General features: G+C 44.6%; 12 protein-coding genes across 20 annotated transcripts in view; 9 read left to right on the forward strand and 3 right to left on the reverse strand.

The window, feature by feature from the left end:
- Nucleotides 1–5,807: 5,807 nt before the first annotated feature.
- LOC119462105 (uncharacterized) lies at nt 5,808–8,579 on the forward strand. The gene is made up of 3 exons (XM_049672839.1): nt 5,808–5,816; nt 6,979–7,269; nt 7,740–8,579. The coding sequence occupies exons 1-3, from the start codon at nt 5,808–5,810 to the stop codon at nt 8,403–8,405; spliced, it is 966 nt and encodes a 321-aa protein (XP_049528796.1). The 3' UTR covers nt 8,406–8,579.
- Nucleotides 8,580–10,317: 1,738 nt separating this feature from the next.
- On the forward strand, nt 10,318–21,520 carry LOC119461123 (adult-specific rigid cuticular protein 15.7-like). Its single transcript, XM_037722324.2, has 4 exons — nt 10,318–10,482; nt 13,215–13,283; nt 16,121–16,419; nt 20,387–21,520. Exons 1-4 carry the CDS (start codon nt 10,474–10,476, stop codon nt 20,526–20,528), a joined length of 519 nt encoding a protein of 172 aa, XP_037578252.1. The 5' UTR covers nt 10,318–10,473; the 3' UTR covers nt 20,529–21,520.
- Nucleotides 21,521–30,294: 8,774 nt separating this feature from the next.
- On the forward strand, nt 30,295–30,678 carry LOC119462106 (transmembrane protein 60). Its single transcript, XM_037723452.1, has one exon. It carries the CDS (start codon nt 30,295–30,297, stop codon nt 30,676–30,678), a length of 384 nt encoding a protein of 127 aa, XP_037579380.1.
- Nucleotides 30,679–35,714: 5,036 nt separating this feature from the next.
- Nucleotides 35,715–74,403, reverse strand: LOC119461122 (insulin receptor substrate 1-like). Of its 4 annotated transcripts, none has more exons than XM_037722320.2 (14): nt 74,222–74,403; nt 69,516–69,650; nt 67,207–67,522; nt 64,032–64,180; nt 62,430–62,572; nt 61,012–61,224; nt 56,813–56,911; nt 50,194–50,265; nt 49,660–49,766; nt 47,873–48,013; nt 46,638–46,913; nt 45,505–45,620; nt 44,403–44,489; nt 35,715–40,167 (listed from the first exon to the last, which is right to left on the reverse strand). In XM_037722320.2, exons 2-14 carry the CDS (start codon nt 69,615–69,617, stop codon nt 38,794–38,796), a joined length of 3,195 nt encoding a protein of 1,064 aa, XP_037578248.1. In that variant the 5' UTR covers nt 69,618–69,650; nt 74,222–74,403; the 3' UTR covers nt 35,715–38,793. The 4 variants fall into 4 exon arrangements, with proteins under 4 accessions (XP_037578248.1, XP_049527714.1, XP_049527715.1 ...); XM_049671757.1 differs by lacking the exon at nt 74,222–74,403 and adding an exon at nt 73,297–73,431; XM_049671758.1 differs by lacking the exon at nt 74,222–74,403 and adding an exon at nt 73,297–73,431 and having other exon boundaries at nt 47,873–48,006; nt 49,656–49,766.
- Nucleotides 74,404–75,112: 709 nt separating this feature from the next.
- LOC119461125 (nucleoporin NUP188-like) lies at nt 75,113–151,217 on the forward strand. Of its 2 annotated transcripts, XM_049671756.1 has the most exons (49): nt 75,113–75,213; nt 82,606–82,678; nt 82,911–82,965; nt 83,043–83,116; nt 83,183–83,249; nt 83,352–83,432; nt 83,598–83,642; nt 83,793–83,885; nt 85,245–85,301; nt 86,565–86,633; nt 87,519–87,566; nt 87,660–87,746; nt 89,147–89,223; nt 89,451–89,522; nt 89,612–89,651; nt 90,017–90,208; nt 92,001–92,090; nt 94,366–94,431; nt 97,544–97,666; nt 99,646–99,775; nt 100,149–100,199; nt 100,297–100,368; nt 103,229–103,361; nt 105,651–105,827; nt 108,959–109,073; nt 109,760–109,947; nt 111,578–111,691; nt 113,182–113,416; nt 114,305–114,544; nt 115,308–115,370; nt 117,693–117,796; nt 117,926–118,042; nt 120,711–120,786; nt 121,472–121,627; nt 121,725–121,799; nt 124,221–124,294; nt 127,942–128,105; nt 128,857–128,972; nt 131,331–131,462; nt 133,683–133,751; nt 134,817–135,020; nt 137,396–137,527; nt 137,659–137,733; nt 137,846–137,964; nt 139,890–139,968; nt 141,041–141,172; nt 144,554–144,597; nt 149,129–149,258; nt 150,965–151,217. In XM_049671756.1, exons 2-49 carry the CDS (start codon nt 82,662–82,664, stop codon nt 151,115–151,117), a joined length of 5,022 nt encoding a protein of 1,673 aa, XP_049527713.1. In that variant the 5' UTR covers nt 75,113–75,213; nt 82,606–82,661; the 3' UTR covers nt 151,118–151,217. The 2 variants fall into 2 exon arrangements, with proteins under 2 accessions (XP_049527713.1, XP_037578255.1); XM_037722327.2 differs by lacking the exon at nt 75,113–75,213 and having other exon boundaries at nt 82,499–82,678.
- On the reverse strand, nt 75,247–82,423 carry LOC119461124 (uncharacterized). Its single transcript, XM_037722326.2, has 5 exons — nt 82,154–82,423; nt 81,669–81,781; nt 79,609–79,756; nt 78,043–78,220; nt 75,247–75,424 (listed from the first exon to the last, which is right to left on the reverse strand). The coding sequence occupies exons 1-5, from the start codon at nt 82,272–82,274 to the stop codon at nt 75,316–75,318; spliced, it is 669 nt and encodes a 222-aa protein (XP_037578254.1). The 5' UTR covers nt 82,275–82,423; the 3' UTR covers nt 75,247–75,315.
- A 314-nt stretch (nt 151,218–151,531) lies between the features above and the next one.
- On the reverse strand, nt 151,532–155,294 carry LOC119461129 (ribonuclease P protein subunit p14-like). Its single transcript, XM_037722334.2, has 5 exons — nt 155,094–155,294; nt 154,100–154,184; nt 153,952–154,028; nt 151,740–151,818; nt 151,532–151,665 (listed from the first exon to the last, which is right to left on the reverse strand). Exons 1-5 carry the CDS (start codon nt 155,177–155,179, stop codon nt 151,582–151,584), a joined length of 411 nt encoding a protein of 136 aa, XP_037578262.1. The 5' UTR covers nt 155,180–155,294; the 3' UTR covers nt 151,532–151,581.
- A 254-nt stretch (nt 155,295–155,548) lies between these two features.
- On the forward strand, nt 155,549–204,636 carry LOC119461126 (ubiquitin-like modifier-activating enzyme 1). 4 transcript variants are annotated; one of them, XM_037722330.2, is made up of 26 exons: nt 155,549–155,851; nt 161,440–161,513; nt 162,316–162,484; nt 162,923–163,057; nt 163,946–164,052; nt 164,149–164,239; nt 167,148–167,280; nt 167,416–167,513; nt 168,871–169,017; nt 174,010–174,180; nt 174,469–174,573; nt 174,664–174,744; nt 175,694–175,846; nt 179,099–179,264; nt 183,949–184,145; nt 192,165–192,229; nt 192,891–192,939; nt 193,682–193,828; nt 194,194–194,268; nt 194,769–194,961; nt 197,705–197,973; nt 198,237–198,341; nt 198,682–198,765; nt 198,847–198,947; nt 201,484–201,645; nt 204,261–204,636. In XM_037722330.2, the coding sequence occupies exons 1-25, from the start codon at nt 155,747–155,749 to the stop codon at nt 201,620–201,622; spliced, it is 3,159 nt and encodes a 1,052-aa protein (XP_037578258.1). In that variant the 5' UTR covers nt 155,549–155,746; the 3' UTR covers nt 201,623–201,645; nt 204,261–204,636. The 4 variants fall into 4 exon arrangements, with proteins under 4 accessions (XP_037578258.1, XP_037578257.1, XP_037578259.1 ...); XM_037722329.2 differs by lacking the exon at nt 155,549–155,851 and adding an exon at nt 159,386–159,547; XM_037722331.2 differs by lacking the exon at nt 155,549–155,851 and adding an exon at nt 160,034–160,175.
- Nucleotides 204,637–215,649: 11,013 nt separating this feature from the next.
- Nucleotides 215,650–245,021, forward strand: LOC119461128 (thioredoxin reductase 1, cytoplasmic). 2 transcript variants are annotated; one of them, XM_037722332.2, is made up of 15 exons: nt 215,650–215,979; nt 219,758–219,818; nt 227,292–227,506; nt 228,664–228,736; nt 228,837–228,905; nt 229,018–229,065; nt 230,080–230,222; nt 231,024–231,139; nt 233,895–234,120; nt 235,148–235,234; nt 237,615–237,845; nt 239,319–239,426; nt 239,833–239,928; nt 242,353–242,487; nt 244,518–245,021. In XM_037722332.2, exons 1-15 carry the CDS (start codon nt 215,872–215,874, stop codon nt 244,578–244,580), a joined length of 1,779 nt encoding a protein of 592 aa, XP_037578260.1. In that variant the 5' UTR covers nt 215,650–215,871; the 3' UTR covers nt 244,581–245,021. The 2 variants fall into 2 exon arrangements, with proteins under 2 accessions (XP_037578260.1, XP_037578261.1); XM_037722333.2 differs by lacking the exons at nt 215,650–215,979; nt 219,758–219,818 and adding an exon at nt 223,726–224,030.
- Nucleotides 245,022–246,227: 1,206 nt separating this feature from the next.
- On the forward strand, nt 246,228–259,145 carry LOC119461130 (traB domain-containing protein-like). Its single transcript, XM_049671766.1, is given in 10 exon segments — nt 246,228–246,267; nt 248,695–249,042; nt 249,692–249,918; nt 250,614–250,754; nt 252,181–252,291; nt 254,172–254,311; nt 254,798–254,970; nt 255,684–255,789; nt 258,484–258,547; nt 258,549–259,145. Coding segments are annotated over 10 exon segments (1,434 nt in total). The 5' UTR covers nt 246,228–246,230; the 3' UTR covers nt 258,636–259,145.
- Nucleotides 259,146–260,286: 1,141 nt separating this feature from the next.
- On the forward strand, nt 260,287–274,407 carry LOC119461131 (uncharacterized). Its single transcript, XM_037722336.2, has 6 exons — nt 260,287–260,606; nt 261,326–261,382; nt 261,941–262,551; nt 264,370–264,504; nt 265,652–265,900; nt 266,607–274,407. Exons 1-6 carry the CDS (start codon nt 260,477–260,479, stop codon nt 266,841–266,843), a joined length of 1,419 nt encoding a protein of 472 aa, XP_037578264.1. The 5' UTR covers nt 260,287–260,476; the 3' UTR covers nt 266,844–274,407.
- A 542-nt stretch (nt 274,408–274,949) lies between these two features.
- Nucleotides 274,950–287,414, forward strand: part of LOC119461132 (zinc finger protein 135) — a 30,453-nt gene continuing 17,988 nt past the window's right edge. The window contains exons 1-5 of the mRNA XM_037722337.2: nt 274,950–275,079; nt 275,659–275,823; nt 277,160–277,250; nt 283,334–283,650; nt 285,240–285,485. Of these exons, the coding sequence (XP_037578265.1) occupies nt 275,032–275,079; nt 275,659–275,823; nt 277,160–277,250; nt 283,334–283,650; nt 285,240–285,485 (867 nt within the window). The 5' untranslated portion in view covers nt 274,950–275,031. The remainder of the gene's footprint in view (nt 275,080–275,658; nt 275,824–277,159; nt 277,251–283,333; nt 283,651–285,239; nt 285,486–287,414) is intronic.

Consider the following 287,414-nt stretch of genomic DNA (forward strand, 5'->3'; position numbering starts at 1 on the left):
GTAGACGAGCAGCTTACAAGATGAAGATAGGTGTCTGTTTGAAGGCTACGCCAGACCATGGCCGCCTCGTCGCGAGGGAGTTTTGCGTGGGGGGAGAGTGTGACGTGCTATAGGCGATAATATTGTAGCAGATGGGTATAGGTGCAGTGTTACGGTCCCCATGACGAACTCGGCTATCATTTCAGATAGGGGTGCCCGGTTGGCGTGCGCTCGGGCGCAGGTGTGCGCCTGCTGGTTACCGCTGAGAGACGCGTAACCTGAAGTCGACAGGAGGGAAAGAATGGGAGGGGTTGTTTGTGTCGAGTGAAGAATGTAGTGTCCTTGGCTGCAAATCTCACCTCTCACTTGAGAGTCTGAAAAAACGATGGTGCAGCCTTATTGTGGGTGGTGTTACGATTCACTTAGAGTGGCCATGCCCGGACCACGTGCAAACGCGTAGGAAACGGCGTAACTAACGATCTCGCTCGTCAACATGAAAAGACATGTCCGCCGCGAGGGTCTAAGATACGTCAGGGACTAAACCTGCCGTGCCGCCTTGCGAGAGTGGCGGCGGCCATAACTTCACACCCTTGATTATTGGGGACGCTCATTGTGTCGCTGAGCCGTGCTCCCTCAAGGGCTGCAGAAGATAGCGTCAACATTTCCCTTTCCACACGAACCACTTACTACGCTCACGGCACGCGCTGGGGGGAGGGGGATATAGGCGGCCTCCACGTAGAAGGTGTTAGGATGGTGCCCGTACTGTCGAGCGAGGGCCTGCGCTCTGGCTTGACGTCATCCAACCTGGTGAACGCGGTGCATATTCCTGGGTATATAGTGAAACGCGTACTCGACCTCGAAGATAGGCGGCGATTTGCATGATGGCTTGATTCAGGTGCAGTGGGTATCCCAGATTGCCGGAGGACTTGACTGCCTGTGCTTTGGTTTACAAGGAGGGCGTCGATGATCCCTCGAGCGGTGTTGCGCATGCCGTGTGCTTCCAGACAGAGTGTCGCCTTTCCGGGTGGGAGCCCTGGCACTTGCTTGTATACAAGCCGGTCGAGCATGCTCGTATCTGCCGAACGAAGAAGGAGCTACGGTGTCGAGTAGGCTATTCTACTGGTTATGAACCTACTCCACCCTGTACGTTTAGAGTATTGGTGGAAGAAAAGCAAGGAAGAGATGAAGTCGGGGTCGTTACTGGTATATGTAGAGAGAGAAAGAGAAGCAGGAAAAGGCAAGGAGATTAACCAAACGCACGTTCGGTTTGCTACCCTGCACCGGGAGATAGGGAATAAAGAGGCGAAAAGAAAGACAGTGGGGAAGAGAGAGAGAGAGCACTAGTTGGGCGCACACTTAAAGGTGCACAGCAAGCTAATATGAACGGTCGCAGAGACCTGTCGACTTCAGATATCGTAGCAACGCCCTCGTTGCTTTCACCGGTATGGGTAAGTTTACAACACATGTGCACACATGGAGGCTTCAATGAGGAGAGCGAATATAAGGCAGAGATAGACAATGGTAGACTTCAATAGAGTAAAGCCTGACTATAGCTCAAGCAGGCAATGCGGCCATTTGTCGCTGCAACATTTCAAAGGGGGTATCATTAGAAATTATCATCATGATCATCATTCCCTCTAGGTGGAGTTTCCCGTGGAGGAAAGTTCTACAATACGAAGGTCAGGCTAATGTATCCTCGGTTTCTCTTCGACTCACTCAGACCTTATGATCACTCGCACTACTCCCTTCGACACGCGGAGAGCCATTGATTGATGCCCACTCGGATTCTGAGCTATTTGAGCTATCGGGCAACTTCCGCGCTTGATCCAGTTTGTGCAATGTATCGCGCTCGATCGACACAGAATCTCGCACTATAGCGGCATCTGTGAATGTATTTAGGAGGTGCCAGCAGCAAGGCAATATGTTGTTGCGTGCGAAGGCGACGCTGTGCACATCACGAAGACGAAACTGCTCTTCAGACGATGGCGGCCTCCACGCTGTGACAGCCTCCCACATAAAAAGCCACGTTATACAGGGTGTTTCACTTAACTTGGGCCAAACTTTAAAAATATTCAAATGCCGCGTAGGTAATGTTGTTCGCCGTCGCTTGAAGATACTCAGATAATTTTTTGCATTCCGCGTAATTACATAATTTCTAAATAATTCTCAATTATTATAATTAGATGAAAAGTGTCAATGAAAAAGAATGTAAACCAAGATGAAAAACTCCCGATACAGCACTCTGTTGCTAAATACGTGCTACATAAAAGTGTTCTTCCGAGCGTGAAAGAAGCCCGCGAATACACACAAGGTTGTCGCGCGTCTGGCCGCTGGAGGCACTTTCGCTCGAGGCACTTTGGCTCAAGGCACTCGTGTACAGTCGACATAAAGTATTCGAAGAAACGGCATTCGAATTTTCAAGTGGTGAATATTCGATTCGCATGACCTAATCAAATAGTGACGATAAGAATTGAGGACCGATAGAATCGAATCGGACAATATTCAATTGGTTATTCAAAAGTTTCGAATATTCACACACCCTTGCGACCCGATTATGAGGCACGCCCTAATGGGAGACTCCGGATAAATTTTGACACGATGGATTTCTTTAACGTTCACGTAAATCTAAGTACACGAGCACTTTTTGCATTTCCCCCCCATCGAAATGCGGCAGCCACGGCCGCGATCCCGGTTGGGTTCGAACCCGCGACCTCGAGCTTCGAAGCACAATTCCATATGGACACAAAGCGCGCCGAGTCCGCACTGCCTCTGTGGCAGCGCATTTGGTTAAAAGCGCGGTTCAAGTGGTTGTCAGGCAGAACGGTATATTGTGGCTGCCGTGAGTTGCAATATCTTTAGTAATCACTAGACGTGGAAGCATTGCGAAACCTAGTTCAAGGATGCATCGTGCCTTTGGTATACAAACTGAACTACCGTGCTTTTAAAAAGAGAAATCTGTGATTTGAAAAGTGAAGAGTGCCCTGCGCGTGTTCTTATAGTATTCGCCTTCGTGCTTCTCCAAATCTATGTCGAGCACTGAACTATCATAATATGATCGAGGTGCGGCTGAAACATGTGTGCGTTCCTTTTGGCGATACCTTATAGTCAAATGGACTTGAAGGTGAAACGTGAGCTGCAGCGAACGCGAAGGGCAATCCTTTCTTTCTCGACACGGAGACATGTGGCGCGTCGTGACGAGGCCCCCTTAGTGCCACCTCTGGAACATTCAAATTCACTCATTCAAAAATTGTTCGCGTTTTTAATCCGAACCGATAGCAGCGTTCGTGGCTGCCTGCGCGCAAGCAGCGCGCACGACCACGAATACATTAGGGAAACTGGCTGCATAACGGCCGCGCACTCGAAACCTGCCACATCACGATGGTTGTGATGTCATCGTCTTAATCCGCGAGAGCGCGCGTGTTTGTATTCTTCGCTATACGGCTCACTATATACACTCTATCGGCGAGGGGGTGAAGCAATGTTCGTGCTCGGCCTTCGCTATACCGGAACGACATTCCCACGTCCCCCCGCAGTGCAATCGAAGGGGGGGGGGGGGGGGGGGGGGGGGGGCGATCCGTCGACGACACGGCCACGCGACAGCGCGACAGCGGCTCGAGGAGGGACCGCGCAGCACAAGACGCGCCCGCGACGTCGGACGGCTTCGAAGACAAGTCACGCCGCGCAGGCCTTCGGCCTGCCTCTCGTCGCAAAGCGGAGTGCGCGCACGCAAACGACGCAATAAAAACATCTCATAGTGACCGTTGTTAGACGCAAAGGCGGTATTCACCTCGATCGATCCCTTTCGGGCATCATTGCTGTCAGTGCACGCCTTGGTCGACTCAACCAGCGGAAATCGATGATACTCTCTCTATATTCGTTCTGCATGTGTTTCACTTAGTGAGTCGAGCTTTTGGCCCAGGCTATATACTGCGTATCACTCTTACTATATTTCTTTATTATTTCAGACATGGAAGGTAGAATACAATGAATAGCACTTCGACATCACAGGGTTGAGGGGATGGGGGAAAAAAGCCCCTGTTATGCGGCTTGACGCTGCTGCCATCCCCGAAAAAAAAAAATACGTCAGGCAATGACAGAAAACTCACAAAGTAATAAAAGCCCTAAGTTTCAATCATTGTAGAAAAAACAATAACACAATACAGTAGTTAGTGGTATTTCAAGAATCCAAATGCGTAACAAAGTCGAGGTGCACACTGTAGTAAAAAAGAAAAAAAAAACACGGATCAAGAAGATGCTTTAGGGGAATATTTTCTTAATTTCCCTGTATGAGATACAGGGAAATCGTTCCCAATAAGTGTCATTAAGTAAATGGAACGAGGTTAAGATCATACGAACGGGTTGACATGCGCGTCGCATCGGTGCACTCTTCGCGTCGCATAGTTTTCCAGTGCACGGAAAGGGTGCTTGGCGCTTGAGTGGAGGCGTACGCAGCGCGATGAATTACGCCAGGTAAAAGTGAAAGTATATAATCCAGACAGTGATCGACGGGGAATGCGAACCTCTAACACCAGCAGTACACCTGCGCAGTAATACCAATCCCTTACTTCACTTAGAGGACCAACCAGGAGTCGGCAACCGGCAGTCCCTGTTCGTTTATCCTAAATAATGGGCTCCGTATCGAAGGCTTACCGGCCACTGTTCAACTGCACTATAACCATGGTCTCCGTAATATATTCCAGAGCGGAGTCTTTGCGTTGGCGCTGTCGAAACACAACTCGCACAATTAGTTATACAGAAGGGTGGTTTGTCGGGCACGAGTGCACCTCGTCGTAATTGGCATTCACCTGCTCAAAACAATCACGCAATCGGAGACAAGTTATGAGAAATTGGAAGCTGTTACTAAAATTCCCGGATGGATCTGAAATTTTTACTGACGTGAAGCTTAGTCCAGGAAGAAAGAAATGAAAAATAATTCATTTTTAAATGTACGAGAAAAGCACTAATTTTTAAGCGACCGGGGCCACAACCTGACCACCACGGCACATTACACATCCACAGATGTCGCAGCCATCATGGGCTGAATAACTTGCCCGTTACCAGTTGTCCAGAGTAAGCGATACGACTCCTGCACTTCGACGGTGATCGCTAAATCCCGAGCACCGTGGTCTTGAGCGAGAAGAGAGGTAACGCAAACGCTGGTGGTGGAAGTTATAGGCACCTTGAAAGCGGCCGCGCTCGCCCGCTAAAGATGCCCAGGAGACGTCCACACTCAAGATGCTGCAACAGTGCGTCGCCAGTCCACTAACTTCACAACGTGTATCATTGTCTTCTGCCTGCAAAGCTCCTCGGGCGATAAGGACTTCGCCGTAGGCGACGAAGAGAACCGCAGGTCCCACCACCTTCGCCGGCAAACGCCGAGACGCCTCTGTCTATACTCAGCTCGGCGCGTGCCGTCCCCCTTTCGCGTTCGAAAGCGGCGTTGAAAGTATCGATGACCAGCGAGCGTGTTCGATGAACGATATGATTCCAGGACAGCGTGAGAGGCGTCTCTCCTGACAGACTCGCCCTTGCCCAAGCCTGGTCCCATTACGCGGGACAAGTGACAGCGAGCAGCGCGGCGACGGGGCGGAGGCAGGCCGGAAATGAAAGGAATTAAAAACGCAAGCATAAAGAGAGTGATCACAGCGCATCTGGACCGTCTCGTCGCTTTTGCATGCATCCCGGCCAAGCGGCGTGTGGTCTCACCGGTGAGGACCGTATAAAAGAGCTGCCGGCCGTCGGTCTGGACACAAGCGATCTCGTCCCAGCAGCAGCAGCAGTCGCAGTAGCACCGCAGCTCCCAGCAGCAGCAGCAGCATCTTGAAGCCATGTGGAAGGTGAGTCGCTCGGTCTCGCATGGCAGCCCGTACTTTGGAGACGCGACGAACTACCAGGACTATCGTCCGCTTCCTTGAGTCGGGCACGCCATTTTTTTGCGAGCAGTGTTATATCACGAAACTCTGCATCTTATACGGCAACCGTTTGTGCAGCCTATAGTGCGAAGCAGGTCCCGTATTCACGAAAAGCTGTAACGCTATGATTGTTCGTAAGGTGAAATTCCAGCCAATCCTGATGCACATAAGCGAAAGTGGCTGACCATTGGCAAATAGCACTTGCGAACTAAACTCTTGTGAATTCGCTCACCCTCCCACAAGCATGAAGAAGCTAGCTGGGCCACGGATAGATGGCAAAGGTCTTATAGCTGAGCAGCACATGAATTAATGTTTATAAGCAGGGGGCAACGTTATAGCAGAGACCCAGGCGGCGACATTGCCAACTTTAATGATGGTCAACGCAGATTAGAAGGAAGCTACCTCCACTGATAAGCACACGCGGTAACTGGAAGTAGGAGCTCTGCAGTAGTCAGAGCGTTAGTTTCGGGGAGAATGGGAAAAGCAGCACTGCTGCAAAAGTGTAAAGCCTCGTGACTGCCGCGACGTAAGTGAAGCTTCTCAGGATACATGCAACGTATAGCAATTAGCCGTGCGATGTATTGTGTAAATCAATTGGTAATTAGAAGCATGCTTTACACGCCTCCGCCCACAGTTGTGGCACAAATGAGTACCATGTTAGCCAGCCCAACAGTATAGCGATACCTCAAGAAACAATGTACGAGTTTTCGATGTAATCAGCTTCCCAGACTTCAGATTAGTGGCGGCTGGTCAACTGTCAGGAAGTATTGCTAAGAAATGAAAAAAAAATGCAGCTTTAACACAATCCATGTACTGTGCGTTAACACTAATTATACAATCGGTAATAGTCAGTACAATGTTCGGTGACGCAAACAGGTCTCACCTGGCAATTACTCCAGTGATTGGAGAGCTCAACCATCCTATCTAATTGAAACAGTGAACGTACAAACAGTTTCAATATCAACACATCGAATGACACCCAATGGACCCCCCAATCAAATATTACTTAGTCCAACCGCTTCCCTAGCCATCCGGTAAATTAAAAAAATTATTTGTCAGTGAAGAAGGGGATAACCTCGAATCGCAGGTAGCGATCTCCGCCCTCTGCTTCGTCGTCCTGGCCCACGCCGGAACCCTCCGCGGTGGTTTCGGTGGTGTCGGGCTGGGCGGCCTCGGCGGCGCTGGACTCGGCGCTGGACTCGGCGTTGGACTCGGAGCTGGCACCTACGGTGGAGGATACGCAGGCGGATACGGCGGCCATGGTGGTGGCTACAGGGGTGGCTACGGTGGCCTCGTCGGAGGTGGACTCGTCGGAGGCGTCGGGGGACTCGGAGGCGGTTACTACGGAGGCGGCGGCCGTGGATACTACGGAGGCGGAGTAAGTGAACTTCAAAAGGAAAAGTGAGGCAGAATAAGCCCGCATGGGTGTGATGGTCAAGCTATGGACACGTGTCCTCTTCGGCGCCTAACTGCATAAGACAGATGACCTTCGTTAGAAAGACAGAAAGAAGATGGCACAAAAAGAAAAAAAGAGAGACTAAAGGTACACGGGTCACCAAGATCAGTGTATCGCTTAATATCTGCAGTCCGCCATAGAAAAAAAGCGAATTAGAAGAAACAGAAAAGGCCGTCCTAATTCACAGTGGCGAGTCACATAAGAAAATGTAGCCCTGATTATTTGTTGTATAATCATCAATGGCCATATGCATAACATGCATCCACAGTAAGCGTCCAGAATGAAAAATTATATTTATCATTTCTGAGCCACTGGTTAGTCCACTTACATGGAGTTACAAGGGGTGCACTTCTAACTAGTGTTCTTTTTTCTTTTTTTCGTCGCCTCCACAGGGCTACAGGTCGTACGCGGACGAGACGCCCAAGCCGTACAACTTCGGCTACGTAGCCCAGGGTCCCGATGGTACTAGCTCGCGCCAGGAGGTCGCCGACGGCAGCGGCACCGTCCAAGGTGTCTACACCATCAGCACGGCCGAGGGCGGCCAGAGGACGGTGAAGTACGCCGCCGACGCTGGCGGTTTCCGCGCCAGCGTCGACACCAACGAGCCCGGCACTCAGAACGAGAGCCCCGCCGACGTGGCCCTCCGGTCTTCCCAGCCTCACGCCTCCGTGCTGGCGTCCAAGTACGGCCCTGCCGGAGGAGCTGGCGGCTACAGAGCCCGTGGATTCGGAGGAGCCGGCTACGGCGGAGCGTACGGAGGCGGATACGGCTGGTTACGGCGGCGGCTACGGTCTCGGAGGTCTCGGCGGTGTCGGCGGTGTCGGCGGCGGCTACGGTGTCGGAGGACTGTACGGCGGAGCCGGGGCCTTCCGCGGCGTCGGAGGGCATGGAAAGCATGGCCACGGCTGGCAGTGACTGATGAAGAAGGCCGTCCACGTCTTCGCCGTCCTTTGTGCGAGACTCGCCGCACTAGCACGAGAGTGCACCCCTTTTGGCCGAGTCCTCGATCCCCCTCCGTTTCCTGTACAGGTGTCGGTGTTTTGTCGTGTGTTAGTTGAAACCGCTGTCTGGACTTCCGGAGACATCCGCTTCCGGGGCGCTGCGGCTCGAGGTGTAGGGACAAACGTGGTGTGGTCCTCCTTCTCGCTGTCTTTTTGGGAAATAAACGAACTTCCAGTGTTGAAAACGAAAACTGCTTGCCTTTCGTTTTGGCGCCTCCGCCGAGTGCAGATCACTCGGATGACACGCCCTTGCGGCTTTTGGTGTATTGGCGATGACAGGGACAAAATGCAGTATATCTCGTCCCAAATGGAATTGTACCTCTCACAAAATTCGCGGTGCCTTCTACGGAGTAAGAGGAGTGAAAAAGCTTACAAGAAGCCTAAACGATGCAGGCGTCAGCCATTCTCCTGCGGACTTGCCAATTGCGCCAAAGGTGGTCCCCAGCCATCTTCGTCGAAATTAACGGCAAGGATTACCGAGTGAGCAGGACCACTTAAAAGCGCTCGAAAAGTACTCTTGCGAGAGAGTTCAAGCAGGTATCAGCGGAAAGTTGAAGTACGAGCGTATTCCGCCAAGTGGCAGCTCTATCCGTCACACGAGTACTTTAGTTCGTGTACGATATTCTCTTATAACGAAATTCGCTGTAAAGAAGAGCGAAGAAAATTGCTCAACTACTGGTCCAGCCGGGTATTCCGAGAGCTGACGTTGTTATACTATAAACCATCATGCTCTCCAGCGCAAGCACGTACTCGGAAGAGCGAGCTGCTGTTTACAAAGTGCACGGTGAATGACAGAACTAAAGTAGTGAACGACTATACGGTTTTCCGCGCCTACGCTGTACAACCGTGGCTAATACGGTTCCGGAACCTGCCACTCCAGGCGCCTGGAACAAGCATGCAGGGGCACCTTTCCGCGGCTTCGTAAAGCCGTTCTATAACCCCCGTATTCAGAGCTACTTGTTAACTTGAAGCCCATGCTTGACTTGATTAAAATGACGTCTGGCATGAATGTGCCAATGACGCTCATTGCATTTTCATCCGGCGCGTTCACGACAGGAGTCATTTAGAGCACAAGTCAAGCACAGGCTTCAAGTTAAGATGCATTTCTGAATGCGGGGGTAAGACTGATTGTCTAACATCACAAGCCAAGACTGTTCGAGCGAGCACAACCCTACGCGAGAATCTCAAGGACGCTGCGTCACCGGAGTGCGGCGCGCGAACTCGGTCAGGTACAACGACGCTGCTTGCTTGCTGCTGCCGTCCTGCGGACAGCTCGTCATTCTGCGAAAGAATGTGCACCGTAGAGCGAAGTCTCGGAGCCGTGATGCCTCGAGGATGGGCTACAAAAGGGATGAAAGCGAAGGTAGCTCACGAACGCGCCAACGAACACCACAGACAGACATACAAAGACGCACGCACGCGCACACACACCCTATCCGTACGCCCGCTGGAAACTCCTCCGTGTCTGAGTAGCGGGCCGTGAACAATGTGTGTCTTTCGCCGCCGCCGCCGCCGCCGCCGCCGGTACTATGTTTTGTTTGTTTGCTCGTCAGCAACCCGCGCATCTCAAACGTGTGCCAAGAAGCACTCGCGCACTTCTTGGTGCGCGTGCGTGTGTGTGATCGTGTCAGTGTGTGCGTATACAGGTATACGCACACACTGACACGATCACATGCGCGTATACAGGTATACGCGCATGTTATGCGTGTGTGTGTGCGTCGGTGCAATGCTTTATCTTTTTTTTTTTTTTCCTCTTCTGCTGCTTCTTTTTTCGATCCCGGCGTCGTGACATCGGCCGCCAAAGGGCGTAGGAGTGGCGACTCTCCCACAGAACCGAGAACGCGCGGCGAGGCGTCCTTTTTTTCTTGCGGTGTCTCTGTTGTTTCGGCGAGGACCGCCAAAGCAGGCGCCGCCATGTCTTCCGCCCTAGCATTCCCTCGAGGCGTCGTATACGCTGCCTTTCCGGAGTCGGCCCCCTCACTCTTCAGCAGGCGCGGCGATGCACCTCCTATATAAGTCCAGCACAGGGACTCTCGTTCTGCAGTACGCAGCTTTGTATCTGAACGTTGAGGTTTGGTGCCATACCCGTCTTACGTGTGCTTGACGTAAAGGGAACAAGCGAATCATGATAAAGGTGAGTTCCGAAGCGGCGGAAAAAGAGTGTCGTCGATGCCAGTTTATGGACCTCGGATATCGTCGGTGTCATCATCGGTTACGCTTGTGAGACGTCCCACCGTGCTGTCACCTCGTTTTTATTGCTATATATACATCCGTTTTGAGGAAGCATAAGCCGTCGAGTCATGGTGGTGGTCTGTGAATACGAAGTGATGTGCTTACCGAATGTTCATGCTAGAATGCGTAAGCGTGACTGCACGAGGACGTAGAAATAAATAGACACGTAGATACTCGGTTTCTTTCTACATCCTCGTTCAGTGGCGCTTATTCTATCATGAATTGTAACCAACTAGCCCGACAACGTGCTTTTTACTGAATGAACTGGGCGTTAACGATACCGACAGGCATGTGTATTAGTTCATGTGCCCAGGTGATTTTGGCAGAGTAGGAAGTGTATGAATCGTAGAACATGAACCTTCATAGGAAGACTTCATGGCGCGTATTTATAAAAAGCTCTTATGATATAATTTTTTCTAAGAGAAATTTCCAGCTAATTAGCAAATGCGAGGCAGGCCAGTAGCAAAGGACACATACGAATGAAAAGTTTTGTGAATTCGGCCCCAGTTTATTAGTGGTAACGCTTGTTTCGGTAAGGTTCGGTGTTAAGTGTGCTGTCAAAATATCTGAATAAGTATGTCAAATACTTTAAAATGCAGCTGGTTATCTTATATCGTCTCGCTTATTTTGTTTCAACACAGCCAGTTACCCCGCGCTAAAATGCGGTAATTAGTGCTTATTTCCTTGGGGGAGGGTTGGCTTATGGGTCCCCGGGGCTTACCTCTGGATCCGCCAGTTGCACCTCTATAACCTCGTAACTTAAACATTCCATTGACGAGAGAGGAATTGGTGCGCGAATTATATTTTTCGTTGGTCCATGTTTGCTTTATTTCCTTGAAGTGGACGGTCAAACCAATGTTAAAGCCAATTAAAGCAAGGTAAGGGTTTGCAAGGAGCGGAGAGTTGTGAAAATTCAGTGCGTTCGATACGTTCGGTAACGGGCGAAGATGTCACATATTGAACTGTAAATTCAATAAGCCGGGCAAATTCCCAAGACGTTTGCGCGAAGTCGCTCTGCTAACTCCAAAAGCGTCAAATGGCGAAGAAAAAATTAGCACAGATATGTTCAACGTACAGATCAGACAGCTAACATGGACACTGAAGAGCGACACTATGTCATTCCAGACAGGTGAAGCATCCTTTTAAGAGCCTGGTGCATTTATTTAGCCGCAAAATATTAATTACCGCAAGAGAACGCGAAGACAAAGATTTCCCTCGTTGAATACCGCGCCGCAACCTCTTCACCGGGACGTCACGAAGCTCAGTGCAAGGTTCCATTCGATTCGCCTGCACTTCCTGAACTATAGTTCACGAGCTGCTGCACTTCGCTATTCGTTTTCACTCAGTGCAGGCTTCGTGCAGCACGAGTTCACATCATTCCCTGCACTCATCAGAAATGTATATAGTGCAGCGTTCGTGCAGCAGGTGGCGCGCCGGTTCCGCACCAGCAAGAACTGGTACTGATCGGACTGGCTGTAACTAGTTCACTAAGTGCAAGGTGAATCGAATGAACCTGCAGTTTAGCGCATTCGAGCCGTTTTTCATCCAAGATAGAAGAAAAAAAAGTTCTGAAAATGTGCTAGGCAGAGAGCGCTTGGCTCCTTTAGAATGCACTGTCATTTCATGTTTATCGATAAACGATGCAACCAATCTCGAGTACGTTCATTCATGGCCCCGCGGGCCGGTAGTACGGAAACTTCAACGTGGCGTCGTAACACGCCTTTTATATCTGCGTCTTTTCTGTCTTGCAGAGCCTCCGCTCACGGCAAGACTGACATTTTTGTGGGGGTTTTCTATAAGAGTAATTTACCAATCCAGCTTAACCAATCCAATTTATCTTTATTCCATCATGTTAATAGTTGATGACTACGCAACCAGTGCTGTATGCAGCACCTCTTCCTTGCCTTCAGTAAAGTGGGCGAGACGCCCGTGAGGGGAAAGGGCGAGGATTTTCGAGGCACGAACAAAAGGCGGGCGGATCGGCATCGAGTACGTCAAGGACAGCTGTCCACCGTTGTGGACGAAACGAGTGCACCACAATCACTGATGATTATTATGATGATGATGAATGTGGTAATGTTTAGCATCCCAAAGAAACCTGGGCTTTGAAAGACGCCGTAGGCGCTGGGTCCATTGTGACCCCCTGAATTTCTTCAACGCGCACACAATTAATGTACATGCTACACGAGCGTTTTGGCTTTCCTCGTCAATTGGAATGCGGCAGACGTGTGGGGAGTCGAACCAGAGACCTCGAGCTCACACGCAAGGACACTGTTCTTAATATTTGGAGATTCGTGTTGTGTGGACACCTTTGCAAGGTCTACAATTCAAGGTCTAACCACGCAAATAGAACTTGGGCACAACATATCTTTGCGGTATACAGTGCATATCGTGGACACATTTTCGGAGTCTACATTGTAGTCTAAATTATTATTATTACGATCTACATTATTTTGCGGGTTCTACATTATTCCCAGGTGTTGGTAAGAGGGCTCATTGTTACGGATCATAATGCAATAGATGCTGTACGATAGTTAAGTATTCGCCCATGCCATGAGTGTGCACGGAAGGGCGACTGGCGAGTATTGACTGCAGTGGTGCTTGAAACGTTATCTATATTTGTGTCTTTTGTAGACGGCCGTCATCGCGTTGTGCCTTGCCCAGTGGGCCAGCTGCCAGTTCCCGCAGTTCCCGCAGCGATTCGTGAGTATCCTCAGCATGCCGATGCATGTGGCTACGGCATATTACTAACCACAGGCGCAAGATATCAATCACATATGATTTCCGTTATACTTCATTGTTTCTGGGTTGCGTATTCTTTTTTTTCCCTTGACATTATAGTAAAACACATCGATTTTGGATGTGTATAATTTTCATTTTATTACGCCTTTTTCATTACCGCTGCATAATTGATAGATTTTAAGAAAACGCCAGTGCTTGTGGTGCCAGTTTCTACTGATTATATGTTAATTTTCCATTAACACAGTTCCTTTTTTTTTTCGTTTGATCTCTGTCCACGATAATCACGGCTGCCACGGGCTACTTTTTTTTTTTTTAATGCGAATAGCGTTCCTGGCGTTGTCAGACCAGTTTTTTACTTTTCTTCGGTTATCTAGTTGTCTAGAGAGAAGCGAAGAGAGAAAGGCAGGGACGTTAACCAAGGACGTGCCCGGTTGGCTACCCTACACTTGGGGAGGGGGAAAGGGGAAGGATGGATAAGGAGAGGAAAGAAAAAATAATAGAGTCAGTCATTCCTAGAGCCAGCCGCAGAGGAATCTCCGCTGTCACAAGCGTTCGTACAATCAGGTGTCCTTGACGACAGAAGGACTTTTGTGGCCTTTTGCATGCAAGAATGCAGAGGCCACGGTCCAAGGATCTCTTCTTCCGAGAGCGCTCTGTTATCCAACAGGTTGAGTTTAGCTTGTAGAGTGCCTCGTCGAGTGTAGCAGGATGGGCAGTGACATAGAAGGCTTTCCCACCAAACGGCTTGAGGGCTGATCCCGAAGATATATTGCAGTCTGAAAATGTGCGCCGATCCCAAAGGTAGTGCAGTCTAAGATGTGGGTCGTTCACGCGGTTATACGAGCCAATCGGCATGTGCCACTGCCTATGAGCGGCTCTTCGACGAACCTCTTCGATGCCAACTTGTGGTCACTGTGTATGAGCCGCTGAGTATATGTGCGGACTTCAGGGGGGCGGCGCCAGAAGGCCCAGCGTGTCCGGAGGAAGGCGCAAGAAAGGAGCCCGCTGCAGTATACGTACGCCTCATATATGACACGTCTCGGCTATATTCGCATACTCGGATAGCCATCGTAGATTAGTTCTACCCGATTTTTATTGCGATAGCAATTATATGGACACTCCAAAGCAGATTTCTGCCGTCGGCGTCGCCGTTGCCGTCGCCGTCGCCGTCGCCGTGAGGTTCCGTATGACTTCAATGGAGATGAAATCGTCGCCGCGCGCTGCCGAACGCTGTATGTGCGAGTGAAAGGGCGCGAGGGACGCGCGCTTTCACGGGGAGTGAACCCACGGCGGAGAACAAACGCGCGTTCTGCGCCGTGCTCCCTTAAGGGCTGCAGAAGTAGGCGTCTCTTTCCTCCTTTACAATCACCATATATGTAGAGCAAACGCGCCTTCTTCCGACGCGCGAAAGGCCGTGGAGGGGGAGGGAAGGGAGGCGACGTTTAGCTGCGGCACCAAGTGCCTATTTATATCAGAGGCTCCGGCAACAGTCACAAACGCCGCACGCATTTTGTGCGAACGCGGGCAGAACGCCGACGGCGTCGACAACAGTTCTGGGTGTTGCCGGTGCTGCTGCATGTCAAAGTTTATACAGCTGATAAAGCTACTATCATTACTCCGTATAGCTCTCTACAAATTTGCTATCGCAATTGATGCTTCGCCTTTCAGGTGAAACTGCGACAACTTTTTTATATACTACGCTAAGCAGAACTGAGCTAGAGATCGGGATATCTCTGTAACATCGCAGTTCCTTGTAACATAACGGCTGCTTGTAAAGTGTTACACTTAGTGGAATTTATATGTGGGGCGATATTAAAGGTCTACGCGCTGTGTTTTCGGCACGGCACATCCTCCGCCTAACGTTATCAAAGCAAAGTCCCCCTTGTAGGCGACAAGCAGTTCGAATGGACAATCTGTGCATGCATGTCTGCCCTGTTTCGACGTTCATCGAAATTGTCTAACCTGGTCAAGAGAAAGAGAGAAAAGAGGAAAGGTAAGGAAGTCAACCAGACGGACGTCCGGTTGACTACCCTAGCTGCACGAGGAAATGGGGAGGGGGAATTGAAACGAGGCAAAAGGAGAGAAAGTTCATTCAAGCGCACAGTAACAGAATCAAGGTTTCTGTATTTTTTTCAACGTACTAACGTCGCGAAATTTTTTTTTTCCCCAACGTAAAGGAGATAACGTCCGTATTGTTCCCTTGCGCTCAGGTATATGTGCAAATATGGATGCTGCATGTGTATTTGTGCATGAAAATACTTGTGTACGCTCCACTCCTCCTGGGTGATGGATGACTGTCCCAGGTGGACTATTCTGCCGGTGCTCATGCCCGCATGGTGACACTATTGGTGTGTCTTTGTCTTGTGATTGTGTGTTCGCGTGTTGAGACTATTTTCTTCATTGTTTCTCTATTTTGCTACGTTATTCTTGCCTGAGTAGTGTACAGTCAAACCCGCATATATCGAACCCAAATATAACGAATTATTGTGTATATGGAACAATTGTAAAATCCCCCTGGAAATTTCTGTATCATACTTTTATTTTATATATCGAATTACCTATATATCGAACTTTTTTGTAATCCCCTTGAGATTCGACGTATCCGGGTTCGACTGTATTTGTGACTTAGGGATAGCCGGCCTTAAAGAGGCTATACCTTCCTATTTTCCTATATAAGAAATAAATAAACAAAACAAAAAGGGGGAGGGGTCTGTTAGCGTCTTCTGAAGCCCACCGAGGTGAGAAAAAAAACGCTATTAAATGTATCCCTAAAGTTCATGCATCATTTTTCCCCCCAGCTTCCGCAGACGTTGCCTAAGCCCGTACTCGTGCCAGTGGTGACCGGCGGCGGGGGGCCGGTTCCCGTGGGCTGGTCGCCGTACAGCTTCGCGTACGACGCGGTGGGCCTGGACGGCTCGAGCACGCGCAGCGAGTCTGGCGACGCGCAGGGCCGAGTCACAGGCTTCTACACCATCACCACGGCCGAGGGCTCGAGACGCCGCGTCAGCTACGTGGCCGACGAAAACGGCTTCCGCGCCACCGTCGACACCAACGAGCACGGCACCGCCGACGAGGCGCCGGCTGACGTTGTCTGGAGGTGAGCGCTGCGGCTGTGTTTTTGCGTTGTCGAAATCTGCTAGACGTGCTGGCTCAGCATTTGGGAAGTTCTGGCTCGAGCCGCCTCGCGAAAAGTCCGGGAGTCCGTGAACAGAGACGTGCCCGAAACATGCAAAAAAGCAACGACCCAAAAGAAAGAAAGGAGAAAAGGGAAACTTTGCATAGGCCGAATTACGCTTTATTTGAGTGGTCGAGAGGGTGAAGGGAGGGTATTCTGTAAGTCCAGACAATCTGTAAGTCCACACAGTCTGTAAACAGATATGTCCACTAGGTGGACACTTACAGAATATCCCCTCAGTTCTGGACTTCCGGACTACAGATGCGACGTCTGGCCGTGGCTGCTGGGTTAGAAAGAAATTGGCCAAGAGTGCCATGAGCACGCATAACCGGTGCGCCCGCAACCTTCGCTACCAGTATATCAATAACGCACACTGCGCGATCTGTTTGTTTGCTGCAAACAGGAGGAAAAGTGCGCATTTAGAATTACAGTTAATTGCAGCAACTACAATTATACCTGCTCGACTGATGGGACGACACATCCCAAAACAACACAGATGTGCAACATACAAAATATTACCCTTTTTTGAACTTGGCGCGCGAAGAGCAACGCTGGTATGTCAGTGTTACGTCATGGAGTTCAAGCTGTCTCCGCGTATTTGGGTCCTTTTTCTCTCGCTACGTTGTGTCTTTGGTTCCCTCATCAGGCAATGTAATCCTTGTTTTATAGGCAAAAATGTTAATCAATACCGAACCAAGAGGCTCTCCAAATCCATGACGTCACAATCAACTAATGCAGGAGCTTCAAGTGGCGTCGCCACCGTGCTTCGCTTTGGAGCTTTTTCTTTTTCTTTTTTTTTTTTTTCTTCTTATGCCTCACCAACTCTCCGCCAATTCATCAAGTCCTCAGCGTCCTCTTTAGCGTCCACTTAACTATATCTAGATGTAATACAACGCGACCGTTGGCGCTGCGGTGTAAGGGTTTCATGCGCGTTACGATCCGCTTGACGGTGCCTGGTTAGGGCGGGTCATTGTTTGATCGGATCCTGAGATAACGCCACGGCGCCACCCGCATGCAGCATGGTGCGTGAGCTCCCGTCACGAGCTTATAGCGGGTACATCGTCTCGCGAGCATTCGCTGCAACTCCAGTGGCTGAGGGTGGTTCTCTTTGCCCCATTCACACGGTCGTTTAACATCGGTCCATGCAAAATTCCCGTCCAGCCAAATGCCGTGATGGGTGTGGGGTGCCACAAAGCTTACAAAGAACCGTTAAGCCATACCGTGGGATTTGAAGCACATCACCATTACTTGACTGGGTCAGTTCAATAATTCTCTTTGGGTTCATGCATCACTGTTCATTTGCACCGCAACGTTATCTTGCGGCAACTTCACATACTATATCATAATGAACAAGTTTTAAAAAAAACGTTTAATGATACGAAATGCAGAGATGTCGGCCTGAGGTACACTCCTCTAGCCAGCTACACTGCGCTGGGTAAAGAGGTAGAGGGAAAGAAAGAGGAGCATGAGAGGTGACGATGACGACAGAAGGAGAATCTAAAACATATAACAAGCAATTAGTTCTACTCAAAGCCTACAGTCCAGACCCGTACTTTTTATAAAGTCATGTAAGGCCTTGTGGCCTGAGAACGAGATTGAACGTGTTGTCAAGGGCCTAAAATAACTAACGTCCTCCGACAACAAATTAGCGGGAAACTACACTAGTTAGAATAAATAGCTTTTATTACAGTGTGTTCTTGTTGCGAAATCTAAGCTATGTTACACATTTAGAACGCCCCTGTTGGATGACTTATTTGCGGGTATCGTGAAGTATTTTACTAATGTATGCCCGGAGAATCGGTCGGCACATATACGAGCGTGAAATTCTAGATTAAGGCCCTAAATGCAAATGTCTCGCCCCCTCACAGTAGATTGTTGAACATATTGCGTGTCCTCGAAATGCTCACGAAGAGTTGTACCCTATGTATGTGCCACCTATACTAAAATTATGTCAGGTGTTTCTGCGAATCCATTAAGCAATCTTTAGAAATCGCCTGTGGCAGATAGCGCAATTTTAGTCGTTGAGCTGGTCCCCTCGAAGAGGCGTACATTACTTGCGCGGTAAATTAAAATGCGCAGTCGAATAATTAACAAAAATTATTAATTAAGTTTTTGACTAATTACCTTACGGCACACATTGTTTTACAAATTGTAGCCGGTGAGACTGAAAGGCATATCCACTTGAAAATAATTATGTGGATGGCACCAATTTCGAGATATGCGCCAACAAACTTGCTGTAAAAATGCACCGTCGTTCCACGTACCTTTGTAAGTACCGTTCTATGCATTGAAGCACAAAAGTAACTGGACCGCCAACGTATTTCTTCGCAAAGTTCGGGAAATAATATCTCGAAACTGGAGTCATCCTGAGAATTCCTTCCAAATAGATCCGCCTTGCGAACTTCCCGGCTACAATTGGTAAATTGCAGCATGTGCCGTACGGTAATTCATTAAAAACCTAATAAGTAAATGTTTATTAATTAGTCAATAACGCATTTTGTTTTTTTGTTTTTTTTTGTGCAAATAATGACCGCCTGTTGTGAAACCCAATCGTAGGATTAGAATTGCGCTATCTGCCACAGGTGATTTTTAAAAATTGTTTAAAATCGTCGCAGAAACGCCTGGTACACACGCGTAGACATTCAAAGGTCCATAAAAGTCCAGATATTTCCAGTGAGCTTTTTTTTTTTTTTTTTTTTTTTTTTTTTACGGAAACAGTACAGACCCCCGTGTGATTTCCGTAAAAAACATCTAAATCAGTCCCAACACTACCTTAGTGGCTATGGAGTTTCTATTGAGTTATGGAGTTTTGGAGTTACGGAGTCACGGCGTTTTTGTGCAAGACGTCGCAGGTGCAATTCCGTGGAAGCTATAGGGGGGAGTGGCGGGGGGTCAAAAAGGATTGTGTATGGGAGCACGTTCAAAAAATCCAATGCGGCAAAAATAATGCGCAGCCTGTCACCACGGCGAGCATCAACGTGTTAAAGCAGCCGCCAAGCAAGAATATGAAATTTCAGGACTACAGAGCTGACTTCGGTAGCGCGACAATGCAAAGGAGCGAACAGACAGGTCACGTGTTGTACTCAAATCTGATTCTTCCCCCTACATTTTCTTGCCTTCCTTATTGTGACTAATTGGATCTGGAATTGTCTGCCTCTGCCAGTTATCGCTGTGCATGAGCGTTCGGTTCTCAACAAAACAATATAAATAAGTTTCAATCTGTTTTTGTTTTTTTCGACCTACACGGTGATTCATTTGCTTAAAAGCGTTATGTCATAAAAGCATCAGAAATCTACATTTGTCGTGGAATCCGGAGTATACGGTCGTGCTTAGTAAACGTTTGGGATCGGCTGTATACGCACAGTCGAACCCGGATATAACGAATTATCGCGTATAACGAACAGCTGTAAAATTCTCTCGAGAATTTTTGTATAAAATTTTTATTTCATATATCGAAATACTTATATATCGAAATATTTCGCGATCCCCTTCGAGTTATTCGGGTTCGACTGTATACGGAAGCGTTTCACTATAGACGACTTTATATTCGATTCATGGGCGCCGCCATCTTGGGCTTTTACACAAACAATTATTTTCGAAGTTTTATGAGAAGTGAAGTCACGTAACATGGTCATGAAACGCTGAACGCATTTATACAACTATTTCCATGCTTGCGAATCGACTGCACTAACGTATGCTTCGTTGTTCAAGACAGAAAACAGCAGCGTCAACAGCCCAAGATAGCGGCACCTAAACGCTTCCGCAAAATAGTCTACAAGACTGAAGTGCCGAGCAAATAGGTCGACACACAGCTGGCGCGTCTCGCCGCTTTTCTGGACGCCTCGAGAACTCGGCAATTTCATGCGATTAAATCCTGGCTCTGCTGCAGGTCTACCGCTCCCAAGGTTCACGGCGGAGGCCTAACGCGACCAGCGGGTGCTTCCGGAGCCCAGGCCGCCTTCTATCCCGCCGGTGCTGGACAGGTGCAGCAGCAGCAGCAACCCTTCAGATATCCCTTCTCCAAGGCGTGATGAAGGCCGAAATGAGCTACCGGTTGTAGCCACGAATCGAGCCAAGTGCGTTGTGAAGACAGGCTTGGCCGGCATGCATCGCACGTGGTGGGACCCGCAGACTGAATTAGTCGCGCGAGCGAGTGCCTGCATGCGCGGCCACGACACGAATGGTACGAAAGGCCTTTAATAAAAGCCATCCAGAGACACACCTGATCATTTGCTCAAACTTTGGACGTGAGACTAGCACAGCGGCCTTGTTGAAGGCTACGCTATATCGAAAATGCCCATAAGCCCCATATTCAATTTTCCCATATGAATATATATGGGGATGCCATATAAAAATACCTATGTTCACATGTGATAACATGGAGACATGCGGGTTTTGATATGGGATCTCCGCAAACGTTCATATAATCATGCCCCCATTTATATATGTCAACATATGAGTTTTTAAATGAGACCCCGCCTATATGTTCATATCCATGAGATTATTGAATATGGGGCTTATGTTTTTTTTTTTTTTTTTTGACATGGTAACATTTTCAATAGCAATCATGAAAGAAGATATGCTGACCTTGCTGGGCTAACGTTTTTCATTAGCAAGCTTTAGCATGGAGGGGACAGTTAATTACTAGCGCTGGTAACGATGTGCTCTGGCGCGCTAGAAATTCTACCACCCGTCACTAACCGGGGTTCCATCCTGGACATTGTAAAATTCCGCCATATTGTTGGGTTTGCCTTCTTGTCAGCTCCGATTGGTTCAGAGGGCTGCAACGGCCTCTCTGATTGGCTCCAAACGCCAACATGGCGAAATTCGACAGCACGGTAAAATTTGACTTTCACAGTGTCCAAAATAGAACTCCCAGTGCACCATTGCGAATGAATGAATGAATGAATGAATGAATGAATGAATGAATGAATGAATGAATGAATGAATGAATGAATGAATGAATGAATGAATGTTTTGAGTAGCACTAATTTTCTGTCTGAGTAAAAAAAAAGAAGACAAAGATGAAGTATGCCTTCGTGATTATCACATCGTTGCCACACTACTCGCACACTACTCGTCACAGCATCACTATAGCACCACACTACTCGTTGCGTGCGCCCTAATTGCGGCATACGCCTGCCCTCTACATGCAAAATTGCCTCTTTACAACGCACTGACAAAGGATGCTGCTCGAATCAACCATTTGTTGTTCTTACTCTTTGTGTGTGTACGTTTCGCTGCCTGAGAAAAAATAAAGAGCACGTGAATGTACGTATAGACTACATCATGATAATGCATTGATAAATTGTGTTGTGGGTCCGCGAGACTGGAGACCTACGACCGGAAACTTGATAAACGACCGTGAGTGAACGACGACGAGAACAATCGCCGAACCGAGCGACCGTTCTCGTTCGCTTCCACTATCACGTGATACCCATTAACACTCGTTTCTTAAGCGCAACGACTCGCAGTTCTTTGTTACCTTTTATTTATTTATTTTATTTGCATTCGTCGGCAATTCATTTCCTGTATGTCCATACGTTTGTCTGCTCGCCTGTTAAGATTGCGTATAATCACCTTTCACCGAGAAGCTATATAACAACGTGAAGAAGAGCAGAGGCGAAACAAGGCGAGTACCTCTTGTTCAAGATCAGATATTGTTGCTGTAAAATATTCGCCCGGGTGAAAATCCTTCTGACCGCAGGCATGTTCCAATTAACTTGCGTACAGAAGTGTCTGGCACTGTTTGAAATTAAGATATCAGATTATGGAAGAACTGATAGCATGTGGAATCATAGGCGTATCTACCGGGAGGGGGGGAGGGGGGGGGGGGCACTTGTCCCTCCACTGTCAGAAGTGTGGGGGCAAAGTATGCCATTTGACCCCCACTTTTGAAAGCGGGCACTTTCGGCTGCATGCTGGAAAGTCCAACAAAACTACAGCTGAAGCTAAATTTTCTTTCGTAATAGAGTGGCCATGTCAGTAATGCTTTTCTTTACTACGTATCCCCTGCTTGGGCAGCAAGGATTGTCCTTTGTGACTCCTCGAGGACGCGCAGTAGCGGAGGGCACCCGGGATTCTCCGTACACGCTCGCGTTGCGGGGAAGGTCTGGCGCTGGGAAGTTCCCGCCATAACAAATGTCAGCTTGCGCTACTTGCATCATGCTCAGTGTTTAGGGACCCTATTTATAACCGTATTTGAAAACACAATCAGCTTATTTAACCTGCGGGCGAGGGGGAAGTCGGGATAATGCATTACAACCAGCTGCGCCCAACGACTGGTGTGGTTTACGGTATGAAATCGTTGGATTTTCAAATGCTTGAACTATTTAATCTCTGTCCGGAGACAGCCTACATAGCGTTGCAGTCTCAGTATCTTATCACCATCAAAAAAGTCTAATCAAGCCTCTTACAGGTGTAACTGTCGAGTTTCCCTGTCTAATCACTGTAGATATGTTCGTGAAAGTGACCTTGGTCGGACGTGCAGAGCCATTTAAATGCCAATAGAACAATGACTTGATTTTTTTTTCTAAAGGCCTGTGTCCCTTCTGACTGTGTCAATATCATTTTCAGGCGGTTTCTAAATAACAGCTACACTATTAATTGTATCCCAGCAGGAGCAAGAACCGCAGATGTTTTATATGTTGAAAAAAATGAGGGCCACTTTTTGGTGCCGTGTATCGAAAATTTGCACTGTGTAGGTTGCTTATGTGCTCCGAAAACGGTCCAAGTTGTACACGGCAGAAATGTTCTGAGTGACGAGCAATAAATGTTTATTCTGTGTAGGTTCATTACAGTCTTTGTACAAAGTTATCCACTGGAGCGTTCCAGGGAGTCATACTGCTGCTAATAGAGATGTTCCCCAGACTCCTAAAGCAACAGCACGAGGGATGGTTGAAATTCCGTGAAAATAGACATAATTTTAAGCGCAATGCGTTGCGAAACATTCACTTTCCTGCTTTTAATGCAAGTGTTGCAGATAATTACTAGACCCTCGTTTTTTCATGTGTTTTCGTGCATCATAGGAGATTCATAGTTTGTTTCTCCAGTGTCCTCTCTGAGCTAAACAAAGCATTTTGTTTATATCTGGGGATAATTAAGGGTATGGCATGGGTAATCTGTAGGCAATGTTCCAAATGGGTGGTTTAAATGCGCATTTTTCAGTATAATATACGTATGCAAGTGGTCCATTCCGTTATTAGTCTTTTTTACGAGTGGTATAAAACTTAGACGGCTGCGCTGGCATAATTACAACTACAACTGAGGTCAAATTTTGCGAATATAAGGGGAACAATATGCCGTTTCTGTGCGAAGGTAAATGCGTTTTGATCAAATACAGGTTTTAAAAAATATGTAACCAATTGTTCGAAAGTATCACGCTGCTGCTATGTTTCCCAATGTCCCAAGAGAACTCTGCGTTTCAGATATTCTATACTTTGAAGGAATAGGCAGATTTCAAGGGCAATGTGTCACGAAGGTTTAACGTTTATGGCTTATTTAGAAGGCGTTACCAATAATCGTTGAACCCTCATATTTTATTCATTTTTACTTTTTCATTGCATGATATACTAGGTTCGCCTGGCATCCTCACTGAACTAAAGGAGGCAGCTTCGTTTTGTTTGGTGACTGTAAGGACAACTTAATAGGCCGGTGATGTGTAGTCGAAGTTCAGTGCAGATGGGTAATTGGGACTTTCGCAATAAATTACGTATGCAAGCACTCTAGAATGTTATGAGCGTGTCTAACGAACGGGGAAGAATTGAGCCCGCTGTCATTGGCAGAACTATAAAAGCCACCGAGACCAAATTAGCGAAAATTGGTGGTATGCTATGGAAACTCTCTGTGCGAAGTTAGAAATGTGGCTGGATCATACACAGCCTTTGTAAAAAGATTTTTATTCAAGTGTTAAAGCGCGTGATATGGCAGATATCAGCTATGCTTCCCAGTGTCTCGATATAGCTGTAGGTTACAGCAGGTTTATATTTTGTGGAAAGGGGAGGAGGGGGGCATGGTAACTGCCAATGTGCGACAAAATCGTTACGTTCCTGATACAGCTAGAAGCGTTGCAAATAATTATTGAGCCGTCGCCTTTTCTGCCCCTATTTTCAGGCGTCATAACACGTTCAGACTTGGTTTCAGCGGTGTCCTCGGTGAACTAAGGAAGACATTTTGTTCATATTTGGCGAAAATGAAGGGCGCGTTACAGACAATATGTAGGTCAACTTTAAAGACAGGGGATTAATTATGACATTTGCAGTAAATTACGCATGCAAGCGCTCCGGAGCTTTATGAATGCGTTTTGCGAACAAATAATTTATCACATTGCTCGATCTGGCAGAACTGTGAACTCAACCGATATCAAATCTAGCAGAAATTGAATAAGGAGGGCAAGCGGGAGGGAGGGAGGACACCACGGTAAACGTTATGGCGAAGTAACATGCGTGTTGATGAATTACTGGCTTTTTAAAAAAATTCCAAACAAGAAATGCTCCAAAGCATTACATGCGGGCAAAGTTTCAAATGGTACAGTCATATACGGGCAACTTTTAATGTATGCGATATAATTACAAGAAATTGAAAGGTTTATTGCAACTGTTCTAAAGAAACACCTTCGCTGGAAATCAGGTTGTTGCACACATCTGCTGTCATTTTTTTCTAGTGAATATTACAAGTAATTTATGTTGATTGTACTTCGTTGCGTAAAACCTAGACAATCTGATTACATAAACTAGCGATACATTTAGGCTGTAGACTTAAATAAGAAGTACAATTCTTTGTTTTATTATTAATATTGCTTGTATCAAATGTACATCTTTTGTGTGCGCTGATGGGCGGGATCCGAGACCTCTCTGAGATACTCATTGCCTTTTGTTCCTGCATCATCTTGAAATTTTATATAGTTGCAAGAAATAAATGCAAATTCAAAAAATAATTTTTCGGGCCGCCATGGTTCACGCCTAGGTTAGGTTAGATTAGGTGATTGATAAATAGGTCTATGTCTGTTAAATATAAAAATAACTGACAGAGGCATATATATATATATATATATACACGATATATATATATATATATATATATATATATATATATATATATATATATATAGAGAGAGAGAGAGAGAGAGAGAGAGAGAGGGAGCGAGCGAGCGAGAGGGAGAGAGGTCAGATCATTTGTGGTTTGCCCCCCCACTCGGTAAATAGTTGGTACGCCACTGTCCGGAATGCATTGCTTTAATTATGGAAGAGCAGACTCGGATATACAACAGCGCAGATTGTCAGAGCCAGCAGACATATAGACTGATCGTCGCAATATCTGCGGAGTCTAGCGCCTGTTGACCCAAGTCCCACGTTGTGTGGGATCTTTGTAATAAACATTTAATCACGTGCATTGTGCAGGCATATGCTTCACATTAACATATAGGCTCCCATATATTGCGTGGGATCTACAAAATGTTTTCATTAGCACAACTTCAAAGGCACATTTCGCGCTTATGTTTTTGCAAAAACATAGGCACTTTCGCACTTCGTTTTGCAAAAAAAAAAAATCGAAACAATATTTTTTTGCTGCTATCGGGACTTTCAGTGGTGCACCGACAGGGGGGACCGGGGGGGGGTTGTTTTGTATAATTCGGCAACGCGGGTGTGTCGCTTTGGCCTCACACGATGCATTCTGCTCGGCCGTGTGGCGAGATTCTTCTTTTAATTTGGCCACACGTAACCGTACAGCTATTTCCGTCGGCATGCAGTAACGCTTTCTTCAGCCAATGATAAAATCCGTGCGGTATACATACCCGTAGATTAAATCGCCATGACTTCCGAGTCAGTCGTCGGGCGAGAAGTGCAATAATCACAGCGCTACTGTCATGCTGTTACCAGAACGCAGGCTTCCCTCACTCAGCAAGAATCGCGTGATAACTCACTGATAACATGGGGTATTTTTTTTAATTTTGTTTGACAGTGCGCTCCACCCCCGTTCAATACGTTCACCATTCCACGCCGGTTTGCGCAATCGACAGTACAGTAAGTGCCCGGCATTAGATTCGTCGCAAACGCTCCACCTATCGCTCGAGCGTTAGTTCACGCGGAGTCGTTTTGTGCTTGCAGTTTTTCCAACTAGCTGGTAAGTGTTTCCTTCAACCAATATCCTCACCCAGAACACGAGAAAAATTATTGTTCAGCCCCTCAAGCTCAGGAAATTGCCGCGGATCTTGCAAGGGTTCATGCACTCACTTCGCACACCTGCCCTGCGATAATGGCGGCGCGGCGTGGAATGCAGCTGGGGCGAGGGTACGCGCATGCGCATAGCTGAATGGGAAAAAGGTCCATTGCTTTATGAACGTTGCGAACCAAAAATGTGTGATCATGATGAGAAACTTGAGAAAGAATAAATCACTGATAGGCGCGCATTCCTCTTCTGAATGTGTCGGTATAAAAACGCACAGCCGGTTAAATTTAAGCATTCCTTTAGCTCGATTCTAACCAGCCGCCCACGGCAGGCGCATGACGGTGATAACGTTGGCAGACTGCCAGTTACACCACTGATGAAGGGCCAAAAAGGAAAGCTATTGGAATATAATCGTTACATTACCACGAATGTTACGGGGGTGAAACGTTTTCTTTTCCCACTATCACAGGACAGGGAGTGGTTGTGCTCGGTGTAATGGTAACACACGCACGCGCACGCGCGTACACACATACACGCCCACGTTCACCATGCGGGAAAAATATGTCAGGAACTTTTCGCTCTCGCCCTGCCCTTCCGCACCCGCCATTTTCTTGAACGAAACTGAACCAATGAGCTCTTGCACGTTCGCATTTAATAAATTAGGTAGCTCTTAACCAAGCAGAAACGCTGGCATCCGTTTACTGCACGCAGGGGCGGCGCCAGGATTTTTTTAATGGGGTTGTACCCGCGACAAGTGAGTTCCATCATGGGGAGGGGGGGGGGGGGGGGGGGGGCGGCAGGCGGGGAACTTATGCGTTGTGTTTTAACTATTGTTTACCTCCCTTCCACTTTCCTCTTATTTTATAAATGTTCAAATCAATCAATCGGACGTCCGAGATCAATCTTGTTTCATGGCACCTACGCTTCGTTCAGTCGCTCAAGACTCCAGTAAACATACACGGTGTTCTGCTCAGATAAGTGCAACGTAGTAGATATCCAGGCTGCGCATGTTCAAAAGATGTCAATCATTGCTCAGCCCAACGCTTCTGTGCATTACAATTCCTCCCTACTATTTCTGAACGTGTTTCTTATTTTCTTATATTTTTTAAGTTGAACTATCCGAACTTTGTAGTTATTCGGCGTGCTTTCTTTGCGTCATTTAAGAATGAAAGCAGGTGAAAAAAAAAAAAAGCGAACATTTATTTAGGTATGTTCAACACACTCGTCCGAGAGCACAACAGGGTTGCGATGCGGATACACATTGCTTGATGTCTAAAATCATTTAACAACAGCTTGAACGGGCTGAAGGCGTTCTGAATACATCAGTCTGAATAGGCTATTCCAGCAACGCAGTAAGATATAAACTAAAAATTGGCACATGTACACAGCAGTGCTCTTGCTAAGAAAATGAAAATTTGTATAGTACATCATACAGCACACACATAAAAAACAGTATCAAGTAATGAAAAAGAAAAAAAAAACAGGTACCCAGCAGCAACAAAATAACATCAGTTATCTAGATCACAATATAGCTTCAAAAGAGTACGTAATTTCACAGCAGGAGAGAGAGAACACCACTAAGCAATGTGCATATCAATTCCTACTTTGGTAAAGACGCGCTAGATTACAAAAATCTAAATTTAAGCACCCTTGTGGCGGTTCCAAACGCCGGAAATAAGAAAATAATAACAAGGAGATATACGGGAAATAACAAAAGCAAATAGAAGATAGAACTGCAAAAATAGAGGACGCAGTAGGCATGTCAGTCAGTGTCAGTTTTGGCCATGCACTACAGCAGGTTTCACAAACGCAAATATATTATATTAGCCAGGTTCACTACACTAGCTAGGGCACAGACGTCGCCTCGGACAGCACCCTATGGAGTGTCTTTCAAAGCGATGATGGGGACAGATGAAGTGCTCAAAAGTTTCGGCTGGCGTTGGGCTGCTGAGCACGAGGTCGCGGGATCGAATCCCGGCCACGGCGGCCGCATTTCGATGGGGGCGAAGTGCGAAAACACCCGTGTACTTAGATTTAGGTGCACGTTAAAGAACCCCAGGTGGTCCAAGTTTTCCGGAGTCCCCCACTACGGCGTGCCTCATAATCAGATCGTGGTTTTGGCACGCAAAGCCCCATAATTTAATTTTAAAGGTTTCGGCACAACCACAGATGTTAGTGCCTGCGCTGTGACAGTAAAATACAAAACATGGCCGGAATTTATTCGATGTTGAAGCGGGTGTTCTGATACCGGTGCACGTTTGGGTCCTACGCCCGTGAACGCACAATTTTGCCGCGAAAACACCGCAGAGATACGATGGGGTATCACTATACCGGCCCACTAGTGCAGACGTATACGTCGATTACTGTGCGCAGCATCAACATGTCGAGAACACGCTGAATATATATCTTATTGGCAAGAGATAGTTCGACCGCAAGCCCAGCTAAGTCGCTCAGCCGGTTATTCGTCATCTTGCTGCGAAGATAAGTCTTCAATCTTCGAAGGCACCAAAACGTGCGCTCGCAAGATGATGACGATTCCGGTATCGTCACGGCGAAAACTCCTAGCTTGTGCAGTTCGTGAAACGCTAGCTTATGCACTTCAGCGATGTGACTGGGATCTCCGCATGGTCAAGGTTCAACTCTGCCCAGTAGCCGAGCGGAGTTCGCATAAAAAGGCATTGAAACCGTCTCCATATGTGAACATATATGGTTTCGAGCCGACACTGTTTGCTGTGCTTGTGTTCTGCCGCTTATGCGACGCATAAAGACGACACGTGTATCCCGCGTGGTATACGTGCGCTGCCTTCGGTTACACAGCACTCGCGGTTATGCGACCTCAGCAGGGCGAAGCTTATTCTCTGCCGAAGAGGCCTGTGAGCGGAAGGCACCTGAAAAAGAGCGTATTGCATCCGAGGCACGAACTTGCCGGTTCACGCAAGCAGACCGAACAACGAAGAAGGGTAGCTTATTTTTAAATCTATTTAGAACCGTTGGAACCATTTTTATCTTATTGCAGCAGTTCGCGCTGTATTTCAAGCACCTATTCTATCACAAGCGAGAGGGTAATTACTTGTGACCAGAAATTTTGTATAATAAATTGTTATGCTAAAGCAAGACGGTTCTTTGTAAGCAGCACTGCTCTCATGCATCTGCCTCCAAGTTGTAAGACATCAAAAGTGACATTTTGTCTCATACCGCCTACCTTGGGTCAGCTTTTCGGCGCTCTTGGGGGGGCAGGCGAAAATTCCGGGGGGGGGGGGGGGGGGGGGCTGCCGGCCCCCCACGCCCCCCTCTGGCGCCGCCCCTGACTGCACGTTGTGCCGCACTGACATAGAATAAAGAACCAACCAGTTGAACTTTGAACCACGCGCCCAGAGACGCGCCCTGCCCGGCATGCATTGCAAGTTTGTTCAGAAAACGAGAGCTGATTCTATCGAGATTTGCCAAACCTCTGCCTACATTTAAGTGACTTGAACAAAATATTTTTTTAATGCGAATAGTAAACGCATTTAGCATTTGCCGCAACCTTCTTTCTTTCTCTTTTTCTCCCATTTTTCTTGAGCATTTTGCTGGCGCTACTGTCGATGTCGGTCGTTTTCGGCTGCCGAGAAGCGAAGGCTTTGATCGAAAATGGCAGTGCTTCACAAGGTTCTACTTGCGTGGTTCCTGTTCACCGTCTTTCTCGTTCTGCTCGCGCTGAGGTTGGACGAGAAGACCGACTGGAATTGGTTCATCGTGTTCGTTCCTATGTGGGCGTTTGACATCAAGCTTTTCCTTTACCTAACCATACGCCTCATGAAGTCGTGCAAGCGGCGACGCGAGAACTCGCGCGAGATACGCCGCAGGTTGTGGGCCCTGTGCTGCTTACTCCTGAAATCTGCCTTCCAGATATGCCTCTGCACGAGACTGCAGTACACTTCCAGCTTCCCGTGGGTGTTTGTGGCGCTGCCGCTGTGGATTCTTCTACTCGGCGTCTCGTGCAATGTGCTCGTGCATCTGATATCTCAGAGCTGACCCACTCTCTGGGGAGACGGTGCCGTCGAACTGCTTAGCTTCAGGACGTCCGGATTATAAGTTCACCTCATCTACAATTTTGTTGGATCGCATCGATCGAACGTCGGCTGACGGCTGAGATTCGCGGTGGTGTGGTGACGGCCGAAGTTGTGTGTTCGGACGACGGACTGAGTGACGGCATGACAGATCTCTCCGCTACAAGCTCTCTGATGGTGGGAATCAGCCGGCCAGATGAAAATCTATTTACGCACGAACATCGTGAATGTTGTGAACATCGGCTGCTGGTCCCAAACGGAACGTATGCGCATAGCGAGTGCGTGACACCGTTTCGACAGGGATGGTTTCGGTGAAATAACCGACATGTCTGGAGTCTTTAGAACTTGCAATGATCGCAGCTGTGCTCCTTGGTAGCTGGGTGCAGTGCTGTGAGGTTTTTAGTGATTTCAACCGAGCAGGGCGGATTCGTATTTCTCTTTTCCGGGTCTGCCCATAACCTTTGTACGTGCCTGGGTTGTTGTAACAATTGTTCTAGTCATCTTTAAAATGAATACCTGCCTTTCACTAACTGGTCACATTTTATCGTCACGGACGAACGTTACGTGAAACTTGTACGAAAAAGTTTGACGCCATTCATCATTTCAGTGTTGTGTATTTATTACGTTGAATGTATTCACAAATACCTATGCAGATTTGGTTTTCTCTTGAATCATTATCATCAGAGTCGCCTGCCTGACATGAAGCTCATCTACGTTAAAGCTGTGCTTTCATTTTGTGCAGAACCACCTGTGATTCTAAAATGCAGGCTACACTCTGTCTGTTATCCTGTTCGTTAAGTTTCAGGATGTCACAGTTGTTATTACTCCAGGAACGCTCTGGTGCATAACTCTTATTAGCCTTCTGAATGACTCAGTGCCAGGACATGGGGCTCAATCTAGAAGCATACACCAATTCTCAAATCTTGTCAAAGCTTCCTTGCCATTGATGACTAGGGTAGCTTGCGGGAAGTTAAAGGGTCCCTAAGACACTCTGTCAAGCATGTGTATAACCTTGGAGTGAGTAGCGTGCCTCGCAAGGAGTATGTTCCTGAAATAACTTCTTGGCAAGGGCAAATACCAGCAGAGCAACAAGAAGTGTGACATTTACAACTTCAGTTCCCCTTTAACTCTTCATATCCCACCATGGGGAACAGTCACCCTCTCAAACTTTGGGACAACTGCCAGTGCGCATACCTGGCTAGGCCAACTTAGTGGCGGTCAAGTGTCTGCTTCATGACTCATTTGCCTCCTGACGCAGCCACTGAGCACATTGCAATCTCTCCATCTTGTATCACCTTCCAAACTGTTTATTCTGCTCCGTCAATGGCGGGCATCTGCAGCCTGACATCAATTAGCAGACGCAAATCTGGCAAGGAGCTGTGCCTATTTTTAGGAGTTGGACAGCGTCAAGATCCGCATGCATGTCCTATGCACCGGAGAGGATGTCATAACTTGGCTCTGATTTTTGCAGCTCTGCACTGTACCTAGGGACTGTGTTAACGAAGCTTAAAGGGTTGTTCAGTGCCCCCTTTGACATTTTCTGTTTAAATTAAATTGCGGGGTTTAACGTCCCGAGGCTGCGCAGTGGGCTGCAATGGATGCCCTAGTGAAGGGCTCTGGACCAATTTTACCACCTAATATGCACGGCACAGGAGTGTTTCTTGCATTTTGCACCTGTCGGAATGCATCTGCCAGAACCAGAAAACAAAACCGCAAACTCATACGCACGCAGCAGGACAGTACTGCAGCTGCTGAGTCACCATGACAGATTCTTTCACATTTTCTAAACCGCAGTTTGTAATGCTACGGCCTTTTTCATGAATATGGAAAAAGTGCTGTATTTACTCGACGCAAATATGTACTTATTTTTTGTTAATATATCCACTAAAATATGACATGCTTGTTAGAATTCAATGAAAAACTGCAATATGTTGTATCCAAATCCCACCCCCAATATTTAATCCCACCTTTCAACTTCTAAGGTTGTGCTTTGCCATACTACGGGATCTGGAAGCTCCTGCAAGTGCCCCAAGTTTGTCATCACTGGACACCACCTATACCCGATGTCCAAATCACACCTCCACTGACCTCAGAGTTGTAAATTTCCTTTTCCCTAGTCGGAACAAATTGCTATTTTTCTCTTACCATGAAAATATGAGGGAAAAATTAAGTTTATTGCACTTTTTGGGATTATGAAAATTGGGGCACTTGTTGCAATCAAGGGCACTGCAGTTTCCATTTCTGGCTAGAAAAAAATCAGGTGCTCGTTGCAATTGAGGTTGCCGGAGAATGGAGTAAATACGGTAGTATTGCTTATTGCACAATTTAAGCTAAAGCCAAAAAAAAAAAAAAAGATTCAGAGGTGATCTAGCAGTAAATGCGAGGGAAAATGTGTTAGGCCATTACATCACTCCTCTCACCGATTCCCGGGAACATGCACCCAAACTTCCACAAAGGACGGAGACAAGCTCGAGCGCAGGCGCTCGCGAGAAAGTATGGAAACCACCCCAATGTCTTGTACGTAGACGCGGCCGGCACCGCAAGAAGCACTGCATTCGTCACCAGCGTAGTCGACAATCACGGGACCGAAATAAATGCGTCGTCGGTTTCCAGAGTGAGCGCTGCGGAGGCAGAGGAACTAGCGATAGTGTTAGCCATCACGACGAGACCGCACTGGGATTGCGTAATAGTTCTGACAGACTCTCGGACGGCATGCAGAAATTATTCCAGGGCCAAAATTTCCGCACATCGCATTCTGAATGGAGCACACCAGCTGCCACCATACATACAAATCTTGTGGACTTCGGGGCATGAGTCCTTACGCGGCAATCAGCAGGCACACGCCTACGCCCGTGCGCATGCACACCGGGAGCCGCGAGATGACCGCGCCGAGCAGTTCCAACCAGAGCCCATATCATTAACCTACACGCACATCCTACAACACCATCGCTTTTCACGAAGAACACTACCCCCACCGCATAATGCTCTGATGCGAGAGGAAGCCGTAATATGGCGAAAACTCCAAACACATATCCACATTTGAGTCTTTACCACGCCATACACCCTGCGCTGTATTCCTATAAATGTCCACACTGTGATCAATGTGCAACACTTTACCACATGGTATGGGCTTGCGCAAACACACCACAGCTCACACCCATAACACACCCCACCACACTGCAATGGGAGGCAGCGCTGTCCAGCTCCGACTCGACGGACCAGCTCAACCGGGTCAACCGAGCGAGAAGGGCAGCTAAGGCCGCTGGACTCCTGGACTGAGGGGACTACCCACTGCAGAGTGGAGGAGCTACCTATGCTCGCGTGCTCTTTTGATTAAAGTTTATTCTCTCCCTCTCTCCTCTTTGAGGTCTCAGATCCATGATATGGTATGGAGAACATTATTGAGTCCTGAAGGTCAACGCAGATCCATGATCCATTCCCTGCGTTCACCACATTGCAAAGGGTTGTTCAGGAGCTCGCTTGACACGTCCTGCCTCTTCGAGGAGCGAAGTGCAACCGACGGTGGTCCGGAGCAGAGCCTGTCACTTGCACTATATACATATAAATATATATACGCTCTTCTAAGCTCTCCCATCCTCTACCACTTTGACATTTCCAATGCTAACACATTAAAAACAAATTTACCCACATAGTTATTCAGGAGCAACGCACTCGAAATGCGCACAAACTTTCTGACGAGTACGTCGCTTTCTTGTGTCTCGTTTTCGGAGTGCAGGTACTGTAACTTGTTTAACTCCACAATGAGAAGTCTTGTGGAGCAAATGCCAACTTTATGTACAGTTATTTGTTCTGTGACAGCAGTGTGGAAGTTGTTTAAATAGGCTACAACTATCCATTGTGCGATAAGAGGTCGTAAATAAGAGAAGCGGGCAGGCTTATCCATGTTGTATGGTTTCAGGGACAGTAATTACGTGGTTACATACATACTTTCAAACTGCATTATACAACTTGGTCTGTCTTTCAGTATTGTTTTCTAATGCCCTTAATTTAGCAAGAGGTCAACACTGAGCATTGGATAACTCTTCACTACATTTGTGAAGAAATGTTCCTAATAGAACATAAATTCTATTTTTTTTTTCTAGCATCAGGGTTTGTGCACCTCCTTGAAAATTCTTGAATTTGGAAGAGATTCAAGGACCCAAAGACTTCTTAAAAATAAATTTGCTTTGTGAAGTGGCGTGTTTGCAAGCCGTGCTGGAAACTTGCAGCGTGGCCGAGTGCGACAGCTGCTTGAATTTCTTGAAAACTGGGCAAGGCAGTAGGGATATTTTCTTTTCAGTGTCACTAAGCGATGCAATGTGGCACGTCCACAGCCACCAACGACAGGCTTCTTTAAACTATAATTTTCATTGAGCAGCTAGATGAAGCCAGATCAAGCGACGAAGCCATACCAGTATTCTTGTTGTTTTTCTAAATGGTTCGCACCACAGCCATCAAGGCTCCAGGTTCAAGCCCTAGGTTCTAGAAATGCCTGGCAGAAAGCAAGTTTCAGCCTTTTGGCTTTAAATACTACAAATATCTTTGGCTGAAGCCGGACACTAACCATTATGCTAAAGGCGACCGACATTATTATAATGAGAAAGTCAACTTTGAAAAGCGATTTCGAACAGCTTGAAGCATGTGTCCAACTCAGCAGCTGCTTAGCTGCAAGATATTGCAGCTAGGAAGATATAACTTTTTTTACGGTGTATGTGTCAGTCTTATAAAGCTCTTTCCTTTTCCCTAGGTTTGCAGGTGCTTCCTATCAGAAATAACATACCCTAGCAAGCACCAAGACTGATAGGCTGGGTTTTCTACAAAAAGTTAGTGCTAGAGCTAACCCTGGTTGACATTATTCAACTACCATAGGAATGATACGTCGTCTAATCTTCGCGCTTTTGGGTTCTAACCTCCTTGCCGCATTTATCACACTTGGTAATTCTTGTAAGGAACTCTATGGCATGAGAGCAATATAGTGATAATGACCAGGCATCCTTGTGCTGCACATTCAAAGAGCTTTTATTTGGCTAGAGCAACAGAAAGGAGCAGCTCCCGTCCAATGACAACAATCGCATAGATGTCAAGCACGCACACACCTCCAAACCATAGGCTACAATGTGCCACAAGCTGCAATGCACCGATGCCTGGGGGTGGGAAGAGGGAGGGGGGGGGGGGGAGGGTTGGTTTGTTCACATTGTAAATGCTAAAGGCCATTCATTTGTACATAAATAAAGTATCAATCAGAGGTCAATTCCCTTGATACCTCTGCAACACACGTAGGCATTACCTTTGACACTCGCCAGACGAGGCGCCGGGGTCAATTCGTGACGAGATGGCAGTGCTAATGACGCTGCAGGCTCTTTGGCAAGCGGAAACATGCTTGAAAGACATGGACATTGGGAAAAGTGTGAAGAATTTTGCGTGCAAGGAAAACAAACAACTTAATGATAAAAGCCTCCTGTGAAACACTGTCACAATTAGTCATATTCCAGCTTGCCACTTTGCCACGAGCGTCAATAGCAATACCTTTGAGTGCATTCCTATGCCAGTTCAAATGGCCGTGCTACAATTCGCAAGCGAATTCTTAGACGCTACATTTTGGCGAATGTGACAGACAGCCTGACACTGCAGTGTCAGTCGAGTTGCATTTTTTTCTTGACGTCTCAAACGAATTGCCAATGCTCGACTACAACACAGGATATTTTTCAATGCGGCGGCACTTGTGCATAACTTACCAAACAATGGCTTCATGAAAAACAACACTTTCAGATTTAGACCCTCGCAACGAAGTCATCTGCAAGAGCAATGCAGCAAGCACAAGTGAGTGGTTGAAAGATGCTTCTCGAATGGCTGTGCACATGCCATCGTCGACACAATGGCGAGAGTGTGGCAACTCGAGGCCTGCGTAGGTCTTGACGGATGAAGCGACACCTCTCGACTGACGATTCTTCCACGGAAACTCGCAACCATTCACAACACTTTCCTTTTACAACACGCCAGTCACTGGTGCACTCACAAGGGAGACACACGGCCCACATCACAGTTATGTACATCTTTGAAACTTTCAGGCTAGGTAGCTTGGTAGCTTGAAGTCCACTTTTAGCTCCAAGGTAGGGTTTTTGTCTTTTTTTTAACCTTATGCGACTGACTGTCGCTGAGAAGTCCGGCCAACAAAATAGAGTTGTGCCTTCGAAAAAGCACCGCAGCCATATATATATATTTTTTTCTCAGTGTGTCCGTGTAAGTGTGTAAGCACCAGAATACATTTAACAACACCTGCCACAGCAAGCAACAATGTGGGTGAGAACCCAATTCTGAAAATTGGATTACACGATCCTTACATTTAACTCAACACAAATGCAGCCTACAGGAAGAAAAAACAAGAAAAGGACGCTGCTCCACCAGGGAGCTCTTGGCAATTCTTTAAGGACAGGAGAGGTGCGGAGTTGCACGTGGTGTCTGTCCTGAACGCTGTGGCAAGAGACATTATCTCCTGGCGCCCTCTTGTGACCATTGACTAAACCTTCCTGCAAATCCTAGTCTGCGTTACATTCAGGAAAACAAACAGACAAGAAATATTAAAAGGAGGGAGAAAAAACATGCTAACACAGCGAAAGTGAATACGTCAGATGTGGCCACAAGATTCATCCAGACAAAGAGGACACGTGTAACAACAGCATGTAAGGGGGGAAAAAAAATCATGAGCACAAGCAGTGAACACCTCTAGATCCAAGTGAAGGTGACAGGTGCAATGAACCAAAACTACCTTAAGCATTTTAACCGGTCACCAGCGTAGATCGGGAAACAGGAATGCCACATCAAAAGTTACAGGCACTTTCAAAGCTGTTTGAAACGGCACTTCCCCCATGAGAAAACTGAACACCAGTGGCTCTTTATTTTTCTCTCTCGATGACAAGCCCTCTAAAATGTTAAATCGCAACGTAATGCGACAAGTGTGTCAATTAGGCACTGGACAGAAAAATGGCTGCCATAACATTTCCGTCCCTCACACCAACAAGAGCACTTAAGATTACGGTAGCAGCTACTTGGTGATGCCACACCTTTCCCATTAAGCGATGATTTCGACACCTTCGCCAATTTCTTATTTCAACTTTTCAGTGAGAAAGCAAGGGATCACAGCTCCTAACAAAACGACAAAGTTTAATAATGTGCAAGAACAAGAGTTTTGCACCTCTCCAGCAAAGTGTTCAAGTATCCTGGCCTTTTTTCACTTCCCCTTAGCATCAAGCTTCCAACAGTGTAACCAAGACACATCTTTTGTTTATTGTTTTAGAGTTTAGAAAGGAAAACAAAAAAACTTAATAAAGAAGGGAAGAAAAAAAAGGGGCCACACCACCAACAGTTCAAGCCTGACATCTCTGGCCACATCTCTAGGCCTGGTCTTCCTATTTCACTCTCCCTTGCAATGAATGCCACTTCATATACAACAGGTATAGATCACAAAAGAACAAAGAACAAATTTACATACCCATATACATATAGAACACACCCACATTTTTTTTTAAAGCTCGGACACCTAAGGTGGATATGCACATATACACACAGTACATACATACAGAACCAATAACGCCTGTAGTCAGTGATATTCGAGCAGCATGTCTATACACGTCATGGCGTGCCGCAGATTTGGTGCTTGCTACCCGGAATAATTCACAAAATGCACTCCTGTACACGCACATAGCTACTCGGGTCAAAATGAAAATGGGGAGTCTACACTACTGCGACCAAGAGCAACACACGCACACACACTTGCACACATTCTCAATTTACATTACACTCTGAAAAAACATAAGGATCAACCACACGCTGTTTATAGTATAGCAGCATCTTATGAGCAGGCAGGCATGCATGCCATGCACACAAGTCACCTCCCCGCCGAGGAAGTGGACCAGTCCCACTGTCTGTCACCGCAGAGTTCCCTTTCTGTACCACCTAAACCCCAAGTGACAGGTTGCCCTGATCATCACCTAGAAGCTCCAGTACTTGACTAGTGAGTCAAAAAAAAGAATGAGAGAAAAAAAAAAAAAACATAGCAGGACTGACTACAAAAAGGGGGCCTTCACGAACGGTAACCGGAAACATTGCGCAGTCCCTCAGATTTGGTGAAGTCTATTTCCGCATAGGAAAAAGTGGGCCCTTCCTCAGTGTCTGGGTCCACGGGGGTGGTGGCGGCGGCACGCGGCGAGCGCTGCACGGCACCCGGCGCTCCGTCTTCACCGCTGGGTGGCGCAAGATCCAGCGACGCGTAATTGAGCACTCGTTCAGCGGGCGCCTCGGCGGCACCTCCTTTGAGAGAAATGTTTTCGTAGTTGGCCTCAGGTGGCACCTGCTGGGGTGCTGCACCGACAGATGGGTCTGCGAGACCTCGTAGCTGCACGTACGATGACTCTGCAACAGCAAGTGGTGCCGGCCTGGCAAAGCCGCTGGAGCTCTCGGCTGGTAGCTTTGGGCTGCTGCTCCACGAAGAGGATCCATTGGCACTGGATGCCGTCGGTGTCGTATCGCCACTGGACACTGGCATCTTCACAGGCTGTGTCCACTTCATGGTCTTGCTCAGGTCCAGGTTGACGTACTCTCCCAGCTGCTGGCTCTCAGGTGAAGCGGGACGCAGCGACGTGGTCGTCAGTGGAGGCACTCCCATGTGGTAAGACAAACCAGGCTTTCCCTTGGAAACTGTGCCGTTTGATGTGCTGAGAAATGCCACACCCTTCTTGGTCATCTCCGTAGCAACGTAGTCGTTATCGGTCTTAGGCTGGTTCAGCCCATTTGATGGTGGCGGACTGGACACAGGCACGGTGTTGTCCTCCCTGAGGGCCTGCTGTGTGGTAGAGCTCCTCCGCACAACACCAGTATAGCTGCTGCTCCGACCTCCAGGGTGGTTCTCTTTACCCAAGTCTTCCTTCCGCTGCTTGCCACTCGAAGAGACACTCACCTTCCTCTCTGGTTGGTTCGAGCTGGTGGGGCTAGTGAGTGAGTGCTGGTAGCCGCTACTGCCCCCACCGGCACTGGACTCTGAGCCAGTCATCAGCATGTAGTCGTCAAACGTCTTGGTGGTGCTTGGAGTGCTAGCTGTGCTTAGCTTTCTGACAGCCTCGGACGCTTCGGGTTGTTTCGTGCTGGTAGGAGGCAGGACACTGCTCTTATCTGTCACAGAGGTTGTGCTACTGCCCTGACCGAGGTCACTACGGTCATAGTTGATCTCCATGAGGTCCTCGTTGTAGTTGAGTGCCCGCGGTGCCTGGTGGGAGGCATCCTCTTGCAGAGTGGGCACACTGGACGACTTCTGACCCTCCAGTCGCTGCATGGCATTCACATCAGCGTCGGTGTCTTTCTTCATGCGACGCCGCATGGCAGTTGGCGCCACCTGGCTTCCCACTGAATATGCACGGACGCGAGACTGCTCTAGGTGGCCTGCGAAGGAGGTCTTCTTGACCTGCCAGAAGAAGGGTAGCAGGAGAGTAAATTACATAAGCAGACAAAACGGCTGTTCATCCACACAGAGTAGTGCTAAATGGGCATCAAATATGAAGGTTAATGCTATTTTTAAATTGAGTACTGACATGACTTCGCCATTATTTTTATGCCAATTGAAGGTCTAAGCCCTCTAAACCAAAAAAAAAAAAAAGACTGGCGAGCGCCAGAGCGCCATAGATTATTTACTAAGATAGTATGTACTTGTTTCTAGGAGCCAGTCTTGGTTCCAGTATCCATGAAATGGACGGTTATGTCATGATACACTGGCTTGATACTTTCCTGGGATCGCAGCCTAAAGAATTAAGCACGGCACTCTTGTTTATTTCTTTATGAGCAAACCATCACACCAAGCCGTATAGCTACAAGTCAAATTTTGCCCTGTATCATTCGCAATAATGTCCACAACGCCAGGTTTGGCATCAACTTTAGTACTACTAAGTTCAGGTATCCTACAAGTGTTTCCCAACATTCACAAGTACTTGCTAAATGTCATCATTTTATTTGTGAGAAGCATGTGGTAGAGTCTTCACAACTGCGACAAAATGTGTCGGCACTGCACATCTTATGGGACACGAGCTTCGTGGCAGAAAAGCAGCCATGATGTAACGTGAGCCGTGTCTGCTTCCTTCTGGAGCATCTAGGTTTGGCACACTTGTCTGTTGACATGGCTTGTACTTAATAGCACATAAAAAGGGACGAGGCACAGATGGACGACGCGGACACAGCGCTCCTAACAAAACGACAAGATTGTTGGAAGTTAGCGCTGTGTCCGCGTCGTCCATCTGTGCCTCGTCCCTTTTTATGCGCTATTAAGTACAAGACATGGAATACCAACTCGCCCAATCTTACGCTCTTTCATGTTGACATGGCTTCTGTCAGTCATGATACACATTCTTCGGTTAATACAGTAGAATCTCGCCAATACGTTATTGAAAAAAGAAAAAAAAAAAGACACAAGCCAGGATGACTCTAAGTCACTAAAAAATTTGGCAGAGTCAACTATAGTTGACATCTGTGTAATGCGAAGTGTTGCGCAAACCAATCAAGCACGAGACGCTGACATGCACTGAGCAGTTGCGGCATGAGCGGCCCAAGAAGTGCATTGTCGTCGTTGTGGTTTCGGCAAGCTTGCGTTTGTGCCGAGTCAGCAGCTTCTTCGATCAGGGCATTTTTGCAGGAAGTTTTGACACGCCCACTCCGCGCACGCGCTCTGAGCACATGGGGCCCACGAAACCCAAGATGCACGTGGTCGTTTTCCTATTTCGCAGTTATTTAAAGACAGTGACGGGTAGCAGCGCGTTTAGGTTATCGCCTATTAAAAGCGTGCAGTACACCGCTTTCGATGGCACTAAGCACTGTGAAATAGATAGGTAAATATGTTTATATCGCAATAGGGTTGGTGGCGACAGCTGTGAATGCGGCATGCCGTGACTCAGAAGGAGATTTGCACGTACCGGAATAAGAAGCCAAGTGCGCGCGTGCCAGCGTTTTTACGAAAAACTGGCAGGTGAGAATTGTAGCGAGGCTGCATCGGCGGGAGGCTGCATCGGCAAGCGGCTGCTGTTCTTGATTGCATGCGCCTTGCGCTTTTTCTTGTTTACATGGGATCTAGCAGCCGGAAAACTTATCATACCATTGCAGTTTACTGATGTGCTGAATGTTCGTGCCGAGAGATTGTGTTTTAAAGGAACATATGAATTGGTTTTTGCATTCTCAATCCCGAACATTGGCGCCGCGAAATTGTACGTAATGGAATTGTATCAACGAGGTTCTACTGAACAAGGCACAATATCAATCTTACTGGTGAACTGCGTCACCTATGAATGCAGAAACAGGTAAAGAAAAAGCGTAAGTACACTGCATGACTTTGGTGTGCGCACAATCCAGAAAATTGCATAAAACGGGAACATAAGACAAGGTTCTACAGTAACCTGAAACAGCATCTCCACGAATATAATTTATTTATACGCAAGATTACCATTAAATTTAACCCTTCAGGACATGCTGCATTTAATTGCTAGTGACTCATGCTATTCTCCCAAGCAATACAGGGGGCTACAAGAACTGCCGTAATGGAAAGCTCGGGATAAATTTTAACATCCTGAGGTAATTTACATACACGCAACGCTTGGTACACAAGCATTTTCACGTCTCACCACTATCGGGGTATTAGCATGGCGGCAAGGAATCGAACCCCTGACCTTGGGCTCAGCAGCAGAATGCCATAGCAACAGAGCTACCACAGAAAGTTTGTATGCAATTTCTGCAAGACTGCCAATAAGTATAGAGTTGTTCTACAGCAAACATCTATGGCTATAGACCTACACCACGGCGCTATGTCACGAAAATGCGGTGGCGCTGTCGTCGGAATTTAGTTTCGCTTGGTAGGCACTCCGCCGCTGAGCCGCCGCCCGTGTCGCGCCTACCACAGCAGCCGCTGGGTTTCGCGGGTGGTTGTGCAGTTCCATCTGTGAGGTCTTTATTCTACGATTTTACAATGAAAGAAACGCAGTATGTGGATGAGCTGAGTTGCGTCGAAATACGCGAGGCTAAAGTTTTCATAGGTTTCCTGTTGATGAAAACAGTCGCAAGCAATGGGCCGCCGCGGTAAAAAGCGAAAGTTGGATTATGATACCAGATCATCCATTATGCGCAAAACATTTCGTAACCATTAAGCTTCTCTTTTATTTTGATTGGCGTGCATTAGCCGATCTTAGGATCGTTACGATCTTAGGATCATATATGATCTTAGGATCCTTATTAGCGTGCCATTATAATTGCTTGCCGCACTGTTGGAAAGCTAGATTAGGATTAGCCTTGAATGTAGGTCGAGCGAGCAGATGCCCCACAAAACACGTCACATTCGAATTTGTTTTCATCTCAAAGAATTGAGCCACCAGCAGTGTAAATATCCTATTACACGTTCACATACGCAGGCAGCAGGGTCACAGCTGCGTTTATTGCAGTGTGGAAGTCATAATTGCGCCTAAACGTGTCAGTTAAATTTCGAGCGCGAAACAAAATGTACAGTGTTAGTAGAGAGTTGGAGCGATCGGACGGCCACGTACAACAGCTAGCTCACATTGCGCGGGCCTACACAGGCGGCGGCGCCGTAGGGCCGGTACCTTGCCGGTCCCATCACCGAGGCGATCGCTTCTATCGCCGCTCACGGCGACGTAGAAATCGGCTACAGCTTGTTTTTAACATAAAATAGTTCTTAATAGAAAAGCTATCTCGAATTTGCGCGTGTTTCGTAAAGCAGCGCCCAGTACTAAACCATTGGTGTGATCCGGAGCAACGACCCGACGGCATTTCGTCTCGCAGACGGAAACCGAAGCACCGGCCGTCTCAGCAGGGGGCTCGGCTGGCTTGCAAGTACTAAGTTTCGTTTGTTATTCACACCAACGACACCGACAAAACCGATTCATTTAAGCCCATATTAATCGTGTTGTCAAAAATAAGCGCACAATGATGAGCAGCAGGCCAGGCCGCAAGTGCTGTCGGCCGTCACTGCGGCAGTCAACGAGCTAGGCCTAGCGTCTCGTTCGGCCGTATCCCGATGGGGGCGAGATGCAAGAACGTGCATTGGGTGCACATTAAAGAGTCTCACGTAGTCAAACTTAATCCGGCGCCCCCATTACTGTGTGCTTCATAGTGAAATCGCGGTTTTAGCTCTCCCACCCCATTAAAAAAAATGCCCCATCCACGAGTGCAAGCGGTGGCGGCGAACGTGGGCGGAGCCAAACGTTGGGCGGAGCCTACGCGACGTCGCTATAGGGCCTAAAATATATCGACGGTGCCTACCGCTGTTTACAAACATGGTGTAGGTCTATATGCAAGCCTTATTTATGGCTAGACAGATAAGGTTATGCAGACCGGCAATGTCAATAATACCTCAAGAAGTAAAGGTAGACTCAAGAGTAAAGTAAAAAGGGCAGGCAGCTTTTCAAGCAAAACTTTTGGTCTGCAGCTGCATGTATAAGAATAAAATTTGGCCAATATGTTCATGTGACAGCATTGCCTAAAAACTATGATAGTTTATTTACAATGCTCTAAATGTGTTGTAGGAACCAGACGCAATTCATGGTCAACAACACACTCGCAGCATGCCGTCACATCCATGACAGGAATGCTGCAGGTCATAAGGGCATTGGGAGAGTAAATAACAATGAATAAAATGTTGCGCACACATACCTGCTGCCTGCTGCCAATTGAGTAAGCCCGCACAGGCTTGATGAATGCTTCGGAATCATCTTCTGATGGAGAAAAGTAGGACTTGACCTGCATTAAAGATATGCACAACTTTTCTCTTTAATGTATGCAAGACATGAGATGCAGAAGGGTGGGCAGTTGGGCTAGTTGGCACACATAATCATTTCATTGAAGCGCAAACAAAGACACAAGCAGCACTTGTTGCGTCTTGGTCTATGTGTTTCTGTTTGTGCTTCAATAATATGAAGATATGAGATGGTTCACTAGAAATTTTTGACTAGATGAACTGCACGCTATTGCACTTGGATCACAACTACATTCAGTAATTTTGGAAGCTGGAACATGACATGCCACTTCTTTCTTTTTTTTTTACCAAGAATTTGTAAAGTATGGGCTCCTCACTACATGCTCGCGGGGTGTGATAATACTTTTGGAAACAATATTTTTTAGTGTGCCCTAGTGAATTACATATTTCCCAACATGAATGACATGGCTATGTAGCATGTGCAGTTACAAAGGAGGCTTACTACTAAAAACTTTTGAAGCAATTTGTCTACAAGTGTATAGTCGTAAGCAATACGAGTGGGAACCCCGAATTTGTTTTCAGAGTCGCAAGCACCAACAGGCGAGCTAACGAACCAACCCTTCCCAATGCCCAATGGCATCGTCACTGGCTCGCGTTGGCTCTACAATGGCAAGGTGTAAAACTGCCATGAGTGTCAAATGGAGCCATTTAAGAATAGGTGGTGTTCAAAACATGGGAGTTGTAAAAATGTTTCCAGTGCCTGCAATACATGAAAGCATTGCTTTCGAGATTCATTTTCATAACGTTAAGGGAACTGCTGCTGAGGGGTGCAATATAGACACCACTTATTTTTGAAAACATAAAAAGGAATCAGAAACTTGCGCTCAATATTAAGTGCCGACAGCCTGCACATAACATTGTCTTGAAATAACTTTTCGCAATTATATGCAAGTTCTAAGGACACCAAATCTGCACACCCTTCATCAGACTTGTCCCCAACCCCAGTGGACACATCTACGCACGGCTATACATCGTCAATGACCAATCCAATCCACTCACCTTGTCCAAATGAAAACCCTCTAAGCTAGCTGAAAGTGGAGAGGAAGAACTTGGCACATCTTGAAGGCTATGCGCTGAGCACCAGCTGCCACTGAAGTCAGTGCAGCTCTCTCCAACTAAATAACAAAGAGAAAAAAAGGGGGGAGGGGGGTTCAATAAGAAAACTAATGAAATTACCGCACAAAAAAGACGAACGCATACCAAGTCTAGGAATTTTGAAAAAGTGGCCAGAAAAAGAGAATGCTTAGGTAGCAGCGTTCTCCCCACTATGGGTGGCGGTGGAAATTCCGCCCACTGCTCCGATTGATCGCTCGATCATGATGAATGGGGTTTAATGGCACATGGGCCAGTAACGGAAAAAGAGCGCCAGGAAATAGTATGAGGTATTCGATCTGTTGACCAGTCAAAATTTCTTATTCTTTGTCCAATTTTTATCTTTGGGTGTTTCTTTATCATGCGAGAAAATATTAGAAAGTAACATATACGCAGGAAAAATTTCACTTTTCTAAATGTATGCTGCCATCAAAAATCGGGTCAGGAATCGGCCATCGTGAAGTGCCATCGCACCGCAGAGCGCACGAAACAATTTCACAATCATCGTAACAAGCAGAGATCTGAGCTTCAGATAACCACAGCATCGTATTTCGCCGTGCAGAAATAACATCAAAATAAGCGAATGGTAAATGAAAAACCTAGCGTCGCAATTTGTTCCTGCTGCCATGTGGACATAGGAGCGTTCCTATTGGCCGACGCAGATTTGAGTCACTGACACGTGTTTTGCACGCATCTTGATGACGACAAGCTGTGAATTTTTTTTGTCCCGGCAAAGTTTGGCGATTGCGGTGCGATACGTCGCTGGCTCATGTTAGTTTCGCAATGTGTTCAAAATGCAAAACTGATGAATTTCCAATTCAAAATGGCAGAATGGTCGTATCAGAAAAAGAGAGGAAGGCTTAGTTGTGTGTGCACTTGTAGGTGCTCTCAGCTTCGAGCTGGGAGCGCGAATGAGTTCCGACAGAATTCTGATCAAGTGGCGCCTCCAATTGCTCAGGGAGTAACTGAACATTCAGCTCGAGCAGGCTGCTCGAATGTACCATTAATATTCTTGTTTAAGGGTTCCCGTTTAAACTCACCAGACTTGGGTAGCGATGAAGAGAGCGGAGCCATGTCCATGTACTCGGACGGAGGCACGGAGAGAACTGCAGTGGGGAAGCCTGCGTGCACCACCGTCGGAGAGGAAGAGCTCGCGTGGCTCACCGGCCGCACGGTGGTGCAGCTGCTTGCCGCGCCTCCCTGCGGCTCCATGGACAGGTAGCCTGTGTCGACCGACGACGATGGCGCAGCAGCCTTCTCCATGGAGCTGCTCAAGCTCATTGACCCGACAGGGCTCATCGGAATGTAGCCGTCTCCTAGGCACGAATGGGGAGAATTCCGGAGCTTATCAACAAGCAGTCAACGTGGCCCAAGCCGAATTCCACCGGCCAACCTCAAGCAAGCTTTTTCTGCTCCGCGGGGGAGATTTTTGTTGTTGACTCGGTTAATCGGGGCTAATTCATGTTTTCTGCCAGCTACTTCATTAGCTGCTTTGCAGACATCTCTCTCATTCATCAAAGTCTTGTTCTTTGTCCATGTATTTCAAGTTGTTTTTAAAAACATGAAAGTTTCTCTTGTGCGCTGTCAAGGCACAGATGTGTTTCTTGAAGACAACAAAATTTAAAGTGAAAAAAAAAAAGAGAAAAGAAAAGAAAAGAAAAAAGAAGCTATGCAAACTTTTACAATTAATTTAAATGCAGAGCCATGCCTCATTTTACTTTTGGTGACAACTTCGATTGAGATGCTGCTATTGTCATGTTCACTGCCCACACACAATCTTCGCGGACGTTGTCACCACTTCAATCGCAAGATGGGCTTGCACAATCAGACTGCATGCTTGTCGTGAAGACTGCGCTATGTTCTCAAACTGACATGAATGCTAATGACTGCTCTGCAAATATGACAATGCATGTATAGATAATGAACAGACTCTAGCAGAGTTATTGAATTTAATGACAGCAAACTATGCTCCCCACTACTGTTATCAATCACTTGAGTGTTGCTTTGCTTTATGTCCAACATCAATCAATAAACAGCTACGATTCTCCCCACCATTCCCACATGTGTAGCGTTCACATTGCATGACAACATGTGCAGTAAGAAATGCCAACAGGCTTAACATTAGCTGCGTCTAAGCCCCAATAAAACAGGAAATGGAAGTTTACTGAAAATGTAACATTGACTGAGTTTTTTTTTTGCTTTACACAATGCATGAGAAAGAAAGGACGCACGACGGTTTCCTCCATTCACAAAGTAAATTTTAAATAATACTTGCCATTTCCTTCAGGTACGTTAGATGCTGGAGACATGGACATCTTTAGGTAGTCACTGGACTCAGACATGTTTGTCTGTTGATGCGTGCAGGGGTTGCTGACAAGAGTTGTTGGACGAGAGTAGTGGGAACTTTTACTGCTGCCTGCAAATCACAGAAGAAAAAGGACAGGCACATGCATCAGTCAACATTTAACCTCATCTCATAAAAAATAGTTTGCTTTTCCAAATTATTGCTAATGTAGCCTATATTCTTTTTAATATGCTAGCATAAGGAGTGTCAAAGTTTAAAAAATGTCGCAGTTCCGCCAAAAGGCGAAGCATCAATTGCGATGGCAAATTAGTAGAGAGCTATACAGAGTAAGGATAGTAGTTTTATCGGCTGTATAAACTTGGAAACATTCGCTTACTAACTGAATTAACAAGCATGGTGTCAGCGCGCACAAGTAAACACGAATAGATCACACTAAATGACCACAGACAACCGCTATCAAAACGCTGGCATGAGAAAGCGCAGCAGCAGCAGTAAGCGAAGGTTCGTGCGGTCTATCGCTTTAACGGAAACTGAGCGGTGAAAGCACAGCGCATACAAAGGCAGGAGCCGTGTGCAGATCACTTTCAAGATATGGTGCGCGCGACCTCCCGCAGCCACGCAAAGTACAAGTATGCAGTTGCTGGCAGAGTAGAAGCCACACCCCCTCCCACCTGCGCTGCATCCCGCTTTCCTCCTTTCGCATGAGAGATTGAGTCGCCATTTCCCCTTGCACCCAGTCTCAAGATACGCTTGGTGCCGCAACACAATGTCGCCCCTCCCTCCCATCGCGCCACGGCCATTGCGCGACGGTGATCGCCATGGATTAGCGGTGATCGCCATGGAGATGAAAGAAACGAGCCCCATTACTTCGCACGTGGCCTCCGCAATCAGCTACAGCAGCGCGCCGTTCGCTTCGGCCGTCCCATTCGGCGCATAGCCCAGCGGAGAAGTGTAATCTTGCTAACACCATAACGACTCAGCAACGGCGCGCAGCTGCAGCTGATTGCGGAGGTCATGCTTTGCATCACTTGGCTCTCGCGAAGGCCCAGGAGGTGGTGCCAATATACACAAATGCGAAGCCGCACACGTCTCCGAAGCGCGCGCTCACCACACGCAAAATAGCAACCGAAACTTTAAAAAAATAATAAAATATAAAAGAAAATTTTGCAAAGTGAATATGATGATAGTGTTGACCAAAAAAAGAAAGGAAAAAGAAAAAGTGTCGTCCCCTAGAGCGTTTTGTCAGCCAAGGAAGAGCGGGCATGGCCTCCAAGACTGTAGTATGGCACGCGCTGTCTGATAATGTGCATTTCCCAATCTTGGAGGCTATAGAGCGGGCCACTGGAAGCGAAGCCTGGGCAAGCCAGCAGAAAATCCAACAAGGTGGCCTCCAAGAACAGGTAGTGTGGCTCGGAACGAGCGATTTAGTCTGGAAAATCGAACTTTAGGGCATAAATTCGTCCGGAATACTCAACAAGTGAGAACTTTTGAAGTCTGAAAAATCCGTCAGCGACAGTATATATATATATATATATATATATATATATATATATATACACACCACTGTAAGTTGCACTGCACTCCTCTAAGAGGCAGGATGTGTGTCGAGTGAGCTCCAGAACAACACTTTGCAAAGTGATAAACGCGGTTAGAATCCTGGGTCTGGGACCTCGAAGGTGCAAAGCGGTAGACATTGAGGACCACAGCAATCTAATTTAAATCAAGTCGCAGCTTATGAGTAACTAAACAGGACGAACCCACTGGTGATGACATCATCAAGTATTCATCAACAGCAGCCTCCTCCTTGATGGTCGGCTCCTTGGGTCCAGCCATGATGTCCATTGGCAGTGAGTGGCTGTACCGGCTGCGGATTGCAAAAATAATTTCAACCTAACTTGCATACTGAACATCAACCCTTCCTTCTGCAACTGCACTCGGGATGGTAGGTTACGCTATGTTGAGATTACGGTTCCTTTGTTCCTTAAAGAACTCTCACCATTTCTATCATCCTGAATGACCCATGCATGTTTTTCTTTTTTCCCACATACAATACATGACTGGAGTTGCCTCCAGCAAACATTTTGCTTTACTGTTCAGTTGCTTACTTTGTATTATCTGTTTTATTATGACATGCCCACCCTGCTCAGACTTTGTCTGCAGTTTAAACTAAATAACTAAATTAAATCGATACTGCCTTTATTTGAGAGTACAGTAAAATAATATGCTTCAGTAACACGTAAATGAAATACCAGAACTGCCAGCAAAATTGCAATAAGTGAACAGGGCCTTACTTGAAGTACTCAGCTTGTCCATCTGTTTCATCCGCTGACAGCACACTGCTTGTGCTGTCAAATGAGCCGACCCTGAAATGTAGGGGTTACAGTGAGCATCTTTGCACATGAAGATACTGAAAGACATCATTTGATATGCACTTTAATGGCAATAGACCGCAGGCGAGTAAGCCTTTAAGAGATCCTAAGCCCATGGCCAACAGATACAGTTAAACCTCAATATTCTCTATATAACCAAGTATTTAACTTTGTATTCTTGTTCATAAAACATCATGTATTTAGAACCTCAATATAAAGAAGTGTGTTTATACACAATTTCAATATAATGAAATTTCACTGCCACCTTGAAGGAATACTGAGCCAACAAATGGAAAACATTCACGGACACATATGGTGAAGTTGAGTTACAAGCAGCTGTTTGAGAATGCACTGCTCAAATCTCCAGTCGCCCAAGAGCAACTGCTATAGCAGAACAGTGTCATGTTCCATATGAAGTCCAAGTGCGATATCATGCCCCCGTATGCTTTGGGACCAAATTATTCCCTGCGGAGGCAGAGTGGACGCAAAAGCGTGGCTGGCTTCTCTTCGTACTGCTGATGTGAAGATATCGTCAACATGGCATGAAATGGTACCTTTCGTCACCAACTCTCTAATTCAACTAAATTAATTTGTTTTTAATTCAAATTTGCATGTTGTTTCGATTGCTGGATAATTAGAAAAATATTGCGGCCTCTTCCTTGTAAGAAAAATCCATCGGTGACTGTACTTATTTGCATAAAATGTTGAATTTCAATGTAACAAAATTTCGATATAACGAAGCAAACTGCCAGTTTTACCACTTTGTTATATCAAGGCTTAAATGTATATTACAAAGCTGAGCTCTAGTGGCCTTGTAGCTATTGAGGTTTAACTGTGCATTGCAAAGCTGAGCTCTAGTGGCTCTCTAGCGATTTTTGGAAGCGAGTAATAATATTGAAATTATTGACTGCAGTTTTCCGCGCCCGAATTCATGCAAATTTCTGCAACCTAAATTCATGTTTTTTGTATTTATTGTATCTAAAAGAGCTGATTTTACATTCCAGTATGTTTTATGCTACCTATTTCGCGAGTTGTCTTTTCTACATTTATGTGTGAAGATTTTATGTTCCAATGCTTTTAACGTGATTTCAATTGTAAACTGTTTTTCGCAAATTTACGTCATCTGACTCTCCCGGCTTTTCACTCTTGTTATCTTTCTCTTGCTCAGTGCTGCTGCGCTGTAAAGCTGTATTCACACGACAGAGCGAATCACAATTCGAGCTTGCGGATTGCGTATCATGGGATCATATGTCACCTGTTCCCATGGCGCTCCCTCGGTCTTCGAGAAGCGCTTTATGATACGGTAGAGAGTCAAATCACCATTGTAATTTGCGCCTCAGTCGCGTTTGCTTCGTCGCCCTCGCCCATTCGAGGGCTGCTCTGTCTGGGCTTTCATCCTTTGTCATGTGAATGCTAGCTGCGAAGTCATCAGACTCATGTCAGATGTCACGTGACATATATGTCCGCGATCATATCCGTCGGGTGAATCCAGGTTAAAAAGATGGCCATCCAGCGCGGTGTGTCCTATTTGCTAACTACTAAACGCTAAATGGAGACTCATAAAGAGGAGGAGAATGGACGACCATAAAGGAGGAAAAAAGGAGCTTCAACATGCACTGATGGGGAGAGAGTGAGGTTCCCTAGGAGATAACAAAACTTTATATGGCGGAGAACCTTGCCTGGAGGTCTGGCTTCACAGCAACATTTTGAAGTAACTAACATTCCCATATAACCCGCACCTCAACTTTACGGCTAATGTTTAAAAATTTTTGGTGTGAGTTACATGTGCAAAAATATGGGATAATTAAGAATTTTGTAAAACGCATAGTAAGTACTGAAAACAGCTGTTCTTTGGCACTGCCGCTTATTATTTCTTTGCTGAACTACTTTGCAATGCACTAAATGATGTCAGTATCACATTACTTTATTTTATGCTATAGTTAGGCTTCTGACTCTTGTTACAACTCGAGAAATATGCAGTGGTTGGGGAAAGAAAAGTCTAACTGAATGTAAATGATAAACATTGCAGTTTCATACTTTTGGCTTCCAAATAAATCATCCCGACAGGTCTGAAGCTATGCTACTGTAATAACTCACGTGTGTCTCAGAGCTGAAAGGCAATGAAATGCTCTTTTCAATCTCCCTTCTACTTGTGAACAGAGGTAGTAAGAGCAAAATGTGTGTGATAGCCACCACTTCACTGATTGCTGCATCCTAAAGAATCTTGCACAAGCATCACTCATCTCATCAATCCTTGCTTTGTATAAGATAAGGAATGCAAGCCAGCCTAAATTCCAGCTCAGACATTCAGTAAAGCTAAATTGGCCAAAATTGACAATTTGGAGGCAATCCCCTTCAAGATTGTGCGCTATGTATATGAAGCCAAGATTTTAACACAGCTGCAGTCTTTAGCGAACTGGTGAGAAAGTGAAACTTATTAATGGGACATTTTGCTGGCTTTTCTATCCGTGGGAGATTCGCATCTTTAAGGCCATAATGCTTTTCATGAAAGGCCACCAAATCGTGTGAAAAGGTGCCATGTTGCTATCAGCAGCGGCATCCATTTAATAATCCTCAAATCTTCAGAGGGGCCCTGTCAAGGAGCCTAAACTTGAATAGTTTTACCAGATTAAACATCAATTTAGTAATGAAGCATGTGCCACTAACATGGTGTGAGAGCACCTATCAGACAGAACAGTGAATATCTTTCAAGCAACAATTAACTGTGACAGGTATATTTGAACCAGACTTCGGAACAGGAAGATGCATAAAGTAGCTTTTTCTTTGAACCAATAGCCCTGAGAAACGTTTTTATCTGTGGCATAAACGCTAACCTGCTAAGCCTCCTGAGTGCAAATTTTGGTATACCCTTTGCATTTGTAGAATAGTGTAGAGAAAAAAATTGGCAAAATGTAACATGTGCCTCATGTAATATGAATTATGTTCAAGCAGGGTGGTGTTGCTTCTCAATTGGCATTGCAGAACGGCTCCTGTGCAGTATGATCCCAAATTTAAGTAAAATCTGAAATTGCTTTTATATATGGGAAGTGATGTGCTTATGAGACATTGCAGAGCTATCGTATTAGTTGAAATAATTGCACAATTGCGTGTATTAAACCTAATACAGGAAGCGTGTCCTTTCACGACTTATATGCGATGCCAATAATCACCACCTCACTTTATTGTAGGTTTGTTCCCGTCCCCCCCTCTTGCCTGATAGCAGTGCCACTTGTGGGAGGACATCGCCTTATTGACGGTTCAACAGACAACACACTAAAGCACGTAAGTTAAATAACTGGAACATCTGTTAATTTCCTCTGAAAATGTACATTAACAGGTCAGACGCCCAACTATAGTTATTTGTATTGTCCAGTTTATTAGGTTAAATGTGAAGATAAAAACTTAAGTACACTGAATTTATTTCTGATTATGGACTTTAAAGTGAAAGACCCCAAAAGTGAAAAGAAACCTTGTGATGACAAAAAAAAAAAAAGAAGTTATAAGGATAATGTGCATGAAGCTGTGTTTCGTACACTGCTTGACATACAAACAAAATGAATCGCATGAAAGCACAAATTTTAAAGCAGGTAATGATTATTAATTACCACATAGCCCTCACATAACAGTGCCATACATAAACATATAAGGTATTTAAGGCAAGAAACAATTTTAATAGAGTATGGGTAGGTAATAAAAAGGCACAAGTAAATTTCCAGCCAAAAGCTTAATTAAGGCAGGTGATTTTACATGTGAGATGTCTACAACAACGTGTTGTCAAGTGGCACGATATTATAAGCAAGGACAGTCGCACAAGAAGCTACTGCTAAGCTTTGTTAAACTCATTCTGTCGAAAGCATGAAGGGGTCCTTTGATTTGCACTTACAGTCAATGTACGATTTTTTGAACTCCCTAGGGACCCAGAAAACGTCCGAAACATTGAGCAGTTTAAAAAACCGAATCCATGCCTATTCCCTCAAGGGCTTGAATCACCCCAGCCACGTCCAAAATAGCTTTAAAGGCCTGCCAGTACACCTATTAAGTGTCTCGCTGCTCATACTTTATTGAGACAGGTGATGGTCGGTACGCACATGTATAACTGATTTAATAATGACAACATTTAATTAATGGCAACACATTTTATGTTCCACAACAAGCCCTTTTGCACTCAAAGTATGCTTCAGCGCAGTACATTGCATATGCTTGACCGCATAGCACCGCTGTACTGCGGCAAAACTGACTTCCGGAAACCGCCGTTAAGCAACGCTTTAGACCTTTGCCGTGCTTTCTGCGTTTCAACGCCATCAGCGAGGATAACAAAGGCGGAGTCAGTGCCATTGCCGACAGTGGCGAATATTTTAAATGTGAAACGTGGCACTGAACAGCAGAAAGCTTGACAGCGAATGTCGAAGCAGCTAGGCCTAAGGACAGCAAAAAACGACTACAACGGCTGCCAGCAAATCGGCATGCAAGAGTGGGGGCTTGTGGCTACAAAATAATCAAAATGACGACGGTGGTGGCTTCAATTATTGCCGTTTTGGACCTGCGGTCATGGCAAAAAGTCTGAAAAATTGGATGGTGAAGGGTTTCAGCATCTGAAATTTCAGACATCGACAAATTTCAGACAAATTTCATACATTGGCTCAATGGGGTACGTGGCAGTGCTGCAATAGCGTGCAAATTATCTGGCATGTCCAAAAAATCGGTCATTGACTGTATAACTCCAAAAGTGTTGTGGTCAAGTTGTCAGTTCTCAACTTGTGCAAGTTACCATGTTCAGAAAATGTGCCAGAGAATAACCATTACACCAAAGACACAACTGTTAACATAATTCCACAACTCCCGCAACATATATTTACTACACCGAAAAAAAAAAAAGACTTTTTAAGTGCACAGCAACTTCTACCTAGATGCCCAACTTGTGCTGTGAAGGTAGCAAAACTACTTGCCATGGAGGAAGACAGGCAATGAATCAAATTAGCTCACAGTCAGTCCCGCAAATAACACAATAATTTGAGATCGATAGTGCATCTCCCAGACACAATGATATTATGAAACATAAACAAGAAACATTTGAAGCTTAAACCACGTCTATCTGATTTGCTCCCAGTGGCAGCTCCGAGTTTAGACTACTGCGACTGAGTAGCTCCATGTGACAGCTATAGTATGATAAAAAGTAACAGTTGCCATTATGGCCAGCATTATGTACTGTGAGAAGATTTGGGCTCATCGTTTAGGCAAAGTTTCTTGCAAAACCTTCCAGTCAATTTTTAAGGTTTTTGAGATGTCAGGTGGTTTTATTCTATCACAAAGAAGACATCCTGAAACTATCCATGTGCAAATGCACGGCAGCCACATGTGATAATTAAATTTAATGTTTCATTTTCTTTCTAGTGAAAGAAAAAGCACATGAGCTAACGCTTTTGAACTTTGCATCTTCCTCCATGGTCCGTACACACAGACGTTTACAGGAGAACCTCGTTGATACGATCCCGTTGTATACGATTTCCTGGAGTTAACGTTCAAATCGAGAACACAAAAATTGACCCAATAGAGTTAACGCTCATATATTTTACCGGTTCATATGTTCCCAGACAACACAATGTTTTGGCACCAGCGTTCAGTAGATCACTAAACTGCGATTGTATGATATGTTTTCTGTCTGCTAGATTACATGTTAACAAGAAAATGCGTGAGGTGTGCGTGATCGAGAACAGTAGCCACTAGCCGTATCAGCTTCCCCGCAATACTCGCCTGCCCGTCTCACGTGAGAACACCAGCACGCACCGAGTTTCTCCTTCCGGTACAGTCAAACCTCGATATAACCAACCTCGATTTTACGAAATTCACGATGTAACGAACTACTTTTATTTCCCCATGTTGGTTCTATTGAATTAACAAAACCTCGACATAACATATTTTTTTTTCGGCAAGTACAATTTCGTTCTATCAAGGTTTCACTGTACCAGCAAATCTCCTCCCGGGTTGTCACACACCTCATTCACAGTTATCGCCAGCAACCCTATTGCGATAAGCATCTCTCCCTATCTGTTTTACAGTGCATGGGGCATAGTGCCAATGGAAGCGTGCTGCACACTTTTAGTAGGCGATAACCCAAATGCGCCACCATTCCCTGCTGCAGGCAGTGCGATGCGAGCATCACGTTTCACTCCGGCGGCATACAGCATCACCCACCAGCGTGATTTCATTTCGGTTTCCCATCGCCATCTTAAAACACTACGCAGTAAGAAAACAACAAAAGCACTTCTTGGGCTGCCGAAGCCCATTGATGTCTTGTGCCGCAACACTTCGCATTACGTAGACGTCCACTGCAGTCGAGTCTGACAAATTTTTTAGTTACTTCGGATCGTACGATTTTGTGGTTAGTGAGATTTCTTAAGTTGTCTTTTTTCTCCCCAATACGTATGAACGAGGTTCTACTGTATATAAATACATGTGCACACATGAACATTGATATGCACGCAGACACACACACACACACACACGCACATGTGCACACTCGCAGACACGTGTGGGGACCTACGTGATGGGGTTGTTAGACGGTGGGGAGACCGAATAGGTCCTCCCATAAGAGCTATGGGGCCTGGCCGTCGACTCAGTGGTGTGGGTCCGAGAGAGCCCACTGCAAGTTGCCACCCATTGGTGGGACAGGACATGGTAGCAAATTTTAGAGGGTGGCGAGGCCAGCAGAGAAAGAGAAAAAAAAAGAAAGAAAAGGCAAAGCGAATGCACAAAAAAAGTGCACCCTAGGGATTTCTTGAACCATTCAAAAAGCAAAAGAAAATGATGCACAAAGAAACAACAAAACTGTGCTGCTTGAGGCTACATTTTCTATCAAACAAGAAAAGCTTTGGAGCCAGTGCGAAGGCAAACATGAAAAGAAAAAATTAAAAATCATTGTGAGCCACAACACTGCAATTAAAGTTACAATAAAGTAACAGAAAGTGGATGCAAAAGTGTAAATCACATAATCATGCAACCTATTCAGCCAATATTTCCCTCTCATAAGTCGTAGTTCTTGACAGTGGATGCAGAGGTGCTACAATGGTAACTTTATTTTCTCTAAACGAGTTCAGAGACAGATGTAGGTGGCATAAAAATTAACTTTTAGCGACGCACTGAAGTGCTGGGACATTAAAAATATTTTTTAATTCCATGCCCTTTTACAATAAAAATTCTTGCAAGAACAAGAAAAAGAAAAGTAGACGGAGAGAAAAAAAAAGTGTACTTTCTGAAAAATATAAATGAAAGCAGTAATAGTAATTGTTTATTATTAGCAAGCTCTGCACCCTATTTTCATCAACTTCCAATAAAAGCCAATAGGAGAGGTTGACTGCAAGCTGCCTGCATATTTCACAGCAGTAGAATGGCAGGCATTTAATCTCTACAGCCTGAAACAATGACTAATCTAAATTAGGCACGTCACTAGTAATAGTGTTATCAAAGGCAATTGATAGAAATGGGTTAGTTCTTTTCTTAGCAGTATTCATAGCTATAAGGGGATCAAATTCCAGTCATAGTCATGCCACCACATCACTCAAGGCTGTAATCTCCACAATTTCCCTTTCATTCCTAGTCCTGAAAAAAAAAAAAAAAAGAACAGTGCAAACAAAATAATTTTAATATAACAGAATGTAAGAACACAGTTTGGTTTATTTCAATTACTAAAAAAAGAAAAAGAAAATGTTCTAACTGGCTCTCTGCTACGGCTCACATCTGGTTAAAAACTGTGCCGAGTCTCAACGCACAGCAGTAAAAATGTCAGCTGCACAAGGTGAAAGAAAATGCATGCCCTCATTCAGATTTGACATTGTGCTTATTCTAGGGCTTGACAAATGATACCAAAAACTTATTTATAACTAAAGGTACAGTCCGGGGATATGTGTCAAGTGCAATTCCACACATCACTGTCCTTTCACACAGCATTGTGCATGAGAATGTCAGGCAAAAGCTGCTTGTAACAGTGCATGACGGAAATCGGGAATGACTAAAAGGAAAGAAGTACGCTGAATAACATCAAATGGAAGTTAGAGTGTTTCTATTAAAATATCATTCTAAAAAAAATATATAAAGACGTATGACTGCCCACGAAAGCAGTACATATACCTTTTACAGGTCAGCTCATATGTGCAATGTTAACAATGCTCCCGCAGAAGAGGCTTCAATATGCATGTCAGCAATACAGGGCAATATTTTTGTTGAATTGTGTATAGCTTAAATATCGCCTTTTCCCACACATAACCAACTCCTGCATTGACAAGTACAGAAAGAGCGAGTATACAGTAGATGACCTTTAAGGCAAGCATGACGAGTCCACACAAATCTTTGTCTTATCAAGCTGGATCAAACTATCAACCTGGAGAGGCTGCGGTAGTACTGGAAATGTGTGCCGCGCCATCACGCCACCGCCGCCACAGCTGGTATGACGTCATGTTCCCCTGCACCGTCGCGCTACCGCCGCGCACCTTTCCAGTACTAGCACAGATGACGTACAAGAGTATAGGCCTAGCTACAACCAAGTTTAAACCTCGACATACCCAAGTTCAACGTAGCTACAACCACGGTGTAAGAAGAATAGGTGCTCTGACAGAAGCGCACGGCACGTCTCACTAATGTTGGGTCACCGCTAGGAGGCGCACGCAACTAGGAGGCTGGGGCGCCAGGGGGCCAGACATTCCCTGGCCACCGTGCTGGGAGCGCGCTTTGCAGCATGTGCTTTTTATAGCGCCTGCTTCCATATATAGCGACAAAATCGCCACGGTTCTACATTACTAAATCTTAAAATGGGATTTTTAATTTCTGAGGTGCAGTGCTGCATTTTCGAAACAAAAGCGTATACTATTTCTCTCAATGCCACGTTGATAGTTATTAAACATTCACGATGGAAAATAGACTAGAGACAAATGCAACTTGTAAAAAAAAAAAAAAAAAAGATGTCAATTGATATGCAGAAGGCCCGTACGTACCCATGTGACCTATCTCGTAGCCTACTTTTACACGAACGTAGCCAGACTTATCAAATTTGCTCTTAAACATGCTGACGAGAAGAAATTTATTATGCACTGCTGTCTATGAACTTGTGACATACGCCGGGTCAAAGTGCTTCTCGCACCCATGCTCTCCTGGTCGCAGGACTTGGTCTCCACGTTCGAGAGCATCTTATGGGCCATGCAGTCGGCTCTTTTCACTCAGCGTGGAAACGCAGTTTTTGCACATGCAAGACCCGCTGTTGCAGTTTGCTGCGAATCACTTCTTGCCTACAATCTGTCTCCACCAGGCAATGTCGCAGCTCGAGATGCAGACTTCCCTTCCCTCTCTTGAGATTCAGAGACTGTTTGTCGGAATTTGTAAGTGCTTACCAAGAACGAAGATGATAGATGGCTCAATTTTGAAGTAAACATTGCTTAACTATGAGCTTATCGTCTGCCCGCGTCGCTTGTCGGCGACCGCTTCCAAGGGTCGACACACGCCGTCTGCTGTCGTGCACTGTCGGAGTAATTATCGTCCGTTTCGGCACCTGAGGAATTTCAATGATTATAGTGAAAGGCAGAAACAGTAAACAAAAATTTGTTTTAATTTTTCCGACGCACTTTGCATAGAGTTACAATTACACATTCGAATTTCCCGCTTCTTCAGCCTCCTAATGTGTGCTGCCGTGCAGTGGTGCAGACGTGAAACACCACCATTAGTGAGACCTATTTCTCACCAGCGGCCCCCGCATCGTCGAAGCACCTGTTCTTACACCGTGGCTACAACCAAGAGATGCAATCAATCGGCCGGCTTCGCTGTGTCTTGAGCTTTGCGCGGCCTAGTGCAAGCTTCTGCCTTTTTTTTTCTCCTGGCTCAGCGCGCAGCAGAGAGAAGAGAGGCGGGGGTCGGGAAGGGAGGGAGCTGACGAGGAGGAGACCGCGTGCGCATGTGCCGCACTCCTGGTTGCCATGGCTACGGCGCGGCAGTTTCTTGATACGAACCACACATTACGGCTGGCTTAAACAGCTTCGCTGTTAAAAGTATGTGTCTGAAGTGTGGGAAGCCGGTCACATGGCAGAAGTATAGAGAGGGGAGGCCTCTCCCAACCATCTCCAATTACCTCTGTTTTGTGCTAGCCGATTCCACCTTGCGCCTGCAAATTTTATAATTTCATCACCCCACCTAGTTTTCTGCCGTCCTCGACTGCGCCTCCCTTCTCTTGGCCCTCATTCTGCAACTCTAATGGTCTACCGGTTATTCCCCCTACGCATTACATGGCCTGCCCAGCTCTTAATGTCAACTAGAATATTGGCTATCCCTGTTTGGTCTCTGATCCACGTCGTTCTCTTCCTGTCTCTCAACGTTACCCGTCACATTTTTCGTTCCATCACTCTTTGCGTGGTCCACATATATATATAGTGCAACTGACGGTGGTCTGCTCTGGACCACCCGTCAGTTGCATTTCGCTCCTCGAAGAGGCAGGACGTGAGTCGAGTGAACTCCTGAACAACACTTCGCAATGTGGTGAATGTGGTTTAAATCATGGATCCGGCTCCACAAAGTACGATGTAATGCCTTAACGCATTTCTCTTGCATTTACTTCTAAAAGGCACTACCTGCCATGAACACACCATGGTCAGCAACTGCTATTCCCAACTCTTGATTACCTTCAACACGTGTCAGGAAGGGTTAGCATTGAATCCTCAACTACGTAAAAGAAAGAGAGCAGGAGCAACAGGGCAGCAAGCTGACCTGCTCTCGCCATGGGACTCGCTGCTGTTGCGGCTGCGGGATGTGGGCATGGAGTCACACCGGTCCCTGCAGCTTGTGGAAGCGTGCGTCGTCGTGGCCACGGCATGCGCCGGCCGCTTGTGAGTGATCGGTTTGCTGTTCTCGCTCGTCGACGAGCTTCGGGGACGTGTGAAGGGACCAAGCTCTTCCTTGTTTCGAGAGGTCTTCATTGCTCTGCACACGATTTGTTCGTTCATTAGATTGTTCTGTCATAGCCTTTTGGCTGCTTCAGCTGCCACTTGCACAATGACCACAGCCCGCAAGACAGGACCTCGAAGAGGGTATTTTTAGTAGAACATTCCGCGTCGCCAACTCGTGGATAATTTTAATTTCGACACATCGTGGCAGAGAGCCACTTATTATTAGAACAGCAACAGTGGTATCGTTTGTGATCCCTAGAAGGGTCAAACCAGATGCTGTATCCCTAGCTAACAATAGCAAACTTTTAAAACAAAAAAAGAAAGCAAAATCTATTCGTGTGGTTTGACATCCCAAAGCTACCCACGTGACAGTTGTGAGTGACAGCGAAGTGTTGAGTTTTGAATAAATTTTCGACTACCTAAGATTCCTTAATGTGCACCTAAACCAAAGTACACGAGCATTTTTTTTATTTCACTCACATCAAATTGCAGCTGCAGCAGCTGGAAATCAAACCTGCAACCAACCTAGTGCTTAGCAAAAGAATGACACAAGTCGCCAAGCTGCACCAGCAGGTAAACAGTGACGAATGATTAATTCGTTGTCAAAGTGAATAAAACTAAACAAAAGTGCATTTTATCATACTTCTTTTTGCAAATGTGACAGAGAGCACGTCAGCTAAGGTGAATTCAAACTGAAACAAGTACTCTATGCACCACTGCGTTGTCACAACACTGACACACAAGCCACATAACGTCTTCATTATGAAATTCAACAGATAACAGATGTAAACACTTACAACAATGAACAGCAGAAGGTTAAAGAAGGGGGGGGGGGGGGGCAATAACTTTTGCAAGAACAAATATCCATCCATTCTTATAGCTTACGGCTAAAAATAACAATAGGTCCTCAAAATTAACGGAACGCACTCACACTCTCTCACAAACTAAATTTTTTGCTAAGCACTCACTCGGGACTCAAGACTCACCAAAATTCTACTCGGCCGAGCTCACTCGACTTAGGCTCACGGGTCGTTCTGAGTCTGAGTGAGCCAACTCATGAATGAGTTTGCTAACCTATGGAGTATTATGACAAAAGCATTAAAAACCAGAATTATGTTTTCTTCTGTGCCTTTACAGAGTCTCGTACAAATATCTCCAAATTAAATACAGAACAGTGAGAAAGCAAGCAAGACGAAACTACAGACATGCCAAGGTGAACTCGCAGTTCAATCCGCTCACCCCAGAATGGTCTCGTGCATGTTCTGAGCGATGACTGTGTCTTCCGTCTGCATCCACAGCTCTCCAGAGCCGGTGACCGAGGAACGGCCAAGTTCCATGAAGAAGAAGCAGTCGGAGTGGCCACAGCGGCGTATGCTCATCAGCTGAAGCAAAGAGAGAAAGAGCGAAAGCCAAGGGGGCCGTTCAGAAATGTAGAATGACTAGTGTCATGCGAATATTTTAATTTCTGAATAGTACCTTGAAATATTGTGCTATTCGACGTCTGCTTCGAAAAAATCTGTAATACTCGATGTTCCAAAGAGTAATGATCGGTTCCATATGTTCAGCTTTGCTACAATACAGTGGTGTTGTGCGGTGAACTACATCTGCCGTGCAGTGAAGCATACGTCAAGTATGCATTCCTTACACGCGTGTGCACGCACCATCTCAGGCCGCAGTATAAACACTGAAACATCTAATAAATGTAACCAAGACGTCTAATCAGAATAAAAGCATTGGTACGGTACTATCTTATGTTTATGCTCCCTCTAGTCATTGCAATAGTCTATATTTTTTATTTGTGCATTGTCTTTACTTTGTGTTCTTCTCATTACCTCCCTACATGCACAAAGGCAGTTTGTATCATGCTTTGCTATTCATTAATCTCTTTGTATCTTTCGCATTTAGTTAGCGAGTTCTAGTGCACCAAATTTTGGTCGCATTTTTCCACAGAACAAGTAATTAATTTCAACATGCAGTAGTTCCTATGCATACAAGTTTGCCACCAATTCTCTGCACAACAGCTATTCAATATTCGATTAGAAAATATGTCCCAAATCACTGTTCACTTTGAAACGAAAATTCACTATTCGCAAATGCCTAAGGATGACACTGTCATTTTTCGATGCAGCACCTGAAACATTCGCCTTTTTGTTTTTCTTTTTTTCTCTCTCTGTAACTTCAAACAAGTCAATACCAGGACCTCCATCACTGTATTCGGAGAGGCAGCAGCGATGCTGCTCATAGAGAAAGACCAGTGGACCTCACAATGCTCCTAGGCTACGATTCAATTAGCAGGACCTTAAATAAGTCATAGATCAATGCTTCAAGGTTGCCTTAACAATTGTTTCACAAAGCTATTGAAATGAAGATATGTTACCAACTATCATGACATAACTTTTCCCCTTTGTAGTGAGTAAGTTGTAGTAAACCAATGATAATAAACAAGTTAATTACATTAAATTTCCATGCGAAAGAAACTGCAGCTTAGTCAACTTTACTCGATTTTCCAGCTGAACCCACTGGTGCTAAAAACTCACGCCGCTCTGACGTGTGGCGCCCTTTCTGTGCAATGCAGAGAATGCCACACTCTCATTACAAGGTACTAACATGAAGCTTGTGGTTTTACGATAAATCATCAATTCATATGCACATGTTCACGAGCAATACAATGCCATTTAATTTTCTCGTGAACAGCTTTTTACAGCTGCGTTTATTTTTATACCTTCTATGTTGATCTGTTACTATTCAGGCATGATTGTGTAGTTCCCAGATATGTTCTCAGATATATTCCCATTGTGGTACTGCCAACCACTATGTACGTGAAGGGCATGCCATGCTCACAGGGAACTCGAGTGCCTCGGGGTTCTCCTGGTCCGTGTGCATCTTGACCAATGTGAGGGCACTGGCAGTCAAGCAGAGTCGATGGGGGCCAGTGATGTTGCGACTGCTACCCAGGCCCTTCGTCTTCACATTCACTTGCCAGACATGTTCTGCACAGATGGAAACAGAGGGTAGGTACTCTTGAGTAACAATGCAATAAAAAGAAAGGGGCCTGGCACAGCTTTTTTCTGAGAAGAATTCAAGCGTGTCAAAGACTTTCTCAAACAGTGCATTTTCAAGGACTGAAGTAACATTTATGTTTGACAGCTTGAAAATGAAACATCTTCGACAATGAGCAAGATTTTTTTTTTTTCTTTTACATGTACACAAGCAAGACACATAGGAAAGGTTCAGTGTGCAAACTGTAACCAACCACCCTAAAGTGATTTTTTTATTGTGCTAATTGGGACCAGATGTACACTTAAACCCAGTAATCTTAGAGAAAAACGAAATCTAAAAGATTTCTAAGCAACTCATAAAATTCTCAACAGTGCTCCATACCTTGAAAATGACGTTTAGGTATTCAAAGGTTTGTAAGAGAATTCAAAGACTACTGCAAACCCTAAGGAGAGGTTCGGCAAAGCCAACCAAATGCACAGGCTACAAATAACAAGGTACAGGTAAACAGCTTGAGTGGTACAGAAAAGTCGTACCTGTACGAGTTTTATGTCCGAACACTAAGCAGTAGAGGGCTCCAAATTAATTTTGACTGCCTGTTTCTTTAACGTTAAGCATTTTGCATTCCATCCTCACTGCTTCACAGTCGCAGCAGCTGAGAACCAAACCAGCTACCTCATGCTCACTAGCATAACGACACAGTCACTGAGACCCCACGGCATGGTCCAGTTAAAAATGGAACCAAGTTACAACTTCACACTGTTAAACAAATAATGTGAGATATAATGTGGGGCTCCGATATAAAAAATTGCAATTCTTCTGTGTAGGCTGGCCAATGGTAGAGGCCAGTTTGTGCTGCTTCCAAAACATCAAGCTGCGCAACACGGCCTAATGACCAATGCCAGCAAGTGCAGGCTAGGTGTTCCGCCGTTCTTTCTCGGAAGCCTTTGAGCGAAGGAAGTGTCTATTTGAGATCCCTGGCCAGCAGTTAGCTCCATTCCTTTACAGTGGTCATGCTATTTTTCTCTCTGTCACTTGTTTTCATACTCCCAACCCACTTTTACTGGCTTGGAAGTTCAGGTGTAAGCACCCAAAGCTAGACATTTTCATTGTGGCTAGCAGCGAATTCGTCTTTTCCTCTACCTATAAAGCAAACAACTAACTACTACTGCCACCCTATCTCTCTTCAGCAAACACAGCCATAGCAAGTTAAGTAATTTGCAAACAACCACACAGAAGGTTTTTTTCTTTAACTTGGCATGTTTGTATTTAGGCCAGAGAAAGTCAGAAAGGCAAACATCATACGATGCTGCACCATGAGTATAGCTTTACCTTTTGCCAGTGATCCCTTTCACGGAATTATCGCTGTTATCATTTTATTGCCCTCGCACAAGACGCGCTTGCTATATCAGAAACGTTGTGAATGTTGGCACCCGACCGACATGCCTATCTAATCGGATTGCATGTGCAGAGCAAATGGTGCAGTACATTCTCGAGCCCACACGAGCAGTACTGAATGCCCTGGAATGCATGGTGAAGCTTGCACAAACAGTACTGGAACAGGGCGATTCTTCTTCTTCTTTCTGGGGTTTTACGTGTCAAAACCAGTTCTGATTATGAGGCACGCCGTAGTGAAGGGCTCCGGATTAATTTTGACCACCTGGGGTTCTTTTACGTGCACTACAACGCAAGCACACGGGCGTTTTTGCATTTCACCGCCATCGAAATGTGGCCGCCGCGGCTGGGATTCGATCCCGCGATCTCGTGCTCAGCAGCGCAACGCCTTAGCTGACTGAGCCACCGCGGCGGGTCTGCAGGGCGATTCGATTCTATGACTGCTTAGCATGCTCACTGCATCTTCTGCTCAGAAAGCAAAACAACTCGTAAGTGATGATGCAATGAGCATGGTAAGCAGTCAGGGCGATTAGATTCTATGACTGCTTACCATGCTCATTGCATCATCATCACTTACGAGTTGTTTTGCTTTCTGAGCACAAATTTGCTCAACAAAGAGTTTGATACTTCCCGTCACTATTTCTGCTAGCGCTTCTGCCTCGGCACTCTAACTACTCTATGACCATCATAATAACTCATGTCCACTGCCAGGATCAGAGGCCTCTCCAAGTACGCCTGTCTTGAGTAAGCCAACTCCATCCTACGCCTGTAAATTCTCAATTTAATCACACAACCTAATTCTCTACAGTTCACTTACTGCATTTTCTCTTCCCTTGGCATCCACTCTTTAACTCCAATAGACAATAAATCAATCAATCAACAGACTGCTGATTATCTGCTCTGCACATTAAATGACCTGCCCAAATCATTTCTTCCCCTGGAATATCGCCTACCCTCGAAAGCTCACTAATACAAACCACTGTCTTCCTGCCTCTTAATCCAATGACATTAATAACGAAGTAATCAACAGTGAATAACAAGAAGAGAAATGTTGTTAAAGGAATGCTCACGGGAAAACATGTTTTCCGTACATCAGTAAATTAAGCTTCTACAATACCAACCAATTACTCTTGCCATGAGAGGAAGCTTGACAAGCCAGAGAAGACGCAAGGATGAAAGACAGGTGGCGACACCAGCCTTGAAGTTCTGGCACCAGCCAGCTATGACGTCATGGTTTTTGACGGCCCCTACATAATTTTTTTCTTATCGGGAAAGACTGACTGGCTACACTGTATTCTAAAAGGGCCAAAGACTGAACAATTTGGCAACTTTCAAGAACCATTACTGAGCCACGACAACTGAATTACAAAATACTAATACTTCCATGAGATCACACTGATGCACTGGTGATGCGGGTTTCAGTGCAATAGCTTAAAAAAAAAACAATGGAGCAAGATTTAACCGTCATTTTTTTTTTCTTCGAACAATGGGCCCTGTGACAATACACCCAAGATAATTTATCTTGAAAACAAGAAACGCAATGTTCTCAGCATTAACTTCCAAGCAGACTGCGTTGCAATACACTGACACTCGAGCATCGCACATACTCCACTGGCCCACTCACCGAAGAGGGGCTTGGGCCTGGCATCACCATCAACGTCGCTCGAACCGTGCTGTAGTCTGAGCATCTCTGTGAGCCACTCGTCCAGCTCGGCTTCATTATCAGCCACCAGCGCAAAGGAGTCATCCCGGGTGTACAGCGCCAGAACATGCCGCTGCTTAGCGTCCGCACGGCGGTTGATGTTGAAACAGGATCGGAGCACTATTGTGCGCTTGGGTAGCACACCGGCCTTCCACTTCTTCTCACTGTCGTAGCACTCGAGACGGGCAGGTCCCGCCTCCGACTCCTTCCGCATGACAAAGAACTTCTTCTTCATCGTCTGTTTGGAGTGCAGGATGAAGAGCAACAGACAAATAAGACTAAGGAGGTAGCAACAATGAAAATACCAATAACTCTGGAAATGGCATAACCAAATTAGAGCGATCAGTAACGATTACCACTTAAGTAATCATAATTTTTTATTAACTTTTCCATTAGCAACAAACACCTGTTTGTTGCCCACTGCAATTAGCACACTGAAAATGACCGCTAATAAAAATTGTTATTGCCTCTATAGCGTAGTAACTTCTGCATCGTTATATAGCACAGTTGCATAAAATTTGGGCTGGAACATGGCACCCTTGTTTGAAGGGGCCCCAAGAATGCACGTAAGTGCCGCCATAGAAAAAAAAATTGGCAAATACTAATTAAAATATTGATACGTATAAAAATTATCGCAAATCAGTGCCACTGTGCAGTATTGGACCTTAAAAACAACAACAATAAAGAGAGAGAGAGACAAAGATTTGCATGCCATTATTATGACTAGAACCTGCCACCATCAGGTCATGCTCTCAATGTCTCTTAAACCAAGCATTTGATAACTCAAGCTACACAGGGGGAAGCTACCAGCACTAATGTTCATTTATAAACATGCTTCCGTGCTCACGACTCAGTGAAATGATTCACATAGCACTGCTGCTTCAAACTGACATTTTTAAATGAAAGTTTATTTTTCTCCTTCAATAAAAAATAGAACAGCGATTGACCTACGTTGCTAAATTATGATTCGGTAAATGCAAGAGCTCCAGGTGTTCTTTTAAGCGTATCAGCTCCATTCACTACATCAACCTGAGCCCATTGCTGCATATAAGCACCAAGGATGTTGCATATAAAATGAAATAAGTAGTGACACATTCCTTTAAAATCTTCAACACCATAACGCTGCACAACAAATTTTGTTTGTTTTCAAAGTGTTGAAGAAAAGGTTCTTCAATGAAGGTTGCTCTCACGCCGTGCATCAGCAGTGAGAAATGCAAATAAAGATGTCGGTTCCTGGTGCCAAATAACAAAAGAGGAGACACATGGTATGATACGGCAAACAATTATACTTACAAATGGCCATATTAACAACTGCACTAAACCAGTCAAAACATGTTAAAATAGCTGGAGCTACTGTGTTTCCAATGCACTGCAGATGTTATTGTACACACATATTGCAATATGTGTTCCATGCTAAACAGGCGCTACAAAGATAACGAAGACTGCTTAGATAACAAGAAATTGAGCCAAGTACACAACTCTACCAAATCAACTCTTACATAGCCCATCGTCAGAATTAAGGAACTAAAAGAGCAAGAAAGGGAAAAAAAGTTATGATAATTCAGGCCACAAGATTCACAGGATGCAAGGGCCAAAGGTGACACTACTGGTGTGATTCAGCCCATATAACGCAGAAATTGCTAATGGTAATTTGTAGAAAGGGTACTTTTTGCACAGCTATGTAACAATGCAATTAAACTTCTCCTGTAACACTGAAGTTAGATCACTGCACGAAGGAGCACCATATGCAAGTGCAAATACACAGTGCATAAATTCAGCAAAGAGGTGACACACTGAGCAGAGAGAGAGAGAGAGAAAATGTTCAACAGAGTACTTGTTTACCTTATACAAAATAAAAGTGTGGGTGTAAAGCAAACAGGTCGTGCAGAAGAAAGCGCAACTGACTGCTCCTGAAAGAGGTATGAATGAATTCTGGGGTTTTGCTTGCCAAATACACGATTTGACTATGAGGCACGCCGTAGCGGGGGAGGACTCCGAATTAATTTTGACCTCCAGGGGATCTTTAACATGCCCTTAATGAGCGAAGCACAGGCGTTTTTGCATTTCACCCCGATTTAATTGCGGTCGCCGCGGCCGATATTTGATCCTGCGACCTCGTGCTTAACTGCTAAGCCACCGCGGTGGGTCCCGAAAGAAGTGGGTCATTAACTTAATTAGGCATTTGTGTAGCCTATCATTCAAGATAATCTATTGCACCATCAATATCTCACCTTCAGCTTCCTCAGGTATCCCGTCTTCTGGATGTCAATGGCCTGCTCGGCCAGGGAGACCACCCCGCTTCCCCGCGATGCGTCTTTCATCTTTGTCGACATGGCTTCAGTCAGTCTGGTCCCATATTCAACCACCTGCCACAGGAAATTCACCAAAGTTACGCTGCACATTGGCCACGAAAACTAAGCTTCAAAGTCGCAACACAACGAGGAGGTAGCACAGCAGTCACACGCAGCCCTCGTCCTTCCTTTGTCCACCATAGGCACCAAGTTTATTCTATACCAGACGGAAGGCACTAGATGACTATAACATTACTTGTTCAAGGCAAGACTAAGATGCCCAGTTACTCTCTCCAAATCAGTGCAGGAAAAAATGGCAACTGCACATTACACTGAACATTGCTTCAAGAACATCTGAGACGCACTTTGCACCAGCGGCACCGAGTGTTGATTGCGTAGAGCTGAACGATGTATCGACCGGCTGACTGACGCCGGCATTGTGCACACCATCCTCTTTCTCTCTCTCATATATCAATACGACAAGCGTGTTTGCAAGATAACATCGAAGAGGAGGACGGTGGGCCAGATAAGGGCGCTCACCTAACGGGGGCGAGAACAATGGTGGAGCCAAGATTGGCCGTTACCAGAGTAATGATAGGGAGGAAATCGCACGGTACACAAGAGCAATATGTCAACTTACAAATGTGTCATAGAAGAAGAAGAAATAGGGAAACATGAGTGGCTCCAATTTTTGTATGACAAATCCAGGTTTTACGTCATCACGAAGAAAAAAAAAAAGGAACAAGAAAGACCAAGACAATGGGACAAGAAACAGGACCAACTAGCTCACTTTTTTTTGCATCCTACTACAGGTTTTACACGTTCAGACTGCAGCACGTGCCCGCACGTGTACTGCCCCATGTTTGCATGACAAAAGTAGTGTGCAGTATGGCATCACAGTCACCCGTTCTTCCAAATAATATTGACAGTCATCTTCGGTCTTGCATTAATATATATAATGGACCAAACAACGTGCGTCAAGTTGCACATAGTTTATTTCATTACTATCACTGCCACGATTGTGCAAAACCATCCTTTATTTCCCCATTTACTAGCAGCTCAGATTACCAGAGTTTCAGTGCCGATACAATGATGAGCTTTTAAATAACATTGTGTCCTCCAGAATGGAATATTCCAATTTCTTTCTGCCACATTTACTTACCAACATCCAATGGGCATGCTCATCCAACGATACCTAACATTCATTCCTTAATGGGCCACTCGCACAACTGGACCAATCCCAAAGGTTTTTGCTAGTCCTTGGAAAGAGTCTTGAAAACTCTCATAGCCAGGTAAAGCCAGTAAAACGTTGCTTTTAGAGGCTCAGTAGCATTATGCACAAGTACAACGAAGTCTTATGCTTAGGCTGGGAAACTCATGAAAAAATAGTCAGCGTGTAAGTAACTTGGGCACTCTTTTTCTTCTAGATCTGCTCTAGCAAAAAAGGATTCGATAAAAATAAAAACTTATGCTGCCACCATGCTGTGTTCATCATGACCTCAGTGCTAGGGACTATGCACTTGCTCCATCACGCTCTCTTCATGTACAGTTGTGCTCAATATGAGCTGCAACATGGTGCCCATGGCCGAAAGGGCTCTAAGATGGCACAGTGCTGTCGACATATGAAAAATTGGAGAACTAAAGACAGTTTCAATTACTGGTGTTTATTAAATTTTTTTTTTTTTTTGTGATGTCGACATCGCTTTGCAGTCTCGGAACCCCTTCGACCCCACGGGCACCGCGTTGCAGCTTGTGCTGAACGCGACTGTACAATCTCTATGCATAAGCAAGCTGCCATAAATCATTATGGAGTGCTGCTCAGAAGTGTATTTCTGTGTTATTTTTACCACGACGCATCATCTGTTCTGTGCATCAACAGTGGCTGAACAAAACCCTCAGCCTGTGGTCAATGTATCGACAAAGAGGCCAGTCTTCGTCAGGGCGTCCCTTTACCACAACATTGACCCCAGGTGAAGGCTTCCGACGTTCACCCAATGTTCATCACTTCAAGTCTATTTGTCTGTGTGACGTGCCGTTGTGGCCGTCGGTTTCTATGGGTTTCGGGGAGGCGTAAAAACATCTCGACACAGTGGAGACCAGGAAGGGACTGCCCGACCCTTCTTTATTGCTCGAGCCCCCCTTGCGAGCGCGAGCTTGGCGCCAATCTTTTTTGTTTTCTCGGCGCCAAGGCACGAGACACGTACGCACCAAGCGTCGTCTGCTTTCGCTCGTGACAGCCTGAAAACACCTCGTCTTGCTTACAGCTCTGTTTATATTTCAGAAAATGTGCACTCATCTTTATTTCATTTATTTTTTTTATAACTTGATTTTTTCTTATTCAACCTGCCTGTAATTGAATATGCACGTTCACATTTTCACTTTCCTTGCAGCTTTAATTTGCTTTCTTTTTTGATAATTATGTGCCCCTGCATACACCTACTGGTTTCCAATTACTGGCTACTGGTTTTCTGTAATAAACTATTATTAACGTGATTAGATTTGATGCATATATGGGTAAGACTGGCAGCATGTTCCGCAAAAGTCAAGATGAAATAAACTGATAATTTTCTGTTGATATTTCAGCACTAATTTAGCAGAACACGAACAACACTGGCAGAAACAACAATTACAATGTGCCAATATTTTAAAATAATGCCAGTAACACATGGACACCTTGGTTCTGATATAGCTTAATCGAGATGGAATTTTTCAATCGTGATTGGTTCTAGCACCAACCCGTGGAAGATAGCTAAAGGGCCTTACAGATTTCAATTGTCCTTGGCTTGAATGCTCTTTAAAAGCATGCATGAATAATGAATATAAGCACTAGACATCATACTAGAAAACATTCTTTAGGATGTTCGAAAAATGCTCAGTGCCAGTCCTGCACCTGACTACAGTTAAAGGTTGTGGTGTTCTGTTTAGGGTCATATTCAAGATCTACCAATTGCACACACACATGACACTTTCCTCCGATAACTTGGAATTTTCAATGCATTTCCATTAGCCTCGCTTGGAATAACTACTGGAGTTTTTAAAAGCAGTGGAACATTGCAGAGCAAATTAAAACTCAATGAAAAGTGCGGCACTATGTTAATTTTATGGCTCAAATTAACTATTTAAAAGTGAACCACCCATAACTAGCTAGACTGAACTACTGACCTAGTTATTATCAAAATAAGTGGTAATGGACATATAAACATGCCACCAACAACCACGGCAAAAGGGGCGCGCCAACTTCGTACGCCTACTGGCTTCAAACACGCACGCACAACACAACCGACTGGTCAAGGAAGCTGTGTTTATTCGAATCGATCCGCCGGTCACAAACTAAGCTAAGCAGAAACCACAGACTTCTAACTGCGCGAAAAGTCGGACAAAACGCAATCCAATTAGGGCGCACGAGCTAAAACTCGCGCGTCTTTAGTGATATCTTTACAGCTAGGTGGTGCTCACTGCAGAAAAAAAAAAAAAAAGCCGCGGGTCTTTTTTTTTTTTTTTTTTGGTACGTTTCCGTTCACTACGATCGCTGCAGCAAACGCATAGTCACGTTGGTTTTGTCTGATAGTTTTTTCCCCCCGAAAGTACTACATTGCAACAGCACGGCGACAGCCACGAGCGACAACACAGCTAACACAGCGATAACGGCGTGTTCCTGTAGTGTGACGTAGCCGGTCAAAAGACAAACAGAAAGCGAGACATTGTAAACAAGTCGCCTGACCTTGAGTAAAGCGCTGCAAAGCCGCTTTGTTGGCACTGTGCAGCTGGAAAGAAAACGCAGAACACTAACCGAAGAAGCAAAGCGCTTAACAAACTCGTCATAAGGAATCCAAGTAGACATCGAGGTCAATAGAAAGGAAAATTACGGTCAGATTTCCGGGTCCACGCCGGAACAAACAAGCGGCTAAAAAAAAAAAAAAAAAAAAATGTCATTCGCCATTCCATCCGTCTGTCGCGGCGGAAATAGTGCGCTCAGACAGAGACGGCGTGTTCAGCGCGTGCACGGAATGCGAAAAATGCAGACACGATAAACGTGAAACCGAACGCAAGGGAAAGAAAGATGAAAACTTGATAGTAGCTCTGTGTTGGTACGAGCATTTTTTTTTTCTTCTTCTTCTCATCTCTCACTCTCTTTCCTCGCGCTCCCGACTGCGATTCCTCCGCTACCTCGCCTTCCCCTACACGATCAAGATGTCCATGTTGAATCGGCTACGCCACGACACTACCGACTGGTCCACATTTCTCGGCGGCCCGGGATCGTAACGCCGCCGCATTCGCGCGAAACAATCGGTGCGACACGAACGCTTTTCACGGCGGCGCTTCCTAATCGGACCCTTCGGCAGCAATGGCGCTGTCACGTGGTAAAAAGCGCTCGCCTCGGTCGACGGCTAGTAGATCGTTAACAGTCCACGCTTTGGAAGGACGGACGGACGGTCGCCTGACATGACTCGAGACACACATTGCGCCAACGGGCCCGCATCGGGTGACGATGCTAGCCTGCGTACGCCATTAAATCCCCGCAGAAACTGTGCGCTTCCCCCTCCACCTCCCCTCGTTTCGGAGTTTGCCTTCCGCACCACCACAGGGGCGACCCATGCCCGTGTCAGATAGCGGGCGTCGCAAAATAACTCGAGAACGTCGCTCACCTAGAGCTTGTCTCTCCGCAGCCTCGTGAGCCAGGTTTCTCGGTCCGGTGATCCCTCGGCTGGACACGTCAACGCTACGTTTTAACGATCCTGCCTCTCTTTTTTTCTGAGGAAATCACGGCGCTGGCTGGGCCGCACGACCGCTCGCTTCCACGTCTGTTTACGTTTTTCTTCCGCTGATGCTCACCACAGGGCGCTGCGGCGGCGCGTCTCGCCTTGTACTCCGCCCTCGCCTACGCAACTCAAATCGAAAACAACGACGCCTTTCCGGAAGGAAGCGGCTCTTCCCGGAACACGGTTTTCTGAGCCCCGTGCTTGGCGATTTAAAGAGGTGCTCGTTTTCACGCGTGCGTGTCTTAGCGCAGCGCTGCCCGCCGATATACATTCGCCGCCGATGAGTTTGTACTCGACGAGGAGGCGGCAGCTTTCTCTTTCCGTGTGTGCCCACGTAGCGGTATCGGCAGATTTTTTTCTTTTTTTTTTTAATCCAAGCTTCCGCGCGTGGTAAAACTACATGCTATGATAACCACGTCTTCCTTGCCGCAATATGTCATTGCTGCCGTCTAAAAGAAAACAAATGCAGCGCTTTGGTTAACCTTTCCCGGTAGCTCGCGCCACGAGGTATGCTCCACTTTTGTTAGCGACCTTGACCCGCGGCTCAGAGACGTGGCGACGCTTTAGGGATGATTATTTTTATAGTGAACCAGATTATATATATATTTGGGGGGGGGGGGGGGGGGTACAGTAGCCTCTATTGGCGGTGCACACGCCGCTGGCATTGTCTTACGCGTACATCCCTTATAAAGAAAGTATTTGACCCAAATACAAGATCGTCGCAATCTGAAAAAACTGCAGCTGGTCAGAAACAGGTTAAATTCGTTTTCATTCTCTTTCTGCTATCTTATGCAGTCTACCAATGTTTCCACCTAACTGCAAGGAGCTGGTAAATGCTGGTAATCAGTAGCTCACAGCTCGAGTAATTATCACCACATGTAATTAACAAAAATATCATAAGCATGCATCACTGAAACAGACTTGTGTTTGTTTTATTTGTGATAGAACATGTTAAATGAGGCATGGGAACGACAGCAAATTCATTTCTTTTTCTTGGATCGTTCGCTCAATATTCTTGCAACAAAGCGGTCATCCACCAGGTCTTTCATATTCAGAGTGGCTTTGTTGGCGCAGCCCAAATATGGGCACCTGCAACCATAAGAGAACCAATAAGCCAAGTAATTTCATGCACAACATACAGTATTGAATTTACGAAACCAAATGAAACGCAAATTGAGTGATTTTAGGTAGACTTACATAACAAATTACATGTAATTAGTTGCTTGTAATCAATTGTGTTTTTCGGTAATTTTGTAATTTAACAATTACTTTAATTGTTTACTTGATCAGAGTAATTCAATTACTTTTTTAGTAATCCATTACATGTAACCAGTTACAGTTTTGACGAAACTATGTTCTGACAGGCGACGCTGTTTTGAGCACATACGTTTCGTTTGGTAGGAACTACAGAGTCCAAAGGGATGAAAACATGTACATGGGTTACCAACTACCCACAACCAGTGTCTTGCTGCTACACGTCAACATGGCAGGCTTGCTGGTTTGCACACTTCTCTTAGAAGTTTGACCTCTGAGCTTTTATCTTATAAGTTTCTATCCCTCTCTCCTGAAAGCACTTATAGGCAGCCTTCATAGGCGGTAAGCGCTGCTGCTCAATAGGGAGTTTTAAAAATAGCGTACCCAAGCAACTTTGCGTACACAGAAACCCAAACTCCATTGTAGGCCCTTTGCATTCTATTGTATGCCTGCTGGTTTGCTGAGGGTGCGTAAAATCTAAAACTCCCCAATTCTTCTTCACTTAGTGCGGTCTATGACTTCTCTCATATATACAGAAGCTTTCGGCAGTTGAACACATATGTCTGTTTGATATTATGTGACTCATATACACCTATTATTAAGGGCCCATGTCGCAGAAAATCCGGTGTTGGCATTGGGGACATTGCCCGGCCAAGAAAACCACGCCGACCACGCAGGCCCTCCGCGTGGTGCAGAGGTGCTGGTGAACTAATCGAATTTCTCAAAGAAAAATGCTTCAGAAAAATCGTAAAGTACGACGTACTCACAACCTACAGACGTGATAGTGTCGGATTGCAATTTGAATATACAAGAAAACACAATTCTCTTACGCGGATACTCAAACCCCAAGCCCCTTTCCCAGCATTTCTTCCACGCATACAGCAGCGCGCCGCAGTTTCCTCCTTGCAAAAATACCATACAGATGGCGCTCGCCTCCTCATCAGCCTACAACAGTTTGCTGGTGTCTGTAACGATCAGTCGTTTAAGTCTAAATGGGGTAACGAGTTAAGGGTGCCGTGTAGAGGTCCACCAGATGTCGGCCGACGAGTTGTGAAATATGGAGCGTGAACAGGTGTCAGCCAATTTTTGGTGTCGGGTGTCAGCCGAAATTTTTGAAGCAGAAATTTCATTGCCCCTTCGTCCCACTTTGCCGGTGCTGGTTGCTGCCATCCTGCCGATTATACAACTTCGGCCATTGGATACGTGGCACACTGGGTATGTGCCACTCGGCAGGTGCCCGAAAAGACAAGCAGAACAGGAAGCAACAGGTAAAGAAGTCGGCAACAAAAAATTGAAGAAGTCAGCTATAGAGAAGTGAAAAAGTAGTTAGCAACAGAAGCAACTGAGTGTGGAGAAAGAACTAAGTGAACAAAATGGGACTATGCGAGGATCGTTGAGCCACATACAAGCGAAGAAGGAAGTGAAGACCATTCCAGTGAACATCAAAAAAAAGCTTAGTTTATAAACCGATGCCCGCGTATGTGTGGGATTCTCTTTCCTCCATCTTTTTACCTTTCTTCTGGTGCGTAAGAAGGCACACTTGCAAGACTCTTATAAGTCAATCACAAATTAAGATTAAACTATGGGTTTTAGCATCCCAAAGCAACTTGCAGGTTATGAGAGACGTTGTACTGAAGGGTGCTCCAGATTATGTCAGATTATCTTTTAAAGTGCACTCAAAGCACAGAAAAGGAGCGTTTCTGCTCTCTGCCCACATCGAAATGTGGCCGTCGTAGCCGGGCAACCTTGTGCTCACCAGCAGAATGCCATCGCAACAGGTCTGTCCCAACTTGAGCGACAGTGAAACAGACATGTGGAAATGAGGGGCAACATAGACCTGAGCCCTTTCCTGTATTCTTTAGCGAAAATGAGCTTCAATGGAGGAACCTAGGCCAGTAGCAGGCGTAAAAAACAGACTAAAAAGAATACAAAAGAACACTTGAGCTGCATTAGTAAGTTACTCTTTAAAAAAAAGAAAAGAAAGCACTCTTACTGTGAGAACAGGCTTGGTAAGCTAGAAGAAGTGCTAGAAGAAGGGGGTGGTGCTGCCATAAGGTGCCAACATTAGCTTGCCGTGATGTCATTGATTTTTGACAGCATCTGCTCTGTTCTCCTTAAATTTTTATGGGCAAAGATGAACTGCATTGTATTCTAAAGGGACCAAAGACTGAACTTTACAAGTATAGAAAGCTTTTGCTCAGCCACAAGGGCCTAAATACGAAACGAAATACTTTGGAATGTGTGACATATTGGCACTGGGGTTTCGCTACAAAATTCAAGAAAGGGAACTTCAATCTTCATTTAGCTCTTCTAATAATCAAGCTATCGTCACGAAATTAACTAAAATATAGTTTTTAAAGAATATTTTACCAATCTAAACTGCTTTAGTGTTTCCTTTTACCATCCCTTTAAAGTGTTCTTGCCAGAATTGCCCCGCGCTGTTACTGGCATACCTCGGGTTTCTGGTGCCTTTGATGTACTGGCTGATGCTGTTTTTGTCATAGATGTGGCTGCACTTTGTGTTTTTCACGGGCACTTCAATGTCTTTCTGGGTGATCGGGTCCTTCCACTGAGCGTTCTCAATGTCCATGGTCATGGTCATGCTGTCATCAGGGTCTTGGGATGATGAAACTGCAAAGAGAGAGAACACAATTAAAGAGGTGGTGATGTGTAAAGCCTTGTGTCTGATACGGGTGTCACACTGTGCATTTTTTATCTTGATCGGGCTCGATCACAATCGAATGTGCCCGTGTGGCACCGGTATAACAGAATGTAGTTACCAGGGTTAACAACTCTTACAAACTAAAGAATAATATTAAAAGTAGGCTTTACCTCAGGGTGAAGTCCAATTTGCCTATTCGAATACATGTGAAACGCAGAAATGCTCTCAATAGACAACAGCTGAACCGATTTGAATAAAATTTGCTGTGTTTAAGAAAGCTGACTTCTATTGAGGAAGTAGAAGTTTGAAAACTTGAATTTATAGAAAACTTTAGATAAAATACTGCCAAGCCTCACAGCATCTATAATTTACTGCAACAGTTTTTCGACATACCAGTTTCGGTTAAATTTCCTAGTTGGTGTACCTGTGTCATGATGTCATGACACTTAAGGTGGTCACGTGGGAGCAGGACGTTGCCACATCTTGGCACTTGCTCCGGCTCGCTCGGTCATCTGTCGTGCTGTGCTGCTACTCGTTGCATGGCTCAATGTAAGAGCATTACAGACTACCCGGCAAGCCAGTGCAGGTGCTAAAATGGCGCAATGTCCTGCTCCCGCATGAGCACCTTCTGCAGGAAGACGTCGCGACCAAACCAAAACTAGTTCGTAGGACAGTTGTTATTATGTGCGCACAGCAATGCATTGACAAGCTTTATGGCCACTTGTGAAATAAAGTCATTTATTTTCTAGCAAGTTCATTATTTCTGACTCCTGATTATTAGAACTTTTTGGCAGTTCCCATAGAATCCAAATTATTGGTTGGTGACTGTAGAATTACTGATAATTTGTTCTAAGGTTTCAATGTCGGAGACCTTCATTTAAAACAAAAAATTAGAAGTTGAAAATGTCACGTCAGTTCAGACCTCAGATCTGTTGAATGCGTGAGCGTGTGGCCTGGCATAACATCCTCATCTTCTACAGGCACACTGGCGTTATCACTAGGATTACGCACTGCTGCTCGGGGTGCGATCAATTAAGTGTGGCACGCAATCTCGTTGATAAAGCTAATGTGGTAGTAGAAGACGCAGATGGTATCTCTGGCCACGCACTCTCGCGTTATTGTTAACAGATTTGAGGCCTGTACTTCTTTGTGAATGGCTGGGTTTCTTCCTTAACTCTTGAAACACAGTAACGGTCCACTGCAGTATCTGTTTTTCTTCTCCACTCGGTAGAACGCAGTTTGAGGCCAGTTCCTGTCAAACATATAAATTCCCGTGCAAACACTGCTGTGATTGGGTAGCGCACAAGAACATACAAAACGTGAAATTCGATAATGTAAATGTGATAGGTTTTCCTACCTTCCTCTACTTTGCTTGTAATCCTAAGGACATTCTTGAATGCCACATGATTTTCTGGGTCTCCTTGACGTTGTTTTGCAGCTTCATATGCAGAGGCAAGCTCTTGTTTCCAATCTAGTTGTTGGCTGGCTTCGCTGGCCGCCCTGGCCTGAAAGCAAGAAATCGCGGCAGAAACCATCGAAGATGGTTGTCAAAGTTGGTGACAGCTTCCTTGCGTAACCTGCTGCATATCCTGATGCCACCGTGAATCGCGAAACCTCACGGACACATCAGCAGACACACAAAGTGGCAATCCTGCTGCCAACCACAATGCGAAATGATACCACGACACAGTACATCTTGTTGTAGACTACAGCACCCCAGTTTGAAACTTGGTAGCAACCCCCACCATCCCTAGTATCCTGGGTGCAACTTTGCTGCAGTGGTTATCCATCAAGCAGCTGTGCTCGACACAGAGGTGTCTGTTGTGAACGGGTATTGGTATGCTTACTATTGCTTCATACCCCTTGCGTCATCTTGGCACATTCATTCCGGGTATTGACAAAGAATGGGCACAGACCAATATTAAATATGCAGTGCCAAAGTTGTCTGTTTGGGCACATGCCCAAGTGACCCAAGTTGTCTACTAGGCCAGACAGAAGCCAGCAGCAAGTAATCTATTCAGGCACATTCCTAGTGGCCTAAGCTAGTAGACAATTTGGATCACCAGATATGTGTCGCTGTTTATTTTGTGAGATTGTCCATCCAAAGTGTCTGAAGCAAGAGAGACAATGCAAGAATGAGGAAACACACACGATGCAGTAGAGTCAATATTTGTTGCACACGTCAGCATCTTTAAAGAAACGTTGAAGTGATTTTATTGCTCTGTTTGATGGCCATGAGTACTTTGGCGAGTGAAAACATTTGATGTGAATCATGGCAATGGAGCTCTTGTACGAGCGCTTGTTGTCTATGTGTAACGTGCCTGGAATGGTTGAGGAACTGCAAGTTGTGAAAGATATTTCACTGCATGGTTCATGTTCACTTTTCTGCAGTGGCAGCGGAGTACTCTCAGATGCTGTTAATGACTTCACAGCACTTCTAGTGTACAACGTCAAGCATGCAGTTAATGCTGGCACCAAGGGTTGTCACAGATGCATCATCACTTTATTGACTTAGTACCAAATGTAGGCAGACAGCAAAGAAATGGTACATGTCATGCAAAAGAGTAATCTCACCTTCTACTTCCTTAATTATAAAGAGGAGTATGTTTCAATTTTTCTTTAAAATCTCAGCTTGATGAATAGGCTGTGCAAGGAGCCATTTATTTCCTCCATGTTTTCCATGACATGGGCCCCAGATACTCAATCGTAACGCTAATGCCGCATATCTTGGAGTGATCTTGACTGAGGGCCCCGAAATTCTAAAATTTCGACATAAATTCTAATTGTATTTTTTTCTTTATCAGCAAGCATTATTTATGTATTGTCGAATTAATCCAAAAACACAGAACCACATATACTATAACTTAGGCCCTCATTACTATGGGCAACTACCTGCCCCGTATATTTAGATTTTTTTTTTCTTTTTTTTTTATGGCAGATACAACTGCAGATACAGAATACACGTTTCAATACTAAGAGGTGAAAGTGATGGCACTTCAGAGCTTGTTTATATTGTTAAGAACAATGGGCCTACATTAACAGTTTAATTCACAAAAAAAAAGAAAAAAAAAAGTTATGTTGCTTCACTGTTGCTTAACTTATAGTTGCAGATTATGGATGTCTACGCACCAAAAAACATAATTGGGCCCCATTGTTTAGCAGACACGCAAAAAAAAAAAAGGGGGGGGGGGGGGACTTTGCACATAAACGACGCTCATGAATATTCCACGACCTCCTCTATAAATTCTATAGAGGAGGTCGTGGAATATTCAAGTATACGATAGAGTGGTTTTCCTAAATTTGAACACTTTGTTGCGCTGAGTGTTGGGATCGCTTGTCGCTGTAATAAACAGCGGTTTCACTTTTCTTATATACTACATTACGGCTGCTAAATTTATAATCACGAGCAAAACATACCTGTGCCTTCAGTGCAGTTGCTGCTACCACAAAACTGTTGGCGTCGCAGTCTTCCTTGATCATACCTTTCGTGCAACGTTTCAACGCCTCCACGCTTTCGTTTAATGCCTCACCTGGGCAGAGGGCAGTAATACGATCAAAACAATGTCACGTCAACAGACACACGTGCAACGTAAACACAACTTCGTGAGCGGCCTGTTTACACCGGCACACTACGCTTGCGTAAACACAGCTGTCGCTGGGTCATGTCGCAAGACTCTAACCGAATTCCAAGCCTCTTTATAGCTCTTGAAAATGAGTTAGATCATTCGAGGAGCTGATTGAATTGGAACGACCCAACTAATTCCAGAAGGACTACCTTCTGATGGTTCCCACCACCACAACAACCCCCTGAGCACATCTGCTCAAGTGCGCAACAGTCTGCATACGCTACACTCAGTAGCGTTACGGTATTTCACCAAGAAAAAACAAACCTCCAGACGTACCTTCGCTAACTTCGCAAACGTCGGCAACAACACCGAGGATCACGTCCGTCCCTTGCACAACATAACAATTTAGTCTTTTCAGGTCGTCGACAGCCATGTCGAACGGTGTGAAAGATGCCATGGCGACTATTACTTCAATAAATAACAATAAATAACTAGAAAAAGATATCACGGCACGGCCTTCAGGTCGTCGAAATGAAAGCACCGCGCGAAAGTCGAGCGCGCTGAAAACAAACCAAAATACGAGGTAAGCACAAACCCGTAGACAGATGAAAAGAGCACCTTTGAATCGGAGTAATGGCAAACGCCACTAAACTCATAAAACTTGAGAAAGCACTCTTACGACGTGCTGTATTGTTAGCTTCACGATCATATTTTTTAACTTTGAAATTCTTGTTATGCAACGTCGTAATGTTTTTTTTTCTTAATTTCTACTGTGGTTGTGAGCTAAGGGGCCAGATGGATCACTTATGTCATCGCTCCACTCAGACGTTACTTCAGAGGCACAATGGCGGACATTCAAAGGTACGGGATGCTTTTTTCGCTTTAGCTGGTTTCTGCGTAGCCTGCGTTACAAATTTTGCGTCGTTAGAGGTTAACGTTCCGTCGGGCTGTTGACGAAAGTGTAATGAAATAGCAACTGCCCTTCTTTGCCATACTGTTGTGATTGCTGACACTGAAGCAAAGTGTCAACTTGATTCACGCCAACACCGGCGTGGATGTTCGTGGCATGCAAATTGATGAATCGACTTTGCAGATCGATCAAGGACCTTTGGGTCATCATTTCCGGAAACACTCTTCTCAGATCGAACGTATGTAGTCTTCCTGGACTGTACGTCGGACTTGAGTAATGTAGCATCGCTGCTTACCGCTTCGTATTTTCCCTCAGGAATTGGTTGGGACAGAGCTCACGAAAAATGCCGATCAAGTTCTCAATGGACTTCTTTACTTCACTGAGCAAAGGTAATATGCTTGTTGTTTTGTTACTTACTGGTGATGATAGAATTATCGCTTTCCATTGTGCTCTAGGAAGTCGAAGACGACCGTACCTGAAAGCTTTAACCAAGAACTGCTTTCCAAGCTTAGCACTCTTCTCGTAAGTAAAGCTGAGTGTGTCCTTTTAATTAAGCACCCGGCCGCGTCATTACGAAGTTGCCGCTTTTCCCAGAGGTGTAGTTAATGAGCTGGCTTATTTCAGGGATTGGACAAACAGCGCAGTTACGAACTGTTTTGTTCGTACCTAACCTACGAGTATCGAGGCACTCCAGATGACTTGAAGGTAACTGCACCTCGTGTCTTCTTTCCGACCGTTTTATAAAAGCATGTGTGTGCCGCATTCGTGGGCAAGTTCTCAAAAACGTAGAGTTCTGGAGTGTTGGCGTACAATTCTGACTCCTTGCGATTTTTTTTTTTTTTTTTTTTTTTTCTGTTCTCATCACCAAAGGCAACAGTGGCGAGTGAGCGGAATATACCCCACATACTGAATGAGGTAACCTCCTTTTTGTGTGTGTGTGTGTGTTTGCGCGCGTGTGCGCTTACGTGATGCCAATTTTCACTCGTGTTGTCTTTCTATTCGTTCCTTGTTTTCTTTTTATTTGTTAAATTTTTTTAAGTGTTCATGTTCAGCTTTCTCCTGCAGGTGTGGAATTACTATCGCATGGAACGCCTATTCAGCCTGTTCTGTTTGAGGTACATTCTTGAGCACTGGCAGAACCCTTCTCATGTCTACGTGGTAAGGCAAACTTTTACAGTTTTGTTGCAGCTTTTCAAATAACTAAACACCACATCCCATAAATAGTGCGCCCTGCATTTGTCTTCTTGACTGTCATAATAAAGCTAAACTCGGAGAGAACTCTCACTTATGCTAGCACACGGAAACTTATATGCTAAGCAGAGGTTAAACGAAATTGGTCGTCTAACATTTCTATTCCCCTTAGAATAATCCCGTAGAAGACAGTGTATTGCTTTCTCAATTTGTGACGTCATTTTTTGTTCCCCTACAATATCGGTTTAACAAAGTCTTTGCATATTGGCATTATCCCCATTACATGGTAATGGTGAGCATAATGCTTCATTGTGCTATTTATTTGTTGGTGCAGCATCTGTCAGGATCCATGCCCGACTAATTTTATTTGAGCTCTGAGAGACATTTAGGAGCATGGAAACATAAGCAGGTGTGTAAATCTGTAAGCTGTTAAGCAACAGGCAGATAACTGTAGCAGCGTCCATTTGATTGACTTCTGTGAAGAGAAGTAGCAGCATAGCGAGCACAACATAGGGAACATTTTCGTAGGAAGGCCCCCTTCCCCTGATTTTCCACTGCAGGGGGGCGCTGCCCCCTCACCACACTGAGGGCAGGCCCTTCTTAACTATAGTAAATTAATCCTTGATTTCTCAGAGAAGTTTTTTTGAAGTGCACTGAGAAGATGAAAGACAATTTCACAGCAACAAGAAAAGTTTGTGTACATGAAATGAGCACCTGCTCCTGCGCCCACACTCGAAATACATTTCTGGAGGCCCTGCTCACATCCATTCACATTCACCGGTACTCTCTCACGTTAAACGATTCATACTCGCGTCCACAAATGCCTTTCGTCACTCACTCATAATCACAATCATGAGTGTGAGTGAGTAGTCATGAGCGTTAATGCCAACATATGGGCAGTCATCCAGGAAACACCTGTTATAGGGCGCTATGTGGCTAGGTCATGTGAGCTTTTAGACTTGCATTGCGACACATTATCAAAGAATGCTTTTGAGTATAGTACAAATCAGAATTATATAGCTGTGGTATTTATATACCCACTATGGGTCAACTTTATGCCTATAACACATAATTTTCTTCAAGGTGCCATTTTTGGCAAGCTGCAATGACTGCATCAGACACAGTATCGTTGAAAACTTTATGTACTCGTTCGTGTGTGCTGGTGCATTAGGCACATGTTGACCAACAGTACCTTTATGGGAATGTATAAAATTATTTGCACTGCTAAAACTGGAAATTTTAGAGAAATTTTTTTCGATCATTTTTTAATTTAATGTTTTGATTGATTGAAGAGCATGTTCCGTAACATGTTTTATTTCTTTTTAGAGATTATTTGATGGATTTTTGGAGCGCTTCAATGAAAATGAGATAATCATCAAAAAGGTACCAATTCCACTTTTAATCTTTTTGACTTTAGCATCTGTCTTGGTTGAACATAGTGTAAACCATATTTATAAAAAATAAAAAACACCTGCAGCACTCAATTAAGTAATGGACTCAGAGCCGCTTTCAGTTTTTGTATGCCATGAAGCCCAAACCGCATGAAAGCGATTTTCTGCGCGACGGCGACGAAGACGGCTTCGAGCGACGAAACAGGCCGTCGCTCTTATCGCTCGGTTCTGGAAATCTAGAATTCGTCGCTCGTCACCCGGAAGTACTATGAGCGACTAGCCAATAGCGCGAAGCCGGAACTGGATATACATCAGTCAAGTACTACCAACTGTTGCACGGAACGAGTAAACGACTAGATTTTGATACGTGCAAGAATAATAACATAGTGCAAGACCTTTAGAAATATTTATGCTGCTATTTACGCTAAAACACATCAACTTAAATTAATAAAGCACGCGTCATGCCAGTTTCAGCGAGTATTTGCTGCCCTCATACCGGCAACACCGGGGAGACGTTGCTCAAAGTCGCGCTTGTCTCGTCGCTTGCATGAGTTACGACTTGTAGGCGACAAGCGAACGCGACAGCCATCTCCATCGCGTCACTTGTCGCTGTTGCGCGCAAGATCGCGATGCATGCGGTTTATACTTGATGCATGGGCTCGGCACAGTATTTAAAAAATTTCTCTCCACACACTCAGACGCACTTTTTCTTAACTCATGCATTCTAATATGGCAGCATCTGACTGGATCTGCTCAAGTGATAAGTTCGCTTAGGTTGCATGAAAAGTGCACTTCAACATTGACTGTGATTGTCTGACAGTTATGATTGTTTACATTGTAACTTCATACAAGTGCAGTACAGCTGTGTGGTTTCTGCTATACCTAACTTCTTTCAATTCTGCATTGTTTAAATTGAATTCTCTCCTAATTCAGTCATGTTTGAAAGCTGCAAAAGGTTCTCAAGCTTTCTTTGCTAGCATACCATTCAAACGAAATTTACATGCCTCATAGAGGTTGAATGAACAGAAATCTATCGTGTGTGATTGTGATGGAGCTATTGGACCATTAAGAACAAATTTTACATGTCTCATGGAGGTTGAAGGCACAAATTGTTTGCGTGAATTTAGCTATAAAACAACTCATCATACTATTACCCTTCGTGGTTGAAATGTTGTGGGCGTGACTGGGACTATAGTATTTTATCTGGCTCATGGAGTGGATGGTCACTGAAATCAAATCTGACTTACCCCGACAGATCATTGAGCAGTTGGATTTGATAGTTGAAATACAGCAGCCCTCGAGAGAGTCTCATGGACCCTACATGGTAAGCTAGCATCACTTTTGGAAGCTCAGTGCCTTGTGCTTCTGCCCCGTATCATTCCTCATGCTAGCAGACTGTGCCATGCTTTATCATACCATGCGTCCCTGCCGTGTTCTGTGCATTTGCTGAAATTGACACCCTTTTCGAAAATAAACAAAGCCACACACAGCCACAAAGGCTCCCGGAACATGCTTGCGATTGGTTTGGACTTTTTTCACCACAGTGTAGTTTTAAAGGAGTACTGACGCATACTTTTGAGGTTGTTCAAACTTTACCATGTGCCTCTTACACGTAAAGGATGGCACTTAGCAAGTGTGAATGTTGGGAAGCACTTACAATATATTGTAACTTGATACTGAAGTTGGGGTTTTTCAAATGCTGGACCTAGCATCAACATTATCATGATGTCGTGGCTCAAAGCAGAATTTCCGCCATGTAACAATAAGGCTAAGTATGATAACATTGCTCATTGAGAACATTGTTACGTGCATTTCTTTTGGCTGCGATCACGGGAACGAAGCAAGCCAGTGTATCATGCTGTCACAACATATACACCGTCTGGTTACTGAAACGGAAGCTGGTTCGTTAAAACAAGTATAGTAAATTATTTAGGGCGGTCTGACACTTTCCAGTATATTTTTTAAAGTTTCTCAGGCTCGGATCTACGTTTTACTTTTTTTTTTTTTTATTTGTAGAAAGTGGCCAAGTCAGTAGTCCTTCAAGGTCAGCTGACTGAACCTACAAACACAGTGGCATGTGTCAGGCAGTTGTTATTCAAGGACATTCTTTCTTTTACGCTACAGTTGTCTGATTTACTTACCAACTGAATTTGATTCCAGTGCTGAGTAATGCAATTCTGTTCAAGGCGTCTGATCTGCTTGATTTCAGACGAACACCCTGATTGGCCAATGGGTCAACTACACACTCCAGGAACAAGTAAGTGCTTCCAAGTATGCCAGTCTCACTCTCGTTTCTCTTACATCTTGTTATGGTTTCTTATTATTATTTTTTTTATTTGCTGTTTTTCAGTGTGAACTTTTAAAGATCGTCCTTCTCTACTATAAGGATATGCAGCCAAAGCTGGAAAACATCATTCAGCTCCTCGACGTGTTTCAGGTATGGGAACCTTGATTGTGGCATTTCCACATTGCCACATTCTGGTTGTGGCCATTCACAAGAATTCTTCTGTACTTAAATATAGATGCACATTAATATACTTAATATAGTCTAACTTATTATTAAATGCTCTCCACTGTGCCATTCTGCTGCTAAGCTCGAGATCCTAGGTTCGATTACCGGCCGTGGTAGCTACATTCTAGATGGTGGAACGCAAAAGCGCTTGTTTACCGAATATAGATTTTTTGGCCAGTTGGTTCGTTGCAGTAATTGTGGTCATAGCGCTGAATTGATACAGACAAGAAAGATGACAGGACAGCGCACGTCCTGTCGTCTTTCTTGCCCGTGTCACTTCAGCGCTCTGACCACAGTTATTGCTTACTGAGCTTTGGGTGCACATTGAAGTAGTACTGACAGAAAAATGTTGTCGCGCTTCTCTCTTTTTGCTTTCTTAGGTAGCTATTGACTCCATGATTATGGTCTGAAGCCTCAATTCCTCAAGAATACGACAAATAATTAATAACAGCACCTTTTAGTGGACAGTTCAGAATTCACTTGCCGTCAGATGTGAATAAGGGGACTGTTCACATCATCAGAAGCGGAGGTGACGGTCACAGGGTATTACAAGAAACTCGAGCGCATCCCAGTCAGCCTGGGTGATGGTTGAAGGCCATATAATGACCGTGTCGCCGAAAGGTGCCAGATTTGCCCTTCCAATTGTACGCTTCTCTTGTAAACGCAGAGGAACCCGTTTGACCCTCTTGTCTCATTCAGTGATGAATCGACTCTGCTTTCGGCAGCATGGTCGTAGTGTATGTATGTAAGCATTAGTGGTGTCTGGTACCACAAGACTGCTGCATCAGGTTTCGGTGAGGTGGATATTCTCCTTTTTCACGTCAAAATCCATGCTACACTTGGTGCACGTTTTCAACTAGTTGCATTAAAAGGCAACGTAATTAGTTATTTGTTGTAATTTCAAGGAATTGGGGCTCCGTAGTGTAATTAGCGGGTCAACAGCTATTCAATGAAGAAATAAAAACATTTTCAGTGCTCTTGTTAAAACGCCAGGTGGTCAAAATTACCTATGTCCCACCCTCTCTCTACAGCGTCTTTCACCAACCGAGTGTTGCTTTGAAATGTTGAAACAATTATAAAATGAGTGTAGCGCAGCAGACAAGGACAAAGATAAATACGCCAGAAGGATTTGAGGTGTCTTCTTTTTTTTTGTCTTTGCCTGCTTTGCTATCCTCATTTTGTAATGGATCTGTAGCAACTTGCCCGAATGTCAGCCTTGCAACGTTAATCCCAATCAATAAATCAATCAAATCACTTATTGTTTCCATTCCTTGCTCTTTGTTCTATGGGTTCTGCATGAATTCTCATTGCTTGTTCTCCAACAGAAGCACAACTTTGGGCAGAGGAGTTCTTTCAGGAAGCTTCTGAGTGACAGCCACAGGCCCATATTGGACCTTATCAGGTACGTAAGGTGGACATATTATAAGTCAAGCTCCAACATTTCGCACTTGCGTTTGACTAAAGTGAATCTGAAGACTGTGGCCAGTTGCATTTTAAGTGTACTTTTAGACCGCTAAAGGAGGAGCACCTTCTGGTAACGCAAGCCTGCCTTTGTGCGCCACATTGTACTCTGAAAATGTAGGCTCCCTGCATGTGTGCACTTATCTTTTTTGTTGCAATTCGTTGCAGTTACTTGGAATGCCTTGTGCTCGTAGAGAGCCTTGACCTTGACTGGCTCCATCGATACCACCAGGGGAGCATGTGAGTGTCGTCATCCTTCAATGTCAAAGCTGAGAGTCGTTGAGCTTTTTTTGAGTCGTTGAACTTGAGCTTTTTTCTCCCCCATTCAGGACGGACCATCAGCTGCTGAAAGATCCTGACGCGCTGCAGGTGAGGCAACAATTGCCAGAATGTCTGTTTCTGTGCATTTTGTAGGTATATACTACCTCTTTCACATCAACTTGCTTTATTTTTTGGCTTTGGAATTTGGCTTCCACTCTCTCTCTCTCCCTCCTGTATTTATTCCACAGTCCTGGAAATAAACCCTTCCGCTGCAAGCATAGTAGTCTGTGTGTGTATGGGCCTATTGTTTTGTTGTGTGAATTACGATGCCACCACCTATCAACAAATTTCTAAGCACCTCTGCACTGTATGCGTAAGCTTCCTTACACAATGTGGCCTCTCTGTTTCATTATGTGTATAAGTGTGGTTGGTGCCATAACACAGCCTGTGTTGTCCTTTCCGGTTGCGTGCAGCACCTAGACCGCAGCATGTCCTGCCTGGGTGGAAACCCGGCCCACGGCCCCTTGCTGCTGTCATGGCTTCTCGTTCGTTCCTGGATCCTGCCGGGCACTCGGACAGCTGGACTGGGAAAAGAGGCTCTTCGAATGGACGCCTTCGGCTATCTCAACAGTGCTCTGCGGCACCCCGCTTTCTTTGGGGATGGGGTACGTTTTAGGGTATCTCGTCCCTGCTTGCTGCTTCATGGTGCTCCTTGTCATTGTGCTGTTTCATGGTGCTCCTTTCATTAATGTCAAAGAGCATTATAATAAAGGGGTTAGCATTTCACATCGCAGAAAATTATGCAATGTAGAGAAAGAAAGGAACAATAACAAAGGATGTGAAAAAAACAGAACAGTTGCATTACAAAAAAAAGAAAGAAATATGAAATACTTATAACAAAAACACGTTGAACTATGTGAGGAGAGCAGTAAGCATTGAAACAGAGTTTTGCTCAATTCAGGTTGTGTGTGGTTTTGAGGTTATACAAAACAGACAGTTGAACACTGGTACCTACAATTACCTATACCATGCTAGTTCTTGGTTACTTAATCCAGAATTGCCTTGTTGTTCTAATAAACATACCTTCTGATTTAATTTTGTCTGAATATTTAACTATGCAAAGGGTAATTCCATGATTTCAGGCAAGTCCCATGTGCTGGGCTGATAAGGAAGTCCTGAAGGCCTTCTTTGAACTTGAAAAAATGGAGCCTTAAATGGTGCATGGTCTGGAGCCTGTTTGAGTTGGCAGGTGATCAGCCCACGACTACAGATGTTGCCATTTACCAAAAGTACAGCTTGGCAGGCGAGAGAACGGTGTGATCACGGTAATGTCTTGTGCAAGTACAATAACATGCGCATGACATCTTTGGCGCTGTGCCCAGTACTGTATGTACAAACCATGACCTTGTGCATTATCCAAAGTTAGTGTGTGATTTCTCACATAATGAATGCTGTGCCTCAATCAGTGCATCTTTCTACGAGTCATGCTCACTCATTGGCGTGCCTCACACAATCAATGTGCCTAAAGGAATGCATGACTTCAGAGGGCATTTTAGTTCAATTTCTCGAATATACAGATGTCACTTCTTGCAATATCCTTTTGGGGGGAGTCTTTGCATGTCACACTTGCCACCTTATACCCTCGCTGCAAAATTAAAAGTTTTGTTTCAGTGGTGGTAGCAGTTGCTGGCGACGTCGTTGGAAAAGAAGTAGTAGTTTATTGATTTGAATATGTAGAGAGGTCGGCCGGAATATGGAGCATCTAGCCTGCTACTCTACGTAAGGGAAGGGGAAGAAAGAGGGTCACAATGGGGGATGATAATGGGAGGAACTAGGTGAAAGCACACATTGCATAAATTTTATCACAAGCGTGAGTCCAGGCCCGTATCGCCTAAGAAACATGAAAAAGCATGCATTGCCTCTATTGTCTGCCAACTCTGTGGCCCTGCGCCACGTACTTGGGCAAACTAACTGCACTTTGTAGCAGATCATGTTTGTGTGTCTGATGTTTCTTGAAGCAACAGGCAAGGTTATAACGAAGCCTTACGTTTCAGTTGCGCAAGGTTATGATGGCTTTAGTGACTTCAACTGTTTAGATGGGAACAAATACACTTTTGAATTTTACTACATTTATTTACTACAACAAGGTCACATGTGCTATAATCAGCTACTCCAATGAGACTTTAAATTTCTTCTATGCTTAAAAAGAATTAATGAATTCATAAATACCTAAGAGTGCGTTCGTAGGGTCAGACCACTGTAAATTTCCTATGCCCTCGAAGACATTATTACAGCTGAAGACGTGCTGTCAAGTCTAGACACAGATTGTCTTGGAAGGACTTGAATTTGGGTAGGAGGAGAGATAAAAGCAACACACTTACTCGATTTGTGAGAAGTGCTGCACCATTAAAAAAATAATATCCTGAGGCATGTACACTGCTTGACATCGTTTCGCAGATCCTTCCAAACAAGGTTCATGCCATCGTCTACGAGCTCGTCTTTCTCCTGGTTGCATCGTTCAATCATCGCAGCCTTGGTCCCATTGAGGTGAGCATACCTTGGAAATGGCCCTTTGGGGGCCATTTCCAAGATAATTTCTGAACGTCAAACATCAGCACTAACAGGAAAAAGTTTTATTTTCTGGGTGTGCCAGCACAGAATACTTAGGATTGATAGGTTCTTCAATGAGCCTTTGTGTTTTTTCAGATATGCGCACTGATTTTGCTCATATTACATTGATATCAGTTGTGTATTAAGTAGCAACAGGATCGCAAAGAATAAACTGTTGTAATTTGCACCTGAGTGTGTGTATATTTGTGTTCTTTTTGTCCGTGTCTGGTTCGCACTTCTTTAACGTTCTTATCTAATCAGAAGTTGGTTCAATTAAAATTTTAGCGTAGGTTTTGTTTTTATGTGACAGCTGGAGCGACAAAGCTTATCGATTTAGAGTTACTGTATATGGCTCATTAGTAGCCAGGTTGCCCATAGGTCCGCCATCTTGTGCACAAAATTAACCATGTTTTTGAGGGAAAGCCCCACGTCACGTTCACAGGAGCCAAGCCCATTGTGGCATGAACGATTGTGCTCAATGTACGCTACCCCCTGGTCTACATGCTTTATGTGGGGCCAATCGAGGACCACTTAATTACACACATGCACATATTAGCTATGGTAATTGCTTGATTTCTTCTGAATAAATAAAAAAAAATCAAGCCAGTTCCACGCTTGTGAAATCTGATGAAACAGCGGAGCTCTGCAAGCGTGGGTGTATAGCGTTGTGGGTATGACGCCCGCCTTCGGACCGTGAGTACGCTGCCTCAAATCCCGCCTCACTAAAAAGTTCATTTTGTTTTATTTATTTATTTATTTATTTATTTATTTATTTATTTATTTCTCTCGCTCTCTGTCTCTTTCTTTCTCTCTCTCTACACCTCCTCTCCTCCTATGCTCTGCTTTCACTCCCTCCCAGCTCAGCGATGCTGTGCACACGAGACCAACTTAGCGAGGCTTTAACAGCTACGCTGTAATATCCCATTGCATGCATTGAGATGTTGCCCAATGCTAGATGTATCGTTGTGTAGCGCCTGGTGGTGCCATGTGTCGGAAATATATGCCAACAAGCACCCATGAACAAGTTCAAGATATGAAAAAAACTGAAAAAAAAAGGTGTTTATCATGCGGTGTGTGCACTAAAAAAAAATAATATAAAAACAACAAATTTCGGAAGCAGTCATCTGGACGTTGGTCATTGAAGAAAACGCTAAACTGTGGTGGCACAGTGTCGCTGCCGTCACCAACTTTGTTTATCTGTGCCTTAGTGGTGGCTTGGCACCACCAGTGATGTGCAGCTTGGCACCACCAATGCCATCAGTGTCTGAACCCATGCTTCTGCATCTCTGTTCAGCTTGAAGCCGGATGGACTAACCACTAAAACCTGCTGTGGTGGCATGGTGGCTTTGGTGTTTAGCTGCTAAGCCCGTGGTCGCGGGATCAAATCCCGGCTGCAGCGGCCACATTTCGATGGGGCGAAATGCAAAAACATCCGTGTACCATGCATTGGGTGCACTCTGAAGAACCCAAGGTGGTCAAAATTAATCCAGATTCCCCCACTACAACGTGCCTCATTATCGTATCGTGGTTTTGGCATGTGAAACCACAGAATTAATTTTTTCTTTAACCATTGAGCTATCATGCCACATTCACGTTTGGCGATTTCTACGAGGTTTTGTTCTCCATGCAGACTTTGAGTGTTGTGGCCTTAATGGATGTACAGTTGAACCTCATTTTAACAAAGTTGCATGTGACACAAAAATGCCTATTTGTTAAAAGCTTATATTCTTTACCTGCTGATGACAAGAAACTTTTTAAATTTACTTCATCATATCGAATAATTTCTTATATGTATATAAAGTGTTCTTTATATAGAGGATCAATTGTATTTCAGAGGTGATAACAGGAAATACTGTAGCGAATAACGGTGTAATTGCGAGCATGTTTTTTTCTTTCATACTCAGCTTTGCAGTCAGTAAATATTTTTTTTCTTTCCTTCTTGTTCTTTCTTGCACTACAAAAAGTAAGTTGTTCTTTTTAAAGATGGCGGTGTCCATTGTGAGAGCGTGCAGCTGGTCACAGCAAACGAGCAAGAGGAACAGCTGAAGTCTGTTTATTTCTTTTTCTTGTGATGGTGGACAGTTGTGTGAATAGAACATTGCATGTCTTACTGTATTGCTCACGTTTGAAGGAATAGGGAAGTACTCGTTGCCTCGCTTTGTTGTTTGGTGCGGGTAGAATTGACGGCTCTTGTTTCTGTTCTTTGTTGCAGCCACTGTTTCAACTTGCAGAGAAGCTTCTTGAGTACCCAACTGTTGCCCAAGACTTCTGGAAAGAGGTTTGTGGCTCGCTGTTAGTTTTCCCCGTCTTCTCTTGGGCATTTTTTTTTTTCCTTCAATTTTTTTTGGAGTGATTTATTTTTCCATATTCTGCTATTTTTTTCTAAGCATGCTTGGCTCTTCGATGGTCCCAACTGTGTATTTACGGCACAACAAAGCTGCCCTGAGTGGTTGCTGACTTTCTGTCCTGAATGTAAATATATAGCTTAATTTGGATGAGTTTGGATTTAATCAAACCACCGCATGCCGCATACACACTTCAGTAGTCTTCGAGGAAAGACTGTTGTGGCAGAGTCATGCAGGATTAATCGCTGAGCAATCCACGGGCCCATTGTCTGCGCTAAACACATTTCATTCACACTTGCAGGGTTGTCTGTAACACATTAGCGGGCATGAGCTCGTGTACTTTGCAAGCTGAGAGCCACTTGAATCTAGTAATGGTCTGCCTGGTCAACTCGTTGCCAACGTATCATGATGAAACGGCATAATGTAACGGACACACTGGGAATGTTCACGTACAATTTGTTGTATGATGCACATGCCTACATATTAATTTTCTTTCACACAGCGTTCGTTTCCACCTTATCTTGGCTAGAAATGCTTGAGATGTGTATCACATTTTTATACAGCCGGACAATGCCAGCGTTTAGGGTTAGCGTTGCAATAAGTATATCGAAGACCATGCAATAGCGCAAATGACATGTAACATTTGTATTTATATTCTGAAGTGACTTGGCTTCATTTTCTTCGATACCTTTTATGGCACGTGGTATATAGAGTGGCATCTGTATGGCCTTCACATGCTGTCTTATTAGTGAGAAGTGGCAGGGGGGAGAAAAAAGTTTCAAATTTTTATGTGTTATTGTGAGCAACGGCCTTCGTGATTAAGGGTAATGCAAGCTGAACCTTACCGATCAGAGGCCTAAAGCTCATGTGGCAGTGGTGGTACTGCTTGGGTTATTGTTGCCTTGCTTATGTGGCATTCAATCTGGACAGCTTGTTTGTGTAGCTGGCGCCATAATAACTCGTGTAACATTAAAAAAAAAAAAAAAAACATGCTCATGTGCAACCTGGTGACCTGAAGATGGTTATGAGGACATGCAAATTTATTTACAATTTCTCCCTATTTCACAATACTTTAAATTTAAAGTACAGCGTAATGCAGTGTCAACTGCACAACATGCAAGCTCAGGGTGACTAATTCAGGGTGATTCAGACTCAGGGTGACACACTGATTACCCTGCTTAAATGATTCAGTAATGCGGACACTTCTTTTCTTCCAATCGTGTGTAGCAGACATAGTGTGTGTAGCCAATTCATTGCAGTATTAATCCCAACGCCATGAATAAGCACATTGGCGGGAAAAGTTTGGAGTACTGGAGAGTATATGCTAGAAAGTTTCGAGACCCTTGATGCAAATAAAGAAAGAAATTTATATTATTGTGCTACCTTTAACATGGGCTACTAAACACATTTTTCTGGAGCACAGTAAGATTATAAAGCAAAATTTTTTCTTTGTGAGATGAGAGAAGATAAGGAGGAGTGTTGCTTGCCCGGTTGGGCCTTGAATACCATAAAAAATAACTTCTACATCTTTAAGTGCTGCATTTGATGTAACCTGCTAAAACCATTTTGTGAACTTAATGCAACTTATTTTTTCACTGAAAATACAATGTTGTTTTGTAGCAATGGTAGAGAACCCACTTCAGAGCCGTGAGGTTTTTTTTTTTTTTTTTTCATTGAAACCCACATAAATTCGGGAACCTTTATTGCTTTACTTTCATATCCAAAGCTTTGAGCGTGATCTTACAGGGAAACCCTGATACTTAGCTATGACTGCTTAGCGCAGTAAAACTTTTCAGATGAAAAATTTGTAATAGGTGTTTCCAATTCAGAACCTGTCATAGGTGTAGTACATCAAAAACTGGCTTTTTCTGTGACAAATATTGAAATAGTACTTTATTCACATTTTATACCTTAATGATTAAATAAGCTGTTTTATGTAATCTGTATCAACAGTTCTTGATAAAAATTAGCACACTGTGCTTGGAGAAAAAAAAAAAAGACAGACACTCCGAAGGACTTGGAACTAAACAGCTAGTGGACTAAATAAAAAACATGACTCACTAGCAACTAGGGAAGAAACTGTTATTGTGTTACCTAGTCTTGTCACGTACTTTCATGCTGTTTTACAGCGAAGCTGTTAAGGGCTCACTCTTCGGTGGTCGCATCCGGCAATAGAAAAAAACTCTCATTGGCCGTATGCTGTATGTGCAAGTGAAAGCGCGGGAGGGCGAGGGATGCGCGCTTTCACGGGAAGCAAACGCACGGCGGAGAACAAACGCGCCTTCCCAGCGGAAGGGGAGCAGTGGGTGACATCGAGGCACCCTAGACTGTGTGCGCGTGTGCCCACTCTCCCACTGTGGCGCATGCGCGCAGCCCTGCAGGCCTCTGCCGCCATGTGTCGCCGACTCTCTCTGGGCTCTCGCCCGCCTCTCCCCTAACTGTGTTGACAACGGCGTTTAGCGGTTCCGTCACGTAGCCAGCGTTTTGACAGCGGTTGTGTGCGGTCACACAAACAACGCACACAACTGTTGTCGGCGGCGGCGGTGTTTTGCCCGCGTTTGCACCGAACGCGCGCGGCGTTGGTGACGTGTTTATGAACGTACCAACCTTTGCCGTACACCCTATGACATTGTACCGTAGCGACCATAAGGCCATGGTCCCTGTGGTCACTAAATAAATGAAAACCACCGGATAATATATATTTCTCATTCTTTAATAGTTCAAATAACCAATTACACCATCACATCTTAATAGTAGTAATTGGAAATACATAATTCCGACCATAGTACAGCTTCACTGATCTTCCATCTCCTCCCCAGTGGAAGGGCTGACAGTTTTTTTTAAGTATTCTCCTACATAAGGACTCTGTTGGCCCTGCTCGACTTTCACGAGACATTACAATAGATGAGTTGGTGTTTGATGAGGCCACTCTTCAAAGGCACGGCTGATCGTTCCCACTGTCTCCTTATCGCAGTGCGGTCTGGGCGATATCATTTTTATTTCCTTTTTTTTATGCCCACACTAATTTATGTCTCCTTATCGCAGGGTGAAGCTTCTGGGCTAGGCCATCTGCTTGTTGAAGCAGAGGAAATGTTTCCCTTGAAGGCAGAACCACTGATCCAAATGCTAGCTGCATTAGCCAGGGCAAGCCGTGACAGCTCGCATAACGTGAGTATGCTGCTTCATTAAAAATATACCGAGGCTGTCTTGTCAAAACTTTAGCGTCTGAACTTTGAACTAGTAATTGTAAAATTCCTGAGACAACAACCAAAACGTGATTACTAATCAGGTACTGACTAATCAGTTACCTGTTAATTCAACCCTGCCGGGACCGATGAAATTGATCTAATTATTCGGTGGGTCAAATTAAACAAAATGCAGAGAAAAACGCTGAAACACACCACTGATTCATTTGGCAGTATTTGACCAGTTCTAAAACAACCCCGAATCAAATGAGCACCCACTTTTTCTGTTATCAATATAGAAAATTAACCTAAAAAGGACATTGAAGCTCCTAGGCAAAGTAGAAATCCAATGCGCACTCAACTTTTTTAGCAATAATTATGTTGCATGCCTCCAGTTCTAGCAATAAGAAAGAGATCAAATCAGCGAAGTTTACCTTCACAGAATATAAATTTGTTTGCACCAATATCCACTGTCAACAGTACCAGCAAAACTTGATTGCTGTTTATAAACCACAACACGTCCTCCATACGATCCATTGCACATTCTTTTGACATTCTGTATTTATCAAACGACTATGCAACCATTTCAAACTGGATGTTGGCCCATGCCTTGACTAACCACTTCACTAGTTCGTCCTGTAGCACATGCAATTCTTAGGAATGCCATAAAACAAATGACGAGACTTGTTGCCTCTAGCTTAGCATATAAAATAACCTTTTGAATGAGCTTTTGTAATCGAAGATTTGAAAGTGGCACATTGTCACTGTCATGCTATAAGAGAACTTCATCTGTCACCATCTTGTGATGGCAATGGCGATGATTCTGGCTAGGCTCGCTCTGACAGTATGCTGTTGCTAATGCCGCGAACAGAGTTTTGATTTCGTATTTGATTGTACTATCAACCCATTTGTGGCCAAATTTTCTTGGAGAAAAAAAAAAGCCACGTTAAAATCGGGTAAATATTATAATAATTCATTGTGAGCTACTCTTCTCGCTTGAAAATATTCATTGGGCAGGCTGAAAGATAGGCGTTTTCAGTGGGAATTGATGTCTGTTTGATGTATTCACTGTGTGCTGAGCTCCGTCGAGACAGACACTGCCACTAAAGTGGTCGCTATTGGAGTAAGCACACAGCGATCAGGCGCCTGTTTACAATCTGTTAAGTTCTAATTATCCAATGAAAGGTAATTTTAGGATCGAAATGATGAAAGTTTAGGCTCATAGAAAAGTATAGGCACTGGGCAGGACCTTTGGTCAGGATCTAATCAACCGAAAAATCCATTTGACTGGTGTCGTAGTAACAGAAATCTACCGTAGTAATTAGGGCCGGGCTAACTTTTTCTGAGTCACCAAAAAAGGTAAAGGAAAATGTAGTCAGTCAAGCAAGGTAAGGCTTCCTTTATTCTTTGTTGTTTAAAGCCTTTGAATAAATAGTCACACATACGAACATGGTGGCGATGAACTTGTCACGTGTATTGCAAGTTATAACTGCATCACACGTGCTATGGTTCAGAAAAAATTTGTGGGAAACTTAGTTGGCAGCCATCATTTTTTGTCATTGCAACATTGTTGTGCTGCTTTTTAACTGATAAAGAAATGCTCCAGCTATATTAACCACTAGCAAGGACTGACTGTTAGGCAAGACGACGCATAAATATAGAAGAAATACAGCGCCATGAGATAGGACAAAACAATCACCGGGTCAATGTGCTCCTTGTTTCGTCCGATCTGGTTGCGCTGCTTTTTCGTGTTATTAACACTGCACGTGATAGCTATTGGTGTACACGGTCACATAGCTTCAAAGCTATGTAGTATGTGGAAAAATGTCATAGGCTTTAGCTGTCTCTTTAAAAAATGTGTTGGTGTCTCGAGTGGCAAGCACGTTTCTCACTCCTCTTTTTTTATGGCAATGACAGCTTCAAGTTACTGAAGCCTTATCAACGTTCCTGTTTTTGGTGCAGGTAATAGCCAGGTTTGGAGGTGTGCCTTGCTTTTTGGAACCTCTGGACAGTGTGCCAAGTGGCGTCTTGCAGGTCGCCGAAGACGGCTTGCGTGTTTGGCTAAGAACAACTCGATATCCCTATGGCACCCGTGAGTCTGAACTACAGCAATGTTCTGCACGTACAGGGCGGCACTCTATTATAATAAACATGCGAGCGCGTGGCTCATGCTGTGAACCATGCCGTGGTAGGAGTGGGTTCGCCAAATTTCTAGGGCTTGATAAGCCAACTGGCCATTGTTGTGAGCTAGAAGACGTGTCTGCTACATGTCATTCAGTGCCTGTGTAGCAGATGTGCCTGCGTTATGTTATTCTATGACTGTGTAGCAGACGACATGGGGACACTAATTCTGCTCAGCAGAAGCAAAAGTCAGCAGAAGCCACGTACTCGCTAGGTGTGCGCTAACAGTAAATTAAACCTGCTCTTAGTTTAGTGCACTATGTCTTTACATTGCTTTCCTGCAGATGCATTGTCCATTCCACTTGGGACAGAAGGGACTGTGTTCAAATCTGGAAGTGAGTCACGTGAAAAAATTATATTACTGTCTGCTTTATTGTTCACTAGGAAGTGTACCTAAATTGTCTTTTTTCTTCTCGTTGCCATCTGCTACAGATAGCTCACTTGTCCGGTGGCGGGTGAAGATTAATGGTTGGCAAGTCATCGTCTGCGAACTCTCCAAGCCCTGTAAGTCAGCCATTTATTGGTAGACAGCTGAGGTGCCTGCCAGCCTCCTGGCGATAATATGCTTACAGGATTAGACATGGGAATGTTTGCTTTACCAGAAAACTAAAGTCAATACAAGATTTTTTTCCAAATTTGCAAGTATGCTTCCCTGCATTGCTTATTTGCCCAACTTCTGGTGGGACCGGTCATGGTTCAAATGAAAACAAAGTGCTAGGTGCACATGCTGAGGTTTGTCTCTTGCGCATGATTTCATCATGAGAGCCACATCTACATTTTCCATGTTGTAAAACAAAACGACTGTGCTAAAGTTAAAATGTACAGATTGCAATAATGACTGTGTCGCCATTAGCTGGGCATATTACCTCACGGGAAAGCTAGCATTACAATATCGAAAAGGGTCTATTCTAACAGATTTGCATTGCAGCATGACTGTAACTGAACTGTGCCTCAAAACTAGCTAAATTTCATAACTTTTTATATCTCACTTTTACTTAGGCTGGCTCCAACTAAAAAAACAAGAAAACAAAGTACTTTACATAGACAAAATCAGATTTATGTTAGCAGTTGTGTTATCATTATAATAGGCAGTCTGCTGCTTTGTATCTGATAAAATTAGTCAACTGGCTTCATGAAAGTGGTTATGGTGCTGATGCGTCAGTTTGAAATCTAGTAGGGGATATTTTAGTACGTAGAAGTGAAGCGGTTTAGGCGATACAGGTTTTGCCCAGCTCTTTTTATCAATGAAAACCTCCCATGAAAATCTAATAGTATAATGTCATAATGCATTCCTGAATTGTAATTTGGTGGTCACAAGCGAACACTAAGATAGGGTTTGTAGTAACCTCTGGCACCTCTTTCCATGACATTTAAATGAAGCGTTCATGTTGGCCTTTAGATGAGCATTGTAAGTTACCGACAAATACGTGACAAAATGTGGACACCTGCTAGGATAGGTGATGCCTGGAAACTTAAGGCGGACAGATGGGCTAGCTGGATTATCAACATTTCATGCATTTGCAGAGCTTTAAAGAAATAGTAAGAATTGAAAGAAGGAGAAAGTCCTACCTGGGTTCCTCTCTCAGGTTTCGCCGGTATTCACCCAATTCTGACTTGAGTAAATTTGGGTCGAAAATTGCCTGTGCAGTGCAATCAGATACTAAAACAAAACCACCTTCGCTGCGATCGTATGCTTTACTGCTTAATACGGGTGTATTGCGGTGAAGCTGACCCTAAATAAAATTGTGTGTGGCGAAGCTGACTTTAGAAAAAGAAAGGAGCTGCCATTGTGCAACACATATTAGACCCTTGCCCATTCTTCTTAATAGGAAAGTGGGCATGCGCCAAATTTTGCACCCGCTGCAGATTACTTCAAAGATAGGGTGTGCGGGCAACGTATGTGCTCAGCTTCGCTGATAGTCATGCGCAGCCACGACCGCGCTAGAGCAAGGAGACACGCGCTCACCTGGCTACACAAACTCCATATTGAGTGCTAACACATTGCATGCTCAGAATAACTATATGTGGCATAGAATGCATCGGCAATACAGGATTAGCGATACGCTGCGCCCACACTGCACCCAATTATGCCACTTGCCAATTATGACATCTGAAATTGGGCAGCACGCGCTGCAAGATTTCGGAAGCTGTGACCAGCTGAATTCACCGCTGCAGGCAAAGATGCTTCAGCAGCTGCTCTCTGTCACGCAGTGCACTGTTACAGAGGTGCGTTTGCAAACAGTTGCGTGCGATTCAACCATTTGACCACCTTCGCCCGCGGCAGTTTCCATTTATTGCCTTGGTATTCCTTCACGGCGGCAGTGAAATTTTTTATGTTGAGGTTCGATTCACATGGTGTTCTATGGACAAGAAGTTATAAAAAGTTAAGTACTACCTTAGTTATATCGAGAGTCTTGTTTATGTATTGCGGTTTGTTATATCAATCCTTAGCTGTACCTCATTGCTAAAGCAGATAATTTTAACAAGACACACTAATAAACTATACTGACTAGGATACATTGTTAAGAGCACTCATTTGGTTCTATTTGCAAAGAGGTGATCGTTTTGAAAATTTACTACAGTACATTTTCAAATCTCACCAAACAAAGTTGAAGGGGAAGCTGAATTTACTTCGTTATATAAGTTTAATTCGTTATATTCATTACTTTATTATGAGGCAATTACCAAAAGGGAGCAGGTATATTTATATAAACTTCTAGCTAAGCCGATGCAAAAACATGCTCTGCACCTGCGAAGGATCGCACAAGACTGTTTTCTGCCGCATTTTCATCAGTGAGATGACTGCTTCCTCTAATGCAGTGTCATAGATCACCAGATTTTGACCTTATAGGCACAAAAGTGTCAGTAAGCCTTCATGGTGAACTAAGAAAAGGTCGCCATATCTATTCAAATGAAATGTTTGCCTCATTAAAGAGAAAATTTTAAATGCATGGGTTTCTATGAAAATTTCAAGTGAAATTATGGTTAGTTCATTGTGTCCATTCTTTTTTATAACTAATTTCATACAAATAGGGTCTCACTGGATTTTAAATGTACTATCATGGGTAGTTCATTTGATGCTCAAGATAAAAGTACTATTCTGGACAAACAAGATGACAACAAATAAGATGACAAAGGCACAGCCCCTCATCTTTGCTTTCACCACTTTGTTTAGTCTCAGCTTGACTTCAGATTGTGCACTTTGTTTTAGGCCAACGCCACCCTTACCTACTGGATATGTAGTGACATTAAATCATGCTGTCAAGTTTATTGCCTGTAAGAGATGGTCTAATTTACGCTTTCTCTTTGCGTTCTATTCGCCAACAATAATACAGAAAGGGTACCTTTTTGGGCTTTAAAACAGGTGACTCAGACAAAGGCTGGCTTCAGCGGTTGCTACACATTGCTCGCCTGATCCGCAGCCTTTTGGAGACTGACTCATCACTACAAGATTTGCTGGTCTACAATATCGATGAGCTCTTTGCTGCCCTGCACAGGTTCGTTCTTGTCTATTCCAGTGGCGATTCTCACACTTGACATTTTTTCGGCTTTTAATGACAGGGAAGCTGCTATAATTGGATTAAACTAACTTTAAGTGTTTATTGGCCAAGCCACTGCATTATAAAGCAACGGTAAAAAAATACTGCATTGTCGCATGTTTAACCACTTCAACATAGCTTATAACCCTCAGAAAAGGGTAGGAAAAAAAATATGCCTATAAAGCATGCAGAAATAAGCCACATACAACATTAAAGTCTGTTTAGAAGCTATCCAACTTAATGTCACGAACCAAACTGTAATGTGTCTCGCACGTCCAGCTCTACTCTGTTAGAGCGCAGTGTCCCTTCACGTCAGTGCTTTCAACATTGCTGTGAAGTTCAAGCTGCAAGCAAGATTTCCATCAGATAAACTGAGTATTAGGCAAGTTGGTATATATTCATGGCTGAAGCAGCACAACTGAAAACAAGAACTAAGAAAAGGGGGGGAGACCACACGGTTTGCTGACTGTCAAATGAAGTTTACTGCAGGAAAACAAACAATACAGTCGATTTCTGTTAAATCGACCCTGATAGATTGACGAAATTAATTGAATTATCCGGCGAGTCCAATTAAACAAGATGCAAATGCCAAAAGGAAACTAAAGATGAAAAACAAGGTGAAAAAAAAGCAAAACCGCACTGCCGATTCAAATAACAGTATTTGCTTGCATGTAACACGCCTCCTAATCAAGCGCGCTCCCACTTTCTATGTGTCCAAAGTAAAAAACTAATGTAGAAATGACACTAAAGCTCCAATTGTAGAAATCTAACGCGCACCCTATTTTTTATAATGGTGACCAGTTTCCTAAAGTGAGCTTCGCCGCAATTCAGTTGTCTTATGCGGTAAAGCGTACAAACACCACAAAGGCGGTTTTGGTTTCGTAGTCCGATTGCACTACGCAGGCTATTTTCGACCGAATTTCCTTGAAGAAAAAAAGGCGCACATAAGAATTGGGTAAATACCGTAATCACACATTGTGAGCTACCGTTATTGTTTTGAAATCTTCCTAGGGTGGGCCGAAAATAGGCGTTTTCGATGGGAGATGATGTTTGTGCAACACATTCACTGTTCCCTACGCTCCACCGAGACAGACGCTGCCACTAAAGGGGTCGTTATTGGGGTTACCGTAAGGGTCAAAGTAGCGAACGTTTGGATCAAGATAGCGAACGTTTGGACCCATGGAAATGCATGGGAGCCAACCGGGACTTTTTGTTGTGATCAAATTATTCGAAAAATTGAATTAACCAGGGTCGAATTAACGGACTTCTATTGTGTATATTAAGAATAAGTACCACGTGTTCTCAACTCCCTCAAAGGTGTGGCTGTTTTTTTTAATTTCTATTGCTAATTGTTCAGTTCCTTTCCCAGTTTCTTTTTTTTTTTTGGCTGACTGCTTTTTTTCCCCCATCTGAAGCACACGGCACCTTGGAATCTTTGTATGTTTAACTTCAGCATTCTTTTGATAGCGCTTCTTTGTGTGGGCTTGGGGGTTGAGACTATGTGATAGTTATTCTTAATATATGTATATATATATATATATATATATATATATATATTGTTTGTTTTCCTGTAATAAACTTCATTTGACATCTGCTGTTGTTTCTACTGTTCTACTATTCGGTATTCTCACACCTCTGCTTCCTACATTAAACTTCATGATAAATTTTCTTAAATGCTACAGAAGACTTGAAATGTACTATTGTTCCTACATTTAAATAAAAAAAGAAATATATTCAGTATTCGCACACTCCTACTTTCTACAATACAACAAGGTTGTTCTTACTGTGAGAGGAAGCTTGATGAGCCAGAATGGAGGCAAAAACGAAAAATGTGTGGCACCGCCACCTTTAGAAGTTCTGACGCCAGATCGCCGTGACATTGTGGATTTTGACGATGTCTGCACGAGTCCAGTTGAGTGTTTATCGGTAAAGATAGACTACGTTGTATTGTAGATGTGCCAAAGACTGAAAGCAAACTTGGAGAAAATGTTTACTGCACCACATCGACCCAATTATGCGGGAAAAAATGTACTGTTAAATTTCTGACGTCACACTGATGTACTGGTGCTAAGGTTTCGGTGCTAAATGAAAAAAAAAAAAATTAAAGTTAGGCATTTTTACTTTTTTTATTGTAGTGAACCTTTGAAGATATAGTTTTAAAAGCATTGTTTATCGGTCTGGAGTTTAGATTAATCATTGTTTCTCTGTAATGCCCCTTTAAAAGCACGTTCGCTTTCTTTCTTTCAGGCTAATACTGCTGAGCACTCCCCTGATGAGCCCTCCAATCGAAGTGCTAGGTGAGTGCCTTGAGGTGGTGGCCATCTTGGCCGATAAGAGTCCCAAAAAATCCTGGAAGCGGCTGGTCGCTACGGGTCTGCTTCCTGCACTGAGCACGCAGCCCAAGTCTGTGGAACAACTCGTTAAGTATGTGCATCTTTTGTCCCTCATTTTGGCTTAACAATTGCTCATGCGTCAAAGTGTGCAGGAAATACATTGTAAGGGATCTTACAAGTATAACCGTATCCACTTGACCCTCTATGGACGACTGTTGTCTACAGGCAACAAACCCGAAAAAATTTTACTTGCCAAGTTTCGCTTTTGAGTACAGAGTTTATGGCTGAGTGTCCCCAGCCAACACTGAATAAGGACAGGTGTCATTTCCTTGTGAAAGTATGGTCAGAGGAGAAACACCGACGCAAAATCTCCAGCTGCGGTAGTGTCACACAGTTGATGTAGAGGAAATGCAATGTACACCTCTGTTTAACATCCGACGAGAACTCTCAGTGCAAGTTAGATACAAAGCCATATGTGGCTTGTGGTGAAGCTTGCTTTCAGTGTTCTGCCTGATGTTGCCCACAGGCAACAAACATATTGCTAAAGAACTTTCTGCAAAACATTTCTCTTCGTTGATATCCTTATTCTCAATGCATTCTGCACATTTTGAGAATAAATAAACATTTCCTTTAATTATTTTCATGTCTTGGTTTTAAAGGGCTAAGGGTGCTTGACAACCTCAGCTCTTCATGACTACTTGCCACATTTTGACGGCGGCCGCATTTTGATGGGGGCGAAATGCATAAAACTCCCGTGTACTTAGATTTAGGCGTACGTTAAAGAACCCCAGGTGGTCTAAATTATTCCAGAGTCCCACACTACGGCGTGGCTCATAATCATACTGTGGTTTTGGCACGTAAAACCCCATAATTTAAATTTTTTTTTTGCCACATTTTTGCAGATGACAAGCTCACCTTGTAATTGCTATTTCACCTCTTACTGAATGGCTTGTGACAAAAAAAGTTGTCAAAGGGTCTTTTTTTCTTTTTCACAGCATATACATGGCAGTAGTTGGACTATTATGTGCAATTTAATTAATGGGCCGTTCACCATGTTTGGCCATTTTAACCCATTAACCGTTTTATTATTTTGTCAATTTATATAATTTTCTGAAAAATTTCAGTTCAAAAAGTTTGTCAAGTATCAGGTGATGTTATATTAAACGCCTTACCGGGGACGCCCAAAAACGTAAATCGAGCAGGCTTCGTGGGGATGTCATTCATGTCGATGCGCCGCCAATGTGGCGCAGTCACAATAGTGTATTCTGAGCAGCCTTCTTCATTTGATGAAGGGCTAATTTTGTAGTCATCACTATTGCTTTCACTTCAAGAAACGAAGTACACTTCGGTGTCTGAATCATTATCGGCCTAAGAACTGGACAGCGAAAGTCTTCTTTTGCGCGATGACGCAGCAGCAACTCATGCGTCGCCTCCATCGGATGTCATTTTTAGCAGCGGAGCTGTTTAAGCCGACTGTCAGTTCGTGTGACGCGAAAAAAACCTCGCTGAGCAATGACGTCACCTGTGTTGCCCTACAACCACCTCACGGAGCAGCATGTGCTTCGCCTCCTCTGCGTGCCGTGCACACTTGAATAGCCGCTCATCTTGAATAGTGTCGCGCGGCCAAGTGAGAATCTGCACGTCGGCGACGAGCCGATTCGGAATACCGTGCCTAGCAGCTCTTAGCATTTCCTAGCAAAACTTAGCCAAGCCTAGTAAATCCTGGATGAAGCTAGGTCGATCACCAGCTCTGCTGTTTACTCCAGCCTTGCACCACTAGTACAAGCTGCCCACATTTTTGAAACACGAGCTGCCCCCCAAAGGAATGTGAAACAGAGATTGAAAAAAAAAAAAGAAATTACCTACCCAGTGTTGCCATCTACGAAGCAACACACAAACTAGCCCACAAACAAGCATGTCTCATTCAAAACGCTCAAAAGGAGATATCTCGAGTGGACGAGCTACACTCACCCGAAAGGGTTAAGGGGTTAAATAGACAAACACAATCTGTACAATGCGCACTGACGATTGTGTCTGCAAAGCACAGTAAAACTTCGTTCATACGTTTCATTTCATACAAAAACTGTACTAACCAGGGAAACATACAATCTGAAGTCACTTAAATATTTGGCAGACTAAACTGCAGTTGACATCTATGTAACGCTTCGCATTACATAAATGTAAAAAGGGAAAAAAAAAGGCTGGGCCCGTGACGTATATGTGACATGATCCTCTGGCTCCGGTATGGGAGAATGCAGGGAAGGAATTTTGCTTGTGGAGGCTAGAGTGGGCAAGCGGAGAGAGTGTTTATGTTGGCAGTGAAGCTTGCCTCCTGAAATCATGGGTTTGCGACACTTTAATTATTTCTATCTCTGCTATTGATGAACCAATTTGAAAAGTTCTTGTGGTAGAACGATCCATAAAGGGCACGTAATAACTTCCATCGTATAATCAAAATTGGATCGTATAATCAAAATAGGTTATGGGGCCTGGTGAGGGGGTCCTTTAAAATTCTATTTACACTAGATGGCATCTAGTGAACCTGACACAAACGTGCCCTTGTGGAGGAACACTAAAGCCCTAACAATCTTTTCCATGAAATAACTTGTTCTTGGCCTAATGATTGATGCTTTGTGAAGCCATTGTAGTCCATATGAAACAGATACAAACGTAAGACCGGACACTAGTAGTGCCCTTGGTATCTGGTGTCGTGTAACTATGTCTCCTTTATTTGCTCTACAATGGCTTTTCCACAAAGTTCCAAGGAGTGAAATGGGCGGTTCATAATAGTAAATAAAATATTGCTCTTTGCCACACAAGGTTTTCAGGGATATTTTTGTGTTTTAAAGGGGCCCTGGACCATCCCTCTGGCTTGGGGAAATAACATAGTCCGCGGGTAGCATACGCTGCTGTGAACATCTCAGCCAAGTTTTGCTGTCATACGCGGTTGCATGGATCTCACAAGGGGAGCACGAAATCGCCTTTCTCTCAAACGCTCTCTTTACAACAGAAGCCATGATCCTCACTTCTTTTTCTGTGCGCTTTATTTCGCAATAAAGCGCATTCCCATACACGGCTGTTATTGGTCGCCACTGTGGGCTACACCGCAACCGCCGCAGGGTGCTGCCATGAGTCCACTGGCTAAGAGCACTGCGGCTTGCTGAGGACAAATCTAATTGCCCATGCGCCTATCTCATGATAGACTCATTTGTTGATTCACAGGGGCTATATGGTCACAGGCAATGTTTTGAGTCAAGCCATGGCCTCCCAAGAAAGGGTTATCGGGGACCATCCTGTCTGCCTCGCCTTTCTGAAGCTGCTTGCTGCTGTTGCTGAGGTACAGTTGCCTGCTGTGGCATTATTTTTCTCTCTTTTTTTTTTTCCCACGGAAAGTGGTATTAGTAAAACAACTACAAGCCTGTTGAAAAAAGTGTTGCATGAGAGAGTGTCTGAAGGACAAGGAGAGTGTGCATACCTTTATGCATGTGCTTGTCAACAAAAGGGGCAACAACTGTGTTTCACAAAGGGTTGCATCTTTCTGTGGAAAACCGTCTCTATGAAAGTTGAACTGCACCATCGCTGGTCTGCGCAGCAAAGAATTTGTTTTCCCATTAGTCAGTTTGGAGTGGTTTCGCGTCTTCCATTGACTGTTCGACATCAGATTACTCTTTTTGCTCTGCCGTCGAGAAACGGATTCAACCTGGAGTTCTGGAATAAACCTCACCTTCTGCTGCGATCACTTTCGCTGCAATCTAGCAAGGAGCATTGCACTTTCCAGGGGCAGGTACGGATTTTGACAGATCTGCCAAAGAAGAAACATAGTGCTCATACATGAAACACACCTCACAGATAAGCTCACTTGGGTAGATATAAATTTGCGCAATTGCCTTGTGGAACCCCTGCCTGTAGTTCGAGCAGGTATCTGTAGTTAGACTGTAGTTCAAGTGGGTGTCTTGCGAACAGTGGCTCTGTGCTTCCTGTGGCAAAGAAAGTGCGACGTTGAATGACCTCCTTTGGTTTCAGACATTTGTGGAGACTGTAGACGAAGATTTCTTGGCATGCTTGGCTGTGGTGCTGCAGGACATCTTTCCCTCGTTTCACAAGTGGAGGTACAACAGAGCACACGACAAGGACGTCATCGGCCATCGCTGCCTAAATATTTTCCACCGACTGGTTACCGTCTCTGCTAAGTTAAAGGCAGACACTGTAGGGTAAGTGCTGCATGATGATTCGGACACCTGCTCACTTTCACACGTACAGTCTCTACTAGAAATTCTAGAATTTAATTACAAAGGGGTAATACAGTCGAACCCGCTTATAACGATTCGATATAACAATACATTGGTTATAACAACTGCATTTCATGGCATTTACAATTTTCAAACCCTGCCTAGCAAAACTGCATCCAGGTATAATGAACATCTTCTAAAACACTGTACTGTTACAACGAACATTTTAAACCCAATCGCTGTAAAAGGAGGGCGAATGCTAAGTTTCGAAGCACGGAAGCACGACCTGAACAGCGCGCAATACCACACCATCTGCCGTACAGTCGTGCCTGAAGTAAAAATTTGTCTATGAAGACTCTCCGCATTACAGTGAAGCTGCATTGCATTTCAACGGAGCACTGTAGGGAGAGCGGTGATCAGGTGACTGAACGTACAAAACAAGATTGTTCTTGGAGCTTTACCTTGTACTGACAACTGTGCCACATTGTTTTTGTAATGATTTAGTCTAACGTTGATGTACACTGCTGTGCAGCATGCGCAGCCAAATAGACATGCAGAATTGCGCAGATTGCTTTTCAGAAGCGGGGACATCGATAAGTGCCCTTGTTGGATATGCACTCGGTTGAGTGGCTGTACCAGTGGCGTGAGGAATTGCGCACATTATCAGCCCACATGCTTGATACCAGTTGCCCTGTGACATAATGAGACAGCACCCTCTAGCAATGCTCACACCCAGCAAAACAAAGACGATTATCAACATCGCCGCTTGTGGGCATGCTCCTGGACACAATGTTTAAACCCACCAACCACCACTAGATGTTGCCTCGTACACTAGCGCGAAGCCACTCACACTCTTCACACAGCAGCAAATGACACTGTAATGTTTTATTTTTGTTCTAAACAAAGTTATACTAATTGGGTGCGCATGTTTATGCATGGCCAATTTATAGGCGCAAATATATGTTATCTGCGAGGGCCTTGATGATTTTTAGCAACTCCTATTATGGGCTTAAGTGTGTGGGTGGTTTCAGGTGATTCCACGAACCATTGCTTCCATTAAATGTTTCTATAGCTACTGTTTTGTAGTTTAACCATTTGTGCGTTGAACTATGTGTTTAAATGTTTTAAAAAAAAGATGTTTTCCTCACCTATGCTTTTGCTGCATCACTACTTTACCTTAACGTTATGCTTTGATCCACCTCATTGGCTAAAGCGTTCTGCTGCTAAACGTGAGGTCGTGGGTTTGATTTCAAGCTGTGGCAGCCACATTTCAGTGGGGGCAAAATGCAAAAACGCTCGTGTACTTAGGTATAAAGGCATGTCAAATACCCCCAGGTAGTAAAAATTAATCTAGAGCCCGCTATTATAGTGTCTCTCATAGCCCCAGTGTGTCTTTGGGACATTAAACCCCACGAATCATTCAAATCACTCAATCGGCGATGGAATTTGGCAGCTTAGCAATGTTGCCTTTTTCAACATATGCTTATTCAGACCCTCTGGTGACTTATGTAGCCTTCAAAAAAAATTTGCGCTGTTTCTTTATTGTTTTGCTTGTACGTGTTTTCTTTGCTTGGTTGGGCTTCTTATACCTTCACGTGTGTTTCTATTGCAGGAGTACAGAACTCTGTGTGTATGGCCTGCTTCACGGCGAGTCATGTTCAGCTTTGCTTCGGCTTATCGTCTCTGCCGAGGAATTTGTTGCGCGGGCTGTTGAATTTGAAGGAAGGTGAGGGCGAGTCGTCTCTTTAAAAATGTTTGCGACAGTGCACTGAGAACCCCCAAGATCTTGTATATTTTTGCTGTAATGTCATATCGTGAAACTTTTTGCATTTCTGCCAGCAGTTTACCTTTTCAGTAAGGTTTAGTGTCACTTAGCATTGGTATAATTGAAAACCTTCGGTTGTATCATAATGCACTCGCCAATAAGCATGTCCATTGAAGTTGCTGTGTTGAGCACGTGATAGCCTTGACAGTAATATATCAAGGCTAAAGAATGAACCCCATTTGACCAATATTGCATGTGACTACCCGCTGGCAACAAGCAGTTGTTTGGTGGTGGCACAGCATGATTGCTCACTGTTAATTGCTTAATTGCACAGTTCTGGAAATACAGAAAGCATCGCACATCACTAAGAAGTGCCTCGATCAACTAGCTACTGAAATGCCAGCTGGCTGAGTGTGTGTATTTTGTACATTATTGGTCCTTCTGGTGGGTTGCAATTAAGCAAGCCTTCCAATGGAAACAGCTGGCTTAGGAGGTGGTCATACTTTTATGTGGTGATGATGGCTCTATATTTTTCCTATTTTTGTAAATTGTATACACATTGAAAAGTCAGAAGCACATGCTGTAGTTGGTGGCTTACTGATATGACAAAATTCCCATAAGTGTTAGTGCATGGCAGTGTTTCAGCTGCGATGTATGGATTTCCGATCCTCATTACTATTTTGCTTGTGCAATGGGTACAAAAGTGATCATGGTGCAGTTGTAAACGAGCTGTTGGCAGTAGAGCAAGGCGGAGTGGAAACTAAGAGTCTGCCATTGACAGAGACATTTACAAACTAAGCGCACTGAAGCAGGATGAATTGTCATCGACGTCTGTTGCTCACTAGTGGTTTCACTGGCAAGTGACGAACGGTGTACTATAGCAATCCTGTAGCACTGCCTAGTTGCGTCTGCATTTCTCGAGCTGTTCGCTCAAATGGAGTTTCCACTAAAACTAGGTGGCTGTTGAATGCAACAACTTTCATCTGTAATCTCTGCAAAATACAGTCACTGTCCTTCATTCTCGTTTTAGATGCAAAATAAAGCAGGTCGATTCTGGAGGCAGTGTCATCAAAAGCATGGTTGTTCTGATCCTGATAATATGAGTCCATGCAAGGATTTTAATCCAATTGCATCAAAACTTGGCCTTTGGCAATGTAGGCAACTAGCATGCCCTCGGCATGTTGAGAGCAAAAGAGCTTTGAAAGAGGAGCAGAAAAATGGTGTGATTTAGACAGACAAATGACAACAGGAGTGGTAGCAGTTGCACGGGTGCAACTGCTACCACTCCTGTTATTCTGTACCACACTCGGAGATGGTTCTCATAATGCAATGTCAACGGATAATCATTGAATCATAGGATGCCTTAATGCTACCACATTACCCTCTCTCCAGTGTAGCGGGAGGACCAGTGAGTAACCATTTTTGCAACCTTGTTTTGGTGCCCAATGCAGTCGCCACTCAAAAGACTTGCTCAACTCTGTGCGGCTGTGCTTCTCGGTCCTGAACCGCCTGCTGCTACTGGGCGCCGGTGCAGGCTCCCCTCTGGAGCAGCGCTTGCTGGTGTCGCCCAGCCAGACTGCTGGTGGTGCACCGTCCCTGACCGTCTCCGTGGCACGCTTTCTGTACCTGCGCTTTGATCCGCGTCTCTGCACCCTCGCTGTGCAGCTGCTGAAGCGCATTGCCAAGGTGGGTGTTACTTCCAGACAGGTACCGGTATCTTTGCGCAAGCCACCTCAGTAGTGGCTATGGCAATCCACTACCGAACACAAGGTCGTGGGTTTGATTCCCGGCTGTGGCAATCGCATTGCGCTGGCGGGCTGGAATGCGTAAATGCTTGTGTACCTAAATTTGGGTGCATGTCAAAGAACCAGACAATGAAAATTAATTTGATTAAAAATACACCTGGGCTATAAAAAACATGTCCGTGATTTTTATCACCCAGATGTCTTTTTCGGATTCTAAGACACACCAATCAAACAAATCCTTTAGTGCCTATGAGACCAACCGCAAATTCGTTAAATTCTAGTGCGTATTTGGGCCGGTGTTGGTGATATGCAAATTTTGCCCTTAGTTGTGGCTTCGCGGCAATAGTGGATTGGATGGAGTAAAAACGCTTGAACAGAAGGCACCAGTAACGACTAAACATTTACAACGAAATTGTTCCTGGAGCTTTGCTTTATGCTGACAGTTTTGCTAGGTTGCTCTCATGAAAAATTTCAATGTTGTTGCACCAGACCCAGAATCAAAGGTTTGAGAATTTGGTTTAGAACTCGACCACAGAATCACAAGATTTTTCACTCATTAAACCATCAAACAGTGCCATACACTGACAAGCAGCGGCAAATGTGAAGGCATGTCTGTGCGATCGAGGGTCGATATAACAAATTTTCACATATTGCAAAGCAAATCTAAAATGTTTATTGCCAGACATCAGGCACGTAAAGAATGTTTGCTTATAATGAATATTGGATATAATGAAGGTACTTTCATGTTGGATGTGATTTCATTATAGCGATGTGCGACTGTATTTCATGCATAGAGAGCAACGTTCCTCTTCCTATATAACATTTGCAGCTGTACCCGATGTCCCTGCTGGCATGCCTAGGACGTGATGCGGAGAGCTTCCGCGACCAGCTGCTGTTACGGTTGAGCAAGGACACTGAGGACGTGCGTCTCAAGGTGGCCCTCCTGCAGCTGCTGGCAGTGTGCACACGCACCCAGCCTGGATTGTTCGAACTGCTGCTGGGCACCACATCGTCACCAACGTCTACGCCCTCCTCCTCTTCCTCTGGTTCCAGTGGTGATGTCTCATTGGTACGCTTTTGAATGTTGCCTGGGTTTGTGGGCTGTGTCGGAGCTACCAGCACATGTACCCGGGTATCCTGAGTGCTGAGGTTGGGTTGCTGAAACATTGTTTTGTGATGGTAGCTGTTATCGAATTGATCCAAAACTGAGCTGCTCAATTCATCGCTTCAGTGTAATCTTTTACCACTAACATCTCGGTATTAAAATCCTGGCTTGACTGACAAAAGATAAACCTAAAGTAAAATGAGTTTACAAAGATTCTTAATCTTCATACAAAAATGAGATAATTGCTGATAGTTATGATGATAATGATAATTAATGGTTTTAGTTAGGATAATGAGTGTTTCATGGACGACAACACTGATGACAACAAAACTGACAACAACACTGACGACAACACTGACAGACTGATAAACTTAGTTACATCATCTGTTGTATAAAAACAAAACCTGCCATACAATTTTAGTTAAACCAGCTTTTCTGTAGACACAATCATTCCACAGATGTTTCACATTGACGAATTATCTTGGGAAAGGCAGGGAGTGGTTGGAAAGTGTTACACAGCTTTACTCGGACATGGCCAGGGGTGTGCACCGACACACAGGCGAGTGTACTTGGGCGGGGCACTTGAACGGTTAATGAGAACTCTTGGAGTTTTCACATCTGCACTAACACGTGGTGGCAGTCAGATGTCAAGTTGATTTTGTGTTGAGTTTGGTAAAATCCTCTGCAAAACAGTATTTTTCTCTCTTTTTTTTTTTTTTTTTCACAGAGCTCTTCAGGTTTGGGTTTGTGCTTGGGCGAAGTTTTACAGATCTTGAAGACAAAGCAAGAGGTGGGTACTGGTTTTGCAACATTCTTTCTTCAAAACTTTCCTAAACAGAGTTATAGTCATAAAGGAATTTTGTTTTATAAAGCAAGCAGTGCATTTATTTTAAACAGGGTTGTGCCAACAGTTAAATTTTCAACTCAAATTGAATAAAAAAATTTTAAGCTATAAAAATGAAAGCACAGGAAGAAATATGGGCAAACAAAATGAATTTCATACCGTTCGAAAGCACAACCGTTAACAAAAGAACATTAAAGTCTGCTGAACTGGGTGGCGCATCAGTTAGTGATGAGGAGGTCATAATGACTAAATAACTGCATTTAACCATAACTGCATCCTGACCACTTTTCAGTGTAAGCTGACTCAACTCTTGAAATATGACAGAAGTAAACTCCATTTTTGTAATGTGTCTCTTGTATCAATATGTCATGTCACCCTTTACAAAGCAGCTGTGAATGAGCTCTCCTCTAATATTTTTTGCTGACCTTGATTATTTTTGTGCTCTCTGATTCATTTCTATTGCAGGTTCATTGTTCACAACACAGTTGTTGCTCCAAGCAATGCTTATAGATTATAGTGTCAGTTGTTTAACTGTTGCACTGTGTGGGACCACTTTGCATTGCCTTGCGCACCTGCCGGGGAGTTTCATATGGTACACTGCCAATAGCGAGACAACAGAGAAGGGTCACATGCAACATGGCCTCTGGGATTGCTTGCACATGCTCCCAATCTCGAGAGCCAAGTTAAATTTGACCAGTGCTCAGCTTTGTGATGGCGAGGGACACAAAGCAGTTGCCGATCTCGGAGGCCGTGCCCTGCGTGGCTTGTCTTCATTGTGTGCTGTGCATGGGTCGGGAGAATAAGTGAACACTCACTCACATTCCCACTCGCACCCACTTATGGTCACTCGAATCCATTCACACTCACCGGTACTCACTCCCGTTCATACTCACTCGCATTTATATTCACGTCCTTTCACCCCCTTTATCACTTGCTCATGCTCAAACTTGCAACTGAGAAATAAGTGAGTGTATTGAGGAGTTATATAGCGTAGACCGCTTATAATGTAGGTCACCGGAGTCGCGAACATCTGCACTATAAGTGGTACTGCACTATAACCAAAACAACGATTATATTGCGGTAGCAATTGTATGGACACTTCAAGCGCATTTCTGTTGTCGACGTCGCTGTCGCCTTGAGGTTCCATATAAAGTGAAAGAGCGATAAAATCGTCACCGCGCGCCGTTTGCTGTATGTGCGAGTGAAAGTGTGTGAGGGTGAGCCGGTGATCGCGGCTCAATCTTGCTCATGCAAGGGAGGAAATCGGGAAGAAAGCGCGCGGTCTTCCATAGCTCATAAGGCTCTGGGGAGAGGGTGTTTTACTTCAGGCGGGAGCACGCGCCTGCCGGGGCTGCTGTATCATGAAGTCATCTGTGACGGGAGGCACAGTCCACCGTGCACTGTGTTTTCACGGCTTAGTTCACGTTGATGCGAGACGCAGCTCGAAGGTAAATTCGCTCGCTACTGCTGCCGCGCTTCCTCACTCCAGCGTTTTGACAGCGAGTTCCGCGGTCATCGAGCGAGATGTGTTCATGCTTGCTTGTGTGCGCATGACACCATGCTCGTTAAAGCACAGAAAGCCGCGGTGGTGGACGGCGCATTCCCACTATTGTGTCATTCTAACTGCTCCGTGCAAGGAATGCTGGGATGCGTGGCCGGTGCGACTCAGCGCAGTGGGTGAAAAATAGGAACGGAGCTATTCACGCGCTAGAAACTTAACGTGCCCGAAAACGCCAGGCAGAGCCAGACTTGGCAGTTGCGTCGTGTCATTGGAGTATAGACACCGGTTGTTCGCCACCGTGACATCACAGAGCTCGACGCGCATGCGTCCTTTACGTCGGAGGATATCTGCGGCTTGAGGGAAGCGTTCGCCATCAAGGTTGACTGCTGAACTTTGAAGCAGCTGCACTGTAACTGGTATTTTGCCTCCTGCACCCGCACTACAAGTGATACGCGTATACATAGAGTGCTATAGGAAAATTAACGGGAGTCTGAAACGACCTTATTATAGCTGGTCCTGCACTATAAGCGGTTACGTTATAAGTGGTCTATACTGTAGTATGCCGACCTATGGTGTTGTGCGCCTGCATGTGCAATCAGGTTTGCCCAGCAGGTGTGTTAGACCGTTGTAAGGTGGCACGTTTTGACAAGGTTCCTAGGTAGAGTTTGACAACTGGCCATGATATAGTAGCATTTGGCCCAGGAGCTCGCGGTAAATTTTGCGTGATATGCTCATTGAAATGTAACGACGAGCACACTGATTTGCAGGGTGTGGACTACTGTCCAGCAGACCTGCACTGCTCATGCATCGAGTTCATACACAGCCTGTGGGCGTGCCACCAACTGCGGGCCATGGAGCTGCTGCGTAAGAAGTGAGTCAACACCTTTTGCTACCTTCTCCTATCGGCTTCTTTTGCACTGACATTATTTGTACTTTGTCGTACTGGTCTTCACTGTACTATCTTCGTTTGCTGACTGCACGGTTCCCTTGGTTTTTATAGTAAGTCGTTCTGGAGCCTGGTGTGTTTTCCCCTGATGGGAGAGGCTGTGGCAACACAAGAATGCAGGCTGGTGGCCTTTATCTTCAAGACGCTGGCCTTGGAACTTTACCAGTCCAAGTGAGTAAGCTTCGCTTGCCTTATTCACATAACTCGCAAGCCTCAAATAAACGAGCAACGGTTATCAGTAGGGCAGGTGTGTTTGCATGTAGTGCCCATCATTACCTGCCGTGATAGACCAGTGGCTTAAGTATTTTCCTGCTGAGATATTGGTTGCTGGTTCAATTGCCAGCTGCAACAGCCACATTCCAAAGGGGGTGGTTATGTTGTGGGGTTTCACACGTGCTCTTGGAACAAAGGAACGACAAGACAGTAGTGCAAACAATCAAAAGGGCATTTATTACTCCTTTCATACACTATTGCCCGTTAGCCGAATTACTACGCCGATGGGCGCGAACAAATCGAGGAAGTCAGACTCGCCGCGACCGGATAGTGAGTGAATATGTTCGCCCCATGCTAGACACCATCGCCTGGTCGCTCATGTGTATGATCACGTGAATAATGGCGGGTTCGAACGATCTGACTTAGTTCATTCCGGTGTCCTGCTCCTAGCCTCGAGAGACGGTCTCGCAAAGCGTGGATCGGCGCACGCGCGGAGCGTTCGCGCTGCCCGCCGACCCCACTTCGAAGAGGAAGCGCCTTCTTCCTTTTGTGCCCAAGTAACCCCGCCGTTAGGTGGCATTAGCAGCGCAACACTCACGCCATCTCGTAATATGCCACAACCACACCGACCTTCGCCGCCGTAAAGCCACGCGGCGAAGCTGGATTACAGAAGACGGGAGCCATGCAGGGTAAACAACATCAGGGGGCGCGTGAGAGCCACGCATCCCCACAATGTGAAAAACATATCTGCGTTGTGCAGTCTCAAGTGCTCTTGGTAACAGAGGAAATTACGATGCAGTAGTGCATGCCCAAAGGCACATTTATGGCTTCTTTCACACAATGATGTCAGCTAGCCGGCATGCTTGCAAGGAATAGTTCCCTGATCAGACACACTTGAGTAATCAAGGAAGTTCAACTCACCATGCATGGATACCATGCAAATAATGTTCACCCATGCCGGATACTGACGTCATTCACGGGTGCAGTCTAGTGGACAGAAACACGTTTGAGTGATTTGTTAGCCCATGCTAGTGCTGCACTCCAAAGCAAACAGGTAGCCTCCTGCCAGTTAGTACCGCTGAGTGCATCGACAAACATGCAGCCAGTCCGCATGTGCCAGTGTCCCACAGCCTAAAAACAGAAGCAAGCTCCTCTCGTGGCCGAGTTAGCCACCTTGTCAGCTGGTGCAGGCATTGGAACACTAATGCTATCTCTCACTCAACCCCTTGACGATGACACCGGCTTTCACAACTGCATATGTCACACACATCACCACATCACACGCATGCTATGTGCGCATGGGGCTTGTGTGCACGTGCATACACATTTGAATGTAAGTCGATATGAGACGAATGCTAATACAGTTGACTTCCATTAGTTCAACCATGACGGTACCGACAAAACTGATTGAATTGAGCTGACATTAGGAAACTGGCCGCAATTGTGTAACACACCCAACACCCTTACTCATTTTTCCTGCTAAAGAATCAGGGTGCGCATTAGATTTCGACTTTGTTTAGGAGCTTTAAAGTCATTCCTACTTCAGTTTCTACCATGGACACATACAAAGTGGGCGCCCGTTTGATTCGGGGCATGTCAGAATCGGACAAATACTGGCAAATGAATCGTTGGTATGTTTTGGCATTTTTTCTGCATCTTGTTTAATTTCAAATGCCAAAACATACCAATGATTGATTTGCCAGTATTTGTCTGATTCTGGCATGCCCCGTATCAAACGGGCGCCCGCTTTGTATGTGTCCATGGTAGAAACTAAAGTAGAAATGACTTTAAAGCTCCTAAACAAAGTCGAAATCTGTGCACCTGTTTTTTTAGCAGGAAAAATGGGCAAAGGTGTTGGTTGTGTTACACAATTGCGGCCAGTTTCCTAATGTCAGCTTCGCTGCTATAGATATGTGTTACGCGGTAAGGCATACAAACGCTGCGAATACTGTTTTACTTTCTTCTATGATTGTACTACACAGGCAATTTTAAGCACAATTGTCTTGGGAAAGGAAAAGGACGCACGTTAGAATTGGATAAATACTGTAATCAGATAGTGTGAGCTACGGTTATTGCTTGAAGATCATCCTAGGGCAGGCCGAAGATAGGCGTCTGACAAAAGACAGCATGTTTTCAATGCATTCACTGTTCGCTAAGCTCCGCTGAGACTTGCTGCCCCTAAAAGGGTCATCATAGGGGTCAGGCACGTGCGTGCTGACTGCTCAAGTTCGAATTGTCCGGCGAAGGCCAATTTTAGGATTGAAATAACGAAAGTTTAGGCTCATAGAAATGCATGGGCGCTGGCCGAGACCTTCAGTCGGGATTGACGTAACCAGAGTCAAATTAACCAAAGTATGCTGAATGAATTGGTCAACAGCTGATGCTGTAAAATGCTTATGTGGTGTACATGAAAGATATTGGTGCACATTAAAACGAGTCCCAGGTGGTCGAAGTTTTTCTTGAGGTGTCAAACCCCACCTCTCAATCATTCAAATTGTTGCCTGTTGCTGCCATTGAGTGCATTATGGTGGCTTTCCTCTAGCCTTTCTTTCCTCCTTAACTCTGTCACTAGACCTCGTTTGCAAGCCGTAACTGTTATATAATGCCCACCTGTTTCCATTTGCAGAAGCGAACTCGATCCCAACGTGAAAGCCGTCCTTGACAAGGCAAAGCAGGGGGCCCCGATAAAGGCCTGGTCTAAGGTGAGCTGCAAGCATTGCAGTGTATGATTGATTGCACGGTAATGGCAGCTATCCCACATGTGTGATCACGTGCTCGCATGAAATATGGTATCTACCTGCTGTGGTGCTGTAGTGGCTACGGAATTCTCTTGCTGGTTCGATTCCTGGCCACCGCGGCCGCATTTCAGTGAGAGCAGAATTATTTAGGTGCACATTAAAGAAACCTAGTTGTTTTAAATTAATATGGTGCCCTCCACCACGTTGTCTCTCATAGCCAGCCCCAATGTTGCTTTTGGAACTTAGGTTGACTTTAAAGACGCTTTACCTCCATATTTAGAAATGCATCTTAAGTTGAAGACCGTGCTTGACTGCATTTAAAGGACGCCTGACGTGAACATGCCCAGGACGCTCATTGCGTTTGATTTGGCACATTTACGAATAGGCGTCACTTAGATCAAGTGAAGCACAGGGCTTCATGTCTCTTACAGGTAAATAACTGCAGAGCTCAGTTTTAAGTACTACGGATCTGGTTGACAAAGTGTAGTAGTCCTCAAACTAAGCACGAAATGTAGTCTCACAAACATTACGCCAGTGAAAGGTAATTAGTATCTAGCGATTCTAACTTGTGGGGATTTTATTGTGCATGATAGCGCAGACAGAACTCTGATTTAATTCACTATACTGATAGTTTGTCACCTTCTTTCAGCTTGTGACCAGCGGCTTGCCCAAACAGCCTGGAGGTGGCGGAAGCCTGAATGCCTCAGCCATGAGCATTGCTGATGCCAGTGAAATGTTTGACCCTGTTGCTGATAGCTTTGTGCTGTTGTCAGGGTGGCGGGACTTCTGCGTGATCCTTGCCAAGGTAATGCCTTTCTGCTGCGCTCTCCCCCGCAGATTTCCTTTGCCATGAGAATGCATTGAAAGTGGTTGTTTCCACTCCTTATGTGTTCGTCTTCCAGTGTCGTCACATGCAGATTGCATCAGCAGAGAAGAACGCCATTCTGCAGGACTTGTTTTCCAGCCTGGTTACTGATGTAAGCTCAACATTGATTCTTGGATTTCAGAGATAGATCTGCAAAGTGTGCGCTCTGGCTGATTGGTTTACCTAATACCCCGGACCTGCCAACCTTCAAGTGTGAAACGATAGTCATGGACAACAAAATAATAATATAGTATTTGGTTAAAAATACTAAAAATTGCTACATTTCTCAAGCTCGATTGCTTATTTTAAAAAAATTAACAGACTTTGTTCTGTGGGAACACTGTCAACCGTCCGCTGTGGTGACATAGTAGCTAATGCGTTGCGCTACTAAGCCCGAGGGCGTGGGATCAAATCCCGGCCGTGTCTATGGTGGTGAAATGCAATAAAGCCCATGGACCGTGCCATTGGGTGCACGTTAAGGAACGCCAAGTGGTGAAAATTAATCCAGAGTCCCTCACTATTTTATTTATTCGCAGTACCTTACAGGCTCCTCATTGGAGCATAGTGTAAGGGGAGCTTTACATGGTTAATTATAACATATGGTGACAAATACAAAAACAAAATATGGTACATATGTGCGGTAAATAGCAAAGTGACAGTGAAAATACAAGGCATCATAACACGCGAGAAATAAGAGCATGTGCTAAACTGTGCACCAAAAAATGCTTATTATAATCACAATGCGAGAATACAGATAGCTCCAGGCAGATAGATAGATTAAAACAAATTATACAATGCTACACGTAAAATTAATTTCAACAAGGAGAAAGAAAAATGGGAGAGAACATGCCCGAAACAAGGAAATAGGGTTTTCGACATGTATTGAACAGTTGGAACACTATTTAGGCATGAAATGTTCGAGCAGACGGTTATGGAATGCTCCATGATCTGTAATGGAGGCGATATCGTCAGGAAGATTGTTCCAAAGTGAAATGGCATGCAGCAACGCTGATGAGTTAAACGCTTGTGACATGCACAGTGGAGTATCCAAGGGTAAGACCACCTAGGTGGCCTGGTGTGGTTAATGTATCCACGAAGCAAACATACGGAAGCGGAACGGCGAATTTAAAGAGGGTGGAGTGAATTCTCAATTTTCATTTTTCGTAATGCTAGATTTGCGGTCATAATTTCCAGAAATGAACCGGGCATCCCGGTTTTGTATGCATTCTAATTTAGTGATTAAGTAAACTTAGTGGGGGAACCAAATCGATGACTTGAATTCCAACTGTGGGTGAATGAATGTTATGTATGCTAACTTGCGTTAGATGTTAGATGGCGATTTACGCAGATTGCGGCAAGTATACCCAAGCGTTTGGGACACTTTATTTAGCACAGATAGCAGTAATGTGGGGGGACCATGAACGATTATGAGTCAGGTGTATTCTTAGATACTTTTATGACTGAACACGAGATATGGCAGAGTTGTTAATATAGTAGGAAAAATCTGAGTTGATTGTTTGCGATTGAAAGAAATGAGTTTTCATTTGCCTGAATTTAGAACCATTTGCCATTTACTACACCACATACTTATTAGGTTAATGTCATTTTGCAGAATAATGTGATCATCGGGAGAACTTATTTTTCTGTAAACCATACAGTCATCAGCGAATAGTCTTATACTTGAAGAAATGCTATTGGGCAGATCGTTTATGTAAGTTAGGAAAAGTAAAGGGCCTAGGACGCTGCCCTGAGGGACTCCTGAAGTTACATCAGCCAGGGAAGAAGCACAGTTATTAGTAAATGTAAATTGTTGACATAATCATACAAAATTTCTCATCCAAGATAAACTAACAGAGTCAAGTCCAAGGGAATTTAATTTTGAAAAATACCTGCAACGAGCAAGATGGTGAAAAGCTTTGGAAAAATCAAGAAACATACTGTCAGTTTGTAAGTTATTGTCCATGTTAAAGTGCAAGTCGGTTGTAAATTCAAGCAATTGCGTATCTCAGGACAGATGTTTTCTAAAGCCATATTGATTAATGAAAAAGAAATTATTAGACTCCAGGTGGCTGTAGAGGTGCCCTCGTCATAAACAGTATGTACTACTCATTTATAACCAATTAATGATGAGTGAAATTTCATTGCAGTTGAGTAATGTCTCTGCGTTGCTTTTGGCTATCTGAGAAAAAATGATATCTTCAGCACCTGCTTCTCATGAAGTGTTTTTTTTTTTTTTCGCTGTTCCATGTTTCTCCTGAAGGGCTGTGCTAAATTGCGGATGATGGTGGCCTGTTACTGTAGGTGTTACCCAAAAGCTTCACAATTTTGTCATGCAAGGCAAAACATGGCTTTTATTTTCTTAGTAATAACTCACAAATTATGCATTTTCACACATTAGCTAAATGTCGAATATCCGAAGGTTAGGTTCTCTGCATGTGAAAGCAGTGTTCAATTATTATGTTTTGTGCACGGATAGCATTAATTTGCACTATTAATTCTTGGGAGATTTATTGTTTTGACTTTTGTTTTTCAGGGTGTCCTGTCAAATTTCAAGATTAGCATTCTGCTTGGTGAACTTTATCTTGTACTACTCAAGCATTGGAGCAGGTGTGTGCTTCATTCTTACTTGATTATTTTGTGCCTAAAGATATCTGAAATTATGGGGACTCCTTTGTTGGGCTATCTATAACAGAAACACAAGAAAGCAAGAAAGCTGCAGGCCAACACAATGTTATCATCTGACATTCAGCAAATATTTTGTGGTAGAAGAACTATTTGCTGATGTTTTTATTTACACGTATTAGACAGAAGACCTTGCAATAAGTGTGGCTAATAGCAAAATTGTCTATCAACTGGATCATACATGTTATGGGAGTTTTTAGTTCTATTTTCATGTCCTAGATGTCATAAGCGATGCAGCTTAACTCATAGCTGGAAGCTTCCCTTGTGCACAACATCAGTCTGAGCAGGTACAGAAAAACTTAATTATGTGGATGTCTTGCACTGCGCATAGCCTTGGGATCATCTTAAGTTACCTGAATAGGGGGCACAAACATCCAATAGGCCTGTTACATAAAAAAACGTGTTGTATCCACAAATGAGTGCATGTCAAATAAAATTCAGCAAGATCAGTCAGGCAGCTCTGAAAGACAAACATTTGTATAACACTGAGTAAGCCACAACTGTCGATGTTACTGCAGAGTCTTCTATGTGTTTTTTTTATACGCTTTTGTGAATATTCAATATTTTTGAACATTTTAAATATTACGCTAGTATTCTATATTCGCTTTGGCTCGGACTTTACTATTCAACGTTTCCGAAGTATTCAAAATGAACAAATATTTGTATTTTTCCGCTTATTAGCCACATCCCCAATTACAACACCCTGAAAAGATCTAACCCGCGGTAATACGCGGGTTTGATGCCCGAAACTTTGTAAAAACACTCTCCGTTCGGGGATACACGAATCGACCACATCATATCTTCGGCCGGCTGCTCCGTTCCCATTTCTTCAATGATGCTGACGGCGCAAAACGTTGCTCTAAAGGTGGTTGCACGGCAGCATAGCTTGTGTTGCCGTGAAACCTCATCTTGAGGTGATTCGCGCTACTGTGAAGTCGCACCTCTAGTCGAAATTCAGATATAACCCACACCTCGATTTTACTGAAGCTTTTCTTGAATTTTTTCGCTTGTGCACTTGCAGAATGGAACACGTTTACCTCACGTGTTGACGGAAAGCATCAAGCTGAATTTGCGCAACATAGCATAAACTGCCGGTATCACGTAGTCAGGGTCGCACTTCACAGCAGCATCACGACGGGTGAACATGAAACGCTCTCGCTGCCTCAGCCACCACAAATTATTGAGTAGACTGAAGCACAACTAGCAGCGAGAGCCTATAACGAAATTTTCTGTCCTTTCAGGCGCGAATTCAATCTGGCAATGAAAAACATTATCTTAACATCATTTTCGGCTCTTCATGCTTTAATGAAAGAGTCGTTAAAAGATGGGAACATAAATTTTATTTTTTCATAGTTTTCCGTAATGTGGACAAGGGCACCTTAACCCAGAAAAAATGTTGCACTATACTTTCTAGTTGGCTTAGTTAGGTAAGTGGGGCAAAACATTTTTCTTGTGATTCTTCCTTGATTATCTAAACATTTGCAATCTACTTTGTGTGGTAAAGATGAAAGCAATAATTCAGAGGCGACAGGCACAAAAACACGTGGTATTTTCGACAGCGAATTCGTCTCTTCGCTGCGCATCCCTCACGGCGGCAGCGCTGTGCATTTGTTGTGCGCATGTGCTCCAGCCAGTGATCGTACCTGTCATAGCTAATGCCAGCGGTGGGAAGTGACTGCAGTGTGGCCTTCTTGACAACGGGCTACCGCGCTTTTTTGGAGCATTACTGTTGCATGTGATCAGGCTGTTCGCAATATCTGTTTCGAACGCCATCATGTCCAAGGTGTTTCTCTGTAGGAGCTTCTCAGTGCTTGCGTCCCTGAGGTACTCTAACCAGCTGTTGCTCAGCGCAAAACACAGAAAATGAGAAATCACCCTCACGGGCCACCGTATGCGCCAAGTCTTGCTCCGCGCATTCATCATCCGAGAGATCTGCATCGGATACGTCGCCATTTTGAATTTTCGCTAAAAGTTCGTCGAAAGTCTGGTCATCGACCTTCCTTCTCTCTACCGCATGCTTAGAAATGCCTGAAAAATAAATAAGAGATTTTGATTATTTTAGCCAAGGCCCGTCATCTGCTATACAAGGCGGCTTTGAGGCGCCCTGTCCACAAACGTGGACACTAACTTTCGGTAGTTGCGTGCGGCACTCTTACACTTGGTACTCCAACAAAAGATAGTATTTGACAATACCGAAACATTGCTTTTTATAAATAAATGGCTTTTAGGTGTTTTGAAGAAGCTTGAAGCTTTTTCAATCTGTGTTGCTGAATCTGTGTTTGGAACAACGCGAATGCAAAGTTGGTGTCCACGTTTGTGGACACGGCGCCTGAAGGGGTTATCGGACTTCCTCAATTTGCCAGCGACTACACGAAGGGCAGGAGATTGACATGTTTTTTATTACATAGAAATAGAGCTATTCAGGATGACTGATGGAGTGATCACGTAAACTTCCACTTGGAGAAGTCCATCTCTGGATGCTGCTCCATGAACCTAGAATGAGAAATTCAGGAAACTATATCACCACTGATGTGCATCACAACATGACGTGCGCTGCCGACTGCTTGAGAATAATACAGGCATCACTGTTGAACTTGCATTTCTGCATGAAAATATCTGAATAACGGCACTTTGAAAATAAACCGACTCCAGAGATGAATTGGTTTCCTTTTTTGAAAGCAAAGAATCAACTTTTCTTAGATTTGTCAACATCTGGTTCTTTTGTCAAGGTTTTATGTAAATCGCACAACTATTCGAGCCAAAAAATTGATATTCGCACTCTCTTGTGATATTTGACATTTCCAAATGCTCTTGGTGAAGGGGCAAAATAGTTGTTGCGCCTGTAAGCAGGGACGCACCATGTGAGAAATGTGGTGCACACTGCGGTTTGTTGTTACACTTAGGTTGTCCTTTCTTCTGTTTCCTCGTTATTTCTTACACCCTCTTCATTGGTGGCACTTGCTTGCAGCCATATACCCTGTATATCAGATGACCCCTCTTATACATTTTAATTTGTCGCCAGTTAAGTAACACATTACCTAAGAAAATAATCAATTCCTCATCATTAGAACATCATTTTGGCTCGTCCTAAGACCCCAGAATGTAATTTTTAAATTAATGTTGCATTTTTCACGAGACAATAATGCAAATTTAGTGGTGTGCACAAGAAATGTGCAGTTCATCATAGAGGCATATTTAATGATGGATGCTCCCATTTTCATGTGCGAGATTTCCTGCACCACAAACTTCGCACCCACGACATGGCATTATTCTCATTATCACTGTCTTCTCTTAGTAGCACTTGCACGTATTCCTTGGGAAAGTTAAGGACTGCTTGATCATTGGCAGAAACAGCAGCAACGCTTGCACTAGCATGAATCTGAGATTTCGCAATCTGTGAAGCCAACTTTCTTGAAACTACACTGCCTGCAGCCTTCATTCATTTTGAAGAGTTCCTGATGTTTACGTTTTCATGCTCTTACAGTCTTTTGCACCTGTTCTGCAAACAGCGTATCAATGGAGTTCCACATCATATTCTCAACACGTAATAATGTCTCCTTATTTCGCAACAGTGGTGTCACGTCTACGATATCGGAATTGGCCAACAGCGTGGGCACTGTGCTGTGCATCCTGGAAAATGGCACCACATCGCTTCATCCACGGCTGGCTCTCGTGCTAAGCGCCATTGGTGCTTCCATGGTGAAGATACTGAAGCAACAGCTGGCAGCCAAGAAAGGTTAGACCACTGCACTTTTGGCTGGATATACCTTGTGGCTACTTTTAGCTATGTGGGGTAAGCAGCGCAACGATGGGACACAGCAAAAGTGACAGTATGACACGCTAACAACCATCAAATAACCAGTCAGATAAGCGCAACTCAGGCCTGGTAACTAAAATAGATTTAAAAACAAAAAGCAATGGGCCACCTTTAGAAAATAATAAAGTGCCATGCTAAAACAGCATTAACTTGCACTGATGTGTTGCTTTTCTATTTGGCTTATTCATTGCAGTGAGCATGCACACAGCGACTGTCTGGTACACCACCTGTAAACTTTCAAGCCAGAAACGCCAATAGGACCACTGTGCTAATGAGTGGCTGACAGTGCACACTATGAATGTACGCAGTAATATACATATATATTTTTTCTTGCCTTTTCTTTTTTTCCTGTGCACCTGCAGTTCACGCTGAGATGCAACGTTGTAACACTTAGCATACTTTTTCCGCTGGCATTCAGCTAGTAATGATCCCAGGCTTACCTGTCTCTTTCTTCACTTGACACCCTAGCAGTGCATGCATTGGAGGCACACCACATTTTCCGATTTTCACAATTCCTCGCTCGTAACAGTGCGTCTCTGTCAATGTGAGGGTGTTGTGGCTAGACAGACAATGAGAACCGGATACACCACTGAAAGAGGCATTAACAGTTGCTGCTGTAAAACAAGTGACACTATTTTCTAAACCAGTTACATTTTTTTCCCCCTTACAGAGGAACATGAACTGAATGTGCATTCGTGGGTGGCATCTCTGTGCCCTCTGCTAACCTTCTATGGGGGGAAATGTGTTGAGGAAGGCCTCAAGTCGCCAAGTTCTCTCACAGTCCAGGTATGTCCTGCACTTGCTGCAAGGTAGCTGGTAGGCTAGTATGTACCTGCCAACTCTCACAAAGGTTTTGTATTGTTTACAAATTTGGGCTTATTCTACAATTTTACGAACGTTGCAATAAGTTTTAAGAAAAATAAATTTAATTCGTGAAAATGGTTTAAAGCTGCTGAAAGATGGGGAGGCGAAAGATTGCAATAATGCATGCAAAAAATACATTGTGGTGTATTTGGTGTATTTATGTGTCCACTCTCTTAACAGCAGCGCAAAATGCTATATTAATATACCGAAAGGGCACTTGCTTCGAGCAAGTTTATTCAGATATAATTTAGGTAAGTTCCTGAAGCAGGCAAAGTTGGCAGCAGTAAAGTTGCTGAAAAACTCACTGTTATGTAAAAGCAATGTTGTTAGTCTGCGCTGTTCCAAGCTTGCTACTGCGGCTTGTATGCTGCGTCTAAATGTAAATCATCATAAATGAACTGCCTATGTACAGTAGAACCTCGTTGATATGATACTGTTATGATTTCCCGGTGCCAACATTCACGATCGAGAACACAAAAAAAATGCCCCAAACAGTTACGCTTTTTTTTTTTTTTTTTGCAATCTGGTTCATACATTCCTGGAAAACACGATCTTCCGGCACCAATGTTCAGTACATCGCCAAACGGCTATCGTGTGGTACGTTTTCTGGCTGCTAGATCCCATGTAAACAAGAAAAGGCACGAGGCATACACGATTGAGAGCAGTAGCCGCTCTCCACAGCAGCTTCCCCACACTACTCGCCCGCCCGTCTGACGTGAAAACAGGTACAAGAAAATTTGCTCCCAGGTCACATGCCGCATTCACAGCTATCGTTGCCAACCTTATTGCGATAAGTATCTTCACCTATCTGTTTCACAGCGCGTGGGGTGTACTGCCATTGCAAGCATACTGCATGCTTTTAATAGGCGATAACCCAACCACGCCATCGTTCCCTGTGGCAGGTGGCGCAAAGTGAGAGTCATGTTTTGCTCTGGTGGCATCATACGCATTGTATTGTGGTGTCACAGTCTTAAAACACTGCGCAATAGGAAAACGACAGAGTGCGTCTAGGGGCACTCGGGCTCCACCAGCGCAACGCGCATCAGTGTCTCATGCCGCAACCGATTCGCTTTGAGTAAACATATCAAAACTTCCAGCAAAATTGACCCACTCAATGAAGCTGCTGACAAGGCTGAATTCGAGGAGCACAAACATAAGCTTGCCAAAGCCGCAAGAATAACAATGCACGTCTCAGGCCGCTCAGGCCCCATCAGCTCAACACGCATCAGCACCTCATGCTTCAATGATTCGCACAATGCTTCGCTTTACGTAGATGTCAAGTGCTGTTGAATCTGTCAAATGTTTAGTGACTTCGGATCGTACATTCTCCCAGTTTGTAACGTCCTTGCTGGCATTTTTTTTTTTTCCGCATCGTATAAATGGGGCTCTACTGTATCCCCCAGAAAGTGTGGGCTCAGGACAAACTTTAAAAAAGAAGCATGCTATTCCCCCTCCCCCATGTTTCTTTACGAAATTTTACGATTGTTCAGGTTCGAAGGTTCGCAGGTAAACTAGTGGTGGCAATAATCTTGTCCCAAGTTTACATCATCTCCTCTTCTCACGAAAACTCTGTTCTTGGTGAAAGTAGTGTGTGGAGCATTTTGAAATAATAATTTGTAATTTCAGCTTTAAAGGCTAAGTGCAACGAAATTTCACTTTGGCTTGGTTAATAAATGAGTAGTATAGTAGTATACCATTAAAGTAATATTGGCAAAGCTACTTGGCTGGTAATTGTCTAAGACAACGCATGCACCTGGTGCTTAGGGGTTATGACACATATCTCAGCACATTGCATCTGAGATTTTCAGCATGCTGTGGGTGCTGCCTAATTTCTCTGGTCATGACAAGTGGCAACACCAGTTCTCAATGTTCTGAGTTCTGCATAATTTTCTGTGAGCAAGTAATAATGGCATATTTTGCCATTTCATTACAAAAAAAAATCTGTTGTGAGCTTTTTGTGATGCATCCACTTTGTATCTCGTATGTAAATTTTTGCTCGAAGGCTGTTGTGTATGTGTTGCTATCTGAAATTAAGCCTTCTATGTCGTCTAAAATTGTTCTGCAGTTGGCGTTTAAGTGGCAGTATCAATAAAGGTTAAGAAAGAAACAACATTCATAGCTTTGTAACGAAAGGCTAGATGCATTGGAAAGTCCACTTTGTAACTGAGGTCATCAATGCTTATTTAGTTACCTAATGGGCGTTAAAACCTTGTTCGCAAGAAGCTGCAGTCTCAAAAATATTGCACACCTGTTTTGCTGTTCATCCTATGTGATCATCAGGTGTGCACCACATTGACCACGTTCCTCAAGGATCTACTGTCGCTTTCTGAGAACAACACCGGCTGCATCCCTGTCCTTCAGCAGAACCTGGTTGTCGCCCAGCTGACAAACCTGTTGCAGGCATCACTTCAGGTCAGGTTTGATAAACATGCAAGACGTTGTAAACACAATATAACGTAAACATTGGTTGGGTCACTGACAACAGTCTCCAGTTATTCTGAATTGGAGACTTGAGGCAGAATGATTAGTGGGGCACACATCATTAACTGTGTAGTACTAATTGCCAATAAGGTGTCTAACTGAAATACCTTATTGTCTTTAGCGCCCATATTGAGACAGGCATCCTTGTGATGCATGTCTTGTGATACTTGTGACAGTACCTTATTACAATACCTGTTGATAGTCCACTTTACTTGCTTAAGCACAAAGCTTTGTGGGTCAACAATGCTTTTAATGACAGGTTTCAAGGACAAACGTCTTGAAACTGGTGCTAGTTTCAGGATTGCCTTTGCAAACTTACGAACTCCAGTTCCATGCTCCTAACAGGTTACCCACTGTGGTGATTCAGTTGCTGGTGTCCTGCTGCTCAGCAAGAGGCTGCAGGTTTGCTTCCCAGTGGCAGTGGCTAACTTCCCAATACGGGAAGAGTAAAAAAAAAATTTCTAGTGTACCAAGCTTGTGCAGCCATTAAGGGAACACTAAAGAGACAAGCGAAGTTGAGCTGTATCAATAAATTACAGTCGGAGAATACCAAAAATTATACCCTTACTGCCGGAGGAGGCTTCGTAAGCCAGAAAAGCTGGAAAAAAAAAAAAAAAAGACAAGTGGTGATGCCGTATTTAAGTTCTCACACCAGCTCGTGATGTTATGGGTTTTGATGGCGTCTGCTCAAGCCTAGCTAGCTTTTTTTCTGTGAAGATGGACTAAACTTTATTCTTAAGGAGTTAAAGACTAAATTTAGCAAGTTTCAAAGCTTTTGCTCAGCCACAATGACCCAAACCTGAAAAAATAGTTTGAAATCTGTGACGTCGCACAGGTGCTCGTGTTTCGGTCCGAAAATAAGAAGACGAAATGTTGACCTTCATTTTTTTATTCTAGTAATCAACCTAATTGCCACAAAATTAACAGAAATAGAGTATTGAAAGAACACTTACAGTCTCAACAGGCTTAGTGTTTCTTGTTCATGTCACTTTAAAAAAAAAAACCCAACCCCACTTCATCAAGATAAGCCCAGAGCTCTCCACTACAGCGTGTTTCATAGCTCGTGCGTTTTTTTTTTTTTTTCGGACATCAAAATTCTATAATTAGTGATGACAAGGTCTTCTTAACCTACTTCACACGGGTTTGGCATATCTGGGATCTAGGTATCCTGTAAGCACTCCCAGGAAAAATATAGAAAAGGCCGTTTTTGCATCTCCAGAGCGGCGTAGAGTCGTGAAAGGTATCAAAATGCAGGTATAAACAAGACAAGCAACGAGAATTAGTCTCGGCATAAGTAAAATGAACAGTAAATATGTAATTAGCTCCAATTTAGCTGAAAATTTTTTTTCGGTCCCATGAAATTCGAACTAGTTTTACTGTAATAAGTGATATAGGCTATTCGAACTATTCGTTTCGAAAATATTCTACCAAATCACTATTCGCTTCGAATTCGCTTCGAACCTCAAATTCACTATTCGCCCATCCCTAGAAATGAGTGAATATTGAACATGAAAATGAGAGAAATATACAGCATTGGAGAGATATAAACAACATTTAATCATCGAATCATTGGAACCACCATGTACAACCATGAGCAAAAGTATACAGACCACGGGGTCTCTGCAAAAACAGAATTTCTTCGTAATTAACATGCATAAACGGAAACTGACAAGTGCACTAGAAAATTCGCATTGCCAAGTTTGGACTGCAGCCTTTAATTTCAAGGTTACACTCACAGGCAGAGGGGAAAATCAGTTTTATTGCGCAATCCCTGGTCCATAAACTTATGCTCATCTGTGTACATCGACCTTATCTTCTTTAGCCTCAACATTTGGTAGACCCTTTCTTTTTTTTTTTATTCTAACAGGTGCCAAAGTGTGAATTATTAACAAGATAATTAGTAAATTTTAGTTACACATTTTACTGATAATTATCAGAATTTTAGGTGTCTGCTATTGCCGTCAATCGCAGCAATGAGAAATAATTTTGTTTTGAAATCATGATTTGTAATTCATAATTGAGTGTGGTCTTCACTAAAACACCCCGTACATATATGAATAAGGGCTTTGCAATGCCTCTAGCAAGTTTGACTTGTTGATTGCTTTGGCATTTTCATGTGCTGATGTACAATGACCTCATTTATACTTGCAGGCAATGAAGGATAGTCGCCTAGCCCAAGCCATCTGCCACTTCTTTCTGGCACTCACGGCTATACCTGAGGTACGGTTGGATAAACAGTCACCCCTGTATTTAGAACATTCCTCTACTCAACACTCCACTTGCCTCAACATACTGTATAGCAGTGGTTACTGCATTTCATTGACACTTCACAGCAATTCCTGAGAAGCGTAGTGTATTAGTCAGTTGAGGGGCAGCGCTGTGATCAACTCGGTGGAGTGGACCACAAATGTAGAGTCGAGGATCGTTTGAGAGTACCGCGGTCAGTCTGAATGGACGATAGCATGTGACGAATGTGAATTTTTTTACGCGGCTGCTGTCCATCCTTCGGAAATCATAGAGGATAAGAGCAGGCAATTCTCCCTCTTTTTTCGATCTTCTATCCATCCATATTTCTTTCTTTCTTTCATACAAGCTGAAACAGGTATGCACATGCGACGAAAATAGAGTTTTGAAATACTACTTCATCAGTATAAACAGATTAAGCGTTTCCCTTTAGTGTTCGTTTACTTTATTTTTCCAGCTACAACCGGAACCCCCAATTAGAACGGCCCGGAACGCAAAATAAAATTGAGCGTATAACCGTAGGAAATAAGTGCTTACAACAATGCGCACATCTTTGGAACAACAGTCTGTATTCGCAGATGCACAACTCGTTCACGTTGTATCTTCAGCCAGTGGCTCTGTTCCAACCCACTCTTTGGCGATGCTGATAATCTTCAGTTTCTTCTGCGCTCTAAAGGACAGCCGTTGAGCACAGCTCATCGCGATCCGAGTTCCAGTTTGCCGGTGCTGGCGTACCCGTCGCTAACTACTAAACGCAAATTAGCGACCCTGTAAAGAGGAGAATGGCCGACCATGAGGTAGGGGAGAAGGGAGCGTCAACACACAGAAGTGGGGAGAGGGTGGGGTTTTCTAGAAAATAACGAAACCGAATGGCGGAGAACCTTGCCTTGAGGTGTGGCTTCACGGCAGTGCACCATACTTAACGGTGAAATTCACAAATAACTCTCAACGACGACTTCACTGTTTGAAGTTTTTTCAATTTTGGTGCGGGTTATATATGCAGAAGTACAGTAATCACAGTTTTTTATATTACCGGGCAAGATGGCCGAGGCGCTGCAGTGCTGCGGAGTTGTGGACCAGGTGAGCCCGTTCCTGTCGGCTTGCTACCAGGGCGGCGATGAGGGCTGGCTGGCCGTGTACCGGCTACTGGTGCAGCTGGTGACGGCACTGCTGCACATGCAGCGTTACTTCTTTCTCGACAGTGCCCTGGGGTTCATGGCACTGCATGTGGACCGACTCTACGCTGTGAGTAAAGGCTCTGTTACAGCGGTGAACCATAGAGCTATTAAAGATACGAAACCAGCCTAAAAACGACAAGGGCAAAACTGAAGAAAGCGACAGGAAAGCCGAAGACTTCCAAGTTACAAGTACAGCATTTGTCTTGCCACTTTTGCAAGTTGTAAGAAGATGGTAAAAAGAGGAAGATAATATAAAAAAAGATGAGGACAAATGGGAAGAAGGTGACAGGACAAATCCTGAAAGTCCATATGCTGGACAAGTCCAGCAAATGGCCTGTTGCCTTCCTTGTGTGCCGTCTTCTTTTAAGGGGAAACCTGGGTCCTGGATGAAAACTTGTTATTGACTGTAGACACATGAAATTTTAAGGAAATATTCACCCTTGTGTGCCGATTACAAATGTGCAGGTTGTTTTTTCCAAGTCCAGTTTTCCAATTATTTGTGTTATAAATTTGGGATGTGACTTGCAAAAAATGTATTGCACCAAGAGAGCTAAAATTCAGCAGGTATCTTCCTGAATGTTCAAAGAGTGCAAGTTTACATTTTAATGTTTATATCTGTATTTTAACTGAAGTTATGAAATTCTAGAGTTGCAACTTTGCAAATGTGAATGTTTATTGGTGAATTCTACAAGATTTCAAAATGTTGGAATGTGCTAAAACACTATATCATAGTTGGTGTGCGCTCTCTGACTCCCTAGCATTCAGGAAAAAATGAAATCAACAAGATTGAATGAGTAGCAATGGGGGACACAGTGCTACTCCTGAAATTTTAGACTTAGAAAAACCTTTTTTTTTTTTTTTGAGAAAAAGGCAAAAAATTAGAGATTGCAAAGGTGGCATTTTATGGTACAAAACCAGGCAGTGTTCTTCTGAGGCAGCATTGAAGGTTCGTTTTGGCAGGAAAGAAAGTTGCAAAGATGCTCTTTCAAACAAGACTGAGATGGCCTGGCTATGATAGATCGTTTTAGGAATGGCGAATGACACAAAATGGGTGATGTCAGCACTTTCATGGGCAAAGCTGAACATTTCATTGGACAAATACAGTGTTTTCTTCCTCAATGAAGTGTCATTTTCAGCTAGCTTTTGCCAACAGGTGTGCTTTGGTATGGGGATTAGAAAAATAACAAAAATGAAAATTAAATTTTTTAGTGAATTTTTGTCTCCAAGACCGATGTGCCCCCTTAAGGTGAAAGCCTTATGTGTCTCGTTTTGAGGTGACCTTGAAAAAGTGAAGTCAGAAATCGGACAAAAAATCGGTAAAACATATGTAAAAAAAATTTAACTCATTAACATCATTACAAACCCCACAACATTATATATCAATCGATAGGTAATTACATTAGGAATATAAATATCGATAAATTATTATGATAGTCATTAAATTCTTTATGATAATTAGCATGACAAAGTGGGAAAATGGGTTGAAAAACCCGAAAAGTGGCCAGGAACCGAGATTGAATGATAGTAATGGGTAATCATGGTAATGATAATGATAAGAAATGGGTATAGAGAGGTGAATGAGGTGTATTAAGAGTGAATTGATAGTGAATTAAAGGGGTTTAGTTGGGTGATAGGAGTGAAATGAAAGGTAATGATGAGCTAGAGTGAGCTGAGATAATGAAGAGTAAATGAGAGTGAATGAAGGTGAATCAAGTGATGAAAATTAGAAATTTGGAGTAATAGAGCAAACCAAGTGTGATGGAAGTAAAACCAAGATGATACAGTGCATGAAGGTGAACACCAAGCAGTGATAGGGCGAATCAAGAGTGAATCAAGTTTGAATTAAGAGTGAATCAAGGGGTCATAGAGAGGGTGAGTGACTTGCAAAAAAAGTGTGATGTTTGAGTGTCCAAGTGAGAGTGACAGGAAAAAGAAGTGCCGAGTCACGGTTCGAGTTTGGTGAATCATAGGAAGAGTTACTTGCAAAAGAACCTGATGGCTTGCAAAAATGACTAAATTGTGGTTTGAAAGTGATGATGACTCAGCAAGCAGTCTGAGTTTGGTGAATAAAGGATGACTTGCAAAAATGACTGCATAATATGGGCTCAGAGTGGCGATAACTCAGCAAAAATGAGTGCCGAGTCACGGTCCGAGTTTGGTGAAATAAGGATCACTTGCAAAATTGACTTTGTAAAATATGGGTTCGAGTGAAGATGACTCAGCAAAAAAGCGGTCATTGTGTCATTGAGTTAGCGGGTTTTGTCATCAAGTCGTCTTAGTTGTAGCATAAAGGACCCCTAATAATTTTTTCTGTACTGGTTTTATTTGTGTAATAACATTGCTTATGGGAAGCCCACTCTAGTATTGTAGAGGTTCGTATTTGTGGTCTCTCCAGTGCTCAACATGTGCTTTTCTCTTTGCTTTGCTGTATTTTTCTCACAGTGCCTTATGCAAGTCCGCTCCAACCCTACACAAATTGAGGAGGCCTTGGTAACGTCTTGGCTTGTCTGCAAAGTGGCTTCTCTACGGACTATGTATCCATGCAACCAAACGAATCCCTTGATGATGCTTATGGTAAGCGATTTGTTTAGGACTGCTGCTCTCTGTACTTCACGGTTTGCATCCTATATTCCTTGCAATCCTCCTTCCAGGCTTACCAGCACTCAATCACTAATTGCTTTTTTTCTCCTGTTTTACGCTCCCAGAGAAGCATCTGCTGCGTGACATCTTCAGCGGTTGCCTACCTGTGCAGACCCACCCTTCTACAGCATATGCTTGAGGTAACCATGGCAGTGCAGTCACTTAACTTTCATTCAAATTTCAAGGGACCACCAAATTGTTGTTTCAGTAACTAAATGTTAGAAATTTGTGATCTTTGTTTCCTTAACACAGTACAAGAAGCAGTCTACTGTCAAACCTCATCCTGAAGAGCAGGGTAGCCAGCCCAGGCGGCAGCTTTCGACCGACGATGTCGCTGATCCGTCACCCAAGCTGACAGAAGCGAGAAAAAAGTGAGTTGTATTTCCTGTCACCACCGTAGCCCAAGTAAGTTTACAGATGCTCTTGCCAAGAGCTGTACACTGTGGTTCACTGTTAAAGGGAACACCCAGGCATGGAAGACGAGAAAGTTTTTCTCTGTGGTCATCCTGGAAGCACCCATCATTGCAGCAGATAAACTCTGACTGATGATGTAGATCCCTCAAATCTACACAGCGTGTCCACACCACTTTAGCCGGCATGGTTGTGTATTCCCCTTAACAGTACACCACACCATACATGGTGAGGAATGCACGTGAGCTAACGTCAAGAGGTCTCACAATGCTTATAAACATGGCAAAAACTTGCTTAGGTAGTTGCTAGGTATGAACATCTGAACCAAATACAGGTAAACTTCCGTATAACAAAATTTTCAATATAATGAAGTATTTAACTTTTTATAACTTCTTGTCCATGGAACACCATGTATTTAGAACCTCAATATAACGAAGTGTGTTCAATGTACACGATTTCAGTATAAGGAAATTTCACTGCCGCCGCAAAGGAATACAGTCAAACCTCGATTTAACGAACCCCGAATTAACAAAATTCACGATGTAATGAACTATTTTATTTCCCCGTCTTAATTCTAGTGAATTAACGAAACCTCGATATAGCAAAATTCTCAATATAACGAAGTTTTCCACTGCAAATACAGCTTCGTTATATATCGAGGTTTGACTGTACCGTGACAGTAAATGGGAGCTTTCGCGGACGCAGATGGTAAAATGGTTGAATACAAGTGGCTGCTTGCGAATGCACCTCTTAAATCACGCACCGTTTGACCAAGAATGACCACCGTAGTGAAGCAATGTTATGTTCCATGTACAGTCCAAGTGCGATAAGATCCAATCACGCCCTGCACGCTGTGTGCTTTGAATTCAAGTTAAAGCGTGCGATGGTGAGCTAGAAGGATGGTGGCTTGATGAACGCCGTCTTCCCACATGAGCGAGGGGAAAGGAGGAGAGGAAGTGGGGGCAGGTTGCCCCCCGTCTCCTTTTCAAGCATGGCTGAGCGCATACGCAGCCCGCATGCCCTGTGTTAGAGGTATTTTGCTGCATGTGCAAAGAGTGAGCGTGCCAAGATGGTGCGGCATCATGTGCACTGTCTTCTCGCGTGTTTAGTACTGGAAGTTGCGTAAATTGCCTGATCATTCGGAAAGCTTTGTGGCCCCTTCTGTGCAAGAAAAATCCATCGGTGGCTGCAAATTGAATGCAAATGTTCTAGCCGCATTCCTCGACTGTTGCATACGCGTGGCGGCTCGGTGCACATGTTCTGCATATGTGCGGGCCTTGAAAATTGTTGATTTGGTTATAGTGTGGTACCGCTTATAGAGCGGATATTCGCGACTCCGCCCACTTACGTTATAAGCGGTATACACTGTACTACTGCACTTGCAGATGAGAGTCTATAATTTCTCTCAAAAGGCTGCCTGCCTTTTCTTGCAACTTTGCAAAAACTCTGCCACTTTTTGTTTACTTATTCTTACACTAGAGTAAGCACACTGGCTACAGGGCAGATTTATTTAACCCTTTCCATACCACAGGAAATGACAAAAATAGTCCCGTTACCCAGAAATGTGGTGCACAGACAAGCTGCATTTCCAGTGCAAGCATTCACGAACCCGTAAATAAACAGAAAGACTACACTCAGGCCATTTAATGTCAAAAACTGCAGCTAGAAGCAAATTGATGATTGTAATCATCATCTGTTCACACTGAAGATACTTTTGCTCATTACGATTATGCTCAGCAGCTGTTCAGAAAGAGTTTAAGCTAATTCAAGCTTGGATCCTCAGCAGCCGTTGTCTTCCAAAAAGTTGCTCAAGCTTTTTGAGTTAGCATTTTTTTTAGACACTTAACATTACATTACAAAGTGGCTGTGATCTCTTCCCTCCAAGGCTCCAGGAGTTGCTGTTCATCTGCTTGTGCTGCTGTAAACAGTACAGTCCAAGCGTGCCTGAGGCCCTATCAGATCAGGTAACTAGTCTGCCACTGTTGTACCATATTTTGGTGTGTATGTTACTCTTGCTAGAAATGTTCACTTTTTGAACATGGTGAGAAAATGCTCGCAATCTGTAGCCAATGCTGCCGTGAACATGCTAGACAAATAAAAATTTTTTCGGTGTGTGCAGCAGGAAGCCTGCAACCTCGCACCAAAGATCGCTTGGTCTCTCTTGCAGATTTCAAAGCCCCTATTTTGCCACAATCGATGAAGTAGCAGACAGTGCGACAGCCCATAGACACAGCTATTGGGAAATTGTTCATGAACATGAGTACTCAATTTCGAATCTTCTAGCAAACTAGGAAGTGGCAGTTAACATATCCGACCCATCCTATCAGCAGGCCTTTTTCGATCTTGGATACCTTTGTCAGATGCCCACCTTGAATGGTTATCATAAGTGCTCAGTGGAAAGGAGAAAAAGTAAGAAAGGAGCAATATCATTCTAAGGAGCTGTCACTCTAAAGGAAACATGTTAAGGGAGTATGTGGAACATAAGTATTGTGCTCTTTATGCCACCCTTATTATCAGGTCTTTTTTTGAAAATTTATTTGGGAATACTATATTCATTGAAAGGGCATTGCGCTCACTCAAGTGTGTTTCTCGGGTTTAAACCGAACCACTTTATTTTGATTAGTAATGAGAAATCACACGACTTGGTATAGCATCTAGGAAGGACTTGGCACAGGGCCAGCAGGTTTATCTTGAACCGACACAAACAGGAACACAAAATGAGCACATGCCACAGTTGCCAACTAGAACTTAAGAATATGGGTGTCACACGGCACACTTTTGATCGTGATCAAGCCCGATCTGGATCTAATTTCTCTGTCGTGAATTTCTCCTTTGCGCAAGCTGCCGGGGGAGCCAATCGCAGTCGAGAATTTCTATTCGGATCGGGCTTGATTGCGATCACAAGTGGTCGTGGGACACCAGTATTACAGCATTATCTGTTCTTGTTCTAGATTTTTGTTTTTGTAAAGAAGGACTTCAAATGAAATGTGCATTGTTACACAAGTGCTCAGCTAGTGCTTTCATTGTCTTTCGCAGGCCTTGGACATTGACGAGTGGCGGCCGATAGCCCATCTGTCATTTCAATCACCGTCAGTGGAGCAAGAGGAGAAGCTGACATTTGGAACCCTCATGTCAGCTGCGCAGCTGTGCCTCAAGTCTCTTACCAAGGTACATGGGCAGTGACGATGTTTTGCCGATTTCAGCCTAGCCATGTGTCCCATGCAATTTTACAGTGATAGCTGCTGCACGCACTTCTCCGAGAATTTCAGCAGAAGGAAACAGCTTTGTAAATCGATAGGGTTTATCTGCGCAGTTTAAGTATTAATGTCATAAGTAATCACCAAGTTACTCAGATTTTATATTTTATTTACCTGTAGCTGATCCTTACACTTATTTGCGCACATTCCGTATACTCTGTATGTCGGGAGATTTACTGTTGAGTAGTACCATATTTTTTTCGATCTTGTTGCACCTTTGTATAGACGCACCCCCCTCAAAATGGCAGTTTTTCTGGAAAAAAATGTATATAAGTCGCACCGGTGTATAAGACGCACCTGTTCGTTCGGTAAGTGATTAAAAAATATTACAGTGACGTTTCAGTCTGTGAACGCGGGTCACGCGTAAGCGTATGGGTGCCATAAATTTCCTACATAATTGCAATAGCGATGATACGGATACTCCAGGCGCTTTTGTGCCGTCGTGGTTGCCGTGATGATCCGTTCATCGCGATGAATCGCGATTAACTTCCAAGGGCGATAAGATCGTCCCCGTGCGCCGTATGCTGTATGTGCGAGTGAACACATGCGGCGGTGAGCCGAATCGCGCACAAGGGAGGAAAGCGAGAAGGCAGCGTGGGAGGAGGAGGAGGGGGGGCGGCTTGTACTCTGGTAGCAACTGCGTAGTTTGCGCTGCAGCGCGCGTCGTATCTTGGCAGCGATCTGCAGATGCGACGACTTCGGGGTCGGTCGACTCGCGGTCGGCCTGCCGCCGCTTGTGTTGCTGCTCCGTCTTTTTCCCACGGCGCTCAGGAACTCGATCACAAGACGAACCCGGTACCTTGATAGCGAGCACAGAACCCGTCGCAATTATGTCAACCAGTGTGCTTTGCGTTGCCATAACATCGAATCCAATTTTAAGGTGAAAGCCTTTAATGGCTCATACTCGCGGCGTCTGACCGTCCGTCCGTGCGCTGGAACGGTGCCAGCTGTGGCCTCTCCGCCTCACACTCTCTCAGAAATCGCGTGATGGCACAGCGGCACATAGCAACAGTTGCGCCGCCACAGTTGTGGCCTCTCCCCCTTACATTCTCTCAGCAATAACGTGATGGCACAGCGGTGCGTGCGGCAACGCTCCTTCGTCAGACGTCTCGTTGCAGCAGTCAAGTTCAAGTCCGGTGATCCTTCATCTGTCTCTAACTACAGACCCATTTCACTGACCAGCATTCCATGTAAACTACTAGAACACATTATTTCATCAGCAATTATGAAATACCTAACAGAGCACAATCTTCTTTTCATTAACCAACATGGGTTTCAGCAGGGTCGTTCATGCGAGACGCAGTTATTCGAGCTAGTCTCCGACTTTTACCAAGCTATTAATGACTCATCACAAGTAGACGCCATATTCATTGATTTTGCGAAGGCGTTTGACAAGGTAGCTCATAACCGTTTATTAATGAAACTTCGCTGTTTTAATATAAATAGTAGGACCACTAATTGGATTAGAAACTTCTTAACTAACCGGTACCAATTTGTAACTGCTAATGAATTTTCCTCTCCGCGATCCCTAGTTAAATCAGGGGTGCCGCAGGGCTCTGTATTGGGACCTATTTTATTCCTGCTTTACGTTAACGACATCAACAGTAACATTAAATCTACAGTTAGACTATTTGCAGATGATTGTGTAATTTATAGACGAATAACTAACCCTTCCGACGCTGACACTTTGCAATCTGACCTCGCGAAAATTACGGACTGGTGTCGAAAGTGGCAAATGGAAATAAATGTGTCAAAAACTACGGCTATTGCTTTCACAAGAGCTTCTAACCTGCAGCTAACCGAATACTGGATGAACGGCATTGCTATTGCTCATGCTGACACAATAAAATACTTAGGAATTCATTTTTCTTCAAACGTTTCGTGGAATCAACACATCGATGCGATTACTAGCAGCGCGTGCAAAACACTTGGCTACATCAGGCGTAACCTTTACTCGGCAAACCAGTCCACTAAATTATTAGCGTATACGACACTGGTTCGTTCAAAAATGGAGTACGCGTCTTTTATTTGGAACCCGCATCAGTCGTACCTCATAAACAAGCTCGAGTCAGTCCAAAACAAAGCAGCCCGCTTCATTACGAAAAATTACTCACGAACGTCCAGCATCACCAACATTAAAAATTCTCTAAATCTTCCCTCTCTAGAAAATCGTAGACTCATAGCACTTCTTTCCCATTTTCACAGGCTTTATCACTGCAGGTCGTCTTTCAGCGCATGCCACATCAGGCCCGCACATCGTATCTTCCCGCGCCTTGATCATCCCTTTAAAGTGCAGCCCGCTCTGGCGCGCACTAACTTCTTAAGTCATTCGCCTCTCTTTCTCGCAATATATCATTGGAATAAGTTACCAAATGAAATAGTATCCATTCTAAGTCATGACGATTTCCTAGCAAAACTAAAAGACTGCTTAGTTTCTTATTCTTTTTATTTTACATGTATTTATATATATATATATATATTTATTTTTTTATTGTTACATGCTGTATTTGCTGTTGTATGTACCTGTTTTAACAAGGATTTTTCTTTTGAATTACTCATTCTAAGTAACCTTGATTTTGTGCTACACCCCTTTTAATGGCTATAGGTGTCTTGAAAGTTTAGGATGTGTTCTTGTAACAGCTTTTACGGTTTCTCTTTGATCTTTCTTTCCATTTGTGTTCTTGTTTTTATTTTAACATGCATTACCTGATTGAATGCGTCTACTGTTACTTAATGATTTACTATACCATCCCTATGTAATGCCGTACGGGCCTTTAGGGTACTTGAATAAAAAAAAAGTTAGTCGGATGGCTCCCAAGTGGCCCGGTGATGATTCCACAGCAAGCAGTTCAGAGAAGCGCCCCAAGAATGTGGATTCCCCCGATACCAAACGCCAGAAGAAGAATGAGCGAATGCGCATGCGGCGGTAGTCAGTTGAATGGGCACAGGCTTTCGCCGAACACACTTTGGAATTTACAAACTGTCCTTCAATTTTGATGGCAGTGTTTCCCCCCCAAAAAAATGTATGTTCTATGTATAACGTTCTACAAGACGCGCCAGCAAAAAATTCTGAAAAACACCGCGTCTTATGCACCAGAAAATACGGTATGTAGAAATAACTCAATTTCTTGGTATTGCGTGCTAGTTTCGTTAAACGAACACATGGTGCCACACTGCGCAGTACAGCTGTTCTATAGTCAAACCTGGTTCATAGTTTGTTGCCCCATATAATGGGCTCCTTAGGTGGAAGTTATTGGACTGAGTTCTTGTTTTGATGCCTTTGCTGACACAGGTCGACCGGCAACCTCCCACTGCTGGGAGCCCCCGCCAACAAAGGTAATGAATGTATTTCTAAACATTACTCTCATGTACATAAAACAAACCCGAAAGGTTTCTCCAATGGAGCGTGCAGCCTGTGACAAATATGTCATAGTCCTATAAAGTGTTGCAGGGATGTACAAAAGTTTGCAGCACAACAAAAGTTAACAGGACACAGAATACAAGAAAAAGCTGAATAGGCGCAAACACTGCGCACAAATCCTCAAAGTTTCAATCTGTAATAGTTCTTGCGAACTACACAGTGATCTATTAAATTAAATGTGCCGTGCCCTTATAAAACAAAAATTCACATTGGTAATAGGACCTATGTCCCATAAACTTCTTTGGCTGATCATGTGCAGTATGGCCCACTGTTAAAGAGAAAGCCCCATTGATATTTGACTACCAATTTAGGTGCATTATGGCATGAAAGTATGCAGACTAATTTTTAATGCATAGATGTAAGCCTAATGCATAACATCAGCCATTTGTTTTCCTTCGATAATGTAGAAGTATTTCAATTATGCATACGTATTGGCTTTAATGCTAAGTGGTCCTTTTAAGGTTAAACTGTACTTTACGTATACAGTGATACGATCTTCATGGGAACCGGAAAATAAAGCGTATCATCCGAAAATCGTATTATCCAGACATTATCCTATATAAGAAAAAGAAATGTTATATAAGAAAAATTTTATTATCCAGAAAAACGTATTATGCTGAATCGTATCGACGAGATTCCACTGTATCTGTCAGACACTTAATAGTTTAATTAGCTGGCACAGATAATCGAACTGCATAGTAAATGGGCCAAGTTTAGCCGCATATGCAACCTGCTGTGGTTGTGGCACGGTTTAGCTAGCTTGCCTGAAGGTAGTACTGTTATGGGCTAGTTGGTTGCTAGATTTGTAAAACGTGTTACCAGCACCAAATCTAATGGGATGCAAAGACAGCAGGGGCACTTGCATTGATATGTCTGCTCTTTGTGTCTCGTTTGATTTTGTGCTGGTATTACATTTTACAAATTTGCCAAAGGCTAGCGTAATTTTTGCAAGGCTGACGAGAGATTAGCCGTGCACAGTGCAGAGCTACTAGTTCATTTTGGTTAAACACTCTCGGGTGAGCAGGGGGAACGTTGGTGTTGGTAACAAAATGGTGTGTTTGGCATCTTCCATGGCCATGTTTGAATGCTAGAAAGCCCATGATATTGCCCCAGTAACATTGTCTGGAAACGCTGGAACCCCTCAGACACATGTACCATTTTTCGTAAGATGAATTGATCGGATTTTTCTGTTCTGAAGTAGCAGAGAAACATTCACCACTGCTGATGCCCTGCATGCTCCTCAGAGAAGTCCATCAGAAGCATGATGTAAGAGCACAGAATACACTGGAGAATGAAGAAGTCAAACAAGTGTGCACTCCCAACTAGATTTCGTTGAAAAAGAGAAGCCAATGAAGACTTGAATGAAGAACAATGACAAAACAAACATGTTATGCATATTAAGTGAGCTGTGCAAATTGTCTACTGAATATTCACGGAGTGATTGGTGCTGGTAAGACGGGGATTTTTGATCGCAATGTGCAGGTTAATAGTGCTGAAGTATTGGTAAAGAGTCTTTACTAGTTCTGTGCAAAGTCCTGTGGAAGAAACACAAATCACAGGCATATGCATGGGCAGAAGACATGATGGCTGCTGCAGTGCTTTTGTTGATGCATGAGCCATCATGCACTATACTACTACAGTGGTACATCAGCATTATTTTTACATGGGAATCAAGAGCCAGCAGTTTTAAAAAGCATGGTTATTGCTGTTGCTGCCAAGGCCTCTTCTCCACTAGTGGTGACAAAACAGTGTGAAGTGGCAGAGGGCGAATTCGCTCCCTGTTTTCTTGATGAGCTGCTCAGACCAGCATACAGTGTAAATTGTCGTCTTTGGCTGACAGTCAATCTGGGCTAAGCTCAACAAACACTGGATCAGAACTAATGCTGGAAGATATTTGCAGCCGAACAGTCAAAGGCACTGCAGAGAAAGAGTGTGTCCTTGTGCATGCATATCTAGTAGGTGTCTTCAATTTGTCTTCTCAGACTGTTTTCAGCCAGTCAGTGTCGTTGGTGCACCCAGTGTCTTTGGCAGCACAAGGTATGTGTAAAAGTCCACCTAGTGAACTGTCCTTTTCAGCTGCTGCTGAAGTGCTGATTGGCTGGACTGGAGTACCAACAAGGAGTGGACTGGCTGGGTGTGCCTTTCTTTTTCTCGCTTGTACAACTCCAGCCAATCAGCGGCGGCCGAAATGGACAGTCCACCAGGACCGCTATCTTGTATGCATTCGAAAAGTCGACGTCCGGTTTCATCTCACGCGATTGCCCAGGCTGCGCCAATATTGCGGCCTAGGCCAATCTAGACCAATAGACCGATCCCACCGACCGATCTGCGCATGCGCCGGCTTTCCGGAAGTAGCACGGCCACCATCTTGGTTGTAGTCAACTGGTCAACCACACAACCGCAGTACAGCCACTGTAACCGGAATCCGCGCTCGTTGAGTACTGCGCACGAGCTTCCCAGACATCTCTACGACTCCACCACCGAGAAACATTCGTCATGTATTTTAAGAAATTACATCAGCTGTTCATTGCAGCATGTGAGGGGAATGTTGAAAAGAGCCTGCGGCTCCTTCATTTCGGTTGTTACCCGCTGATAACGCGTTGGGTATCATATTTGTTCGAGCTTTGTATGTAGTACATGTTGATGTATGCGGTCGTTCTTTGTTACTATTTTTGCACACGTGCATCTCGGTGACTGCACCGTTATGTTTGCTTAGCGACGGACATAATAGGATTTGTATACCTGTTGGAGACAGGTTTGAAGCGTGGCGCTGAAACTTTCGTGCCCTAATGATGCTTACCTACAGGGGTTTCGTGCACGACTTGCAGACTTCGGTAACAGCGATATCTAGAAGTTCTTGGGTAAGCTACGCGGCGTTTTTAACATAAAAACACCGATAGCCAATCATCGCCAAGTCATCGATACTCAAGCAATAGCTAATCGATAATTGATCAATAATAATTACGGAAAATTCTGGGAATGACTGGGTAGTGCTTAGCCTTACCCAAATATGTAGTCAGTACCTTTGGATAGCCAATCGATAGCCAATCAATAGCTAATCAATAATCGATCAATAATCAATAAATTCCAGAAAATGCTGGGCATGACTTGGTAGTGCTTCGCCTAGCCCAAATACATGGCCAATACCTTGCGATAGCTAATCGATAATCGATGAATAATCAATTACGGAAAATGCTGAGGATGACATGGTAGTTCTTAGCCTAGCCCAAAAACGTGGCCAATCATTGCGATAGGCAATCAATAGCTAATCGATGAATAATCAATTCCTGAAAATGCTGGGGATGACTTGGTAGTTCTTTGCCTAGCCCAAATACGTGGCCAATACCTTGCAATAGGCAATCAATAGCTAATTGATAATCAATCAATAATCAATAAATTCCGGAAAATGCTGGACATAACTTGGTATTGCTTAGCCTAGCCAAAATACGTGGTCAATACCTTGCGATAGGCAATCAATACCTAATCGATAATCAATCAATAATCAATAAATTACGGGAAATGCTGGGCATGACTTGGTAGTGCTTAGCCCAAATACATGGCCAATACCTCGACAGCCAATGAATAGCTAATCAATAATCGATCAATAATTAATAAATTTCGGGAAATGCTGGGAATGACTTGGTAGTGCTCAGTCTAGCCCAAATACATGGTCAATAGCTTGGGATAGGTAATCGATAGCCAACAGCTAATAGATAATCGATAAATCTATAAATTCCGGAAAATCTAAGTACACGGGCGTTTTCGCATGTTGCCCCCATCGAAATGCGGCCGTTATTCGTCCCCGTATTTCTTCTCGCGCTGTGTAGTACCACTACCACCTATTAATCCGTTGGATCCACTTCTCTCGAAGCTTTCGTTCTTTAGAAAACACATAGAACCCGAAGCCTTTCTCCCTTGTGTGGTTGTTCTAGCACCCAATAACGCCGCAGGTCAATCCTCCCATCGCACGATGGCTCTACACGAACCATAAAAATTGCCAAAAAGCGTTCGGAAACAGGACGCACAGGCACTCCAGGCGGCTCAAGCGGCCGGATGACTACAAGTACCAGCATGCACCGCGGCAGCGGTGGCGTCGTGAAACTGGCCGGTGGGATCGGTCTATTGCGTGAGGCAAAACTGAACGTCGGCTTTTCGAACGCGTACAAGATAGCGGCCCAGATGTACGCTTACAAATTCTCTACCTGAACGACAAATTGAAGAGGCACTACGTGATTGTGCTTACATGTATGCGCACCTGCCTTTTGATTGGTCTGCAAGTGTGACTAATCGGAGCCAAGTGCCCATCTCCACTGGGGGCTTACTGCCAGGCCTATCTTTGTCTTTAAGGATGAGCTGGGAGTGAGAAAAATTAAATGAGATGGGAGTCAGAGATGCCAACACCCTTAACAGCTGCAATTGAAAGCTATGGTTCGTCTATACATCCAGGCTTGTGGAATTCGCCACCCTGGAGATGAGCCTGTCAGTAGCACTTGGTCAGGCCCTCCTGTATCGACTGCATCCAGCGGTCGCTCTCCATGACAAGCAGCTTTTATCCAGGACGTTTAGTGGCGAGATGGTAAGCAGCTTGGCCTCTTTTTACTCATGGCTCTTTTGACCAGAGCAATGTGTCCAATCTTCAGTTTCCATTCATTAGTTCAAATCTGATGCCGTCTGTGGTTAACAAGACACAGAAAGAGGTTCCAGAGTGAATCACTCTAATGGGACTGCTTGTTATAATGTTTATTAAGAACATAATTAGAACAGCACTTGAATAAATTGGTTATGTAGAGAATTGTACAATCATAATGAAAGTGAGCATGCACAAATAAATTTAGAATTTCAAAAAAAAAGAAAAATAGAAGAAAAAAACCTTCAGGAATAAACACTAACAACAAAATATAGAAAATGTCCAGAATACATATGAATTATGAAACATGTAGGTTCAGCTATTGTTTAAAACTCTATCAGCAAGTACTAGCAGCCTTAATGCGAGGTGTTAAGTAATTTCAAAATTTATGGCATTGAGTTGTCAGCACGTCCATAGTTTGCATGGCCCCTCGGAAGATTATTTTGATTAGCGAATCTAGGGGTATCAGAATGAATGTTAGGATAGTGCTGCAGCTTCATTTCTTGACTTTAAAGAAACATAAAATCAAAATAAAAGCCCGAGAGACTACATGTGTTTCCTTGAGTTATTGGTCAACGTTGAATAAGATTTGGCCCAAATTGAACGCACTCACGCAAACAGTGCATGCAGGCCCACTCATGTTCACCGAGGAGAAGAGTTATAAGAGCAGGTGCAACATGTGTAATGCCCAATTGCTGCAAACATGACCTTATCTTTGTCCTACGTCGTGCTGCTCTAACAATTTGCTCTGGCCTAGTCGCCAGCATCATTTTGTAGTACTAGCACCCATCAATGTGCACAGCAGCCTGAATACGAAACATGGTCACGTTTTGAGTATCCGTGTCTTATGTATGTCCTGGCCTGCCTTTCGCTGCATTTCCATGACCCGAGAAGCCAAAAATCATAAGTAAACTGATACTCTTGATTGACTTGCATAACCCAACAAAAAACACATTTTTCATACACAAAGTCGGATACCTCAAAATTCTGATGTAAGCGCCGGAAACTTAACGCAAAGCACATAGTAGCGTACTGTGATTGGAGTGAAACTACAGTTGTGGATAGCAGTTCTTACTAAATAATTTTAAACTCATTCTTTATTTTTATTTTTTTACTTACAAAATCTCCATCTCCGTGGCCAGAAATGAAGGTGAACAAGCTTCACATTTTTTTTATGTGAAACGCTGTTTCGGGTTTGCGAGGTTAAATAAGCAACTTTATAATCTTTTGAAAGCATGGTGGGTCATTAAAAATTTGTTCGCTTGAATAGGAACAGAATTTTGAATTGTCGAGTCTGCTATGGAAAGCTTTAGCGTGGCATTAACACTTACTGATGCTACTACTGCCCGATGCCAGTCGTGCGCATAATAGCTAATCTTCACTATACGTGCTCCAGTTACACCAGGCAGGCATGATCACAGTAACCGTGAAGCAGCCACTAAAATCAGTTTAACTTCATTAACTAATTGATTAGCTTTAAATCAGTCACTTTTACCAGCAGTTGAGATTTCGTGTCAGGAGACTGCAAAATGACAAGGCAGGGACAATGATAAGTCACTAGAGATTTCAGTGAGATAACACTGTGTGATAAAATTCAAGTGTGATAAAACTCAACATTCATGCGTTTTCCTGCCCCCTTTTTTTTTTTATTTTAGGCTGCTATCAAGGCCGAAGTGCAGAGGCATTTGCGGCGAGGTGGTCAGGGCTCACCAAGCACGTCCAGGACAAAAACCCCGCCCTTGGACCCTGTGTCCGAGTGGGCCTTGGTTCAGACATTTATAGATGTTGTAGACCAGGTGTTCAAATGACACTTAGTCTTGCAAATGTGAAGGAGGAAAAGGACTGCCTTCTTGTGTACATATTTTATACTTGTAATATAAGATAAAATGAAAAGTTTTAGACCATCTCTTCGCTGTTGTAGTTGAATGCTGAATTGATGTTGCGACCAATGTCACAGCCTCAGAACTTTTTGGTGTGTGTGTGTGTGCGCGCACGCGCACAACTATTCAAAACGACCACTAGAAATATTTCTTGGAGGGTGTGGGGTATGCTTAAAGAAAAAAAAGATCTTGCGCCATGTTCTTTCTGGTCCATTTTCCAGGAACCTTTTCAAACAGTCAATTGTGAAACTTCAACAAATGCTCTGCTAGTGATTACCTTTCCATGGCATACTGCGAGCACAACATGTGTTCTATAGTCTCTGGTATAATACACTCCTTGCAGTCCAGGTCGTGAGAATTTGAAACACTATAACACAGAATTTACACAGTATTTAATCGTCTCCAGTCACTTCTGCGGCAGGTACGTGCTGGTAGTGCGAGCTTGACACACTCAGTGAGGCCAGGCTGGGAGACACCTTGAAATGAGAAGAAAACGCCACACAATGAAGCAATGCGGCAAAATTTTGTTAGAGCTGCAGTGTCACAATACCTTGTACACCCGAAAGGAACAGGGCCTTCCGTTGTAGCAGGAAGTCAAGGTCAACGAACTCCAAAGCCTGACCAGGTTGCTGCAGAAAGTTGGAAGGAAAAAACATGATGAAAAGCTTAAAGGGACACTAAAGAGAAACACTAAGTCAGTTTTCACTGACATTCTATTGTTTCAAAACCCTTTTATCGTTAAATTTATGGTAACTGATCTATTAGAAGAAAAAATGATGGTCAAAGTTCAATTTATTTTTTGAAACTATGCGCTAAAACCCCAATACCACTATGTTGACATGACATCATGTATTTAGAAGCATTTTCTCGTATTGGGGTGGTTGTGGCTGAATAAAAATTCTTCGCACTTGGGGTAAAAAAAAGAAAGAAAAAAGTGGTTTTTTTACTCTTAGGATACAATGCAGTTGACCTTTACCGATATAAAATTAACTAGGTCCAAGCACGTGCCATTAATATTCCCGGTGTCGCAGCAAGCTGGTGGTGCCACCTGTCTTTCATTTTTATGTCCTTTCTGTCATATTAATCTTCCCCTCCAGTAAGAGTGGCTTTTTTAATATTTTAGAAGGATAATGTACTCGTACAGCTCAAATGATTTCTTCTGTTTAGTGTCCTTATAGATGTTAGAAAATGATGGCGAAAAGCTGAAACCAGGGCTGCACAACATCTGCATGCCCCCGCATGCACATTCTTTAGCTGCCCCCAGCCGTGCCAAGGGCAGCTGCTGCAATAAGGACATGGTCGAATGGTAAGAAAAAAGGCATGTCAACCAAATTTGACGCAAATGAAGACAAGGTTCACATACATGGCATATGTATTTACATATAGGTACTGAAGTAGGGGCAATGCTGCATAATTGCATTATATTTTTGCATTCTTTCTCGCGTTCCATTCTCACACCATACATTTATGGACCCTCTATTTCTTTTACTTAAAATCTGCGACTAATTCTCACTTCTTGTCTCACTGAGACAACATTCCAAGGTAACGAAATTGCCCCTTTCGTTAAGAGATTACATTACATAGAAGGCCAGATTCCAGATTTGCCAAACCCCTATGAAGGCAGCAGAGAACACCTTGTCTTCAAAACAGCAGTTTTGTCGCCAAACACGATGCACGACATGAACCGTTAGATGTGTCAGTCACATGGAAGTAAAAAGGCTGCCGAAACAAGGATCTCTTGCCAGAAAGAAAGAAACATAAGAAAGGCACATGGCCACCTGAGCACCAATGCCGTAACCAGTGCCGAGACCGTGTTATTGGTGCAGCATTCATAATAATTAAACCGAACATGTGTTTTCTCAGGATGTTTCAACTGTATGATTGTGGACGTAAGCATCTAGTCCTACTTTAGTATAATTTTCTCATTGTAAGTTTATTTGGAGCACAAGTTATGTCTCTATCCTGACATTTCTATTTTCATGTCCCTTTGAGGGAACACAACAGTTAAGCTGAACTGATAAATTGCGCTTCTGGAACACTAAGAAAGTCTGTCTTTCTATGAGCAGAGGCTTGGTATGCCAGAACAAACAACTGTGGCAATGCTACCTTGAAGTTCTAAATCCCCGTTATGAATTAAAAAGTTATAAATTAAAAAAAATAGTTATCAATTTTTTTTTAATTGCAGCAATTCTTGTGAAGTAAAAGACTACCTCGCTGAGAGCCAATAACATTTTACACCTAGAAAGGGCCTAAACCTGCAAGTATACTTCCAAATCCGTTACATCACACTCCACATACCACCGCTAGTTTGGATGCAAAATTCAAAATGGTAAACTTTACTTTATCAGTGTACTTTATACTATACTATATAGTATAAATTTACTTTATCAGTGTACTTTATACTACATAAAAAATACTTTTTCAGTGTAAACTGATCTTTGTGTCCCTTAACAAGCTTACTAACTGCAACATCTTTGACATAACCCATAGACACAAGCTTCTGGCCATACACTCAATCGATCATTTTTGTAGTTGTCACTTTCCAAGCATGTTGATTGGTGAGGCCAGAATATGCAACAAAGTGAATGACATGCCCCAGCTCAGCATTAATTTTGCGTCATACAGTTGTCAAGCAGATTAACGGAATGTCTCCAGTGAGCGGGTGCACTGGGTGCTACATCATGCCAAAACAATGATGTCCCCAAATGTTATCACTTGAGGATGCAGCCATTTGTGGCAGCATGGCAGGCTCAATAAGATACCTGGATGAAACACGCAAGTAAGCTCGAAGGTCCGACTCCCGGAACTTCAGAACATCCACTGCAACGGATGCACCGACCTGCGAGGTAAGATGCTGGTGACTATGCGGCAGATAAAATCCAGCAGCAAGATGAAAATCGTTGGACTTACTTCACCATACAACTTCTTTAATGCTTGCAGAATTACAAACTTGAATATTGTCGCATCAACTTCTTCACCGGGCTCCTCAAAATGGCTGCAATTGTAGTAGAGTTGCATGCTCGTGTTTAGACAGGAAGAACAGCTTTGATGGCTTACCGTTGAATCACATCGAGGTAAGACACTAAGTCCAAGCAAGCAAATGCAGCATGAGACAAAACGGCACACGGAGCTACGGCATCACATGAGTGTTGCAATGTTCACTTTACACTGTAAGCCAGAATGTTGGCTTCAGAAAGGACGCAAAGGACGTGCAGGAAGACGAGCACAAACCACAGGATTTGTGCCACCTGAAGCCTATTCGCTACGAGCATTCACTCTTAAGTGCAGCCAACTATCACACTATATTGCAAAGTTCACAATAACTTTATCAGCATGCTGAAGAAATATATGATCACACTACCACGAGGCTCTATGCATTCGGCTAGAAACCTACACCCAAAAAGTTCGGTGGAACTGTACTTGCAACACAAGGTATTTATTAGGAACAAATTAGATGCTGAAAAATGAAATATGCAGCAAAGCCAAATATGAGTGCGAATCTAACTTTATTTTTTTGCCCAACAAATTGAGGCAGCACTGAACACAAGATAAATCGATACCAAAAACGCGCAAGAAGACGTCCCGTTTGATCTGGCCTGCACATAAACATGTCAGATGCGTTGTGAACAATGTCCAATTTGCAACGTTTTGCCGATGAGCTGCACGCGTCGACATAGTTTTAAAAATTATTAGGCTCATTCGTAACACGCGCGCCTATCAACAAACGAAACTGATTGCTTCACCATAGATTGTTCTTATTACCTCGTTAAAATGTATACTTTATTTCAAACGTTGGAAGGTACTTCTCCGTCGTTTCTTTGCGCTTCGGCGCCTCGCATGCTGCTACTAATATCCATCGCGAACCGTAAGGCATTGTATTGATAGGTATCGAGTTTCTACTTACAGTGAAACGTCCATGTAGACGTTCTGCGTTCGGCAAACAGTGTGAAAATTTATCTTCGTACTTTCCATGAGTACGGACTTTCGCATTAATTTAAGGTAAACGTGCTTCAGTCATTCATCAGTGGTTTAATGTGCAGGTAAACATTCAACCCACTCAACTCGGTCGAACACGTGAGTTGGTTTATGTTTACGTTCATGTTTTGGATTGGATCGGATCGCAAAGTATATCAACTGTTGTTGGCGTTGAAGCTGACTCAAGTTTCACGAGTTCACAGGTGCATAGATTTTTTTATATATAATAAAAACATAAATCTCCTTAAATTAGCTGTATTTGTGTTCATCAAGAAGACTAATGCTAAAATAGTTTAAATTATTAACGCAATATTGTTTAGTTCACGTACGCATGTCACGTGCTGCTCGGATGTCGCCGCTCGCTTCGGAAACGCGCCTTTTTTTACTTCCTATTGTGTGCGAGTCGGCCATCTTCACTGAGAAGCCGCCACTCCTGTCTTTCGGCGTCTCGCTTTTGCTGCTGTAGCAGTCGCAAGACTGTTATAGTTGCAGCGAAGGCACGCTCGTCTTGTCGGGAGAGCATACAGTGCAAGCAAAACTGATCCTATGCTGTATTCATGTGCCGGGCTCCTAAAGATTTAGATGTCTTGTGCACAGGACACTGTTTCTGAAAACGCCAAAAGCCCTCCGGCAAAAAAACGCAGGACCGAGGATAGTTCCGGCAACGCAACGTCGGGAAACTCAGTTGTAAGTACCACCAAGTTTGACGCTAGCAACTTTCGTTGCTCATTGCGACCGTTTTCAGCTCGCTACGGGTCTCTCACTCGCACGCGGTTAGGCCTAACAGCATTGAGTGAAGTTTCGCGATTGTACAGTTGTTACGGCTTCATCCAGCCTCGTTACTTGCTATGCCTTCAAATGTTTCGCCATTACATTGCTCACGGTAATACTCTGTTGTCTTTAGGGCATGCGCTTTCTTTTTTATTATTTTTTTTTTCTGCGCTGGATAAGCGGAACCGTGACAGTAGGAAGCCGGCGTTTTGTACTCTTGGCAGTAATCGTCGTGTTGCGTCACATTCGCTTGCCTTGTTCCGAGCCTCTGGCTGCGAACACGACCGCCTGGTTGGAATGAATCACAGCTGCCGTGAGGCACTTTCGAGCGCGTGCCACGCGCACGCTCATTTTACTTGGCGCGTTTTCTCAGCCGTGCTGCGCGAGCGCCATTGACGTTGTGAGCCAAGCGGCAGAGTCTGTGTCGTGACGGGGCCGGAGCTTTAATTGATATTGCAAGCGGCGCTGCATAATAACCCCGCCACGTAGCGCATTTGATGCCACTTGGTCAGTCACTGGTTGCCTAAAAACTGTGCAAGAGCATGCCTAATGTCCCCTCCCCCCCCCCCCCCTTTTTTTTTTTTCTGTGCAGTCTACTAACCGGCGTCAAAGTAAAATACTACTACGAACTACTACTACTAAGTTAGGTTGTAGTGGTACTCCCTGGAGCATACTGTGGGGCAGCAAATACAAGTAACCGTCTGCAGTACTGACGGGGGTGCATTTGATCCGCTCCAGAAATAGCCACTCCGCCGCTTCACTCCGTCAGCGGGGGAGTTTCAGGCTGACTGCACTGAGCATTCGTCGGTTTTAGTTTTGTTCTTACTTATTTCTGCTGGGTAGCGAAAGTCCGCATTTGTTCGGAAACCGAAATGGCGAGAAATTAAAACGAAAATGTCGGCTTTCTCGCGTTTCGCCATCCCTTGCGCCGCGCAAAAATAATTACTTGTGCACGCGTCGGCGTTAGGGCGGTGAAGGTTATGTAATTTTTCTAACGGTCACGGCACGTTGCAAGTCAACTGCAATTTTCAGTTGGATGCTGTGGTTGAAAAAGCTTTGGATCTATGTGTTAACTTTGCCGCACAACTCAACGCTAATGTGAAACATTGTCTGGGTAACAGATGCAATCAAATGCTCAACTTACTATTTTTGGGGTACGGAATTTCCCAATTTATGTGAGTAATGTAGTCTGTTTTGTTGTTCGTTATTATTTCGCCGCTTTTATAGGTTACAGGGTATGACAAGGGACGCTTGACATTGTTTTTCGCGCTGTGAGGCTTTGATAAAGCTGCTGTTTCTTCCGTTTGTAGTACATAGGCCAAAGCAGGTTAACGTTTTCTGACTGCTAGCATTCACGCTTATGTCAAGCTTTTAATTATAATGTTGCTTAACAATGCCTATGCATAGTACTTACGAAGTTCCCTGCGGGAAAAAAACTTAAATTATGGGGTTTTACGTGCCAAAACCACGATCTGATTATGAGGCACGCTGTAGTGGGGGACTCCCGAAGTTTGGACCACTTGGGGGTTCTTTAACGTGCACCTAAATCTGAGTACACGGGTGTTTTCGCATTTCGCCTTCGTCGAAATGCGACCGCCGTGGCCGGGATTCGATCCCGCGACCTCGTGCTTAGCAGCCCAACACCATAAGCCACTGAGCAACCACGGCGGGTCCTGCGTGAACAAATTAGGGTATTTACTGAGTACGTCGTCTAACTTCTTGAACAGCGGCTAAAGGGCGTTGCCGCTCAAAAGCAGTAAATGAAAATTGGCAAGCTCATAGCCTTTTTCTAATTTGACTCATTCTGGCGTTCATTATTTAAGAACTTGACACATCCTTAATTATTTTTAACATTTTCTTACACGCGCTGGTGGTGGCACCCAGCGCACAATGTAGTCAGCCACAAAATATTACGGACCATGAAATCGGAGAAAAAGCTGAATATCTTCGCAACCTCACAAGGCACCCTGGTATTTGCATTTCGGGCCTCGACTAGAATATGCTAACATTGTCGTATACAGTTTTACTGGCTACAGGCTGCTCGGGAATTGAACGTTTCCTGGGATCCCGTGGTCCGTAAACTTTTGTGGTTGACTGTACTTAATTTTTGTGCTGTCCTTGTTGTCCAAAATTACCCAGATTCACTAGCCCTCTTGTGCTATCGGTAAAACATTCCCTTTGTATTATGTTGGTGGCAATACATTCTGGATAAGTGTTGCGTGCTAATAAACATTTTCGTTGTGATAGCTTCGACTATAGTACTCGGGAACCTGCAGTTTCTCCTGTAAAGCTCACTCCGCCACCTACCAACCAACGCCCCCATATAACTTACGCGAGATGCCTTTAACTGTCAGGAGCGCCAGGAGACTTTATGAACTAATTATGCGTGTTTTGGCGACAGGAGGAAGGAGCGGTATAATTTATAAATGTCAAACTGCGTAGGACTGCTAAAGGACAATGGTCATTTTGTCTGCAGTACCAGGAATTGTATACGTTTTTTTATTGCATTTGTTTACTACTGTTTGGCTACCACTTCAGCTTATACGGTTGCCACGGTGCACTTTCGATCGGGATCGAAGTTGTGATTCCGCAGCCTGCGAAAACAGCCAATCGCGATCGAAACTACGCTGCTTGGCTAGGGTATTACTCTTGCGAAACATTAGCTGCAGCAAATTCTTCGCAGTGTGCAAGGATCTGCCTGTATGCCACCGATATCAATTCAGGAACGTTAAAAAGTTGAAATAGCACGGTACAGACGGGTCTGAAAATGGGACACGCGAGCAGCAACTTGAATTGTACCTTGAAAATTTTCCTGTCTTTGTAGCCGTCTTCTGCGGATCCTTTAACTTCCATTCTTTCCAAGACGCATCAGCTTGTAATTTTGTCTAATCTTCTGTTGACTTCTAAGACCAGGGGTGGTATTCTGTAAGAGTCTACCTAGTCATAGCCTCCTCGATAACTCGAGGAGGCTATGACCTAGTGGACTGTCCATTTCGTCATTTCTGCGACTGTTGATTCGCTGCAGCTTGACGTGTAGGAAGGTGCCAGCCAGTCTCCTTCCTGCACGTCAAGCTGCAGCGAATCAACGGTCGCCGAAATGGACAGGAATGTAAGGTAGACTCTGTAAAGAATACCGCCTCTGTAATAGTAAGGATCGCGGTCCTTCTACGATTGTCGCACACGGTTGAATCGCTGGCGGACATGCACCCGCAGTTTTCAAACGCTGTGGGATGTGTGAAAGTGCTCTCTGTGAGGTTATTTCATAGCGCGACTCAACGATGATAAACTTCACCCCCCGCAGGGAACGTACTTATAGGCACGTGCGACAGGATTTTAACCCCTGCCCTCGCATTCTTCGTGCGCGCGAGCTCGCGGCGCATAGAAGGAAGGTAGAGGCACAGTATCGCGTGCCACGCGAAAACGTCGACCGCGAGAAAAAAAAAAAATGTTTATCTAGACGTCGTCATGGGGACCGCGTTCCGTAGGCCGTCGTCGAACGGCGGTCGCGTCGTCGTCACGCCCGTGAGCGCGACCACTACTGGCAGGTTTCACTGCCGAGCGCCGACCCAGAACCCGCCCAGGCGCGCTGTGCAACGTCCCCGGTCTTCGCAGGTGGGTTGCGCTCGGAAGCCGCGCCGCGCTAAAGGGGCTAGGCCTCGCGTAGTGGCAAACGCCGCAACCCGGCTCGGCCGGCGTTATGTAACCACAGTCGCAGCGTTTCGTTTTCCTCCTCCGGTGGCCGGTCTCACTTAAACCGCCCCGTGAACTACTTGCAAAAGGCAAGGCAACGCATTGCGCGGACGCCGTCGGCGTCTTTTGATTTTCCTTTATGCCCCCTTTGTTTCCGCGCCTGTCGTCGGGAATGACGTGTCCGAGCGACGCCGCCTTTTCGAGGTCACACAGCCGCTGCGCGGGCGCCGCTCGATTCGTACGCGTGCGCGCCACTCAGCTGATGGAGTTCTTGAACTAGCGCCCGCCGAGTTAAAAAAAAAAAAAGTGCCAGAGCTTGCGCGGCCTGGCCCCCCGCTCTAATGACTGCTAACGGAACAGTAGTGGCAAGGCGTCTGCAACTGCTTGCTGTAGTACGCAACTGGCGCTATCGAACTGTCGGCTGCACAGTTTCGTAGATGCTGGCCGAAGCAACGGTGACTCGGCGATGCTTCGGTGAAGAGTCGACGAACTTTTGATCGGTGGCCCGTCCTCATCTACGTAGGAGCCGCGCTGCTTGGCTTTCACGTAGGTGTGTTGGTGTTGCAGTTTGCACCGTTTTCTTTGCCTCTGGTTTCGACGTTCTTGTTCCGAAATGCTCGCCTTGGCGCTGTTGCTCAGGAGGAGGGTGGCTGACCCGACGTTCTCATTGTGCCATTTTTATCTATCACCGGCTCCAACGCCTCCGCGATTGAATTCACAAACGCTGCTGCGAGTCGTGAAGCGTCGTGTCGCCGATTAATTTCTGGTTGAAGCGCCGTTAATTCGTCAGTTTCTCGGTGTTGACATTTGACGCAAAGGCAACTGCTCGATACCGCGATTATTAGGCGGAACTAACTACCCTTTGTTGTCAAATTTGGCAATTGAATACGTTCCTACCTAGCCATATGCGGCGCTGAAGACAATTGACAAGTTTAGGCTGTCAGATGAGTTGTGAATTTTTTTTAAATATACTTCATATTTTAATCATGCCCAAAGTGATGGTCAGTTCTGATGCTAAGACAGTTTATGTGCACTTTGCTTTATGTGCACTCGGAGGATAAATACGCTTGTCATTTCATTGGTTTGTTGATTGCAAAACTTTCATGGAATCCCTTGACCCAGAAACAATTTATGCTTTGTTAGCCATACTATAAACGGTAGTTCCTTGCATAAAATTTGCATAAATCAGAAGGCACTAGGTTTCTGGTTTTCTGCACTGCTCTTAAGCCCTATGAGAATTACAGCATGCTACCAGTGGCCCGATTTGGCTGATGGCTTTTTGCATGATGTGACTGGCTGCATAAATGTCCTTTCTGGCAGCAAAACTGGTGCAACATGTTGCTAAAAAAAATTGTGTATGCTTCCAATGCTAGAAATATTGCACATGCTGTAAAGTGCCGCTAGTTAGCAATACAGTTAAGGTCATGAGGCTGTAAAAAAGAATCGGCAGTAGTGTTAGCCGATTCGGTTTGCAAGTGCCATACTGGAATACTTAGTCATTCCACAAGTGATTGAATGACTGTAGCACTAGAAGGAATTTTGAAACACCTTTGCTAGCAACAGGACATCCATTGATTTCATACAGCACGTCTATCACCAGAGAATACTTAAAAATTGCAAAAAAAAACCTTTGCTGCTGCATCCGGCACCTGCTTGGAATAAAGTATTGTAATTTTTTGTGAATATTTATTGTTTATGTTCCTATAGCGTAGCACGTAGGGGTTGAAGCCATATTACAGGCTTTGACAGTCCAGAACACTGCGTGTGTAAGTGTACGTGCTGATCTTTATTTCTTTTAAACATTGTCTGTGCAGGGGGAAATGGCCCAAAATGGCTCTGCTGCCCAAAACCCGACTGACATCGATGAGAGTCTCTACTCAAGACAGCTGTAAGTGTGATGCATCCTGTGGTGGCATATTAGCCTACAGCAACATCTGCTGTAAAGGCTTTAGATACACCACGGCGGCTGAGTGGTCATGACATGCTGCTGCTGAGGATGAAGTCGTGGGGTCAATTCCTCGCCCCTTCAATGTGGGTAATGTGTAAAAAATAAAAATGCTCGTGCAGATTTAAGTGCACATTGCAAAAACCCAAGATGCTCATAATTTGAAGCCCTCTAGCAGTGTTGCTTTGGGATGCTGAAAATCGTGAATCAATGAATGCTTTTGAAAAGCATGTTGTGGGGTGCTAGAGGGGCTCAGCGCCATCATTGAGATGCTCAAGCAGCCGCAGTCATGAATGCCTTCGGAGGCTGTTTTGCCTTTTAGATATTGTGTACATGTGTAATTGCTTTCATATAATTCTTTTTATAATATAAAGAAAAATATGTCATAACAGCAAATGCACCAAAATTTGCATCAATCTTTCCTAATGACAGCTAGTTAGCTTGTACTGTGTGTGTAACAGATCAGAAGCCAATGGGCAGACGTGCTGCTTGTCTCACCAGAGTCTAGTCAAGTGAAAATTCTGCCATGTCTTATGCCATTCTGCTCATTGGCCCTTAGTTGAAGTATAGAAGTAATAACTGCTCGAGGGTAGTGTAGGTATTCTCACCGTATAAAATGGTTTCCAGTATTAAGTCTTTTGTACAGTGTGTGAACACAAAATTTCGGTTTTGTTTGTATAGGTGATAGAAGTTCTGAGTGCCTTTTGTGCGCAGAAATGTTGCAAACCTGGAGCTCGTTTTGCAGGTATGTCCTCGGACATGATGCCATGCTCCGGATGGCCCGGTCGGACGTGCTCATATCAGGCATGCGAGGCCTGGGAGTGGAGATTGCCAAGAATATCATCTTGAGTGGCGTCAAGTCGGTCACCATCCACGACCAGGGCGTGTGCACTGTTGCCGACCTCTCCTCTCAGGTCTGTTGCATTCTTTTCATGAAACAACTTTGCATAAATGGCTCCTGTGGCAGTATTGTTAACATTGAGTTGTGTATTAATTTGAACCGCATTAAAAAACCTGTTACGATATTGTTATAGCCTGTTACAGTAATAAGGAACATAGAGTTTTGAACTGCATGTTTGAGCAGTTAGTTACACGACATTGCAGTTTCGCACACTGCCTATGCAATCCCCAAGGATTGTGCAAATCACCAACTTCACATACGAGATAATATGGTGCTGTCATCGCATGCATGCAGCAATAGAAGTGCAATTGAAAGAAGTCCAGATAGTCCCAACTTGTCACCTCATTGGTCCGCAATACCTTATCGTAGGTGAAAGCATGAAAGTGAGATTTTTATTTCCCGCCATGTCTCAGTGCAGTTCACATGTTTACATTGATGTTTGTACTTGCAGTTCTACCTGAATGAGGGTGCCCTTGGTAAAAACAGAGCCGAGGCCTGCCTCAGATCACTGACTGAGCTGAACACATATGTCCCAGTTACAGCCCACACCCAGCCCCTCACTGAAGACTTTTTGAAGCGGTTCAGTGTGAGTGGCTTTCCCTGTATTGGACCAGACTGATTTTTTTTTTTTTGCATGCTCGTGATGAAGCATTTACTGTTAGCTAAAGTAGCCCTGTTAGACTAAATTTCTTTATGGTATAGTAAGAGTGCATGTTGTCAGCATTGTGCCAGCCTATTATCTATATATGTATGTAAGCATTCTTATTAAACAGTAATGCAAGCTGCAAGCAAAAATTGAACAAAAAGGAACCTTGTGTTGTAGCGTCTTGAAGATAACTGCCTACCATTGCTTACCACACCCTGATCCAGGAAAAGGCTGTGCACTTTGAAAGCAAATCTCCTATACTTATCTTGGGTATAGATAAGCTTCTTGTCGAAGTAAAGCTCCCCAAGCAGTAGATAATTGCTGGCCATTAGTGGAAGCGACCTCAGAAAAAATGTATGATGATAGCCTTTTTCTGCCTATGTAGCCACATACCATTAGTGGAGTTTGGGCTTGTCAGTAAATGTATTAGTTTATGGAATATCAAAACTGTCCAGGCGTCCACAGGAGTGATGGTGATGAGGCCTACACTTTGCAACAGGCAGGCCCGACTACCACGAAAGCTACCACGTTCTAGCAAAAATGTAATCTCAACTAGAAAATGGCAGTCGGTATAATGAGATTTAAAAGTTCACGCACAAACTTTGTCCAAGTATGGAGGAAAGGGAAAAGGGACGGAGTTGTTGCCTGGCAGAAAGGTACTTAGGGGCCTCTGGCTTCGTAGCTGCTTGCCACAGCTTCTGCAATCGCGCTCACTTTGAACGACAATGCGCAAGCACAAAGCAAAGTAATGTGTTGTAGCTCATACTGAGCACCGTAGTACACGCTGCAGGAAGCATATGAATCTTACCGGTGGTTGTCTTTCGACAGGTGGTGGTGTTGACAGACACTCCGCTGGCGGAGCAGCTGTCAGTCTCGTCTTTCACTCGTGCACACAACATTGCCCTCATTGTGGCCGACACCCGAGGTCTATTTGGGTAAGTACACGAAACTGTTTTTGTATGTGAAAACTTTGATAAGTGATATGCATTGAGAAAGTTGCCTGTTCTCATTTTCATCTCCCTGCATTGCAGCCAGATCTTCTGTGATTTTGGCGAGACCTTCCGTGTAGTTGACACCAATGGGGAGCAGCCGGTGTCAGTCATGGTTGCTTCTATCAGCAAGGTATGTTTTTCTTTTTAACAAAAACATGCTTGGGCTTTTTTATGCTTGCTTTATGTGCGTTTGAACAGCTTTTGAATTGGTTAACGCATGGTACACAAAGATCAAGTAGTTTGCAGTGGGCATCTATTTGGTGGACAATAGTCGCCGACAGGCAAAGAAAGCAGTAGGGGCTCCTAACGGAAAAGCCCGCTGTATTTCGACCTCTGTGACCCCAGAAAATAGTTACCCCCTCTCCAGCTGATGTAGTTTTCACCAACCACAGCTTGCTTGAGCAGGTATGTGGATAGCAAGGCAAGGGGGGGAGAAAGGAAAGATGAGATCAGGTAATCCTCTGGTCTAAAACATCCTGCTGCTGAGAATGAGGGGGACTGGTTCACTTTCTAGCCTTGGCAGCTGCCTTCTGATTGAAATGCAATAGGGTAACACTTTTTCCTAGCATCAGGTGCTTATTAATAAATCCAAGTCGTCCAAATTAATCTGGAGCCCTCTTCTACAAGCATTTCTTATAGCCCCTGCATTGCTTCAGGGCATTAATCCCAGCTTATCAATGCGAGTAGGCTTTACTAGTAGATTCTGTGGCTGTAGCGAGTCAGTAAAAGAATGCCAGTTTGCTTACGGCTTTCGCTTTTGTTTACAGCTGGCTGTCTGAAAGAATCTAGATTGGTCCAAATCGATGGCTGCGATTTTTATTGCACGAGGTTTGTTAGAATAGTTTAAAAATTGAACGGCCGCGTTTTCACTCTGGCTTGTGACATCAGTTGCAACAGTGAACAACCCACTTCAGTAGAGGTGCTTTTCCTTGTACAACGGACTAGCACTGTGGAAAGAGTGGAAAACGAAATGGCATTCCATCGCATTTTGCGAGCAGATATCAGTACTCTGTGATATCTGCGCTAGCCCGTGCTTTGGAACACTCTTAGTGTTGTGCCACCGATTAAAGCCAACTGACCATGAAGAGAAATTGAATAATTTCTGCAGGAATGTTTTGCAGAAAATATCTGACGTAGAAAAAAACAAGCAACAAACCGTTTTTATTGGCAATGCTAATTACATATGTCATCATTGTGCCACAGATAAATGTGGCAATGTCCATGTCTGACATAACACTGAGGTCAGGCCTCTATACCATATCTTTAAAGCCTTCTGCCTAATGCATATAACCTGCCTTGGGGGGCACAAAAATGGTCCTCAAAAGACCTGTGGCCATATTTCATACCGTTGATTGTGAATTAAGAATGAGTCTCTGGAGCCACATGCTTCTTACAGCAGATTGAGTTTTTGGCTGTTGAGGAAAACCTTCAATTCATTGCCAAAAACTGCAGTGCGAAAATTGTTTCCTTATTTATCTATGACCCCTGTTAATTATATGAGCATAATATAAAATTTTTTATTCGTTAAAAAAAAGAGTTCGAACTAGAAAGAGTTCATTGAAATGTAGAAGTAATGAGAAGGGGGAAATGTAAGCGGAAGAGCACACAGCTTGTTCACCGGTGGGAGCCGAACCCACAGTCTCCGTATTACATGCAGAGGTTGGGGCCTCGTGGCCTTTGTCTGTTGGCTTCATTTATTTCTTACAGTAACTTGATTTGCTCAGTTGCCTTGATTCTTATCGCTCTGCCGCAATGCATGTTTTGGAATTTAGGTAATTCGCCTTATGTTGCGGTTTCGTTAACCTTATTTTTTCCTGTTACTATTCTAATTGTGTATTGGGTGGCATAGACCATGTGAATGGAAAACTTGAAGGTAAATATTGGGGGGGGGGGGGGGGATGAAAACAAGTCGGCGAATTTGCTTACTGTGTAGTAGTGTGTGCTGCGACATTGAAGATGTCCCTCCACTGACAACGTACATATTGCATATTGTTGTTACATGCTTCCGTTTGCCAATTTTCAAGGGAAAATTTACTTGGCATTCTAAAGGTACATCTGTGCTCTCTGCTGCTGACATTTTTTTTTTCCAGCTGCACAGTCTTCAAGCTGGTTGCAGAGGAAAAAGGGCTGCTGGCATTCATTGATGGTCTATGTTATTGCTTTTATGATCAGTTTTAGAATTTCGGACTTGGTACCATACCCATATGCCATACCCAATGCCATACTCATATGGCATTTTCAACTTCTCATACTTTTGCAAAAACTAGAGGTTCAAGTTGTTTTAAGTTTCCTCTTCAAAAAAAAAAAAAAAATGCTGGAGTATTAGTTCCCTAAATATTCTAATAGGTATACCTGTTTCTACAAGGCAGTTTCGATTTCAAAACCCAGCAGTTAAATGCGTCATTGCGTCTGATACATTCGTGTGCGCTCCATTCTTGCAATTGCTGCTGCGACTGCCACGTGCAAGCACAACTGGATAAAACACATGCAGCACTCTTGTTTTTCATGAGCATCATCATCGTACTAAGTGTCTTCTTGGTGGACGTCGGCAGATTTTGCCCTGTCATAACGGTCGCAGTAATGTCGATGCTAGGTCTGCCATGTTGAAATCAATTTTATATCGGATGAATATATGGTTGTTTTTCACAGGTTCAATCCCAACTGCAGTAGCCACATTTTAATGGAGGCGAAATAAAAGACGCTCACATACTTAAATTTAGGTACATGTTTAATATAGCCCCCAGGTGGTCAAAATTAATCCGCAGCCGCCCCCCCCCCCCCCCCCCCCACTAAAGCATGCCTCATAATCAGATCATGGTTTTGGCATGTAAAATGCAAGAATTTGATACACATACATGTTTCTTAACATTCATACCTTCCGAGTGTCATCCTTTTATATGCGGAGATCATGTGATAGGGTTTGTATAACTTCTAAAGTGTCTGAATACATCTTTAAACAGGAATTTAGCATTATGGTCACCATGCAGGAGTTATTTGCCTGTGCATAATGAATTACCTTGCTTTGTTTGCGTGCCTAGGACAAGGAAGCAGTAGTAACCTGTCTGGATGAAACGCGGCACGGACTTGAGGATGGCGACTACGTCGCTTTCTCTGAGGTCACTGGCATGACGGAGATCAACAGCTGCCCACCTATGAAAGTCAAGGTACTTGGTAAGTACCATTGTTGGCCGGAGAAGAGTTGAGCTTGCAATTGCAAAGAATCGCTCCACAGAAGTCGGTCAAATTTGTACTGTTCTACTGTAGGGTTCGTTTTTAGCTCTCTTCATGCCTCCTCTTTCTCTCAAGGTCCATACACGTTCAGCGTGGGAGACACGACACAGTTTGGCGACTACACCAGAGGTGGAATTGCAACGCAAGTCAAGATGCCAAAGGACATCAAGTTTGTGAGTGGTAGTGTGTTTGCTTGTGATTAGGCGGGGAGGGCTCACAGTAGGCTGTCAAGCAGGTTTCAGCTTGCAGCTTTCAGGTGTCAAGCATTGTCTTGACAAGCATAATTTGTCACTGTTGGAGCAGCAAAACAAAAGATGTCATTAGCATCACTGTGCAGTCCAGTTGGGACAGCTACATCACATCACTCGGGAAATATCAAAAGCTACATCAGTAGCTGGACCGACATTGTACTTCTGAACAAAGCTTTTGTTTTAATTACCATAAAAACCTGCATATATAGCTAAGCTGCTACATCAGATTTGATTCTGGCATTATATTGTTTCTGAGAGCTTCAGTCAGGGCTAATTTATGGTGTAGTATGATCTGGTAATGTGTTTTTCTGTTTTTGTGACTTCAAAACTGCCCCTTGCATTATATTTGAAATTGTGTTATTCAAGGATATTCTTACGGTGAATGAGTAAAGAAATATACTAAGGCAATGTGTTGTTGTTTCAATGTCTGTCCGTCTTTTTAGCCCTATTGAGGTTCCGAGTTAAGGGGACATGTGGGCCTTTGACCGAAGATTTTTTAAAATCTTTATTCTTTGAGGTATAGCACTGGAAACTCGTATGTATATGTAATTCTTTGTGCTTATTTCAAATATGAGGTCCATTTTTGTTTATCTCCTTTGGTTTCAATTTTATGCTTGTGTCCTTTAAATATTTTGTGCACAGATTTGCAAAATATCGGATGCTTATATTTCTCAAAATAGGGTATCAATGACTTTTGTATGATTCAAGGAATGCTGTAAGACCAACTTTATTGCTATATCTTACCTAGAACATGAGTTGTGTGGCTTTGAAGTTGAAACTCGAAGGAGTGTTTTTCTGGTGCTTAACTTTGAAGTCTCGCAACTCGTGTTCTAGTTAAGGCAGAGCAATAAGGCTGGTCTTACGGCACTCCTTGAATCATACAGAAGCCATAGACACCCTATTTTGAGAAATCTAAGCATAAGATATTTTGCAAACCTATGCAAAAAATTATTTCAAGGAAGCTCATATAAAATTAGAACCAGGGGAGATAACCAAAAATGGACTACATATTCAACATGAGCACGCATCATTGCATATAGGTACAAATTTTCAGCACCATATCTTGAAGAGTAAAAAAGTTTTTTCTAAAACCCACTTCCCCCCTTAAGAAAGCCAGGATGTCGCGCTGAGTATAACCAAATTACCATTAGTTAAAATAAGTTCTTATTAAGAGTAGCCATATTTGCGACACTGTGAGTGCCTAGATTGTTGATAACGTGCTGTCTGTATCACCTCACGGCTCACAAGATTGGCCTTGGCTTCTTTTGTGTCTTCACAGAAGTCACTAAAGGACTCCCTCATAGAGCCAGAGTTTGTCATCTCAGACTTTGCAAAGATGGATCGCCAGGACCAGCTGCACTTAGGCTTTCAAGCACTTCACGCCTTCGAGACAAAGCACTCACGGCTGCCGCGTCCTTGGAATAAGGTAACTAGTCTTCACTTTACATGCGACTAGTGTTGGTAAAGCAAGCTTGGGTATAAAGCCTGCGTTTGTTTACTTGAAACCGTTCACATTGGCAAGTTTGCCTTGCTGGCAATGATGCTTGGTGGTCATTGCTCCTTTGCTACACTTGCAGTCAAGTTATTGTGGCAGTGTAGGGAAAGCAATAGAGGCAAACTGCATGCATGACAGGTCTCCTGAATGTAGTCTTCCAGTCTCGTTGACATTTGTTTCAGCTGGAGAACAGGAAGCATGAACATCTTGCTTAACCACAGTACTTTATTAAAGGAAGACATTAAGTACACCACTAAGGGGGCATTGAATTTTAATTTCTCGCTTTGTTCTTCCATGTTTTCACAAACGCGACACTGTTGCAAGTAACAAACTACGCTGGTTATCTGCTCCAAGAGACTGAAATACAAGGTGCTGTAAAACTCTGCTGGCCTACTTGGCTCCTTAACACGTGTCCACAAGCTACGCCCCTGTAGCTTTTCCTTCATTGCCTCAAAATGTTATCCGTGTATACCAGGGGTTCTCAAGCATGTCGATCCCAGGGAACCCTGCTAAGCTCCATAAAGTGCTAAGGACCCCCCCTCCCAGAACCACTCCGTCTTGCGCAGTGGCTGTGGTGCAATTTTTCTTTATGCCTGTGTTCAACATGGCCGCTGGAATGACGTCAGTGCAAGCCATCTATGCCATCTTAAATGCACGTTAATCTAGTCAAATTTTAGCAGGAGTTCCGTGTACCCATACATTCATTATGTACATTCGAACCCATTTATAACGAACTCTATAGTTATGCGAAAAGCGGTCGTTGTATCAGTAGATCGTTATGTATGGACTCTGCCTTAAAACTGCTCAAAAATTAACAGCACTGAAACTGGCGTCAGCTTCAGTGCTCTGGTTCGAAAACCAGATTTTCAGGGTCATTCTTGTTCACGGTGCGTTCCCGCACCTAGTTCATAACTTCTGTTAGAAACGTCCATCTAAAGAACGAAATGCGGCGTCATGTAGCTCATTCAAAACGGTGTTTGGTTCCGATCACTTGTCATTTCGAAAATGCAAGCGCAGCCGCCATTTTTTATTCGAGAGCTCTTGATCTGTTTTACTGCCAGCGGGACATGACTGTATGCAAGAGCCGTAAAATTGCATTATCTAGGTTGCTTCCTGCAGGAAAAAAATTTGAAGTTCGAAAGGTAAAACATCACCGCAAACCGTTCTCGGCATTAATCGGCAACATGTAAATAAAGCGCCGTTGAACCATGATCTCCTGATAACGGCGTATTAACCGCCAAACCTTTGTAACAGCGTTGCGGCAGCATGTGATGCAACATTCTTACCGACTCGGCCCGCGTCGACAGAAACGCTTCAGCGGCCGTTGTTCCCGTGGCAGAATGACATAGATGGTCATTCTAAATCGTTGAAATAGGCGCAATGCACATGGTTCCGCATGGACAATTGGACAAAAACGAGAGTGACACCATCGTGGCATCCGAAATCGCACCGTTGCACGCCTCCGTTTTGGAAGCGCGTGATCTTTTTCATGGCTTTCAAAATCCACGCGAGGCGGTCACTTGCTCTTTTTGAAGGCCGTATCATTTTCGCAGTTGAATTAGAGTGGGGTATGCGCTGCATTGTGCCCTGTTTTTACCACTACCGGGTTCGAAGCATTCGTTGTATCAGTACGGCAATTTGAAAAAGGTTTGTTATATCTGCAAGCAGTTTCCGTAGGGACAGTCAGAAAATCGTAAATGCACTGAAATGTGATTGTAATAACCATTAGATAGTTACATCTGGGATCGTTGTGGATTCGACTGTATAGGTATTTGCCATAAGGTTCAACCATTTTCGAACAAAGTGATGAGCCTGCATGCATTAACTCAAAATAATTTAAGTACATACCTGGTATTTGGCGTGTTCTTTCGTGTTCTTGTGGCGTTTTGGTGAAACAGCTATGGAATGCTTTTGATATCTTTGTTGCGATAAGATTTTGCAAAAGACCTTCAAATATGTTGCTTGACAAACGGTGCTTTCAACCGTAATTACGATTCAGTATGCAGCAAAAAAAAACCTACTCGTGCTCTTTACTGGCTGTGGTAGCAATGCAACATGTTGCACGGTCAGCATGTCTGTTGAGTACTATGTGTTCAGTAGAACATACATTCAGTCCTTCAGTCCTGCAACATTCAGTGCCCTCAGGTTTCTCCGATGCTGAAATGCGTGCTGTGCTATTGAGCAAGCAATTAAGAAATCATAGTATTTAGGTTAGAGAACCGTGCTTCTCAGTGCTTGCACAAAGGTTTTAAATTAATACATAAATGTTATTTTGCTCCTAGAAGTGCTAGCATTGCGGCATTCAGGGAAAGCCCACCTTAGTAGAAGTGCTTTTCCTCACACATTGGACTGGCACTGGAAATGGTGGGTAGAACATGCATCAATCCATTGCGTTTGCTGGCGAATGTTTGTTTGTTCTGCATTCGCCCTAGCCCGTGCTTTGGAACACTAAATGCTGTGCATGTTTTCAAACCTTCGTTGCTTGCCTTGTTATTAAAGTAGACTTCGATTAACGACTCAGGTGCATTCGATTGTTTGTTTATTTCAATCCTAAAATGGGCATATGCCGGATATTTCAAACTTGACCTGCCAGAATGCACGAGTCTGACCCCTATGGGTTGCCCAATAAGCGACCCCGTTACGTTCAGTGTCTTTCCGCAGAGCTTGGAGGACGTTGAATGTGTTGAACATACATGTGCTGTCGAAACGCCTATTTTTGGCCGGCCCTTATGACATTATCAAGCAATAATGGTAGCTCACAATGTCTAATCGCAGTATTTACCCGAGTCTAGGGATGGGCGCATAGTGAATGAGGTTCGAAGCGAATTCTAAGTGAATAGCGATTCGTTCGAATTTCACGGGACCGAAAAAACGTCCGAATTAACCGAATGCCGAATTCTCAGGGTATCCAGAAATCAATAAGCAAATGCTTACTACGTCAGCACGATTTTATTAGTGTAATGGATGAGCAAATCCTTTTGCTATTTTGCACAAAAGTAGTGCGGAAGCTGCAATTCTCATCATCTCGTGACTGATTGGCTCTCGCAGCGGCGATTGAGGCCTCGCGACTTCCTGCGCAGCAACATTTGCAACACGGTTTGCACATCCAGATTTTTTTCGCCAGTAAGCTGACCGCCAACAGGTCACACGTCCATCGCGATGTAGCCGGTGCTCTTCAACCTCGACAGCTTTGCACTGAGTCAAACCGAAACAACCGTTTGTCGCAACCGTGGCTACCATCGATGCAATTATGAACGGCGACTTTGCGGTGCTTAAGGCACGCGGCCAACGCACGCACAGAGTCAGAACGAAACTACCGTTCGCTGTAACAACTGCAGACGAAATCTCGGTCTCTATCTATGCGATCATGGATGGCCGCTCTGCAGCTTTTTAGCCAGGCGGCCGACGTGCGTATTGAGTCAAAACTAACCTACTTTTTTCCTGCAACCGCTGCAGAAGAAACCGCGGCAGCTATCTACGCGATCATGGATGGCGACCATGAAATCCCACAGCCAACGCATTGTTATGCGTGGCGGTAAGCACAATAAAGGCACAAATAGGCACGAAGCATTGAGTCGTATCATTCACGTACGATTTCCACTGATGACAATGGCGATGCAGACTCCACCGCTTCGTTTCGGTTGTACGCTAGCGCTGTTTCTGCTCTTTTACGTCGCACATTTCCGGCTCTTCAATGCAAAAACATATAGCCTTCGAGATTTATGGTTGGTGTATGGCAGCCATGACGTGAAGCATAGCCTCAGAGATGTGTACCCGCCGTCCGTGGCTTCTGGCTGCCTATTAGGGAGCGCCGAATAATTAGAAAATATCGAATACCTGAATTTGAATCGAAGCGAATAATGAATATAGAATTACTTGATCGAATATTCGACAATACCGAATATTCACCCATCCCTGACAGTCTAACGCTTTTTTTTTTTTTTTTTCAATAAAATTGAGCTCAAGACCACATTAGATGTGCGTATGTGGCAAAGATGACTTTAGGAATATGGCTGTCACTGTGCAATACATATTAGGCCCTTGCCGATTTTTCTTGCAAAAAAATTTGATCCACATTAGATTTAGACTTTATTTAGGAGCTTTAATGTTATCTTTACATTATCTACTTTGGACACGCACAGTGCACACACAAGGTTTAGGGGCATGCTTGAATCGGGCAAATTACCAAATGAATCGGTGGTGTGCTTGATGTTTTTTTCGGTGTCTTGTTCAGTTCTATTAATTTTGTCGGTCCCGTCAGGGACGAATTAGTGGAAGTCGACTGTCTATTCTATGTAAATACTTAACGATGCTGCGACAGTGCTCGCATTAGAGCATTGTTTATACTGGTCGTTGATGCCTGCTCTGCCATCGACTGGCCATAAAGTAGACAAGAGTGCGTATCGACCGATCAGAAAGCTTTGAGACACTTTTTGTGTGCATACTTGATTATGCTTGATATAACCGTTGAACAGCATAAGATGTTATTTTGTCATTTAGGAAATTGAATGCAAGTTGACTAACGGACCACATTTTTATTGACAGCCATGCGTCTTAAGGAGCCGTATTCTCAGTTCAAGGATGCCACTTTCGGTGCACGTTGCTTGGATTAAACCCCAGCATGCTGGATAGGTATTGCTCCGATCAGACTCCTTACTAGGTGTTGTGTCACGCTAAAGTGAAAAGCATCCCTGAAACACTGTCATTAACATAAATACAGCGCCTGACTGGCTGATCCTTGCCAAGGTTCCACTCGGAAGCTGTGTTATTGTGAAAGTGTTGTTTTGAAGGTTTTGGGGGCTTCATGGCATTTCATTTCATCTTTCAAGTGTAACTGCCGACAACTATGGGTTTGCTGAACTGTTGGCAAACCTGGCATGACTTGGTTTTAAGCAGGGTCACTTGGTGGTTAACTCATTGCAGGAGGATGCAGCTGAGGTGGTGGCCTTGGTGAAAGAAAAGAATGCCTCGTTGGCCAAACCACTGGAGAGTCTCGACGAGAAGCTGCTCTCCACTCTGGCACATGTTTCGGCTGGCTCCCTTTGCCCCATGCAGGCAGTCATTGGGGGCATCGCTGCGCAGGAGATCATGAAGGTGAGAGCTATCCGCTATAGAACAATAGAAGGTGTTTATTAATTATCTTGGCAACTACTGTGCATATGCAAAATATAATTGGATATTTAAAATCACAAAAAACTGAATGAGCATATGCAGTTTTATCAAATTTCGTCAAGAAATAACAAAGTTATCTCAATAAGCCATGTCCCCCCCCCCCCCTTCATGTCTCATACTTAGCAGGCAACAGTGCGAAAGCTGCACAAGTAGTGCACTATTAGAAATGCACTTTACCACGATCAAACATTTCTCCCTTGACTCTCGCAGGCATGCAGTGGCAAGTTCAACCCGATCCAGCAGTGGTTCTACTTTGATGCGCTGGAGTGTCTGCCACAGTCGGGGACAGTTTCCGAGGAAAGCGCCACTTCACTGGTGCGTGGTCTGGTATTATATCATGCCCTTCCTTTTTTAAATCTTGGGTTGGAGGCCTTCGTGTGATGAGAACGTCGCATTTCCTTGCAGGCGGACACTCGGTACGGTGCGCAGGCTTGTGTTCTCGGGGCTGATGTCCAAAAGAAGCTTGGATCTCAGAAGTACTTTCTGGTGAGGGCAGCATTTTTCGGCGCTGTTTGCCAGCTTCTCTGTTCCTCTGATAACGTGGGCATTTTAAAACTGAGCCAGTATAGTGTAGCGTTTCCTTCACACAATTTTATCTCTTTATCACTGCTCACGATTGGCCAACTGTGGTGGTAGCATAGGTGGTACACATCTCAGACCATTGACAAGCTGGGAAAGGAAAACAATTGCAATAGGAAGGTCACATTAGCCCGGCCCTGTTCACCGCATTTCGTTAGTCTATTCTTCATTGCAAGCCAAAGTTGTGTGCGCACTGCTGCTCAGCCTATGTTGTATCACTTCACCTGTACTGCATGTTTTACCCCTTTTATTAAACAGCATTCAGTGCAGTATTGAGGTTACCAAGGGGAGGTTTCATCATAAATTTGCAGCCGGCCATAACAAGCCAAATATGCTGGTGCCTATCAGATCACCAAAGCTAAGCATGCGAGAGACCCGGTTTGTCCTGGCATAGAGAACAGGGTACACCTTTTGAAAGGTGCTGCAGTCTCTATTGAAAGAAAGCAAATATTGCAGGCAGAACCTTTTTGCATTTTCTATTCAGTCCTCATAATCAGAGTAATTGAATTTTGATTAGTGTACAGTCATTAATATCAGATTTTTGTCCCAGGCCCAAACCACATGTACAAGTTAATTATTGGCTGCTGGCATAATGAGGAAGAAAAAATCGACTTTTCATTACTGACGGAGCATAGCATAAACACAGTAGTGCCTTTAGTCAAGTGCTCATGTGTATAGCAACTCTGTGCGGCATGCAGTGAACTGGGGTAATTAATGTTGGGAAAACAGAGGTATCACTTGACATACAGCTCTGTTTTTGGGTGGGTGTTTCCTTGCCACTACTGCACAGAAATCGCAAAAAGATCTTTGCATTCACAAATGTGGACACCGTCACTAAATCGGTTAACCGGTGCAGGTGGGTGCTGGAGCCATCGGATGTGAGCTCCTCAAAAACTTTGCCATGATGGGCTTGGGAGTCGAGGATGGCTGCATCTACATCACGGACATGGATGTAATTGAGCGATCAAACCTCAACCGGCAGTTCCTGTTTCGTCCGTGGGATGTCGGCGTGAGTGCCTTGTCTCTTGTTGTTTCTGCGTGGCAGCTGCATAACGTCTTTCCTTTTATGTCCCAACTTATTCAGGCTTTATCGAACCGTAGGCAAGAACCAGGTCACTTGGTGCTTCCTATATGCTGGTAGAAGACCGGTGTGCCATTGTGTTTTAGCAATCGTGAAGCATGCTTAAATTAGTCAGAGTGCTGAGTGTTGCATCTGAGTGCTGAATTTACATTTCCTGCGGCATACAGTACAGTGCAGTCCACTTATAACGATATCGAGAAAAACGAGAAATCTGATCGTTATAATCGATTATCGCTATATCTGGACTGCGAAAAAAAAATGCCGAATATACCTTTGCAGTCCCGAAACTGACACTTGCGATAAAAAATCGACGTTGTATAAAGTAGGCCGTGAAAAATGACTTTTATTTATACCTCTAAATAGCATCTCAATCGTTAGGCACGCTGAAATAAAAATCTGTACTTGCTTTCACGGAAGTTTCGGAGTCACAACCGCCGTGTGCATCGCGTCCATCTGCTGCGCGAACACTGGCGGGTATAATTTAGCGCGCATGAATTCAATGAGCGACTCGATCGACGATGTTGCACTTTGGTTAAACCTCGGGGTCGGTGTCAAAGGCGGGCAATTGTCAGTCTCATTGTCACTGCTGCTGCTGTCATCGCCTCCGTCGCACAACGCCACCGTCTGTCGCGACGACGATCGCCCCGTCGGAGTTCTCTTCGCAGAACGAGGCAGCACTATTTTCACTCAGAAGCTCCTCCATCGAAGCACCACCTATTTCATCGTCAGTAGCGACGTGCTCCCAGAGATCGGACACCACCGTGTTGGTTTCACCCATAGGGTTTTCGTTGTGGCGCACGAAGCCCGCCTTTTTAGTTGATCGGCATGGACACTGCTTCTAGCCTTCATGATCGTGGCGCTCCCGGTTTTCATGATCGTCATATCATCCACTGCGCGAGCTCGTACTTCAAGTGTTGCAAAATTTGCAGCTTCGTCTCGAGAGACGCAGCTTTGCGCTTTGACGGCGCACCTCCCGCTGCTTCCGCGGTGCATAGGCCGCGCAGGCGCCGCTTGCTTATCGCTTTCTCCCCCCTCTTGCAAAATTAGTTTCGTCTCAAGGGGCGCACCTGCCGCTGCTTCCGTTGAGAGAGAGCGCGGCAGGGAGCGCAGGCGCCCCTCGCCAGAGGAGGCGTTGCCTTCGCTTATCGCCTTTCTTCCGCTCTCTGCTCGCACGGCCGCCGGGGACGCGGGGGTGAAGCAGCTGGTGCCATCTTGTGCACGCTGCACCAACTTTCGATGCTCTCCGTGGCTTTCACAATCGGTGCGCGGGCGGGATGCGCTGCGCGGTAGTGGCGGCAGATACGAACTCGCGTAGGCAAACTGTTCGTCCCGTCTCGGTTAAGGGCAACGTAGGAATGCAATTTTCACGATTATTCTGCATGAAAAGCACTGCCCAGAAGCAAAATTTCAATCGTTATATCCGATATGCGGTGAATAATATATTGTTATATGCGTTTTTTTTTTTTTTTTTTTTTTTTTCTCTCATAGCCCCAATGCATAAGTTGATACTCTTAGGTTGACTCATCATTATAACCGATATATCGTTATATGTGGTATCGTTATATGTGGACTGCACTGTAGCACAAGATTGTAAAAAGGGTTTGTTCACAGAACATATTTCTCTTCTACCTCTTTCTATGCACCTGCTTTAGGTTTTGTTGAAATGGATCAAAAGCTTGCAAAATTTGTCTTAGTGCAAACCCAGCTTGGGTTCTTGTTATAAAACCTGCTATTATTTTCAGTGCTATAATTACAGTTTGATCTATTTTTTATGTTCTTTATCAAAATGAGCAGAAGGACGCTGTGAAGATGACTATAATTTTACTTTTCTTTTTAGAAGAGATTACAAATTCTTAGAATGCACTGCTGGTCTTCTCTGTGAGCCTAAAAGTTGGATCTTGCAAAGATGTAGATATTGTTAAATGATATCTGGCAGTTTGATCACAGTGGCAAAAGCAGATTTGTGCATTTTTGTTAGTTATGCTTCCGAGTATTCATGGGTGATGCTTTTTCAAGTTGGCCCCCTGGGTGGAAGGCCTTGCTCCTTTTTTTTCGTGGGGCATGTGCCTCTGGCAGTGGTGGGTAAATAAACCCATTTCATGGCGCGTTCACTGGAAGATTGCAGATCTCGTCTGCATTCTTCTCAAATGACTTTGGAACATACCTGCATTTGCTGTGCTTACGACACATGAATTCTGATGCTGATCAATGTCTTTGCCCAAACATATATGGACCAGGGATTCTGCAATAAAGCCAATTTTCTTCTCAGCCAATGAATGTAATTTGAAATTGAGGACTACAGTCCAAGCGTGGCAGCGCAAACTTTACATTGCAATCGTCAATTTCAGTGATACGCCATAATTACAAATAAATTCTACTTCTGCCGGCGATCCTGCGGTCCATATACTGTTGCTGATAGGTCTGCGTAGTGCAGCTTGCAATACTGACATGCCATTTCCAACTTGCGAAGTTGCATGGAGTGCAATCGCAACTGTTTGTGCTTTTCAATCATCAGGTTGTGCGAATAAGCAATAGGCTTCTGCACATTTCACAGCCACATAAATGGTAGGGGTGTGCGAATAGTGATTTTTGAGACCGAATCGAATAAAAATCAAATAATACCAGATGTTAATGTAGAATTATGCAATAGTCTATGAATAATGAAAATTCGTTATCACAATTAATATAAAACGTTCATGTCCTAGTATTCCTAAACTTAGCAAGTTTCTGTCATAACATAGTACGTTATGAAGTGCTGTTTATTAAAAGAACAAATGGAGATTAGGAGCAAACAAGTCAACATGCACTGAACTCTTCAGTAAGCGTGAATGATCGCTGTGTAGCCTGTAAAATATGGCTACTTAAGCGATGGCGCCTGCTCCACTATGCAAGCTCTTATGTTTTATGTCTATACTATGCCCGCAGGAGCGAAATCAATTTGCTGTACTTTTGCTCCCAATTTCATGCTTAAATGGGTGCAGTTGACATTTTGAAATGTTCGGAAAATATTTGCATTTACGAACAGTGACTGTTCAACACGTGTTTTGATTGTTTCGAACATTGGCACACCCCTAGAAAATTAAGTATAAAGAATTTGCTCGCAGTTCTTGCACATCAATGGGTCTTCATTGCAGCTTCAAGCTTCCTGACAGTGCCTTTCCCATTTTTCGGTCTGTGCAGCGTATGAAGGCTGGCACAGCTGCGGACGCTGTGAAGAAGATGAACCCCAACGTCAAAATCGTTGCTCATGAAAACAGGGTAGGGGTGGACACTGAGAACGTTTATACGGACGATTTCTTTGATGCCCTGGACGGGGTGGCCAATGCGCTGGACAATGTGGATACACGTGAGTGTTGCCCATTACATATTAGGAGCACGAGTGCAGTAAATGAAGTCGGCGCACTACGTAGCTTTTGTTTTTGGAGAAGTGGTTTGTCATGTGACCCTTTTAACACATTGGTGATATTGTTGAAGAAAAGCACGTTCATGAGCAAGAAACTGCTCATAGAAGCTTTAAAAACTGCACATATACACTGAACTTGGAGCACTTTATCTTGGGCAGGTTGCTTTCTTCGTCAGGTATATGACCTTGGTTTAATCCCATCAGTGTTTTTTAGGGCTGTGTGAATATCGTATAGTAAATTTCAAATTAAAAATTCAATCGGGAAACAATGGCGAATATTGAATTGAATATCAGAAAATTCAACTCTCAAGCGGCACATGCACACGATATTCAAGCGACAGCAACAAGCTACACGACAGGGTGTGCCTGTCGCGTTGCGGCACATAATCATAATTGTCGTGCCTCATAATCAGATCATAGTTTTGGCGTGTAAAACTCCATAATTTAAAGGGGCCCTGAACTACTTTTTATCGAAATGTAGAAATGCATTTGAAGTTGAAATAGGCTATTTCGGAAATAATTTGCCGCAAAAAGTACTTCAATGCATTCAGCCGAAGCGGAATTATTCTGGGTGCTTCCACTCCTTCAGTGGGCTTCTTCGATTTTCGGAGTTCTGGCAGCCCGCTGGCAGCCAGACGGCAGCCAGCTAGTTCCGGTTGTGATAGGAAGTCACGTGAGCTGGGATCCCACGACAACCCGGAGCTGCCCGAAGTTTGCAAAATCGAACGCCGGGACAGCGCTGGCCGCGGGATAAATGTAAACAAGCTACCAACATGGCAGCGACCGGCGTGGGCGGCGCGCGCGCGGCGTAGTCGGCCCATTTCTGCGTTGCCACCGTGAAAATATACAGCTGTATTCGGGAAAACACTTTTGCGAGAGTTCGCGCGACTGGGCATCTCACTTTGCACAGCGTAAGAAACGGCCTGCGACGAGTCCGATGCCAAGACGCAAAATCGCACGTAAATAATCGCGCAAAAGCGATCGCTCGAGGATGCCTCGAGGAGATCGGCCACCGGCGACACTTTAAGTCATTTTACAAGACACGAAAAAGCGGGTAGGTCATTACGCGTAAAATTTCGTGCCGATCGACATGCTTGAATTCGATTTCAGAAAGTTTGTTTCGGTTGATAGTGCTCCTTTCGATTCTGCTCCTGTGCTGAAGGAGCTGGGGGCTGCGGCTGGCCAACGAGGCGTTGGGCTGGCGCATGAAAATGCACGCCACCTGTGACCATCAAAAAGCTTTATCATGAGAGCAATAATTAACCTAATATACGTGTGGCCACTACTCATCTCAGTGCATTCCTTTAACATCAACGGCAGTTTCGAGCTGCCACCCAAGCATACGGCGGATAGACGGAGCGAACGTGGGCTAGCTGCGACGCCTTCGCTATATAACTGCAGAAAAAATCACTAGAGAAAGATGAACCGAAAGTGCACCGCGATGTGCGTCTACAACTTCGCGAACAACTTGCGCGGAACACGATGAAAATACCATGCAAGCATAATTGACAGCGCCGTGCGTGCTGTTTACGGCGGTGAAGAAGGATTCACGGCATACACACACAAAAAAAAAAAAGAAAAGAAAGCTTCGCCGCCGCTCGTATGGTTTGCCGCCGCTCGTATGGAACCGCCTCGCAAGGCGGAACGGTGCGTTAGAACCCTAATAAGATAACACTAGAAGCAACGCAATCAGCGATCCACGCAAAACGCCGACGAGTACGCGAGACGAAGTCCGAAACCACAACAACCGGGGCGGCGCGCGCTAGCGTTCGACGCAAGCCAGTTGGCTGAGCGAGGTAAAAGTCCTCAAGCGCCCGCGCTGCAAACCGTAAAGTCCCCACAAAGATGGCGGCGAGCGCTCATCGCCTCTTTTTGTCGTCTGCTAGCCAGAGAACTTCCAGAGAGCAGCCAGAACAAAATCGTCCTGGCAGGTTCTGGCAGCCCGCGGGTAGCCAGAGCCGTCCAGCCCGAGTAAAACGAACGCGCGGCGGAAGTGCGTCACGCGGTAAGCGGAGCAACCCGAGAAAAACGAAGGCGCGCTGGCTGGCTCTGGCAGCCCGCGGGTAGCCAGAAGTGGAAAATCGAAGAAGCCCAGTGATTTGCACTGCGAAGACTACGGCAGAGCGAGGTGTGCCCACAACGCTCCGCCGACTGGACGTCACTGTGGCGCGCAGTTCAAGTTTCATTTTGGGTGTTAACGTAGACGCCACTACCAATTTTGGCACCTACAATGTGATCAACATAAGCCAAATGCAGTTGTCTGCAGCGGGCCATGGTATCTACGCTAGCATACAGCAGCTATACATGCAACTGTAGTGCGTATGCGCAGCGTTTGGTTTGTGCACGAAAGGGCTCGACTGCATGTTCATGCTCAATGCTGCAGCTTGACCAACGAATATTCGTCACATCGAACTTTGCATTTTGAAGCACCACCAACAAGTCTGCCAAGGCATCTAACCAGTTGCAGCCAGGAGAGAGCGCGCGCTGTCAAACGTGCGAGTGGTCCGACCTTAAATTTCGCTTGGTTGGAGGCTAGTTGAGCGTTCAGAGCTAGGGTCGAAATTAGCGGGACCCAACCACTACAACACAGATAACAGGGTGGCGAAGTTTAATTCTTAGGCGGGCGGCTGCGGCTGAGCGGGAGAGCAGACTATACAGTAGAACCCCGCTGATGTTTTCCACGGGACCGTTAAAAACAAGTGTAAGAGCCGAGAAACAGGAAAAATTCAGAAATGAGAGTAGTGGTGAACTGCACACAATGTTATTTTGAATTCTTACATTTTAAAAAGTCTTAAAAAGAGCGTTCATTATGAGAATAAATACAGTATACATTTTTTAATGGAATTTCTGTTGAGTCACGTGTTTTTTACCCTCACAAGCTTAAATGGTGAGTGAAGTGCTGTTCTCTTGAATACCGTTGAGGGTTTCAGTTTAATAATGAGCCATACCGTGCATCATGTCAATCTTGTATTGTTGGTCGCACAAAAACAGTTTTTATTTCATTACAAAGAAATTTCTTGCTCCTTAAGCATTAACATAGTGGCATTTGCAGGCAGACGATTTTGCATGAATTCAGTGAAAGCCCACTTTAGTAGAAGTGCTTTTCCTCACTCAATGGACTGGCACTGGAAGTGGTGGGTAGAGCATATGTTACTCCATTGCGTTTGCTGGCGGGTGTCTGTTCTTTGGCACCCGCCCTAGCCCGTGCTTTGGAACACCAAGTGCTGTCCATGCTGTCCAAGTGTGCTCACTTGGCAACACACTTGCTTAGAACATTGTACCTGCCATGGTAGCTCAATGGCTATGCCATTGCGCACTTGAGCTCAAGACGTGGGTTCAGTCTCGGCCGCAGTGGCCACATTTCAGTGGTGGCAAAATGCAAAAATGCATTGGGTAGTCCAAGTGGTCAAAATTAATCGGGAGTCCTGAATTATGGCATGATCTCGTAATCAGATTGTAGTTTTGGCACGTAAAACCCCAGGATTTAAAAATGAAAATGTTTCTGCTTGTCATAATTGGCAGTTAATGGAGGAACTGGCATCAAAGGAGCACATGTCGTGTGGTCGAGAAGCTTTGAGACATGTTTTGCTTGCATAAGTTTGGCTTTTCCATGCACAATTCCGCATCTTCCTTGCGCCCGCAGGACCATTCCGATCGATGAATTGTTTGCTTTAGCCGTTTAACCGTGGAAAGTAACATTAATTGTGAGTTGTGAATCTTTGCATTCATAGCAGCGCTTCTTTCTGGGGTTTTACGTGCCAAAACCAGTTCTGATTATGAGGCACGCCGTAGTGGAGGGCTCCGAATTAATTTTGACCACCTGGGGTTCTTTAACGTGCACTACAACGCAAGTACATGGGCGTTTTTGCATTTCGCCTCCATCGTAATGCGGCCGGGATTCGATCTCGTGCTCAGCAGCGCAACACCTTAGCTGATCATAGCCGCGCTGTCCGACCTTCTTGCAGTTTTTTTATAAGTGCTTGCTGACATAAATACTATCCTGCCGGAGTGCTCTAGGAATTTGTGAAGTTGTTTTTACTGCTGAACCTGTATAACCTCAAATTAACAAAATTTGCGATTTAGCAATGTTTTTTGCTACTTCGTTGTATCGAGGTTTGACTGAGTGTTCACACACCTCAAGTTTTGCTATTCCAAGTGAGCCCCCTTGCGCCCTTTTTCATTTTGAACTCTGTAAAGCGATAAGTTTTTGCTTTGTTATAGCATATTGCATACCCATCATTCTAAACTCTCCCATTGTACTCAGCCAACACATTTTCACCGGAAATTCAGGCACCAGTCGCGTGAACTAAGTGTGCAGACTGAATAGGTGCAGCCAATGAAACTAGGCAAGAATGACCAAAGCTGTGGCAAGAGCTCGAGCTTTGAGAATTTACAATTCGGCACGTCCTTAATTGCAAAAACCATCATTGTGAACAAAGTACTGGTGCCCAGTGCACCCCACTGATCACACAGCTCTTAACTCTTAGGCAAATGCATTGCCAGCTTCCAAACATGTCTAGGCGACATTCTCGTCAGTCTGTGTGCATGCACACGTGGAAGTGTGTGTGTACTGCCCATGTTCAGTGCTTTGTAGCCAGCCGTACATGGTGGAATGCGTACTGTGCAGGGATCTACATGGACCGGCGATGTGTATACTACCGCAAGCCCCTGCTGGAGTCTGGCACACTGGGCACCAAGGGCAATGTGCAGGTGGTGATTCCTCACCTGACAGAGTCGTACTCATCCTCCCAGGACCCACCCGAGAAGTCCATCCCCATCTGCACGCTCAAGAACTTCCCCAACGCCATTGAGCACACCCTGCAGGTCCGTGCCTCTTTTGTTTCACTGTTTGGTGGGCAGGTTTGAGGTGGTGTGAGAACGCTATACCTGCTGCAGTGGCTCTGTTGGCCATGGCGTTTATGCGACTAGAAATTGAGGTTGCAGGTTGCATTCCTTCCTGTCTGCATGCAGTGCAGCCACTTGATGGTAGAAGGCAAAGTAAGATTTTGATGCGTTTTGGACATTCCTGGCATTTACTTTCTGAAAGACGTCGCCAAAAATTTTGATTCCACTAATTTATAGAGAAAACTTTCAGTTGTAAAATCTGTACTTTCGAGGCAGTTCTTCGCTTGTCCTCGGTGTCCAGGAGCTGTTGCAGAATCTATAGACAAATGAGGCTGCACTTGGAAGTTCACACGATGCGCCTTATGATTGAGACACATTCTTAGCATGGAGTGTATTGACAAGATGGTTAACATTTTACATAGCCGTCTTCCATGGTTCTTCTCGCAAACCATTTGTAGCATTAAAATTGTGAAATGACTTCTCCTTTACCGAGTAGCTGTTGATTTGGAAATTGCGGTATGAGGCCTCAGTTGCTTGAGAATGCAGCAGTTGTAAATGCGTGCAAAGTGCAGAAATTTCAGGAGGGAAATGGAAAGGCTAGTTACATCACAGGAGATGAAGGTAGTGGTTGCGCCTACACCATGTAACTATACTGCTGAAAGTTGAGTACATCTACAGTCAAACCTCATTAATTCGGATCTCAAGGGACTAAAAAAAATGTCCGAATTATCGAATGAACAAAATCTGCATGTGAACAACGCTTTTATTCCATACCTTCACTTCGTAAAGAAGTCCGTGACGGTTGTTCCTTTTCGTCGAAAGCTGGGCGGCAAGGACGACCTTTTGCACATGGTCAATCCGTCCATTGCAAGCGTGTTACACGGAGCATCGAGGCAAAATTTCTTCAAAACAGTGAGGGCATCCGCAGATTCTTTGGTGGTTCGCCGTGCCAGTAGTTCTTCGCGAGGGCTATCTTCGCATCAGCGATGATTTCCACATCAGTTAACTTACCGGCTACGGTAACACCGTCATCGATGCCAAAGTAGTCGGCGAGTTGTACTTCATTAGGAAGCAGGACTACGAGGGCCCTATCTTCTTCATCGTCAGGCGCTGCGACCTCCTGGCTTTCAGACGGCTCCAGTTGCGAAAATCCACTGTGTCTGAAGCAGTTTGCCACTACTGCTGCCGGCGTGTTAGCACACAAATGTGCCAAAATGTGGATTGCACTCAGGAGCATCACATTGTAGGGCACTTTTCTATCTATACACAGAAGCATACGCTCCAAAACTTGATTTCTGTATTTTTTCTTCGTGTACTGGATGATGCCTTGATCCATAGGCTGTAAGGCGGCGGTCGTGTTCGGCGCATCACCTCTTTACGGGAGATGCCTTCATCCAGCGCCTTCAGAATTTCTATCTTAGTCCCGAAGTCCTTGGCCACGTACTTAGCCCGCTTAACAGGCGTCACCATCACAGCGGAGCGCAACACAATAGCAACACGGCGCGCTGACACAGAAAAAAGGGACGTCGAGGAATGCGCATGTGCGTCGTTCTCATTCTCACTCGTTCTCTCTCAAAGTGATTAGTGTCGATGCGTGCTCCAAAAATTCACCTGGAGCTAGCAGCGACCCCTCATACATTTTTGGCTTCGGAATGGAGGGTGGTTTCCGATCCGGTATGGCACGTACACACTGGCGGCAAGACGCGCACCGCGAAACAGGTTTTTCTTGCCGCTGGAGGGATAGCTCCTGGACCGATTTTTTGCGGTTAGCTGCATGCTGCGGATGGAGACCAATGAGAGCGGCCCGCTTCTGTGACGTGCACGTGGGAAACTGGTGTCATGCGGACCCGCCCAACCGCTCGCTTCGTACTCGCATCCGGTGTTAGCCGGAAACTTGTTTCGCACTATCGTCTTCACGCGTCAGCTCCCGGGCGGAGCTGACGGGTAGTTCGAGAAGGGGGAGAGAGTCTAGTCTGCCATGTGATTGCTGCAGCGGCGCGCTGCCTGTTGGTGTGGCCGCAGCTGCGTTTTGGCCGGCGCGTCACGTGTGTTTTGCCGCTAGTGTGCACGTGCCAGCATTGATTTCTGCGCTCCAAAACTCCCAAAACTCACTTCAGTGCCGGTCTTTGCCTGTCTCCAGTCCAAATTAAGCGGTGCACGCGTAATTTTGTGCCGATTTAACGAGAGTTCGCTGCCATAGACATATGTCAGGGTGTCTACCAACCGGGAAAACAGGGAATTCTCAGGGATTTTGAATATTCTGGAAAAACTCGGGGAAAACTCAGGGAATTTGTGCCTCTATCAGGGAAAATTACTGTAGGGATGGGCGAATATAGGGTATTGTCGAATATTTCATTGAATAATTCTATGTTCGTTATTCGCTTAGATTCGAATTCATGGATTCAATATTTTCGAATTATTCAGCGGTCCTGAATAGGCAGCCAAAAGCCACGGACGGTCGGTGCACATCTCGGAGGCTATGCTTCACGTCATGGCTGCCATAAATCTCGAAGGCTATATGTTTTTGCATTAAAGAGCCTGAAATGTGCGACGCAGAAGAGCAGAAACGGCGCTAGCGCACAACCGAAACGAAGCGGCGGAGTCTGCATAGCCATAGTCAGCAGCGAAAATCGTACGTGAATGACAGCAACGACGGAACGCTTCGTGCCTATTTGTGCCTTTATTGCGTTTACCGCCGCGCATAACAACGCGTTAGCCGCGGGATTTCAAAGTCGCCACCCATCATCACGTCAATAGCTGCCGCGGTTTCTTTCGCAGCGGTTTCGTTTACTTTCGTTTTGACTCAATACGCACGTCGGCCGCGTGCCTAAAGAGCTGCGTAGTGGCCATCCATGATCGCAGATAGCGACTGCGATTTCGTCTGAAGTTGTTGCAGTGAACGGTAGCTTCGTTCTGACTCGGTGCGTGCGTCGGCCGGGTACGGTCACACTAGCGGCAAGTTGCCGCGCGTCAGCACCTTGCCGCGAAGTCCACCGTGGCAATCGCGTCTCGCCGCGCGGCAGCGCGATATGAGCTCGCGCTCTCGGAACGCGGAATCACCTTGAGCGAAAAGGGTGCGATCGGACAGCGTCCAGAAATCCCTCTATAGAACCGCGAGAGACGACAATCGTCGATTGATAACTCGGCGTGGTGCGGCGGAGGTCCGGTTGCCATTGGCTCCGTGACGTCACCCTCGTCGCACTCGGCACCCTCGGCAAGCCGTAAAACCCCCGATTCCTGCCGCTTTTGCCGCACGCGTCATGATGCGTTGCCGCTCGCGGCATGACACGGGCGTTTTTGCCGCTATCGTGGCCATACCCTTAAGCACCGCAAAGTCGCCGTTCATAATTGTGTCGATAGCGGCCGCGGTTGCGACAAGGTTTCGGTTTGACTCGGGGCAAAGCTGTCGAGGATGAAGCGCACCGGCTACATTACGATGGACGTGCGATCCGTTGGCGTTGAGCTTACTGGCGAAAAAATTATCGGGATGTGCGCGCGGTAGTGCAAAGCGTGTCGGAAATGGTGGCGCGCGCCGCAGCCATGCTGCGAAGGAAGTCGCGAGGCCTCGATCGCCGCTGCGAGAGCCAATCAGTCACGAGATGAAGAGAATTGCAGCTTCGGCACTGCTTTTGTGCTAAATAGTGAAAGGCTCATCCATTATACTAATAAAATCGTGCTGACGTAGTAAGCATTTGCTTATTGTTTTCTGCATACCCTGATAATTCGGACATTTTTTTTTTTTTTTTTTTCAATCCCGTGAAATTCGAATTAACTAGGTTTTACTGTAATATGTGATATATACTGTTCAAACTATTCAATTCGAAATTATTTGACCAAGTCACTACTCGCTTCGAACCTCAAATCCACTATTCGCCCGTCCCTAAATTAGCTATAATTTAATTGAAAGGGAACGAAAGTTGCGGTAATGGAGGGAGGGAGGGGAGGCGACGTTTAGCTGCGCCACCAAATGTGTATTTATATAAAAATGTGGTGAGGCGAGAAGGTGGTAAAGACTTCGGACGCTGCTCAACGAGTGTCCCGTTCTGATCTCGTCGAAAACTTCCGAGCCGCCCCCAGAGGCACAGGCAAGTCACCAGCGCCGTGCGCGTTCGGTGCGAACGCGGGCGAAACGCCGACGGCGTCGACAACAGTTCGGCACATTGCTCGTGCTGCTGCTTGATCAGTTTATACAGCTGATCGATAAAACTACTATCCTTACTCCGTATAGCTCTCTACTAATTTGCTATCGCAATTGATGCTTTGCATTTTTTTTAACATGCTTACTAAAGAGTGACAGCATCAGGCAACATGGTGTCAGCCCATCTTGATGTAAAAGAAAGTTTCGTTTCACTCAGGGAATTTAGCAAAATCACTCAGGGAAAACCTGGAAAACTCAGGGAATCTGAAAATGTCAACTTGGTAGACACCCTACCCTGTATGTACATTTTTGAAGGGAGGGAATCAGCAGACCGAATTTCTGAAGTAACAGGGGCCGAATTAAGGGGGGAGACGGGTCTTTGGGACCGGAAAATGGTGAAAAAGTAGATTTTTTTTATATGGCATTTTAGCGTTCTGCGAGCATTTTTCTATCTGTCTGCCAATTTTCACACGCCAGAAATCGGTAATTTATTCGTAATAACATTTCAAACAGCACGCGCGAGTCGAGCTCGCGCGGAATCCGACGCCAAAACGGCAGTTTTCTTTCGACGCAGAGCTGCCGTTTCGCGAACACCGTAGACGCCATCTTGGTCTCGTTTGAAAGAGCATTTCTTCGTTTTGAAATTCCCGCTGTCGCCACTTCGTTTCACTCATTGGTTGTTTAGAAAAAAGCCAACAAAAAAAAAGCAACATGCGCAATGCTATTGGCTACTGGGCGCACGTGAGGTCACGGAGCCATCTCATTGGCTGAGCGTGACCCGCGTCGTCTGCTTGGCGCGTCGCAACGCAAAAAAAACGTGACAGTTGGGCCGCCATTTTGCCAGCACTTCGATCTGCGCGCTTACGACCAAAGCTCTCGCCTGTTCAGCGCGAAAGTTCCATTCGCGGAATAAGTTTGGCAAGAAAAGGAAGAAGTCTTTGGCCAACAACTTCAAGGCTCGTCTACCACCGGGAAGCGTCGACGAAGAACGTGATGGGTCGCCAGCCGCCGCCGCCGCCGATGTAAGCTTGTCGGGCGTCTGCGATGCTCCGACAGATAACAGCCGCGTCTGCGACGAAGGAAGAAGCCGCTGCCGCGTCGATCAGCGGAACGCGCGGATGAAGATCGGGGCTCCGTGTCACCCACCCCAGCCGCCGACAAAGAGCGATTCGCCGAGTCGCCCGAGGCCGCTGACGGAGAATTAGGCCTCGCTGGCCAGCCGGCCTGCGGAGTTACGACAAACAGCGGCCGCGTGCGCCGCGATACTTTGATGCTGACGCCGTCAGATCTGCAGGCAAGGCAGACAAAAGCCGATACAAAACTGCGGGAACTTGCTTCAACCGCCGCGACGAAAAGAAAATTAGATTTTTTTGATGACAGCAACGACGCACCGGCCAGCGCTGCTCCGACTCAACAGAGCGACGAGGAGAGTTTCTTCATTGCCGATATTCAGTGTTTGAGTGGACTGCTCGGCGTTCTAAAATGCAAATTTTGCGGCGGCGGCAACGTCAGCTTGTACAAACGCGAGAGAGAGTATGGCCTTGCCGTGAAAGTGTGTGTCAGCTGTGCAAACTGTGGAGACATCGCGGAAGGATGGAGTTCTCCGCGGGTGGACGGCGATCAGAAAGTGAATCCGTTCGCCGTGAACATCCTCGCCGCTCGAGCGATGCAGTCTACTGGCAATCGTCAAGCAGCAATGAATGACATTTTTTCTACTATGAACATTTCCCATCGCGGTCTCCATAAAAAAACGTGGCAGGGATATGTCAAACAAAAGTTGACTCCTGCAGCAACTCGCGCAGCCGAAAAAGTCACCAGCGAGTGCGCGACGTCAGTTCGGCAACTTTATAAAGAACTGGACATTCAAAACGCCAACAACATTGCCGTTTCATTTGACGGCTCGTGGATGACACGCGGGCACTCGTCTCACATAGGTGTGGGCGCGGTGATTGAACTCTTCACTGGGCTAGTGCTCGACTATGTTGTGTTGAGCAACTTCTGTGCCGGGTGCGAACGAGGGCCGAAGGAAAACGATCCAGCATATCAGACTTGGCGGGACAGCCACATGTGCCAGAAAAACACTGCAAAGAAAGCTGGCGAAATGGAGGTGGAAGCAGCTGTTCTCCTTTTTAACAGGTCTCTGAGAAAAAACGGCCTCAGATACACGACCATTCTTTCAGATGGTGACAGCCGCGCTTTCCATGCTTTGCAAGAAGCAGATGTTTATGGCTTCATCAAAATCCAAAAAGAGGATTGTGTGAACCATGTACAGAAGCGCATGGGCACTGCCTTACGCAATTTGATTGCAAGGCACAAGGGAGGCAGCTCTGAAACCCTCGGAGGAAGGGGAAGGCTTACTGGCGACCTCATAACAAAGTTGAGCTCGTATTATGGCTGGGCCCTCAAATCTCACAAGGGAGATGTTGAGGCCATGCAAAGGGCTGTAATGGCGACATATCACCATGTAACTTCAAATGACAATGTGTCAAATCACAGCCTATGCCCGGCAGGCCCAGATTCTTGGTGCCGCCAAAATGCAGCAGCAGCAAAGGGGGAACCCGCTCCCAGGCACCATTACAATTTGCCACCGCATGTGTCTAAAGCTCTGCTACCGATTTATGAGCGCCTGTCGGAAAGAAAGCTTTTAGAAAGGTGCCAACGGGGTAAAACCCAAAACAATAACGAAAGCCTTCATTCCCTTATCTGGGCACTGGCACCCAAGGAACGCCATGCTTCACTGTTTACGGTTGAAGCTGCAGTTGCCGAGGCAGTGATGAAGTTCAACTGTGGCAATTTGAGAACCTCGTCGGGCATCCTGGAGGAGCTGAGTCTGAACCCCAGCCTCCCAAGCACCAGACGGATGAACGAGAAAGACAGGCACCGAGCGGCTGAGTCTACACGCAAGCATGCAAGCACCGAGCGTGTCCAGCAGGCACTAAAGAAGCGCCACTACAACGCTAAGCAGCAGTCAGACTATATCCCTGGTGGCTTTTAGCACCTGCATTGAAAAATATCCACATTCTACTTGTTATTTTTTAAATAAACTGTGTGCTATTTGTTTTTTGCACTTTTCTCAACATGTAAATTTATGACTCTTTTCAATTTTGAGGCCTACATATCTCAGCACCTAGGGCAGGTACAACAATAATTCTTTATGCAATGGAAACCTAAATGCATACACAATCCAAGTATGCAAGCAGATTTTTGAGCACAAGTCTTCATAATTAATCGTTAAAATTATAACTGCATGGCAGGTGCTTTTCAAAGTGTAAAGTTTGTTGTGCTGTAAATTAGCTAAGAATGGCCAAATAAAAAAAGTGCTTGCATTATATCAATCTTCAGTCATTAGTCTATTCAGCCATAGCTTAAATATAATTTTTAATTAAACACTTTTTTTCCTATTGTGTCCTTAAACAATGGAAGATGAACTTCAGTTATCTCAGGAACAAAATAACTTACTGGAAAAGTAATTACATATTTGAAATCAGCAGAAAAAACTACACAAGCCAGTGCAGTTGCATTAAAATTGATGGATAAATAAAGAAAAAGTGTCTAAAATGAGTCTGTCCCCTTAACGAGCTTTGACTGTAGCATATAATAAAAGGAGTTGAGAGGGAACCGGCTAGGGGGGCTTATTTGAAGAATTTCTTGCTCAAAAATTTTGTCCATGGTAACGAATAGTTCCTTATAGCAAGGTCCATGAAAGGAAAGTTTCACTGCTAGTATGGGCCAGCAGAACAAAGAAATATGGTTTGATGTATCCAAAAGTGTTTTCCCGTGAGGATACGATGTACGGTGCAGAGACGGTGTTAGCGTCTTGTTAAGGTCTCTTTCTGAATGAATACATTACTCTCTTTCAGTGGGCTCGTGACGAGTTCGAAGGCTTATTCAGGCAATGTGCTGACAATGCTGTCCAGTATTTGAAGTAAGTACAATCCTTCAATGTCTGTTGTTCTAATTTTGTAGACGCTTTCCTCTTTATTTATTTGAAATCTCTTAATTGATGGATAATTCAAACTTCTCCGTTGGTCCCAGCAGTCTTCTGTATTTGTATGCGGAAGAACTTTGAAATAACCATTGCATGGGTTTTTGCGTTCAAATTCGCCGAACTTTCTCGCTCCCATGAACTGCTTTTCAGCCAACCCGAGCGAAAGTTTGATGCGCCATTAGCTAGGGCATTGTCATCTGCCGTAAAAATGACTAGGCAAGAAGTGCGGGGAGGCGTGACCAAACCAGAGCAAGCAGAGCAGGGCACGTCCTCCTTTCCCAAGCTTTAACTCGGGGCTCCTATCTGAACACATGGGAAATAAATCTTTTTTTCTTTTCAGTCAACGCTGCACTGAATTTGGGCAGGTTTATTGTATTTAAAAGAAAAAATTAAACAAGTTAATGTCATTTTCTGTGCCCGTGCGACACAGATATAACTAAGCTGAACGAGGTTGCGCACTTTCACACTACGAAATTTTGTTTCTCTTGGCCTTAGTGTTCATTGTGGATGCAGTTCGTTGAAGGTATTATGTTCATACAAAGCACGAAACTCGTAGCATCAATAACTCGGGCCTTTTCTTTTCCTCTGTCATCTTCAGAGACCCAAGGTTCATGGAGAAGACCATGAAACTTCCAGGAAACCAGCCGGTAATGTCTCATTGGATTCTTTTGATTTTTTTAGCACAGTCCGCCGTGGTTGCTTAGTGGCTATGATGCATTTGTGTTGGGCTGCTAAGCACGAGGTCGCGGAATCAAATACCAGTGTGCTGCCATTACTGCGAGAGATGGCGATAGGGCTGGTGAAGATTTTTAATCGCAGCAGTCTGCTGCTAATAGTGGCACACCCAAATTTTCACAGCACAGACATAGCACTGATTTTCCTTAATCTGAAAAAAAAAATTTATATGAAATTCATAGTAATAGACTACACTGTATTGTAGTTGAGAATAAGACTCGTTTCAGGCAGGTTGTGTAGTGGGTAGAGCAGATAACCGAGGGTTCATTAGACTGAATGAGTGCCAAGGGATGGAGCATTAACAGCAGCAAAGAATTGGATGAAGCGATGAATGAGGTTTGAAAATTTGCAACCATAGGATGGTGTCAGCTGACACAACATAACATCTCCAGCATTCACAAGAGAAAGGTTACCCTAAATTGCCAGGAGACTCCGTCATGCTTCAGTAGACACGAAAAAAACCTGATAATGTCTTTTTCCACATTCTGAGAAGTACAAATGTTCCTTGTATTTCTTGGTTCGTACCTGTGTCTACTTACTGTAGTTTCATCTGTTGTCGATGAACACTTTGTGTGCACATTAATGTAGCGTTGTGGACATTATCTGTTGCTGTACTTTCTGCCATTGGATCAAGTGTTCATGCTCACCTTGCAGCTGGAGCTGCTCGAAGGGGTCAAGCAAATGCTGGTGGATGAGCGGCCGACGTCTTTTGCTGACTGTATCGCTTGGGCCAGGCTACGTTTCCAGGACCAGTACAACAACCAGATCCGGCAGTTGCTGTACAACTTTCCAGAAGACCAGGTGAGGGCAGTCCTGTTGTCTTCGTGGCTTGTAGATACCAGCTTTTCAGGAATTCGGTCAAGGACAGAAACAAGTGGAACTTCAACCGTAGATAGCAGGCACTGCACTATTGTCCCATGAAGTCATTAAAGCAGCTCTGGTAGTGTAATGTTCAAGCCATCTATACTCAGTTGCAAAACTGCAATATTTTCATAAGAGTTCAGGTGAAATGTGGTCATGTTTTTGTTTCATAGTTAATATTTGTCACGTTGTTTGCCAGTTATCTGTGCAGTTGCTCTCGGTTCATAAAAAGCTCGTGTTGGAAAATTTTTTTCGTTTTCTGAACTTTTCTTCCCCTTCCCTCCTCTTTCTCTATATTTTTTCAGACTACAAGTTCAGGAGCCCTATTTTGGTCTGGCCCCAAACGTTGTCCCAGACCTATCGAGTTTGATCCCAAGGAGGCAAGTACAAATTGGGCTGTGTATTCTTCTTTAGATATTACTGGCCAGTGCCGTGGCTATGTAATAGTCATGAAGCAGTGAATTTCGAAAGCTTTGTTAGCATTGATCTTGAGTGCATTCACTCGTGACTGCATTTGACTTGTTTGTAAAGAAAAGCATACATGTTGACTCGCATAATAAATGCACTTACTTTTAAACACAATTCCGTACAAAGTTTGAGGTGCATCACCGCACAGAGGGGAAATGATATTCGACATTTACTGTGGGTTTTCATTCATTGTGCAAGGAAATACAGCGCAGGCTTTTGACTAAGATATTGAGGATACCCAACAAACAACACAGTAGGGGCTTGTTTACTTCATGGTGTTTGAGGACCTTGGCTAACTCGTTTGTTTATTGTTTAACCTTTTGTAACCCCCCTCACGCAATACTCCACTTCGGAGCCTGTGAGGACCTTGAACAAATAAATAAATAAATTGTTTGTGCATTTGGCAATGCAGACTCTACACATGGACTACATAGTGGCTGCAGCCAACCTCCGAGCAGCCATGTTTGGCCTGCCGAAGTGCACGGACCGGGAGGAAATCGCTCGTGTCCTCAAACTGGTCAATGTGCCGCCATTCGAGCCACGGCAAGGAGTGCGCATTGCTGTCACAGATGCTGAAGCCCAGCAGAGTATGGGGGGACCCACTGGTATGTCTTGCTGGAAGCAGTTTTATTGCTTGGGTTTTCTTGCCTGCATTGTGCTTTGCAAGTTGGACTAGACTGGCTGCATCGAGAAAGCTTTCGGGTCAGGTGCGTCTGTGTCCTGGGATTCATTGAGAACGAGCTTGCTAGGAGGAATGCTTTGAGTGCCACACGTTACAGTGTAATAGACGTTACAGTGTAATAGCTTGCTCGGTGGAACGAGAGGGACAGACAGCGCTATCACCATGACGTAGAAATGCTTATGGGAATGTCAGTGAAAGTGATACAAGCTGCTCCAGGCTACCTTTAAAATAGCCTGGGGCAGTTGACTATGTCCAAAAGCTTTGCGGGTCGGTCAGCCCAAAAAGGCAAAGCTCAGTCATCAGCAACCTGTTTTTGAGGTGAGGCTAGCATAGAAATCCTCTGCGCCGGAAAAGCACGCAGAAACTTTAAGGGACAAACGAATGTTCCATTTATCAAAAGTTTAATTTAAGCAAGGCCACACGTTTCACGAAGCACTTTAAGTTGCACCAGCCCCTACTCATCTGGATGCGCAGAAAAAGTGGAATGAATTGTGGCTTGCTTGGCACGCTTAAGCTGCTTTTTCACAAAATGCACATGCCTACAGGCTTGCTAGAAATTCTGGATGCCCCTCATGCTCAAAACAGTGCAGCAAAAGTTCAACTGCTTCTTTAGCTGCACTGGGAATAAGGTCATCACACTTATCTCTGGAGGAGAGTTGTTCCTCAGCTTGTGCTTCGGCACTCAGTTCCTCGAGGCTCACCTTGCAAGAGGTGCTCATTTTCATCAGTTGCCTCATATATATAGTCCTGCCGCGTGAAAGGGGCAGAAGGCACTGCCTGGCTGAATATGGCGTCAGCATCAGCAGGGCTTTTCTCTTGATGAGTATTAGTTCTTGTGCTTCAAGGCCTGCATTGTGGAAGCACTTCTTAAATGTACCGTATTTACTCGAATCTAACGCGCACCTTTTTTCCGATATATCGGGTCCAAAAATTGGGTGCGCGTTAGAATCGAGTACGACCCTAAATCTGTTACCATATTGGATGCGCCTTACAATTGAGGGTACGTTAGAATCGAGTAAATACGGTAGTTGCCTGCACTTGTTCCCAGGCATAAGCCAAAATGTGGGTAGCTGACAAGAAATGTATGCTGTAGCTCTTCCTAGTGTCTGCAAAGCAGCATTTGGTGAAGCAGCTGGCTACGGTAAAGAACTTTGATGTTCTGTATGACACCTTGATTCATTGGCTGGATAACAGCTGTTGCATTGGCTGGCTGCATTGGTTGCAAGACTGATGGACTTCAGTCCTAGCTGGCCATGGGCAGGGCATTTATCCACAATGAGAACCTTCCTGCAAACCAAAAGACACCTGTGCAGTGTTCAGCTTTTGTGTTGTTTAGCTGTAGGTAACAAATAAGTAGCATTTTCAATTGATCGAAGAATTTTACTGCACTCAGTATTGTCGAATATTCAATCGAGTAATGCTATATTCATTATTCGCTTCGATTCGAATTCAGGCATTCAATATTTTCGAATTATTCGGCGCTCCCGAATAGGCAGCCAAAAACCACGGACGGCCGGTACACATCTCGGAGGCTATGCTTCACGTCATGGCTGCCATACATCAACCATAAATCTCGAAGCTATACGTTTTTGCATTAAAGAGCCAGAAATGTGCGACGCAAAAGAGCAGAAACGGCGCTAGCATACAACCGAAACGAAGCGGCGAAGTCCGCATCGCCATAGTCACCAGCTGAAATCGTACGTGAATGACACTAATGATGGAACACTTCGTGCCTATTTGTGCCTTTATTGCGTTTACCGCCGCGCATAATAACGCGTTGGCCGCGGGATTTCAGTCGCCATCCATGATCGCGTCGATAGCTGCCACGGTTTTTTTTTCCGCAGCGGTTGTGGACAAAAAGTAGTTTCGTTTTGACTCAATATGCACGTCGGCTGCGTGCCTAAAAAGCTGCATAGTGGCCATCCATGATAGCATAGAAAGCGACCGCGATTTCCTCTGCAGTTGCAGCAAATGGTAGTTTCGTTCCGACTCGGTGCGTGTGTCGGCTGCTTGCCTTAACACCGCAAAGTCGCCATTCATAATCGCGTCGATAGCGGTTGCAACAAACAGTTGTTTCGGTTTGACTCGGTGCAAAGCTGTCGAGGATGAAGAGCACCGGCTACATCGTGATGGACGTGTGATCTGTTGGCGGTCAGCTTACTGGCGAAAAAATCAGGATGTGCGCACTGTAGTGCAAAGCGTGTCACAAATGATGGCGCACGCTGCGGCCGTGCTGCGAAGGAAGTTGCAAGGCCTCGATTGCAGCTTCCGCACTGGTTTTGTGCAAAATAGCAAAAGGATTCGCTCATCCATTACACTATTAAAATCTTGCTGACGTAGTAAGCATTTGCTTATTGTTTCCTGGAAACCCTGATAATTTGGCATTCAGTTATTTCGGATGGACAACTTTGAATACGGGAATAACAAGAATTGCAGCCATTATGTATTGACCATTTGATATATCTGCTTGCTTTCTATAGTACATGTGTGGGTGTGTGGTGGTAGTGCCAATTCCTCATTTTATTGTTGTCCTGTTCTGCTCGCACAGCACATCGTGTTTGTGTGAATCAACTTGTTAGTGAAAAATGTTATTCTGCAAGAATTTTTCTTTTTGAGCTGTACGCATATCACAAGGTTCCTCACAGCATTCTGCTGTCTTGTTTCAGACCAGGAACGGTTGAACATTCTGCAGAGGGATCTGCCCTCACCTGCATCACTGGCAGACGTGAAGTTGACGCCCCTAGACTTTGAGAAGGATGATGATACCAACTTCCACATGGACTTCATTGTGGCAGCCTCCAACCTGCGCGCCACAAACTACAAGATCGCGCCTGCGGACCGGCTTCGCAGCAAGCTCATTGCGGGCAAGATCATACCCGCTATTGCTACCACCACCTCGCTCATCGCTGGTCTTGTTTGCCTCGAACTTTACAAGGTGATTCCTGATTTTTTGAGAAGTCGGGGATAACGTCTTGCATTATGTTTGTGCAAATATGGGACTTAATATTTTACTTCGAGAGCATTCTCGCTCAGGTTTATGCATTTCCTTTACGGTTAGTACCACTTGCCTCATAAATTTGCATGCATGTGCTTTTGCAGCGGCCCTTGATCTCCCATTGTCCTGAAGCATAGTGCCGTGGGCTGCTGGTATTTCCTCCCTTGTAAAACTTTGCCTCTCCGTATCTTTTTTTCTTGCAGCTGATTCAAGGCCACAACAAGCTTGAACTCTACAAGAATGGCTTTGTCAATCTGGCACTACCTTTCTTTGGCTTCTCAGAGCCTATAGCAGCAAAGAAGAATAAGGTGAACTTGCTTATTTTTGAATTATCCATTACATCTTTAGTGTGAAAAGGGTTAAAGGGAAAGTGTAAGAACTTGCTGCCAGTGGGAGTCACCCACCTCTGCAAGACGTGCAATGCTCTAGCAATTGAACTGCAATGGCGACTGTTCTATCGTCCACTTTTTTTTTTTTTTTTTTTTTTTTTTTTTTTTTTTTGCATCTACGAAGCGCTCTTTCTGCATTTCAATTGGGCACTATATTTTCCCATGCTTTTTCTTGCTCCATGTGGCTATTTTCATGCCTGTAGCCTGTCTGCACGTGTGTCATTTTTCTGGATTCTAACTTGTGTCGTGTTTTCTGCAGTACAATAACCACGAGTTCACCCTTTGGGACCGCTTTGAAGTTAAAGGGGAGCTGACACTCCGAGAGTTCATAGATTACTTTAAGGTAGGTGCTCGTTTTGCTATTGCCAGTCCAGGCTTTGGTGCCCAAGTGTCACACGCCTTATTGTCTTCCTCTCTTCCACAGAACGAGCATGGGATTGAGATCACCATGCTGTCTCAAGGAGTCTGCATGTTGTACTCGTTTTTCATGCCTGCCGCCAAGGTGGAGGAGCGCATGAAGCTTGTGTGAGTAGTATCGCAACTTATTTCGCAGTCGCAGTTGGCACAAGTTAGCGGGAGACACGCACAGGCGCATTGCAACAACTCTTGCTAATTCATAGTCTGTTGCTCTCTCTCTCTCTCTCTCTCTATATGTGTGTGTGTGTGTGTGTGTGTGTGTGTGTGTGTGTGTGTGTGTGTGTGTGTGTGTGTGTGTATAATCGAGCGTTTTTATGAACCTTATAATCAGCCATGATATGGGCAAGTCCAAATTGTAGCAGCCAACCTTGCACCCAGCTGCTGAAAGTGCGTACTCAAATACAGTGGAACCTCGATTATACTCGCATTTACGACGAATTGGTTTATTCCCAGCAAAACCCCCATAGAAATGTATTAATAACCTCGATAATTCAAAGCAATTTTACGCCGACCCGCCTCGTACGACGCCTCTCTGGTACCGCCCGAAAAAGGGGGGGGGGGGGGGGGAGTCCTAAGCAGACGCAGGCTGGCACGTAAGCACGTTGCAGGCGGCTGATAACGGATGTGCAATACCGTATTTACCCGAATGTAACATAACTGCGATCGTAACGCGAAGGGCGACTTTCCAGTCATGCGAAATAAAAAAAAATAATAAAACCCCTAATGTAACGCGAGATTAACGGAAGAGTAAATGGCTTTATTCAAGGAATTGCAATTCAGAAACGTTCTCTTCGCTCATCATGGTCGTCTGAAGAGGAGAGCTTTCCTTGGGCGGTCTGACCTCTCAGGCGATCACTTTCACGATTCGTGTGACTCGGCACTAAAAGTGTCCTAGACAAGTGTTCCTGGCATTGTCTCAAGCTCACAATCAGCGCCAAGAGAGGTGTCGACAGTATAATTCGAGGGTGCCGGGTTGAGCAGAGTCTCGCGAGAGCGAAACTATCTCCAAAAGTGATCGCCCGAAAATTGTCTTCAGTGTCGCCGCGCTTGTTTGAGATTTAAGCTCTTCTAAAAGAGCGCACAATCATTTCATTCGGGGTCAGTACCAGGCCACTTCATGTTGCACAGAGCCTTCCCGACTGTCTCGCATATAAAGTGGGCCTGCCACTGGTCCCGCCATCCGTAAATCGTCGACTCCTTGACGTCGAGACACTGAGCCGCAGCAGACTTACCCAGTCCCTCGGCCATCAAAATTTGCTCGTCTCTCGAAGCGACCGTCATACCGAATGCGCTGCGACGCCATAATGTCACAAATAAACGGAGTCGAACCGCAAAACGGCCTTAGGGTATTGCAGCATCGTAACCAGTCACAAGCACAGCGAAAACAGCGTCGATTCCAACCAAAAACAAGTTCTGACATTAATCGACTTGTCTGTGGATTGGATCAAGACGTAAAGTTACAGGTTGCTAACGTAATGCTAATAATCGCGGTATTTAGAATATTTGGTTTAAAATAGTAAATTTTGCCCTTATTCGAATGTAACGCGGTGGTCGAGTTCAAGCAACTAAAATTATGAAAAGAAACTCGCGTTACAATTGAATAAATATGGTAAATTTTTAATAATTTAATCTACCTTCCTTGGAAGCAGTGCAGATTCATGCCGTAGGTTTATTCAGGCGGTCTGTACCCGTTTTTTGGGCAAGACTGAGCGTCACTGCCGATATTTTTTGTTTTTTTATTATACGACACCCGAATTATATGATGGTTTTGCACGGTCCCCTCGAAGTCGTATAGTCAGGGTTGCACTGTATAGGTTTTTCGTTACTGCATAAAATACCAGCTTAGGTCTGAGCAGTTTCTTCATGTGCCTAACCTGCCTCTTCATAAACTCAAATACCTGATTGCAATCCTTAGCGAGGGGAAATTCAAAAGCCCTCATAAGCCACACGAATGGCTGTGCAACGACGTTCACATCTGTGTAGGAGACCAGCAGTTGTAGCAGACCAACAGTTATTATGCAACACATACAAGAGGACATTTCCGGAGCTTTGCCTTTAGCAGCTCAAGAAAAAGCTCTGGAAATGTCTGTCTGCTGTCTTCACCTGTCATTTCATTTAAGCCCATGCAGTTATAATGATTTGTTCATTACAACTGCCCTTGATTAAGCCATGTGAAAATTCTGCTTTTCAAGGGGCATTCAAATAGGAGCATTACTGCATAGTTAGGCTTCTCTACCCCCTTCTATTTACGAGTGCTGCCATACACTGCGACAGCCTAAAAATTCAATGCTGGCTCTACTCGCGAAACAGTGCACTTCTGCGCCTCCATGCTCCTAAACATAGTTCACGACAGATACCGATTCTGAAAAAACGTTTACTTCTGCGAGGTTGCAGAAATGAGCATATGTATTTGGCTGGTGCACCCTCACAAATTCTGAGTTCGACAGCAGTGTACTTGCCATTGCATTCTTGTCAGACTATACATTGATCGCACCCTGGCCACTGCTCGCACGGGTTTCTGCATCATCTAAAGATAAACCAACATAAGATGCACGATGCTTGGGAGTGCAGTGGTACTCTGACAGGCATTAGTTGCAGTGTTGAGTTACTTTTTGCTGAGATTTGCACCTTTTGTCTTCTGCAGCATGAGTGAGGTCGTGAAAAAGGTGTCCCAGAGGCCGATCGATCCGCACGTGCGTGCCCTTGTGTTTGAGCTGTGCTGCAATGACATGGATGGCGAGGACGTAGAGGTGCCCTACGTGCGTTACCTCCTGCCAAAATGACCACGGTCTGGCTGCGTAGGAAGGTAAGCCACAATGGACTTCCTGCCTACATTACATTAGTGATTGGAGGTTGATACTAGAAGAGCAGATGGAGGCCAATGTTTTTTTTCCAAGTATTTTCTTGTACTTGGGCTGCTATGGTGTAGTTCTAGCAAATTGCTGCCAAATTCAGTCGTGGGCTCCTGATGAATGCGATGTAGTCTGCCTTTATAATAAACTGTGCAGAAAATTGATTGTCAACGTAAGCGATTAGCCAAACACTTCTAGAAGACTGTTCTATTAAAGGAATGATGTGCTTAATGGCATATGAATATTTGTTGCAGTGAGGATATTTAAGTAGCATTTGTTGTTTCATTGCGTAATTCCATAAGGGATGGAGTTGCTAACCAGAGCATCTGTAGTGGTAGTATAGGTGGACAGCTCTAGCGTAATAGCTGTAATAGTTGGCTGTCAGCAACAAAGTGCCGTGTGAGTAAGTTGTGCGAGAGCACATGACACCCTTGGTAAGCAGTGCCCTTGTATTGGGGGTGAAAGTCCGACCACCGATCACAAAAATTGGCAGAGTACCCAAACAAAGCCATTCTGGCCAATCAGTTCTGTGGAAGCTCGCACGGTGGAAGAAGATTGATTAAAGGAAAAATTGTTATCCACTGGATTGTAGCACCATGCTACAAAGGAAACCCTTGCTTTCCTTTGTTTACAGGGGTTTCGTTTGTAGACGAACTACATCAAGATCCGCGACTTCATGGCAAGCTAGTAGTAACTTTTTGGTTTGGTTTTGCATTTTTGGTGGCTTATCAGGTGGCAATTTCACTTATCAGGTGTTCTCACTTAAAGGAGTACTGACACAAAAATTTTCGAACTTGTTTTTTCTGCTGTAATAAGTAGCTAATGACCCAGTAATCACGGCGCGAAACCTCATTTGCTTCAGAGAGCAACGAGATGTGAGAAGAGGGATTGTAAACACAGTGAGCACGTGATCGCACAAAACTGTGACATGTTCAAGCCAGCGCGCTCGTAGGCGAGCGAGTTTCGTGTTGCTAGTTCGTCTGCTACACCTGCACAAGCTTTGCGATGTCGTCGCAGTCCTCGTTTTTGTCGTCCAGCGGCGACTATTTCCTCCAGGCGGGAGTCGCCACCGTATTAGACGTGGCCAACCACTTTTGATTCGATCCACCACAGGCGAGCTGGCGATCGCTGGGAAACCGTATAGGCCTAGCTCGCTGGCCGTCTGATCCGGGGCCGACGGCCCTTGCGATCCGTCCGCAGCTCGTAATAAAGCACCTATATTCGTCAACATAATCAACGTCTGCACATTTATGTCGCTCATAACTGACAGTACAATAAGTTTTGCTGACGGCGTTGGTAGCGATGAGAAAACGCGTTAGCAAGGCGAGCCGCTTCGTAGAGATGATTGCTGCGGCGGCTGCGCTGACCACTTGTGAGCCAAGGTCATACCAAGGATTAACCATATCGCACAACCTTTCATAACATGCACACTCTCAGGTCAGCGTCTCGACCAGGGAGGAAAAAAAAAAAGCACCGGGGCGATCGGAGCGGCGAGGAACTTGCTCGCCGGCCCCGCACCGAAGGCAGCGCAAACTCGTGACGTACCTACGCTGACGTAGCGTTTTCTTGGTTATTTACAATCCCTCCTTGATGTCAATGTCGCGAGGTGCTGCGCTTTGTGGGTGGCTGCGCGCACGTACTTTTAAAATTGATTTTAAATATGTTCTAAGCTATATTAGCCGCTGATATTTTGTAGACGAGATGTGTGTGTCCACCTAAATCGATCTCACTAGTTATCTCGACGTCAAATTTTTGTGTCAGTACTCCTTTAAGAGTGACTATTCTGGTATTGTAGAAGCAACACAGCTCAACAGCTTATGGATTGTTCTCACACTACGGTTCTCGTCTTGCTGCATTGTTTGGTTTTCTTATACAGAGTTTCCGGGGCTATGCCAGAGATGCATGCAACTTTTTCTGTGTGCTAGAGCCAGCCAGTACATTCTCTTGCCAAACTTGTCGAAGGGCAGCAAAATCGAGATAAGTTAGCATCTAGTTTGCACGTTCCTATTGTGCACAAGTTTCTTGTGATGTACCTCTCGTGGGTGTTGTGGAACTCGGTGTGTGATTGTAGTACATTCAAACAGTCAAACATGGCCACCATTTTGCTTCTTTTGCTAGGTTGTTCACACCACAACCATTGTGGCTCCATTTTCATGCCCTAGGCTCTTGAAAATGCCTAACGGAAACTAAGTTTTAGCTATTTGGCATCAATAAATATATGGTTGAAGTTGGACACTACTAACTCTAGTGCCAGATGGCAATTGACATAATTACATTGGGAAAGTCAACTTTGAAAATCCGCTTGACAACTTAGCTGCAAGAAGCTGCAGCATAGGAAGAGACCACTATTTTTTAGTGTTTTCCGGTGAATCTCAGCATCCTTGAATTGTCCTTGAATATTGGGTCAGATGTTCTGTACAAACCCTGTGCATGTTCATTATGTCGTAGTTCGACCGTGCCATGCAGGTGTGCAGTTAGTATTTGCTTCGTCTCTCTCCTTTTTTTTTAATTATTATTATTATTCTGTGGTGTAATGTATTGAATAAATGCATGTGTTTGTTTTTTCCAGTTGGCGAAAATGGCTGCAGTGCCCATTTAGCTTTGCATCTCACAGCTGGTCCTGCTGTTTGGAAGCTGGTGCCAGGAACGTGCCCATCTGTGCCCTTGTAACCATTTCATGACCAGCCTCTTGTGTTTGTTTTTTGTATTTATATTCACACAAATTAGCACCAGTACTCTTGCGGTGCTGCTTTTTGTTTTAAGAGTTGTGAAGTGAACTGTTCTGATGTAAGGGTATAAAAAGACTGGAGTTTTGAAAGTAAATTTTTTTTAAAGTTATCATTGAGGCAATAAGTGTACTGTAAGCTAGGAAACATGATGGCGTGTGACGGTCATGTGATTTTTTTTTTTTTATTGCTAAAAATAAATTTTCATTGAAATGCCCACTTGTGTGTTTGTGTGTATGATGCACTTGGGTTTTGGTGGTTACAGGTGTTTTATGGTGACAGAAGATGCAGGCTGTTCCTGTCTCTAATTCACTTATATCACTGAATGTGACTAGGCTTTCTTGTTTTCAGTTCAAACTGAACACAGCTGAAAAATATCTGCTCACGGGTTGCTTTTCAGGTTATCTGAAAATTGACAATTTTCTTTATAATCACAGGCGAAAAAAGGCTGGGCATGTTGCACGCCCCTGAACAGTTTGCTCGAGTGAATACACGAGCTTGTCTCATCCCAGCATTCCCTGCTCTCAATTCCATAAATTGAGCAGGCCCATGAGGCAAAGCGTATTTGGTTGTTAGAAAGGACATTAAGCAGAACTCTGTTTACGCTGATAAATTATTTCAAAACTTTTTCGTTAATACCGCAATAATGAATTGGTTAGAGAAAAATAAAACCAAAGTTCTATATTTTGAATTTTGCGTTGAAACCCCTGCGCCAGTATTCAACTATTTTAAGTGATGCTGAGTTCGAGGTCATAACTGTGCTAGCTGCATTCTGATAGAGGCAGAATGCAAAAGGGCTCGTTTACCATGCACTGACCCGAGGGTCAAAGTTAATACGGAGCCGCCCACTATGGCGTGCCTCATTATCGGATTGTGGTTTTGGCATGTAAAACCCCAGAAATATCACCGACTTCAACGTACCTTTTCGTATTTAGGTTGCTATGACATTATGGCTCCGTAAAAGTTATCGAAGCTTGCTATATTGAGTGTTTGGCCGATTTAGAATACAATGTAGTCTACCAATAAAGAAGTAATAGGCCTGGGTAGAAGTCAAAATCTGTTGCAGGAACTTCTAAGTGGCATTGCCACCCATTTTTCGCTGGATCTTTCCTTGCTTGCAAAGACTCTTATGCTTGGAAGTGGCTGTTTTTTTTTTTGGTATTGGTAGAAGGGTAATTTAAGAGTACAACTCAATGTTTCTCGTAATTGTCCCATTAAAGGGCCCCTCACCAGGCCACATAGCAAATTTTGGTTATACGCTGGAATTTGTTACGTGCCCTCTACTAGGAAGCGTTCTACCGCAAGAATTTTTCAGATTGGTTCATTAATAGCAGATAGAAATATTTCAGTGCCACAAAGCCATGATTTCAGGAGGCGAGCGCCACTGCCAAGAGAAATACTCTCTCCATTTGTCCCTGTCTAGCCTCTGCAAGCAAAATTCTTCGCTGTGTTCTCCCATGCCCGAGCTGGAGAATTGTGTGGATTATATGTCATGACCTCCCCCCCCCCTCATTTTTCCTCCTCGCTTTTTCGCTGCGTGATGCACTTCCCCTGACCACACAGTTTTCTACTAAAATACCTAAACTCTTGTGCTGTGATCATTAAGTTGTCATGCATAAGTAGTACATGGTCTTGTACATCTTCAGTCTTTTGGCACCATCTGCTTCTGTGCACTGCATCTGCATTTGTTGGCTTGAATTTCCAAAGAATCTTACTTTTATAAATGCATAAGAGCTGTAAGACTGCACTTGTGCAAAACATTGCACATTGGTGCGATGTTCCACAATAGTGTGCAAATTTATCAAAATATTTGATAATTTTAAGTCAAATGCGAAGCCATTTGAAACCATTATGTTTCAACAGGTCCATCATTCCTATGCTGGCCGAAACGCAGTGTTTGCAGCTGTCTCATATGGCTTGCAACAATATGGCATTTTTTTTTTTTTTTAAGGAAATTGGAGAACCTTGACGTGGCCCGATTGTCACTCTACACTTTGTGCCTGTGTCATAGTCGCTCAGGTAAAAGCCATGTGTTCTGAGCAGGTGTCACAGTGCTGTGCACAACCTACTTGTCTAGTTCGAGCCCAGTTCTGCTCTCTGGAAAATTGAACTGAGAGGTCACTTTTGCATGATGTACTGGGATACCACTTCTGTGCACTGCTCAATGAATAACGTGGCCCACCTGAACTTGACAAGTTGCCGGATCGCATGTGAAGTTTGTCCTGTGTAGTCCATAAACGGTAATGTCGCCGATGTTATCGCTTAGTTTCGTACTGTGTATCATTCAGAGCTACAGGCAGGTATAAGTTGAGCGCCATTACAACAAACTCCTTTACAATGAAATTACCTGTAAAACGAAAGAATAATTCAGTCCCGGTTCTATGTTGAACGGTGTGGTGTGCTGCTTTTGCAATTAAGTGACCTGTATAATGATTTCAGAGGCCCCATAGCACTTCCTTATAAAGGCGGTCTACATAGGCAAGTCTGTGGTCTTGCTTTGGGCATTGTTTAATATATGCCCCCTGCAAAAAAAATCAATAAATCAATTTAAAATCATGGGGTATATGTTTGGCATATGAATTAGCGAAGAACCTTCTTCAAAATTAGCGCCCAAAGTGCAGCAGCGCCGGTAAATCGATATTACGTCACGCATTTCAAACAATGTTTGGTCTACTGGTCGCTTTCGAGCATGCAGCTTTTCCATTTGGATGGTGCCCGTTGGAAGCCGGTCGAAATCGAGCGTCGCTCGAAATGCATTCGCCTGGGTCAAGTGTATCAATGCTTTAAACATCACTTGGTTGTAGCACCGCGCACCGTACAATCGGAGCAGTCCAAGCACGTTCACAAGAACCGATTTTACATGATTTAAAGGAGAGACATTGAAATAATACCTAGCAACGCTATGTGGATTAGCGCCAGGGTACTGAAAACTGTGCAGCAGCGCCGTAAGGTAATAATGTTTGGTCTACTGGACCTCAATGCTTTCGTACAGTCAACCACAAAATGCGGACCACGCAGCGCTGCCAGACTGCCTTCCATTACGCCACCTGGACAGGGGCGCTCTGGATATGAGCCCTTGGTACTTGCCTGTTAATTTTTTATTCCCGTGCCATTGTTAGTCGTTGTGTTGACGCAAGCGCTGTCTCGAGACCGCCACATATCTGGCTTGATAGCTCAAATCACGCATTCGACTGGGTGCCAGTGGGTAGATAAGTTTCACGAAGGTCATTTTTTTGAGTCCAATGAGTGTGCTGCTTCTGCGTCTTGAGAGAAAGGGTAGGGAGCTGTCATCAAAAATAAAGAAAAGCCATAGTGCTACAGACTTGCTTCAGGCCACTGTAAACGTTGGCTACACCGATAGGATTATTCAAGCTTTCCGCGACGATAGGTCTGGTAGGAACCAGAGCAGCTGAACGTCTCGGTTAGCAGCACAGAAGCCCTGCCTCTCAGACAGCCAGCACGTCTTCTTGTGCAATGCTGAGGAGGCTCCGAAGTATCGCTGTAAACAGTTGGAGCTCGGTAGGAACCAGTCTAGTGTACCATTAGGACAAACTCCTTATGCGCAATCAGCAGCGTTTGGGACCTCCGGTAAACCTCGTTCCGTATGCGCTGGACGGTCCCTCAGCGACGGCTGCTATTTTTTTCAACACGACCGCAGCCGATCCATAAAGCACGTATCGTGTCATTGTAGAAGAACATGCTGTTTGCACACTTCATCTGGCGCCGATGACATAGAAAATGTCTGGGGCATGTGAAGAAACTGTACGTTCGGACTGCAACAGATCTTGTTGAGGTACGTGGCGAAACGTGGGAGCGACGCTATGTGAAATGCCACTGTTGCCTCCCTTGCATTGAAAATTCTTGGTCCATTTAGAGTCGTCACTTAAATTGCGCCAGGGTACTGAAGGTCACTGCTTGTGCCTTTGTTTGCCGGCTTTGAGCGCCCCCACAAGTTAGTTCCACATCGTTTAACATGACTATTTTACGTGCCACAAATGCATTGTCCCCTGTCAGAAGCAGAAACTGCGCAACTGTCAGTGACCTGCAATGCGTTTATCGTACATATAGCACAACAGTTTCAGTCTGCGATGACACATCAGCGTGAATCCACCGAAGACGGAAAATACAGTCGAACCTCGATATAACAAAGTTGTACTTGCAGTGAAAAACTTCGTTAAATAGCTAATTTCGCTAATTCGGGATTTTAAAGTTTAAAAGTTTCAACATTAAAAACAACTTCACAGATTCCCAGAGTATTCCTGGTGGATAGTATCTTGTTAGTAAGCACTTATAAACGAATCACACGAAGGTCGGGTCATAATAGCCCGTTTATTAGCGCGTGTGGTGCAGATCGCGCCGAGAGCAATGCATCGACGTGGCGCACGGCGTCGATGCATTGCTCTCGGCGCCTGAGATTAGCATGTGTTGCGTCGCGCGGCGCCGTAAATCTTGGGCGCCATAGCTGACCGCGCTTATATAGTCAAGGCTTAGTGCCCGCAGTGGGCGCCCACTAATTAAAAACAAAGTGTAAAAAAAAAAAAATACGGGTATTCGTCCTGAACCAAAAAAAAAAAAGGGGGGGGGGGGGGGTCAGTTTTGCCAGAAAGGCTCCATTGATGCCGATAGCGAAGAGAAGAACACGAAGTAAGGTTCGTTGTGTTATCGTAGCCGCACGCTCAGACAAACGTGTAACAGGTCTCACTCGATAACCACGAACTCGCAGTCACATGCAATGCGAGCAAGCGCTTCGCGCCGTGTCTCGGATACTTGATTGAGATTACGCGACCGCCAACACTAGACGTGCGGGAACAACAAAATGCGCGTGAAAGCACCAACCATTTCGGCACCGGCCTTTGCACTTGGGATGGGATAACTTTATAGCAAGGTCCTGGCGAGCTACTCCCGCGTTGGGACCGGGAGCTTTAACTCCCTGGTCGCATCGTGGGCTCGCTGGACAGCCCAGAGCTGTTCCGCCAGGTCCGTGCTGCGTGCTTCTTGTAGCCTGGTGGAGTCTTGATTCGTGTTTGCGTGGGTCCGACCACACGGCCAGAGCAAGTGATGTACGTCGAGTATGCTAAGTCAATTTTCGCAATATGATTTTGTTATAGCTCAGGCATGTAATGTAGTCTGCTTTGCGTGGGGTACATGTAGTTTTGAAGCATTCTGAAGGTGATGGCTTGAGGCCTGGTGAGCTTATTGTGAGGTGTGTTGTATATTCTGCGGTATAGATAAAAGTGCTTTGTGATTTTGTTGAATGTCGGGGGAGAGTACTGATTTTCGCGGGGATGGTCACGACCAGAATAGGTGCCGTCGCGGAGGGTTAGGTCTCGCGCGCTCCTGTGAGCCAGTACCCTGTGTGCCAGTACGCGGCATAGTACCCGTCCAGACAGGCCTTCGTTGCCACCACGGTGAATAAGCAAGGTCAAGTCACAAACGATCTCACAGTCAAGATCCGCAAGTCCGAGATAGCAGAACAGGTCGCCATCGCACTCGCGCTCACAGACCCGAACACCACCCACGTCTACAGCGATTCACGCTCAGCCTTTCAGGAAGACGCCATTGCAAGACAAGCACTATACAAGTAATCAATACATGCCCACCGCGGCAGCATCACTTCATCTGCTACTTCCCGGCACACCTCGGAGAGATCGAGGACGCCCCCTCCCAAACCTTTGCACTTGCCGCGGAGAGATTACCTCCATTATACGGCACGTGGCCCGCGCACGGACGCGCGCGCTAGGAGAAGGCAGCTAGGCGCGCGTTCCTCGCAAATAGACTCGGCTGCTGTCAGAACAACTAGTGTGTCAGCAGGCATTTTAAGTACCCCCGACTTAAATATGTGCACGAAAGAAGTACTCCGGTCTTTAATATGTACTATCGACCAAAAAAAAAAAAAAAAAAGTTCACTTGCCACGGGATATCAGAAAATGCTGAATATACGAGCAGCCTTTAAAAGTAGCCAGTAAAACAGTACATCACAATGTTGTTCGCATATACCAGTAGGGGCTGGAAATTGAAATACCTGACTGCGATTTTGAGGCTGCGGAGAAATTCAGCTTTTTGTCAGATCCCTTGGTCCGTAAACTTTTTTGGTCGATAGTACATGAAAATTCCCCAGTGCAGTGGAGTAGCCGCCAGTAGTTTTTTCGTTGTTGAGATTTAATTAGGTAACTGTAATTAATTATCTCACTCGAGAAGTACTGTCCTATTATCAAAGTGTCAATGAGAAAATGGTAGAACAATATGAAGAACTCCCGATACAGCTTTCCGTTGCTCAATACGCGCTACATAAAAGTGTTTTTCCGAGCATGAAAGAACACAATTCTCGAGTGCATCTCACGTCTTAACCTCGGTGCGCGCACTTATAATTACGTCAGAGACTTTCTCTCTAATCGCACGGCCTTCCTCTCGGTGGGGGATCTCCGCTCCGACGCCCGGACTCAGGGCAGCGCGGGAACCCCCCAGGGCTCCGTTATCTCCCCAATGCTCTTTAATCTTGTCATGATCGATCTTGCCAAGGAGTTGCAGCAAGTAGACGGTGTCAACCACATCTACGCTGACGATATCACCATATGGGCCCATCAAGGCAGTGACGGCCAAATATATAGAAACGGCACTACAATCCGCCATTGAAACAGTCTAGACCTATCTCCAAGGCACGGGGCTTCGCTGCTCTCCTGCGAAGTCCGAACTCCTCCTCTACAGGCCTACTCTACGTGGCCGCCGTCCGAAACATTCAACCGCTAAACGCCAATACGAAGACATCGCGCTTCACCTCACGGATGGCAGCCCCATCCCCCTCGTCACCAATATCCGTGTGCTCGGCCACGGCCGGGCTCGGAATGCTTATAGAGGCGAACGGAGCGAATGGCATGGCCCTCGCATAAATCCAGGTCAATGCCAGTGGCGCACCGACGGAGGGGGTTTTGGGGGTTTTAACCCCCCCCCCCCCCCCCCCCCCCCCCCCCCCCCCCCTTGAGGCCGAGTTAACCCCCCTTTTTTGAGTACTGCAACTCAGATGTAAGACGCGCAATCGTCTGCACACTCGCAAACTTGCGCAAAAAGCGCATTTTTTCGACAATTTCCCGTGAAGAAATACAAATTAGTGCTGTTTAGATGGTATTGGCAAACTAAGGCAAACTGTCAATCCCCCCCCCCCCCCCCCCCCCCTGGCAGAGATCCTGGGTGCGCTACTGGTCAATGCATTCAACACCATGAGACAAAGCGGGTCTCCAACCGCCGTGGGGGTATGAAAGAGGAGAATCTCCTCCGATTAATCCAATCATTCGTAATTTGCCACATCACCTACGTTGCTGCGTTTATTTTAAATTGGTACATGGCTGAACAAAACAAACTCAACATTCTCCTACGCGGTATCTATAAACAAGCACTCGGCCTCCCCGGTTACACCAACACTGACCTCCTCCTTCAACTAGGCGTCCATAACACACTGGACGAGCTCATCGAGGCCCAACGCCGCTCTCAGCTGGAGAGACTCACACTCACAGCGACGGGCCGCCACATCCTCACCTCGCTCGCTATCACCTACCACCATCAACAAGGCCATAAACACCAGATCCCCTCCACCATACGAGCCTGGATTCACGCCGACCCTATCCCCAGAAACATGCACCCCGAATACAACCGTGCACGCCCCACAGCACGTGCCACGGCTCTCACCAAAGCCCTCGCTCACAACGACGGTGTGAGTTTCGTCGACGCCCCCACGTTACCCGCTTTGCAGCCGTCACCACACGTGAAGGCTCTCTCCATCATGCTATCAGCCTAGTAACCCCACACGCTGAGGAAGCTGAAGAAGTGGCCATCGCGCTAGCCACACTAGACCCAACATGCCATACCATTGTCTCTGATTCCCGCTCCGCTGTTATCAACTACATAAACGGCCGTATCTCCCACCAAGCCTTGCGCATATTGCAACAAGCACCCCGCCACCCGCACCTCCCCAACCTCAACGAGGTTACCCACTCCCTAGCGCGAGGGCTCGTTAACCGCGCGGGAGACGGGGAGGCTGCCTCCACCGGTAGGAATCGCCTGACACGCTACAATGATGTAGTGAAATCCTTCTACTTAGAGCGTAGGACTTTCCCCGGCCCGCACAGCAAGCTATCCCGAGCGCAGGCTACAACTTTCCGCCTGCTACAAACCAACACTTACCCCTCGTTACACCTTTACAACAAGATCTACCCAGACATTTACCCCAATCCCACGTGCCAGATCTGCAAGACACAGCCAGCCACACTTACACACATGCTTTGGGAGTGTACACAACAATACCCCGACACTAACCCCACGACTCGAGATGGCACGCTGCCCTGCGTAGCTCCAACCTCGACGACCAACTCTGGGCGACCCAGCAAGCCTGCGAGGCGGCGAAGAGGCAACACCTCGACGTCCCCACGTGGGAGGCCTATGCCCAACCGCCACCTCTTGCTGGTTTTAATAAAGTTTATTCAGTCAGTCAGTCAGCATGAAAGAAGCCCGCGAATACACGCTAAGTGCCTCGAGCGGCCAGTCGCGTGTATTCGCGGGCTCCTTTCACACTCGGAAAAACACATTTATTACCTATGTACCACGTATTGAGCAACAGAAAGCTGTATCGGGAGTTTTTCATGTTGCTCTACAATTTTCTCATTGACACTTCGATAATTAGGACAGTACTTCTCGAGTTAGATAATTAATTACAATTAACTAATTAAATCTCAGCAATGAAAAAAATACTGGTGGCTACTCCACTGCACTGGAAACAATACGCACTAGGTTTGCTTCGCGTAACGCCGTTCCTCTTTTTTTAAATCGTGCTGCGTGATAGCTGGGACACCCTGTATATAGGGAGCATATCGCCATGGGGCAGGATAAAATGAACTGCACCGAACCGGTTAGCGAACCGTTATAAATTTTTATTTCTCCGAGCAAGAACGAAAGCGGAGCGCGTTCAACCAGAACCGAACGGGTATCTTTTTTTTTTTCGTTTGACACCCTGCCTCCAATATAATAAATTAATTAATCATTGGTTTCACAAATAAGCCGCGCGACTCCTAGCTGTCCCCTGCCCCTCACTCGGAATGCATTTAATTTCCGGGGCCCCTGGTGCAGCGCTTGGCTGTTTCGATTCGAGTGCGTTCGTCAAGTGCTCAAGAATAATGCACACAAGGGAAGCCTCATTCCGGAGCGAACTTTGGCTTTAGAAAGGGACCGCACGCTGATCACGTGCTCGACTTCTGGTTGTGAAGCGCGGAGCAGGGGCATAACTTAAGCTTACGCATTATACGAAGTCGAATTATCCGACGCGTGACGTTTTCTTTTTCTTTTTTGATGAAAATAAGGGTGGGCATTTGAATAACCACATTTTCGATTCGAGAAAAAAACCTCCTAATATCGGATCGAATACCGAATATTTCTGATTTCTAAACAAAGTGAGATATGAAAGTTCCTTGCAGTCTGATTGGCAACACATTCGTCTGGGCTTATTTGCGTTACTTGATACATATATAATGCCATAATCAACTATTTCAGTTCAACTGAGAAGCTTGCGAATACTGATCGTATTGGTGAACTATATGACAATAATAAAGAAACAAAACAGCAGCACATCACCAGACTCACGTAGTTGCGTGTAGCGCTCGTTGAAGGAAGCTAAATGCATTACTACAGTCCGCAAGCCATATTAAAGGAATCCAAACAGCATCAAATAAAAATTAAGTATCTTTGTCTAAATCGAGACAGCCGATTCCTATTGGCAGCCTATAAGTTGAGACATGCTTATATATTTAACAACCGGAAACTATATAGTGCATTAATGATTTCCCATGCGTTCGCTCAAGAACTGGTTCGTCTGCGCCACAACTGCGACTCTCTTGTAGCAGATTCATTCGGAAGAGTATACACTTGCATCAGTCTTTCTCCCTATAAACTGCAAAAAACTGTTGTCCTTTAGTATTCGAACGGAACGACTATTCGACAACTTCGAATAATGTATTCTCGAATCGAATGCGTATCGAATAGTGAGCACTATCGGAAAATTCTAGCATTAGCATACCCGTAAAACTAACAGAAGGGTCAGTACTTGTAGGGACGAACAAGGTACGGTATTATAATTGTGGGCATATGATAACAGCAATTGAGCTAAGCAATTTATTTCACTATCGCGCAATGAGAACTAGGACAACATGCTACGAAGTACGAAGTGTTAACAATTTAGACTCGTTGCTCTTCAGCCGAGTATGAAGTCAGCCGAATCCTACTGAACTCCGCGGGATCGAGTAGGTCGGGTCTGTTCCTTAGTAGTCTTTTGTCGATCGCCCGCTCACCTGCGCTTGGCGATCGACAAAAGACGGCCAAGGAACGTGCCCCAAGAGCTCGGCTCCTGTGACAAAGTCAGGCACTCGACACCTGCTTTGGATGTGTGAATGCGGGCGATCAGACTTGAGGATTTAAGAAAGGCTGGACTTCAACCAAACCTACCAGAAAGCTACGACCGTTGGGTGACGGATAACAAGTTTGCAAAGACACTGCTGCAGTTCTTGCACGATGCTGAGTTAGAAACTTTTATTTAAGTTTCTTTTATTTAAGTTTCTTTTATTCTTTATGCCTTACGGCAAACCTTCTTTTTTTATGCGCCTGGGGTACCTGGAGTTTCTTTGTGGGCATAAGTTTATGGTGGAATTAAACCCATACCGGCACTCTCTCGACATGTTAGCTCTCACTGTGCGTGTCTAGATTTGTGGATATTCTTCACGTGCGCTGCACTTTGTCGTACTTAGCACCATCATTCCTTGGGCTAACATGCGAAAGGATAAAGGGCAAAATATGTTTTTGAAGGGGGTATATCGCGGCTAGTAGTACCACCTACAACAAGAGTAAGAGCAAAGACTAGGAGAGATTTAAAAATTTAGATGCCTCTTTGCCAATTTAAATTTGGCGCGTTCTGCTCCACCGGTACTCCGCCTGGCTAGTTGTCTATTATAGTTTCGTTAGTAAAATGTACATACTTTCTTTTTTGAAAACATTTTTTTATTTATCACGAAGTTATAAAGGAGCTTTCTTAGTGTGGCTTTTTGACTGCAAATTTGTTTTTAGCTCGTCTTCCTCAGGGCTGCAATCAGGTTTGCAGTCAGCGCCACCAAACTAAGGGAATGTCAGGCGTGCCGCATGCATTATAGTTTCTTAGGCTAGGTGGCGCCACGGTCGCATAGACGGCTTTTTCACGAAGATAGCAGGTTTGCTGCAACTGGGCGTACTTGTTCGCGAGCCGCGCCGTTTTCTGCTCACAAGCGTGTTTCGCGCGCTCTTAGGCGCCGGGAGTCGCTTTGCGGGAATAAGTGTGTGGGGGAATTTCACCGATACCTGCACTTTCTCGACATGTTAGTTCTCACTGTCCGCATCTAGATCTGTAGATATTTTTCACAAGCGCTGCACTTTGTCGTAGCCAGCACGATGCCGCCTATTCACAATGGCACCGACCCGAAGGACACCATAGAGAAGATAATCAAAGGCAACAAAGTAGTGATTTTCAGTGCCTCTGGTGACCCAACGTGCGCACAGGTAAGCTGCCTTTCGCATAATTGCTTTGTTTTTTGCGATGTCATATACCGATGGTGTCGACTGACGTTACAAAAAACGTGCGGGCGAGCGGACTTGGAGGGTGCCGATTGAGAGCGTCATTCAATGAAATCAAGTCGCACGTGCTCAAACATTTTGGCGGGTGATCATTAGTCGTGTGTCGACCACGATGTAAATCGTGGTGTCAACCAAACACTGTCTGGGATGCGTTTTGGCGTTTGTTTGGTTGATTGTACTATTACATCCGTTGGCGTTTTAAAACTTCATTGTTATTATGCTCGACTCGCCGAAAGTGAAATTCTGTGCATTTTACATCTGTAACATTCCTGGCACCGCTAGCGACCGTGTGTTTTAGCAACTGCGTACTGTGTTTTATGCTTTAAGCGACGATGAACAACTGTTCCGGATGTTGACGTTTCACATGGCTAAAACGGAGTAGTAAGAAAGAACAGCTGCGTTTTGCTTGTGTGCTCATGCACGCCGCTCAAGCTGCGCATATCCCGTAGGTGGTGGGTCACATTGATTTGAAACAGATACGTCTTGCGCGTTTGTTCATCTGCTTGGGTACGGAAAATTGACACTTAGGTGATACTAAAGTAATGTGTAGCTCTTTCCACTTAAGATGGTACTAGTTTTTGTTCATCACGCAATGGACGCAAAGGCGCCTTGCGCGCTTTTGCGTGATGCTTCTACCTTCCAAGGACACCGACGTGAGCACGGCTTCCCCGTAGTCGTAGGGCTTGGCAGTCGGGAAATCCTGGATCCGCGTCTCGGACATGTTTGCCCTCTCTGCAAGAAAGAAGGTTTCTAACGCTGAAGGCGCACGGCTGAATCATTAAAGCCGACACCGTCTGCGCCTGCGGTCGATGATGAAATCGGGTGGTCTTTCACTTGAGCGCGGCCGACGCGTCGGCCCTTCCATTAAGTAGGCGGGACCCTTGCTTTGCGTGTGTTGTCCTTTTCATTTATTCAGCAGTGCACTCTTTTGGCGTGGCGTTGCTTCCGTGCAGGCCCGCCAATATTAGAAAAAAGATCTCCTTTTACTTTCCGTAGTGCAATAGCTCGCTCGCTCGATGTTGTCATCGATCCTTCGCATCCTACAGTTGTCGTGGAAGTCTGTTGCGCCTATAGGCATTGTAATGCCTAGTAATGGTATTGATAGATAGTATTGTGGACAGTACTACATGTCACTACCATCACTGCGCTGCGTTAGATTACAGGTACATACATCAAGTAAGGGTTGAAGACAAATCAAATCTGCTTATAAGGAACTGCGAAGTGCGTGCCCATTTAAGACAGAATTGCCTCGTTTTACGTCAACTGATAGAAAACGTCACGTTAATTTTAGCTACTCAATCATTGACTTGGTAGTCAGCTCATTCTTGTTATGGGTGTCAAGGACGCGAAACAATATGAATTACAGGACAGTGAAAGCTTAATTTTCGCTGTATGCTTACTCTTCTAATTCAAATCATGATAGTAAAAATATGTACTAAGTAAAAAATTCTATAAAAACTCACCTTTGTCTAAAAATATATTTAAACAAGTAGCCTGTCATGATTTTTTTTTTTTGTGTTCTTAATGGCGCCTCACTTATGAGGACTCGGCCCAGTTTGCTAAGTTATAAACACGTGCGCGATCGAGTCGTTCGCTCGTCAAAGGAGTCCGATAGCTGCATTCGAGTTGGCAAATAAGAAGTTTGTCCCTAAAGTATACTGTCAGCATTGAGCACAGCGCCGGGCGAAAAGAAAAAAAAATTGTTTCGGTGAAAGCAGTACAGTCGTACCCGATTAGTAACGAACCCGGCTAAAAACTGACCGATACTCACGTTAAAAAACATGAAGAAAAAAATGCCCTGGAGCGGTCCTTCGAGTTATGAACCCCTAGCGGGCAAGCGAGCGCGTTCAGACGCTCGGCGCGTTTTGACCTTGCGCGAGCACAGGCTTCCCAGAGCGAGGGTGACGTGGCGTCGCGGCGATGCCCTCTCCCTCACGCAATACCGCGGCAGCAGGTGTTCCCTTTCGCCCGCTCTGCACCGTTGCGGCCCGAGCCAGCGTCACGCGTGCTCGTGATGTGGCGTCGCAGCCAATGGGAAGCTTCAGTGCTACAGACGCCGCCGGCTTTTTCGCTCAGTGGGCCTTTGAAGCTTTCGCACCAATAACTCGCCCATAATGATTAGGACATTGCATCTAAGAAGCCCGGGCATCCGCTCCGTGACAAAACAAAAACGTCCCATTTGCGGCCTATATAGGGCCTATAAAGCCCGCAAATGGGACGTTCTTGTTTTGTCACGCATTTTTTTTTTTTCGAGCATGCGTGCAAGAATGCTCGGAAGCATGCCAGAAACTTCTCGGAAGCGTATCGAAGCGAGATCCTATCTAGATCGATCCTTTCCCATGCTGCGTTGCTTACACGTTTACACACGCGGGATACTTGAGGCCGCGCTTTCCGGTGTTGATGAGCTATGCCGGTATTTTGTGTCCACGTTAATTGAAAGTTGACTGAAGCAGGCGTACAACCTCGCGCATCGATAACTCCGTTCGTAGTGGCCATTCTGCGAAGCAGTTTAAAGCACAGGCAAACATTATTGCCTACTATACGCGCAGTGTTTCGAATAAATGGATTTCATTCTTGCTTCTTTTGCGCATCACCAAAGTTTGCTATATGTAAGTTTGGTTATATCGAATTACGTGATATATCGAACTATATCGCATATGTATGTTCGTTACAACCAGGTTCTACTGTATATGCGGTTATTGTTCAGCATATCCGATATCGAGCTCGATATTTGACCAGTATATTTTACGTTGTTTTCAGTGGTTCGGTATGGGGTATGTTTCGCTGTATCATATGTTCTCTGTAAACGGGTATCTCTGTATATACCGTAGCGGACGTTCAGAGTGCCACTGCGTGCAATGTGCTAGAAAGAGGCGCAGAAGTGAACTCGCGGTTTTCTACCCCACTCTTGGGTAGGTAAGTATTAAAGAGGCGTAAAGGAAAGGAAAACGAGTCAATGAGCGCGCACACACATGACCATAAGGCGTTAGAACCAAGATAAGCTGCTGTTTGAAAAGTACTGAGCGTCAGATAATGCCTGGTTAGCGTGGCCTAGTTTTAGATTCTCTATTCTAGAGGTGTCCGAATAGTGAAATCTCCGAACGGAATACGAGTTTTCGAGAAAAACGACCTTCGATTATAGAATCAAATACCGAATGCTTTCTCATTTCTAAACAATGCGAAATACAAAGTTTGAGTGGAGGCCGTTAGTTACAACATGGCTTATTTGCATCTTTTGATACCTGCATTTGATGCATTTCACAACTGGACGTCTATTAAACTGATGAGTTTGTAAATGAAAAACAACGGATTCCAGTTATGTCGCGCACTATCGCATTGTAGTACTAGGAACAGGTGAACAGCACCTCGCCAGGTGCACGTAGAGTGTCTTGTTCATCGAAAAAGCTTTATGTAAAACTCCAGCACTGCAAATTGTTTTAAACGGATGCAAACTTGGTGAGACTGGAAAAATAATGATTTGCTTTTCCTAAATCGAGACAATTATTTTGTAGGCTGCCTAAAAGAAAGGCGCTTCTATCGGATATGACTAGAAATTATTTTGCAGGAGTTCGCGCATTGAGTGAAGTGGTCAATCAGTGCTCTTACGAAGGGAAATTCAAATGTCAGAGTACTCGCCTGAATTTGTGAATAACTGTGAACTTGTGAATAAGTGATCTTTATATTCACTTTTCTGTTTTTCCAGACGAAAGATATCTTTACTAGCCTAAATGAACCCTACGTGGCCATCGAAGTCGATGAGGAAGGTGAGTTTTTCATTGGACGTTGTTTGTAAAGGTCGCTGTGTGTTTATAAGAACTCGCTTCGCTGGCGCATGTGTTGACTCAGCCTTGCGCTGTGCATGATATATAGTGTGGCTTTTGTACTGCGCGTTTCTTACTGGAGGCATCGTTACCTACCCCGGTGGCTACTGCTAAGCACGAGGTCGCAGGTTTGATGCCCGCATCGGGGTGGCCACATTTTGCTTTACGCAAAATTGAAGTAAAAAAAAAAAAGCAGTTTATCGAGTCTTCGATGCACGTTACACGCCAGATGGTCAAACTTGACTCGAAACTGATCACTAGCCTCTGTTGCTTTGGAACGTTATAAAGCCATAGAAAAACACTAAAGCACCATAGAATGAGATACTATTTGTCTAAAGCTACATATGAATTTATTTGGCTGAACATTGTCGCTCATTAGCGCAGAAAATGAATGCCAAGCTTTCTCCTCTTGAATTTGGCGCGCATAACGGTAAATTCAATGACGTAAGGTGGACGTCACGAATTTCCTCGCATTTTCAAGTGTTCTGGCTGACGGTAAATTCGATGACGTAAGGTGGACGTCACGAATTTCCTCGTATTTTCAAGTATTCTGGCTGTTGTTCTGACCGAAATGTCTCCAACGTTTCATCGTCATGTGCTGTCACACTTGCTTTTAAATAAAATGTGATCGTGATGTGATGCGATGAACTATATACCGGCGAGCAGTCGCTTGCACGAAATGCAATAGTTGCGTATATATGAAAAACCTTGATCGGAGGTGCAATATCGCGGAAAGCATCAGCAGCTCTCGTCCTTACAGCAGCGGCATTTTTGGTGACGAAATACGCGCGTCATACGTTCATTGTCTCATATACGCTATCTTTTGTGTGCCTTGTGAGATACAGGAGGCGTACCGTGTTGCGTCTTTCACGTCTTGTTTGCACTCGGTGGGCCGGTGTGGCTTCGCAATCAGTCATTCGTGGTTTGCACTCCGAAGGCTTAAGGCAGTTATCGATCTAATCGAGATTGTCAGATTACCTTCGTGCACCAAAGGGGCTATAGTAGCGCTCGCGCCAAACAATCTACAATGAGAGCCGGCTGTGAGTTCCAGAGAAGGGGAAGTCCATGGAGGGCTCTCCCATTGATCTCTACTAATACTTCCGTGAAGACATAATGGCGCGAAGTGAAATAACAGATTATGGAATACGCGCTGGTAATTGAATTATGTTCGTGCTGTTACGTCTTCCTTATATGTGAACCCGACTCGCCCGGCAATGAGTCCTTTGAGGAAGTCCCCAAAGGTTTCGCCATGCCTACGCTCCGCGTTCAAACTTTGACTATGAAACCAAACGGTCCTATAGCTTTTGAAAACGTGAGCGCGCTGTGTACGTTAGCTTGTGTGCCCTTTGTCGACAGGCTAGCTTTCTGGTCTCGGTGCGAGATCGGCTAGCTAATTCGTGCATACACGGCTCATTAACCACGACGTTTCCGCGGCTATAGCCGTTTCTCGGAGTGAACAGAACGAAACGAGAAACCTCTTCGGGAGTCGAAGTGGTCCGGGTTCGGTCTGTCACTCGTACGAGCACGAAGCATCGCCAAATGAGCCGTATCGCGCTGCGTCGCCCGGCCGTTCGTTCGTCTACTTTCATCTGTGCCTTGCGCCGTGCAACTTCTGTACAGCTGGATCGTTACGATCCTACAAACTCCCGCGTGCAGGTTGGATAGTACAGGGTCGGCCTTGGCACTGCTTCGCTGAACTTGGCGTTCTTTTCCATACTTGGGGGCACGTGTTTTGCCGGTCCAGTGAACCCGTTGTCTCAGCAACACTCTGAGAATGCTGCGCAGTTTTGCTGCTCCGATTTTGCGAATAGGAAAAACCGTTTCCGCTTGCAGCAGCAGGAAAGGTAGGTGTGGCACGCGGTACGCGTGCCCAGCCGCCTCTGGAAGTGATGACGTCACCTTGGAGAGAAATTATTCTGACAGACAGTTATGCAGCCTAGAGAGATTGCCTCTTGAGCCCTGGTCGCCTTGCCTTCTGGTTCACTTGTTCTTTTGGCTGTAATGTTATATACAAGTATGGACGAAATTGTTAACAAAATTATCCTATTCTGTTTATTGTATTACACATACTACCTAATGGGCTGTGTACAGTGCGCTACTGTTAAGGGGAACACTAAAATGTGCGACTGGCGCCCTAGCTGCAAGTGGCTGCGGAATCAATGTCAGTGCACTGCGCAGGTGTGTCGAATAGAGTCAAAGCTACCAACCGCAAGTCATCTGCTGCAAATCTAGGCGATTGTACTCTTGTGAGGGAGGAAAATCCGGACATGCCCTGCATTCGGGTGTTTCCTTTAACAGTGGGCCGTTCTGTAGATTCTCATATACATTTGTCGACCATATTGACTGAAAAAGTTGCAATTAGACTGTCTAAATTAAATTTTGTGAGGTCTAGCTCGGAAGTTGCGGTGCTGCAATATTGTCGGGTATTTGGATTGCGCGACCTATGGATAGCAAGCACACTGTAGTGTCCGCGCCCCAGAAACCCATTTAGGATGTGCCGTAAACACGCGATGTAAGTACGGCCTTTCGTAAGGCGTGAGTTGATTTCCGGGCAACTACCTCGCGGTGGCGTCGTTACTGGGAAGTACTGTCGGTAACGGAACTTGGGGCCTTTCATGTTGCAAACGTTGGTGCAAACGTGTGTCGCGATGTCGTAACCGTCTGGGCCGCCGGCGTCACGTTTTGTCGGCCAAGGCCGCACCTTGCACGGTTCGTGCTGTTGCTGAGGTCTTTTCTTTAACGAGGTGGTTAAAGCGCCCGCGCGCGCGCAGTCGTGATTGCGAACTTGCGCGGCACGGAATCTTCGGCGACCCTCATGTTTTGGACGGACGCCAGGCTCGGAAACTCCCAACGGCCGCTGTGGCGTTCTATAAGAAACGAACGGAAGCGCTTTCGGACGGACGGGTGTGGTTGTAGGATTGGGCTGCCATAAATAGACCGACCGGCTGATTCTCAACGAGGCCATCCGTACAGGCAAAAAGCTGAAAGTGATTTAGCCTGTAGTTGTCTATCTTGATGCGTTCGCGCGACGACGTGCAACGTTATTTGCTTTTGCGCGATATCAATTAAAAGCGAAGCTAGCAGCTGCCACAGTCTGCGAGAAAAATACGGGATACAGTTCTAGGCCTGTAAGAATCGAGCACGTTACGTGGTGTCTGGCTGAAGAATTCATATTCACCTATTACATGGCTCCAAGGGAGACGGATGATAGGCATTGAGGTTAACTAGGCCGTCCAGTTTGCTACCCTACACGTGGGGAGGGGAATGGGGGAGAGAGACAGCATTTCTGCCGTCTGTTGCTTTCAGGAACTCAAGAAGGCGCTGAGCCGTGCTCCCTCAAGGGCTGCAGAAGATAGCGCCAACCTTTCCTTTTCTCATACCGAACCACTTTCTCAAGAAATGCTCGTATGCCTTTCTTGTCTGGTGAGCGGAAAGCCCATGGCAGCTAGCTCCGACTGTTGGCAAAATTCTTTCCTGCGTACGTGCCGTCTTGGCTGGAAGTGTTCCTACGCATTGCGCGAACACTCCAGTTCCTCAGAAGTCCGATACGTCGCTGATATTGATTGCATGTACGTCATTAGGAAGCGCGTTTGTACAATGGTTCATTGTGAACGGGGCCCCAAATTGTCTGTATATCGATCAGTACAAGCTGCAGAAAGAAGGTGTGGGTGTGTGTGACTTTCCATCCGGGTTCTATCACGGCTAGCTTCGGCCGTGACGTGCATGCACCCGCCGCGATCGCGTCGAACACATGTCAAAAAGGCGGCGCGCGTCACTTGCTCAGCGAGGGCGAGGGGGGCTTGCGCCGACGGACCCAGGGTCTCTCTAGCCTTGCTCTAGCTCTCTGGTACGTGCGTCCATCGCGGTCGCCCGGACAACGTGTGGCGGCCGTGAAGTCGCGAACGTGTCCCGCGCGCTTGCCTGCGAAGGATCGATGTGTTCGGAAACCGTATGCACGCGGCGGCGTTCGGCGGGTGCGCGCTCCGGCTCGCAGCTTGTGCATGCCCAAGCTGTTCCCCGCCATCTGCTGCCATGTGTCCGTGGAGGAATCCGCGCTGGACATTGCGCCGCCCTCGACTCCGTCCACCGTCTGCTCGGACGAGCCATTGCTCCTGGCACTCGACCGCGAAGACAACGGTGCACGCGACGCGGACGGTACGATCGCATTCGTGTAGTAGTCGTATCAGTGAAGGCTCAATCACACTAGGCCGACACGACACCGATTTTGGTCTGCCGACTGATGGCGACAGCAGTTTACAGGACAGAAAACGCCGTGGCCAACGGTTTAAAAAAAGGAAAACGCTGGCGCCAACAGTCGGCAGACCAAAATCGGTGTCGTGTCGGCCTAGTGCGAATGAGCCTTAACGCCTTAGTTGCGGGATGTTTCTGCTGCTGACGAGCGCTGAAACTGAGGCACACAGTTTGTTTGGTGTATAAAAGAGTCATTGAGGGTTGTGTTGGTTGCTGCATTAATTGCCAAAGTTTCCCAGCGCATCAGATACAAACAAGAATGGACACTCGTTTCTTTTTAGTTCAGCTGTTCACTTCAGTAGTTCTGTACGGGTGTCCATTTTTGTTGACCGTCTCAGATGCACCGAGAAACTTTGGTAGTTGGTATGGTACGTATAGGTCTGAAACTTGCTCAAGCACGAAATTGTCGGTTCCGTACGTCTCGGCAGTATCATCCCAAACTCCCTTGTGCCTACTGGCGATTAAAAAAAAAATCGTAAAAAAAAAAAGGCATTTTTACGGTCATGCGACACCACTTTTGTTGCTTGCTTGTAGAAGAGTTGCGTTAACTCAATCGTCACTATCGTACAAGGCTTTCGTTTTAGTAGCTAGTGCAACGCGCAAGCGCGTACATTTCCTCGTAGCGACGGGTGCCAACGATAGCTTCGGATTTTTTTTTTTTTTTAATACAATTGTGGCGTTGTACAGATGCGCTGCGTTCTTCGGCGACGTCATTGCGGCGTGTGGCCACAAGTCTGCCCACGTGACTGAGCCGCCGAGTAATAAAAAGGAAATCTGCGCACGGCCCCTTTCGATCGTGTTGATGATCTCATAAAAAAAAATGACGGTGGAGCTAATTTACCACAAAGAGTTGTAATAACTTCAGAGTGGTAGCTGCCCGAGATTTTCTCCTTCGTGGGCGGCGGTTCCGCGGCTGAAGAAGACGGTAAACATGCGCGATCGCGCGCATGGGCCCGCGGGATCGTTCTGAGACGCGTTTCTTTTTTGGGGGCGCAGCGTCTATAGTGAATTTTCTTTTTTCTTTTCTCCCCCGATGCGCATCTACGCGTCATTTGACAATGCAACGAAACCTTGGCCGACGATGGAGCGAAGCGGTCGTCTCTAAGCCGACTTGATGGGCATGTCTGCGAACACCCCGCAAAAACCAGACGATGCCGCCGCTTCGCCGACTTCTCCGACTTCGCCGCTATCGTCACCGCCATCAGCGTCTCCGCAGTCATCATCATCGTGCTCCTCGTCATCTGTCTTGACCCCGGGTATTTGCAAATACCGAGCGCGTCGTTTCTCGGGCGGACGCTAATGTGAGCGTCAGGCGGGCCTTGTCTCAGCCTTGTGCGTTTAGTGCGGTCTCTGCCATCAGCATTTAACGTGACCGCGCGGATGTGACCTCTCCCGAGTGGCTCGGTGCATCCCCGCTCCAAACTGATCATTGACGCATCGCGGATTGCATTATTTTGTGTCACATATAACCGTTTCGTTTGCCCCTCGACCATGGTTTATGACAGTTGAGATGTCAAACTCGTAATTTTCAGTGGCTGGTATTTTGCGGCAGGCTTGTCGCCGCAGGATGTTTACAGTATTTTTGTGGTAGCCAGTTTCTCCAAGTCTTTGCTGACAGGATTCCTATTGAGTCAAAGGCCACCAGTACTTTTTTTTTTTTTTTAATCACTGCAAACCCATTATCTTTTTGTAATCTACCGTGACCTTAGAAAGCTCTAGGGGTGGTCTAGTAGACTAAGTGGTAAGGTTGTTCTGCTACATTGGATCAGTGGCGTGCGTAGCCAGCGCCCCTGACTCCCAAAAGATCTTTATGGCTGCGCCACTGCATTGGATAATCATTCAACGTAGTATGCCATGCAGTGTAACAAAAATCAAACGTGATGTGTGAGATGCATATAAAATTCTAGCTTTAGAGCCCTCCCATGTTTTTTTAAAAGTAAAATGCAATTAATGCTTGTGAGCTGCCAGCAACTTCTCTGCAATCCATTTATAAGTACGATCACACATCTAGGAAATCCATATAGTTATAGCCGTTTTTGCTGCTAGTCTCTGGAAGCTGGACTTCGTAAATCCTGCTGTCTGGGAACACCTTGCACTCTTGCACAGGCAATACTCCATTTTCACTGTCTCGGTAGAATCAGTGTCACAAGCAGATATGTTTTGAAACAATGTCGTTAAAGCTAGACTGACAAAGAATAAACTTCGATTTTATTTTTTAGGGTGTTAGTTGAGCCTTGTGCGCATAGGCTTCTATAGGATGTATGCTGATGGCAGTCCTTTAGACTTTTTGAAACCATCCTCCATACTGTGGAACAGGCTTAATGTGTACTGTCTGCAAACACTCAAGCCCACATGAGAACTGTTTGAATAAAATTTCACTTTTATTTTGCCTGGTACTCAATTTACCAAGAAACAAAATACTGCATTTTTTTAAGCCATAATTTTGTCTGTATCCAATATACAATGCTCATAGCAGTTCACTTTTGTGTAGAGCTAATGCAAAATTTGACATCACTTATGTGTCTGTGGTCACTATGAGGGATCACTATACAATAGAATTCATCGAATATTTTTTCTGTAGTACTGCAGAAAAAGCGCTTAGAAACCTGACAACACTTAATGGGATCGAAATCCATGAAGATACATGAATTTGGACAGAGCCTTCTAGGAAAACATTTCACTGAAGAACATATGAGCAGGTGTGCTAATGCATGTAGTATCATAAATCGATTGCACTGTATTTTTAACTAGAGTATCACTGCGTTTTATAGCGATCTTTGGTGTGTGCACATGACATGCTTTGTAGATAAGTACAGTACGGCCAACTGTTAAATGAGACAGCTAATTAGAACTGAACAGAATGTAACTTATACAATCCTCCAACCTTTTTAGGGAACATGCAATTGATAAATATGTCAGACAAGCATCCATTGATAAAGGAATACTTTGCCGTGCTGTGCGCAAAGGGCAATCTGATCAGTGCCGGAGTACTAGTAAAGCGTTCTCTTTAATAGCCAACCATACTGCACAGTTTTATAAAGTGTATCTTGATGGAGCGATTATTTCCTGCTTGGCTATTGATGAAAATTTCTCATTACAGATGTGCCGTGCATGCCACGAACAGTTTTGTTAAAGGAAGTTGTGTTTTTTTGTACGCATCTACAGGCTATGGGCCACCAATCCAGGAAGCGCTGAGCCAGAAGACAGGGCTGTCTGGCGTGCCTCAGGTGTTTGTTGGTGGAGAGCTGCTTGGTGGCAGCGAAGACACGGCCTCTGCACTGAAGAAAGGTACCCTTGGGCAGTTGCTTACGACTGGCGTCTCCTACGATTATGACTTAGTTGTCATAGGCGGCGGATCTGGCGGCTTAGCTGCTTCTAAGGTGAGCCTCCTAATTGCAATAAATGTCATTGCTTTGTGGATAACTGAGGGCCAACTTGAATTGTTGCGTGCAGGAAGTTAGCATTAATGCAGTAAAATGTATTGTGTAGCTTGCCAGAAAGGGGAAATTGTAGCCTTTCTTTGGCTTTGCTGAAAAGAGGCAACAAAATAGGCAGCACTGCTTTCCAGTTAAGTTACCTCTCACTTGACTTGGAACATTAAAGGTAGACTAACCTTGAAGGGACATTAAAGAGCAACACTGGATCAGTTTAGGCTAGGAAAGTATTAAGAACTTCATTTTTATAGGGGTGTGCTAATATTCGGAAATGTCGAATAACGAATAGAATAGTGTCCTATTGAATTCGGGCTTCTAATCGAGTAGTCACTATTTGTAAACGTGAATATTTTTTAATACTTTTCGAATATTTCAAAATGTCAACTGCACATAATTACACGAAATTGGAGCAAAAGTACGGTAAATTTTCACCCCTGCGGGCATAGTAATGATATGAAACATGTGAACTTGCCTAGTGGAGCAGGCTGCATTGCTTTACAGGCTATACAGCGATCTCTGAAGAGCACTGTGCATACGGAGAAACCACTTCTTTGCTCCTAAAGTTCCATTTCTTCTTTTAATAAACAATGCGTCGTAACATACTATGTAATGACAGGAACTTGCTAACTTTAAGAATACTAGGATATGAACATCGTCTTATATTAATTATGATAATGGCTGTTGATTATTTGAAGACTTCGATATTCAATTCGTGTTCGATTCGGTCTTGAAAATCACTATTTGCACACCACTACATTTTTATTTATTTGGTGCCAATAATGTTGAATATTAAATTAATTTCACATGTAACCGTTAATGCTATGAAGGCTAGAGAGACGACTCTCGCTGCTCACATTAGCGACCAAAAGAATACTGTGTCAATTATGAAAGAAAGGCATGGTTATGTGTCATGCAATTCGATTTAACCTTAAGTCTCGTATTCTTATGTCACAAATTATGATTTTTTTGTTACATGAAACGTGTCGTAGGCCTATACATATTTACTGCCAAAAGATGGAGTAACCGGTTTACTTACAATTACAACATTTAGTGTACTGCATTGAAAATGTCGTGAGTCGTTTTAAGCTCTCATTTTCTCGCAGGAAGCTGCTAAGCTAGGGAAGAAGGTAGCTGTATGTGATTTCGTCAAGCCGACCCCAAAAGGCACAACTTGGGGTAAGTTCTACGAAAGATGTATATTAAACTTAACTTTACTTAAACTGTGGGGGCTTGGAAGTCTTGCATTTCACCTAATTTATAACACATCTTGCCATAGGTCTGGGAGGCACATGTGTCAATGTTGGCTGCATACCAAAGAAGCTTATGCACCAGGCTGCGTTATTAGGTATGTGATCTACTCTGCTGCCCCTGGTGCTGACACGCCACTAATATAACTAAAATTCCTCTTGAATGCATTGCAAGTTCTGTTAATTCAATAATGCCTGACTTTATTTTAGGCCAAGGCATTCACGATTCCAAGAGCTTTGGATGGGACATGCAAGATGGTATGTACTAGCTATGTCACTTCTGCCCAATAGCATATTCAAAGTGGCTTTTACCTCTTAGTTAATATGGTAGAAGTACAAGCTTACAAAACCATAGTGGCATGTGATATTGCAACATACGATATTGTGTAGCGTAGTTTCCTTGCATATATATTGTTTACCTAGATGTACTTATACTATATGTAATAAAAATGAATTGAGTTAATTTGCCATATATAAAGATCAGCACTTCATCCGTAGCAGTGTCCATACTGCCATGTGGGATGTAGATATGAATGAAGAGGAATTAAATAGCAGATACATAAAAAAATAAATACTTTTGTGAACTTGTATTGGATTATATTTGTAATGCATAATGGAATAAAACCAGAAACTAGATCGTGCAACTAGCCGTGCTTCTGCTGGTTTGGTTTGGTATTTATTTACTTATATGTCTGGTATTCAATGAATTGTTCTTGTAGTTTATTTTTATACTCCTATATTGCATTGGTGAAGATTTAGGAGCTGAAGATTGCATTCTTCTATCAGTTGCTCGAGCTTGTGTTAATGCCACTGATTGACGCTAACATTCAGTTGAGTATTACAGTTTACCAAATTATATGTAATGTAGTACACATGAAACAGAGGTGACAAAATAAAAAAAAAGAAATACAAAGAATTTGCATGATTATGTATAACTATATACAGGGATGAGTTTGTGCATCTTAGTATGCCATGTTGTGAATGCTGCTTATTTCTGCAGTTATTAATTGTTATGAATGGCATTGTTACAAGGTGGACATCACAATATGTGATAAAAGAAAATTTTTTTCGTAACGTTGTTGAGCCATGCTGTACATGTAGAAGAACATCAAGACTTTTTGAACACGATACACTGTTCTGATCTTTTAAACATTCTTAAATGCACACTTAGCACCACACACACGCACACACAGCTGACAAAAGTCCTTCAATAATCTGTGAGTAGTTTTCAAGTGCCACATATTTTTTTTCTTTCACATGTGAAACGTAAAGTCGAATTCAAATGGGAGACGATGCGAAGCAACATTCGGGACTACATTGCATCACTCAACTGGAAGTACCGGGTCAGCCTGCGGGAAGCGGGCGTTGACTACCTCAACGCATATGCACACTTTATGGATCCACACAAGTTGAAGGTAAGAAGGCAGGTGCCAGCTGGGATGTCGTAGGGTTTGAAGGTTCTGTTTTACGCTGCAGCTGCGTAGGTGCTGTTAATTGTCTGCACTCTGAACAGCTGCCAACTTGATAGTAAGGGACCTAGCATATGAGCTGTCATTTATGTTTTATTGGGCTTTTTTGGGGCCAGTGACTTTGAATGACTGCTTTTGAACAGTGTACTTCTGCTGTTACGCTCAATTGGTGTAGGCTAGGCCTAATTAACAGAGAACAAGTTCAGCAAAAATCCTTAAAATGACAATATATTAGGGAAAGGAGAATGCTGACATCCATTTTATGGTAGTGCTTCTACAAGGTGAACCCATATGGTCCTTTGAAGTAAACTCTCTAGTTGAAAGAAAATTCATCCTCTTCTAAGAGTTGAACCTGCGATAATTTCGAATAGGGCAAGTCTCTCTGTCAAGTCGGCTACCCAGGATAGCTGGAAGTTAGCACCAGGAGGATGCATCAGTTTTCATATAAAGCTCTAGAATTTCTTCATAAAATTAAGAAACAATAATTATGCACAATAAATTACAGTGCATATTGTAGTATAGCTAAGGTTTGCGCTCGTGGGGTCGTCTGTTAGCTGTCTCTATACTTGACATGTTCCAACTTTAGGCGCGCACATAATGAGATGAAAGATTTGTGAATCGGTGCTTGGCTTAGCTGATGCATCATGTTTGCCTTCTTTGGTGCATTCAAGTTTTTGGGCACTGCTCGAAGCACCCGCCTCTCTTATCATGCAACTAATCCTATATTGTTGGTCTTTGCTTCTTCAGTTGACCGACAAGAAGGGCGGAGAGAAGTTCATCACATCCAGAGATTTTCTCTTAGCCATGGGCGAAAGGCCACGCTACCCTGACATTCCTGGTGCGCGGGAGCATGCCATCTCAAGGTACGTATTTTGCAGCTTTAGTCCGACGTTGCTGGGTCTCTTTTACTAGCAGCTGGTAACAAACACGATATGGTTGGACTTTGCTTGTGACGTGGTCTCAAGATAGAAGTCATTTTAAACCAAGAAAGTTATGCGGACGCATGTACAATTCATGTACACACGCAGAGGTTGCGCGCACACATGGACAGAAGCAGGCTCACGCACACATACACATGCATAAGTAGGTACTTTTAAACCTCCTTGTGTGCATCCATACATTTGCCTCTTAAGAATAGAGTACAGGAATAGTCAGGTTGAATTAAATTTGCTCATGTTGGGCTGCTGAGCACGAGTTCGCGGGATCGAATCCCAGCCACGGCGGCCGCATTTCGATGGGGGCGAAATGCGAAAAAACCCGTGTACTTAGATTTAGGTGCACGTTAAAGAACCCCAGGTGGTCCAAATATCCGGAGTCCCCATTACGCCGTGCCTCATAATCAGATTGTGGTTTTGGCACGTAAAACCCCATAATTTTTAATTAAATTTGCTCGTCTGCTGATGCATCCCTCCAAAACCTTTAAGTGCCCTGGATGACTCATACTCGGTAACAACATTTTTTTTTTGCAATTAGTGCCAAGGATGAGCCTGTCTCGTCCACGTGTTTGGGCGTTCTTTATATGTGCCAGTAACAGGCTGGGCTCATCGAATCCAATTTCACGTTCTGGTGAGTTCTCTCTTTGGCTGTTAGCGGGCCTACCGACTACGTTCATCTCCGTTCGTCTAGCAGAGATTTTAATTATGGCGGTGGCCAGTCGCATGTTGCCACGACCACTTCGAAAGCACATCTATCATTTGAATGAGTCGTCAAGCTCCAAAGGTTATTTGCTTCTGCATTAAAGCACTGACAGTGATGGCAGTGTTTTTAGTGCTACAGACACATCCAGTGACTCTGATGTCGCCTACTACGGTAGTTTTGATACAGTGCAACAATGGATGAAGTTAGATGGATGGAATATACTGCCAGTGCCTCCTTGTTTTAGATTTGTGTATTTTCAGACAGGAGTTGTGAATTTGCTACCCCCATGTCATATATATTTCGAGTCCGCAAAAAGTTTGATATGCAGATGCACAATAAAAAAAAAATCATTTCCTGAACGCCTTTTTTTATTTTTTGTCAGCACTTAAAGGGGCCCTGAAACGCTTTTTGAAAAAAAAAAAGACATTTCCGATTTGTCGTAGAAGCTGCTGTGAACACGAAAGCCAAATATTACTGCACTGCATGCAGCAGGAAATTTACAATTGTGTGTCAAAGACAGCGAAAAATTGCTTGCTCTTGCTTCCGCGATGTCGTCGTACAGTGTCAGTGCAAGCAGCTGGACCCACCAATGCTAGTGGCTGATTTCAGGATCGTGAGAGCATTCTCAGGAATTACATAATTGCTAATTTTTAGTTAAATAAATGAAGCGGTATGTATGTCTGTGATCTCAAAAAAGATGGAAAAATTATTTAATTTTTTTAACTGCCGTCTGCACGTGACCTCTGAGATAGCAGTGGCATGCTCCGTAGCGTAGTCTATCGCGGCTGCCACGGGGTGCCATGACACTTTTGACTGGGGCTTTGCCCTCTTGGCTTCTCCGCTGTCGCGCTAGTGGAGACGAAAAAACAACAAAGCTGGGTATCGGTGCGTTAACTCGACTTCTAGTTGAAGGATTCGAAAAACTCTTGCGACGTGAGGTTTGCGAGACAACGTAATTTAATAGTGTGGCCATTCTATGATTAATTAGGAAAGTTTTTCAGGGCCCCTTTAAAGCGTTGAATGTTGATGCAGGGTAATCTTCAAGTCACAAGCGCACGACGATGGACGGAATCTACTGGACATGCATACCGGACATGCACAGACATTTGCATAATTTGTAGCCAGTGTAACTTGAGAAAAGGGCACGTTCTTGTGATGTACTGGGAGCATGATTTGCAGTGCCTATCCCAACCTCACCTGGCATTTTTACGAGGCTGCCTATACATTTATTTCTTGATAGTATACTGCAACTTTTGTGTAATGTGATGTCCAGTGTTACATCTCATAGCAGCGAGAAATCTCATCAACTTGCTTAACTAGTACTGTGCAGCATGAAGATAAGGCTATTGGGAGGTGTGCCATTCCTGCCATCACACCCATTTCCCATAGTTTGGCCTGTCATTGCACACTAAAAGAGATATCCTGGAAAATGATCCATCAGTAATATGGCCCCAGATTCATACACGCATGCATGGGAAAGTTTGCTTGTGAAACTTGTCACAGAGTGTCTAGTGCTACAAGGTATGCACAAGTGTGCTCAAAAGAGGTGGGGGAGGCAACTCCTCTGCAGTACACCCCTTTCTTCCTTTTGGTGCCGTCGTGGCTGCATCAGGTTTGCTCCATACCAAATAGTAGTTGCAACGCCACCAGACTTCACATCTGCCCTGGAACACATGGTTGGACACTGAAGGAAAGCGGAGCTAGCGTGACTATTTGGTGCTCATGAATTCACCAAATGGTATGGCACTGTTTTGAATTGCTGCTTGTCTTTCACAGTCATCTGTCTGCTCTAAGGGATATATCATACATCGTGAAGCAAACTAGTGCACTCGCTTAACCCAGAGGATGCCATTTCCCCCATTTCCCAACCCTTGTTGCGCGTGCATCCATCTAGTTAAGACAGCTAAGAAATGTCAGATTTGCGAGAGGCGGCAAACGCTGGGACCCGATAAACTCCTACGTGCACGCATGTATGTGCAGTGATGACCTGTTCTTCCTGCCCCACTGTCCCGGAAAGACGTTGGTGGTGGGCGCGTCATACGTGGCGCTGGAGTGTGCGGGCTTCCTCCGGGGCATAGGGCTCGACGTGACGGTCATGGTGCGCTCCATCCTGCTGCGAGGCTTTGACCAGGACATGGCAGAACGCATTGGCGACTACATGGCAAAGGAGGGCATCCGCTTCATCCGGCCCTGTGTCCCTACAAAGGTGAGCGAGTCTCATCAGGGCAGGCCTCGCCTTTCTGCTCCTGTTCGCAAACAGACTGCCTTGTCTGGTGCATTCAACTTCTGTTACTTCAAGATAGTTAGCTTGCCATCCCTGTTATTTTGACAACACACGGAGACAAGAAAGCTTGAAGGAAGACAGGGTAACTTGAAATGAAGTTAAGGATGGTGTAACAAGTGATGGAATGTGAGAGGATTAGAGAGCATGTGTGGGATGATATCCTAGTAGAGATGAAAGGGAAGATGTGGAAAGTTGGGTCAGCCATGAAGGGCATAGAATAGATAACCAGTTGTCTATTAAGAGTAAGAGAATGAGTGCCAAGGGAAATGCTGTCGGAGATGGTAGAGGATTAGATCGAGCGATAAGGTTAAGAAAATTTGCAGGTATGCAGTGGGTTTAGCTTACACTGAACACACACCACACCGGTAGAGCTTGGAGATTATGAGAGAAGACTTCGTTTTGGAGTGGACTAAGGGGGACTCTAAAGACAGTCATTGAGTCAAGGCTAAGCTAATGCATTAATGCTCCGAGTTGTCCAACGTGTCGGATAGTGAGAACAGTGCATTCGTAAGATGGGAATTGATGCATACTTGTGGTAGTATTGGCATTGTCAGTGTGTGACTTGGTCTTTCCTGCTCTTGGCACGTATCTTTTTATTCTTTTTGGATGAGACTTAATAGTGCATGAAAAACGCAATGCTGAGCTCATGAATAAAGAGATGTCCATAGTATTTGATGCTCACAGAACAGGAAACGTAAGGGGAGTTGCAAGCATATGTTTCAAATAAATTTCCGTGTTTTAATGTGAAAGCATGGGGCTGAATAATTGTTCTTTTTCAGGTAGGAATAGCACTAGAGACAGGAACATACTGAAGTTCTGTTTTGTTCAGTAGACAGAATGTGCTGTTGTCATGAAACATTTTTTCTCTTGAAAGTTCTTAAAAGTTGTTGAAATATTCTTGAAAGTTCTTCCGTGGTTAACATTCACCTCTTCATTATGTTTCTTCTAGTTGGAGATGATTGAAGAGGGGTCTCCTGGAAAAATTAGGGTCACTGCAAATGCAAATGGCACAGAAATTGTTGAGGAATTCAACACGGTAAGTTTTGTTTTACGTTTGCAAGTCACTTAATACATTTAAACCAGCAAAAAAAAGAAGCTTGAATGTGTAGGGTAGATTTTCTTTATTTAAATGGGAGGAAACAGAGCGAGGCATAAAAGCACTGACACACGCACATGCACGCACACACAATGTCCTTACCCAATCTGTGTTGCTTAGGTGTCTCTCATTAACCTCAACATTTTGTTGCAACCCTTGGAATATTTTCTCATATTTTCACATGCATCTTATCATGGTACGCTTCTCAGACATGTGTCATATTTTTCACTGTCAGTTTTCTGCAAGAAAATGTATGAGCCAAGCGTTGTAACTCGAAGCACTGCGTCTGACATAACATGCTGCAATAACCCGATGGCAATGGCCGTGTGCTTCTGGGCAGGAGGTCATAAAGCTTGATTCTCAACCGAAATGGCTGCATTTCAGTCATGCCAAATGCAAGAGCACTTGTGTACTGAGCTGTGGTTGCATTTTAGATAAACCTGTGGGGCCAAAATTATTCCTGAGGCCTCCATTAGAATATGTTTCATAGCCTCAGTATTGCTTTGGGACGATAAACCACATGAACCACTCGCAACCATTCATCATGTTTTATTAAAGCACGTATTTCAGGTTAAGGGAGCTTTCAGGTTCAGGGGACTTGTGCTCTTTTTACCACATTGTTTTATTTAATTAAGGTGGAACACCTTTCTTCAACAAATGGTAATGGAAAAGCTGCTAATTAGCAGAAGTACACTAATTAACTTTCTAAGCAAGTATATTAAACCACATGTTAAAAGGGAGTTTTGTCCTTGTTGGTGCATGTCGAGCTGATGTTGCACAAAAAATTCTGCAACGAAGGTGGAGACAGAGACAGGCAGGCATAGACAGGCACGCAAGAATGAAACCTTGTATAGCAGGCCAAAATGTGTGCCTCATTTTGCGGGATTATAAATTTAATATGATATTTAAACACCCATGACATTCTGTCACCACATTTGAAAACTTCAAGAACATAAGGGACAGTGTTCAGAGCTTTCATTCGATTGCACAAAGTTTTTCTTTTTTTCTATGCAGAACAAAGTGAAGCAAGTTCTTAATCTACAAGTCTTGATAGAAGAAAGTGCAGACGTTTTCAAAACTAAGCACAATAGACACGGAGGAGCCATATACCTTAAACAACACAATTAAAATATAACCTGTATACTCGTATATGCCTCTAGATGATCATTAACCACTGACTATAGTATGGCGCGCAACTCTGAGAGCTGGCAGTTTTAGAGACGCAGACATACGGACGTGTCTTGTGTTTACCGCGACGTCAAGGTTTCCCCGCTCCCTGTAGGTCGCAGTGTACGTAGCACTGTCGTCTGCGTGCTGAACATCAAAATTGGGCCTCAAAATTAAGGCCACATAGTGTCTACCTCCGCAAAGAGTAAATATTTCTTAAAGCGATTACCACAGCGCATGGGATCAGCGTAATTTTTTTTCCAGGATGAGTGCCTGTCTGTAAGAGAAGAGAGGGGGGCGGGCGTTGGTCTGAAATAATTTTTTTTGGCGGGGGGTGTCGGGATCCCTGGCTTGCTGCGTGGCGACGCGTGGTGATGTGAAAGATTAGTGTATTCACTTCTCTCGTTCTCTGCGGTGTGCCGTGCAGAAGATCTCACAGGGGAGCGCTGCGTTTTGTGCCACATGCTGCTCAACTGCGATGAGTCAATTGGAAAGGGGGCGCGAAAGACCATCGCAATGGAACAGAATCTAAAGGCTGTTGCATCAGATGTTACGTCGCGTGACAAGCCGAAGATTGTTTGTTGTTTTATTCAAATTTCATCATATGCGCAGCCATGTAGCGGTTCCATGGGCTGAAAAGCCGTCTTCTTATTTCCATGTTTACAATTGTGCGGGCATTGGACATATATTGCAGTAGTAAATGACAATAATGGCTATAACGAAGTAACGGATAGAACGAAGTAATGTTGGCTCCCCCTTCAACTTCGTTATAACGAGATTCGAGTGTAGTGTGACGTGTGCCTTGCGGTGTTTGCTAGTGTAGCTTGCTGGCATTGCTTGCTGGCATTGCTTGCTGGCATTGCTTGCTGGCATTGCTTGCTGGCATTGCTTGCTGGCATTGCTTGCTGGCATTGCTTGCTGGCATTGCTTGCTGGCATTGCTTGCTGGCATTGCTTGCTGGCATTGCTTGCTGGCATTGCTTGCTGGCATTGCTTGCTAGTGTAGCTTGCTGGCATTGCTTGCTGGCATTGCTTGCTGGCATTGTGTGCTGGCATTGCTTGCTGGTTGTACTTACAGGTGGTACTTTCCACCAGTGTCTGCTGGTGATGTGCACTGCTCATGTTCACTTTATGGGCACACATTGCTCGTGCAGGTTCTGTTTGCAGTGGGGCGCGAGCCGTGCACGCACAGCCTTGGACTGACCGAGGCTGGAGTGAACGTGAACCCCAAGAACGGCAAGCTGCCAGCGAGGAATGAGCGGACGAATGTGCCTCACATTTACGCTGTGGGCGATGTTCTCGAGGGGCGCCCTGAGCTGACTCCTGTTGCGATCCAGGCGGGCATTCTGCTGGCACGCAGGCTTTACGGCGGCAGCGACGTCCAGGTAAGCGTCATCACAGTCTTCCCTTTGGCGCTTCAGTCAGTAATCTTTTAGACAGAGCTATCCTTTTGTCCCCAACCCACAGAAACTGCTGCTGTAGACTCAAATACTTCTATCTATTAAGTTATGATAATTAAGGGTGATTATAAAATGGAATTCACAGAACTTTTTCCTTAAAGGTTGCCAGCAGGTGGAGACATGATACCACAATAATGCCCTTTTCTGCATGTAATAACTCCTTAAATATTCATTTAAATATGCATTATATTCTCGGCATAAGCATTCAGTTTATTGTCTTCGTGTCATTAGTTCATTAGTGTTGTGTATTGAGCATCATGCCTTTCAAATGCAAAAACGCCCGTGTGCTTGGGTTGTAGTGTACGTTAAAGAACCCCAGGTGGTCAAAATTAATCCGGAGCCCTCCACTAGGGTGTGCCTCATAATCAGAACTGGTTTTGGCACGTAAAACCCCAGAAAGAATTGAGCATCATGCCACATATTTGACAGTTGTATAACAAGCACATCTGTACTATCTTTCTTGAATCACGCAAGTGGTGATTGTGTTGTATATACTTATAGGTAAGGATGAAATAAGTAATTGCTGAAATCGACATTGACATCGTCACTGGCAAAATTTCTGGGTGCTAAACACTAATATATTTCATTGCACGCAAATTTATGGAATGTCATACTGCCAAATGGCAACAACTGTTCATGATATGGAGTTAGATGTAAATTTGGGGCTTTCAGTTCTTAAGTTTCCTAATTTTCAGCAATTTCTGTAAAGAAATTTGAGTGCCTAAACATGGCATCTCATTCCAACAGGCTCTAGAATGCAACTTTTTCTTTTAAAAGTTAGAAATTTCAATCTAATTTGTCCAACTGTTGCCCATTGGGAGCATTTATGTGTTCAACATGTACTATCGACCAAAAAAGTTGAACGGACCAAGGGATCTGACAAAAAGCTGAATATCTCTGCAGCCTCAACACGCAGCCTGGTATTCCCATTTCCAGCCTCTACTGGTATATGCGAACAACATTGTGATGTACGGTTTTACTGGCTACTTTTAATTAAAGGCTGCTCCGATATTTATAGCTTTTTCTGAGATTCCGTGGTCCGTAAACTTTTTTGTTCAATAGTACTTCGGTATGCAGAGGGCTCAAGCTAAAGCCACCTTTTAAAATGGAAAAGTGTGATGTTTATGCTTGAATAGTCTCTTTCAGAGAAGTCCACCATGCGTTTATTAACCTTCTCATAATTCAATAACTTGTGCTGATGTAGAGAAGTGGTCTGCTGTCTATTTAAACATTTGTTCAGATTGGTCACTGTGGCTGAAAGATAACTGCAGTATGGGCCGGACTGCTACATGTGTGTCTTGCTGAAAATTGACGGTTGGTTGCAGAGCAAACAAGTTGTGTGTTAACTTGATGTAAAGGACATTTCCTATTACACACCTACTTCATTATCCTGTGCAGTGTGACTACACCAACGTGCCTACAACTGTGTTTACACCCATCGAGTATGGCTGCATCGGATACTCGGAGGAGGACGCCAATGCCAAGTTTGGAGCGGAAAGCATTGAGGTACGTGCACAGTATCATATGTGAAACAGAGCACAGTGGTACTTTGAATACTCGATGCTGGGGTATCATGCTAAAGTCAAAGAAAAAAAAAATTGGGGGTTTCTTTCTTCCCTTTTCTTTTTTTCCTCGCATGATGAATATGTGTAGCATGTGAGGCAATTTCAAGGCAGTTTTTGTTAGACCCTAGAGAATCAGGAATTCTTTAGCAGTGTTCAGGCAAAGGCATCCTTGACATTAGGGTAGCAACAGGACTTTGTACAAAGTCCCCTTGTCATAAACTCCTTTTCTTTTTTTTTTCTCCAAATTAAAATTAAACCGAAGGGAGCAGCTTTACTGTATTTGTCACCTAAGCTTAGGCCAATCTGTAGACATGAACAACATCCCTTCCTGCTGATCCCTGGTGCAGATTTTCCATACAAGCTTCACGCCACTGGAGTGGACTCTTCCGAAACGTGGAACGGATGCAGGTTACCTGAAGATTGTCTGCCTGATCCCTGAAAACGTGAGTTTGAAGTTTGCTATAGTATTTGAACGTTACACTTGGTGCCTCGCATATGCCCTGCATTTGTAAGCATGCATTTGTTGTATTTGGCGCCTATTTTTGTATTGAAAATAAGATTTAGTCACTTATAATTGTTACGGCTACTCGTTTTTCCATAGCAGTAATAAGAAAGATATTGTAAAATAAGTAAAACCACAGTTTCAGAAAATCTACAGCAGAGTTTGATAATAGAATATTGATAATAGAATAAGTGATGTTCACATATAGTCCCAGACATATTGAAACATGCAGAAACAAAAGTTGAGGGCAGGTTGCACCACACACTATACCGAGTCCCGACATATACGCATATATAATCTATTCTAGACATGTACATGAGGCTGTGATGCAGTTGAAGATGAACAAGCATTGAGATGAAGAAAATACACAGATAACAGAATACACACACAGACACAACAGTCAAAACTAGGCTTCATCGTACAAGGTGAAAAAGGATGAGTATGATACGCATTTTAGACAACGAGCACACACAAATGCTGTAGAACATCTGTAAATAGAAATCGCTTAAACAGAATTGCTGGTTAAATGGCACAGCCTCTATATTGATTGGTTTTTCTTTTTTTCTTCTTTCCCCTTTAAAAAGCCATAACCTGATCTTTATTTTGTGACACCTGTCTTATATGCAGGAAGCCATCCTTCAAAACCAGTGGCAAAAATTCACGCAAGCAAAAATTGATAGACATTTAATGCATATCATGTGCAGCCCAGACAGCTTGGCGGAACTGCCACCTACCCCATAAATGGCCAAAATAAGAATGACAGACATTTCGTACACCTTACAGCGCATTGTTTGAAAACTTGGACTCCACCAGCACGACCTCGTGCTAATTCTGTCACCAATTCAAGCAGGAAGAGCAGTGTTCTTGCTTTGATACGTTGCCGGTGCCTCCTTTAAATCAAAACTAGAAAAGCCTAGTCAATTCAGACGTTGCCTGTGCGCTCAAACAACTGTACAAACTAGCTGCTACATTCCCTTCTTTATTCTTAACATGTCTAACAGTGTTCAGAGGGCGTATGGCATACAGGGGGATCATTTTTAAGTTTTACGGAATTTATAAAAGTCGCCCATGGTTATTGGCAATGAAAGGTTGCCTATGATCCCCTTCACGGAACTCCCGCTCCTTCTTCAATGCCTTGCACTGTGAAGGTTATGGCAGAGCGGGGTGTGCCCACAATGTTCTGCCTACTGAACGTCACCGTGGCGCACAGTTCAAACTTGATTTTGGATGTTCACGGTGACGCCTCTATTTCTGATTTTGGTGTCTACGACGTACCAAATGCGGTTGCCCTCAGTGAGCCACAGTGCGCTCAGTGAGCGGACTCGTCGCGATACCCTGCGGCGGCCGCGATGTCAATGCTACATAGTAGACCGCAGCTACATGCAACTGTAGTGTGTATATGTAGCGATTGCCTTGTGCAAAACTGTGTGAGTGTGCACTCGCGCTCATATGCTCCAGTCTGGCCGTGCTACGTGATGCGGACCGGTTGTCCTGCACCAGCTTGACCGATAGATACTAGCCACATCCAACTTGTGCATCTTGAAGCTCTGTTAATAGCTCAATCCGAAGTGAAGTCTGCCAAGGCATCTAGCCAGGAGCGGCCAGGAGTAAGTTCATGCTGGCAAGTGTACGTGTGGTCTGACCTTCAGCTTTGCATGGTTCGAGGCTAGTTCAGTGTTCATAAGTATTCGAAAGTAGCGAGACCCAACGGCTATGATACCAATAAGCAGTCTGGCCAAAGTTTAGTTCCTATGTGGGCGGACGCTGCCAAGTGTGAGCAGACGATAGTCGGCTTCTTCCGGAAGTACATAATTCTTATTGAAATTCGAGCGCAGATTTTCGCTTACTTCAGCCTGTTTATTAAACTGCATCAATAGATATACACTGTAACGGTAGGGAGAAGCACACTTAGTAGAATACTTGAGGCAACATTATGTTAGTATGTACTGTTCGTTCCACTGACATAGCCAGAAATTATTTTTTGAGTCAAGTCAGGAGCGAAGTCATGTTGCAGTTGTGAACGAAGGGGGATATAGACCTCGATGGCCTGTAGACCTCTGGACCTGGTACTAGTATCTCTTTGGTCTAGATAAAAACTAGAACCCTGGGATATTGTTCAAACCTTTGATGTGGTAATGACTTGTATAATAAGTTGCTGAATGTTCATCAAGCATAACCCTCCACTCCAGATAGCGGATCATTGTTCACATGAGTGAACATATGAACGTTGCAGTCTTTGTCCACACAAGTTGTTTCCTATCATCCCAGTCCAGTGGCACTAACAGCCATGTCTCCAGGGAACTTCAGAAGTGTAATGTGCTGGACAACAATCTCTGTAGTAATGTTCTGTGGCGTCTCCTTTCAGAATCGCATTCTTGGCTTCCACTACCTGGGGCCCAACGCTGGCGAGGTGACTCAGGGCTTTGCTACTGCTATGAAGCTAAACGCCACAAAGGCAGACTTGGATGCCACCATCGGAATTCACCCTACGTGTGCTGAGGTGGGTAGAGTACCTCATATCTTGTTGTGGGCCTTGCCTTGCTTCTAAATTCCTAGGGTTTACTGCTCAGTCATAAAGTGCTTGTGTTTTATAAGTGGGTTACACAATGTCTTTAACATTTATACAGGTGCTGTGCACTGTGTGCGTTTGCTGTAAGCCAGTGCAAACTGCATAAGGGCATACGAAGCACATGGTAACTATGGGGGGACGACAAGGACAGAGGGTGGTCACATGGCTGCTACAAAGTTGCTTGGATGATTATCTGTAGTAGTAGCTGCACGTTAAAGAACCCCAGGTGGTCCAAATTATTCCAGAGTCCCCCACTGCGGCGTACCTCATAATCAGATCGTGGTTTTGGCACGTAAAACCCTATAATTTATATTTAATTTTGTGGTAGCCATCCCAAAGGCGGGAGGTGAAAGGGTGAGTAAGCTGGGGGTGGCACCAGCCCCCTCTCCCCTCCGCCTAACTTGTCTTCAAGTTCTGCCTCACAGCAATATGGGTGGCATTGCCGTGAAGCCGAAGAGAAACCTAGCGACTGCACTGTTACATATGAGCATCTTGTAATATAATATTGCTGCTTCCCTTTTGTAGCAGAGAAGCAAAGTACCAAAGCGCAAAAATTCAATTGCAAGGCAAAATTATTTCTGCATAGTGGGATATCCACATACTACTAGAAGGGCATATGAAGAACGGCTAAGAATGGTCGCGTAGCCACTAAGCGACTGTCATATGCCTAAGATCAATTCTATCCTGAGACGTCATATCAGCGCTTAATTTTCTTTCCTACTGCTGAGTAATCTCACGCCACCTCGTTCTTGTTTCGTGGTATGACAAGGATTGTGGAATAATCAACACATTGCTTCACCGAATTGCTAAAGGGCTGCATTCAGGTATCGCAGCGACCACTTCACTTATTAAAAAATGACGCCAAATGTGTTTGGGTCGTGCTTAAATCACAATGCGGCAATGAAACTTAAATGATTTTGACTAACGGAGGGCACGACGATCACACAGTGCACTTGCTTGACACATACAGTCACTAATTTTATTGCAGCGCGAAGTCTACAGCACCAAGCTAAATGAATCTTGACATCGTAAAAAAACTGCATACCACTATTTATATGACTGCGATACAGCTACGGAACAAACTGACTTAAATGGATATGTGCACCGTACGCGCACGTGTAAACAATTGGCAGCTAGCAGACAACGCGACGCACCATCCATACTATCGTGGTTCAACCAGTGTCCGCCAAGCGGCGACTCCGCTCGATCTTGCCGCTAAGAGCGGCAATTGTTGTCTTCATCGGCCTCCTTTTATATTTGGTGCGCTCCGGTGTTGGCTTCTTGTGCGACAAGTCCAGGGGAATAAAAGAAGTTTTTCTGCCCTGGGGCCTTCGGCTTGGTCGGTTCTTTGTTTTTCATTCGCCAGTTCACATGTTTTATAGCGGACCTAGCCTTGGTGCCTATAATAACAATTTAAAGATTGTTGTGTGCTGCTATTTATGGTTTCAGTTTGAATCAGTAACTTTCTTTTTTTTTTGTTATGTTAATCAACCTTTAACCCCAAGGCCCGTAGCTGTAGTCATCCTTAGTTTATTCCAGTATCGTCAAGGGCAAATTGTACTCATCTATGCTACAGTTTTCTGTGCTTTGCTCGCCAAGATTGAGTCGCATGCGTCTCATCCCACTGCCTATTGCTGAGTTTGAGCGTTTGTGTACAGTATTTTGCAGTTTTACATTTGTTTTGCTGTCATGCATTAAAAAAGTATTATTGAGGACCTTTATGTATATTGGTAGAAAAACTGGTTTGCTCAAAGCATTTCTGTTATTCATTGTCTTCAATGGGGCACTACGTGCAAAACTCGGCAAAGAAAAAACATTTTGGAAATTTATTGGCACTTTTGTAACTTGAGAGTTTAAAGGCTTAAAGCTATATTATACACAGTGTTGCGTTGCACATGCATGCCTATACGTGGTGTTTGCACCTTGCCTAACTTTATGCCATGTTTTTCATCTTGTCGCAGCTCTTCACGACACTGACCGTCAGCAAACGGTCCGGGGCCAGCACCAAGCAGGGTGGTTGCTGAGGTTAAGCCCCATCGCCAAAGTGCGTGGCCGCCTGCCTCCGAGGCACAGCGCACGTTTAACACCCGCAGTGTAGGATTTTAACTGCAAGCTGCTACCTCACCGTGTTGCTTGCATCTGAACGCACTGTGCCACCCGCACACGCCGACACCGGCCTAGCACGGTTGGCAGGCAGGCCCCCCCTTTGGCGATGGGATGAAGCCTTCCCGCACCCAACTACAGGAACAAGCTCGTCGGCTCCACACAATTGTGTGACCTATGACGGCAGTGCCGCGAAACTCAACTCCTGAGAGCGACCTGCCTGATGCCGTCGACGTGGCTCTTCCTACGAGCTCAAGCATGAAGTTGTTAACTTAAAAAAAATTTTTTTTTTGCAATTGCTTTTAACTCTGCGCTGTATACTTGGTTGCGCTTTTCATTAAAGAGTATTTATTTAAGCATAACTTGATTTGTTGGCCTTCATTTCAAGCAGCGCATGAAACACTGCCAGAGAAGAGATGGGACCAGTGCTGTCTGTCAATAAAAATTTTATTTGAGATGTACGTGGTGTATGAGACCAGGGAAACAACAGCAAAAAATGGAGGAAGATTTGCCAGGAAACAATGATTACGGAACTATAGGCGATGAGCTCTAAAGTCCTGTTAATAAAGTAAGTAAACTCATTTCAAAATTTGAAGGTCCTGCCAACTTACAAGTTTGATTTAGGAATTGGGGCTTTTAGGTTCCATGTCCTACAGCAAATACGAACCCAACAAACGACCCACTTTACATAGGCATTTGTTTGTGTGCGTGCGTGTGCGCGCGTGTTGCACATGTCTTTGCATGACAAAATAAGTAAAAGCTTGTGTATGGGTATGCGAAAGACATGTAAATGAGCCTATTAATCGATCATGTGTGCTTGTAAGGTTTATACAGTTTAACGTTCATAAGCGACGTGGCAAAGCAAAACAGTTCGCGTTAATGGTTAGCCAGTGTAGGTAAGCCAAGAAAATAACCCAAGCGACACGATAAAAACGCAAGTCGCGTGATTTCATCTCCTAATGAGCGATCTCGCGGACATTTATTAACCTCCCTGTCCCTTTAACTTCAATTTCGCTGTCGCTCGCTCGCCGAGAAGATACCGAAACCGAAATCGAGTAACTAAAACAATACGCCAAATAATTTTGTTTTATATCAATACGTCTTAGTAAAATGTGTTACTTTATGTCGCAGTTAATGTTTAGCTGTTATTAGAAAGTATATTTAGCTTTCTCTTTGTCAATTTTTTCAATATTTTTTATATATATTTTTTTGTTTCTTGAGCAACTGCGGCTTGCCACTTAGCGGCCGACTCTACATATTTCAACGCGAAAAAACATGGGTGACTCGACGGCAGCGGGAGGTGAGAAGTGCGACAGTTTTTTGTCGAAAATTTCGTCACTTTATCGATTAAACATCATTTGATGCTCAGGGACGACAGGGGATACTCGAAGTTGTCAGTCTTACATTTTTCAAGAGGTGAAGTCTGACAGACGCGAGAAGTATTTTAAGAATGACGAGCTTTTGGTTTGTGTTGGTGTGCGCATCTAATCTCATTTATGTTGTACACTACACGTCATTACAGCCTCCCGGTGTGCATGTTGTCGAGCGTGCCCCTGTGCTGGCTGTTTGAAATGAGCTGCGCAATGCGATTTGATCCGCGCTGTGAACGTAAGCCACGTGTGACTTTATTATCGTCCGCGTTTATTAAAGTGCGCTGCAACCATCGCCATATGCTCCTGGCGCTAAAATGCTGGCGCACAGAGAGTTTGATTGCCACTGAAGACGCTAGCCTTTGTAGCCTGAATGTTGGCTGATTGATCGCACAAGTGGCTTTGAGAAAGGGATGCGTTGGCGGCCGTTTGTCGCAATGAGATTGGGCCTCCCTTGTGCACCGGTCTATTTAAAGGTGGGATTAACAGTGTTTTAACTCTGCGATTTCAAAAGGGCACGGCTGTACTGCTGGCCTGTCATCGCGAATCCTATTTGCCCGAGGAACCAAGCAAACCTTTCCGCTACTGAAAGCAGCGTCGTATGGTTTAGGTCAAGCTGCGTTTTATTATTATTTTGCCAGTTCCCGAAGCGCACATCGGTGACATCTTGGTATCGGTTTTAAGCTCGTTCAGTGTGTCCAAGCGTTTGATCAAGAGACGAAGAAAAATAAGGGCGTTTGTCGCAGTTTAGTTTAAGTTAGACTGGCTAGTTTCGTAGCTAATGTATTGCAGACTTTGAACAGTAATGCTGAATTATAGTATGAGGACACAATGCACCGCTGATCTGGTCATCACTTTCATCATCTCGGGCACTGCAGTAATTGTCATGTCACCTTAAGCTGTAAAGTTAATTTCACTTGATAAATGCTGTTTTGGTACATGAAGCAAGTTAACACAACAAGAATGGGTACAGACATAAAAAGCAGGTGTGTGTGCGACTTCACCATCTATAGCCTTGAAGGTTGCATCATATCTATACTGAATGTTACGTTGACAAAGGACCCAGGTATAAATGGCTCTTACAATGAATGGGTTTGCTCATTCGCACCCAAATTTCAAGTGTAGGTCACATTTCGGGGCTTTTTTTTTTTTTTTTTTTTCCATGTTTGCCAGCAGTGCTTGGTCGTTCATCGGGAATAAATCTGAAGTATGAGTCATCTGCAGCAGTGCCAGGCCGAAATGCACATTTCCCACTGTTGGGTTCCACTGTCTGCTGCTAGGAGCACAAATCTACTGTGCATTCAATTGGCGTTGAGCCTTCGTATGACAATGGCTTCAGTCCTTCCAATAAGAAAAATCTGCATTTTTGTCTGGCATTGTCACATATTCTGTGTACTTTGTCAAGACAGGATACGTAAGTGCTTCATTCAATTGTGGTGTAAAACAAAATGCGCCACGAAAATCCTCATTTGTTTAAAATTTGAGGATCAATAACGCAGTGGTTTAGCCAGAAGAGGCTATTTATTCTTGGCTCACGTATGGATGCAGCATCTTGTGCATTGCAGCATGCGTCTAATCGAGGCACTGCCCATTGTAGTCACCTTGAACACATTGTTTAGCCGTTTTACTGGTTATATTATAATGTGAGTGATTTTAATGGTCTTCGTCTTTCTGGGTTTTTACGTGCCAGAACCAGTTCTGATAATGAGGCACTAATGAGGCATTCTAATGGTCAGAAACAATATTAGGATGAAGGAATGAAAGCTTCATTTTTATGCTGATGCTTCTTAATACCATTGTGGGTCGCCTCTGTTCAGGGGTCCCCTAGGTTTCCTGTTGTGGCTTCCTAAGTGGCATCGAAGAAGCAGAGCAGGTCTAATTCTGTTCCAAGTTAGCCCTGTTTCGAATAAACTCTTGGTGCTACTGTGTATGCCAAAAGTGTTAAAATACAGCACTGTGGCAAGCATTGTGCTATGAAAGATAGAGTTGTGGTACGTCAATAGCTAATTGTGGTGTGTTATGAAAACGTTTTGGTAATATTGTTTGACTTCCTTATTTTACTGTGATCTACAATAAAGACACTTTTGTAGGAAGCGTGATTGCACATTGTGTGCTATAAATGACATCAAGCCTGCTGCCACGTCACAGGTCTATGGTCATGATACTGCAACATCACTTGGCCCTAACTGCACTGGTGGAGTTGCAGCTTCAACTCGTTGCGTATGCTTATGACAGTGTCCTTTAGTGCTTCTGCTGTGTGCACTCAATAATTTGCTGTACTCTGGCTGAACACTGAAGCTTACGGGCTTCTAGCTTCTTGCTGTAGATGAAAAGAAAGGCACCCAGCACAGCCGCCTGCGTAGTGTTTACAAGCTATAAAACAGAACACCCAATTCTCATGTCAAGCACTTCATTTGCAGACCAAACCAATAGAGTAGAGGCTTGGGTGAATAAATATTGACAGGGGAGGCACAGTGCGCAACACAAGGACAAGAGAAGGAAGCAACGCGTGTTTGTGTTTCATTCTCTTGACCTTGTCTTCTGCACTGTGCCCATTATTACAAAGGAATTAGTGTTTAATGTCCCATTCCCTATAGCTTCACAGAGTTTTAAAACCTTTACAGCTTGAAGCTCCACATCTATCTGCCGTTATATCTTGTTTCAGCTCCGGGCCTATCACCACCCATTGACAAGGCGACAGGCGATACCAAAGTCAATGGGCCAACCACAGGAGCCCTGAAGACACTTACAAGTGTCACGCTCACCGGTGATGGGAACGGAAACTCGAACGGGGAAGGCAACGTGCTTGGCTCCGTGAACGGCAGCCCCGTGAAGCGCCAAGACGCATCTGACTCGGAGAAAAGCTTGTCCCTTCTCACAGCCAACGGCGAGGGAGACCAGTCCAAAGCAGTTTCGTCACCAGAGCACTTCTCCACTGCTGATGAAGGTGACATTGGCGAGGAGACTGCTGATGGCGACTCTGAGGAGGACAGCTTTCTTTCAAGAGAGACAGGTATGACTCTCACTTCTTAAGCATACGCCACGTGAGTCGGGAAGAATGCATAAGCTCTGTATAGGTTATGCATGCTTCACTGCAGTGCAGGAAGCCTACGCTGAACCTGCTAGTGAAGTGGTGCAGCGTTTTGAAGACTATAGAAAACATTACGGTGTTTAGGGTGAGCACACGAAGAGATACAAACAAGACACCACAGCACACTGCAATGTTTTTACATTTCTTTACTAATGCGCCCTATAATTGGCATTTTCAGTAACTGCGCCTGCTATTGATTGTCGTTGTCAAAGGGGTTATTTTCAGAGGATGGGTGGTTCTGCAAACCATTATGACCTCCAATATCTCAAAATGGTTGGCTGAGGTGCATGCATCAAAACTGTGTTTCAGCACAAGAGTGGCGCAGTGGGTTCCTTCTTGCTTCGTCAATTGTCAGATCAAGCGAATTGTTGTTTAATTTCGGCTAAACTGACAACTTTCTTTAGTTGTATTATATTAAGCTAGGGACAATTAGAAAATATCACACACTTGAAATTAAATGGCGACACATAATAGTGATACTCAATCATGACCGCTTATTTTTGTAATGTTGCAGCGTACATTACACTGCCTATATTTGATTAGACATGAACCCTTTGTTTTGCCCAAACAGAAGATGTACAGTCTGATACAGAATCGGAAGGCGTCGGCGAAGGCTTGGAGCTAAGGAACGTCTGTGGTGACGCCAGGCACGGAATGCCGATGGCTGTGAAGAGGGTTCGCAAAGAGAACCCTGAACTTCCTGAAACAGTAACTGTATTGAAGACACAGGAAGGCTCCGTGGTCTATCTGGTGGGGACTGCACACTTCAGTCTCGAGAGCCAGGAAGATGTGGCGAAGGTAGGTTTATGTCAAGTCTAGATTGAGTTAGGCTAGTCAATCTAATCTTTTTGTGCCGTATGGCATAAATAAAAGAGTTGCATTGAAAGCATAGCAAGCTGCATAAAATTGCATGATTTGTTTAAACAATTTAGAATATTGAATTGTCTGAGTGGTTTACGGCAAGATTAATTAAGATAATAATCAAATCTCTCTGGACAGAGCAGTTGATTACAAAGCAGTTTCGTTTCAACTGTAGCCTGCAGTGGCAGAGTGTAGTCCGTAACTGAGAAATGAATACTCACTGCAGTGGCTCAGTGGCTATGGTGTTTCTTTGCTGATCATGAGGTTGCTGGTTCGATTCCCAGCCATAGCGGCCGCATTCCGATGGTGGCAAAATGCAAATACACTAACCTATTTAGATTTAGGTGCATGTTTAAGAACCTCAGGTGGTCGAAATTAATCCTGAGCCCTCTGCTAGGCATCTCATAGCCCCATTGTTGCTTTGGGAGCTTAATCACCATGAATCACTCAAATACTAAATAGTGAATATGACTTTTAATGTAAGTGTGACAGCTTTGAATTTATGCAGCTGGAAATAGCAGTTGCTTTCTATAACTGTTGATGATTTTGTGCAATATTTTGTAAAAAGGAGCTTTGCGAGGCATTATTATTATTTTTTTTTCTGGTTTCATACATGTGCTTTCCTCTTCCAGACAATCCAAGAAACTCAGCCGGATGTTGTTTTGATAGAACTGTGCAAGAGTCGGCTAAACATATTGTCCTTTGATGAGGAGGTTATTCTAAAAGAGTCCCAGAGCATGAACATGGAGAAAATGATGACGACAATCAAGCAGGTTGGTGTCCAATTAGTGGGGGTGTTAGGTAGTGCTTTCATATATCTTTGCACATTTGGGTTTCGATTAGTTCATTTCATCTGTGTTTTTGGAATACTTCATTGTAAGCAAGATGCGTATCTTGTTAATGCGCTATGAATTTTTTGCACGAGTCTAGCCAGCACCCTTTTGTATAGTAGTTTGCAAACTTTTCGCTCCAGCTCGTGTGAGATTTTAGAGTTTGTTATGTTATTTTAATTTTTTTTAAATAGGAAGTAGATGTGTAGCATTGACCTTTAGTTTGGTTTGTTAATTTTAGTGTGGTTTATTTCCTTCACCTTGGTATCTTTATTCTTCCATAATGTGAATGCTTGGATTTGTTGGTGTGATGGCGGTGTCAGACGATACAAATGAGAGTTAATCCAGTGTGTGATTTCAACTGTATTAGCTGTTATAAGGACTTTCCAGCTACATTCGCATTTTCACTGTAGGTTGCCAGCATAGGATGCAGCTGCAGTATTTCCCCAGTAACGATCATCATCATCATAATATAAACGCAGGAAGAACTACACAAATCACTTTTCTCCACATGTGCCCCCTGCACGGCAATGCACTTTTTGTACCGTGCAGTCAGCTTCTGTATCTCATGCACAAAAAAGGTGTTTAGTTGCTCACAAAGCCTCATCTGTGTAGCTTGCTAGATCTCGTCATCTGACCTGAACTGATGACCTTGCTGCACCTCCTTCAAAGGACCACTGATGTGCTAATTCGATCAAAGCCAAGCCAGTACACATGTCTACTGTTGGCCTTGATTTATGAGGCCTGATATTGTGCAGTATGAGCATCTCCTTATACTCGTCACTTCTTTGTGGACGGGATTCAGAAGCTGATTTCACGATTCGCAAAGTGCTTTACCTTGCAGGGGGTGTATGTGGAAAAGTGATATACTCCTCCTTGTGTGGAAATAAATATGTTACGTGAAAATTGACTTTATTTTTTAATTTACCCTCGTACAATTTCAGGAAGAACCAATTTCGAGCCTGGCACCTTCCCTTTTGAGAATTAACATTCTTACCAGCTATGCTGCCAAGAGTTTGAGAGAGTCCAAGCATAAACGGCAAGCTATACTTTACAGTGCAGTTGGTGAGATACTGATAAACCAGACACAAGGTAAAGGAACCATAATTAAAACTTGTAATGTTAAGTGCAGGATAGGAAAGCGGAGAAAGGAAATGCCGTGGTGGTTCTGAGTAGGATATTCGGGCTGTGCTGTGCGTCTCTCTCTTCACATTTTTTCAACTGATACTTCACGAACAAGAATGAATTATACTCTGCATAATAAATGAACCAGCTGTTACTGTTGCTGCTTTGAACTTTGGGTGAAAATGTACCTTATTCCGTCTGTGATCGGTGCTTTCTTAACACTTTTGTTTTGTTCTTCTCTTAGAACGGCCTCGTCCAAGGCATCATGTACATCCTCTTGCTCAGCATGTCGGCGCACCTTACGCGACAACTGGGGATGGCACCCGGGGGAGAGTTTCGCAGAGCAGTGCAAGAGGTAAGCTTAGTTGCACTGTGACTTTTGAGCTTTTAGCCCTCGCCCAATGTGTGTGTGGGAGCCTTGTGACATCTCTACAGTAATGCTGTTCTCCCTGCCTTTGTCAAAAGAAGGCATTACTTCCTAGACCTGCTAGCTGAGTTTAGGCTTATTATAATGGGTTTCTTGGGCAAGTTGGTTGATATTTGTTGAAGCCATTGTAGTGTACTTAAAGCAAACAATAAGAACAGAGGACAGACCACGAGCACTACAATCACAACTGATTTATTGAAGTTGTGGGGTCTTAGGGTCTCACAGGAGACCGACCACCGCGAATTCGAGCGTAGCGAGCCACAGGGCCACTTCAGCCGTCGCCTCCAGCATCGCTGCGCGCGAGCTCAGGCTGCAAGGGGCTACCGAGCGACACACGCAAGAACGCACGGAAACCGTTTATTGTCTCCGGCGGCACCAGCACTGCACAAATGCCCGAGCAGCGGGGTACCAAAGGGGTCCCGCACCGAGGTACCAAAGGGGTCCCGCACCGAGGGCGAAAATACAGACACTGGCACCTATAGCACATCGCTGCGAGAGCACAGGCTTAAGCTGGGACACGCCGCTAGGAAAAGTCCCGGCGGCTGTGCTACTTGCTCTGGCAATAACCAATAGGCCAACTTGCGGGAGCTCGGGCAATCTCTTTCGGCAAGTGCTGCTCGGCGTGGTACGACCTCGCGCGAGTAGGCACCGCTCTTTGGCTTAGCGTCAGGAAAGGATCAGCACAAAGTATGCGCTCCCCGCACGGGCAAAGGCACCGTGCGCGAGCTCAAATCCTAGCCACAAAGGTGTCGGCGGACGAGAGGAAAGCATGTACGTACCCTGCGCTGGTCCCGGAGATAAGAGCAACTTGCAGCCGAACGCGGCCGCGTAGTGACGTCAGCGGCCCGCCCCCACCGCAAACCACCGCATGTGGAGTGCCACCGCTGAAACCAGTTGGGAGAGGGCGGGGATAGGTGGGGGACGGCAGACAGGTGAAGCCCGCACAAATGGCGCCGGCGCATCCCTCAATCCCCACAAAGTTCCCCAGCTGAGCAGGAAAAACATACAGAATAATGCACATGCATAAGGGTCAGCGCGATGAAGAAAAAGAATCGAAGACCCGAATTTCACTTTCAAATAGGCAGACAGTTGTGTTGCTGACGCTATCTGTGCCTCTTTTTTCTGATATGGAAAGCCTACGAAAGTGTGTGCAGTGGTTTCTTTGCTTCTGCCCAGAATCTTTATCTTGTAAAACTGAGGCTCTCACTTACAGGCCAAGCAATGTAAAAAAAAGTCAAGCTGCTGCTTGACTGTTTTAGTGCCTCGGGATATCAACAATGAACCCCCACCCCCGTTCATTGTTATTAACCGTTCAACCTGCTGCCAAGCATTATGGTTTTACATGACTGTGTAGGATCAACGTTAGTCATAATTATGACTGGGAATATATTATAAGTTCAAATTTTAGCGTCTGTGATCCTCGTGGCAGACATAACCTTGCCTACTGTCAGCAGCCATGGCATATATTCTGCTACTGAGTGTAAGGTTTCGAGTTTGATTCCTGATCGCCGCATTCCATTTGGGGTGGAATGTAAGAACACTCATGTACCATACTTTGGTTGCACGTTAAAGAACCCCATGTGGTCAAAATCCATCCACAGCCTTTTACTACCTACTGTGTCTGTCACGGCTTGCAAGTTGCTTTGGGACGTTAAACTCCGTAAATTTTAATTTAGACATAACCTCACTTTTTTTTGTTTGTTGAAAAGTGGTGGATGTAATGCAGAAGGGATGTTGTGCATGTGATGCCACTAAATGCACTATATGTTATACCGTCTCCTCCTACTTTTGTTCATTGCAATCATTAGGCAGAGAAAGTGAAAGGCTGCCTGATCCACCTTGGAGATCGTCCGCTGCAGATCACACTTCAGAGGGCCTTGGCTGCACTGAGCGTCTGGCAGAAGCTGCGCCTAGCGTGGCACATGATCACAGCCAAGGATCCAATCAGGCAAGCAAATTTGTCTGAATCTCTTGTTTTGGAAGCGTGAAACTCTCACATCACGCCCATTCTTGTGTTATTACTTGGCCCAAAATGGAAATTGTCTTTCAGTTCAGCGAATAAATCACTATGCTTTCAATGATAACTGATAACTGTAGTTGTCTATTTTAATTGCGATAAATTTTACCCACGGAATGTCTAATCATGATTCCATGTTTTTTTATGTGTGCCACGATGAGCAAGAGTGTTCTGAGCATTTGTGTAAAGAAGTTATAAACACTTTTCCTCTGTTGGTTTCTTGTCCATATGTAGTAAAAAGGTAGATGTTAGTTGCTTGCGCTTGGTGACATGGGCATGAATGTTTATTTTAAATGAAACAGGGTGTCTATACAATCAACTCTCAGCCTTGTTTATTATATTCTATTTGTGGAAGAAACAAGTTCAAAGAAGGGCGAGGCGTGCTTCTGACATGATCGTGTTCTTGGCTGCATGCAGTAAGGAGGAGGTGGAGCGCTGCAAGAAGCAGGACTTGCTGGAGGAAATGCTGGCCGAGATGACGGGCGAATTCCCAGCTCTGAGCAAAGTGTTTGTGCGGGAACGGGACATCTTCCTGGCCTACTCCCTACGGCTCGCTGCCAGCCCCATGCCTTGCATGAATAACCCTTCAGGTGAGTGGAGTGTTTTCTTCAAATCCACGCTTCCCTAATGTGTGGTCACTTCAACCGCGCGGTTCCTTCACCGCAGTGCATTTGGCATTACCACGAAGTGTTCCCGTTGAAATGCGGTGTAGGCTTCACGACAATACAAATAGCGTTGCTGTGAACTGTCATTGTGTTTTAACAGAGCATGACACTGAGACGGGCAATGACAGCATACAAAAGTGCTTCAAGAGCTTTGCTTTGGGGAAGTGACGCGTGGGCCTGCTTATATAAAGATGGTAGCGTTGTTGCATGCAGTGTTCTTTTTTTTTTTTAGTTCTACCCGCCGTGTAGCGGCTATGGTGTTCTGCTGCGGATCATAAGGCCGTGAGTTTCAAATCCCAGCCGCGGCAGCTGCATTCTGACGGGGGAGGAATACAAAAGTGCATGTGCACCGTGCTTTGGGTGCATTTTAAAGAACAGTAGGCAGTCAAAATTAATCATATTTAACCAATTAACCATACAATGCCCCTCATAACCCACTGTACAGTTTCATTCCATTAAGCCGCACAATTTCTTAGTTGAATCTTTTGTTTTTAAGGGATTGCATGTAAGAGTGTGGGTGAGATGTGCAGACTTTCATTATGTACACTAAAGTAAGCGTATGATGTGTGTGCGTGCATGCCTTGCATCCAGTTACTCTTCATTCTGTTCAATAAATTGTTGGCTAACTGGGTCTGCAGGTGAGCAGCCAACAGTTGTGGTTGGTGTTGTGGGCATTGGCCATGTTCCTGGCATTGTGGAGAACTGGGACAAGGTGTCTGATGTTGACATTCCTCCCATTATGAGGTGAGCTCACTCTCATTTGCTGTGCCTTAGGATCACTGCTCTAACTCGTCAGCATATATCCACTACACTTAGCCTGGTCCTCAAACTGGCTTATACGATTATGGCTTATTTCTGCGTCAGAAAAAAAACATTGGGCGCATGTTATTGCCCACATGCTTTAAATAAACATTCTGAAAAATGACTGTATCATGAAATAAAAATGTCCATAGTATTGTGTAGATTTCCTGTACCTGTAGTAACCAAAGATATGGTAAGATAGTAAACTGGGAATACATACACGTGTGTTTAAAATGTCATGATTCATTCATGTTTGGTGCACTTTGTTCATCTGTTCATGTTAACATTTGAACAATATGCTCTTTTGACATTTAGTTTGTCGGTTTGAATAGTGTGTGGTGTTATGTCATTACATGCTTTACCTAATAGCCTAGATACAATCTAACCTCGATATCATGAAAACGGATATAACAAATTATTGGATGTAACAAAGTACATTGTAAAGGGGCTCTGAAACACTTTTTGAACATAGTAAAAAAAAATGTTGCCAATATGTCAGCAAGGCTCCTGTAAACATGTGAGCTAAATATGTATTAGTGCACTGCATGCAGCAGGGAACTCATAAACTCGTGTCAAAAGCAGTGGACAGACGCTTGCTCTCGCATCTGCAATGCCATCATGGAAAGCTGATCGAAAGCAGCTGCTGACCAGCACTATTGGCTCATTTAGTGATCGCTAGAACATTCTCAGTAATACTTAATTGCTAATTTTGAGTTAAATGAACAAAAAATATGCTATCTCTAATAATAAATGAAAAATATGCGGTCTGCGATCTCAAAAAGACTGAAAAGTCATTTCATCTTTGCACTGTGCGTATCTGCATCTGCTGCATATGGCCACTGAGATGGTAGCGGTGTGCTGCATAGCGTAGTCTACCGCGGCCGCCATGGGGGGCCGCGCCAAGTCTTTTCACCGCCACAACACAACTTTTGGCCAGGGCTCTGCCTGCTTGGCTTCTCCACTTTGTTTAGCTTCCAGCGCACTAGCAGAGACGAAAAGCGAGAGAAAGCCAGGTATCGGTGTGATAACTCCACTTATAGTTGAAGGATTAGAATTTTTTTTTTGGCATGAGATTCGGTAGGATGACATACTTTAATAGTGAGGCCATTCTATGATTAGTTAGAAAAGTGTTTCAGGGCCCTTTTAAGTGTTTCCTGCCAATATGAGTGTGTAGCGAATATATGCTTATAATGAATATCGGATCTAACAAAGGTATTTTTGTGTCAAATGTGACTTCATTATAACGAGGATTCAACTGTAATAGAATGTTGTGTTGCTGAAATGGTGTACACCCATTGCTGTGGCTCAGTGTCTATGGTGTTTTGCTTCTGAGCGTGTCGCTGTGTTTGATTCCCGATTGCGGCGGCCACATTTCAGTGAGGGCTGAATGTGAAAATGCTCATGTACTAAGCTCTCGATAGACATTAAGAAATCTAAGGTATAATCAAAAATAATTCTAAGTCCTTTACTACGGCGTCTTTTTCATAGTGCCTGTGTTGCTTTGGAATATTTATCCTAAATAGTCAGTGGAGTAGACCACTCAAGCAATAAATATTAAAACCCGCCGTGGGTGGTTGCTCAGTGGCTATGGTGTTGGGCTGCTGAGCACGAGGTCGTGGGATCGAATCCCGGCCACGGCAGCCGCATTTCGATGAGGGCAAAATGCGAAAGCACCCATGTTCTTAGATTTAGGTGCACGTTAAAGAACCCCAGGTGGTTCAAATTTCTAGAGTCCCCCACTACGACGTGCCTCCTAATCAGATCGTGGTTTTGGCACGTAAAACCCCATAATTTAATTTTTTAAATAAATAATAAAAAAAAAAAACTATGACCATGCAGTTGCCTTATTGTGTTCATTGCATCACATCACTGCTGGTTAAGAGCTGCCGGTAGCTGCATAAAGTATTTGCACGAATACTGTGTGTCTGAAAATTAGCGGCGCAATGGAAGTGGTGGTCTTAATATTTCAAGTTTTTCTTACCGCAGCGCAGTGATCATTACAGAAGATGCTGAAAATGTCCACCACTGTCTTGAAGACTTATCTGTACATGACGCTGTAAATTGTTAAACACTCGGTGGAGGGTTACTGGAGTTATCTGTGCAGTGCTCTGGGTAATGGCTGTCTGTAGCTCCTGCAGTGTGGGAGGATTGTTCTCATACACTTGTCCTTTGAGTGCACTCATCCACAGACGTTATCGGACTAACTCGTGCTATCATATCGCACGTGAAACTGCAATGTCATTCACAATGATCATCATATTTTGGTTTATTTTCTCACTGCACGGTTACTTTTCAGGCACCCTGTACAATGGGAGGTCCTTTTTTTTTTTTTGCAGAGTTATTAGTCCTTGTTAAGAACCTTGCTATATATGGTTTTATGCAATGTGAACATTTTTTTTCCTCTAAAAATTTTTGTACATCAAAATACAGCGAGCTGAGCCACTTGGTGACTAAGCTCTGTAGGAAAGTCGATGTCGATGACAGCCGACACTCGTATTAATGTTGACGCAATGTGCAGAAAAATTCCTAGGAACAAAAAGTGAGTTGTCGTGTACTCTTCTGACGATGTTTGCATTTTGTATTTACCTCTCAGTGCATTGCTAGTAATGTTTCTGTGTCATATTTAATTCGTTGCAGAATTCCGGAACCCTCACTACCGTCCAAGATGCTCAAGTTCGGCATCAAGGCCTCCCTAATCTCAGCTGGTCGCGTGGGGGTGTTGGAAAGCGCTGCCTCCCTCCGTCACCCAAAAACCCATCGAATGGGTTCACGCGTTCTACCCTCACTAGACACCGAGACCGCCCTAAATATGAAAACGGGCGACCAATGTGGAAAGCAGGTCTCTATCTGCTTTCAATAGAAGTGTGCGAGAACGATGTGTCGCCTAGCTTCAGCATATCGCCTGTTATTAACAGTAGAATGAAAACGGGGTGCCAGCCTGGCCATCTCGGGGTTTGTTACTGGTCACGATGGAAGCGAGGAACCTTTCACCGTTGTTGATTCTTTTTTTGGGATCTATACGTGCACTCAATCGTTCATTGTGCATCACCAAATTTGCGGACCTCCCACATGGTTCCAAAGCAGCACTGTCGATCATGTTGGTGCTCCATTAAGCCGTTTAAAGAAAATGCTTGTGATATGTCACTATACTGATCTTGTTTCCGTCAAGCACCACTGTCCGTTGGTGGGTTTTTAGCATAAATGAGAGTGAGAAATGGTGGTACTTGCTGTGTCTGCTTCTTGCAACCTTGGCTTATATATACCTTGTAGTTCCATTGCCTTTTTCATTTCTTTCCTTTTCTTTAAAAAAAAAAAACTTTTTTGCACAGCCTATTGCTGTTTCATGTTTCAAAGCAGTGATAGGCAGCCACAAGTCTACACAGTCCCTTTACTCCTCTCCCCCACTTTCTTCTTAACTTGTTTGGCACTTTTATGTGTTTGTACGTATATCTGAAATTTTGTTGTGCCTACTACATCACAAGTGGCATGTCATGAAGAATAAAGTGTATTGTATTTATTACCTGGTGGTGGTGGTTTTTCTTTCACCGTTAAATAGACATGTCCTTTAAGAAGAAACTCGGCATTGCGTGAATGTGACGACAATGACAAGGTACGTCTGTCACAATATTGTTTTGCGTTGATATAAGCTTGTTTTTCGGAGTGACTGAATAAATCCAGAGCATGCGTCATACCTAATGCTTCCTGAGCATTTGGGGACAATAAAGCTTTCAAGTAAGTCGGTGCTGGAACTAAAGAACACTGATGAAATGCAATTTGGAGTGAACATTTTAATTTGGCACGCGTTGAACAGCTTGCACTTTGTACATTTGACTGTTCACTGTAAGTGAAGGACATGGTTATCTTGCTATGATCAGGAAGCAATTATTCCAGTGGCTGTGCTCTAGTTTTCTGCGGGCAACTCTGTAAGGTCAACTAAATGTTCTTCTTGCACAGTGAGGAACTAGTTCTTATATTAAAACAGTCTATTTGTTGAATGTACAATACTAAATTTTAATCAGTGCATTAAAGTAGTTAATAAGACTACTGGAGAGGCCCCGAGAGATGTTCTCGTTCTGAGGACTGCCGTGTCTGCCCTGTTGGGCGAGAGTGACGTCGAGCGCACGTGCATTGTGCGTCCCTGAGCTTTAAATGTAGTGGTAGAGTTCCCATGGGCTGAAAAGAGCAAGATCTTTTCATTATACAGGGAAAAAATCAAGCATAGTATCTCGACGATCGACGACCAGTGTTCGCTTCCTTAAAATGGGTGAAGTATTTGACAACAGTACGTCAACTGCATTGAACTTGGCGGTGAATTGTAAAATCTTTTCCTTCGTGGTTGGGCCGAGTACTTATGAGCTGCCAAAGTACTCTTCGCGCCAGCGCTTTTTACTATGTCCAACCGCTTTTCCACTTAAGCGTCGTTGTCATTATCATATGCATACGTTATCTGGGCTTGTAACAGTTAACCAGAGGCGAACTTTTTGATAACGCGATTGCAACGCTCGTCGGTGACGCAATGCAAAATTCGAAAGCGAAACTGCCGGAAGTGCGGAGAGAGGGCGCCAGCGGCTTCCGTAAGCACCTCAACTTTGGTTTGGTTCGCTTTTGATTGCTTTCGCGCATTGCGAAGATGGCTAGCGAAGATGTAGCCGTAAAGCGGGTAGCCTTATGTTCAGCTGTATTTGCTGGCTTTGCCTACGTCGGTTACTCGATCTTGAAAACAGCGTTTTGCTTTAAGGGCAATGGTAGAGACGACAAAGGTGAGTGGATGCCGTGACGTGCGCAATGGTTTCGTTCGAGTCGCCGCATAATCTGGTGATCCAGTCATTGAATCGCCTTTAGAGAGCACAAATCCATTAAAAGGAAATTGTTTCCTATTAACGAGTGATGTTTTTATCAAGACAGAGCTGACAGTCAACACTGACACCGGAAATTAAAGCGTCCGACTTGTTTTTCTAGACTGCACGTAGCATGTCATGTATAACGCGCTGTGCATGTTTTGGTGTGTGTTTTCGGCTGTTAATGCCTTCACACGCAATCTTCCCTAGCCTTTTCAGTGAGCCTATATGCGAAAGATTTTTCTGCAGCACCTTGTACACAGCGAACTACTGCCCTAGTAAACGAGTGACCTTGCTCTGCTATAGATCGATAACCGCGCTAGACGTCAATCTCCTAGCTCTAAATGCTTAAGGTGCCTTGCCATGAAATTTGTGTTATTATTTTGCTGATATATTCGCAGAGGGAGTCATGTTATGAATTACGAAGTAAAGAAAACCGTCTGGATAGCTCGTAAAATTGTTTGCATGCTGCCAACGTACATATGTTTGTCATAATTAATACACATACTCATCGAATTCATGCCATATTGCATGAGAACTGGTGTTATTGCAAGTTTGACTTGTTGTCATTCTGATCGTTGTTATATACGTCCGACATTGTAAAGGCCATTGACTGACATCAGCGTTTTTGTACTGGCCAGGATCTCGAAAATTGGTGAAATTGAAAAAGAAGAGAAAACTCAAAGGAGAACAGCCAGGTTTGTTATGGACGTTTTCTACATATTCCCCTGTATTGAAATTTATTGCCTTTCTGTCAGTATCACGAGATAAGCACCATAACTCATGTTAATAATGTTCATGTTCTGTGCTTCTAGGTTGTGGATATTTTTATGAATCTGATGATGAAATTATGTCACATTTAGTAGAGCTTGTTGTTCGTTAATTGGCTTCATAGTTTAAAATGTAACTTAAAACATACAGACACTAAAAAGGCAATGGGACATAGGCTATACTCATGACTAGCCTATTTAATCCAGACAAGAACAATGCAAGATATAGTTGCAGAGCAGGCATAGTATAATATGATACCCACATTGCCTGATAAGAGACTAAAAACAATTTCGCGGGTGTATGTCTGTTATGTCTGTTCTATACCTCCATGAAGCTTTGTTACTCTCTGAAACGAACTAGTTGTCTTTCTAGTGTCTATTACTTGAATCTGTCACATAATGTGCTTATTCCTCACGAACTTTTTATTAGAACAACAGATGTTGGCCTGCGATTTCACTAACCTCCGACGTTAATCTCGATTTCAGAACGTGACATGAGCCACCGCTCAAGTCAGACAGATCTTAGCGTCCCACCCGAAGAGTACATCACAAACTCCCCAGCCGAGCTGCATTTCATCCCAAAGTCAGTGCGTGCCAAAGTGCGTGAACTGAACCTCAAGGCTCGCATGTTTGACGACCAGTATTTTGCTCGCATCTTCAAGCCCCGCAGCTTGCAAAACTCCCCTTGGGGCTCGCCCAAGGCCCTGAGCCCAGTTGCCGATGGCAGCAGCAACAACTGCTACCTAAGTCGCTCAGCCGAAAACGTCCACTTGGGCCCACCTTCACCACTAAAGAGGAGAAATTCGGGCCGCTCAGCGAGGTCGTCCCCTCATGCCTCTCAGCACTGGCAGTGCAATGACTTGAGCGCCAATCACTTGAGCGCCAATCTCATTAGAGAGAAGTCTCTCTACCGTGCAGTTGTGAAGGACACCGATGAGCTCCTCCAAGAGGTGCTTCATGGGCTGTACAACAAGGCAAGGGTGATGACCCTGTACGAAGCAAAATGTCTTGCAACACTGTTGATGTCGGGAAATGAAGACGTCCTCGTAAAGACCCTGACAACAATGTCGAATTGCGCAGCATTCACAATTAATCAGGTTTGTGCTGTTATTCTTTCCTAGTTGTTTTGTGGATATGAAAGAATTTGATGGCAAATATCTTTTTTAACCGACAATGATGTTGCAGATCCTTAGTAATGTTACTAATGTGTGGCCTTGCGACACAGGTTGAGCGTGTAGTTTTTGTTTGTTATTTGCACAGTGCGAGTCTTGGTGATGTCTCGATGAGCTCTAATGACACAACTTGAGCTTAGTATTATAATCGCAGATTAGTTTCTTGTACCATCTGCAGCATCATGTGCTGGTGGTATTGACAAACAAATCTTTTTTCACCTAGAAAGCAAGCACAGACGCAAATATTAGTGTCAGATTACTAGTAGCACCAGGGGCACTGCCTGCCGCTCGACCTTGAAGTATACCTCACTTTTATCAGCCACCGTTTTCTCTGCTTTTGTTTGTGTTTTGCTACAGCTGTGTGTATTTTCCAACAAAAAGTGGCATGACACAGTTCTGTTTTCCTGCAGCTGTCTCTCTAAAATATTTTGAAGAAGTATTATAATGTACACTGTTAATCTCGTTTCACACATGTTCGACTACGTAAGTGGAACATTCTTGAAAATATTGTTACGGCGCAACCAAGAGTAGCGCCAGTCCAAAGATGATGATTTGACGTGTAGAGGTAGAATCGGTTTCGCCAGCCATCTTCTTTATGTATCGTTGCCTCTCTTGTATATACTGTAAATACACCTGTATATGTGACTTCCGCAACGTAACAAATTCGTGGAACAATGTTCGACTTGCTCAGTGGAACCTAGAAATCTGAAATGCATGTCTGTGGCCCTGGCACTCAAAATAGTTACTTCACTGTAACAGAAAGGTGGTGCCATCTGTCACTGCTACGGCAAAAGGTGCAGGTGTCGTATCAAACTAAAACATTGAGTGAACCCACCACACCTTTCACTGCAGCAGTGAAACCACTCCATTGCACTGAAAAAAAAAAAAAAAAAATTCTAACTGCACCATTGTCGATGGTGTGCACTTTGGATTTATTGTGGATCACGTGTTACGTGACGCCATCGGGCTAAAAACGATGTTCCACATCTGCCCACCATGGTTCTGAGTGGCGCTGGCTAACACATCTAGGGCTACATATAGTAAACATAAATACCCAAGTTAGTGGACGAATTGATGGCCGTCGCCGTAGTACAATTGGTAGTGCAACGTACGCGTCATGCGGAGGTTGCGGGATCGGCTCCCGCCGGTGGCAAGTTATGTTTTCGCCCACTTTCATTTCCCTTTTCTTCATTATTTTCTACATTCCAATTTCAATCACGCTTAATTTCCCCGATGCTTTCCTTGGCTTCATCATCTGTTGGCTTTATGTGGTTATGATTAACAAAATCTAGCCCCTCGGTTCCCCTTCTTCTTTCGTTTATATATATATATATTTCCGAGGAGCATCTTCCTTTAAACAAAATCCGTCACAAGATACTGCCTAAACGATACTGGGAACGAATAATACTGGGAATGATATACAGTAGCAGAGACAAGAAGCGTCACCGAAGAGAGAACATTCAAGGACATTTGTTCGAATACTTTCCACTTAGTCCAAACCTATGTGGAACAAGATTAAGAGCGTACCATAAGATATGACTTAAGAATATTAGCCTTTTAGCCTCTTACAGTTATATTTATTAGTAATAGTTTAACCACTTTCTTACTCTAGGATTGACAACACTACAAATTAGTTGGTATTAATAAAATATTAGCAATTATATCTGGTATTGACTGTGAGATATGTTTCTATTCTGCAAGAGACATAACAGCTTTTATGAAAATAAATGTCTCACTTTGCAGGACTACCTGTGTGAAGTTGGGTGCCTACCGCTGTTGAAGGACCTCTTGGACCATGACTGCCTTGCAGTGCAAGTCGCAGCTACCCAGGCCATTGCCAATATGGCTGTTAATGAGAGAAACCAAGGGCTCTTGCAGGCAAGCTCTTTTGCTGTGCCTTTTACAGCAATAACATTCAAGGGCAGTTCAACTAGATTCCATAATATCTGTAACAGGTGTATCAACAACATCTTTCATTGGCAGACAAAGTCGCCAAAACAGAAAACCAAATTTTTTTGTACCTAGGAACCAATTTCAAGCCTGTGATGTGTCACCTGCCATGCTGTTGTCCTCATGTCATTGTCATGCCATCGTCATCATGCTTGTAATTGTGCCCACGTGATTGCCGTGATCATTATCGTCACACCATTGTTATCAGCTTTCAATTTGCCTTCCTCATTGTTGTCGTCAGGCCAGGCACCGTTAGTACGTACACACAAATGAGGACAGAGGCAAGAATGAGATGGGATGCAGTGTTGCGTCAGATCTTGTCCTTGCCTCTTCCCTCATCTGTTTGTGCTCTATGTACTTGCAATATCCCACCAGCTAGCCCAGCAAATGTTTTGCAGCTATTGCTGCTTTATGTGTCACTTTAGGCTTTTTGTTGTTGCACCTGTGCAACTTCTTTTTCTTTCACAGATGTTTGTTGAACATGTTCACATGAATGAGCGCATGCACGCCAATCTCTTTGCATTAGCTGTTTTCAACAGTTACCTTACGCTTTGGTACACCATAACCAATGGCACAGAATCCATTTGCACTAGCTGATTCCAACATTGTTAACCAAAATTATATCAAAAGATGGCACTGATTCCAAAATTGTCTTGTGCATTGTATAATGCTTGTAATCATATTAAGTACTCTATCTGAATGACATGAGAACCGAAGAAGCCAGACAAAACACGAAACAGCACTGCTCAGTGAAGCAGGTAGCCACACTGTAAAGAGAAATGCCTGAGAAAAAGAGTGAACTTCCAACAGGTCTCTAGAAGGTGACATTTACTTTTAGAGGTAACAAATTTCATTCAAATAGATTCAATGGTTGGCTAAAGCGAGCACCTTTGGCCTTCCACATTTCTCTGTAACATATCGAGAGTAACCGCTACAGCTTCCTCTTAAGACACTCATTTGTAGAGAATGATTGTCATTATTCCTTCTTCAGCCTACAATTGGTTATGTGTCACCCTAGATTTGCTCTTGGTGTTGATCACAGGAGTGAAACAAATGGGAACTTCTGTGTTTGCAGCCATGCATCCCTCTGCTGCTGTCAGCTGCTGTTTCACGGGATGGGGGCTGTTACCTGCAGACAGTGTCGCTGCTCTGCCTGACCAACCTGGCACTCTGCGACGAGACACACGAGGCCTTCCGTGGCCGTCTTTATCACTTGTGCATCCTGGTAGAGACAGCAGACGACATTGTGCGGCTCCAGACGCTAAAGCTACTCGTCAACTTGTCTTGCAACTCCCGCATGGTCCCCTACTTGCTGGCCGCCAAGGTTGGGAACAAGCAAACAGTCTTTCTCTCTTGTCTGGCAACTGATTTTTGTTTACAAAATAGTAACTTCAGAATCAAGTAGAAACTGAGTGTTGCCTAAATAGGAGTGTCAGGTATGCATAACTCTTCCAGATATACTGCTGGCCCTGTTGTGCTGAAATTTTGCACAGGTTTAGCCATTGATGGTGGATGTTTGATGCCACTTTGCGGGAATTACTTATGTGTTTCTTGCTCAATAAATCAGAAATGAATGTTTGTGGCAATGCCACTCAAAAAATCATGATTTCACTGCAACAGAAAGGTGGTGCCATCTGTCACTGCTACAGCACAAGGTGCAGGTAATGTATTAAACTGAACCTATTGAGTGAACTCGCCACACCTTTCACCATAGCAGTGACAGAGGACGCCACCATTCCATTACAGTGAAATTGAAAATTTTTTTAATGGCAGCGGTGCAGAAGATATGCACTTTGGATTTATTGTGGGCGAACCGGGGGCAAGTAATGCCCACAAATGTGGAATTAAATCAAACCCATCACAAAATGCTGCTTCTTTGTGAAATGTTATTGTGAATGAGCCAGCGGTCTAACTTGAAGAGCCATGCATACACAGCACTCCTATTCGTGGAACATTCAGTAAAATGCAACCTCTGTGCATGAATTTGGGAAAAAAATGTCTTACTTATAATGCCACATTTTGCTTGACAGGCACCACAGAACCTGTTTTCACTGCTGGAGGACTCAAATCGGGAAGTGACACTTCGAGTGCTGACCTACCTGGCAAACATTGTCAGCTATGCAGTCAAGAAGAAGCTCAACCTATTGGACTTGCCCTCAGAGTACAGGGCAGCTGCCCCCGAGACCCTGTACGCAGCACTATGGGGTACCCCTTCCAAGGAGCATCTACAAGCCAAGACACGAACGCTTGTTCTCAGAGCAGACTGAAGACATCAGCTTTCAGGCTGGCCGCATCTTTGATGCTTTGATGAGGTAACTTATCCCTGTGTTAAAGCAGCTTAATGTGGTAGCGCTCCGTTCCAAGTTGCGGGCCGTAACAACGGCTGCAGGCACATGTGTTTGTGTGCGCTGCCTCATTGTGGGTCACAGACTACTTGTCTTTGCTTGATAAGACGACGAGTTTATTCTGCTTCACCATGATTATCATTGCCCTTCTCCATTATTGGTTTAAACATTGCCACAGTCACTTTGATTGCCTAGTCACTACTTCAGATTAAAAAGTTTAGTAGCTCTCGGTGAAAAGAATTGTATTATGAGAGTGCAAAATTATCCTCAAACTCATCAAGTGATGTTGGAACAGGAAGGATCCATGAGAGCCACCGTTGCTTCTTGTGCAAAAGTAGGTGTTATTGTTCCCCTAGTCTTTTTGACTGGAAAATTGTCAGTAAGATGGCAGGAACGTCTTGTTGGATTAAGTTTGCCTAACAGAATCCAAAGACCCAACAAAAGCAGTTTGAAGGTCACTGTAAGATCATTGGATAACTGATAAAGGCCGTTCGAAATCCAGTGAAAGTCGTTTTGGATTCAAAATAACTGAAGGTCTTAAAAAAAAAAAAAAAAGAATTGCTCTCTTGCGGCAACTTGTTTCTAACTCTGGCCTCTGCAGCTGAGGCACATAGGAGAGATGAACATGCTAAATGCTAAACTGTTGCTTAATTCGCAATCTTGATAGTTTATGTTTGGAATATGCATCCCACAGGTCTGTCTCACGTACACACGTGTGACGAAGACAATAGCAAAAGAATAGAAAGCACATGCAGGATATTACAACTTGCAACTAGCAGGAATTGGTGACCTAGCGCCGTATTGTCGGCCAATCACGTTCGATCACATCAATTTCAGTGTGCATATTCCATTGGTTAGTCAGCTAACAGGTCGCCCTTTACACCATTAATTAAGACGCCACACTAGACATTATGTCATGCAAAAGTAAAGGTATCCTCAGTAAGTAATTGGCTCAGAATTCTGCCTTTGGTGTGGTCTGTGGCTAATCTGGCAGGAGAGAAACAAAGGCAGACCGAAGAGATCGAGATTGGCTGTCATGTGTGGCAGTTAAGACGAGAGAGGCTCGTTTGGCAAGGCGGCAAGAGTTCCATCTGTGATATCTTGACACAAACGCACAATGGTATTGAAGGTATCATTCAGAAGACATATAATTCAAATGACAATTTTTTATGTTTACACCCACTTCAAAATGTGGGGTAGGCAAGGTTTTATTTCTGCGATTTTCAGCCTAAAGGTGCTTGGAACTATTTCTTAACCAGGCAGTGAATATTGTGGGAGATAATTCCGATTTGGTGCTTTAGGCTTGGCCGCCAAGTATTTGAGCCAGTATCGATCGATTGATTGATTGGTTAGGCTTAATGTCCCAAAGTAACAAAGACGCTACAAGGGACATCGTAGATGAGGCCGCCAGAATAATTTTGACCGCTTGAGTTTCTTAAAAGAAGACCCAAACTTCGGTACACAATTGTTTTTGTGTTCCCACATCAGAATGTGGCCACCAATGTCGAGGTTCGAATCACCAGCCTCATGGCCAGCAGCAGAATGCCATAGAGACTGTGTGGTGGGTGAGCCATTGCAGAAAGCTTGCCCCAAACATCAAGCAACGTATTCCTCGAGCAGATTTTTTTCCATGGTGTCTTGGATGCAAAGTGAGCGAGGCAGCGGCAGAGTAAGTTTGGCAATGGCTCTACTTCGACATCTGGTCATGCTGCTCAGAGCTTATAGGGAAAAGGTGAGCAGGTATGAACTTTTAATTTTAAGTTTCAGGGATTAGCGTCTTGAAACTGCACATTGAGTTATGAAGGACACGCTGTAGTGGAGGGCTTTGGATTCACTTTGACCCCCCTCCCCCTGGGGTTCTTTAACCTGCATCCAAAGCACAGTGCACACATGTTTTTTAATTCCTCCCTTGTCAGAATCCACCTGCCGTGTTAGGGAGTTGGACCCGCAACCTCGTGCTCCGCAGTGCAACACCATAGGCACTGAGCCACTGCGGTGGGTCACAGTCAGGATTAATGAAACGCCAACAGGCACTAGTTCTCCAAGTGTTTGTACGTCTCTTTGCTTTTCGTAATCTGTGACTTTAGTTGCTGTATGCAACGTTACATTAACTTAGATTTGTAAAAATCAACTCTTAGTTTATTTTTGAGGTCTCAAAAAGCCTGTCCCCATTGTGGTTGCACTGCATTGCATTCGTATGTGGTAATCACTTGCCATTGAACTTAGCGGATTTGAAAACAGGGGTCAACCTCGCTGCGTATGTGCACGCACTAGAGGAGCTTCTGAATAAGAAGTTGAGTGGTTGGGTGGGCTGTTCTCAGAATAACTCATTACGCAGCAGCACACAAAGGCAGGGCGAACAGGCAGATGAGACGTCAGACAGCACTAGCTTCCAACATGTTTTATTCAGGAAGCTGCGTTAAATACACACAACAGACCATTACCTTATTATCAACAGAACCATTGTGTGCAACCATTCTGTGCAGCCATTGTGTCAAGGAAGGAGTTATCTTCACCCACGTCTGAGAAATCATAGCTTCTTTGATAACACAATCGAAAGCGTGCTGAAACTGACATCGCCCGAGTGTGCAACCTTTCTGGCCCTGATAATTTCTCATGTTATACAATCCCTGTGTTAATCAGACTGATTCACTCGTTTAACACAAGACAAGGCACCCACACATGCTGCAATGAGCTGACAGCCAAACATTGTGTGTATGCTTTACATCTTAATTACAGATTAAGAGAACATCATTATAATGTGAAACCATAAACAATACATTAACAAACGAAATACTGAAACCATAAACAATTAGTTGTAGCTTTTTAAGTGTCTTGGTCATAACACGTACAGAATATAAGCGTTTTTTCCTTTGCAGGTAGCTATTACAGATTACTGAAAGTTTAAGACTTGAAGACCTGATGTATTAATGGGGATAACCCGTGAACACAAGTCTTGAGACTTGAACAACTTGTGTATTAATTAATGGGCATACCCTGTAAATCTCCCGAAGAGTAACATTAACATTGCTGCAGCTCCTCACATTTGTGTGTAATACTACAAAGCTGTGGCGAGTTTGTATGCTTCAGAATTATCACGAGTGCTTTTTGTAGTGCTTAAGTTTATTTTCTATATCACCTGTGTGCTGAAAAATGGCACTTAGATGCTTCTCCAGGAGCATAATTATCCTGATCATTTTGGAACTGCGAGGATGTTGTGATGCAAAATGGACTGGCACGAACTCCTCTTCTTTGTTGCATTGTAATGGGGCTTGTGTACTTGCATTTTAATTTTTTAATGTCTTTTAAAAGTGTTTTCATTCATCTGAGAGAGAACATTGGTGCACTGTGTGTGTCACGATAAAGGAACACATTTGTTTTAATGTGTTACGTATACAAATAGTTCTGTCATCTAGTGATTATGAACATGAGTTCTCGGAACCTGGTCAGAGACCTTTGTTGACAACATTGTTGGCTGTGTGTGTGTGGTTTTGTTTTTGAGTTGTTCCGTTTGATATTCTGCGATTTGCTGGGCATGTCTTACCAAAAACCCTTATTCCCTCTCAGATATTTTATGCTTTTGAGTTGCATTTCTAGAGCAGCCCTTGAACTGCTTTAGAATGCAAGCACTGTGGAATACAACTCCATATGCCTGAAAGTCTCCAGGAGAAACTGTTATAATTGCTTGCACTATAAACAGCTGAATTCCATTAATTGACCCTGATAGGGATATACAGATTTGATTCAAATTATACAATATTTTACACGAAAAGTGTTTAACATGTATTAACTGTTTTTGGTGCATTTGAACATGATAAGGTTAAACAGTGGGCGGATCTACGTTGAAGCAATGCGTATTTGCCAACTATCCCAAATTTTCCATAATGTTAACAAATTTGGACACATAACTATTTTACGAATGTTTTGTCAAGTTGTATGGAAAATACTGTTGCAAAAAGGCTTTGCTCAGTGGCATCCAACCATACTTTTGGAAGTCTTCTGACAGTGAAAGGACACCAGAGGGGGGGGGGTACCTGCTTTGAGCAAGTCGATTCAAACGATTTCCTGAAGCAGGTGAAATCAACAACAGCATAACATAACAGCATATTTGCTGAAAAAGTCGCAGTGTGTTGCTCGTCAATTTGTGCTGTTCCAATTTTGCTGCTGCTTGTGTGCCGAGTGTAAAAGTAAATCATCGTTAATGCAGTGTATATGTATCCCACAGAAGGTGTGCGGTCTGGACGAAAAAAAAAAAAAAAAAAAGAAACTGCGTTATCCCCTTTCCCCTCCTTCTTGCTTTGTAGTGTCCACTGGATTTTTACAAATTTCACAGTTCACAATTTGGCAGGTATGAGTAATATAAGTTCTGCAGCATGTCAAAACACCGAATGAAAAGCAGAGAAATAAGACAGTGTTGTTTCTTGTTCCTGTTGTGCCACTGTCTTGTTCCACTGTGAGCCAGCTAGACCAAACACTGCTGGAAGCTGATAAAGAACCTCTTATTGGTAGTAAAGCGCAACATTCTTTGCTTGCTACAGGGCCACTGTAATCAGCAGTGGCACTAGCAACCTCATTGAGTATTTGCCCTATAGCGACCATGACGGCATTGCACTCGACATGTAGTTAGATACCAGACTGTTGCGATGCTAGTTATTGTTGTTCGACTAAGAATAAAGAGAGAATGTATTTAGTCATACTGCATGATGACTTCTCAGGGCATTTCTGGGAAAGTAAAGAACTGGCTTGCATTCCTAATTTACTGATACCTTAGGTAGATAAAGTAAGACCGACTGTAAATAAAGTGTCTCGGTTATAGCTACTTGGCCTTGCCAAGGGTGCGCCGCCTTCCCCTCGTGTTACAATTGTGATAAGCCGTGACAGCAGTGCTTAAAAGATTTTGAGTTGATGCAGCTAGTCTTTTTTTGATCCTCTGGCTTCTAAATGTTTTAAGTGTGCAGTGTTTGTACATGTGCAATGCTGAACAAAGCTTGGCAGTGTCAGATGTACAGCTCATACAATTCATTCATTACTTGTGGCATTTTGTTTCGTGTGATACAGTCGAACCTCAATACAACGAACACAGATATAACGGATATTCAGATATAATCAAGTAAATGTGAAATATTTCTCACTGATACCAGCATGTACCAAATATGTGCTCATAACAAAGATCAGATATATTGAAGGTATTTTCGTGCTAAATGCAGGTTCGACTATATCTCAGAAGCAGATACAATAAACCTTCGTTTAATGAAATCACTTTAGTCAAAGTTCTACAGAGTCCCGATTGCAGTGCATACATTCCATACTGGATCATTCAAAGTGGAGTTGTGCCAGAGTCTGTTTGGTACCAAGCGGCAAATCTGCGCAGGACAGCTTGGTGCACTTTGCTTTTCTTCATGTCAACCTGGATGGGCAAATGCTGCTGTGAATGCCATTCCACCACATGGCAGCAGCTCATTGGGACAGTGGTTGTATCATGTGATCATAACTGAGAGATAATGTGGCTGCCAATAGGTGTCATCAGAATCTCGCTGCTTTTATGTTGCCACCATTCAGTGCAACTTCATTTCAATGGACTATATCGTGGACAAAATCCAAAACACAATATTATAAGGTAGAACACCTCTTAAGAATACCATGTAAGTCCGTTTATGTAACACTACTATCACATAGCCAATGATGATGTGGGCCTCGAACTATGCGTACAAGCTGAAGTAATGCCGACAACACGCGAAGGCTTCTCCGTGGAAACGAAATAATGCATTCTAATTAGCCCTAACTTGTTCTATTTCATTTGTCTGTGATGGTACGTTTTATGAGCCCTCAGGACAGTTGTAAAAACCAGTCAAAAGACGAAGGACAGAGAAGAGACGTGGCACACGCGACGACTTCCAGGAGTGCGCACTTCCTGTGCTACTGTGGCTCTTTTAGAGCCTCTGCTTTTAATGACGTGCTGCTTTAACTCCATTTCCTGTCCCAATTATTTCATTGTAACGAGGGTTTACTGTAGCTGTATGTCCTGTTATTAGCTTTCATTACCAAGGTTTTGCCCCACTCATGTGAGCATGTGAACTCTATGCAGGCTTGTAAGCAGGTGCAAGGATGTTGCACACTGTAGATAGGGCAAGCTCAACACGCATTGTAAAACAGATGTATAGCAGAAGCGTATAGCGTACTTTCTGCATAGTGAAACTGCAGCTCTTGCACCAAGCTCATTTCATTTGAATTTCACCGAGTGCAGGAATGCGAGTACAAAATGAATGACAGCAATACATACTGGTTCATGGATAACAGCTTGGAATTGCAAGGGAACAAAGAAAGGTATTTTTGTCTGCTGGTGTTTCAGGAATGTCTTAAAGATTGCATATGCTGCATCTTTACTTGCTTGTTTTAAAAAAAAAAATGTATTGTGAGCTGTATTTCAAACTGTCATTTTGTCAGGTGCTGCATTCCACATTAATGCACCTGTGCTTTTGGCATGAGAGGAGCATGTTCAAGTGAGAATCAGGCATTTGTAATAAATAGAAAGCTGTCCATTCAAATCACTTAGTCACTTCTCTAACCAGGCATTTGAACATTTGTCAAGCTGTTTATCTGGCCCATATGTATTAGTGTGTTGTAAAATGCTGCTTAAATATCCACCGTAAACCAGAATTAGGCTGGTTTGTGTTAACAGCAGGTTCAATACTGTCATACAATGTGGTACCATTTGGAATACAGCTAATTTGGGAAAATGGTTTCAATTCTAAGTTGGTATGCTGGGGCCGTATTCTGAAACGTTCGCCTAGGCGAAATTTTTTCGCTTTCAGGGTGCGTGCTGATTGGCTGGTTGAGCAAAATTGAATGACGTCGGGCTCAAGCACCCAATCAGCTCATCCAATTTTGCTAAAACAGCCAATCAGCGCACGCCTGAAAGCGAAAAAAGAAATTTCGCCTAGGCGAACGTTTCAGAATACGGCCCCTGTGCCCATTATCATAGGGCATTATTTATTGCCTCGTGTAAATATAATTTTATGTGTGTGTATGTATGTGTGCGCGCATCGTCACTGCTGTGTATTTCGTTTGTCGTCTTATTGTTGTTAGACATACTGCATGCATACATTACCTTCGAACCTTGTGAGTACGAAAGCGACTGACAGTGCACATGGGATTGGGAGAACTGACCTGTAACTAGCGAGGAAACAGCATTTGCCTTGTTCGAAGGCTGAACTGTATTGCGCAATAGCTTTTGTGATCCATTATCCTAGTTGTAATTCAGTGCACTGCGTTTATCCAGCAGCCACGGCATGCAGGCGGCGATAATTGGCCGGCAGCCTTAAGTGAAACTGTTACATTATTTTTGATGTAGTTATCTTCACTAATGCTAGTGCTTTAAGCGGAATATGTTCTTCAAAAGTCAGTATCGACTGGACCGCTTGCGAAACGCCCATTTTGTGTCCTATCGCTGTATTGCATTGTTGACAATAAACATATTTCCGTTACATCGTTATGGCTTTTACTTTTCGTCACTGTTTGCACACATGTAACTTCGTTTTTTTTTTTTTTTTATGGAGACACTACAGTGAGAAGATAGTCACGCGTCGCCGCTTTCAGACAGCTGTTTTGCCAAGTCCTTTTGCTTTTGGAGAATGGTGAGGTTTTCTATCTGTCGCATCCTCTGCCTTTCCAAGTCCTTGATGACGCCTTCGTGGAGTTGCAGGCGGTCCACTTCTTGCTTATAATGGACGTAGAATACGATTCCTAAGGACACCGCAACAGAACCGGCAAGACATACCTTCGCCATCGTCGACATGGCTTCCTCGCGCCGGACAAAAAAATAAGAACGTCAATTTCCCCGACACGGTGAATTCACGCGTCCAACGCGAGAAAATAAAAGAAAACCGGGGCACATTCACTTCACATGGGGCGTCAAAAAAAAACTTGAGAACCACCACGCGTGCTGCTACGCAGGCGACATTTTTCACGGGTGTTGATCGAGCACCGCAAACAAACCACCAGGGGGATGATCAAACGCTAGACGATCTCTCATGGCGGAAGCATCGTTTCAGAAACAAACACCGCAGGTTAAAACTTTTAACCGATACAGATCGTCTTTGGTGTGTCTGACATGGCTGCACCGAGAGCGTCGTCCCTGCTGCTTGCGTTCAAAGCAAAGGTGAGAGGGGGCTGCATTTCGAGGTGATCGGTAGCAATGTTCAGCTAGGTGGCCGCTGCCATCCATCAGCTGCTTACGTTGCGATCTGGGTGAGAACAGTAGTTTAGCGTAGCTTTAGTGAGCTTAATTTTGCGCATGTAATTCGCATGCGTGCATCAAAACAGTATACAAAGCTTAGCAGCGTTTGCGGCCGAAATATCTTGATCTGTGCCGTTAGGTAATGGGGCGCTTAGCCCTCGCTTGCGATATGGAGCAGTTGCTCCTGGTCGCCTTGCGCGATCAACGGATCAGCAGGGCGCCTTAGCTTTTATTGTGTCAATTTTATCGCGCCTCCTAAACGTCTGTGCATTCGCAAGAATTCATTTTTGGGATTGCGGAAGCGTTCATCTTTTCCTGTGAATTTAGGTGCCGCCAGTGGTGCTTCGTGTGCTAGTGTTTTTCTGCATTTTGCGAAAGACGTCGCACGTAGTTGCACCCGGTCTTTTCGGCGGCAAAATTAAAATAGCTGCTTTGTAGCTCTACGAAAGCGCCCACACATACAGATATTTTCGCTTTATTTTTGCACAATTTTTATTTCAGATTGAAGAGTCGGTTGCACTGGTTCCCGACATGGTGGCCGAAGAAAAGTTGAAAGCTGTTCAGTTTTGGAATGTGGTTTCGGAAAGGCTACAACAGATTGTCAATGACAGCGCTGCCGACATCAACGCGCTGGCACTCAACATGCATGGCGAGGATATCAATGTGGTACGGAGGTTTCGGTTTGACTTTCGGCCACTTGAGGATTTTGACATGAATCATTGAAATTTCTGAGACAGTTGCCGCAGAGTGAAGTTGTGGAATGTATCCACAGCTCCAACTGCTGCCTTTTCTTTTGTTAGACTATACGGAATTAATAAAAATTTCCTGTGGCAGAGAGGACAATTCTAGTCCTTGAGCTGGATTACTCGAAGAGACGGATATAACTTGCACGATAAGTAGAAAAGCATATTGTTACGCGCAAAGGAGACCGTTTGTAAACCTTACAGATGAAGGGGACCGTTTATTTTAGGTCGCGAAGGTGAGCACAAGAGCGGCTGGCTGGTTGATGCACTCAGCGTCGTCCTCCTTTTCTTTTCCAACCCGGGACCGCAAGCACGTTCACCGGTCCTCGTTTTCTAATCTAATTAATCTAATTAACATATAAAATGTAAAAATAATAATCTAATTAACAAAATTCCAATAACTGAAGTTTTTAACGAATTACTTTATGGTACATATTGAAATTTATTAATTGTAGCTGGTGAAATTGCAATGCAAATCCACTTAAAACGAATTCTCAGAATGGCCCTAGTTTCTTCCCGAAGTGTGTGACGAAATACATTGGCGTTCAAGTAGTTTTTGTACTTCAGTGGCATTTTGCTAGTAAAGTAACTGGAACAGTGCATAAGTGCATTTTACTGCAAGTTTGATGGCTCGTATCTCGAAACCAATGCCATTGTCAGGATTTGTACATCTGCCTTGCAATCTCACCAGCTACATATGTGCTGGAAAATGGTTGAAAACTTAATTTGTGAAATTTTGTTTGTTGTCAATTATGCATTTTGATTTATTGTGAAAGTATAATGTCCGCCTCTTTGAGCAATCCAGGTCAAAGGTACACCAAATACAAAAATTTATTAACCTAATACAAATTTGTATTGTAAATATGCATTAAGTTATGTGATCTGTTAACATGTGCTGTTGCAGCTTTTTAGTTCAGAGTATAATTTCACATTAGTATAGATTTAATATTGTTGAATAAACTGGAACAGCATGCAACAGAACTTTCACATATATTTGCAAGAAGGCTTGAAAACACAGTTTAAGTAGTGTAGCAAAATAATAATTTTCGTGTTCCATTTGGTAAAGCATAGTAGCAAAAAGATGCATTCTTTATTCTCATTGCTGTTCATAATAAGTTTCATGCATAATTTGTTTGTTTGTTCGTTTGAAGAGTTTATGCTGGTAAAACCACTGATCGACTTTGGTTGCAATAGTGCTAGTAGCTAGTCATTCATTTAGTGATGCTGATTTAATGTTGTGTTGTTTATTGTGGCTGAAGGCTTCACTTCACGATGAACAAGAATCGCAAGCAAAAATGGCACAGCCCTACATTGAAGCTCATGCCTATAGATCGGAAAACCTGTACACGGGTGAGCAAAGTTTTGTCTCCTGTTAAGACCTCTTGTAAACAAACGAGGAATTACAAGGTGCTCAGGCCGTTCTTAAGAGAGATGCTGTGGAAGTAATGAGGAGCTATATTAGGCAGCACATTACTGGGAACATTGAATATGTTACAGATTGCACAGTGATCACTGATTACACAATTATTCACCTAATTAGCTAAAAAACATATACTAACTAACCTTGTAGTTAATTCTTTTGGGGAACATGTTACAATTACAGAATGAAAAAAAAAATGTTCTGTGTTGAAGGCATGTCTGCTTAGTGAATGCCAATGCATTACATCACTAGTGTGCAAACAGATATCTTGACCCTAGTGCTTGTGTTGAGACAACTACTAAGTAAACATGCCTTGATCACTGGATGGCTCCAATTCCGGGAGTGCAACATGTTAAATGCGTAAGAATTTCTATATGGTTACCCAACGAGAAAACTGGCCGAGAGTCCGTCGATTTGTCCTTCGCGTAAGACCATCTCTTTCAAGATAGAGCCAGCAGCAATGTTCTAACACTAAAGTTGCTCATACTTTGTCTTACATTCTTTACAAAGTTATTCCTCGGAATTTTGATGACAGCCCACAAACAAATGTGTCACAGACCCCGTGAACGAGGCGCAGACGCCGGACCAAATTCCAAAGCCGATTTATCAGCTTCAGAAAATAATCCCACGAAAGCAAGGACAATTAAGAATGGGCCCTCTGGTGCGCCAGGGAACGCCGGTTGCTGTCCAAAGACCGAGTCAGAGCCCAGAGTTGTCAAAACACAACAAAATATATTCTTCACACAAGGCAGTTACACACACACTTGCACACTTAGGCTAGACACAACACGATACAAATCAGATGGGTATTAACAAACACAAGAAAATAATTCACGACAAGCACTAAGAGTCCAACACGTAAATTACAAAATGAATAGGAACACTAAGTGTCCCATCGTATTCACCCGTGTTGGTCCTTTCAGACGATCTCGGCGTAGCTCCAGGCAAATCTCGAAGAAGGAACTTCTTCCGGAAATGCAAACGCTCGATGAACTCGTCGACTAGCTTGCCGGGGAATCCCCTTCTTCCGCAGACGCTTGGTCTTCACATTACATCACTTCACCGGTGCAGACTGAACTCTACTGATGATTCTCGCACGGCGGTTATATAGCTTCCACAGGCGTTCTCGAACTTTCCTATCAGTGTCGTGATCTCGTAGCATGGCCAAAGCCTGGGAAACTTCTAGTGTTTTCTCGTACCTTCGACCACCACCTGCCGCAGCGTCGTCAAGGGGGGGTGATGACTCATGCTGTTGGCGCACGCTGTAGTTATCTCTCTCGACTCGCCGGGTGAGAAGGTGTCCCGGCGCGCGCGTGTGCTCTCTCTTTCCGGTTAACGTCGTTTCGTCGATGCTCTTCTAGACGTCTAGGCGCCGTTGTTCGCGTTGTTGTTTGAGGCGTATGCGCTCTCCCCCCTCTGTTAAAGTTGCCGTGGGCAGGCGTGTTCTTTCGCTGGCTTGTGTGACACGCGGCGCGCGCTTGGATTACGCGCTCTTTTGTGACAAAATGTCATGAAACAAAACATGCCTTTTATGTTAAATCTTCTCAAATGAAATATTAAAAGTGTGTAACAAAAAATTGACAGTCACTTTAGCATACACCAAAGAGGGTGAAGACGAAAGCCTGCGCGCTCAAGAGACATTCATTAAATTACTTGACATTCTCATTCGAATGCATTGTTACTTCTTATTGCTTGTTCTTTCTGACTAAAGGTCACCGGTTCGAGTGCCCTAATTAACCTTGCCATAATTAACACCAAAGGTCGTAGGTTTAAGTGCCTTAATAAACTCTATATTAATTAACTTTGCCTTAACGCCAAAGGTGGTGGGTTCGACTCTCACAAGTTCGAGGCTTCGAATCCCACCGAAGGTCATGGGTTCGAGTGGCTTAATTAACTCTATCTTAATTAACACGGTGACCTGCGCACCATCAAAATTGTTGCATGAGCATTGCTCATGACCATCAGAATTGTTACGCGAGCGTTGCTTGCTTACTCATAGAAGACGATGACGAGGGTGACCAGCACACCATCAGAATGGTTGCGTGAGCGTTTGTATATAGGTAAGACATGATACCGGGGCGGTGTAGTAAGTAAATTACTACACCCAGTCGTCATCGTGTACGATTCCGCTTTGACAACACAGTTTTCACCAAGCATGTTGAAGGTCGACTGAACGATGAGACACATAAGGCTTTCACCTTAACAACAGAACATTGGCCCACGCAAGAGGCCGCACCGGAAAGCGCGCCTTCATGCATAGCATTCACCGCCAGTGTTTCCCAGTAAACATTACGGTTACATAAGCTGCAGTTGCCAGGAAGCATGAGAAGCAGTCAAGGATCTTTGAATGCTTTCGCATTCCATCTTTTCACCAGCTGTGGAAGACGACGACGAACGCACAAGCGGTGGCACGAGCGCGAGGGGCAGTATCATATGGGAACGCTGATATCCACAGCTGGCATCCGAGTCAGCTGTGGAAGAAGACGACGAATGCGCGAGCAGTGGCATGAGTGCGCCTCTGTGACCTTGTGATGTGTGCAATCAGGCACGCACTAGGCACACCTTTAGTTCGTAAGCGAGAACTGTGGAGCAGCCGTGGCTTCGGATCGGAACATCATCAGCGCACCTGACGCCGCCACCTGCAGTAGTTTGCTTGCCTCATCAGTTCACGTTGCGCCGCCTTCTGCAGCAGTTCGTGTCACTGCAGCGCGGTCGCATTTACTGTAACGGCGCCAAGACGACCGCAGCCACTGAGCAGTGCTAGGATTACCAGCACGTTGAGTGTGAGCACTCAACATCACGTCGTTACTATGAAATGCTTACGGATCATTCAGATAACTCCATGTAGGGATTATACATAAATGTTTTTCTAAAGTAATTAAATAAAAACTTGCTTTGTGAACTATAGTAACATATGGGATTTATCAGTGATCATTGCACGATTTCTGACATCTGCTGGTGTGAGCAGGGCGTCACTGAAAAGGGATGCAGTATACGTCGAGGGTTACCCAAAGTTTTCAGGGAAACACCTTGGAAGGTATAGAATGTGCTGAGAGATGGTTGAGCAGACCGTTCAAAATTAAATAATCTAATGAAGGATATGCTACCTATTTGTGGCTGGAATGGTGCTTATGTTGCAGCAAAGTCAAATAGTTTTGCCATTAGGGGAGTTACGATTGTTAACTTGCTTGGGGTGCTTCACTCATTCATGAGTTAACGCACCCCTAAGTACTCTTAATCTCTAGTTACCTCCCCTCCCTCCCCCCCCCCCCCCCACCTCTTATAGTGTACCAAGCCGATCACAAACTCATCTGCACACTGTCGCAACATGATCACCTTTTTATTTGCACAGCAGCTGTGAGCTAGGTAGCAGGCCAATCCTTTTCATTCATTTTTCATGTTTTGATTCAGGCACAGCACAATGTGATCACAAATATGTATATATATATATATATATATTTGACCTGGTAATGGGAAACCAACCATCTTGTGTTTTCAAACAGATCATTGTAACAACTACACCACCGCTGCTTTGTGCAAGTGAACACATAATATTTGCATTGGGTGCAGACTCTGAACATTGCCTTGTTTGTAACTTATTGTAGCATCCCTAGCTGTGCAGTTGAGTTGAAGGTTAGGGGTAAGGGGTGGAGGCTGTCACCCCTAATACTTTGGGATCACTCCCACAGCAGACACTGGTCAAGATATTTTAGCGCCAAAAACGTGACCGCTGCCTCGACCCATTGGTGTCCTTTTCCAAAAAGTTCTTACTATGTCCATGTTCCCTGCAGTTTATACATACATGGGCGTCCGGATGGGGGAGGGGGGGGGGGGGGGCAAGAGGCCCCTGGGGTGGCTGCACCCCCCTGGAAATTTGGACAATAAATTTTTTCGCTCGAGCTAAAAAGTTGATGGTAGCACAGTCAGGCTCCTCATTTCTCGTAGAAGCACCATTCAGGATTGCCAGCAAACTTTGCACTCTGCACACTATGACGTAATATTGCTGGTGATGGCACGGCAGTGAAAGAATGACAGATTGAAGATATAACGAACAATTCTGAGAGGAATGCTTGAGGTTTTCTATCTTCAACTTCAAGATCTACGCAGTATTATCACGAGAACTTCCATTTTCTCATAAATTGCCGGCTACATTTAGGAAAAAGTCTAGACTGCCACACTTAGTAAGAAAAGTGTGACACCTCCCCGTTGCGTCACATTTGCTTGTAGATACTCTTTGCCGAAATGACGAAATTTCGACCACTCCGCCACCCAAACCAAGCCTAAATCTGCCCCTCAAAAAGCTTGTACGCTTGTAGTGCACTGAAAGCCAAGGCGTGTAGTGTCATTATGCGATCCATTTCAACAAATTAAGATAGGACCACATAATTATTTTGGTCCCAGATAAATGCAACCGCAACTAAATTTTGTGTATGGCTCCCTATCAGAATAGGATAGTCAATTAAATAAGCTTTTTAATTAATGGAAGTGTGTAATTTGTAGGAGTCTATGCTTTGCTTCATTTTCTGGTTATCAAAACGATTGTCAAGCGCTTCGGACGAATTTATACAGTGTAAACACCCAGAGAGCCACACTGCCATGAAAACGGCTGCAGTGCGTCTGCGGTATGATTTGCCGGAGAAAAGGGAAGGAGGCAACGTTTTTTCTCATATATAAAAAGTGTTCGAGAGAAACACCAAAAATGGAGGCCCACGCGCTTTTTCCGTACTGTAATGAGAACAGGTATAAAGGAACTCCGCAGCTAAGCTTCGGAGAGAAAGAGTAAAAGCATATGAAATCCATGGACTTCCATTCAGTGCATGACCACATCACTGAGCTGCAACGTATTTTTCGCGGCCACTGGACAAACGCTGTAGAGGAGTTCTCTGACATCAGGAATGCAGCAAGGGAGGCAGCCAATCACTTAAATGTGGTGATATCTCTACCAAGACAAGTCTCTCGTCAGGCCCACCGAGACAACTACGGGATTCAGTCGCTGGAGGAATACTACCGTGTGGCAATATATGTGCCGTACTTGGGCTCTCTCACTGCTTCTTTAGCTCACCGCTCTTCTGAAAGTAATGAGAGGAGCTTCAAACTTCTCCAGCTGCATCCATAAAGAATGAAGCACTTGAGCCGTGTTGAGTTTGCTGCCCTCGCCGAAGAACTCCAATGCTTTTACGGCATCGACAACTTCAAGGAAGAGGCCATCTCTTGGTACGAGATGTGGTGCAACAAAACTGGGGACCCATCAGAAATAACTTACTGCGAGCTTCTACATCAGGCCAAGACATTCTTCCCCGGTGTTGCAAAAGCCATTGAGGTGGCTCTGGCTTTGCTACCTGTACGGTCAAACGCTCCTTCAGTACAATGAGGAGAGTGAAAACCTGGCTACGCTCAACGATGACAAACGACAGGCTGGACGGCCTTTGTATGATGAGTTTGCACTGAGAGCGTGTAATGAAGCACAGAAATGACTTTATCACCCGTGTCATCACGCAATTCACCCAGAAAAATCCGAGGCGTCTGCAGTTGCTGTTCAAGGAAGACTGACTGAGTGACTGTAGTTGCGTGTTTGTGAACATATTGGGCTGTATGCTGGTCATCAATTCGGGTGAGTCGAGAACCTGCATGCAGCAAGACTGAGCACTCTTCTCCACGAAGTGATAGTATCTTTTGCATTTTTTGATTAATTTTAATTGTTTGTTCGTTAATAAACTCCAATGTATCTCTCCAAGCCACGCATTAATTTGCTGTTTGTAATTTTTCTTTCATGTGTGTTTATTTTACTTATTTATTTATAAATAAATAAATGAATAAATTTACTCCGCAAATATAGCGCCTTTTTGCTGCGAACATACCGCTGCCCCTCCTCCCTCCGGTGCCAGCAAACAACGGGGGGCACCCCCTGCAAAAAATTCTGCGGACACCCTTGTATACATATACATGTACAGATTGGGCTTTTAAAAAATATTACAGTGTAACAGCTACTGCTGTAAATTTCTGGTGTTTGCAGAAGCCGTCGAAGAGTTTGATGTCACGGCCGCATCGGAAGGCCACCAGCAGGAACTTCTGGCACTGTCCGCCGAGCTCGAGCAAGTGGGTTCGTCACAGCCACCTGCACAGGGAAATTTCAACAGCGTGCCTCTGGAGCAGGGGAGCCTTGACGTGTCCGAAGGGTCACTTTCCAAGGACTCTACAGTGCTGCTCATTTCAACTCAAGCAGAGGACTGCCCAGCAGATGCCACTTTTGATGTTGCACACCAGCAGAGCCACAATCCTGGGGTTTTATCGCAGCATGAGTATGGCCCAAGCAGCAGTCTAGTCCTTCAGGTGAGGAATAATGGTACCGACCAACTCTTCGGAATTTCTTGCAAAGAATTTCGGCTCATGCTACAATTTTACGAATGTTGCTTCAAGTTTTATGAAAAATATATTCTGTTTGCGAAAAAGGTTTAGAGAAATTGTGACAGTACTGTACTCTTTTGTGGCAGTGCAAGGCATCCTTATAGCAGAGGGGTACTTGCGTTGAGGAAGTTTATTCAGACAAGTTCCTGAAGCAGGCAAAAATGGCAACAGCAAGGTCGTTGAAAATGTCCCTGTGATCTGAAAACAAGATGCTGCTTTTCAGTCTCTGCTATTCCTAGCCTACTGGTGCTTGTGTACTGCATCTAAAAATAGACATAAATAAAGTGTGTATGTATCGCACAAGCGTGCTACCCTTCTCACCCTTTGTCATATCTGCAGGATTTGTGCTCATTTTAATGTTTGCAGGTCGGCAGGTACGGGAATGTGTACCAAGGCAAAAGCATTTGAGAAGTCCTTGAATGGTTTTCGTCACTCAGATTCCTGTATTTGTCTATGTTTGGTCGTCAGTTGTCGGCTAGGTGGTTACAGTGCAGCGAGCAAAATTATTTTCGCAACAAGTACCTACCTACAACATGGGGCCTCTTCAAAATAAGGAATTGGAGAGTAAGGGGCCAGTCAACCTGTAGTCGGCTCTCCACTTCAGCTTGGGCATAATTGTGAGACCACATGGCTTTTGTGTGCAGCATCTACAGTCTAGTACATTGTTAATGTGAACACCTAATAGGTAATTTAGTGAGATTGGCTACCTTAGTTCCCCGAGTCTAACGCGAGTCTAATACCCTTGTCACACGAGCAGCCTAAACCGCAGTTATACCCAACCGCAGTAACGCGAGTCTGATACCCTTGTCACACGGGCAGCCTTAACCGCAGTTGTACCCAACGGCAGTAACCTCACGTAACCATAGTTACCGTAAACCGGACTGCGGCGCTGCTACACGCTGCAGTGTTGTGACGGCAAAGGTCTAATTATTCAGTACTGTGCCAGTGCTTACATGTCACACAAATTGCCGACAGAATTCATAGCTTTTTAACCAGTAAAGAAGAATACCACTCACCGGTATTATTTGTTCAGATTCTCAAGCTTCTGACAAACCTGCTTGACATTATATGGACTTTCCCCCGCCGGCAAGACGGAGTTGAGAGTTTCCACCATGATGTCACACATATGCGCGAGTTGCGTGTGTTTGAACGCAGAGCGGTCAGTTTGTCCTCCTAAATGCTTATCAAGGCCTCCGTCGTCGCGACAGGCCAGTTGACACGCTTTTGGGAGTGTTTTGCTGCGAGCCGAGCTGCAGGCGTCGGAGGTGGGGGCCGCCATTTTGTCAATTACGGCTTTGACTGAAGTGGCTAAGCTCAGTTTACGACAACCATGGTTAAAAGAATAACTATGGTTAGGTTTATCTTGTGACTGGGTGTAACTGCGGTTAGCCTTAACTGCCGTCAAATTTAACTGCGGTTAGACTACCGGTGTGACAAGGGTATAACAAATGTTTGTCTGCAAACCGTCATGACATGGGTTATTGCAGTATTGATCACTTATTGTACTTCTACAGATGCCAGCAAAGACAGAAAACCTAGAACAGAACAAGGACGACTCTGAGCAATGGCAGTCCTGTCCAGAGTATGCCACCAAGCCAAAGGTTCAGAGGAAACGACGTCCTTCGGCAAGGAAAACGAGTGCAAAGAGCTCTGCTAAAAGAAGTGCCACAGCAGGTGTCAGAAAGGCAACAGGGATTCCGACTGCCACTGATCTGAGACCTTCTGATCCAGCATCAAATATTCAGTTAGAAAGCACTCAGGTAAGCCTCAAGGAAGCCTTGCAACCCTTCTTGAGATTTAGCTTGATTTAAATATCAAGAAGAGCTGCAATACAAAGTTCTAAATATTAATGAAGTTCATGTAAAACCTAGATGAATTTTGTATTCTCACTGGAACTAGTATGTTCACCTGACTGCCCTGTGCCTGTTCCATAGATTTGTTCACAGGAAGACAGAAGGCCTAGAGAGCTTAGGATTCAAAATTAAAGGTATTGCATTTTGCAACTTGCTGCCTTAGTATTCCAGCAGCTGCTGTCATAATAGATGATTTCATTGTACTGTGACTTACGGAGGCACTAAGGGGTTGTGTCTTTGGCAGGGTCACTTCAAAAACCGACATTTTAGCCAACAGTCATTCATTTTTTTCATAAAAACTTGCCCGGCGAATAACTTGATTTTTTACTGCTAGAGCGACCATGATACCTTCCCTAATAAATCACCCAAAGCATGACTGTCAGTTCACTTTAGTTGTATTTGCAAACCCCGAAAAGCGTATTCAAGAATTGGTGCTCTCTGCTTCTGTCCTGTTTCTTGAAGCTTTCAGTCTTAAAGGGGTACTGACAATATTTTTGGATCTTCTTTTTTTTTTACCTTATAGGAAGGTTTACTACCTCTAAGCCCCAGCCAAGATACTGTGAAGCCTCACAGCACCCTAAATAACTTAATATAATAGCTTTATTACAGACACTTTCGGTTTCATTTCTATGTGTTGTGACGTCATGACACAGCCTGTGGTCATGTGGGAGCAGGACATCATGATGTTTTGACACTTGCTTTGGCTTGCTCAGTCATCCGCTATGCTGCTACATCAGTCCTCACAACTAGTAGGAGAATGCAAGGCGACGGAGCAAGCCTGAGGAAGTGTCGAAACGTCGTAATGCCCTGCTCCCAAATGACCACATACTGTGTCATGACGTCACAATAGAGTAGAAATAAAACCGAAACTCTCTGTAGAAAAGTTATTATAGTAAATTATTTATGGCGCTCTGCATCTTGTCACTATTTTTTCTAGGGTTTAGAGGTCTAGGAGCTCCATTTAGTGCAAAAAAAGTTAAGTTGGAAATATCCTGCCTGTACCCCTTTCTATACTCGCGAACAACTTTCTGTGGCTATGAAGGGAAAGCTAGGGAGGCAAACCCGCCGTGGTTGCTCAGTGGCTGTGGTGTTGGGCTGCTGAGCACGAGGTCGCGGGATTGAATACCGGCCACGGCGGCCACATTTCGGTGAGAGCACAATGCGAAAACACCCATGTACTTAGATTTAGGTGCACGTTAAAGAACCCCAGGTGGTCGAAATTATTCCGGAGTCCCCCAGTACGGCGTGCCTCATAATCGGATCGTGGTTTTGGCACGTAAAACCCCATAACTTAATTAATTAGAGAGGCAAAGCGCGCACAAGTGAAAGCACTTCTGAAAAGAGTCCCGCTTTTTAATCCATGTTAGTTTAGGCTGGGGAAGAGAAAACATAAACACCTTATTAGCGACAGTTAAATAAGACAGAATGCACCACTGAGTGTAAAAGTTTACTTATTTTGCGGCTTTTCCCTTCCGCGTCTGGTCATGGAACGACGTGGAAGCTGCGTCGATTCAGCATTTGTTCTGAGCAACCAAAAGCACTGTCAAATGCTGCCAGACTACTTGGGACGGTACGTGGCTGCTGCACATGCAGCAGCCACGTACCCGTACATACCTGCCAACTCTTCCGAATTTTCCGTAAAATGTACGAATTTGGACCCGTCTTACGATTTTACGAATGTCGGCTCAATTTTTATGGAAAAGTGGTTATATACGCGAAATTATTTTTTAAAATTCTTAATGAAGTCACATCGTTGCTGGTGGGCGGGGGCGCCACTTACATAGGGGCGCATAGAGATGGGGGTGTGCGCCGTAACCTTTATTGTCTGCAGAGTAA

This window comes from Dermacentor silvarum, chromosome 8, assembly GCF_013339745.2.
Source record: "Dermacentor silvarum isolate Dsil-2018 chromosome 8, BIME_Dsil_1.4, whole genome shotgun sequence".
NCBI classification, from domain to species: Eukaryota; Metazoa; Arthropoda; class Arachnida; order Ixodida; family Ixodidae; genus Dermacentor; species Dermacentor silvarum.

What these genes read in the sequence shown, in the direction of transcription:
- LOC119461129 (XM_037722334.2), bottom strand. Translation starts at nt 155,179, where the DNA reads ATGCGAAAGTCCGTACTCATGGAAAGTACGAAGATAAATTTTCACACT. An exon ending in TAAAGAAGTTGTATGGTGAA is followed by an intron (nt 154,029 to 154,099) that starts GTAAGTCCAACG and finishes CTTACCTCGCAG; the next exon opens with GTCGGTGCATCCGTTGCAGT. An exon ending in GTTCCTTTCGGGTGTACAAG is followed by an intron (nt 151,666 to 151,739) that starts GTATTGTGACAC and finishes TCTCATTTCAAG; the next exon opens with GTGTCTCCCAGCCTGGCCTC.
- LOC119461126 (XM_037722329.2), top strand. Translation starts at nt 159,401, where the DNA reads ATGGGGACCGCGTTCCGTAGGCCGTCGTCGAACGGCGGTCGCGTCGTC. An exon ending in AGTTCATAGATTACTTTAAG is followed by an intron (nt 198,766 to 198,846) that starts GTAGGTGCTCGT and finishes TCTCTTCCACAG; the next exon opens with AACGAGCATGGGATTGAGAT. An exon ending in GAGGAGCGCATGAAGCTTGT is followed by an intron (nt 198,948 to 201,483) that starts GTGAGTAGTATC and finishes TGTCTTCTGCAG; the next exon opens with CATGAGTGAGGTCGTGAAAA.
- LOC119461123 (XM_037722324.2), top strand. An exon ending in CGCAGTTCCCGCAGCGATTC is followed by an intron (nt 13,284 to 16,120) that starts GTGAGTATCCTC and finishes TTTTCCCCCCAG; the next exon opens with CTTCCGCAGACGTTGCCTAA. An exon ending in CCGGCTGACGTTGTCTGGAG is followed by an intron (nt 16,420 to 20,386) that starts GTGAGCGCTGCG and finishes GCTCTGCTGCAG; the next exon opens with GTCTACCGCTCCCAAGGTTC.
- LOC119461124 (XM_037722326.2), bottom strand. Translation starts at nt 82,274, where the DNA reads ATGGCATCTTTCACACCGTTCGACATGGCTGTCGACGACCTGAAAAGA. An exon ending in TACAAGCAAAGTAGAGGAAG is followed by an intron (nt 78,221 to 79,608) that starts GTAGGAAAACCT and finishes CTCTCTTTGCAG; the next exon opens with TTTCATCATCCCAAGACCCT. An exon ending in AAAGGCACCAGAAACCCGAG is followed by an intron (nt 75,425 to 78,042) that starts GTATGCCAGTAA and finishes TTATGGTTGCAG; the next exon opens with GTGCCCATATTTGGGCTGCG.
- LOC119462105 (XM_049672839.1), top strand. An exon ending in GTGGATACTACGGAGGCGGA is followed by an intron (nt 7,270 to 7,739) that starts GTAAGTGAACTT and finishes TCGCCTCCACAG; the next exon opens with GGCTACAGGTCGTACGCGGA.
- LOC119461131 (XM_037722336.2), top strand. Translation starts at nt 260,477, where the DNA reads ATGGCTAGCGAAGATGTAGCCGTAAAGCGGGTAGCCTTATGTTCAGCT. An exon ending in CAATGGTAGAGACGACAAAG is followed by an intron (nt 260,607 to 261,325) that starts GTGAGTGGATGC and finishes TGTACTGGCCAG; the next exon opens with GATCTCGAAAATTGGTGAAA. An exon ending in CAGCATTCACAATTAATCAG is followed by an intron (nt 262,552 to 264,369) that starts GTTTGTGCTGTT and finishes CTCACTTTGCAG; the next exon opens with GACTACCTGTGTGAAGTTGG.
- LOC119461122 (XM_049671757.1), bottom strand. Translation starts at nt 73,416, where the DNA reads ATGTCTACTTGGATTCCTTATGACGAGTTTGTTAAGCGCTTTGCTTCT. An exon ending in GATGATGTCATCACCAGTGG is followed by an intron (nt 48,014 to 49,659) that starts GTTCGTCCTGTT and finishes TGTGATTTGCAG; the next exon opens with GCAGCAGTAAAAGTTCCCAC. An exon ending in AGGGTTTTCATTTGGACAAG is followed by an intron (nt 44,490 to 45,504) that starts GTGAGTGGATTG and finishes TCTTTAATGCAG; the next exon opens with GTCAAGTCCTACTTTTCTCC.
- LOC119461128 (XM_037722332.2), top strand. Translation starts at nt 215,872, where the DNA reads ATGCCGCCTATTCACAATGGCACCGACCCGAAGGACACCATAGAGAAG. An exon ending in TTGTTGAGGAATTCAACACG is followed by an intron (nt 235,235 to 237,614) that starts GTAAGTTTTGTT and finishes TTGCTCGTGCAG; the next exon opens with GTTCTGTTTGCAGTGGGGCG. An exon ending in TTGGAGCGGAAAGCATTGAG is followed by an intron (nt 239,427 to 239,832) that starts GTACGTGCACAG and finishes TCCCTGGTGCAG; the next exon opens with ATTTTCCATACAAGCTTCAC.
- LOC119461125 (XM_049671756.1), top strand. An exon ending in CCCATATTGGACCTTATCAG is followed by an intron (nt 89,224 to 89,450) that starts GTACGTAAGGTG and finishes AATTCGTTGCAG; the next exon opens with TTACTTGGAATGCCTTGTGC. An exon ending in GCCTCAAGTCTCTTACCAAG is followed by an intron (nt 141,173 to 144,553) that starts GTACATGGGCAG and finishes TTGCTGACACAG; the next exon opens with GTCGACCGGCAACCTCCCAC.
- LOC119462106 (XM_037723452.1), top strand. Translation starts at nt 30,295, where the DNA reads ATGGCAGTGCTTCACAAGGTTCTACTTGCGTGGTTCCTGTTCACCGTC.